The following is a 288,358-nucleotide window of genomic DNA, read 5'->3' on the forward strand; positions in this document are numbered from 1 at the left end:
GGAAGGTCTTGAGTTTTTTCCTAAAAGCCAGGTGATTTTCTTCCAGGCGGATGTTGATTGGTAGAGCATTCCATAGCCGAGGCCCTTGGACAGCGAATCTCCGATCCCCCTTGGATTTATACCGGGCTTTGGGCATAAGGAGGAGGTTTTTGTTGGCTGATCGAAGACTGTGGTTTGGTGTGTAATGATTTATTTTCTCTATTAGGTATTGCGGAGCTTCTCTATGCACGCATTTGTGGGTGAGGGTCTTGAACGTGATCCGATTTTTTACGGTTAGCCAATGTAAGCTCCTCAGCGAAGGAGAGATGGATTCCCAGGGTTTTTTTCCTGTTATCAGCCTTGCCACTGTGTTTTGGATCAGTTGTAATCGCGCAAGTTGATATTGTGGTAATCCTATGTAAAGCGAGTTTGCGTAGTCCAGTCGTGAATTAATGATTGTTCCAACTACCACTGCTTTGTCATTCTTTGGGATAAAAGGGATGAGTCTGCGAAGCATGCGCAGCAGATGGTGAGATCCACTGACTACTGCTCCTATTTGGGCATCCATTGACATTTGTGCGTCTAAAATAACCCCAAGACTCTTGGCTTTGGTCTTTGGGGAGATAGTCTGCCCAAAGACGGTTGGTGGAGACCAGGAGGTTTTGGTTGCGGGCTTATGATTTGGGTGTAAGATAAGAAGCTCTGTCTTTGATTCGTTCAGCTGGAGGGAGTTAGTGGTCATCCAGTCCTCTATTGATTTGAGGCAGTTTTCAAATTGTTGTTGGTGATCTTTTTTTCCATTGATCCGGAAATAAAGTTGCGTGTCGTCAGCGTAAGAGTGGAAGCAGAGATCTGAGCATCTGATGATTTGAAGGAGTGGGCGAATGTAAATGTTGAAGAGAATGGGTGACAAAGGAGAGCCTTGAGGGACTCCGCAGATGACTGCCCGAGTTTCGGAGAGGAATTTTCCTAGTTTCACTGTCTGTGACCGATTTCTTAGGAAGGGCGCAAACCATTGGAGATCTATGTCTTGGACTCCGGCTACTTCTGTGAGGCGGACGAGTAGAGTATTGTGATCTACTGTATCAAACGCTGCACTTAGGTCTAGCAGTACGAGGAGACACGGCTCTCCGTCATCTGCTGCTTCTAGGGCGTTGTCCCAAATCTTAAGGAGTGCTGTTTCCGTTCCATGACCCAGGCGGAAGCCTGATTGCAGTGGGTTCAGGAGTTTGTGAGTATCCAGGGGGAGTTGTAGCTGATGTTCCCTTGAAGATAGTATGCTGACTCATGTAGTTCATCCAAAAAAATACAAAGAAAACATAATCAATGAATCATCAAAATTAATTTGTATATTCACATACAAAAAAACTAAACAAACAAAGAAATCTCATAATGTGGGGCTGTATCGGCCAATATCTGGCAGATCGGTCAACACATATAGAGACTTATACCATCATAAAAATAAATAAAGATCAAAATCTGTATTTAACCCTTTAGGATATAAAGAGTCTAAGCAATTTATCCAGTAAACTTCTCTTTTTCTCAATTCCAATTCTCTATTCCCCGCACATCTATTAGTTGGAATACTATCGATTACCATATATCTCAATTGAGAAACCGAATGGTTAATTTCTAAAAAATGTCTAGAGAGAGGTAATTTATCATTTAATGCTGGATGAGCACTCAGGTTGGACAGTCCCTCTCTCACAAGTCCTAGCAGCCAACAGGGTGCTTACTCAGGAACAAAGTCTTTATCACCGACATTGTAGCAGAACACGTAGGTAAACTAAGCGGTAGAGCACTTGTAGAATACCTGGATCTTTCAGCCCACTTGGCGATATCCCCAAGACCGGATTCTCTCGGTTACCTCAGCCCTTCCAGGCTCTTGTTAAGAAACCAACCTCACTCGTGGTGTTCTTCGAAAGAGTCCTCCCCGGAATGCTCGAAGTATACTGGGTCTCTCCTGGACTGGAGACAGCACTCATCCACCTCAGAATCCCTCCTCAGTTCCCCTGCCTTGGGCTAGCCAGCCCCGAGGCATCAAAATCGGGTGGAACCACACCACGGGCCATAGCCTTCCTGGGGGCTGGTCAGGAGGATCAGGATCATATACTCAGTACAGCATACTGGACCGAAACCCAGAACCATGTGACATCCATGTCTTAAATACCCTCTCCTAGAAGGCACAGTGGGAAGGCCACTCCCACTAACCTGACTCCGAGAGAGCATAATTCAAGCGCCTAACCAGACCATAGTTCCACGCCTGCCACCAGAGACAGTGCCCCCTGTGGCCAGGCTGAACATCTCACAGTCCAGTCAGACTGACACAGAAGCCACATTTAGTCAAATAGGCCCAAACCAAGCTGTAGTTTGGGTAATGCTTTAACTTTGAAAAACATAGCCCGCCGCTGCACACTCCCTCCGCTTATTTAGACGATGTCCCCATTGTCTGGGAAAGACAGAAAAAAGAAACCCAGAGCTAACAACTAAGCCTATAAAAAAAAAAAAAAAACATTAGAGTCCACCAACTTCCATGGATTTTTCTTTTCTAACCCTTAAAACTTCTTAAATTTCTAAAACCATTGCTTTTTTTTTCCTCTTCTGTAAAACTGTATTAATTGCGCCGACTCATGCCACCTAGTGGTATGCCTCGCTGAAGTGCAGTCTTTAACCCGCCGCTACAATTGCTACAGCCTGCAGATCACGGGTGGCATCTTCTCTCTGCCTCTGCCCATCCCCCTCCTTCTCCCCTGCTGAATTGGCTGGACCGACCTGACCTTAAAAAAAAAGTACCCATGACAGGCCCAGCCAGAAACCTGCAGCCAAATGGCTCGCGAGGGGACTTAGGATGTCTGGGATAGGCTGGACAGATCTGCCTGAGCCTCTATACTGACAGGAAGTGCTGTAATGTCATTACAATCTGAATGAATACACTATGTAGCACACTGCTATGGAGAGACCTGTAGAAGTACCCGAAGCAAAGGAGCTGATTGATGATGGCTTAATCGCTGACAGCTGGCAGTTCCAGCTGTAGTGCAGAGGGGATCACATAGGAGCTGTGAGTCTGGATGCCATTTTAAAATGGCGCTTAGACAAATAAGCACTGGACTCAAGTTGTAAAGTTACTGCCATATGATAAAATAACTTATGTATCAGTCAGTTATAGGCTTTCTTTTTGCGCAGACTGTGCAAGTGCACAAAGCCCTGTGCATTTTAGGACCCCATTTATTTTAGATGAGGGTCTGAAAGGTGCTGGGTTCCATCCCACTGTTATGTACGTTTGTACGCGGTTTACTGCTAGCTGGCAATCCCTGAAAACTCATCTCTTTAGGGAAGCCTATCATGCCTCCAACTAATCTTTTATCACTTCCATCGCTCATTGCTCACAGTTACAAACTTTTGCACCACTTAATAAATTAGTAAAAAAAAATTATGCACTTGTTCAATCTGTGAATACACTAATAAAAAATGTAATAATAGTGAGCAGTAAGAAAATACTTGCTGCTGTAAAGCTCTAAAAAAAAATTATTAATTTTTTTTTTCACATTTTTGATATAATATTTTTTGGAGCTTTACAGCAGCAAGTACTTTCCTATTGTTCACTATTATTACTTTTTTTATTAGTGTATTCACGGATTGAACAAGCACCATTTTTTTTTTTACTTATTTACATAGTTACTTGGGTGAGATCACTATCTAATGGTTGCAGCTGTTCTTTATTGTATATTATTCAAGATTAAATAAATTTTTAGTTATTTTACACATAGCAGCGCACAAGTACTCTTTACCATACTTACCAACTGTCCCGAATTTCCTGGGACATTCCCGGGATTTAGACTCTTCCCAATTTAATTTTTTCCTGGGAAATGTCCAGAGAAATCCGTTTTGTTCCCTATTTTTTGCCGCTACTGCCTACTGCCGCCAGAGGTCCACGGCCGGTGGAGACTATGCCACCATTTCTAAGAAGACCAGGAACAATGTTGGCAACTATGCTTTACACACTTTTGTACCACTTGCCTATTAGATTGTAAGCTCTTCTGAGCAGGGCCCTCTTAACCCTCTTGTATTTAATTGTATGGTAACTGTATTGTCTTCCTTTTATATTGTAAAGAGCTGTGTAAATTGTTGGCCCTATATAAATCCTATATAATAATAGCTAGCTGCAAAAAATAGGTATTTTTATACAGCTAGCAATTGCATGGGGGTGCCTTGCAAGATTAGTCTTAGAAAGAGCGGTCCTTAGTAACTCTGTCTACCACTGGGGTGGAGGGATCACTGTATTGTGCAAAACAATCCCATCAAGGGATTGGCACTGTGTCACACAGGATTGGACAGGTATGAACATTTTAGATCTCTATTGATCACTTGTAATGATGTAGAGATGTCTTGAAGCTATGCAAAAATACCATACCAACAACAATAGAGAACTGGCCAACTTCAAAAGTAAAAAGGAGCACTGAAGTGATTGTAAACGATCACCTTGTAAAACCATCCATTCAGTTTAAGGCTGGGTTCACACTAGTGCGAATTGCATGTGGATTTCCCTGCATCCAATTTGCATGACTAGTCCACTGTTCACTTCTCCTTTAAGATTAATCTAAATAATCACACAGACAACAAAATTATTTTTTGACTGGGTTGATACTTTTATTACTTAGGTATCGGACACAGCTTGCCAACTGTAAATTAACCATCCAACCAGTAAACTTACTTATTAGGAGCCAATTCAGCCCCCAGCCATCCAGGTTATACTCAGGGGCTTACTAAGGGCTTCCTGCTCCCCTTTCAACCGACTCCATCAGCCACCTGCCACCTCAGCCTGCAAAAGGCCAGCTGTGACAATAAAATTGGTTCGCAGCAAAAAGGAATTAAGTAAACCAATAGTAAACTTTGCATCCAAGATTTAACTAAAACAGTATAGAAAATTAACACAAAAGCCACAACACAAAGCCCTCGTCAATTTTTTTAAATTTTTTATTATTATTATTGCGTGGGAGTGGGGACTTGTTCCCTCTTGAGAATTGTACAGACTGAGGGATCAGTAATTCACGTGATGCAGAAGTCTCTTCCTTTTTACTTTTCCACCAATAACCTACCACCAAATTTATACCACCTCGCCAACCACCCCTTAGCCATTGCTTAACCCTTTTCACGCCAATGTACTGTTCCAAATGAACCATCTCTAGCTGGTGGAGGAGAAACAGCAGCACACTGAACTTTCAAGTTTGTCAAGACAAGTCTGATCATTGGGGAAGAGCTGAGTTCCCAACATTGCTAGAGAACTGGCCATGCTTTTTTCTCCTGCTCAGTGTGCTCAGTTTTTAATAGGTAAGCAGAGGGACTGGCAAGAACACCAAAGATTTAACACAAAGGAAGCAATACAAAGAGAACAGGAGTCTTTTTCATACATGTACATGGTGCAACATTCACACATCAGGAATATGAAATGTTGGGTTGACATACTCTTTAAGTGAACAAGGGACCTTAAAATGATCAACTCCCCACAAAGATCATTATCTTTACTAAGTGGAAAGTATTGTTTCCTAAGAATCTCCACGGTCATTTCGTTAAAGGATATTGCTACATATAGAAGTCAGGCTTACTGTATTGGAATTTCCAGTTGGTGACATAGTGGACTAACAGCAATGATCATTCCCTCAGCATGCAGGCCGAGCTGATGACGACAGGGTGCAAAAATAGCACCCAGAGACATTAATATCTTTGCAGACGTTCCCTAGTACAGCTGCATTAGAGTTGTTGCTAGGTATGATAACGAGAAATTGCTGCGTCATGTGTTCTTACATAACTGTACATCTGAGCGTTTATCTGGGATGCTAATTATCATTATCACTATTTGTATCTGTATATTCATAACTACTAAATTATCATATTATTCAGCTGTTTTGTACTCACAATATGGCAAATGGTAGACTCAGATAACACTGTAAAAAGGAATATATAGTTCCATAATGTAAGGATTATGACAACAGCTATTCCTGGGCTTCCCTCTGAAAATGCTGTTTATATGATTGTGTTCAATAATTCAGAATCAATTAATTATTATCAATTATGGAGTAAATGAAGTCAGGATTCTTTTTCTGGTAAAAAAAAAAAAAAACATAACAATTGTTCCTATCCCATTATAAACCTTTAGTTAAAGCTGAACTATGGGAGTAAAGAACAAATATTCAAATAAAAAAACTCTTGTGTGATATTACTAAAAATATACTTTTCTTATAGCCATATATGCCTATATTCTTTCTGCTGTTAAAGAGGAAGTAAACCCTGATGGGTTTACTTCCTCTTTTTTTCCCTGCAAAGGTAAAGCATAATGGACTACTATGCATCGCATAGTAGCTCATTATGTGTCACTTACCTGACACAGGAGCCAGTGAAGTCGCCGCTGTCCCCTGTAGTCCGCCGCATCCATCTTGCTGGTGGCGTCTCGCAGCTCTGACGAATCACAGCGGCGAAGCCGCGATGACGTCACTCCCGCGCATGCGCACGGGAGTCGCGTCTCGCAGCTCCGCCGCTGCCATTCGGCGAAGCCGCGATGACGTCACTCCCGCGCATGCGCACGGGAGTCGACAAATTAGGCAAATCCATTCTTGGACTTGCCGCATTTAGTGCGCCTGCGCGCCGCTGTCTACGGCGCATGCGCCGTAGACAGCGGTGCCCATTTTCGGGCAAATATCTCCTAAACCATATAGGTTTAGGAGATATTGCTTGGACCTACAGGTAACCCTTAATCTAGGCTTACCTGTAGGTCAAAGTGGTTTGAAAGGGTTTACTTCCTCTTTAATGCTATTAAGTGATCCACACACCTTCCCTAAGATACTGTATATAAATGTATACAGTGCAGAGCTGCTGAAAATTGTATTATACCCACAATAACTTTCAAATGAAAAACTTACAGTGCCTTTAAAAAGTATTCATACCACTTGAAATTTTCCACATTTTCTCATGTTACAATCAAAAACAAATGTATTTTATTTATTATATATTTATTTTACGTGATAGACCAACACAAAGTGGCAAATAATTGTGAACTGGAAGAAAAACGATAATTTTTTAAATATGTGAAAAGTGCGGCGTGCATTTGTATTCAGCCCCCCTCCCTGAGTCAATAATTTGTAGAACCACCTTTTGCTGCAATTACAGCTGCAAGTCTTTTTGGAGATGTCTCTATCAGCTTTGCACATCTAGAGAGTGACAGTGTTGCCTATTCTTCTTTGAAAAATAGCTCAAACGCTGTCAGATTGGATGGAGAGTGTCTGTGAACAGCAATTTTCAAGTCTTGCCACAGATTCTCAATTGGATTTAGGTCTGGGCTTTAACTGGGCCATTCTAACACATGAATATGCTTTTATCTAAACCATTCCATTGTAGCTCTGGCTGTATGTTTAGAGTTGTTGCCTGCTGGAAGGTGAACCTCCGTCCAAGTCTCAAGTCTTTTGCAAACTCTCACTGGTTTTCTTCTAAGTTTGCCCTGTATTTGGCTCCATCCATCTTCCCATCAACTCTGACCAGCTTCCCTGTCCTTGCTGAAGAAAAGCATCCCCACAACATGGATGGTGTGTTCAGATTGATGTGCAGTGTTAGTTTACCGCCACACAAAGCATTTTGCTTTTAGGCCAAAAAGTTCCATTTTGGTCTCATCTGACCAGAGCACCTTCTTCCACATGTTTGCTGTGTCCCCCACATGGCTTCTCCCAAACTTCAAACAGGACTTCTTATGAATTTCTTTTAAGAATGGCTTTCTTCTTGCCACTCTTCCATACAAGCCAGATTTGTGGAGTGCATGACTAATAGTTGTCCAGTGGACAGATTCTCCCACCTGAGCTGTGGCTCTCGGCAAGTCCTTCAGAATTAACATGGGCATCTTGGCTGCTTCTCTGATCAATGCTCTCCTTGCCCAGCCTGTCAGTTTATGTGGATGGCCATGTCTTGGTAGGATTGCAGTTGTCCCATGCTTACTCTTTCCATTTTCAAATGATGGATTGAACAATGTTCCGTGAGATGTTCAAAGCTTGGGATATTTTTCTATAACCTAACCCTGCTTTATACTTTTCCATAACTTTATCCCTGACCTGTCTGGTGTGTTCCTTGGCCTTCATGATGCTGTTTGTTTATTAAGGTTCTCTAATAAGCCCCTGAGGGCCTTCATAGAACAGCTGTATTTATACTGAGATTAAATTACACACAGGTGGACTCTATTTACTAATTAGGTGACTTCTGAAGGCAATTGGTTCCACTAGATTTTAGTTAAGGATGTCAGAGTAAAGGGGCTGAATACAAATGCGCGCCACACTTTTCAGATATTTATTTGTAAGAAATATTAAAAACCATTTATAATTTTCCTTCCACTTCACAATTATGTGCCATTTTTTGTTGGTCTATCACATAAAATCCCAATAAAATACATTTACATTTTTGGTTGTAATTTGACAAAATTTAGAAAATTTCAAGGGGTATAAATACTTTTTCAAGTCACTGTGTAACTATTGGTGATGTAAACACTAATCCAAATGTAGCGCTGACATCCTTGTGTATTGGTATGTGTTTGCATACTTTATATTAAAGTCTATGGACATTGCTACGGTGCAGCATTTAGAGCCATCTAGTGACTAAATGAGGTAATGCACTATTATGATTATTTACCTCAGAACAAACACAAAAAGACTGATACAGGAAGTGTCTGATGTTTTGATTGAGAAGGTTGACCTTATTACCCAGGAGTCTGTGTTACCTACCCATGAACACTCCCTGAAGCAGTGCATGCTGGGTAGGATATAAAAGGGACCCGAGTGGCCATTTTAGGTCTCTTGGGATCACGTTGCCGGCCTGTGTGGAACTGAGAGGAGGCTCCCCGGAGACAGCGGTCCACAGCCATTGTGGAGCGCAACTCTGTTTGTTTGTGGAGTGACTGGACGGTGCCTGAGAGACGGTGACTGGATTGAAAAGGTCCAGTGACACTCATTGGAGCAGTGGAGGACCGGATACATCCAGTGGAGCTGTACAGAGTGGCTGGCCCAGCTGAGAGAGAAACAAGCTACAGTCACGCGACCCAAGTTACCACACGGAGCTCTGATCCAGTTGGTGAGCGGGTTACGGCCCACAGTTTGTTAACTTTTACACGCAGTTAGACTTAGTTAGACATACGGAGCAGAGCAACTGACATTGAGCAGGCTTGAGGCCTATCTACTCTGGTGCCTCAAGCGTTGTAAATTAGTTATTGGAGCCACACCAGGAGCACCTCAACCTAACTTCTCATAGACTGTGGATTACAAATCACAAAGGAGTTATTTTAGCTAGCGAAGAAAGAAGATCACGGACTAAGTACTTTAAGTGAGCTCTCATTCTTAGCTTATAAAGTGAGGGGAGCTCCCAGGTATTAATCCATATATATATATATATATATATATATATATATATATATATATATATATATTGTTTTAAATTGTTCCATTGTTCCTATTGAAATATATTGTACTGTTGGGATGACAGCACAATTCCTGTAACCACCTGTTTTGAATATTCTACAGTAAAATATATTTCTGGTTAAGTATCCAGTGTTGTGGCATACTGTTTGTCCCCACCAGTTGGAGCCAGTGAATCCTGAGTTTACAATACAAGTAATTTGCATTTGTATTATATTGTATTGTGTTGCATTGCACCACAGCTGTGCCAAGGGGATTGAGTCAAGTTAGTGGGGTTATTGGAAGAGTGCAGGCCCAAATCAAACCAGCAGCTCCTTCGGGGGTAAGTGCTACACAAAAAAACTAAGAAATTAAAATTGCATGCTAGAAATGTTCTCTTAAAGCGGGAGTCCGCCGTATTTTTTTTTTAAAGCCAGCAGCTACAAATACTGCAGCTGCTGACTTTTAAAATAATGACACTTACCCGCCCAGCGCGCCCGCGATGTCAGCACCCGAAGCCGATCTCTCGATCGTCTCTCGGGTGCTGCTGCTGCCATCTTGGGTATGGGAATCAGGAAGTGGCGCCTTGCGGCTTCATTTCCCGGTTCCCTACTGCGCATGCACGAGTCGCGCTGCGCAATAAGGACGGTCCCCGCTGTCTCTGGGATCCGTGTGTTTCCCAGCAGGCAGCGGGGGACTTTCAGAAAGGGGCGTAGATTCTGCGGAAAGGGGCGCAGCTTCTGCAGAATCTACATCGGAAGTGGGTGCAGATACCTGTACTGTACAGGTACCTGCACCCCGTCCCCCCTGAAAGGTGCCAATTGTGGCGCCGGAGGGGGGGAGGGTTCCAATGAGCGGAAGCTCCACTTTAGGGTGGACCTCCGCTTTAATATAGGCAAGAAATATTAAATATGAATCAAATATCAATCTGCATGCCGGAACAATCTTTCTTTGAATATACTTTTCACGTAATCAACATTAAAGTAGAACTATAGACAAAACTTTTAATTTTCGATAGAGTACAGGAAGGTTATAACTCCTGTCTGTTTTTTATCTGCCAATCCGTGACCCATTGGGAAGATTTCCCTTCACTCCCTGTCCCATAGCCAAACAGGAAGTGAGAGGAAATACCTGCAAATTAAAGGAATTCCTTGGGGACCCCCAGGTCATAGGAACTAGTGTCCCCATTGGAAGATTTGCCCTCTATTACTTTTTTGGGGACAACCCAGAATTTGGGATTTTCCTTTACTTTCAATGAAAATGAAAATGGTAAACAGGGCAAAAAGAGATGGTGAATCTCCCTAACTTAGGCACAGACAGCTATAATCCACCTTCAATCTATCCAAACCTAGAACAAAAGTTTTGCCTTTAGTTATATTTTAATCCCATGTGCTCCACACCAAATGTTTGTGATCTCATGTATGTCCTTCAATGCCCTGAGCTGACTTTGGTTTTTTGACCTACAGATGTAATAGGTCTTAAGCATACGTCCTACAATTTTCTTGTTCAATTTTCTTTAGATTTACCTTCAACTATCTAGTGTAACGGCCTGCCTGATTGCATACAAATGTAAAAAGTGTTTAGGTTTGACCTCATATTATATGGTTTTGGTAAATCTAAAGGAAAATTGTAAAGGAAAATTATATTATGTATGGCCGGCCTTATTGTGCCTTCCCCTTTACCTCATTCCTAGAGTTGAGCTTCAATTCTAATTAGTTTTTTTATTAGCTCCTCTAGCTATTTTTTTATTTTTTCTGTTTTATTTTTTTATTTTTTAGCCATTGATTGGTTTATAAATCGAGAATTGTTGCTCACAAAAGTAGCATTAAATATACAGGTACCCTCATTCTTAATTATCTTAGATAGTAGCAACAGGTGACCTCAGGTTTTGGGGGTGTAGTAGCAAGTAAGAGGGATATCGATTTTTTATATGTAGTTGTTTAACCACTTGCTTACTGGGCACTTAAACCCCCCTCAGTCCCAGACCAATTTTCAGCTTTCAGCGCTGATGCACTTTGAGTGACAATTACGCGGTCATACAACACTGTACCCAAATGAAATTTTTATCATTTTTTTCCCACAAATAGAGCTTTCTTTTGGTGGTATTTAGTTACAGCTCGGAGTTTTATTTTTTGCTAAACAAACAAAAAAAGATGCAAAAAAAAAAAAAATCATGTTTTAATAGTTTGTTATAAAATTTTGCAAACGGGTCATTTTTCTCCTTCATTGAAGTGCGCTGATTAGGCGGCACTGATAGGCTGCATTGGTGGGCACTGATGGGCTGCATTGGTGGGCACTGATGGGCTGCATTGGTGGGCACTGATAGGCTGCACTGGTGGGCACTGATAGGCATAGTTAAGGCGGCACTAATAGGCACAGATAAGGCGGCACCGATGGGCACAGATAAGGCGGCACTGATGGGCAAAGATGGGCACAGATAAGATGGCACGGATGGGTGGCACGGATAAGTGGCACGGATGGGTGGCACGGATGGGCACTGATAGGTACCACAGATAGATGGGACTGATGGGCACTGATAGGTGGCACTGATAGGTGGCTCTGATAGGTGGCACTGCTGGGCACTGATGGGCGGCACTGCTGGGCACTGATGGGCGGCACTGCTGGGCACTGATGGGCGGCACTGGGGTGCAGCACCTTTGAGGCAGATTTTGGGTGGCACTGTGGGTGGCACTGCTGGGTGGCACTGTGGGTGGCACTGTGGGCACTGCTGGGTGGCACTGTGGGCACTGCTGGGTGGCACTGTGGGCACTATGGGCACTGCTGGGTGGCACTGACAGGGGGGCACTTACTTTATTTCAGGATGGCACTGCGGGTGGCAGGTGGGCACTGGCAGGGGGCAGGTGTCCGTTTGAATTGCTGGCCGTGATCGGGACTGATGTCCCGAACACGGCCGCCGGCGATCGGCTTTTTTTTTTTCTCCTCGCGCTGTCAGCGCGAGGAGGAATACTAGCCGATTACCGGCTCCGTTTTATCACATGATCAGCTGTCATTGGCTGACAGCTGATCACGTGATAAGGGGTCGGGATCGACCCCTTACACGGATCGGTGATCAGGCGAGTCTCACGGACTCGCCGATCACAGAGCGCGCCGCGCGCGCCCCTCAGGGGGCGCGCAGGCCGCTCGTAACCGGGACCACGTCAATAGACGTAGTCCCGGAAATGTGGGTCCGCGCTGTTGCCGTCATTTTGCAATAGCGCGGATCCCAAGTGGTTAATTGTGAAATTTATGAGTCAGCTTTTGCACAATATATGAAATAAAAATGTTGTGATTTTAAACCTTTTTGTAATGTCCTTTGTTGGCACCGATAAAATCCTAATGCCCCACCCCACCCCACCCTACCTGTTGCTGCTATCATTGATTGGTTTAAATGTTCTGCTATTTTGTTCGGTTTTACACACATTTTTAAAAGCCTTAATTTCCAACTACCTTCACCATGCTTTGCAGCAGTAACATCCTAAAAAGCAAGAATAACTTGCCACAAATTTGTGGCAGTGATGAATTGTAAGTCTGTTAATTTGCTGCATATTTTCACTGGCAATTTGTAGACTTGCACTTGACGCAAACGTTCTAGTTGACACTTTTCCAATTTGTAGCAAATTTGTGGGGCAAGTCTCTAGCAAGAGCAAAGTTGCAGTGTTGAGTCTACAGTCAGAGCTCTGCAGGTCTACAGCACAAAACTTCTGCCACAGTGACCCCTGTGGTGGCATGACTATTGTACAACATACCTGAACCAGAACTTGCAGCAGACTTGCAGAATGTTTGCAAAGAATGTTGATCTGGAGTCATGCAATGTGGACTTACTGCAATTGTGCAACAAACTTGTGAAGCCTGGCAAGTTTAGTAATAGCTTAGCAAGTCACTTTCAAACTTGCAGCGCAATTGCTTGCTATCTGGGGTAGTTCTGATGCCTTTATAACAGGGACAAATCGCAGAATAAAATTTGGACTTTTGGTGAGTTATAGCTTAATTCCCAATGTACACAAAGGCTTCAGATACACTAACCTCCTCTAGATGATGGCCATGGAAAATGTTAAACACTGCAAAAACATGTGTAAACCAAAAATTGGGGCTTACAGAGGTTTTTGCTGCTTTAAGTGGTCGAAAACGTTCCTCTCCTGAACATGATTCTTCTACATTCAGGAGAGGGATTAACCTCCCCTAAACACACCAGATCCTAAACTCTGCTAAAAGCCTAGGTGTACATGGACACAGGCTTTTATTGAGACACCAAAAGCTCCTAATTGTAAGTTTAGGAGCAGCCAGTGTAGATGAAGCCTAAGACAAATGATAAATGAGGTTGGTTCACATTAAATAAACCTTAGATTAGCTTATAATATTAAACATTATTTTGAAATACTGGTCCTTTTATACCGAACAATGAACCTTGTATTACGTGGGAAATATCTGAGCATAATTCAGTCTGATTGCAGTAGTTGTGTGTCTTGCTTTTGTGTAATTCCACCTCTCGTTCCAACAGCCAAATAATAGAGATGTCCAGCTGTAGAAGATCGTTTCTCAGCAGTAACAGCAGTAAAATACATCTGGCACCTTGGAACACCCAGCATGGAACTATGCTGACTACTATGGAGTCACATCTGTCTGTTTCTTTCACGACAATGCAACTTCATAGTTACTTCTAATGCCTTGACCTTTCAGACAATGGCGACCTTCCTTTACTAGCTCATACATTTACAGAAGCTGTTACCTCGCAAAAATTCCATCTTGCTAAATTTTGAATTAAGTCAGATTTCTAATGATTTTCATTTTTTCCTATTATTTGCAATAAAAAAGCAAAAATTGTCCTATTTAAATCTAAACTCCAAGAATTAGGCAAAATGTATCCTTGTAGTGCCCCCTGCACTGCAAAGGTTAAATGCTTGCTATGTCTAGGGGGTGGTCCTTCTACGTCATCACATACAATATAGAACTATAAACCCTGAATTATTTATGGTGGAAGCTGCAGTGCGACCACAGGTGCCTTAGAAAGGAGGCAGTTTTGGACCACATGGATTGAGGGTGCCTACAGGAGCTTGATTCTGGCACTCCTAAACTTAACAAGATGTTCAATTTTGCAGTTCTGGGAGGGCCCCACTGCAATGGTCGGAGTAATATCTGGAGATTAGCTTTAGGCCTCATTCTGACACCTGTTCTGTATACAAGATTTTAGGCAGGTGAAGTCTATTTTCTTCACTGTAGGTGGCTCAAGTCTGCAGTGGCATTGCAGTTGGAGAGGAAATCAAGAGGCACATGGTTCCTTTATGGTTTCCTGGGTCACTGGGGAAGCTATCCAATTGGATACCGCTGCCCCATGTGACTGAAGCAGCCATCTTGGGTCAGGCAGAGCCTATTTAAGGCCTTGGCTCCCAGGCTTGGCACACATTTTGTGAGTGGGTAGAGTAGGGTAGAGTAGGGACAGGTAACCTGTCTGGTAGGGACAGAACTAGCAATAGAGAAAGGTTCCTGATGAGTAGGAAAGCATAGGACTGGCAACTTTTCTGGACATCTTAACACTTTGGCAGAAGACAGCCAGGCCACATTCTGACCCTCCAAACAAACACTGTCAGTTCGGCTGAAACCTACTGTCTACATGCTGTTGGACCTGTGAGAGTTCCCGGTTGGGCTGTCTTCCCCTTGGGTTTATTGTGAACTACTTTTGCATAATTTCAATATAAGTTCTTTCATTTCACTTAAACTGTGTGTGTTATTGCCGCCTCAACACAGTCAGTGGGGACGAGCAGGGACTATAGCCGGAAGGCACCCAGCTACACACATGAATTAAAATGCAATAGCTAGGGATACCTTCCCCAAAAATTGCCATGTGATAATAGTCAGTAGATCTAAAGAATCACACATCAGAAAGGTCATGCAAATGTCAACTTTTCCAATAGAAGTTGAACTTGGACTATCTCCAGCTTTCTGTTTTTCTCCCAATGACCCCAGCCTTCCTTTTTGTAAATGAGGCTACCTTTCATATTAAAAGGGAAGTATGGGGTTTAAAAAAAATAAATTATACTCACCCAGGTGGATGCAGCATCAATATAATGCTGTCCTCCATTGGCTCTGCACTGAGAGCTGAGCAATCAAACACAGCTGATCACTAAGTTCTCCCCTTCACTCTGAGCCACTAATAAAAAGACAGCATGAAGAACACATAGTGTGTCGCAGCAGGGTCTTCTTCCTCCCTTCACATCACTCCTCCCCATAGTAGTGGCCTCTGCCCCCCACACACAGAAGTGTCCTCTGCCCCCTCTCACAGAATTGTCCTGTGCGCCCCAAAGTATGGACCTCTGCCCCCCTACACATCAACCCTCACACGCTAGTGTTTTCTGCCCCCCTTCACAACCCCCCATGTAGTGCACTGTGCCACCCCCCCCCCAAAGCAGTGTCCCCTGCCTCCTTCACATCACCCCCCCCCCCAACTGTAGTATCCTCTGCCCCCCCCCAGTGCTGTCCTGTACCCTCCCAAAGTAATCTTCTGTCCCCCATTATACCCCCCTCCACTGTATTGTCCTATGTACCCCCCATAGCAGTGTCCTCTGCCCCTTCATATCACCCCCCCCCACCCCACTGTAGTGTCCTCTGCCCCCCACACAAACACACACCAGTGTGTAGGTAGCACTCTCCTACCTCACACAGGTGTACTGCAGAGCGGATAGTGGGAGGCAGCACAGTACTGGATGGAGAGTGTGAGCGGGAGCTGCCAGAGTTCACATTACCAAGCTGGTGATTTGTTGCTAGGACTGCCCGGCATACTAGCAACTAATCACCTGCTGGTTAACTTAAAAGGTGAACTAAGGCAGGTCCTGCCCCCACCTTCCATCCAGTAATGTGATACCTCTGTCTGTCAGCTCTGCAGTAAAGAGGAGAGCGGCGGAGGCTGGTGGGGAGGACTGGCAAAGTAGGGCTATGTTCGCGATCTACCGGTTGGCTGCCCACAGTCAACAGCTTGCCAAACCCTGGGCTAAAGGATAGATATTAGTGTATGGTTGTAAGTAGGGTCTAATTGGAACCAGTCACTAGTGGTGTACCCCAAGGATCTGTACTACGCTCTGTTTCTACTTGTTCTACATTTTGTAAGTGATATGGCTGGTGGTGGGTAAGGTATGTCTTTTTCCTGATGACATAAAGGTGTGCTTTAGTGTTGATATCCCTGGAGGTGTCTGTTACATGGAATATGATTTGGCATTGCTGGAAAATTTCAAAAAGTTTTGGAAAATGCAGTTTAATGTTTCTAAATGTAAAATAATGCACCTAGGGAAAAAAATCTCTTGACAGAGCACAATATTGGGGGTACATTGTTGGTCAGCACTACAGAGGAAAAATATGTAGGGGTACTTATCTCAGATGATTGCAAAAGGAGCAAGCAGTATGGCCAGGCAGTGGGAAAGCAGATAGATATTTAAAGCTGGCTAAACATGGATCTTTATTTTGATCAGTCGGCAGGCTGGTCAAAAAACCAAAACAAAAGGATTTCCCTATCCACACAAGGAGCTGGATGGAGGAATCCTCTCGGCTGTGGTATTGCATTCTGATGGTGGGACTCCTGCTTTCAGAATACGCTGATCAGAGCTGCAGCCGATTGTCTTCAATCGCAGATTGAATGCAAATGTTCTAACATTCCCGTTCGAGAGATGCTGATCATTCGACTTCTCTCAAGCGGGAACAGCTATAGATGGACAGAAATTCGATCAAAGAATTACCAGCAGATGGAAGGAGGTCTTAATTCCCAGATATTGATCTTTAGTTAGACCTCATTTAGAATACTGTGTCCAGTTCTGGAGACCTCACTTACAAAAAGATATTGATGAGACAGAATAAGTCCAGGAACAGGCAACAAAAGGTCTGGGGATACATCATATCAGGAGAGACTTCTGGAACATAAATGTACAGACTTGAGGAAAGACGGTGGTGGGGGCACATGAATAAAATCTTTAATTACATTATGGGTATGAATAAGGTTTCAGGAGGGCAGCATTTTCAATAAGAAGCTAAGATCAAGAACACAGGGACATGACCTCAAACTTGCCGGAGGATGGGCATCGCTTACCAACACTCTATATAACTATGGACACACACAGCCCCAGCTCGGGAGTGTGCATGCAAGGGTGCCCCTTAGCAAATGGCTTGCTATAGAAAGAACTTGGAGGAAGGAGAAGCTGACAGTATTGGCAGGGGAATGCTAAAAAAAAAAAAAAAAAAAAAAAAGAAAGGAGAAAAGCGACCTTTCTGTACAATATCTTTGCACAGAGCATGTATTACCTCTTATTTATTGAGAAATAAATTGCTGCTGCATACTGTATGAACAGCTTAGTCCTATAATTTTTGCTATATCATGTTAGTTACTGATAACATATTACGGTTATTACATAATACAGGCTTATTATTGTTCACATGGTCATGTAATGCTTCCCATTTTTAGCATAAAATCTGTGATCTTTACACAGCTCTCAGGATTTCCCCAAAGAGCACTCCTAAAATGCAGGAAAGTACCAAGATTACACATACTTTGCTGAATTACTTATTGTCTTACAGTACGTTATCTGAATGATAGGCACAATTGACATTTAGAGCAAATGTTTTTAACTGGCACCAACTGGCACCACCGGTTTGTTTTAAAAGGCTGTACCCTTATATAAGCTAAGCTTCATATATTTAAATACCAAGGATCTCCAATCACTATATACAGCTTCATTCAAGTCAAGCAGACTCAGGCGTGTGATATATTAGTTACTACAAGCTCCATTTTCTCTCAGCACAGGTTTCCACAGAGCTCTAACTACTTGACTATGGTATTAAATATGTCTTGTTACTGCCATACGAAGAAAACCCCAGCTTTTACCGTAGTGACCACACCACACAAAATTGAGTAAATTGTCCATAGCAGCCTTTTTATTAAACACATATAAATAACCAATAATTAACATTAATAACATAAAAAAAAAACAAAGCAGACTGTTATTAAAGAGAAAAGGCTGCAAGTTCCTAATGGGCATAAAACCCAGGACAGTACCTTCTTGTCACTTCCCTGGCCTCCATCCGCAAAAAAACACCAACTCGAAGGCAACTAGCAGGTACACGTCCACCACCTGGGAGCCGTACCTCAGATGGGTCCCTACACCCTAGGCGTCGCTAAGGTGTGGCTATTGGGATCAATAGTCCCAAGTGTCTAAGCGGGTCCTCCAGCAGTGTGTAGACTCTATATAGAAAGGACAGAAAGCAGCTGCAGCAGCCACATTTTACCTCTGTGTTATCCGGCCGGTGTGGTGCTGCCCACTGCACTGACTGACTGTTACCAGCAGAGCCGTGGAGTGATATGCCGCCCGCCCGCCCTGAGGAAAGCAGCAGATCAGGAGAATGCCGGCACAGCGACGTCCCCTTCTCCCTCCAGAGTCATGCTGTGTTAAGCAGCCAGCCCAACAGCAGGAGAATAGAATAAGGGCTGGGAGTGGGACAGAAGATACGATTAAAGTCATAGTAATGTAATAGTCAGTGTGTGTCAGGTAGGTCAGTGTGGGCCAGTGTAATGGTCAGTGTGGGCCAATGTAATGGTCAGTGTGTGTCAGGTAGGTCAGTGTGGGTCAGTGTAATGGTCAGTGTGTGTCAGGTAGGTCAGCGTGGGTCAGCGTAATGATCAGTTTATGTCAGGTAGGTCAGTGTAATGGTCAGGTAGGTCAGTGTGGGTCAGGTAGGTCAGTGTGCATCAGGTAGGTTAGTGTGGATCAGGTAGGTCAGTGTAATGGCCAGCGTGTGTCAGGTAGGTCAGTGTGGGTCAGTGTGTGTCAGGTAGGTTAGTGTAATGGTCAGGTAGGTCGGCGTGTGTCAGGTAGGTCAGTGTGGATCAGGTAGGTCAATGTATGTCAGGTAGGTCAGTGTAATGGTCAGGTAGGTTAGTGTGGGTCAGGTAGGTCAGTGTGGATCAGGTAGGTGATCAGGTAGGTCAGTGTAATGGTCAGTGTGTGTCAGTTAGGTCAGTGTAATTATCAGTGTGTGTCAGGTAGGTCAGTGTAATGGTCAATGTATGTCAGATAGGTCAGTGTAATGGTCAGTATGGGTCTGGTAGGTCAGTGTGGGTCAGGTAGGTCAGTGTGCATCAGGTAGGTTAGTGTGGATCAGGTAGGTCAGTGTAATGGCCAGCGTGTGTCAGGTAGGTCAGTGTGGGTCAGTGTGTGTCAGGTAGGTTAGTGTAATGGTCAGGTAGGTCAGCATGTGTCAGGTAGGTCAGTGTGGATCAGGTAGGTCAGTGTATGTCAGTGTAATGGTCAGTGTGTGTCAGGTAGGTCAGCGTGGGTCAGCGTAATGATCAGTTTATGTCAGGTAGGTCAGTGTAATGGTCAGGTAGGTCAGTGTGGGTCAGGTAGGTCAGTGTGGGTCAGGTAGGTCAGTGTGCATCAGGTAGGTTAGTGTGGATCAGGTAGGTCAGTGTAATGGCCAGCGTGTGTCAGGTAGGTCAGTGTGGGTCAGTGTGTGTCAGGTAGGTTAGTGTAATGGTCAGGTAGGTCGGCGTGTGTCAGGTAGGTCAGTGTGGATCAGGTAGGTCAATGTATGTCAGGTAGGTCAGTGTAATGGTCAGGTAGGTTAGTGTGGGTCAGGTAGGTCAGTGTGGATCAGGTAGGTCAGTGTAATGGTCAGTGTGTGTCAGTTAGGTCAGTGTGGGTCAGTGTAATTATCAGTGTGTGTCAGGTAGGTCAGTGTAATGGTCAATGTATGTCAGATAGGTCAGTGTAATGGTCAGTATGGGTCTGGTAGGTCAGTGTGGGTCAGGTAGGTCAGTGTGCATCAGGTAGGTTAGTGTGGATCAGGTAGGTCAGTGTAATGGCCAGCGTGTGTCAGGTAGGTCAGTGTGGGTCAGTGTGTGTCAGGTAGGTTAGTGTAATGGTCAGGTAGGTCAGCATGTGTCAGGTAGGTCAGTGTGGATCAGGTAGGTCAGTGTATGTCAGGTAGGTCAGTGTAATGGTCAGGCAGGTTAGTGTGCATCAGGTAGGTCAGTGTGGATCAGTTAGGTCAGTATAATGTTACTCTGGGCCTTTCTTTTTCTTATAGATTAGGGAATGGTTAAAATCTTTGTAAAGTGTGACTAGGACTATGCTACTGTAAGGTTGAATATTTCTATAGATCCATATTGCAATAGCATGTGATATGTTAAATTAGGGTATTTTTTGGAAATTACTTTACCTAATTTTATTTATTTTTTCTTTCTCTCTCTTGTTTTATGTTTGGTTGGTTGTGTGTTTGTAAATACAAAAAAATAAAAAAAATAATAAAAAATATTGTTTAAAAAAAACTAAAAACTTTATAAAGATTTTTATTGCCATCCCTTATGGATTTTCCTCCACTGACGGGAGGGGGACAGCAACACAGGAGGATCTCTTCAATGAGAAATAAAAGAACACTTTTTTGGCAATGTGGGGTAGAGATATAATTTCTGAGGAGCTGGGGAGCTACAGTTCATTGAGGGAAGAATGAATACCAACATGTACTGTGACATACTGAAGCAAAGCATGATCCCCTCTCTTCGGAGACTGGGCAGTATTTCAACATGATAACGACCCCAAACACACCGCCAAGATGACCACTGCCTTGTAAAGAAACTGAGGGTAAAGATGATGGATTGGCCAAGCATGCCCTATTGAGCATCTGTGGGGCATCCTCAAATGAAAGGTGGAGGAGCACAAGGTCTCTAACATCCATCAGCTCTGTGATCTCATCATGGAGGAGTGGAAGAAGACTCCAGTGGCAACCTGTGAAGCTCTGGTGAACTCCATGCCCAAGAGGGTTAAGGCAGTGCTGGAAAATAATGGTGGCCACACAAAATATTGACACTTTGGGCCCAATTTGGATATTTTCACTTAGGGGTGTACTCACTTTTGTTTGCCAGTGGTTTAGACATTAATGGCTGTGAGTTGAGTTATTTTCAGGGAAAAGCAAATTTACAATGTTATACACGCTGTACATTCACCACTTTACATTGTAGCAAAGTGTAATTTCTTCAGTGTTGTCACATTAAAAGACATCATAAAATATTTACAGAAATGGGAGGGGTGTACTCACTTTTGAGAGATATTGTATATTTAAGTGATTGCTTTGGGTACCTGCACTTTGCATTTCCTCATTGTTCTCCAGTTATACTTACTTTGTTATATACTTTTTTGGACTCCTATAGCAGATGCAACTGCAGAGATGCAGGAAAACCATAACCACAAACTGACCCTTCAGGCGGCACGTGAGGCCAATCCTGGGGAACCCACCTCCCAAACAAGAATGCCTATGTTCTGCCAAAAGAGCCAACTCGACAAACTCTCCAATTACGTCACTTCCGGTGACTCTCCAGCAGCAGTAATTGAAGATTTCGATGACTTGGCTGTTTTGACAGAACACCGGCAGCGTATACACTATGGTACATGATATAATGAGTAAACATTGTTAGTCAGCCCGTGCTAATATCCAACAATGGCGGCGACAACTTTATTCATCCTTACCCGGTGTTCTGTTAAAACAGCCAACTCGTGGTGTACCGTAGTGTATACGCTACTAGTGTTGTTCTGTGAAAACAACCAATGGTTGGATATTTTGACGAGTTGGCTCTTTTGACTGATCACTTTGTGAGATACTTCGACTGCACCTCCCTTCCCGCTGGCATCGGCTGAGCGCTTCACTATCTGTGCAGGCTGGTTCTTGCCCACCTATCTTCCCACTCACCTCCCTTCCCGATGGCATCAGCTTCATTATCTGTGCAGTGGGTAATTCGGAGGCCAGGACACCTCAAGGCAGACAAGCACACCTTTGGTAATCATGCATTTTTTTTCTTCTCCTTGGCAGCAGTCTTGTACTCAGCCGGCTCATGCCCAGGCATTTATGATCAGCGTGCATCTGCTGTCTCCATCCCTTCTCTCCCTAAGCAGCTACACAACTGGCTCAAGTTAAAGGGTAACTCCACTTTTGTGGGAAGAAAAATAGCAAATAAAGAAAAAATAATATAGGGTATACAATTGCAACACAAGTCATATTGTAATTGAAAGTTATTAAAAATTACCTTCCCTTTTCAATCTGCAGCTCTGTAATTTTCTGTAAAATGTAATGCAATATGGCTACCTGGAGGTGTTCTGTACACAGAATGTGTACAAAACGTCCCTCAGAAATATAGTTTCCTGCTTGTGTGATTGGCTCATCAATTTTCCCAGAAGTCTACACTAAGATACAAGTCAGAGATCAGGCATCCCCTGCATCAAAAATTTCATTTTTGTTGATATACTCCCAATAGGAAATCACGTCTAAAGGGATGCAGTTTTCCCCATTAGTGCCCTGCTGCTGCTGCAGCTGATTGACAACTATGAAACCACTCCCATTACACTCACTTTCCCGAATGGGCACAAACTAACACACAGGGATTTCTTCAGAATAACACAATGCAGGGATCTGCAACAAAGTTTGTTAAAATCCTTGTAATGCACATAGCTCACCCAGAGGAGAATGTTTTTTTCTCAACAAAAGTGAATATACTCTTTAACCACTTGCTGCCCGGCTCACGCCAATATCCATCAGCAGAATGGCTCTGCTGTGCAAACTGACGTACCTGTACGTCAGTCCGTAAAAGCAGGATAGCATCGTGCGCGCGCCATGGGAGTGTGCCTGCGGATCCCGCAGACTCGATGTCTGCTGGCGGCCCATGATCGCGGCGAGGAGAGACAGAACGGGGAACTGCCTATGTAAACAAGGCATTTCCTCATTCTGCTTAGTGACATGACAGGGATCTACAGTGATCTCTGTCATGTTTCAGTAAGTCCATCCCCCCTACAGTTAGAACACTCTGAGGGAACACACTTAACCCCTCAATCGCCCCCTAGTGTTAACCCCTTCCCGGCCAGTGTCATTTTTACATTGATCAGTGCATTTTTTTAGCACTGATCAATGTAATAATGTCTCTGGTCCCCAAAAAATTAAATTTGGGGTCAAATTTGTCCACCGCAATGTCCCAGTCCCGCTAAAAATCACAGATCACCGCCATTACCAGTAAAAACAATTAAAGAAAATAAAAGTCAAATCAATCATGTAGTTTGTAGACACAATAACTTTTGCACAAACCAATCAATTTACACCCATTGCGATTTTTTTACAAAAAAATATGTATAAGATTATATATCTTGACCTAAACTGATTAATAAATTCGTTTTTTTTATATAAATTTCTTTGGATATGTATTATCACAGAAAGTAAAAAAAAAATATTTTTTACAAAATTGTCACTCTTTTTTTTGTCTATAGCGCAAAAAGGCCAGATCTAAAGCATTTCTCACAAAGCCAGATATAAAGAAATACTCCTTTATACCTGGCTCGGTGAGTAATGTGTTACATCTGTCTTTCTGAGTGAAGCTTAATAACTGGCTTTGCGAGGACCCCTTTATATCTGGCTTTATAAGTTAAAGTAATGCTTTATGACGGGCTTTGTGAGTAATGCTGTATATCTGGCTTTGCAGTACTTACAAAGACAGGTTTAAAGCATTACTCAAAAAGTCAGCAATAAAGCATTACTCATGAAGCCAGTCATTTACAGAACTTATTTGGTGTAGGAAATGGGACTAATCTGAGGTTTGAAGGGGCAGGAATTGGGACTAATCTGAGGTTTGAAGGGGCAGGAATTGGGACTGATCTGAGGTGTGAAGGGACAGGAATTGGGACTGATCTGAGGTTTAAAGGGACAGGAATTGGGACTGATCTGAGGGGTGAAGGGACAGGAATTGGGACTGATCTGAGGTTTAAAGGGACAGGAATTGGGACTGATCTGAGGGGTGAAGGGACAGGAATTGGGACTGATCTGAGGTTTGAAGGGACAGGAATTGGGACTGATCTGAGGGGTGAAGGGACAGGAATTGGGACTTATCTGAGGTTTGAAGGGACCGGAATTGGAACTGATCTTAGGGGTGAAGAGACAGGAAATGGGACTGGTCTGAGGGGTGAAGGGACAGGAAATGGGACTGATCTGAGGGGTGAAGGGACAGGAAATGGAACTGATCTGAGGGGAGAAGGGACAGGAAATGGGACTGATCTGAGGGGTGAAGGGACAGGAAATGGGACTGATCTGAGGGGTGAAGAGACAGGAAATGGGACTGATCTGAGAGGTGAAGAGACAGGAAATGGGACTGATCTGAGGGGTGAAGGGACAGGAATTGGAACTGATCTGAAAGTACTATATTAGGATGACCAGTATCACCTCACATATTCATTTAATCTTTCTCAGATTTACCTCTCATGATATATTACTTATAATCAAGTTGTTTTCAGAAATGACATTATAAAATTTCCATTTCGTGATTGAGAGTGTGAAGGTGACATTTTGTTTTATGTAGCCGTCACTCTCAGTTTCTTTGAAAAATATTTTCGGCACACTCTGCTCAAAAGCTTGCCTACCCCTGGCACAGGACAGTAAAGTGTAGCAATTTTAGAAGCAGAATGTAAGAAAAATTAAATGGGCCACTGTGGGCAAAGAAGTAATGGGGGGAGGAAAAATGGAAAGAACCATGGGGGTGGGGCCCCCAAAGGGCAAGGTATCATGAAGGCGGGGGGCAGGTACAACATCAACACTGGCCCCTAACCACTTCACCACTGGGCACTTAAACCCCCAGGTGGCACTGGGGACAGATGGCACTGATGACAGGTGGCACTGGGGCAGATGGCACTGACAGGTGGCAGTGGGGGCAGATGGCACTGACAGGTAGCAGTGGGAACAGATGGCAGAGGGGGCAGTGGGGACAGGTGGCAGTGGGGGCAGTGGTGACAGGTGGCAGTGGGGACAGATGGGCACTTTATTTTCCTTTTTTTTTTTATATATTTTTTTTTCACTAACCGCTGCATCTCTGCCAGTCCAGGCTTGGGCAAGATCGCAGCACTGAGGTCTATATCTGCCCACATGCCTGGACCGGCAACCGGCTCAGCCTCTCGTGGCCACTGAGAGGCTGAGCCGGTCGCTCCCACCCCCTCCACAGCCCAGTGCTCCAGTAAGCGAGGAGAGGGCAGAGCAGAGAACGGTGACTGACAGTAACCAGCTCTCTGCTCAGGAAGCTGTGAGAACCGAGCGATCTGTGGTGTTAGATCGCTTGGTTCTCAGTGTTAGAGCCGGCGGGGGACTGATGCTGCATCCACCGAGGTAAGTATGATTCTGGAAAAACCCCAAACCCCATACTTCTCTTTTCACCACTTCACCACTTACCCCTTTTCATGAGCAGGCCATTTTTTGCGATATGGCACTGCATTACTTTGACTGACAATTGCGTGGTTGTGCAGCCCTGTACACAAATAAAATTGATGTCCTTTTTTTCCCTACAAATAGAGCTTTCGTTTAGTGGTATTTGGTGGTATTTGATCACCTCTGCGGATTTTATTTTTTGCGCTATAAACATAAAAATAAACAACAATTTTGAAAAAAAAAACTATATTTTTTATTTTCTAATATAAAAGATATCCAAGAAAAAACATTATAAAATCGAATTTCTTCTTCGATTTAGGCCAATATATATTTTTGGTAAAAAAAAATCCCAATAAGCCTATATTGATTAGTTTGCTTAAAAGTTATGGTGTCTACAAACTATGGGATATTTTTATGGAATGTTTATTTATAGAGTTTTATAGCCTGACTGCGACATTGTGGCAAACAAATTGGACACTAAGTGACACTTTTGACACTCTTTTGTGGACCAGTGACACCAATACAGTGATCAGTGCTAAATAATATGCACTGTAACTGTACTAATGATACTGGCTGGGAAGGGTTACCATAAGGGGCGATCAAAGGGTTCAATGTGTCCCTTGGGAGTGCTTTCTAACTGTGGGACAGAGGAGGTGCTTGTACTGTAAGAAGACAGAGATCCGTGTTCCTGCTTAGCAGAAACACAAGTTCTCTGTCTTCCCCTGTTACAGAACGGGGATCTGCCATTCTGTCTGCCTCGGGAAACTGATGTCCGCCGAAACCCGCTGATTGGCTCCTGCTGTGTCCAATCACAGTGAGAGCTGGTCACCATAGCGCGCGTGTGCCCCAGACCCAGCAAACAAAATCACGTACAGATACGTGACTTCATGCTGCAGGGCCTCCATGCCGCAGTACATATGCATGGGGTGATCCAGAAGTGGTATGTGATGCAAATAAAAATACAATGTTGCAAAGTTCACAAACTGTATGTGTAGCAGTGAGGTTGATTTACTAAAATGGTAGAGCAGTGGCGGCTGGTGAAGTTTTAAGATGGGGGGGCGCTAGACCACGCCCACCGTTTTGACCCATCCCACTTCTCATAAGCCCCACCCATTATAGAATCCACCAACTCCGTCCCCTGTAGTACATCATATACAAGGCTCTACATTATACACAGGGCTCTATACTTCATATACCAGGCTCTACATTATACACAGGGCTCTGTACATCATATACCAGGCTCTACATTATACACAGGGCTCTGTACATCATATACCAGGCTCTACATTATACACAGGGCTCTGTACATCATATACCAGGCTCTACATTATACACCAGGTTCTAATGACACATCAATATGTCTGACAGCCCAGCCACACTCCTCGTTCACCAGAGAAAAAAAAACAGGAAACACAAAAAAGGTGCTCGGGAAACAGCAATAGGCAGAGGTCACCGCAGACAATGAAGTACAAGAAAGCCTTATAAAATAAAACAAATACAGTCATCACATTTAGTGACTGCAATAATGCAATATCTTACATGTTTGCCTTTGGTGGTGGGATCAGAGGGATGGTGATGATCAGAGACAGAAGGATGGAGGTGGGGTGGGGAGTTGGATCAGTGGTGGGTGGGATGGGATCAGGGACAGAGGGATGGATCAGGGACAGAGAGATGGTGGGTGGGATAGATCAGGGACAGAGATATGGTTGGTGGGATGGATCAGGGACAGAAGGACGGTGGGTGGGATGGACCAGGGACAGACAGATGGTAGGTGGGATGGATCAGGGACAGAAGGACGGTGGGATGGATCAGGGACAGAGAGATGGTGGGTGGGATGGACCAGGGACAGAGAGATGATAGGTGGGATGGATCAGGGACAGAAGGACGGTGGGATGGATCAGGGACAGAGAGATGGTAGGTGGGATGGATCAGGGACAGAAGGACGGTGGGATGGATCAGGGACAGAGAGATGGTGGGTGGGATGGACCAGGGACAGAGAGATGGTGGGTGGGATGGACCAGGGACAGAGAGATGGTAGGTGGGATGGATCAGGGACAGAAGGATGGTGGGTGGGTGGGATGGATCAGGGATCAAGGACAGAGAGCTGGTGGGTGGGATGGATCAGGGATCAGGGACAGAGAGATGGTAGGTGGGATGGATCAGGGACAGAAGGATGGTGGGTGGGTGGGATGGATCAGGGATCAGGGACAGAGAGCTGGTGGGTGGGATGGATCAGGGATCAGGGACAGAGAGATGGTGGTTGGGATGAATCAGGGACAGAGGGATGGGTGGGTGGGGGGAGGCTTCATATGGGCTGTGTGTTTCACAAGAGCCTCCACTGGAAACAACAGAATATGAGATGGTGCTCACATTGCAACATAGAGCTCCAATACAAAACATTTCCATTAATAATCCATGGTGGTCCAGTGGATAAACCCTGCTCAATCCATAGAAGTAATCCCTGATGGTCTAGTGGAGGAAAAATATTAATACAAAATAAATAGGACTACTTATTGGTTTCTGGGCTTCTTTCTTAGTGACAGTATACACTGGGCAAACGCTCACTGTGGCAACACAGCAGCCATGCAGGCATCTGGGGATTTCTAATGACAGCCTAATGACTCTAATGACTGCTACTATCCTGTCTCTGACAGTAGGCTGCCAAACCGAGACACAGCAACATCAGTGGAGATAAACAGTCAGAAGCACTGACAAAACACACAGCCCGTGAAGCCTCCCCCTCCATCCATCCTGTAGCTCTGCCCCCCTCCTGTGGAATTCCAGCAATGCATCTACGCTACGGTCTACCTTGTTTCATAGTGCACTCACTGCACTGGCACCGTAGTTCTCTCCTCTGCTCCTCCGCTCGGCGCACTGATCTGACGAAGACCGGAAGTGACTAACTAGTCTGTCACTCAAGCCCATAGCAGGCGCCGGGCGGATGCAGATCGGCATTTGTACTTGCGCCACAAGGCGGGTTAAAACCCCGCAAATGAAGCGCCGCGTCTGCAATCTTGTGATTGCGTTGACGTGGCACTTCGCATATTGCACTGTGTCCAGCGCTGCACTGTGTCCGGCGCTCGTACACAGTGCACTTAAGGACTTTTTTTCATTTTTTTTTTTTTAAAGGGCCATTTCAAAAAAAAAAAAATTTTTTTTTTTCAATTTTTTTTTTTTTTTTTTGTGACTGCCTGGAGGGGGGGGCGGCGCCCGGGCGCCCCCTATGGACGGGCCGCCACTGCGGTAGAGTGCAAAATCTGGTGCAGCTCTGCTGTAAACCAATCGGCTTCTAGTTTTTTTGTCAAAGCTTAATTAAACAAGCTGAAATTAGTAGCCGATTGGCTACCATGGAGAGCTGTATCTGAATTTACACTCTCCGGTTTCAGTAAATCAACCCGTGTTTCATTTTCCACACAAAAAAATGTTCTTGGAAATGGATCCACCACTTCTAGTCTCCATGACACTGATTCGAATTCTATACGGATCTGATCCGATCCAAAAGGCATGTCATTTTAAAAAACGTTGTCTTTAACCAATTCCTGACTGACAGATATACTGCGTAGACATGTGCAGAGTAAAATATTTCGTTTCGGAATTTCGTTTTCGTCCGAAAACATAATTTATTTAGTTACTCCCGAAATTCGTTTTTATTTATTTCGTTTTTCGTTCAAAAATTGCATTCGTCTGAAAATCCACATGAATCACGGTCAAATCTGTCTCTGAAGGCTTATGGTGTCTGTCGAATGTATAAAGAAGATTCGACGGAGCTAGTATATAGCATACTTTAGAACCCTATTAAAGTCTATGGGACTCCAACGTTCAAAATCTAAAGTGCTAATTTTAAAGACTAATTTGCAAGTTACTGTCCTAAAAAGTGTTTGGGGACCCGGGTCCTGCCCCATCAATGTAAAAAAAAGTTTTAAAAACGGCCGTTTTTTCGGGAGCAGTGAATAATGATTAAAGTGAAACAATAAAAGTGTAATATTCCTTTAAATTTCGTAGTGGGGGGGGGGGTGTCTATAGTATGCCTGTGAAGGGGCGCATGTTTCTGGTGCTTAGAACTGTCCCTGCACAAAGTGTCATTTATGCAGGAAAAAAAGTCCTTTAAAATCACTCGCAGCTATTATGAATTGTCGGCTCCGTAATACAGAGAACACTCATTGAAAGTCATTGATAAAATAAATAAATAAATAAATAAATAAATAAATAAAAAAAGTGTGGGGGTCCCCCAAATTCAATTACCAGGCCCTTCAGGTCTGGTATGGATATTAAGGGGAACCCTGCCTCAAATTTAAGAAAAAATTTGACGTGGGGTTCCCCCTAAATATCCATAACCAGACCCTTCAGGTCTGGTATGGATATTAAGGGGAACCCCCATCAAATTAAAAAAAAAAATTGATGTGGGGGTCCCCCTAAAAATCCATACCAGACCCTTTATCCGAGCACGCAACCTGGCAGGCCGCAGGAAAAGAGGGGGGGACGAGAGAGCGCCCCCCCTCCCTCCTGAACCGTACCAGGCCACATGCCCTCAACATTGGGAGGATGCTTTGGGGGTCTGTGACCCCTCAAAGCACCTTGTCCCCATGTTGATGAGGACAAGGGCCTCATCCTCACAACCCTGGCCGGTGGTTGTGGGGGTCTGCGGGCGGGGGGCTTATCAGATCCCGCCCCCCCCCTGTTTGAAATGGTAAGGGGGTACAAAAGTACCCCTACCATTTCACAAAGAAAGTGTAAATAGTTAAATAAGACAAACACACTTTAAAAAAATTCCTTTATTAAAAAAAAAATAAAAAATAAAAAAATTAATCCACTCTTGCTATCCAGCGACGGACGATCATCTCTCCGGGGTCCAGTGATGGCTCATCTGAATCAGCGCTGCATCCTTCTTCTGTCTCCACGGAGAGGAGACACTGCAGGGATTCCGGCGGCCTGACGTTTCTTATATACGGAGGGCGGGGCCACCCATCGCCTGACCCCGCCCCCTCTGACGCAAGGGGAAACCCGGGGTTCCCCGTGACGTATGGGTGACCCCGCCCCCCTCTGATGTAACGGAAACCTGCCTGTGTTACATCAGAGGGGTGCGGTGTCACCCATACGTCACAGGGAACCCCGGGTTTCCCCCTGCGTCAGAGGGGGGCGGGGTCAGGTGACGGGTGGCCCTGCCCTCCGTATATAAGAAATGTCAGGCCGCCAGAATCCTTGCAGTGTCTCCTCTGTGGAGACAGAAGAAGGATGGATTCGCTGCGCTGATTCAGATGAGCCATCGCTGGAGAGATGACCGTCCGTCGCTGGATAGCAAGAGTGGATTACCGCCGCTGGAATCTTTTTTTAATTTTTTTTTATTTTTAATAAAGGAATTTTTCAAAAGTGTGTTTGTCTTATTTAACTATTTTTTACACTTTCTTTGTGAAATGGTAGGGGTACTTTTGTACCCCCTTACCATTTCAAACAGGGGGGGCGGGATCTGGGGGTCCCCTTGTTAAAGGGGGCTTCCAGATTCTGATAAGCCCCCCGCCCGCAGACCCCCACAACCACCGGCCAGGGTTGTGGGGATGAGGCCCTTGTCTTCATCAACATGGGGACAAGGTGCTTTGAGGGGTCACAGACCCCCAAAGCATCCTCCCAATGTTGAGGGCATGTGGCCTGGTACGGTTCAGGAGGGAGGGGGGCCGCTCTCTCGTCCCCCCTCTTTTCCTGCGGCCTGCCAGGTTGCGTGCTCGGATAAAGGGTCTGGTATGGATTTTTAGGGGGACCCCCACGTCAATTTTTTTTTAAATTTGACGCAGGGTTCCCCTTAATATCCATACCAGACCTGAAGGGTCTGGTTATGGATATTTAGGGGGAACCCCACGTCAAATTTTTTCTTAAATTTGAGGCAGGGTTCCCCTTAATATCCATACCAGACCTGAAGGGCCTGGTAATTGAATTTGGGGGACCCCCACGCTTTTTTATTTATTTATTTATTTTTTATCAATGACTTTCAATGAGTGTTCTCTGTATTACGGAGCCGACAATTCATAATAGCTGCGAGTGATTTTAAAGGACTTTTTTTCCTGCATAAATGACACTTTGTGCAGGGACAGTTCTAAGCACCAGAAACATGAGCCCCTTCACAGGCATACTATAGACACCCCCCCCCCCCCCCACTACGAAATTTAAAGGAATATTACACTTTTATTGTTTCACTTTAATCATTATTAAAATTACTGCTCCCGGAAAAACTGCCATTTTTAAAACTTTTTTTTGCATTGATCCATGTCCCCTGGGGCAGGAATATTTTCTCTATATAATCTTGGACTAATAGAGGTAAGGTTAGGCACATTCGACCACAGGTTCTATAGACACAGATTGTTATTGTCAGAGTCATATCGAATCTCCTATTCTATATCGAACTGTTGTAACAATGAAAACGAAAATAAAGCATTTATTTAGGTCGGATCTTTCGTTTTTCGGATTCTGTGCTTTTCGTTATCGTTTGTCAAAACGAAAACGAAAATAGCTGAAATTCGGACGAAAATGCATTCGGACGAAAACGAATGCACATGTCTAATACTGCGGCAGAATGTCTCCCCTGGGCCAAATCCCCGGGAGACCAGTATGTCCTTTCCTTTAGTGGCCCCCAGAGGGTGTGCGCCAGCTGCACGGCTGGGGTCCCGATGCACGCGGCCGGTGGGCATGATCGTCGCCAGCCTTGTGCGATCACGTGCATGAGCGCAAGCACTGGGATTTGTATGTCTAAACACACAAATCCCTGTGCTGTCAGGGAAGAGCTGTCATTTGTTCCTGCTAAGTAGGAAAAAATATATGTCTCCTCTCCTAGTCAATCCTATCCCCATACAGTTTGAACACACTGAGGGAACACACAATTAAACCCTTGATCACCCCCTAGTGTTAACCCCTCCCCTGCCAGTGACATTTACACAGTAATCAGTGCATTTTTATAGCATTGATCGTTGTATAAATGCAATGGTCCCAAAAAAGTGTCAAAAGTCTCCGATCTGCTCATCGCAATGCTGCAGTACCGCTAAAAATCTTCACCTCATTACTAGTAAAAAATAATAATAAAAATGCCACAAAAATGGCATAAATCTTTGCCATAGTTTGGAGACACTATAACGTTTGCACAAACCAATCAATATACGCTTATTGTGATATTTTTTTAACAAAAATATGTAGAAGAATATATATTGGCCTAAACTGATGAAGACATTTATTTATTTATTTATTTTTAATTTGGGGGATATTTATTATAGCAAAAAAGTAAACAATATTGTTTTTTTTCAAAATTGGCGCTCTTTTTTTGTTTATAGCGCAAAAAATATAAACCACAGAGGTGATCAAAGAAAGCTCTATGTGTGGGAAAAAAGGATGCAAATTTTGTTTGTGTACAGCATCGAATGACCTCTTAATTGTCAGTTAAAGCGACGCAGTGCCGAATTGTAAAAAGTGCTCTGGTCAGGACGAGGGTAAAATCTTCAGGGGCTGAAGTGGTCAATGAAGGCCGTTCACATCACATGTGTTGCGATTCCTAAAAGAAAGGGCCCTGTGTGAATTTAGTGCAGTGCTGTGCCAATTTCAACGCCGTAGACTTCAATAGGACTGGATTGATATTGCAGTCCTGTGTTCACATCTATGCAAATCCAGCAGTTTTTTTTATATTTCCCTCCTCCTGCTCTTCCCCTTCTCTCGTATCTTTCTTATCAAATGAGTTGTTAAGGAGCGGAGCCGCCATGTCCTTAACAACCAATGAAATGTCTCCTCAGCTGTCAGCAGGTTTCCAGATTTTAAGGGGAACCCCAATGACAATTTTTTTTTTAAAACTGCGCAGATCGCCCCCCAAATACATTTATTTAATGGGGTAGGGGTCCCCCCAAAATCCATATAAGACCCTTAACTGAGCAGTCAACCTGGCAAGCCAGGAAAGAGGGGGGTACTAGCAAGTGCACCCCTCCTGAACCATACTAGGCCATGTGCCCTAAACATGAGGGGTGCTTTGGGGTAGGGGAAATCCCCCCAAAGCACCTTGTCCCCATGTTGATGGGACAAGGGCCTCTTACCCATAACCCTGGTCGGTGGTTGTGGGGGTCTGCAGGTGAGAGCTATCAGAATCTGGAAGCCCCTGCCCCAAGATCCAAGCCCCCCCCCCCCCCCATGTGAATGAGTATGGAGTACATTGTCCTCCTACTCATTCACCAACAAAAGGGTCAAAATAAATAAAACACAGAGACAGTTTTTGACAAGTCCTTTATTTAAAAAAAACAATTTCCCTCAAAGTAAATCCAGTGTTAACCTTAATGAACACTACCATTGCCACCAACCCGAATAAAAAGAGCTCTGCACCTGACCCTGTCTCCCGATGCCTGACAAGGTTCTGCTTCGTAGCTTCATAGCTGCCAATATAAAAACTAAGGGGCTGGGCCACCCAGTGACCAGGTGACCCTTAGTTTATTTAGCGGCAGCTAGAAAGTGGAGCTGTAAGAAGGTAAGAGTCAGCTTTGGGTGCAGAGCTCTTTTTATTTTTTTGTCAGAGGAGACTTGATTGATGCTGGACTTACTTAGGGAAACATTAGTAAAAAACAAAAACAAAAAAAGGACTTGCCAAAAACTGTCTCTGTGTTTCTATTTGGTTTTGATAATTTTTCTGGTGAATGAGAAGATCATGCACATGGCTGACTAGAGCCATACACTACCCAGATCAGTGTATTTCTGCAGAAGGTACGGCCAGGCATTTCCAGTCAGCCATGAAAAAGAAACCTCACTGAGCAATTGCCTGCAGTTAGGGAAGGATGTACACCCTAAGACATGAACTGTCTGTCCAGAGTGTACATCTGTCCCCAAGCACAGGTAATAGCTTCATGTATGATTACATGTGGATAGCAGCAGATGATTTCAGCCTGTCATTGATTTGTACAGGCTTCCTTTCTATACTTGAATGGAAACACCTGGCCATACCTGCTGCAGAAATACGCTGACCTGGGCAGGTGTATGGCTCCAATTAGCCATGTATATGAGCAAGGACAAACCACACTGTTCTGTGCAGTGACATACTCTGCCATGCAAATGTTGGAGTATAGGAATATAGACTACAATTGCAACAAACAGCTATTCCCTGCCCTATCTGTATACCATATTATCCCTCTAGTGCCCAGCATTACTAAACTGACACCATGGTAGTTCCACCAGATGGCTGTTCCCCTGTATGGCTATACACCCAGACTACATATCCCAGGGATCTTTTCTACTATTGGGGAGATTGCTGGGAAGAGCTATAAAAGAAACCAGAGACTCGCCCCACGCTCTATCCAGGAGTCGCTATCTGGAAGGCGTTGAATTGGCCTGGTCGCTGATGAGAGGGCAATTGTCCACCTTTGCAAGTCTTTCCTTGGTTGTTTTACTGGGACACTGTGTACAGACAGCTTTACGTTGGGAACACTTCACTGCACTTCTATTCGAACACTGTACATAGGCATCTTTAGCTGCAGTCATCATAAGATATACTACCACTCTGTTACTACACCTTATTGAATATAGTTAATGAGTAGGGATGAGCTTCGTGTTCGAGTCGAACGTACATTCGACTCGAACATTGGCTGTTCGGCCGTTCGGCGAATTCCGAACGTTTGGGCCGTTCGCGTCAAAATTCGAGTGACGCGCGCGCGGACCACAATGCACTGCGGTGGCGCAGTGCATTGCTGCCCCATGATTGGCCAAGCATGCACTGTGACCCCGCATGCTTGGCCAATCGCAGCGCTGGCAGCGAGGAGAGCCATGATTGGCCACAGGCATCCTGCCTGTGGCCAATCATAGCTCAGGCTGTGTAGTGCACGCCCCACACTATATAAGGCCGCCTTTGAGGCGGCCTCGTGTAGTGTGTTACTTAGCATCTGAAGCAGTGGGTGTTCTGTGTACCTTCAACACAGTACACACCAATCGTTTTTGGCTGATTTCCTATCTTGCTGCTGTGTAGTGGTTGTTGTCTGTGCCCTGACTGCAGTATACACCACTATATTCACCTCACCTATATAGCTAGTGATCTAGCTTTAACCACTTAACAACTGCCCATTGCCGATTAACGGCTTCAGGGGGGTTGTTTAACTCTGAGAGGCCGTTAATTAACGGCCTCCCAGTATTCTGCTCTCGCGTGCCCCGAGGTGTGCGCACTCGAGAGCATCCGTGACCGCCGGGTCGCATCACGGATCACGGTAAACGGCCGCTCATAGCGGCCGTTTACCACGTGATTGCTCCGTCAAATGACGGAGTGATCACTTGGAAACAAACCGGCGTCATGTTATGACGCCTGTTCCTCCCTCCCCTCTCTGTACCGATCGGTACAGCGGAGGGGAAAGAGATCGGTGTCAGCAGCGATGTGGGCTGCATCTGCAGTGCCCACATCGCTGCTCACCGAATTTAACCCCTCAATTCCCTGCCAATACTCTGCAATACCAGTGCATACTCTGCAGTACCCTGCCATTACTCTGCAGTACCCCGCCATTACTCTGCAGTGCAGTACCCTGCCATTACTCTGCAGTGCAGTACCCTGCTATTACTCTGCAGTACCCCCCATTACTCTGCAGTAACCCCCATTACTCTGCAGTACCCCCCAATACTCTGCAGTACCCGCCATTACTCTGCAGTACCCGCCATTACTCTGCAGTACCCCCAATACTCTGCAGTACCCTGCCATTACTCTGTAGTACCCCCCAATACTCTGCAGTACCCTGCTATTACTCTGTAGTACCCCGCCAATACCCCGCCAATACTCTGTAATACCCTGCCATAAATTGCCATACCCAGCCATACTCAGAGATACCCAGCCATACTCGGTGATACCCTGAAATACCCAGCCATAGACGCCCCCCACCCCTCACCGCCCTCCGGTGCTTCTACCAACTCGCCAGTACGATCAAAGCCAGAATGTTTTTTTTATTTTTTATTTCAGGCTTCCCAGCCTAGAGGTGAGATGTGGGGTCATATTGACCCCCCAGATTTAACTGTAAAGAGGACCTCTCACCCCATATTCCTATTACAAGGGATGTTTACATTTCTTGTAATAGGAATAAAAGTGATCAAAAATATATTTTTGGGGAAAAAAATGTCAAACTAACATAAATAAAGTAAAATGAACAATAAAAAAATAAAATAAAAATTAAAGCGCCCATGTCCCCATGTGCTCGCATGTGCCACACATGTGAGGTATCGCCGAGAATGTTAGAGCGAGAGCAATGATTCTAGTCCTAGACCTCCTCTGCAACTCAAAACATGTAACCAGTAAAAAAAAAATTAAAGCGTCGCCTATGGGGATTTTTTAAGTAGCGACGTTTGGCGCCATTCCACGGGCATGTGCAATTTTGAAGAGTGACATGTTTGATATCTATTTACTCAGCATAACTTCATCTTTCACTTTATGCAAACATTGGGCTAACAAGTGGTTAATAATAGAGCTTGCAGTCAGTAGTGTTAGCTACTTTCAAACATCCAACTTACAAACATCTCCTACTTGCAAACGCAAGGAGACAGCAGCAAGTGAGATGAAAAAAGATGGACAACAAAACAAATTATACAGGGGTGATAACCCTTCCCTATGTTTTCCAAAAAGCTTAAAGATAGTTTTTTTGACTGGAGCTACACTTTAAAAATGTACCGGTTGAAAATTACAAACAGATTCAACTTAACACAACAAACCTACTGTCTTGTTTGCACCGCCTGTATACTGCTGTTCTGAGTATATAGGGCCTGGGGGCCACACGCATTTCCTTTTTTTAATATGGGTACGGGGTTCCCCTTAATATGCGTACAAGACCCAAATAGGCTGGTAATGGGCAGGGAGGGCTACCCATGCCATGTTTCTCAATGATTTTCAACCATATTGCAGGAACCAGATATAACATTAAAACCGCAAGCAGTTTTAAATGGTGTTATTTCCGTTTAATGTCATTTTGTGCAGGGACTGTTCTAAACACGGGAAACACGTGGCACTTCACAGGCATACTACAGACACCCCCCAGGCACCATATTTAAAGGAATATTTCACTTTTTTTTTTTCACTTTAATCGTCATTAAAATCAGTGCTCCCGCCAAAACGGCAGTTTTTAAAACTTTTTTTTGCAGTGACCCATGTCCCCTGAGGCAGGCGGCAGGTCCCCAAACCCTTTTTAGGACACTATCTTGCATATTAGCCGTTAAAATTAGCACTTTCCAATTCGAACGTTCGAGTCCCATAGACTTCAATGGGGTTCTAATGTTCGTACCGAACGCGGGGGTCGTTCGCAAGTTCTGGTGCGAACCGAACTGGGGGGTGTTCGGCTCATCCCTATTAATGAGCTTCGACTGCCCCTGAAGACCATCAGATCTGCAACACTGACATTCTGTCATTGCTGCTTAAAGGGCCCTCATACCATCTTTGTTTGGCTTCATCTCTCATTAGGATAAAAGGTTCAACAGGCCAGCCTGGAGTTCTCTCTCTAGAAGTTTTGTCAGAATTGATGCTTAACTTTTGCTTATCCTTTCAGGCTATGTCCAAGTGGTACTCCTTTGTACATATGTGTACATAGTATTCTGTTGTTGCCCATTGTCTTAACTGGCATTTCTTAAGGAATCATTCTGCTGAGTTTGTGCTGTTATGCAAAGCTCAGTTGAACCATTACCTCCTTTGTATAACAATATCTTATCTGAAGTATTCCAGTAAACGTTAATAGAATATAAACGTATTAAGTGTTGTCTTATTATTTAAAGGTAATGATGTCTGAACCCAGAGTGTCAGGTGGGTTGGAATGTATACAGGGTCATGTCGATGCAGATGAACAGGTAAATCAAAGCAGTCCCCAAGGGGGCCGTGCTACATTTGGGGGCTTGTCCGGAATGCCATCTGCAGTGGGCCCTAGCTTTTTCTTTTTACAACTCATGTTTTTACTGCTCCTGGAAGCACGGGCTGTCATTTTTTTTCTACTGCCCCTAAACGCTTATGCCTCTAAACGCCTCTGACAGTTTATGTGTGCATGAACACATAGGCTAACATGGAGGAGCTTTTCGAGGCAGTTAAAAAAAATGTCCTGTGTGCATGAGCCCTAAAGGTTTCTGCCGCAACACTGAGCCTTTCATATGCCGGGTGCATTGGCCAGCAGCACTGTGCTCGGTGATGCTGAGCCATTTACAGGCTTCGTATCACTGATGAGCATGACCGCTGCCCCTGCCTGTGTGATGGGCACAGTGGCTGGGCAGGGTGCTCCGTCAGTAGCACTGAGCTTGTGATTTTGTTAGGCTCTGTATAATGGAGCTGCACTGAGCACGGAGTGCATCAGTGTCACCCCCTAACATGCGTCCATTAGCAGCATGGCCTTAGCCACAGCACACACACTCAGTGCATGCATGCTTGTTCTGTTTGCATTTTTAATAAATGTTTGCAGTATTTGCATTAAACAATAAAATTAACTGTAGTTCTGCTTTAAAATAATTCTTGAGTACCACTGATGTATAGAAAAAAGTTCTCCCCATTAAATTTTCTACTGCACGTTGCACCAAGGCCCACTAGGTGATCAGAGTATTCTATTTGATAAGGTACAAATTAAAAAAGGTTTTTCTATTGCACCATTCAATTTCTTTTTAAAATCTTGCGTGAGGGTCAGCATTTTCATCCATGACATCAGCATACATAAAGCTGCGTGTGAGAAATAAAAAACAAAAAATTGCAGGGTTAGTATGACATTCCTCTTTCAGCAGCAGGGGGAGTGAGACTCCATGGCGGAGGTGACTGAACTCAGTCCCCTAGAAGAGACATAAAAAAAATCAGAAGGTGATTCAGCATACCATTGTCCACGGAAACCCATATAGATCAGATATATTGACTTTATAAAAATATAATTTGCCAGGTTCTAGTGACTAGACCAGAAAAAACTAGACAATATCTACTACTATCTAGCTGGTGGGATTAAAAGTCTGCTTCCATCTTTCTTGCAGTGTGCATTAGAGGAAGATGTGTGCTTTGCTCTGTCTATAAATAGCAACTGAAGTGTTCTAATAACATTACAGTGCATCACGCTGTCCCCTCCCATCTGCAGCAATGCTTGCAATAAGTGGATTTCTTTTCCACCTATGTAATGGCACATCGATGTCTGACATCCTCTATAAATGCAGGACAGCCAAATGTGAAATAAGAAAATCAGCAAAATGTGGAATGAACAAAAAAAAAATGTGCTTGGCATATCTGGCTTGCATAATTCACAATTCACTAACCACACCATGTTTAAAAGAAAACTACATTTTTAACAAACAGTTGCTATAGCCTATAAAATGGCCACACACCATTCTGTGATGTAATATCATAAAACACCTTTTCAATTTCAATATTTCAAAAATAAAATAAAGAATATGAATGTTAAATAAAAAGCAAGTATTGTACTCCAGAATACAGGTTTTTGTACAATTATTTGAATTGCTGGTTACATACATTGACCACTTAACCACTTACAGACCGGACCATTTTGCTGGTCAAAGACCAGACCCCTTTTTGCGATTCGGCACTGCGTCGCTTTAACTGACAATTGCGCGGTCGTGCGACGTGGCTCCCAAACAAAATTGACGTCCTTTTTTTCCCAAAAATAGAGCTTTCTTTTGGTGGTATTTGATCACCTCTGCAGTTTTTATTTTTTTGCGCTATAAACAAAAATAGAGCGACAATTTTGAAAAAAACGCATAATTTTTTACTTTTTGTTATAATAAATATCCCCCAAAAATATATAAAAAAAAAATTTTCACTCAGTTTAGGCCGATACGTATTCTTCTACATATTTTTGGTAAAAAAAATCGCAATAAGCGATTATTGATTGGTTTGCGCAAAAGTTATAGCGTTTACAAAATAGGGATAGTTTTATGGCATTTTTATTAATAATTTTTTATTATTTATTTTTTTACTAGTAATGGTGGCGATCAGCGATTTTTATTGTGACTGCGACATTATGGCAGACACATCGGACATTTTTGACACATTTTTGGGACTATTGTCATTTCTACAGTAATCACTGCTATATAAATGCAGTGATTCCTGTGTAAATGACACTGGCAGTGAAGGGGTTAACCAGTGGGTGGCAGTGTAGGGGTTAAGTGTTCCTAGGGGTGTGTTACTAACTGTGGGGGGGTTGGGCTTTCATTTAGTGAACAATGATCTCTGCTCCAATCACATGGAGCAGAGATCAGCGTCACTAGTTGCTAGGCAGAATGGAGAAATGCTGTTTACACTGCATTTCCTCCATTCAGCCGTCCCGTGAGACGATCGCGGGTATCCCCGCGGCGATCGAGTCCGTGGGACCCGCGACCGGACTCGCGGGGGTCCCGACCGGCACGAGAGTGCGCCGCCCGCGGCGCGCTCGCGATGGCAGGGCGGCATTGAAGATTGGACGTACCTGTACGCCAATATGCCTGCCCGTGCCATTCTGCCGACGTACATCGGCGTGCGCTGGTCGGGAACTGGTTAAAGTAATTGTTATGCCGCGTACACACGATTGGACTATCGGACCAGGACAATCCACCCGTGTGTGGGCTCCGGTGGACTTTTTCTTCCCAAAAGTCCGGCAGACTTAGAAGTTTGGACTCAAAATTGTCCGCTGGACTCGGCAGTCCAGCGGACAATCCGCCCGTGTGCTAGTCTACCGGACTTTTGAAATGAACGGACTTGCCCACACAGGGAGAAAAGTCTGTTCATTTTGAACGTGACTCCAGGTAGACGGGACTAGCGAAGGAAGTCAATGTCGCCGCCTCCATCGGCGAGATTGACACCTTGCTAGCCCCGTCACATAGTATGGACTTAAAGGGGAAGCCCTACGCTGAAAAAACGGCGTGGGGGTCCCCCCAAAGTCCATAGCAGACCCTTATCCAAGCACACAGCCCGGCTGGTCAGGAAAGGGGGTGGGGACAAGCGAGCGTCCCCCCTCCTGAGCTGTGCCAGGCCGCGTGCCCTCAACATGGGGGGTGCTTTGGGGAAGAGGGGGCCCTGCGGCCCTCCCACCCCAAAGCACCTTGTCCCCATATTGAGGACAAGGGTCTCCTCCCGACAACCTTGGCCATTGGTTGTCAGGGTCTGCGGGTGGCCCCCAGATACCAGCCCCCCACCCTATGTGAATGAGTATGGGGTACAATGCACCCCTACCCATTCACCTGGTAAAAAAAGTGTAAGTGAAAAAACACAACACAAGTTTTTTAAATAATTTCTTAGACAGCTCCGGTGGTCTTCTTCCATCTTGGGGGGGTCTTCTCACCGGACTCCTCCGCTATCTTCTGCTAGCTCTTTTACTAGAGGAGGAGCCTGGCTTTCTTCTTCGTCATCTTCTTCCGACTTCGGGGTCTTTTCCCGCTCTTTGGTTCTTCTTGCTGGGCCTCCGCTATCTTCTTATAGCTCTTTTACTAGCGTTGGCCCGGTCTTCTGTCACTGTCACCACCGCCGCCTTCTTCTCTTCTTCCTTGCAATGTTGACACAACTCTCTCTGGTCACAATGGCAGGGACGTGTTGTGTGGCGACTTATATAGGGACAAGGGGCGGGGTCACTGGGTAATATCACATGGTGATCCCGCCCCTTATGATGTCACAGTCCCTGAGGATGCTGGGACTGTGACATCATAAGGGGGGAGTCACAATGTGACATCATCTGGTGACCCCGCCCCTCATCCCTATATAAGTCGCCGCACAGCGTGTCCCTGCCATTGCGGCCAGAGAGAGCATTGTGTCAACATCGCAAGGAAGAAGAGAAGAAGAGAAGAAGGTGGCGTCAGCGACAGAAGACCGGGCCAATGCTAGTAAAAGAGCTATAAGAAGATAGCTGAGGCCTAGTAAGAAGAACCGAAGAGCAGGACAAGACCCCGAAGTCGGAAGAAGACCCCCAGATGGCGGCTACAACGAAGAAGAAAGCCGGGCTCCTCCGCTAGTAAAAGAGCTAGCAGAAGATAGCGGAGGAGTCCGGCAAGAAGACCCCCCTGGACAGAAGAAGACCACCGGAGCTGTCTAATAAATTATTTTAAAAACGTGTGTTGTGTTTTTTTATTTACACTTTTTTCACCAGGTGAATGGGTAGGGGTACATTATACCCCATACTCATTGACATAGGGTGGGGGGCCGGTATCTGGGGGCCCTCTTATTAAAGGGGGCTCCCGGATTCTGATAAGCCCCCCGCCCGCAGACCCCGACAACCAACGGCCAGGGTTGTCGGGAAGAGGCCCTTGTCCTCATCAACATGGGGACAAGGTGCTTTGGGGTGGGGGCCGCAGGGCCCCCCTTCCCCAAAGCACCCCCCATGTTGAGAGCACAGGGCCTGGTACAGCTCAGGAGGGGGGGCGCTCGCTCATCCCCACCCCCTTTCCTGACCGGCCAGGCTGCGTGCTCAGATAAGGGTCTGCTATGGACTTTGGGGGGACCCCCACACTTTTTTTGGCGTAGGGCTTCCCCTTTGAGTCCATACCAGGTGACGGGGCTAGCGAGGTGTCAATCTCGCCGATGGAGGATGACTTCCTTCGCTAGTCCCGTCCACCTGTAGTCACATTCAAAATTAATGGACTTTTCTCCGTGTGTGGGTCTGTCCGTTCATTTCAAAAGTCCGGCAGACTCCCACCATAGTCCGGCTGAAAAGTCTGGTCGTGTGTGGGCAGGTCTGCTTGTTCGGAAAGTCCGGCGGACCTCCGCTGCAAAGTCCGCCGGATAGTCCGATCGTGTGTGGCTTAAGGGTCATTTTTTTTTCTTAAATAACAAACATGTCATACTTACCTCCACTGTGCAGCTCATTTTGCACAGAGTGGCCCCCGAACCTCCTCTTCTGGGGTCCCCCGGTGGCTCCCGTGGCCCCTCCCCACATCTGATAACCCCCTCGGAGAAGCGCTTCCCCAGGGGGTTACCTTGCAGGAGCGCTCCTGAGTCCAGTATTTGCGTCCATAGAAACAGAATGTCGGACTAGGCCACGCCCCCTGGCGCCCGCATCAGTGGATTTGATTGACAGCAGCGGAATCCAATGGCTACGCTGCTATCAATCTATGCAATCAAGTCGGGAGCCCGTGAAGAAGCCAGCGCGTCCCCGCCGACTGAATGAAGGGGTTCAGGTAAAACAAGGGGCGGATGACTGGCAGGTGTTTTTTAACCTTAATGCATGGGCGTCTATCTCTGTGAGTGTGATCGTGGGTCCTGTGGACTCGATGTCTGCGGGTATACCCGTGATTGCATCCAGGAGAGGAAGAATGGGGAAATGCTGATGCTAAATGAGCATTTCCCCGTTCTGCCTAGTGACACTGACACTGATCACAGCTACCTGTGATCGGGAGCGGTGATCAGTGTCGTGACACACGTAGCCCATCCCCCCTACAGTTAGAACACATCCCTAGGACACACTTAACCCCTGCAGCACCCCCTCCTGGTTAACCCCTTCACTGGCAGTCACATTTACACAGTAATCAATGCATTTTTAATCGCACTGGTCCCAAAATAGTGCCAAAGGTGTCCGATCTTTCCGCTGATCGCTGCCATTACTAGTAAAAAAAAAATATAAAAATGCCATAAAACTATTTTGTAGACACTATAATTTTTGCGCAAACCAATCAATAAACGCTGCAAATTTTTTAACCAAAAATATGTAGACGAATATGTATCGGCCTAAACTAAGGGGAAAAAAAATGTTTTTTTGTATATTTTTTGGGGATATTTTTTTATAGCAAAAAGTAAAAAATATTGTTTTTTTTTAAATTGTCGCTCTTTTTTTGTTTATAGCGCAAAAAATAAAAAAACGCAGAGGTGATCAAATACTACCAAAAGAAAGCTCTATTTGTGGGGAAAGAATTGATAAGGACAGTATAAGGAAATTCATATTCAGTACTAGTTAACATGTGAATATGTTAATGTTGTAGGGCTGTTACTGATTAAAATGTTTGTGTTTGATTAATCATTTTTTTTTTTATTGATTAATGGACTAATTTTGATTAATTATAAAGCACATACAGATCAAACTACTTTTAGCTGATCTCCTTGCATTGCAACTCTGCATTAGTCAGTGGTAAATGTGGTATACACAATAAACAATCACCCGACACTAGTTAGTTTCCACAATCCATGATTTACCTTCACAGTTCACACAAATACCTTTTAAATTCAAACTGTAGCACTGACGTAAGTAATTTTTTTTCCCACAGTAGCGTGACAATCCTTCCACCTCCGGTCTAACTAATCACTCTCACCTTATGGCATGGACCCCTGTGCAAACAGGTGGTCATGCAAGTGGCTATCAAAAGGGTTAACATGGACCATCAATTTCTCTCACGTCTCCTTAGATCTCAGCAAGGACGCCAGGTCATGGGTAGAAAGAAAAGATCAAACTGCTCACCACTTAAACATAAGATTACATTTTTGTGTTCAAACACAAACTACTCACATAAAGATGATAAAAACACAGCATGTAAAGCCGACAATCGTTTTAGTTCCGTAGGGCAGCAGTGGGTGACGTCATGCGTAGCTCCTCTCCCATACGCGTTACGTTCAATCAGAACTTCAACGTCACTGGACTCCTCCCCCCTCCCCCAAGTGCCTCCGTCTGCTAGCGAAGGGAAGGGGGGAGGAGTCCAGTGATGTTGATGTCCGTGACGTCACCGGAACGTCACCGGAACTCCCTTAAAACCCGGAAGCCGGAGGAGAGGTGAGTACCGATCAAAATAACTTTGATCGATCAAAAAAAAATGTATCAATTAATCGAGGAATTAATCTTTAATTTCCACAGCCCTAAAATGTTGTATAAATAACTTGTAAAAAATGCTTTGTTAAATAAAGATTACTATATGTGGGGAAAAAAGTACATCAATTTTGTTTGGGACCCACGTCGCACGACCGCGCAATTGTCAGTTAAAGCGATGCAATGCTGAATTGCAAAAAGTGCCCTGGTCTTTGGCCACCCAAATGGTTCGGGGCTTATGTGGTTAAGGACCAAGCCTATTTCTGACACGTGTTGTTTACAGTTAAAATCTGTTCTTTTTGTGGAAAATTACTTAGAACCCCGAAACGTTATATATTTTTTTTTCGCAGATACTCTAGAGAATAAAATGAAGATCATTGCAATACTTTATGTCACACCATATTTGCATCTTAGAAACGCAATTGTTTCGGAAAAAATACATTTTTTTTAATTAAAAAACAAGAAAACAAGAAAGTTAGCCCATTTTTTTTCTACGATGCGAAAGATAATGTTACGCCAAGTAAATTGATACCTAACATGTCATGCTTCAAAATTGTGCCTGCGCATAGAATGGCGACAAACTGGCAGTTCAAAATCTCCATAGGTGACGTTTAAACATTTCTACAGGTTGCCAGTTTTGAGTTGCAGAGGAAATCTAGTGCTAGAATGAATGCTTTCACTCTAACAATCGTGGCGGTACCTCATATGTGTCGTTTGAACACCATTTACATATGTGGACACGACTTGCGTATGTGTTCACTTCTGCACGCGAGCTCGGAGGGACTGGGAGGGTTTAAAAAAAAAATTATTTTTATTTATTTTACTTTTTATTATATTTGTTTATACTGTCCCTTTTTAAAAAAAATTTATCACTTTTATGACTATTACAAGGAATGTAAACATCCCTTGTAATAGAAAAAAGCATGACAGGACCTCTTTAATGTGAGATGTGGGGTCAAAAGATCTCACATTTACACTTAAAACGCAATTTATTTTGCTAAGAAATCACTTTGAAAATCACACCCCTAGCATTTGCAGCAGTGGCCATCTTGAGAAAGGGCATATGTTTTATGTAGCATTTACTTCCTGGACTTCATCTGACTTTAGCTCAAGCACACAACCAGAAGGGTGTGCTTAGCTGGGAAAGCCTCTCACCTGGATGAAAGAAGCCCATGAAGACACTTGGGATGTATGACATCAGGACCAGGAAGCAACTGATGAAATGTAAAAAAAAAAAAATGTTAAAACAAGTTAATATAATAGAACTTCCTATCTATTTACTAAGGCTAGTAGCATAGAGATTAAAAAGAGTGAGTTAAAGTGGTTGTAAAGGCACAAGGTTTTTTACCTTCATGCATTCAACGCATGAAGTTAAAATAAACCTTTTGTGTGCAACACCCCTGAGCCCTCTTTTGATTCAGCGATGTCAGCAAGAGCCTTCCCTCTCTGTGAACTCACACTCCTCATTGGCTTTTGGCAGTAGCAGGAGCCATTGGCTCCCACTGCTGTCAATCACAGCCAGTGAGCCAATCAACAGACAGAAGGGGAGGGGTCAAACCACGGCTCCATGTGTGAATAGACACACAGAGTTGTGGGTCGGGAGCGTGCTTGCTTAGGTGCCCCCACAGCAAGCAGCGGCTTGGAGAGAGGAGCCAGGAGCGCTGGCGTGGGACCCACGTAGAGAAGGATCTGAGCTGCTCTTTGCAAAACCACTGCAGAGAACAGGTAAGTTAGTTATGAAAAATTAACAAAAAAAAAAGACTTTTATATCACTTCACTTTAATGCTAATTGGGAGAGTTTAGTTCTGTTTTATGTGTGTATGCCTAATGCGAACAAGAGAAACTACAAGGGGCATATTCATGAATGGGTCAGATATGAACAGCAGAAGAATTTTGCCTTATCTAAATTATATGCATCATTTATGTGTAGTGGATTGCAATATACCTGTTGATATGTAAATGTCATACCCCTTGTGATTCCTGTCTCATATACGGTCTTAGGTATATCGTCTATGTGTAAATTGTAGATGGTGAAGGATACTAGAAGACATGATGTAGAAAAGAGGTGGCTAATAAGGGGAGAAAATATAAGGTATAAGGTAAGGCCCCTTTCACATTGTCGGACCGTTCAAGTCCGCCTGTCAATTTTGACGGCGGACCTGATCGGGGCTCTCCATACTAGTGTATGGAGCGATGGATGTCAGCGGTGACATCCGATCCGCTCCGATCCGCTAAAAGCAGACGGATGCCCCTACGTTCGCATCTGTCCCTGGTGGATCGGATAGGGTGAGATCTGATGAAAACGGACATGCTGTCCGTTTTCTTCCAATCTCTCGATAGAAACCAGCGGTGCTCGACAGGCCCCCAGTGATCTGCCGGCTCAGCGGAGATCAACGGAGAGATCTCCCGCTGAGCTGGCGGACAGAGGCGGACTCCGAGGCAGCGGATACGCCTCATGAGAATGATGCCTAAAGCCCCATACACACTATCAGTTTTTCTGCTGAGTTTTTCCTTCAGGTTTACCAAAACCATGTAGTAGAAGGGCCTACCTGATTACATACAAATTGAAACTCCTAAGGTTTGACCTCATATTATATGGTTTTGGTAAATATGAAGGAAAAACTCAGCAGAAAAACTGATAGTGTGTATGGGGCTTTAGAGGATTAAAAGTATAACTATAAAACACATTTTCAATCTGCAGCCAGCTTGCCCCAAAAAAATAGAATTTCACTTTCTTGCAACTTTGCAACAGTACCCTTGGCAAACAATTTCCTGTCTCCCATTTGTGTGTTAGGGTTTCTACTTGCTTTAGGGGGTCTTCACAGAAACCGAGGTCAAATGTCATGCATTCCCAGAACTGTCTTTGGGTTTAAAGCAGAAATCCAGCAACAAGCAACAAATACACATTTAACTTTTTCTGAAAGTTTCCTACCCTCAATGAGCTGACCCAACTCACCCTCTTATGTAGCGTACACACGACCGGACTTACCGACGGACTAGGTCCGACGCTCTTCCCAACTGACTTTCGGCAGAGTTCTGACGAACTTTCCGAATGAACGGACTTGGCCACACACAATCACACCAAAGTTCCGACGGATTCTAACTTGATGACGTATGACCGGACTAGAATAAGGACGTTCAATGACAGTAGCCAATAGCTGCCCTAGCGTTGGTTTTTGTCAGACTAGCATACATACGAGCGGATTCCTCGATAGGAACTGTGTCCGATGGAGTTCCAGCAAAAAAATTTGAAACATGCAAAGGTCCGATGCAGCCCACACATGATCGAATTGTCCGACGGATTAGTTCTGTCGGACCTTTGCTGACGAAAAGTCCGGTCGTGTGTACACAGCATTAGGCTACTTTCACACTCAGACTGACCTAGGTAGAATTCTTAAAATCTATTCCATGACAAAAATCACCGATGTGCCAACATAGTACAGGGGGCGGAGCCATGTACAAGTCGTTATCCCGCAGTCATTTTGCAATTAGGTATCGGCCTGTCCATGCGCTCTGCGCTAAACTTTTGGATATTACATACGCTTTTCCACTGACATTTTGTATGTGTAATTTCATTAGCAGTAAACTTACTTTATAAAACAGAGAATGCTAGATGTTGTTTCCTTTTTATTCCTCGTGATTAGATCGGCATGCTTGGAGGAGGTTATCAGAGGACAATTTTGCTGCCATTTCATAAATTTTATCCCAGAAGGGGATAAGGGCTTCTGAGCTGTCTGTTATCTCAGGGGTCATTATTTGGAGGTGAACACAACAAATATGTGAATCAATCAGCGCAGCCTAAAGCCCCATACACACAATCAGAATATTGTATGAAAAATAATGCTTTAGAAGTGTTTGTACAATAGTCGGTTAGTTAGCCTTTGTCTGAAATTTTCGGAAGGGACAAACATTTTTTTCGTACAAATACCAGATCATACAATATTTGTTTAATCAGTACAGTTTTTGTCCAAAAAATACAATACAAAGACATTACATCACTTCCAATTTTTTATTCTGTCATACCAGAATTTTCGTACTTTAGTACCCTATTCTTATTTGATATGAGACTAGAATGCAAAAAAAAAAAAAAACGGACAATCATTCGTCCGATAATCTCATTGTGTGTACTAGGCTTAAAGCAATAAAAGCATGATATAATAAAAAGTGCTACTGAAAACTATAAAAAGTAATTGCAAGCTGAACACTGAAAGGTGATTCCGCAACACCCTCAAAGTAACACAATCAATCAATAACAATGTAGCTCAAAAATATCATCAGCAAACAAATAAAAAAATGTCCATTAATTAGGTAGAATTCTTCAAATCCATTCCGTGACAATAATCACTGCTGTCCCAAATAGTGATAAATAAATCATTTGCAAACAAGATGCCACCACCATTGTGTTCACCTGCCACTCACTTGACAGGCCGACCCAGTTGCAAGATGGTCACGGGACGATGTCATGTAGGTGGCCCCACCTCCTGCGCTATTTTGACATAGTAGTGATTTTTGTCATGGAATAGATTTGAAGAATTTTACCTAATCTATGGACTTTTTTTTTTTTTTTTTTTTAATATTTTGCACTGCACTGTTATTGATTTATTATGGTATGTGAGCTGTCTGCATAGGATCCTGTTCATAAACAGCATTTATATTTTACAGCATTTTGCTCAGGAAACTGAGAATTTCTTACTCTTTAAAGTGTACATCCTGCAAAATTGTTAGCATAACTTAAAGTGAGTTTAAGGCTTCATTAAAAAAAATAATAAACATGTTATATTTACCTGCTCTGTGCAATGGTTTTGCACAAAGCATTCCCAAACCACCTATTTTGGGGTCCCCCACTGGCACTCCTGGCCCCTCCTCCCTTCTGAGTGCCCCTATAATAAGCTTCAATCATAAAGTTTACACCTGACAGGTGGCTGTCCACCTCTGGTTAGGTTTTTTTTTCATAAATTCGTTCTATAACTGAACATCCATTTTCTACACAAGCCTACACCTCTGCTCTGCCAAAGCTCCAAGGCTGAGGCCCGGCAGGAGCCTACAACTTGGATGGAACTTTAGGTTAATGTATTACTAAAGGCAAAACTTTTTATTTTTTGACAGACTGGAGCCTAGATAACAAGGATAATAAATTGTAAATCTTGTCAACTTGCTGCACAACTTCCCTGGCAACTTATACACTTGCAGAGCAGTTATAGCACAAGTTCTAGCTGACACTTTTGCAATTTGTAGCAAATATGCGTGGCAAGTCTCTAGCAAGAGAGTTGCAGTAGCGAGTCTACAGCAAGAGCCCTGTAAGTCTCAGGAAGAGCCCTGCAAGTCTACAGCAAGAGCCCTGCAAGTCTACAGCAAGAGCCCAGCTCGTCTATAGCAATAGCCCCACAAGTTTACAGCAAGAGCACTGCTCATCTATATCAATAGACCTGCAAGTCTACAGCAAGAGCCCTGCAAGTCTACAGCAACAGCTCCGCAAGTTTACAGCAAGAGCCCTGCAAGTCTACAGCAAGAGCCCTGCAAGTCTACAGCAAGAGCCCTGCAAGTCTACAGCAAGAGCCCTGCAAGTCTACAGCAAGAGCCCCGCAAGTCTACAGCAAGAGCCCCGCAAGTCTACAGCAAGAGCCCCGCAAGTCTACAGCAAGAGCCCCGCAAGTCTACAGCAAGAGGCCCACAAGTCTACAGCAAGAACCCTGCAAGTCTACAGCAAGAGGCCCACAAGTCTACAGCAAGAGGCCCGCAAGTCTACAGCAAGAGGCCCGCAAGTCTACAGCAAGAGCCCTGCAAGTCTACAGCAAGAGGCCCGCAAGTCTACAGCAAGAGCCCCGCAAGTCTACAGCAAGAGCCCCGCAAGTCTACAGAAAGAGCCCCGCAAGTCTACAGCAAGAGCCACGCAAGTCTACAGCAAGAGCCCCACAATTCTACGGTACGAGCCACACAAGTCTATAGCAAGAGCAAGTCTACAGCACGAGCCCTGCAAGTCTACAGCCAGAGTTATGCAAGTCTCCATTTTTGGCAAGAAAAAAGAAGCAAGCAGCGCAAATCTATAATCCCACAATCTGGTGATAGTGAACACACTGCTATTAACCTAATCCCTTACTGCACATGTGTGAAATACATTTAATCCAACAATCTTATCATTGCATAAAATAATTCATCTATCATACAAAAATGATTTGTTTCTATGAAACAAACAATTAAAGTGCAAATGCTGTTAAGAAAAAGTGCAAAAGAAAAAATGGTGTGCTGACACAGTGAACAAAAAGTGCTTAGAGCAAGAAAATATTATTTATTAGTAAAGTGCATGCATCAAAAATGCATATGTGTTCAAAATGCTTGCAGTCCATTTTGCAATCGCTGGAAAAATTCAAGATTATTATTATCACTTTCTTGGATTTTTCCTGGGATTGCAAAATGGATTTCAGATGTTTTGACCACATATGAATTTTTGATGCATGCACTTTACTAATGAATTATATTTTCTTGCATTAAGCACTTTTTGTTCACTGTGTCAGCTCAGCACATAGATTTTTTTAGATTTTTTTTTTTTTTAGATCTTTTACACTTTTTTTTAACAGCATTTTCACTTGGTTTGTTTCATAGAAACAATTTTTGAATGATAGATAAATTATTTTATGCAATGACACAGAGTTTATCATTATACATGATTGTTGGATCAGTGGGTTCACTATCACCAGGTTGTGGGATTATAGATTTGTGCTGCTTGCTTCTTTCTTGCTAATTAACTGGTGATCATAGGCATGCACAGGGGGTGTGCCGGGTGTGCCAGGTGTGCCTGGGCACACCCTAATCACCCCAAGCAAAGTAGCATTATTGCGCTGTGTGCAGGTAAGGAGATGGGGAAATCTGACCAGTTCTGACATTCATGAAGTGCGACCGTACTTCTTTCACTGTACTGGCTCTACCATAAGCATGTGTGTATGTACATGTAATATACTGTATATCATATACACACACACGCATGTGTGTTTGATCTTTGGGGTGCGTACCCTAATTCAATAGGCTACTCACACCTATGCTGTTGATTCACTGGTACTGACATGGCAGCAATCTTATTTAATCTTTCGATCTGCCATTAATATCTTTAGCACTAGTTTTTTTTGTTGTTTGTCCAAGTGTGTGTTTTTATCGGGTCTACTCATTAATAAATGAAGAGTGATGAACTGACTGAAAAATTGCAAAATCTAAACCAAAGTGGCTGAAGTAGGAAAAAAAACTAGCTCTCATTGAAATATTTTTTGCTTTTTTGGCCTATATTTTACCAATTTACCTCAGTTCACTGAATAGTGCATTAAGACAAAACTGATCTTTATAAAAACATTTATTAAAATATTTGAATAAAATCAATATATAACACCAGATTACATCTAAGTTTTTTGTTTTTTTTATTAGTGCAGACATTTAACAAAAAACATAAAAAAGAACATTTATAATATTAAAAGGAACATTCTCAAAAATAATAAAAATGATACAAACAAAAACAGTGAGGAAGTGCACTAATTCAGGAAGCTAAGCAACAAAAATAGACAAATATGCATGAATGCCTATCCCTAATAAAAAAATAAAAAAAATAAAAAAAAAACAACACAAAACAAAAATTGCAGTAATATGCAACAACATGTGAAACAGTGATAAAGTGTACTAATTCAAGAAGTTAAACAGCAAAAAGAGAAATATGCATAAATGACTATCCCTAATAAAAAAAAAAAAAATACAATAATATGTGATAATATTTGAAACAGTGATAAAAGTGCTTGAATCAAAAGCAGGTATTCCTCTGATTTTACATAAAAAAAACAATAAAACAAGTCCCAAATAATAAAGCACATGTGCGTCAAAAAGTGATGAGATGTGAAGATCATGTGTTCAAAATATAGTTCTTGAAAGTTGTGAACACAATTGTTCCCATCAACCAGGCATCCACAAGGAGTGTGCCCTGGCAGCTCACCTTAACTGCTTGCTGACCAGCCACTGTCATTATAGTAGCTATATGTTGGCTCGCGGAATTGGCACACCAGGCGCGCGCGCAGCGGGGTGCCGACGCTTGTGGCTAATGGTCCTGATGACCGCCAGCCACGAGCGAGCACGAGGGACAGAACACGGAAGTGTGTGCGTAAACACACAAATCTGTGCTCTGCTCTATGAGGAATGACAGATCGTGTGTTCCTATTAGTTAAGGACTAGTGATGGCCGAACGGTTCGCCCGGCGGTCGTTTCGCGGCGAATTTCCGACTTTCGCCGTCCGCGGGTTCGAACGCCTTTTTCCGTCGTTCGCCCCGGCGGACTTACGTGTTTAATGTATACAAGAACTTTAACCTTTCGTGACACGTTTATCATGTGTTACAGGACAACCAATTGAGACATGACAGCTCATGGACACTTGGACATTCCCCCTAACCTATAAATACACCCGATCCGGTGGCCATTTTACATTCTTTCTTCTGTCACTGTAGGGAAAGGATCCTGTGTGGAGTAGGGACAGAGAAAACGCTAGCTATTTGGTACACAAAAGTTCTTTTCAGGACTGGTATAGGTGTTAGGTCAGCAGCCTGAGTTTCTTTTGTCAGTTTAGATAAAGGGACAGAGCGCTGTATGCTGCTATTTTAGGGACAGCTCAGCCAGATTAGTCTTTCTTCATCATCATCATCATCATCATCATTAGCTGTTACTATCAGGTCCACAAAAGAGCTGTTCCAGCTAATCGTTCCAGCCTACTCTTTTTTGCCAATTTGTATAGGGACAGGCAGGAAGCAGTGTGTCAGGCAGTGAGGATAATTTTAAAGACTTGCTGTTACTATTAGTTCCACAAAGGTTCTTTTCAGGACTGGTATCAGTGGTACGGTAATAGGCTTGTACACGTATAATATTCTTTCTTCCAAATATAGAAAGAATATTATACTTGACTGCTGCCCTTCTGCTGCAGTCTGCTAATCATTCACAACTCACTTGTTCCACAAAGCTCTTTATCAGGACTGGTAACTTGGTCTGTCTAGGGTGCTACGGTACATAGGCTTGGGTGCGGTACAGTCTGCTGTTCTGTAAGGACCGCTATCGGTCCACAATACATAGGGTTGCCGTGCACTACTGCTGACCGCTGCCCTATACTGCAGCAGTCCTTCAGCGGTATAGGGACTGACGCACAGTCTGCTAAACACTAATACACAACCTGCTTGGTCCACAAAAGTTCTTATAAGGACTGGTAACTTGGTATAGGGTGCTACGGTACATAGGCCTGAGTGCAGTACAGTCTGCTGTTCTGTAAGGACCGCTATCGGTCCACAATACATAGGGTTGCCGTGCACTACTGCTGACCGCTGCCCTATACTGCAGCAGTCCTTCATTGGTATAGGGACTGACGTACAGTCTGCTAATCACTAACACACAACCTGCTTGGTCCACAAAAGTTCTTATAAGGACTGGTAACTTGGTATAGGGTGCTACGGTACATAGGCCTGAGTGCAGTACAGTCTGCTGTTCTGTAAGGACCGCTATCGGTCCACAATACATAGGGTTGCCGTGCACTACTGCTGACCGCTGCCCTATACTGCAGCAGTCCTTCATTGGTATAGGGACTGACGTACAGTCTGCTAATCACTAACACACAACCTGCTTGGTCCACAAAAGTTCTTATAAGGACTGGTAACTTGGTATAGGGTGCTACGGTACATAGGCCTGAGTGCGTTACAGTCTGCTGTTCTGTAAGGACCGCTATCGGTCCACAATACATAGGGTTGCCGTGCACTACTGCTGACCGCTGCCCTATACTGCAGCAGTCCTTCAGCGGTATAGGGACTGACGCACAGTCTGCTAAACACTAACACACAACCTGCTTGGTCCACAAAAGTTTTTATAAGGACTGGTAACTTGGTATAGGGTGCTACGGTACATAGGCCTGAGTGCAGTACAGTCTGCTGTTCTGTAAGGACCGCTATCGGTCCACAATACATAGGGTTGCCGTGCACTACTGCTGACCGCTGCCCTATACTGCAGCAGTCCTTCATTGGTATAGGGACTGACGTACAGTCTGCTAATCACTAACACACAACCTGCTTGGTCCACAAAAGTTCTTATAAGGACTGGTAACTTGGTATAGGGTGCTACGGTACATAGGCCTGAGTGCGTTACAGTCTGCTGTTCTGTAAGGACCGCTATCGGTCCACAATACATAGGGTTGCCGTGCACTACTGCTGACCGCTGCCCTATACTGCAGCAGTCCTTCATTGGTATAGGGACTGACGTACAGTCTGCTAATCACTAACACACAACCTGCTTGTTCCACAAAAGTTCTTATAAGGACTGGTAACTTGGTATAGGGTGCTACGGTACATAGGCTTGAGTGCGGTACAGTCTGCTGTTCTGTAAGGACCGCTATCGGTCCACAATAGATAGGGTTGACGTGCACCACTGCTGACCGCTGCCCTATACTGCAGCAGTCCTTCAGCGGTATAGGGACTGACGTACAGTCTGCTAAACACTAATACACAACCTGCTTGGTCCACAAAAGTTCTTATAAGGACTGGTAACTTGGTATAGGGTGCTACGGTACATAGGCTTGAGTGCGGTACAGTCTGCTGTTCTGTAAGGACCGCTATCGGTCCACAATAGATAGGGTTGACGTGCACCACTGCTGACCGCTGCCCTATACTGCAGCAGTCCTTCAGCGGTATAGGGACTGACGTACAGTCTGCTAAACACTAATACACAACCTGCTTGGTCCACAAAAGTTCTTATAAGGACTGGTAACTTGGTATAGGGTGCTACGGTACATAGGCTTGAGTGCGGTACAGTCTGCTGTTCTGTAAGGACCGCTATCGGTCCACAATAGATAGGGTTGACGTGCACCACTGCTGACCGCTGCCCTATACTGCAGCAGTCCTTCAGCGGTATAGGGACTGACGTACAGTCTGCTAAACACTAATACACAACCTGCTTGGTCCACAAAAGTTCTTATAAGGACTGGTAACTTGGTATAGGGTGCTACGGTACATAGGCTTGAGTGCGGTACAGTCTGCTGTTCTGTAAGGACCGCTATCGGTCCACAATAGATAGGGTTGACGTGCACCACTGCTGACCGCTCACCTATACTGCAGCAGTCCTTCAGCGGTATAGGGACTGACGTACAGTCTGCTAATCACTAACACACAACCTGCTTGTTCCACAAAAGTTCTTATAAGGACTGGTAACTTGGTATAGGGTGCTACGGTACATAGGCTTGAGTGCGGTACAGTCTGCTGTTCTGTAAGGACCGCTATCGGTCCACAATAGATAGGGTTGACGTGCACCACTGCTGACCGCTGCCCTATACTGCAGCAGTCCTTCAGCGGTATAGGGACTGACGTACAGTCTGCTAAACACTAATACACAACCTGCTTGGTCCACAAAAGTTCTTATAAGGACTGGTAACTTGGTATAGGGTGCTACGGTACATAGGCTTGAGTGCGGTACAGTCTGCTGTTCTGTAAGGACCGCTATCGGTCCACAATAGATAGGGTTGACGTGCACCACTGCTGACCGCTGCCCTATACTGCAGCAGTCCTTCAGCGGTATAGGGACTGACGTACAGTCTGCTAAACACTAATACACAACCTGCTTGGTCCACAAAAGTTCTTATAAGGACTGGTAACTTGGTATAGGGTGCTACGGTACATAGGCTTGAGTGCGGTACAGTCTGCTGTTCTGTAAGGACCGCTATCGGTCCACAATAGATAGGGTTGACGTGCACCACTGCTGACCGCTCACCTATACTGCAGCAGTCCTTCAGCGGTATAGGGACTAAGAGTTTTGTCACAGGGTCATTTAAAAAATGACATGCAGAGGAAGAGGCAGGCCCTTCCGCAGGGGTGGTAGGGGTAGGGCAGGAGCAACAGGCTTGAGCCAAAGTGGGAAGTTGCAGAAGGTGCGTTCAATTACTTTAAAGGATGCACCAGACTTGGTTGAGTGGCTCGCTCAGCCTTACTCTTCTGCACCCTCCTCATCCTCTCGATCTGCACCCTCTTCTTCACTCTCTGCTATGTGCACCCCCAAAGACACTACCACCAACAACACGACCACCACCACCACCACCACATACCTTCCGCTTGAGTCACTGGAATTATTTTCCGATCCATATCAAGAGGACATTTCTGATGCGCAGCCACTCTTGGTATTGGATCAGGAAGAGGAGGTAGCAACAAGCGCTACTCAGCAGTCTGACGCCAGTACCCAGATCAGCCCAAGGAGGAGGTTGGTCCCCGGTGTTGCTGCCTACTCTACTTATAGCGGTGGGGAAGGTGACGTTGATGATGACGTGTCTAGTGATGTCACGTGGGTGCCCACAAGAGAGGAAGAGGAGGGGAGTTCAGAGGGAGATATGGACCAGCAGATAGGGAGGAGAAGCAGCAATGACTTACATTGCACAGCAGGGACAAAGCAGACTGCAAATGTATCAGGAGCGAGTCATCGACCATGTACGGTCACATCTGGCGCTCCCAGGACACCGGCACATGGCTCCGCAGTGTGGGCTTTTTTTAACGTGTCCGCTGCTGACAATAGCGTTGCCATCTGCAATCTTTGCAGTCAACGCGTTAGTCGCGGTAAGCCCAATACTCACCTAGGGACGACCGCCTTAAGAAGGCACATGAGCAGCCATCACCGAGCCCAGTGGGAGCAACGGAACACACAAAGCCACACTGCAGGCTCTCACCGTCCAGCCTCGTCTTCTACTTCTCCTTCTCCTCTCTCCTCACAATTGTCCTCCACTCCACCTTCCATCACGCCAAGCTCACATTTTTCTGCAAAAAGGCAGGCTTCCGTGGGCCTAATGTTTGAGCGTAAAAAAATGATGACGCCGGATAACCCTCTTGCCCAACGGTTGGCGGCTGGCTTGTCAGAACTCATAGCCCGCCAACTACTGCCATATAAACTGGTGGACTCGGAGGCCTTTCGCAAATTTGTGGCCATTGGAACACCACAATGGAAGGTCCCAGGAAGGAAGTATTTCTCAGAGAAGGGCATCCCAGAGCTATATGGCCATGTTCAGCGGCAAGTGAATGTATCTCTGGCACACAGTGTCGGTGCCAAGATACATCTGACCACAGACACGTGGTCTAGCAAACACGGGCAGGGAAGGTATATCAGTTTTACTGCCCACTGGGTGAACCTTCTGACGGCCGTCAAGCATGTAACCCGTGGCACCCGTGTAGATTTGGTTTTACCGCCACGGATTGCATGCAGGCCTGACTCTTCTTCTCCTCCTCCTACTCCATCCTCCTCCCTCTCCTCCTCAGCTGCCTCCTCCTTTTCCGCTGCTAGCGTCTCTTCCACTGCACCGCCCAAGCTCCCCAGAACCTATTCCACATGCCAGGTGAGACGTTGCCATGCCGTGCTGCGTCTGTTGTGCCTGGAAGCAAAGAGCCACACTGGCCCGGCACTCCTTTCAGCTTTGCGTTCACAGGCAGATGAGTGGCTAACACCGCTCAATTTGACAGTTGGTAAAGTGGTGTGTGACAACGGTGCCAATCTGCTTAGCGCATTGAAACAGGGCAAAATCACGCACGTGCCGTGCATGGCACACGTCTTAAACTTGGTCGTGCAGCGATTCCTTGTCAAATACCCTGGGGTCCAGGACATCTTGCGGCAGGCAAGGAAAATCTCGGCCCATTTCAGAAGATCTTACACGGCCATGGCTCGCCTTGCTGACATTCAGCGGCGACACCATCTGCCGGTCAGACGTCTTATTTGCGATTGCCCGACGCGATGGAACTCAACCTTCTATATGCTTGATAGGCTGCTCCAGCAGAAACGTGCAGTTAACGTCTACCTGTATGAACTCTGCGAAAGAAACGGTTCTGGGGAGCTGGGTTTTTTTTCACCGCGCCAGTGGCTGCTCATGCGCGACACATGCAGACTTCTGCGGCCATTTGAGGAGATCACCAAACTGGTCAGTCGCAGCCATGGCGCCATCAGTGACATGGTACCTTATGCCTTCTTTCTGGAGCGTGCATTGCGTCGTGTCATTGATCAGGCTGTGGAGGAGCAGGAGCGGGAAGATGAGGAAGTCGCAATGCTGGATGAATTCCCAGGGGGGGCTACTCTATCTGAGACAAGTCAACAACAGGAGTCTGATGAGGAGTCAGAGGAGGATGGTGCCGGGGCGGATGAGCAGGAGCAAGAAGAGCATGCTTTAAACCTTTCTGGGATCCCTGTTGTGCGAGGATGGGGAGAGGAGAATGAAGAGGACGACATTATCCTGGATGATGAGCAGGAGCCAGGCCACCACACCGCTTCCACTTTAGTGCAAATGGGGGCCTTCATGCTCCAGTGTTTTAATAGGGACCCCCGTATAAAAAGCATGAGGGTCAAGGACCAGTACTGGGTGGCAACGTACTTAGACCCCCGGTACAAACACAAAATGGCGGAAATGTTACCGCCGTCGCAGAGGGCTGTCAGAATGCAGCACTTCCAGGCCTTGCTTCGAGAAATGCTGCATTCTGCTTTTGCGTGCGCTGGCAGAGGAGCAATTCCCACTCCCAGAGAAGGATTTGCGGGTACCAATCCAACAGCGCCTGCAAGAAGAGGCCGGTTTGAAGATGTGTTGGTGACTTCGGATATGAGGTCATTCTTTCAGCCGACCCATCGACAGGTGTCATCCGGATCCAGCATCAGGGAACGCCTAGACCGTCAGGTGTCCGACTACATTGGGTTAACGGCCGATGTGGACGCTCTGAGGAGTGATGAACCCCTAGACTACTGGGTGGGCAGGCTTGACCTCTGGCCAGAGCTTGCCCAATTTGCAATCGAACTGTTGGCTTGCCCCTCATCCAGTGTCCTGTCCGAAAGGACGTTCAGCGCAGCAGGGGGGATTGTGACCGATAAGCGTACTCGCCTAGCTCACCACAGTGTTAACTACCTCACATTTCTAAAAATGAATGAGGCATGGATCTCGGAGGAATTCAACACATGTGATCAGTAGACCATGTATATGTCTATAAACAATTTTTGGAATCAAGCACACAGACCTTCTTAATTCATTTGGCTCACTTCCCTGACCCAAAAAAGCACACCGTACTATATGCCCCTACCCTCCTCTTTGAAGAGGTTGAGCGGTGTCATATTTCTACTGGGGCTGCTTATTATGAGGGGTTCCCACCATCCCTGTGCTGTGCTGACTTCCTCCTGGGTGTTCTTATTATGAGGGGCTCCCACCATCCCTGTGCTGTGCTGACTTCCTCCTGGGGGTTCTTATTATGAGGGGATCACACCATCCCTGTGCTGTGCTGACTTCCTCCTGGGGCTGCTTACGGTGCTGCTGTCAGCGCTGTATGTCACGGAGCTGCTGTCAGCGCTGTATGTCACGGAGCTGCTGTCAGCGCTGTATGTCACGGAGCTGCTGTCAGCGCTGTATGTCACGGAGCTGCTGTCAGCGCTGTATGTCACGGAGCTGCTGTCAGCGCTGTATGTCACGGAGCTGCTGTCAGCGCTGTATGTCACGGAGCTGCTGTCAGCGCTGTATGTCACGGAGCTGCTGTCAGCGCTGTATGTCACGGAGCTGCTGTCAGCGCTGTATGTCACGGAGCTGCTGTCAGCGCTGTATGTCACGGTGCTGCTGTCAGCGCTGTATGTCACGGAGCTGCTGTCAGCGCTGTATGTCACGGAGCTGCTGTCAGTGCTGTATGTCACGGAGCTGCTGTCAGCGCTGTATGTCACGGAGCTGCTGTCAGCGCTGTATGTCACGGAGCTGCTGTCAGCGCTGTATGTCACGGTGCTGCTGTCAGCGCTGTATGTCACGGAGCTGCTGTCAGCGCTGTATGTCACGGAGCTGCTGTCAGCGCTGTATGTCACGGAGCTGCTGTCAGCGCTGTATGTCACGGAGCTGCTGTCAGCGCTGTATGTCACGGAGCTGCTGTCAGCGCTGTATGTCACGGTGCTGATGTCAGTGCTCTGTATTACGGTGCTGCTGTCAGTGCTCTGTATCTCCTGCACCCTCTTGTTTGCCTACCCTGGTCCCTGACCTTCCCTCTCCTCCATTGCCTTCATTAGCTCCATAGTCCTGAATTGTCAGAACAATTTCCCAAATAAAAAAAAAATGCTTGTAGTTATCGATCCCAAATTCACCTCATACATGTATTATGCTATTGTCCAGGTGGTGGGACTACGTGCTACCCCCTAATAATTACCCCGTGGCCGCAAATTCGACCTAAAGGTTTGCGAAATTCGCCTCCCATTGAAGTCAATGGAGCCCGCGGCGAACGGTCGTTTTCGCGAACGTTTGTGTCCGTTCGCGTTTCGCGTTCGCGAAACGTCCCGTCGGAAGTTCGTCCATCACTATTAAGGACCACGATCTGTCACTTCCTGTAGTCAGTCCCCTCCCCATTCAGTTAGAATCACCTCTCAGGGAACACAATTAACCCCTTAATTGCCCCCTAGTGTTAACCCCTTCACTGCCAGTGACATTTTTACAGTCATCAATGCATTTTTATAGCACTGATCGCTGTATAAATGCCAATGGTCCCAAAAATGTGTCAAATTGTCCGATGTGTCCGCCATAATGTCACAGTCATGATAAAAATCGCAGATCGTCGCCCTTACTAGTAAAAAATAAAAATGCTATAAATCTATCCCCTATATTGTAGACGCTATAACTTTTGTGCAAACCAATGAATGTACGCTTGTTGCAATTTTTTTTTACCAAAAATATGTAGAAGAATATATATCGGCCTAAACTTAGAAAAAATTTGCTTTTTTTTAAAAAAAAAATGGGGATATTTATTACAGCAAAAAGTACAAAATATTGTGTTTTTTTCAAAATTGATGCTCTTTTTTGTTTACAGCGTGAAAAATAAAAATCACGATCAAATACCATCAAGAGAAAGCTCTATTTGTTGAAAAAAAAAACGTCAATTTTGTTTGGGTGCAATGTGGCAAGGCTGCGCAATTGTCAGTTAAAGCGACGCAGTGCCGAATCGCAAAAAATGGCCTGGTCATTAAACAGCCAAATCTTCTGGGGCTGAATTGGTTAAAGGGTAACTCCTCTTTCATGGAGAGAAAAAAATAGCAAATAAAGCAAAAATCATATAGCGCAAATGGTTGCGACACTAATCATTTTGTAATTGAGTTGTATTAAAAATTACCTTTCCTTTTCAATCTGCAGCCAATGTAATTGTCTGAGAATACATTGCAATATGGCTACCTGGACTTTTCTGTACATAAAATATGTGCTGGCCACTCCCCAGAAACATCATTTCCTGCTTGTGTGATTGGCTTACCAATTTTCCCAGAAGTTTGCCTAAGCTACAAGTCAGATTTCAGGCATCCGCTTCAACAAAAATAAAATTTTTTCAGAGATACTTTGAATAGGAACCCATATAAAGGGATGCAGTGCCCTGTAGCTCCAAACCTGACAGTTAATTATGAAACCACTCCCATTGGACCTATTCAGAAGAGAGGCACAGAGAAACACAACGGGATTTCTTCACAATAACAAAAAGTAGGAATCTGCAACAGGTTTGTTATAATCCTTGCAATGCACATAGAACACCCAGAGGGGAATGTGTTTTTTCTCAACAAAAGTGGAGTTACGCTTTAAACAAAGACCACAACAGGTCTAGTGGCACTTTGGTATACAAGTCCTTAATGGCAGTTCACGGTCCACTCTCCTCTCCTCACCTGCATCAATCCACAGCTGGTCTGACAAGGCTTTAATCTATGGATCCTTTATTGAAAATCACATTCCACTCCATTCTCCTCTCCTAAAAGCACCACTAGACCTGTTGTGGTCTTTGTTTAAGGTGAGCAGGTGGCATATATCCAAGGAAAAATAAATCATTCCAAATTGTGCTCCACCAATGGCATATTAAAGCGGGATTCCGCTCTTTTTTTTTTTTTCTTACCTGTGTTACAGGTGGGCGACTGCTACCTTCGCTTAGCATCCACGTCCGGCGTTTTTTTGACCCCCGGCGCGACGATTCTTTTCCTCGGGATGACTTTTAAAAAAGTGCTCTGGCATTTTCCATTTTAAGTGTGGGCGTCTGAAGCCCACAGGCATTTACTTCCTGTATATCGATGACGCTCGGCTCCCAGCATGCTCCACTCCATCTCGCACATGCTCAGTGTGCAATGGTGGTAATGGCAGATACAGCTGCCTGCCCACTTTAAAAATGGCAAATTCGGACACGCCCTCGTCACGTGACCGGCATCCTAACGAAATCTCACGAGATTTCGCAATTTCATTGTCCCCCATGGATTCTTGGGAAATTTCCCAGGGACCATTGCGAGGACGATAACCACGCCTACTCCCACGGGAGGACAACCAGGAAGTCAGCAGAAACATCTGAAATAAAAGGTAAGTAAAGAATATTTTTTTTTTTTCAGGGTTCATTTAGGTAAGTATTCTATCTTGTGATTTTAATAATATGAAGTTTAATTTTTAGGTACCAAACCGCTTTAAGGTTAGTTACCCCTTGATTTGTACCTCTCTGAACTCCATATCAGATCTCATGGAGCTCTGTAGGAGCATCCTGTGATGAAGACCAGTCATTGCTGCCCTCTCTCCTTGTGCAGGGTGACTGGTCTTGTCTCCGCCCCTTCTAGTTTATTGTAGGCAGTCTGTAGTGGGTGGGGCCTGAAGGAATCCTCCTACAGCTCCGCTCACTCCACTGGCTATGCACAGCCCATTTATGATGTCACTATTACTTTTACAAAGTAATATTTGGGTATGTAAAGGCATTTGGTGCACATTCTTGGATTTACCGTATATCCTTTGTGGCAATTGAGGAATATTTTTGAATGTGCCTGCAGTTCAGCTTTAAAGTACAGTCAATTCATATTTTAATTTCTCATTATTCTATATTATTTTACTAACAGTAGCACACATTCATGAAAAAATATGTAGTGTACTGTTCTCGTGATATTCCCTACTGAAAAATGCTAGAAGTCAGTTGTGTAACTATGCTAGAACATTGCTTTTAGTTTTGCTTATTGTTCTGTAGACAGGAGACATAACGGAATGGGAAATGGTGCAGAGACTGGACTTGTGACCTTGTATCTCATCATTTGCAGTCTGCATGTATATCACTATGGGAACAGACTATCTGGTGATAAATGAATTTGTCTTTATAACTTTGAATTACTTTGCTGTCGGTGTAGTTTGTGTTCATTGCTAACATGCTTCAGTTTTTAACTGATTTGGATAGATAAAGGCAACTCATATATAACTCATAACTTTATAACTCATAAAGTTCACTGCAAGCTGAACAAAGGAAATCTAACATTCCTCCATCCATGCTAAACAGAACGGATGGACAAACCTCCCTTGCTGGCTTTTGTATTCAAAACATAAGAACAAACCAAGTGCTGGATTAGGAATTTCTAATGCTGCGTACACACGACCAAACTTTCCGTCAGAAAAGGTCCAACGGTCTTCCCAACGGACTTTCGACTGAGTTACGACAGACTTACGAACGGACTTGGCGACACACGAACGGACTAAAGTCTGTTCGAAAGTCCATTCGTTTTGAACACGATGACGTATGATGGGACTAGAAAAGGAAGTTCAATAGCCAGTAGCCAATAGCTGCCCTTGCGTCGAATTTGGTCCGTCGGACCAGCATACAGACGAATAGTGTTCCCGTTAGGAATGGAGTCCATCGGACAGATTTGAAACATGTTCTATTTCTAGATCCGTCAGAATTTTTTAAAGAAAAACAATCGGACTATTCCACACATGATCGCACTATCCAACGGAATGATTCTGTCTGACCTATTCTGCCGGAAAGCCTGGTCATGTGTACGCGGCATAAGGGTCACTGAAATTATCACTGGGCACACTTACTCCAGAAAAGAGGATTCCCTTACGAACAGGGAAAGGACTTAGAGAATCCACATACATACAATCCAATGGGGGCACCAAACAAACAAACATTCAATGGTCTGATGTTTTTTAATTCCAAAATTGATACATACAGTAGAAGAAAAATCCAATGGGTTTCTGGGGACCAACACACACTCCCCCTTCATTAGGGTATAAAACCCTGGAGGTCGATCCCACTGATACTTCCTGCCAAGAATAAACCCTATTCATTGAAAACACAATTCTTAGATTTAGACCTTCAAGTGGACCCTCCCAAATATCAAGCAATTGTGCTGTAAGTTTAAAAATGATTTGCTAATCTATTGCTAGACTTGCCAGGCTTCACAAGTTTGTTGCACAATTGCAGCAAGTCCGCAGTGTATGACTCCAGATAAAAATTCTTTGCAAACATTCTGCAAGTCTGCTGAAAGTTCTGGTTCAGTTATGTTGTGCAATAGTCATCCCACCTCAGGGGTCACTGTGGCTGAATTTTCATGCTGTAGACTTACAGAGCTTAGAGGCTTACCATGCACATTTGCTACAAATTGGAAAAGTGTCAACTAGAACTTGTGCATCAAGTCGTCTGCAAGTGCACAACTTGCCAGTGAAAATGTGCAGCAAGTTAACAGTCTTACAATTCAGCACTGCCACAAACGTGAACCAAGTTATCCTTGCTATCTGGGCACACTGATTGATTGCATCTCATTAAAAAAAAGTGCAGCTGGGAATGGGTGGGTAGGCAGGAGGGTAGATGATGCATCGTGTGTGCTACTGAGGGCAGCTAGTCAACTCCTTCCTGTGTCATGACCTAACGTCTGACCAGGAAGTAAGGCAGAACTAATGAACACATTTGGAAACATGGATGAGGACAAGTAAAGAAAGTGTCTGTAGAATTATTGGAAAGCGTTGATATTTTTGCAAAAAAAATACATTAGTGCTATATTGGTACATTGGGGAGCTGGAATTTAGAAAAAAAAAGTTGAACAAAGGTGAACTTATCCTTTAAGGACTACGTGTTGTATTTCTGCCCACCTCTCTTGGCAGGTGACAGGTCTGGCAGTCTGGTCCCTTATGCCTGGCAGTCAGCTGTTCCAGAAGTCCCAGTCCTCACAGTTATTTCCTCATTGGCTCAGTCTTTCAGCTCTGATGTAGGAACTCACAAGACAGCGGGTCTCAAGACACAGCAACTCTCTGTAATGCAGTCCTAAGGCCCTATGGGTGGTCAGAAGGTCTGAGGCTCTCACAGCTCTGACAGACACAGCAGCAGGTCTGTGTGCCCAGCCACAAAAGACCCGGATCCTTTTCAGAATGCCCATGAAAACGTCTTGCTCTCTCCTCCTCTATGTGCAGGGACTCCTGTGTAATGTGTTTCTTTGCCCATACATTGCCATTCTACAGCACTCCTCCAGGACTACATATCCCAGTGTCCCATGTGGCTGCTGTATCCTCTCCCTGCCACTGATTGGCTCAGGTCCATGGCTGGCAGGAGGTAGGGGGAAGGAGCGAGTGGGGGATTAAACAGAGCCATTCCTGTCAGCAGTAGTAAAGAAAGGAGAGAAAATCACAGCCTGTTCCTCACACAGAATCCATAGGTGGGGGGAGGGGGGATGAGCAGGAAAGTTCCACAGTGGCGGGAAGGAGGGGGGGGGGGGTAACGGTGAGAAAAGAGAGCGGGCAATGAAAAACACAGCTTGCTCTTCAGCTGCAACAACACCCAGTTACTTCAGCTAAATAGGGAATACATGCTTTTAATAGGACAGCTGAATTATACATGAATAGCTCCCAACTGTCCCTGATTTGGAACAATGCCCCTCTGCCCCTCTTTCCTCCTCATTTGTCCCTCATTTTGGTCTGACATTATATATATATATATATATATATATATATATATATATATATATATATATATATATAATATAAAATGCACTATTCATCTTTCAAAACTTATTTCCCGGTGCTAAATCTGTCATCTAGTTTTTGAATTGCTGCCTTTGCGATTTCAAAAGCCAGTATAAAGGATAAATAGTAGTAAAAAAAGGAACTTGTGGCTTTAGCTAATCATTTTTTTTGTATCATTCTCCTTTAGGGGGTGTGTCCTATGTCTACATACTTTTGTTAATAGGTGTCCCTCGTTCCTATCTCAAAAAGTTGGGAGGTATGTACTGTAGAAGTGCAATAGAAAAGCTCACCCGCCACATAGCCCTGTAAAGCAGAATGTCCCTTGTACATATACAGTTACAAATTATGCATAGAAGCAATGTTGAATGTGAATATGACATGCACCAAACCTTCTCGGTGGTAAAGCCAAACCCCAGGAACATGCACAAATATGACCTTTGCAGTGGGCCCCTCCACATTCAATACATGCTTCTTAAAGTGGAATTCTAGGATATCACTAACTAATCTTAAAACTTCTCCCACGCTCTTCTAACACCTGTAGCACACTCTAGTGTGTGCTACTAGAAGTGAGAGTAGGATAAACCTGAGTCAATGAATCAAGTTATTTGTGGCCAGGGCTGGATGACTCATTCTGGCAGCTCTCTGGCGCCTACCCCTGGTATCGGGAAAGTTGGAGAGCATTCTGGAACTAGTGGGTGTAGGTGGGGAGGAGCTGCCTCGAATATTTATGGGCTCTCAGCCAATCCCCAGGAGTGGGCCTGACAGGGAACTGGGATAACCTATAAATAGACATCGGTCATGCCAGCAGGAGAGTCGGGTGGAAGATGGAAAAGCAGTGCTGAGGGACATCATTTTTTTTTATATAGTGTAGATTCTGTGGATACGGTTTGATCCATACAGGTGCTTGTGGCAGTTCTTCCCCCCCCCCCCCTTCCCCTTTATCTTTTCCGTTTTTTCACACGGTAGTGCGAGAATAATTTCTGATTTTACCAGTGCTGAGGGAGGGGTTTTACTTCGGGCTGGGAGCTCAGGAAAACTGGCCTGGAAGGATCCTACCACAGGAGGCAGTTGGAGGGATTCATGCCAGAGAGACAGCAGGAAAGAGCAAGCAGAGACAGCGAGTAGATCAGCACAGTGCAGGGACAAGGCAAGGGGAGAGAATGTCAGCTGTAACAGTGCTCTTCTGAAGACCACTGTGTGCGCCAAGTCTTCATCTAATCTTGCCCTGGGAGGTCTCCATGTATGTGTACCAGTCAGACAGGACTGTGAGGAAGAGTAGCCAGGTGTGGCTGGTGGAAGCCAGGTGGGCTAGCATCTTGCAGGTAAGTGGAACTGGGATCAGTAGCCACAGGAAAGCAGAAAGAGAGATGTTCACTCCATTTGCTACTTTTGTCAATGGACTGAGAGTTCTTGCCTGTAATGGGCCTCTGCTGAACTAGTAATATGCCTCTAAATGCTTCTCTTCTAATATGCCTGTAAACACCTGTGTGTGCATGGACACATAGGCCAACATACAGATGTGTTTACAGGGAGAAAAAAAATGCAAAACGTCTGTAAAAGTGGTGTTTGTTTAAGACCAGTGTGCATGAGGCTTAAGTGTTAGAAGGGGGTTGGAGCACTTTAAGGCTCGGTTCACACTGGAACCGGCTGCAGATCACACAGGAACGCTGTGCATCTCTGTTCTCCCTTTCAGGGACAATTCAGGGCCGAATTATTGTCTGAATTCGGCCCTGAAACTAAGCCAAAGACGCACAGTGAGCTCTGTGCAGTGCAATCCGCAGCCACCCCAGAGATATGTGAACCGACTCTTTAGAGAGTTGGTCCCATTCTCCTTCTATGCGAATTGGATGCGGCGAAAACCCACACCAAATTTGCATAGGTGTGAACCCAGCCTTAAGGTTAGTTAGTGATCCCAAAATCCTACTTTAAGTCTAGAGGGTGAGTAAGGTGTGATACTTACCGTATTAGTCTCTTCTCTAGAGTAGGCCAGCCAGTAATCACTCACATGCTGATGTCATCAAGTACAATACCGGACCAATAGCCCTGCATTGTACTTGATGACCACAAGGACTGCCCACAGTCCATAGCATCAGGGAGATGAGGAGAGGGCTGAAGCCTGGTGGTACAAAAAATAAGGCAAGTATATCACCTCATTCCTCCAGCCTTGGTTTAATATGCCTTTAACCCTTGCAGTGCAGGGGTAATTTTTGTGCAATTCTCTGAGTTGGGCTTTGATCGCTAAGAGTTTGGTTAGGGCTTATGGAGTAAAGTGTTAGGTTAAAGATAGGTTTATTTAGAGCTTAAGGCTTAAGTGCTAAATATAGGGGTATATTTATAAAGCAGTACATGTGATATTCACTATACCTTCAGAGATGGTTAATCATTAAGGTTTTTATGTGCCTACTGTGGGTTCACACTTGATATTCTGTATAATCCTTTTTCTGTGTTTTGATGTGTTTCCTACTTCATGCATTTTTCTTTTTTTCAGAAGGAGGGGACCCTGCTGAAAAGGCATGTAAATGCATTTTTCATGAACTGTCTTTGAAAGCGGGATTCCACCCTAAAGTGGAACCTCCGCTGATCGGATCCCCCCCCCCTCTCCGGTGTCACAATTGACACCTTTCAGGGGGTGAAGATACCTGTCAAAGACAGGTATTTACATCCACTTCCGGGCATAGACTCCCGTGGGAGTCTACGCCATTTCCTGCCTTGCCGCGCTGTCTGCTGGGACACACACAGGTCCCAGTGACAGCGCAGAGATTTCCTATTGCGCGACGCGACTCGCGCATGCGCAGTAGGGAACCGGGAAGTGAAGCCGATTCGCTTCACTTCCTGATTCCCTCACCTAGAATGGTGGCGGCAGCAGCCGAGAGCCGAGCGATCAATCGGCCTCGGCTGCCGGCATCGCTGGAACCCGGGACAGGTGAGTGTCCATTTATTAAAAGTCAGCAGCTGTAGTATTTATAGCTGCTGGCTTTTAATATTTTTTTTTTTTGGTGGAATCCCTCTTTGAAGTCTATGGTATTAAAAACACTATATTGCATAAAAAGAAGCACCTGCACCTTTTCCAAAATCACTCTGCACCATGTTACATTGGTGTGAATCTATTGTCAGGCTATGTAGCAAGTTGGTAGAGGAAAGATCACAATAATGTGAACGAGTTTAAGGAGTTTAAGGCTAATGCCCCATACACACGGTCGGACATTCTTTTTCTGACAAATTTTGGCAGAAACTTGTCTTGCATACACACGGTCACACAAAGTTGTCAAAAAATCTGATTGTTCGGAACGAGGTGACGTACAACACGTACGATGGGACTACGTGGAGGCCAGTAGCCAATAGCTTTCGTCTCCAAATTTTTTTCTGAGCATGCGTGGCACTTTGTGCGTCATAATTCTCTACACACGATCGGAAATAGTCCAATTGGATTTTGTTGTCGGAAAATTTTATATACAGCTCTCAAACTTTTTCCGATGGAATTAGTCCGATAGAGCCCACACATGATTGGATTTTCCGACAACATAATCCGATCAGACTTTTTACGTCGGAATTTCCGACCGTGTGTACGGGGCATTACAGTTTAAGTATTACATATGGGGGCATATTTAAAAAGCAGTGAATGTAACATTCACCAAAACATTTACAAGTGGTAAATAACTCCCTGTAATTTAAAACACATGGACCAGCAAGAGTCGCTTACAGTGAATATTTGTTGAATATGCCTCCTACAGATAAGAATATGTTAAAGTGTTACTAAACCCACAAAAGTAAAATCAGTGTGTATATACAGTAAAGCATGCTTGTTATACTCACTTTTGTACCTAAGGAATTAATCCTCTGCATTGTGTAAAAAGGCTGTTTGATCCTGTCTTCTCTGAACCTCCCCTTCTTCCACTGTCTCCAGATAATTTTCTGATACCACAGAGTCTATGGAGTCAGGCTGCACATGCTCAGTTAGATGTGTATTGCTAGAGAGGTTCTTTTTTTTTCTTGGGAGAGTGCATGTGATTAGTACAGGGCCAATCAGCACTGTCCAGATAGAGGGTCATGGATCTTGCAGTAGGACAGTCAGGAAACTCCTCCTACAAGCTTTAACCAGTGCTTGGCTGGACACTGATAGATAGTCACAAGACTACTCTAACTGCCGAAGGTTATATTTAAAAAAAAATTGCATTCCCATGTTCTGTGTACTGTGGGAGACCAACTATAGTGAATGCAGGGTCCTGGATTTAGTAACACTTTAAAGCCTTGTACACACAGTACAAATGTTGGCAGGGGATTGTCTGTTGACAGACTGTTTGTCCTAAAATCTTACCGTTAGTACGCTCCTTTACGACAATTGTTGTCAAATTTTTGGCCAACAAATGTTGGATGACAGGCTAGTAAATTTTCGGCGGACAACGGCTTCACGTCTGATTTTCGTATGGTCAGTACACAAATCCGTCACACAAAAGTCAAAAGTACAAACACGCATGCTTGGAATAAGTGCTCACCAAACACAAAATTAGCAGAAAGGGCTCAAAGGGTGGCGCTCAAGAGCAGAAATTCCTTGTAGTCCGTCACTACATTTGTGTTACGACAATTGTGTACCGTTAGTATGCAAGACAAGATCCTTTTGACAAAAATCAGAAGATCGGTTGGCCAACAATCGTAACGTGTGTACGAGGCTTAAGAGTTTCAATTTGTATACATTTAGGCAGGCCCTTGCACTAGATGGTTTTGGTAAATCTGAAGATGAAAATCTGCAGAAAATATAATAATATGTATGGGGCATAAGGGCCGGTTCACACAGCGAGGCGATGCGAGGGGACACGGCTCGCCTCGCCTCGCTCCCGCAAGTCGCCCCCGTTCTGTTCAATGGAACCGTTCTGAGAGGAGCGACTCGAGTCGCTCCGACTCAGAAAAAAGGTTCCTGTACTACTTCTGGGCGACTTCGGGGGCGACTTGCATTGACTTCTATACAGAAGTCCTCTGCAAGTCGCCGCTGAGGTCCCCGCAGGTCGCGGCGAGGCAAGTCGGAGACGCCTCGCCGTGCCTCGCTGTGTGAACCGGCCCTAAGTGTGTGCTATTTCAATGTTTATCTAAACAAAAAAAAAACAGAACATTAAAAGGGATCTACATTGCTGCATCTGCATCCTGTGCATCTGTTGCAGTTGAGTCAGAGGAATACAGTGATGTCATCACCTGAAAGACAGTTTTTGTGCTGTTGCCTACACTAAATAAAAAAATCCACTTTACTAATTGAGTTGAGTAAAGCTGGGTACACATGCATAGTCTTCTCTTTAATTCAGCCACTGGGAATGAAAAAAACAAACAAACAAGCAGATTCCTGCACCAATACAAGTGAAGTGGATGCAGGAATCTTCTCCGCTGTCAGAATACAATAGCACAGCTTCCACTGATCGAATGAAGGTTTTCCAGCTTTTACAGAAGGTGTTCTACCGATTGACTTCTGTCAGACAGGGAGGGCCACAGGACAAAATTTGTCTGGTATCTGCTGAACTGGCCAACTTTTGATCCGTGGGTATCCAGCTTTAGTCTTATTTACTGCTCAGTTGTTTAGTCAGCTAGCACGTGCAAATATCTTATATGAATCCAGAGTTTAAATTTTGTTTAAATGTAAAGAATGTTATCTGTATGTTGAGCATATTGCAGGCCAGAGATTAATTTGCCACTGCTCTCTCCTCAAGGACCCCCTAGCAACTTCTGGTGGAACCCTAGAGTAGCGTTTCTCAACCAGGGTGTTGTCTAGGCTCCCCTGTAGTGCTGTGGAATTGGGACCCGGTTTGCCCTGGATAGGTAATACTACATATTCCTATCGCACACTTTCCTGGTATAAGCTCTCAATATTTGGGTGCTGCAGCAACAACCAACAGGATACTGGTTCAAGTCACATAGTAGATATTTGCCAGCACACCAAGGATCGGCACAATGTGGCGTCCAAATGGGTAGTTTACTGCGTGATCACAAGAAAGGTGCAATGTTTCGGAGTCACGCAGGACCCCTTTGTCAGGCATGTGATGAAGGGGCCCTGTTGACGTCACATGCCTGATGAAGGTGTCCTGCATGACTCTGAAACGTTGAAGAGTCATCAAGGCAGTTGTGTGCATTGTCCTGGGCTGAGGTTTCCCATTGATAAGTAATATTGAATGTTTTTTACATAGAGTAAGGTGCATTGAAGGTTCCATTGAACCCTAGTTGGGAAAAGCTGTTGTAGAAAATTACTATTGGCGGTTGGGGAAAGGGGGGGGGGGGGTGGTAAAAAAAATCTCAACAACCACAAGTATGACTCCCGGTTTCTCCACTAAATCAGTGGGCAGATCAAGTCCCTTCCAGCCTTGAAGGCCCTGGAACAGCTGCATCTATGACTTCTTCCATACGTGTCTTTCCAAGAAGGAAAAGCTATACTGTTCTTGCAACTATTTCCCACCAAACACATAAAGATATAGCACACTGAAAGGAATTCAATCTGTGTGAAGTTAAAATAAGAGCTAAACAAGGTCAGAGCAGAAGTTCACTCATGCATATCTGAAATGTGTAGACATGCAAATTTAGATCTGACACTTATCAAGCGATTGGCATATATTTTATTTATTTTCTTCTTCATGCCAGAACTTTAGATCTCTAGAAACCAAAATGCCTCTGAAATACATTCACGCCTGTGATAAAATGTTTTTGCATCAATAAAAAACAGAATTAGTTTTCTTTTAATTAGCTTTCTCTACCAATTATAGGACCCAAACAGATGTTACCCAAAAATTCAACTAAATGTCTTGCTTATGCATTTATAGGGTGGATACACACAGCTGCCTGGCCTTCAATTGCTTGTGTCACCAGGACAGAAAGTGATGGAAATCTAAGAATTTGGGTTGCCATCCAAACAGAAATATAGGACAAATCCTTTAATGGGGGCATTTGTTCTGTTGACAATTAGGAGGGGATTTGTCTTATTTCAGAGAGATTCTTCTTCTTTCATGTTGTATTTATGGGTTACGAAGTGCAGTGAAATTATTTTTTTTGGGACAAAAAAAGAGCATGTGTTTTTAAACCTTCTCTAATTTATAAAAAACAAACAGACAACTTTGCTTTCGATATACTTTACAGAGAGATTGAGAAAAGTAACAAGGACTGTATAAAATAAGTGGACCAGATTTTTAAAAGGAAAACTGGGGACATCCTAATCACACCCATTTTGATTGGGGGTGGGGCAGGGAAAGAATGGGGGTGGGGTTCATCTTGGTATGCCGAATGGTAAGTGTGCCCAAATTGTTCCATCTGTAGGAAATAGACATGTGCAGAATGGGAACATTTGTTTCGTTTCGGATAGATTCGTTATGTTGTTAATTTCGTTCATTGATTTGTTTCCCAATTTGTTTTGTTAAATTTTGTTTAATTTATTAATTTTCTAACAAGTTCTGTGCTTTTTTTCTCCACCCAGTGGATCCAGTATTGTCCTGCTGAGATCTTCAGATCCACTGGGTGGAGACTTTGGTGCCCTCCCAAAAGACAATGTGTTCGAGAACAACCAGCTACATGTGAACGGTATATAGAAGGCAGTGAGGACCTATCTAAGATATCACAATATTTTACCTGTCTGATTGGAGGTCCCAGGAGTAGGAATTCCTTGCTTGGATAGTGGATTCACATATTATATACAAGCTCAACTAGACCTGTAGGGATCTTTATCTTAGGTGAGAGGCTGGGGCAAACCACTGGAGCCCTACGGCTCGTGAAGATTGTATATAATCCGTATTTATTGGATGCAAACTTTTTTTCACACAAGCACCTTCATTTATGAACTTTTTTCTGATTGAGCACTTTATTTATATATTGCATTGTCACTTTAAATACTGTGACATCTATATGGTGCGTGAAGATTACATCATTGGATGTTTATTTACTGCACTGTCACTTTTGTATTTTGCACTTGATTAATTGAAAATTCATTCAATGTTATTGCTCATTGAGTGAGCGCCACATATACCTACATTATAATGAAAAATATGTTTTCGTTTCATTCGTTTTTTTTTTTGGGTCATTCGCTATGATCAAAATTAGTTATTTCAAATAAATGTGTAAGGCCGCGTACACACGCGGGGACTGTTCGCTCAACTTTGTCCGTCAAACAGTTTCAGCAAACAGTCCGCTCAAAATTAGCATGGACGGACTTGCCCACACACGACGAACGAACAGTTTGCTGAAACCGTGCGCGATGACGTGAACGGCACGTACAACGGGACGGAAAATACGACGTCCTATACACTGCATTACAACTTTCGGCGTGTAAATCCTTTCTGAGCATGCGCGGAACTTAGTTTGACGAACAAGCCTACACACGAGGGGACTGTTCGCTGAAACCAAGTTTCAGCGGACAGTTTTTCGGAATTTCCGAAAAACTTTGTTCAGCAGACTGTTCGCTGAAACTGTCCGCTGAAAGCCCACACACGAGCGGACTGTCCGCTGAAACACTGTTCAGCGGACAAAGTTGGGCGAACAGTCCCCGCGTGTGTACGCGGCCTCACTTCAGGAAAAATTTGAATTTCAAACTCTGAAAATTTGAAAATGGGAATATTCGGAAATTCGAAAATTCAAAAATAAGAACAAAAAGTTCAAAAGAACAAAAATCCGAAAATCTAAAGATTAGAAAATCCAAAAATCCAAAGTAATAACTAACTAATAATAATAACTAATAATAACTTACTATTCAATTATTAACAAATTAATAATAATAAATATCCTTCTCCGTGAGGCCAGTGGGAGGGCACGGCACGCCTGTCGCTGGCTGTTAATCCAGGCCAGGCGTGGCCCCTCCCTGTGCGCTCTCACGTGCGTGGCGGCTCATTTAAACCCCACTCGGAGTCAGCGGTCTGTTGCCGCTGTTCTCTGCATGGGGTCTGAACACACCAACCCCTCGGTTGGCTGGTGTTTCCATTGGAGCGACGTTCGGGTAAAAATTCCCCTTTCCTATTCAACTATCACATTTCTGTTCATGGTTAATTTCTCCATCTCCCTCTGTTTATTTCGTCACATACACTTCATATTCTCACTTATCTCTTTTTTTCACCCCAATTTACGTACTCACACTTCCATGCATACATGCATGCCACTCCCTCTAATTAGTACATCATATAAACTGACACTCTTATTCACATAAGTCCAACTATGCACCATTTGTTTTATTTTCTCATCCCTTTTTTGGGTTTTTGGGGTTCACCACTTATTTCATAATAATTTCTTATTATTACATTATTTTAGTGTAAATATCTACATCCCACACCTTGTCCCTAGATCTATTTGGGTTCAACTATCATCATATTTTTTAATTGTTAGACACACTCTTATATGTTGGCGCTTTCTCTGCTTTGCCCGAAGCCGCTTCCATCTTTTAGCCGCCTCAGTTCCCAGGGAGGGAATATATGCCTCGCCCGCCCAGCATCCACCGGCACATGCAGTGCTCACCGTCTGATTCGGTGAGTTTGCTTTGGCCAAATTATCTATGTGCATTAAATCCTCAACATTATGGATGGTATATTATTTTTATACTTTTTATCTTGTTTCACAGGAATTTTTCGTAATAACATCAGCTCCTGATGAGTGGGGAGACACCCACGAAACGCGTCGAGCCTTATTGATTAGATGTTTCAGTTATATTTTATATGAGATTATACTTATTGAGTTATGAATTGATGAACTTAACTATATATTAATTACTGCTAGTGGATGCTTATTCACCATGTGGGTACACCCATCAATGCCGGGCATGCCGTCAGAGGCATTACTATGCCACTTCATTTATTTATTGTAATTACCATAGTCAAGTATTGTTATGTGGATACTATATACTGTATTTTAATGTATTAATGTACTGATGCTTATATATATATTATGAATTTGTTCTACTATTACAAAATATGGTTTTTCATTGAACAATCAATAAATATCCAATTATGGTTAAAATTCTCCTCCACTATCCAAGTGCTTCATATAAAGTCCCAAACCTCCCTTTCTACACATATGATCAAAATTAGTTATATCAAATAAATGTGTAAGGCCGCGTACACACGCGGGGACTGTTCGCTCAACTTTGTCCGTCAAACAGTTTCAGCAAACAGTCCGCTCAAAATTAGCATGGACGGACTTGCCCACACACGACGAACGAACAGTTTGCTGAAACCGTGCGCGATGACGTGAACGGCACGTACAACGGGACGGAAAATACGACGTCCTATACACTGCATTACAACTTTCGGCGTGTAAATCCTTTCTGAGCATGCGCGGAACTTAGTTTGACGAACAAGCCTACACACGAGGGGACTTGGTTTCAGCGGACAGTTTTTCGGAATTTCCGAAAAACTTTGTTCAGCAGACTGTTCGCTGAAACTGTCCGCTGAAAGCCCACACACGAGCGGACTGTCCGCTGAAACACTGTTCAGCGGACAAAGTTGGGCGAACAGTCCCCGCGTGTGTACGCGGCCTCACTTCAGGAAAAATTTGAATTTCAAACTCTGAAAATTTGAAAATGGGAATATTCGGAAATTCGAAAATTCAAAAATAAGAACAAAAAGTTCAAAAGAACAAAAATCCGAAAATCTAAAGATTAGAAAATCCAAAAATCCAAAGTAATAACTAACTAATAATAACTTACTATTCAATTATTAACAAATTAATAATAATAAATAATAATAATAATATTAAAAATATTATAATTAATTCGCTACATTCCATTTGTTTAGATGCGGCATCCGTTATTTCGGATAATTTGTAAGTTTGGATAAATTCGTATATGTTTTACTTTCACTAACAGCCAAATTTGAAAGGAAATTCCAATACCTATAAATTTAATAGTAATCGTTATTATTAGTTAGTTATTTCGTATTTTTGAATTTTCAGGTTTTCGAATTTTTGGATTTTCATTCTTATTTCCGAATTTTAGTTTTCGGAAAAAATACCCATTCTTTGACAGTGCAATGTATCATGCTCCCTCATAGCAGCACCATATATTTTGCAATAACAGCCACAGAAGAATAAAAATCAGGGAAACACAAGAGAGGTTTGTACAAGATGGGTGGCCGTTACACAGACCATGTCAGTTCACCCTGAATGAGTAAGATGACAGGGTCCCTTTAAGCTCCCAGAAAAACTCCCTTCCTTGTTAATAAGGAGCCAGGGAGTCTATGCACACTCTGCAGGCAATGCTAGATTTCGGTTTGAGTTGATTAAGAAAAGCACTTTAGTTAATCTGTCATTGGGGTCAGCTCTGTAATTTCAGCAAAATTAGCCTTTGATTTGAATGGTTAAACAAAAACTTAATTTTGCTCACTTTGCTGGCATTTTAGCAAAATGCATTGGAGTCAATTAGAGGTTGATTTTCTGAACTCATCTGTTCATCCCAATTTCTAATGCTGCAAATAGTGCTGTATAAACAGAACTCCATCAATAAATAACAAGATTAAAAAAACAGCCTATCAAAAAAATAAATAGAAAAAAAACATATTTGGCTGTAAACGTCATCTTTAATCCAGAGATTTTACTGCATTAGTGTTTTTTCTGTAACTAGATGTCCTCATTCTAATGGTCAGAATCATTCAATCTACGTCGTCTACGCTCGGATCATCATGGATCTACCCCAGCCTGCGACTAGACATGTGCAGTTCATTTCCATCCGAAAAAAAATTTGAACAGATTTTTCATTATTCTGCGTTTCAGATGTATCCGAATCTCCGAATTACAGTACAAACAAATTTTACTGAATAACAAAATAAAATTAGTCTGAAATTCGAATTAAAATTCGACAGAAATTTTAAATCAAATTCCATTCGAATGAGAATCAAACTGTAAACTTTAAAATTGCTGAAATCAAAGACTGTGGGGGTTATTTACGAAAGATAAATCCACTTTACACTACAAGTGCAAAGTGCACTTTAAATTGCACTGAAAGTGCACTTGGACGTGCAGTCGCTGTAAATCTGAGGGGTCGATTTGAAATGAGTGAAAGCTCTGCTGATTTTATCATCCAATCATGTGCAAGCCAAAATGCTGTTTTTTGCCTTGCATGTTTCCCTCGGATCTACAGCGACTTCACTTCCAAGTGCACTTTCAGTGCAATTTCAAATGCACTTTGCACTTGTAGTTTGCACTTGTAGTACAAAGTGGATTTGACTTTAGTAAATAACCCCCACTATGTCTTATTAGTGTACCAATTTGAAATAATGTTGTTGTTTAAGCCAAACGTGATTTAAAGATTGAATTTAATCATTTGGTGAAAATTTTTCTTTTGTTTGTTCACTTTCCATGTATAAAATTAATAAAAAAAGAAACAAGTAAAACATATTTATTTGCTTTTTTTTATTTATTTGCACTTGATAGGGTTGCTCTGATACTTATACTAGTATCGGTATTGGTACCGATACCGAGCATTTGCATGAGTACTTGTACTCCAATGCTTGACCCGATACCTGGCAGGAGGTCAATACACACGGCGTCCTCAGTGTAGAAGAGGGGGCTGGGCAGCCTCACAGATTATTATTGTGGCGGTGGGGGCAGACTATCCGTGTGTGGGCTCTGGCGGACTTTTTTTCCCCAAAAGTCCGGCGGACTTAGAAAGAAGTCTTGACTCAAAATCCACTCGTCTGTGTGCTAGTACGGCAGACTTTTCAAATGAACGGACTTGCCCACACACGTAAAGTGGCCCGGTCTTCTGTCGCTGTCGCCTTCTTCTTCTTCTTTTCTTCTTCTTCCTTCTGATGTTGACACGATGCTCTCTCTGGCCCTAATGGCAGGGATGCGTTGTGCGGCGACGTATATAGGCATAAGGGGAGGGGTCACCGGGTGATGTCACAGTCCCAACATTCCCGGCACTTATTAAAGGGGGGTCCAGGATTCTGATAAGCCCCCTGTTTGCAGACCCCGACAACCAATGGCCAGGGTTGTCGGGAAGAGGCCCTTGTCCTCATCAACATGGGGACAAGGTGCTTTGGGGTGGGGGGGCCGCAGTGCCCCCCTTCCCCAAAGCAACCCCCATGTTGAGGGCACGTGGCCTGGTACGGCTCAGGAGGGGGGGCGCTCACTCGTCCCCACCCCCTTTCCTGACCGGCCGGGCTGGGTGCTCGGATAAGGGTCTGGTATGGACTTTGGGGGGATCCCCACGCCGTTTTTTTGGCGTAGGGGTTCCCCTTTAAATCCATACCAGGCGACGGGGCTAGCAAGGTGTCAATCTTGCTGATGGAGGCGGCGACATTGAATTACTTCACTAGTCCCATCTACCTGGAGTCACGGTCAAAATGAACGGACTTTGCTCCGTGTGTGGGCAAGTCCGCACATTCGGAAAGTCCGCTGGATAGTCAGATCGTGTGTACGCAGCATTACAAGCACCGATCTCCCTGTATAGCTTTTCTGACAGCTGTTTTTCCTCCTCTCTCTCCCGCAGGTGTCAGGGAGATCAGTGCTTGTAACTGCCCCACCACCACAACGATCATCCCCGTTTGTCGCCTGTGTGCTCCTCTGTTCCCTGGGTCCTCCTCCGGTCCCTCCCGTCCCAGATCTTTCAGGATGGAGAGCGGAGGAAGGAGACGGTAAATCTGTGATTTAGCGGCGCCTTCCTTTTCAGAATGAACTAAAAAAGTGGTATCAGTACAAACCTAGTATTTGACATTATTTTTTCTCAGCTGGCTAAAACTTCTGTAAAAGTATTGTAAATAGTAAAATCTTGACAGTAAGATATTACTTTTATTAATTAGAACACTTCATATATTTTGAATAAACTTATTATTAATAGAAACAAGATCAATGTGTATAAATAACAACCAAATGTTTGGTCACTCTGACTGAACTCTAGAGATCCTGTGTGAAGATGTGACAGTTTTCAAGAATGTCAACCATCACTGCAGGCCTCCACCGATGTGGCCAGGGGCAGATCCAGGGGGGGGGGCAATGGGGAAATTGCCCCCCCTGGAGAAATTAGTTGCTGGTGAGCGACAGGCCAGTCAGCTGGTGAGTGAGCTGGTGGCTCGGCGCCGGGCAGGTAGCTCAGGGGGTGGGTGGGTGAGTGGGGGACTTGGTGGGTGAGCAGGCGGGTGTCTCAGTGGTTGAGTGGGCAGGGGGCTCGGTGGGTGAGTGAGAGGGTGGGCAGCTCTGTGCGTGAGCAGGTGGGCCAGTTGGCAGGTGAGTGGGCAGCTGGCCAATCAGTGGGCAGCTGGCCAATCAGCGGGCCGGCGGGCAGGGGAGCAGAGAGATGTTATCATCTTTCACCACCCGGCACCCACCCTGCATACCTGCAGTTCTGCCCTCACTGTGCAGGCAGCCACAGTCAGCAGAGAGATTACATCATCTCTCTGCTGCCTGACTTCACTCTGGGACACAGGAAGTGACAATCCCGACCTTAGTAGGAAAGTGACAATTGTAGCAGGTAAGGGAAATCTGCAATGTGTGGCAGGTGACGTGGCAAGTGTCAATCCGCAACGTGTTGGCAGGTGATGTTGCAAGTGACAATCTGCATCTGGTGACATGCAACGTGGCAAGTGACAATGCGCAATGTGTGGCAGGTGACGTGGCAAGTGACAATCCGCAATGTGTGGCAGGTGATGCAGCAAGTGACAATCCACAACATTTAAAAATAAAATAAATTTGTTGCGCTATAAGCAAAAAAATAAGAACACAGCAGCTAACACAATATTGCTGGACACAATACAAGAAATAAGTTACGGTGTAGCGCTTAAATAGGGAACATAACCAAAAACAAAGTTCATATAAATTGTTTGTATAGTTTAAGCTCCAAGAGAAGAAAAATCCATCTGTGTCAGTCCAGAGGAGTAAAGAGGAAAGGGACCATCATCAGCACCCAACAACACTGACTCTTACCATCAGTGCAATTTAACCATGCACATAAAGCACGTTCCTGGACAATCAGATCACCTGGTCTCTTCCTTATCCTGACTCGGCAATCCAATCCAGAGTATATCATCAGATGGTGCATATATAGATCTTAACTCCACCATACTCCAACAGATATATCCTCAATAATAATTCAATGGTCACATGCAGGAATTAATTAATTAATGGTCACATGCAGGAATTAATGAGTATTATTTATGTCTGCCTAGGGTCTAGCTTTAATAAAAAATAAATAATACAACAAATAAGAATTAGGTCTTATTCAAATCGCCATTGCTATCTGTACACCACCAGGATCAGCATTATTCTGTAGTGAGTAGATCCACGCGTTTCTGATTAGCAGCAGAAGACAGGAAGCCTGTATAGGTCCATGTTAGGATGACACTGTCCACAGCTGTCTGCATGTACACGCTGAAGGAGCAGACTGTGTCCAGAGCCACTCATCTGCCCCTAACCACACAGGTAACCTCTCCATATGCAATTACATGCTGACAGCTGTAGAATCTCTCAGCCTATCATTGATTTGAACAGACTGAATTGCAACCAATCAAAAACACTTGACTGTACCTGCCATAGAAATACACTGATCTGGGTGATGTATGGCCAGGAATGGTCATATGAATGAATCATAATATTCATGTGGATTAAACTTTTGTGTGCAGGATCACATGTACATATATATAATCCCTCACTTCCGGGTCGTGGGTACAAGCGCACCACCACTGGCTCACTCCCGCTGTGATTCTACACTCGATGTCTGCCAGCACCTGCCAGTTGTTCAGTAAACAAGGCAGATCTCCGTTCTGTCAGTAAGAAAGGCATGGATCCTGTGTTCATGCAAAGCAGGGACATGGATCCATGCCTTCCCCTATTAAAAGCACCTCACACACTGCACAAACACAGGCTAGGCACACAGGTCTTTTGATTGCCCCTGATGTTAACCCCTTTCCAGCCAGTGTCATTAGTCCAGTGACAGTGTATATTTTTAGCACTGATCACTGTATTAGTGTCACTGGTTTCCAAAAACAGTAAACACTGTCAGTTAGTGTCTGATTTGTCCTCCGCAATATCGCAGTCCCGCTATAAATCGCTGCTTGTCACCATTACTAGTAAAAAATATATAAATAAATAAAAATTCCATGAATATATCCCATGGTTTGTCGAGGCTATAACTTTTGTACAAACCAATCAATATACACTTATTGGATTTTTTTAACCAAAAATATGTAGAAGAATATATATTGGCCTAAATTGATGAAGAAAATAGATTTTTTAGATTTTTTTTATTGGATATATTTATATAATTATATATATTTAAATCAGAAAGTAAAAAATATTGTTCTTTTTTTTAAGTTGTTGGTGTTTTTTTGTTTATAGCGCAAAAAAACAACAACCGCAGAGGTGATCAAATACCACCAAAAGAAAGCTCTATTTGTGGGTAAAAAAAGACATACATTTTATTTGGGTACAGCATCGCACAACAGCACAATTGACAGTTAAAGTAACACAGTGCCGTATCACAAAAAACGGCTAAGAATGGGGGGTAAATCTTCCGGAGCTGAAGTGGTTAATAACTGGACTGTCCCAGGGTGTTTGAAGGCAGAACATACTGGACTTGGTGTAATTGACCATACAGGATGGTCAGGTCTAATCATAGGTTGCATGTTACATTGTTTTTTTTCACAGAGTACCTGAACCAGTCTCCAGACTAAGCTCTGCATTACACACACTCATATGCTACTAATTCCCTCTTCTTCACAGCCAAAAGAGGCTGGATTTCGCTGTCTTCAGCTCTGTGTAAGCTGGCAGTGACCCATCTTCTGTAAACAACACATTTCCTTCTCTTCCCAGAGCAGACTGAGCTGCACAACTTATTGAGTCTTTGAAATGGCTGGGATGCTGAAAGCTTGTCGCTGGCATTGATAAGGGTTGGCCGCACTTTTGAGTCGCTGTGGATTGACTCATGACAAGAACTAATGGGACGCTTCTTGATAAGCACAGCACACATGAACCAGTCTATTGAGCTTTTATCTGTGTAATGTTCTTTCTTTATTTGATGACTTGTTACAAGTGGACACAGGGCTTTTTGTACTTTTCTTGTTGATTACTTAGGAAGGCCATAGATTATGCAATTTTCTTTCTTTCCACTAGATGTGATACTGAGAATGCCGGATAAAAAAAAAAAATGGGACCTCTTTAATATACAGTACAGTAATAAAAAAAGGAAGCGATGCTGAACTTGGCATCCAGTCACATTTTATTTATTTTCTAGTGCTGCGTAGAAACCACAAACTGTGTTTGTGTATTGCAAGAAGTTGAAAATTCTTGTTGAATCCTCCAGGGGGTGCACATAGCACTTGGTCCCGTTCAAATCTATGCAGTGGTTGCGGTTGAGTTAGCATGGTCGATAGCTTGCCCCCACCAAACCCACTGCTGTCCAACCATGCTGCTACTTAAAGTGGAGCTACAGTGAGGGAAAAAAGTATTTGATCCCCTGCTGATTTTGCACGTTTGCCCACCGACAAAAGAAATGATCAGTCTATCATTTTAACGGTAGGTTTATTTTACCAGTGAAAAACAGAATAGCAACAGAAAATATCCAAAAACGCATTTTACAAAAATGTTTAAATTGATTTGCATTTTAATGAGTGAAATAAGTATTTGATCCCCTACCAATCAGCAAGATTTCTGGCTCTCAGGCATCTTCTATAGAGGTACAGGTCAACGGAGTGCTCCTAATCTCAGCTTGTTGCCTGTATAGAAGACACCTGTTTACAGAAGCAGTCAATCAATCAGATTCCAATGTCTCCACCATGGCCAAGACCAAAGTGCTGTCCAAGGACATCGGGGAAAAGATTGTAGACCTACACAAGGCTGAAATGGGCTACAAGACCATCGTCAAGCAGCTCGGGGAGAGGGTGACAACAGTTGGTACGATTATTCGCAAATGGAAGAAACACAAAATAATTGTCAATCTCCCTCGGTCTGGGGCTCAATGTAAGATCCCACCTCGTGGAGTTTCAATGATGATTAGGACGGTAAGGAATCAGCTCAGAACCACACTGGAAAATCTTGTCAATGATCTCAAGGCAGCTGAGACCATAGTCACCAAAAAAATAAATTGGTAACACACTATGCCGCGAATGAATGAAATCCTGCAGAGCCCGCAAGGTCCCCCTGCTCAAGAAAGCAGATGTACAGGGCCCTGTTGAAGACCCTTAGTGTCGAAATGCGTCGGGCCAGCATTACTTGTACCCCACATTGCTTTTATTTGTTTTACTTTATTTTGTGATCACTATTTATTTTTTATGTCATTTATACCATATGACTTCTTTAATAAACCTATTGGTTTGTTTTTTGACCTGCACCATCCGGAGCCCCTCTTTCTTTTTGTTTTTCATGATGACCCTTGTCTAAACCGTATCCTGGATTATTTTGAGTGCATGACCCTCTGGAGTCTGAGGACGAATAAGTGAGTATTCCATACTAGGAGTACCTGCCTTTACGGAACCCAGAGACAGAAAACTGAGGATTTTGCACCAAGATTCACTCAACGTACAGTACCTGATTGGGACCAGTCGGGATTCTAAGCTTGTTAGACTCATGTCGTATGACACGTGTGTGCAACCTTTCTGGTAAGAGTATCCATCTTCTCTCCATTATTGATACAACTTCAGACAAGCATTTGTTTATTGTTCCCGTTGGTCCGTGCGGTCTCCACCTCGTTTGTAGGAAGACCTCCACTGATACATTTTCATTGCATATCATATGTGGACTGTCTACTGGGACATTGCTCTGTTCCTTTTAGCACGGAACTTATATATCCAGTGAATTGTGGACTTTATATCTACACTGTTTATATATTTGATATTTTTATTTTTATTATTAATTTCCTTTTTCTTTCACTCACCTGCGTTATACTGCTATGGACTGTTTATATGATTAGCCTTCATTGGTATCTTATATATTTAGTCACATTTTCACATATATAATGATATGCTTTTATATTAGTGCTGCACTATTTTTCGTCTATCTCATCTAGATGTACAGGGCCATCTGAAGTTTGCTAATGAACATCTGAATGATTTAGAGGAGAACTGGATGAAAGTGTTGTGGTCAGATAAGACTAAAATCAAGCTCTTTGGCATCAACTCAACTCGCTGTGTTTGGAGGAGGAGGAATGCTGAATATGACCCCAAGAACACCATCCCCACCGTCAAACATGGAGGTGGAAACATTATGCTTTGGGGGGTTTTCTGCTACGGGGACAGGACAACTTCACTGCATCAAAGGGACAATGAATGGAGCCGTGTACCGTCCTTCCCTCTGCCAGGGCATTGAAAATGGGTTGTGGATGGGTATTCCAGCATGACAATGACCCAAAACACATGGCCAAGGCAACAAAGAGTGGCTCAAGAAGAAGCACATTAAGGTACTGGAGTGGTCTAGCCAGTCTCCAATCCTTAATCCCATAGAAAATATGTGGAGGGAGCTGACGGTTTGTGTTATCAAACGTCAACCTCAAAATTTTAATGACTTAGAGAGGATCTGCAAAGTGGAGTGGGACAAAATCCCTCCTGAGATGTGTGTAAACCTGGTGGTAAACAACAAGAAACATCGGACCTCTGTGATTGCCAAAAAGGGTTTTGCCACCAAGAACTAAGTCATGTTTTGCGAAGGGATCAAATATTTATTTAATTTATTAAAATGCAAATCAATTTATACATTTTTTTAAATACGTTTTTCTGGCTTTTTTTCTTGTTATTCTGTCTCACTGTTAAAAGAAACCTACTGTTAAAATTATAGACTGAACATTTCTCTGTCAGTGGGCAAACATACAAGATCAGCAGGTAATCAAATACTTTTTTTTACCCTCACTGTACACTGCATCTGAGCACCACAAACCAAAAGCAATATTTAATTAATTTTTTATATTTAAAGCAAACTCCCCCATCCATCCATGTCTCCATGCTTTATTGTGTTAAGAAACCACTTTGAAAAACACCCCGCTAGCATTTCAGGCTGCAAACACCTTGAATAAGAGCAGATGATTTATGTAGCAAATACTTCCTGTAAAACAAATGCCCTTAGCTTAGGCAAGATGATGTGCTTAGCTGAGAAAACCCCTCCTCCCCTCCTCATGACTCCTGGGATGTATGACATAATTTGTCTAGGCCTGGAAGTAAGTGTAAAATGTAAAATAAATAAATAATAAAATAAGTAAATGTGATATACTCTCCTATCTATTTACCAATGCTAGCAGCAAAAGGATTTAAAAAAGTCAACGATACACAGAGGGGAGGGGGTGTAAATCACAGTGCACTTGGATCCCAGACAACCCCTTGCCCCGGGCCTCCTGTGAAAGCTTCCAGGATTGCCTGCAGCTCTCTATCTAATCTTGTAACTCTGTGCCTCTTCTACCACCTTTTATGTGCTGAAATTATTTAATTGCACTAAAATGAAAGACTTAGCCCAGCATCCAGCTATTCAGGGGAGATTGACTACAGTAGTAGTGGTTAGCCTGTGTTCTTCTGAATTACAGGGTGCTGAAGAAGGGTGCTGTAATTCACAAATACAACAAACACGCATCAACACAATCCAGCTACTACTCTATTCCTTTTGTCCACGAGAGATTATAGTAGTAGTTGCCTTTTGTTGTTGTGGGTTTATGCTCCTATTCAGCACCCTGTCATTCACAACAACACAAACCTATAGCTACTACTGTAGTCTCTCCCTCAAATAGTGAGAAGCTGGGTTCAATCTATCCTTTCGTACAATGCAATATTTTCTGTACAAAGAAAGTAGCAGAATAGAGCAGAGGAGGCACAGAGCTGCAAGATTACATGGAGTGATGCAGTATGAAGAGTGATATGTGGCTTCATAGCTGTAACTCCTCCATAGGAATGCCCATAAACTGGGCTTCAGCCTAGGGTGAAGCTACAGCCAGCACAGACAGAAAGGTAATGCCATTGTTTTCAAAACCGCAGCAAGGATCTGAACGGGACCAAGTGCTATGTGCAATGGTTTCCCTTGGGGGTTCAACAATGATTTGCATCTTCAAGTGATACTTATTTTTAATCAGAGCAAATTCCAGGACACTGTATGTAAAAAAAAAGAAGTAAAAAACATGTCCTTAGCATGTCATACATAGTCAACATAGGAAGGCGGAGTACAGTAGACCATTCAGTGGTTTAATTATTTGCTATACGCATGTGCTACAGCAATATGAAGGAGGAAACATTGCTTTTTATTCTTCTCTCCCTTTATTGAGGTACTAATGTTATGCTGCACCATTCTCCTCTGGCCAGCAGGGGGAGAGCTAATGCCAAGCAAGCCCATAGACTTCTATGGAGAGCACTGGGAATGGACTCTGTACACTACAGATCCCAATATGCACTGTGCAGTAGGAGACATGGAGAGATGATTTTTATTAAATTGCCCGGGAAAGTTCTTCCTCGGCACCAAGGGAGTTCTACAGAGAACAGCTATGTGTGAAAATGTGTCTGCTAGTGAGAGATCATACCGGCAGTGATCTAAGCCTGAAACTGGGAGTGAGGACACCTGGGGGGAGGCAACATAGCACCGCCCACATCACAGATCCTGCACCACTGCCGCAGGGAGATTGGAGTGTCCACTCACCCTTTGCTTCTGAGATCAAGTGGCCCCCCTTCTACAGTGAGAGGTCATCACAATATCCTGGGGACTGGTGAGAGGGCTACTGAGAGTAGGACACTGCTGCACACAGTGTAGGACTGCACCTATACCAGCCCTATACTGCATTATGCCAAACCTTTACTGCATCTGAACCATATCAGCCTTGCACCTGTGTCAAGATTATACTGTACCTATACTGCATGCATGTTAACTGGGACTGTCATAAAGTGCAAAGACAGTTTAAAGGGCCCCAAGTGTAGCTGTCAGAAAAACATTTCAAAGGACTGCCCCTTCCATAATAATTAATCTGCAAGTCCCCTTTGTTCCTCTGCCCCCTCCTCTATCTTTCTCCTTTTCTTTTGGACAGAGCATGCCCAGTCAGTCTAGGTCTAGCATTGCCAACATAAATGAACTCCCGTGGTATATTTCCAGCACACTTTACTACTGCTGCACTTGAGGTGGACTTGCTACTGTTTATTCTGATCTAGACACCAAATATCATCTTATACCTAGTATTTACTATGAATTCACTTTGTATGCTTAATTGTGTTATTACGATTGTTAATCCATTTTATGCTTGCCTAGTTACCAACCATATTGGGTGACAATATATTAGGTTTGCCAGTTTGCCTTTACTATCTGGTTTGGTGCCTGTTTTCTTTGATATAGAATTACTATTGGGTACTGCCGTAAGTGTGACATTGGGCATTGCTACTAAAGATGCAGAACTCTATTTGCCCATAAGATGGCAGTGTTCACGGTCTACTTTTCCATAGCTCTAATACAAGTACCCAGAGCAATCTGGGAAATGTAGTCCTGAATGAAGACTCTTCATTCAGTGAAGCTGCTATTGTAAGTTACTGGAAAGAAGCCAGGCAGTTGGAGAGAGGTGCGCCATCCAAGAAGGTGTATGAGACAGACTTGCTGTGCTGTTCTGTCTTAGGCCAGGCTGGACTACATCTGATGAGGCCAGAGTGGGACTGAAGGTCTAACTGTCAAGCTGCTATTCTTCCAGACTGCTGCTTCTGTTTACACCCTTAACACTGAAATTTTCTGCATGATATCCTAAAGCTAACTCATTCAAAATTTCCAACTCCTTGCACATGCATAATTTGCAATGCTTCAACAACTGAGTATAATCTGTTATTTACCTATTCTTTTAACATTTTGTTCTGCAAAACATCACAGTCTATGCGCCACCATTAAAGGGCCCCACCTGAGCCGGCAGAAGCTAACATCCAGAACTGGCCTACTTGGAAGCAGAGCTAGGTTGCGGGTAGTAAGTCAAACTCTGGGGTCTAAGCCTAGCTCCTCTTGTCTGAGAGCCCTCAAGTGAATTAAGCCAAGTACACACTAGTATTTTTTTTTCGTTCAACCAAGCAGGGCTTGATGAAAAAACCCTGGCAGCTCAGGAGGAGCCGCTTTACTAACTATCCAACATTAGTACAGCGATCTCCCCTGCTGTTCTATTGTGTTGTATCAGGGGGACAGCCAGAAAACTCTGGTCAGATCTGGTCAGTAACACCCTGTATTAGAGTGCCCCCACTCTGAATAAATGAGCACAGGTGGCACATTTGGACAGGAGCATTGTCAGCCTAAGGGGAGGGGAGTTTTAAATGTACTAGCAAATTTAAATACACTAACAAATTGAAGCCAAATTCCATATAAAACACTATAAGTTACAGCAGTTTTGTTTCTTTTGGGATAAAGGTTCTACATAAATAAATAAAAGCTGATTAATAGTTTGTCTCATCCCTGTAACTGCTACTTTTGCAGGAGCTTGTTCTTGTGAAAAGCAACAGACTTACTGGCTGGATCTCTAGATAAAAATAGAAGAAAGGAAGCCTAAAAAAGGAAAGTAATGCAGCCATCACATCTAAGAATTGGTAAACTACTATATAATAAATACTTGCTTTTGGGTTTATTACAGCTTAACCACTTGCCGACCGCCGCACGACGATATACATCGACAGAATGGCACGGGCAGGCATATGGGCGTATATTTAAGTCCCTGCCTTCCCGCGGGTGGTGGGCCCGATCGGGCCCCCCCCCGGTGCCTGCGGCGGTCGGTATTCGTTCGGGAGCGATCCGGGATGAGGGGGCGGCCATTCATTCATGGCCACCCCCTCGTGATCGCTCCCGACGAATGGAAATCCTTCGTGACATCACTTCCTCTCCTGTAATGTAAACACAGGCAGAGGAAGTGATGTAATCTCTCCTCGTGTCGGTATTTTTCGTTCCGGCACCGAGGAGAGAGGATCGGTGAGTTGCACCAACACGACACTTCACAGTAGAACATGCCAGGCACACTCACACCCCCCCTTTACCCCCCGATCACCCCCCCAATTACCCCTGCCCCCCCAGTCACAGTGACACCAATGCATTTTTTTTTTTTTTGCATTGGTGTCATTTGTGACTGTAATAACTGTTAGGGCAGTTAGGGTTAGCCCCCTTTAGTTCTAATGTACCCCCCTAACCCCCCCCAATAAAGGTTTAACCCCGTGATCACCCCCCGTCGCCAGTGTCACTAAGGCTGGGTTCACATTGCAGCGGTTTATGAGAACGGATGTGATTCGCACCGCACTGCAGTGCAAATCACATCCGATCTCTGTGCGATTCGAGTTCAGCCATACAGATAGTATGGCTGAATTCGTGTTGCACCCGCCGCACCCGCCGCAAACTCGCACGGGACCCTTTTTTTGGTCCGCAGCAGAATCGGATCGCATGGGTGTTCACACCATGCGATCCGAGTTTGCAGATCGCACTGCGATATGCGAACTGATCTGGGGGTGTCATTAACATTTCACTGACACTCCCAGCAGTTCGCATAGGGCAGTGTGAACTGCCGCCGGGAGGCATGCGATGCGGGAACCCGCCGCAGATTCGCGGCGTTCCCGCATCGCTCCAGTGTGAACGCAGCCTAATAAGCGATCGTTTTTCTGATCGCTGTATTAGTGTCACAGGTGACGCTAGTTAGGCAGGTAGGTATTTAGGTTCGCCGCAGCTTTTTATAGCGCCAGGGACCCCCATATACTACCGCATAAAGCCCCCTGATTGCCCCCTAGTTAACCCTTTCACCAGTGATCACCATATAACTGTTACAGGTGACGCTGGTTGGTTAGTTATTTTTTTATAGTTTCAGGGCACCCGTCATTTATTACCTAGTCTCACTAGTGTACCCGTAAATTTAGGGGTGTCTACTTTCCAAAATGGGGTCATTTGGGGGGGTTTGTGCCATCTTGGCATTTTATGGCCTTCAAAACTGTAACGCCCTTAGAAAGCCTGAAGGCGGTGCTTGGTTTTCGGGGCCCCGTACGCGGCTAGGCTCCCAAAAAGTCCCACATATGTGGTATTCAGGAGAAGCAGCAGAATTTATTTTGGGGTGTGATTTCACATATGCCCATGGCATGCGTGAGCAATATATCATTTAGTGACAACTTTGTGAAAAAATAAAATAAAAAAGTTTGTAATTTTCCCGCAACTTGTGGCAAAATATAAAATATTCCATGGACTCAACATGCCTCTCAGCAAATAACTTGGGGTGTCTACTTTCTAAAATGGGGTCATTTGTGGGGGTTTTGTGCCATCTTGGCATTTTATGGCCTTCAAAACTGTAATAGGTAGTGAGAAGTGAAATCAAAAATTTACGCCCTTAGAAAGCCTGATGGCGGTGTTTGGTTTTCGGGGCCCCGTACGCGGCTAGGCTCCCAAAAAGTCCCACATATGTGGTATCCCCGTACTCAGGAGAAGCAGCAGAATTTATTTTGGTGTGTCATTTCACATATGCCCATAGCATGTGTGAGCAATATATCATTTAGTGACAACTTTGTGTAAAAAAAAAAAAAGTTTTTTTGTCATTATTCAATCGCTTGAGGCAAAAAAATAAAATATTCAATGGGCTCAACATGCCACTTATCAATTTCCTTAGGGGGTCTACTTTCCAAAATGGGGTCATTTGGGGGGGTTTTGTACTGCCCTGCCATTTTAGCACCTCAAGAAATGAGATAGGCAGTCGTAAACTAAAAGCTGCGTAAATTCCAGAAAACGTACCTTAGTTTGTAGATGTGACAACTTTTGCGCAAACCAATAAATATACAGTTATTGACTTTTTTTTACCAAAGACATGTGGCTGAATACATTTTGGCCTAAATGTATGACTAAAATTGAGTTTATTGGATTTTTCTAATAACAAAAAGTAGAAAATATCATTTTTTTTCAAAATTTGCGGTCTTTTTACGTTTATATCGCAAAAAATAAAAATCGCAGAGTCAGTCAAATACCTTTAAAAGAAAGCTCTATTTGTGGGAAGAAAAGGACGCAAATTTCGTTTGGGTACAACATTGCATGACCGCGCAATTACCAGTTAAAGCAGCGCAGTGCCAAAGTGTAAAAAGACCTCTGGTCATTTACCAGCAAAATGGTCCGGTCTGAAAGTGGTTAAGGGTGGGTTCACACTGGTACAACATGACTGTTATATGACTGTCGATCCGACTTTGCCCTGTGACATCGGTCCTACTTCCATCCAACTTGAATGGCCACAATACAATTTTGCTTCGACTTTGAGATAATCTGACTAGTCCTTTGACCAATAAAAACAACCCAGTGTGATATAAATTCCTTTTCCTGCTGCTGTAGTTACCATGTTGGATGTCACAAGTCCGATGGTTAGAACAAATCGGAGCCTATTGCCAGCAATGGCATCACCCGAATCTGTGCGACGCCAACTTTGCGGTGCCGCACAGATTCCCAAAAGTAGTTTCTGAACTTTGGGGATGATTTCAATAGACATCTGTCCATGAACCCGCACATATGTCTGTCCAATTGCCCCAGAAGTCGGACTGAAATGCTGGTTTGAAATTATGCAAGTTCAGCTGAACTCACACGATTTCAAACCCGCTCTCAGTATGAACCTAGGCTAAAAGCCCAACTGAATTATCAGTTTAAATCAGCTTAATTCAATCTAGGTGCAAGTTCTACAATGCATCAGCACTGCTTCCTTCACAGTGCATCACAGCATTCACGATATAGAGCACCCGCTTGTGGTAACGAGCCTTTAATGGTAAATTTCACACTGTGCATTTACCTGCCATTAGGTTCCTTCGGTTTAGCTGCATTTAGAGAAAACAGAATTGTGTGCGTCTAGGGGCAGATTTGATTCTCTGAACGTGTTGTGAATGCGAATACGTTTAATCTCAGAGAACCTAAAAAAGAGTTCCAGCCGTTTCTGTGTTTATTAAAAGTAAGCAGCTATAAAAACTGTAGCTGCTGACTTTTGATAGACACACACTCGCCTGTCCCACGGTCCAGCGATGCGCCCGCCTGAAGCCTCGGTTATCCCCCCCACATCTCCGCGGCGATGGCATCACTAGTGTGGGCACCTGGCTGCAACAGCTTGTGGCATCACAGCCCGGTGTGCACTGCACATGCACGAGTCGTGCTGCATGCCCCGAATGGCTAGGCAATCTTCTGGGACCTGTGACATGTCCCAGAAGATTGCAGGGAGGGAGGGGGAGAAGAGAACTTCTTCTCGAGGCGCCGCAGCACTCCTAGTGGAAGTGGGAGCTGGGAACCTGTCAAAACTAGGTACCCGCTCCCCCCAAAAAAAATTACATGCTGAATGTGGCATGTCAGGGTGTCAGGAGCCCTTAAGCGTAAGTTCCACTTTTGTGTGGAACTCCGCTTTAATCTGGGATCAGGTTATTTTTCCTGAGTTTAAATAAGCTAAACGCAGGAGGCTATTGTGCATGTATCCTTCCAGTTATACTGTGCTACAAAGTATCCTGTAACTGTGCATGTTTTAGCATGTGAAAATGACAAGTTCAAACTCAAGTTAAACACTTTACCGAAAACAAAGGCAGTTTTGATTTGAATTTCAGACAATATCCACCACAACAAAGGACGCAATCTGCTGCCTTTTCAGTTGACTTTTTTTTCCCATTGCTTTTCTAGGAGTGAAAGCTGCAGGACCAGCTGCTGCCCAGAGCCTTTAACTTTCTATCTGCAGTGCAATCCTCAAAGGCAGAATCCTGCTGAGAGCCCCACAAACAGCATGTGTGCCTGTGAGACAGGAGGTGTGGCTCCAGCTTCTATACTGAAGTAGGAAGCTTTGTGTGCGGCACAGGAGATCATTAGAGTTCAATGGGAGCCTGTTATGAATCATTCAAGTGCTGTATAAGAAGCCACCACTAGAGGGAAGGCCGCAGTTAACTTTCCTGCGATTAGATCATTCGAAATAGCAAGCTCTGAGTCTAGAAACCTGATGTCAGACATCTCTGCATCTAAAAATAGAACAGAAATGAGTAGCGCATAAGAAGGGTTTCACACCGACTACTTATAAATGTGCCGTTGTATTAGGGCTCGTCCACACTATCTCTGAAGAGCAAGCGTTTTCTCTATGCCCTGTTCACAGCACAACACTGGATTGAAGTGCGTAAAAATGCAGACATGCTGCATTTTTGCAAAGCGCAACCCACCGCAACCGCATCTCACCACAACGCAATATACTGCAGCTCGCTGCAGTGCATAGGTTTGAATGAGGTGTCATTTTGTGAGACAATACATTTAAAAAAGGAGGAAAAAAGGTAAACTGTCCGTTACGCTGTAATAACACAAAAAGCCGCCCTGACAATGCACACAGCATTTTAGTTTGCGGTCTGGTGTGAGCAATCCTTTACACCTCGGGAACAAGTGTAAGGACTCTCTCACATAGCCCTACACAGCCAGGCACACCAAATTTCCACAGGCACACTTGATTCAGGATATCAAGAGAGATACGAGTGCACAGGCTCATGGTGCAAATAACTTTGCTTATTTAATAGAAATAGATAAAATCAATGCACTTACAAGTGTAGATAAAACATAAAACATATAAAAAAAAAATAAAAAAAGAGGTGCAGAGCTTAAAGATATAGTTCTCAAGGTGATGAATCTTCAAAGCAGTCTTAAGATGTATCACATATCATGGTGAGAAACACACTTGGTCAGGAAAGAGGGAGAGCCATCACCGTCACCCAAACACTCTGCCTCTTACCCTCCTATGTGGACCCTTGTTACAGGGGTCAAATCAGCCATAAATGTAAAATGGTATCCTTAATCGCAGCACACCACGTTCAATCAAGCCAGGCAAGATGGACATAGGTAACTAGGTCTCCACAAGCCATTCCCATTATTCAGAGCAGCGTTATAACACCAGCGTACATCCCAAGGAAACATAAAAGGACAAGCCTCATGGTGCAGTAATTGCACTCACAGCTTAGATTAAAAATCGCTTTAGTTATAGTCTCATAACATGTGAACCTCCAACAAAATGGCCGCCCCTGATGACGTCAATTCAAATTCCTCAAAACAGCAACCCTAAATGCACCAAGATTGACCCTGCTGCCGCAATCCAGTGGTGTGTAGAAGAAAACAGCCAGGTGGAGCTGTGTGTAGTGATTGATGTATCTGGCAGCGACTGGACTGAGGATCGAGGCTGTCAAGCACTGGATGCCTTAGATCTAGATCAGAGAATGTACATTTTGGATGTGAAGACAGATCCTAGATCCAATAGTACCCATGCCCTGACAGAGTAAAAGAAGAAGGGAGTTCCTGACGTCTTGCTAGGAGACAGCTTCCAACTGCGGATGTCAACGCTTTGCTAGTTCATTCGGGTGTATTAAGTTATAATCCAGAGGACTCAGGACACAGCAAACCAGATCCAGAGGCTGACACCTTAATGTCAACCACATCCTCTGAAAGTTTCTCTTCTCCTCTAATAGCCGAGTTAGGGAAACTAGTCGAAGGGCTCATTAAGAAGCCAGCAATGCCAACCGATTACAGTTATCGCAAGCTACACTTCTTCTCTGGGAAAGTTCCCACATGCTTAGGAGAGGATGATTTCAACACCTGGATTGATCAAGCTATCCAAGCGGTTGAAGAGTGGGAAGTGGCCGACATAGTAAAAAGACAGAGAGTGGTTGAAAGTCTGTGGGCCCCAGCTTTGAATGTGATTAGGAATCTGAAAAGGGACAAGCTCAGCTGCACTACTTCCGAGTGTTTGGGAGCGCTCCATGAGGTTGATGGAAGAATTGAAGATGGTGTGGAGCTAATCTATCTCTTTAACCACACTTGCCAAATGGAGGGTGAAAAGCTATCAGCATGTGTCATGCGGCTAGATCAGATTCTGCACCAAGTCATATTAAAGGGTGGAATGGAAGCCAAAGCTGCAAGTAGAGCCCCCATGCTACAGATGCAACGAAGTCCCCAGCTGTTGGATCCTGTCATGCTACAACTTTGAGCCCGGGGTTTTAGTGACCCCCTCACTTACTCTAAGCTAATGAAGACCTTTAGAGAAGAGAAGGCTATGCTGGAAAGCAAGAAGGGCTGAAGGTCAGAATCTGTTGTCAGGGTCAGGGTGGCCAGTACAGTCAACGGTGACCCTGAGATTGAGTTTCCGAACACCCAGATGTCTCAGCTAATAGAAATGATGACCGGGCCAAGCCAAGTCAGTTAAGTCGCCAAAGTGGACATAGCCACAACCCCCAGGTTGTGCAAAGAAGCAGAGCAGCTGTATATCAATTTTGAAATAGCAATATTAATTCTGAAATAGCTGCAATGAAGCTACAAATGTCTCATATGATGGAAATAATGACTCTGCTGGGAGAGATTCTCACCGACTTGTCCAATGAGGATGTTACAGTTCCTAATGTACCTTGTCTGCTGTGCCTGGTGTGGGTCATTACCAGTGAGAATGCCCAAGTCCATGAAGAGTACAGAGGGCTGGCGGGGACCCCAGAGGAGAAATGAATGGTACCGTGGTACCGTAGGAGATCGCCTGCCAGGTATCAAGCCACCTCTGTTACTTCACCAGGATGTGACACAAGGATGGAGAGAAGACCAGGGCCTTCAAGAAGGACCTTTCCTGATACTGTAAGGGAAGAATGGAGGATACCTGCAGTTGTGTCAATTTATGCTGTTTCAGTGAGAAATGCCTATCAACTTTAAAATGTCACCGGAAACAGCATTTCGAGGATCGTAGGAAGAAAGAGGTGAGATCTCAGTCAGCCAAACCGGTCATTTCAAATGCTCCTACCAAACTTTCCACAAAATTGGTTGGCCCCTTGTCTGTAGTATCTGTCTTAGTTGACGGAATCTACACAAGAGCTCTTTTTGACTCAGGTGCTCAGGTTACTTTGCTGACTAGAGCCTTCTATGAAAGGTATCTGTTGTACATACCCCTGCGGAGGTTGGAAGACATACCGTAGAGATCCAGGGTATTCGGAAGGAGGATTATCCTTGTGACAGTTTTCTGCAGATCAAGTTATCATGTGATCCATTGAGGGTTGCACAGCCTCAAAACTTCGACACACTGGCCATTGTGTATCCTCGATTACCAGGGACCACAGGGAGCTTGTTGATTGTAGGGACTAACACAGATCTGCTGAAAGGGCTGTTAGCCACTGTTGTTCTCAGATGTGATCCCAAACCCCCCCCGCCAGCAGGAGGGCCAGAAGTCTCTCAATCTTCCACAGTCGAGGAAGAAGGAAGGAAGCTTATCTGGAGGCAGAAACAGTCAAGTAGGCAAAAGGGGCTAGTGAGCCTACCATGCCAGGTGAACAGAGTTATCAAGGGACTCTTGGTATGCCTGACATTTTCTTCATAGATTTAGGATAGATTAGAAGGGATGGAGGCCTAGAGGCATGTCCAGGGTGCACAGAGGAGGCCTCCATCCCTTTTAATCAAACCCATTTATCTTCTATGTTCCCTGGACATGTCTCTGGGCCTCCATCCTTCTAATCTATCCCATGTATCCTCTGTGTACTAGGGACATGTCTCTGGGCCTTCATCCCTTCTAATCTAACGCATGTTTCCTCCGTGTACTCTGGACATGTCTCTGAGCCTCCATCCCTTCTAATCTAACACATGTATCCATGTAGGGGGAGCATACAGTGTGGTGAAGTCCTGATAAGAGCTGTCACAGGAGGGCCCTCACACAGGACACATGGCAGGCAGGACGGTGAGGTTGGCACATTCAGGGTGATCACATGGTGGTCTAGGTGGTACACTCAGGGTGATCAGGTTCCTGTTCTTAGGGGAGGTGGGGTCCTGGTCCCCAGGGAAGATGGGGTCACTAGGTGAGATGTAGTCCCCATAGCAAGGGGAGATAGAGTCCTTGTCCCCAGGGAAGATTGGTGTCCCTGTCCCCAGGGGAGAAGGGGTCCCTGTCCCCAGGTGAGATGGGGGTCCCGGACCCCAGGTGAGATTGGTGTCCCATTTCCCCTGGAAACAGGGACCCTATTTCCCCTGGAAACAGGGTGTCCTTGTCCCCAGGGGAGATGGGTCTCCATCCCTAGGGGAGATAGGATGCCTGTCCCCAGGGGAGATGGGTCTACATCCCTAGGGGAGATAGGGTGCCTGTCCCCAGGGGATATGGGTGTCCCTTTTCCCAGGGGAGATAGAAGGCCTGTCCCCAGGTGAGATGGGTGTCGCTGTCCCCAGGGGAGATAGGGTGCCTGTCCCCAGGGAAGAAGGGGTCCCAGTCCCCAGGGGAGATGGTGTGGGGGGTATGGGATGGTCTCACTCACCATGGCCAAGACTGCAGGTCCCTCATTCGTGGTTGCCTGAGCTCCCTCCAGCAACAGCATGGGTGGGCGATCAGCATATCCCCAGGGAGCACAGCTACGGTTTGACATGCTCTAGCTACAGGACACTTTTCAAAATAACAAAGAGTGACAGAGATCAGAATAGACACAGCTCTTCTTATATTAGCAACTAAACTGTAGGATATTGTCATACAAGCTCTTGGGCACAGGGATGAAGATTCTGACAGCTATTCAGCCCCCCACCCACTGGCACCGCTCTGGCAATCCGAGCTCCAGTGACACATATATGGCTATGTACGGTTCCCGCCCCCTCTCCATGGCAGCCTAGGGACGTGTTAATGGCGAGGGTGGGACTGTACGTAGTGCTCCCACTTATGTCATAGATCAGCTGGCACCCCGCTCAAGTCTATAATTTTTCTGGACCCAAGATGAAGCCGTGCAAAACAGCTGTTTTCTGACGTAGCCTCACCGGAAGTGACACCGTCGAGGCTTCGCATAATTTAAGGATTTTTTTAATGTTCTGCCAAAATCTGAAACCTGTCAAAAACTCCAATAGCATCTTACCTGGGTGTATTGGCCATGCACAACGCACGTGCACAAGAAGGGGTTTGTTCTGCACGTCAGATTGTCATGTCAAAGCCATCAAATACACCAGCTGCTCTTGCCGCTGCAACTCGTCTGCACGTCCTTCGTATCACAGGCTAAAAGAATCCTATCAAATACAGCAACTGAAATTGCAGCAGTGCGCCTGCGCGGTAAGACTGACATCCCCTGTCTGATCTTCCATTTCTTTTTACGCATTGAGCAAAGGATATAGATGGAAAGTGAATAAAAAATGCAGCAGTTGGAGTATTTGATGCCATTCTTTCAGTGTGCGATATGCAGAACACGCAGGCGCGCTGCAGCGGTGAGAGCAGTTGGTCTATTTGATGCCTCAATCGCGCTGTGGCGGTGAGAGCAGTTGGTCTATTTGATGACTCAGGCGAACTGTGGAGGCGAGAGAGCAGTTGGTTTATTTCATGCCTTTTACGTGACAATCTTAGGTTTAGTTTGTGTGGGAAGAATCACATCCCCTGAACTGGCAAGATAATGTACAGAACAACGTGTGAATATGTATGCGAGTGTGAACATAGTTCTGAAAATACATTGTTCCCGTACATTATCTTCCCAGTTCATTGCTTTGAATCTCGTATGATAAAACTCTGTATTTTTTCTTAACTGTCCAAGTATCTCCTTTAGTTTATGTGTAAGACGGTCGGAAGATGTGACAGAGGATGCTAGTTTTCCCGCGCATGCGCTCTGCTGCCATAACAGTTGGAGAATTTGATGGAATGAGTTTTGTGTTTTACACGAAGACCGCTCAGGTGCAGTGCGGTGGCAAGAGGAGTTGGTGTAGTCAGGGCCGTCTTTACCACGGGGCAAACAGGGCAGCCACCCTGGGCCCAGTCATTGTTGGGGGGCCCAAACAGCTGCCCGCCGGAGTTCCGCCACCTCCGGCGCTGATTCCCCTGGCTGCTCACTACTGTAATCCAGGAGAGGAACGCTGCTTCTGTATTTACAAATGGCAGTACTCTTCTCCGTGCGGCCATTCAGACACCTCCCTGCTCCACACATCAATGTCTGTGAGAGCAGAGGAGGGAGGGCGGGGCATCTATACATGCAGAAGCTCCTCCAGAGACCAGCAGCCTGCATGGACACGCATGGCTCTTCTGCAGAAACACTCTGTTTGGGTGAGCTGAGCTCTAAACTTTAAACCGAGGGGAGGAGAGCTTTGTTTCTCTGGGGGAATTGGGGTTGGACTTGGATGTACAGCACATTCGCTCAAATATGCATTATGCACATAGAACACCCCTTAATCCCATACTCAGAACATGTAGTGCACCCCTCCATCCTGCACTCTGCACATAGCGCAACCCTCAACCCTTCACTCTGCAGATAACGCACCCCTGAACCCTGCACTGTGCACATAGCGCACCCCTGATTACCAATGCACGCCGCACTATATATTATTTATCATATATTTATTTGTAAAAAAAATTAAAACCATTTTTCATTTTCCTTTCACGTCACAATTATGTGTCACTTTGTGTTGGTCTATCACATAAAATCCCAATAAAATACATTTACGTTTTTGGTTGTAACATGATAAAATGTGGAAAATTTCCATAGGTATGAATACTTTTTCAAGGCACTGTACATATACGCATACATGGATGTGTGTTTGAGCTTTGGGGTGCACACCCCAATGTAATAGGCTGTTAAACTGGAGCTGGAGGAAACCTATTGTGGGTAGATCCTAACTCATGGAAATGTATATTCTCCCTTCCACTGCCTACAAAATGTTTGCTTGCCATCTTGGACCGTGCCATCTCCAATATTCCGTTCTCTACTTATACCAGCCCCATGATCTCAATCTCTGACAACCCAGCATTTCCTCCTGCACTACAGATCTTTGCTTAAGGTGCTTGGACCAAATAACCCAATTAACAGTTGGTGCAAGAACTGCAGTGTGGCTCTCAGCATACCACACAAACTACATAACCATCCCACTGGTTTGCTCACCAAAAATTCAATTTATTTCTTAACTTCCTACAGGATAGGGCCAAATTGATGTCCCGCTCCACTTATTTTCAGAGTTTCAGATTCCCTCCCCCACCCACATTATATTAAAACTTTAATATCTTAGCTCAGCTTACACATCCCCAGCTATCTGAATATATTAAAACTTCCCATATTTCTGGACCACAATAGTTCCAGAAGTCTGAGAAAAATCCTGTATTCTTTCATACAAGTAATTGAGAGTAGGTGTGGCTCAAAGTAAATGGTGCCACATCCTTTTATCAGCAAGTTAAAAAAAGAAATGTGCAGACTATTGAGGCATCCACATAACTCCACATCTTTAGTATAAAAATATACAGTTCTTCTTGTTAAAAAATAAATAAAATTATATATATATATATATACATATATATACACCATATATATATATATATATATATATATATATATACACCAGTACTTTCATTCCGCATACAAATCAATTAAAATACCAACAAACAAGTTTTGTAAAATCCCTAAAATGCCTGCTTGACAAGAACTGTATAAGATAATCATCTAGTTCCATGCCATACAATTATTTAACATCCTTAGATATTTATGGTTAAAATAGCATTGATATTTTATTTATGCAGGGTAAACTATTGAAGATAGGTGGTTATACGCAATATGCATATGCAGGGAGATGGTAAATAGTGCCTCCACCACAGGGTCTGCAACATGACCAGAATAGAGGGTAAGTACCAAATAGAAAACTTTCAGGGATGTTTATTATAGGGCTGAAACAACTAATGAATTAATCGACAACTAATCAATTATGACATTAATCGATTACTATTTTCATAATTGATTAATTGGCCAGTAACATAATGGGGTTAAAAAAAACTAAAATGAGCCCTTTATAGTACAAAAAGAGCACATAATCACTACTGTAAATATTACTTTAACAGTTCTATAGTAAAAATGAGCCCCTTACTGTAGTGATTATCTGCTTTTTTTGTACTATAAAGGGCTCATTTTAGTCTTTTTAACCCCATTAAGTTACTAAACGTCTTAGCCCTTGTAAACACGGTCGGACATTCTGATGGACAATGTCCGATAGGACCGTGTTGTCGGATAATCCGACAGTGTGTGGGCTCCATCGGACTGTTTCCGTCAGAGTATCCGATGGACCAAGTTTTCCAGCTGGGCTATGACATTTTCCGACAACATGATCCGATCGGACTTAGTCCAATCATGTGTAGAGAATTCCGATCGGACAAAGTGCCACGCATGCTCAGATAAAATTCCTAGACCAAAGCTATTGGCTACTAGCCTGAACGTAGTCCTGTCCTAACGAAATAACGTCATCACATTAAGTACGATCGGATTTTCTGACAACTTTGTCCGACTGTGTGTATGCAACAGTTTCGGACAAAATCCGTCGGACAAAATCCGGCGGATTTGGTTGTCGAAATGTCCGACCGTGTGTACAAGGGCTTAGACCTGGTTCACATCTATATGTTTATTGGTGCTTTTTGCAGAAACGCACTACCGTTAATTTATATGGTTTCCTATGGGACACGTTAATATCTGTGCTTTTTTCAGCCGCTGCGTATTTGGAAAGGGTCAGGGACTTTTAAATGCAAAAAGGTGCTTTTTTGGTTCAATATATTTTAATGGGGAAGCTGCAGAAAAGCGTGTAATGCATTTTTGCAGCAATTTGTGTTTTTTAATCTGCCCCAAAAAAATTCAAAAATGCAAATTGCAGTAAAATCACGTGTGCAGAAATAAAAATTGCACAGCAAAAAGCACTGCAGAAACAGATCAAAAGCAAACTGCATAGGTGTGAAGAAAAATCTTTGTACATTCACTGAATGAAAGAATTTTGTTTGAAATTTTCACTTGTTTTTAACATTCTGTTTTTAAAATGAATGCAATTTATGAACGAAAACCACACACACTGTCTGAAAATTCCTTTTGACCAAGAAGTTTTCTATTATTTCCAAATTTTCCCATTATTTTTTTAAGGTTATTAACCGATTAATCGAAACAATAATCGGCCAACTAATTCATTATGAAAATAATCGTTAGTTGCAGCTCTAGTTTATTATCTGATTTGTATATTTGACCATCATATTGGTGTATTGATGTTCTATTGTTGGAATTTGTGGAGGCAGCATCCTGTTGCTTTATTCTATTATACAAACCATCTATAGCAAGAAAACCACAGGAAAATAATTTTGAAATTACCCACTGGTATAGATGCCCAGATGTCTTCCATATCTCCTACCTCTCTGTCCTGGGAGTTGTTGGAGATGTCCCCCCCCCCCCCCCCATCAAATACTTCTGGGCCTGTATATTACAGACTTACTATAGAGTGACAGACGCCAAGATACTAAATAGACCCTCAACAACACTGCTCTAGTGATGGACGAACTTCCGACGGGACGTTTCGCGAACGCGAAACGCGAACGGACACAAACGTTCGCGAAAACGACCGTTCGCCGCGGGCTCCATTGACTTCAATGGGAGGCGAATTTCGCAAACCTTTAGGTCGAATTTGCGGCCACGGGGTAATTATTAGGGGGTAGCACGTAGTCCCACCACCTGGACAATAGCATAATACATGTATGAGGTGAATTTGGGATCGATAACTACAAGCATTTTTTTTTTATTTGGGAAATTGTTCTGACAATTCAGGACTATGGAGCTAATGAAGGCAATGGAGGAGAGGGAAGGTCAGGGACCAGGGTAGGCAAACAAGAGGGTGCAGGAGATACAGAGCACTGACAGCAGCACCGTAATACAGAGCACTGACATCAGCACCGTGACATACAGCGCTGACAGCAGCTCCGTGACATACAGCGCTGACAGCAGCTCCGTGACATACAGCGCTGACAGCAGCTCCGTGACATACAGCGCTGACAGCAGCTCCGTGACATACAGCGCTGACAGCAGCTCCGTGACATACAGCGCTGACAGCAGCACCGTGACATACAGCGCTGACAGCAGCTCCGTGACATACAGCGCTGACAGCAGCTCCGTGACATACAGCGCTGACAGCAGCTCCGTGACATACAGCACTGACAGCAGCTCCGTGACATACAGCGCTGACAGCAGCTCCGTGACATACAGCGCTGACAGCAGCACCGTGACATACAGCGCTGACAGCAGCTCCGTGACATACAGCGCTGACAGCAGCTCCGTGACATACAGCGCTGACAGCAGCTCCGTGACATACAGCGCTGACAGCAGCTCCGTGACATACAGCGCTGACAGCAGCTCCGTGACATACAGCGCTGACAGCAGCTCCGTGACATACAGCGCTGACAGCAGCTCCGTGACATACAGCGCTGACAGCAGCTCCGTGACATACAGCGCTGACAGCAGCTCCGTGACATACAGCGCTGACAGCAGCTCCGTGACATACAGCGCTGACAGCAGCACCGTAAGCAGCCCCAGGAGGAAGTCAGCACAGCACAGGGATGGTGTGATCCCCTCATAATAAGAACCCCCAGGAGGAAGTCAGCACAGCACAGGGATGGTGGGAGCCCCTCATAATAAGAACACCCAGGAGGAAGTCAGCACAGCACAGGGATGGTGGGAACCCCTCATAATAAGCAGCCCCAGTAGAAATATGACACCGCTCAACCTCTTCAAAGAGGAGGGTAGGGGCATATAGTACGGTGTGCTTTTTTGGGTCAGGGAAGTGAGCCAAATGAATTAAGAAGGTCTGTGTGCTTGATTCCAAAAATTGTTTATAGACATATACATGGTCTACTGATCACATGTGTTGAATTCCTCCGAGATCCATGCCTCATTCATTTTTAGAAATGTGAGGTAGTTAACACTGTGGTGAGCTAGGCGAGTACGCTTATCGGTCACAATCCCCCCTGCTGCGCTGAACGTCCTTTCGGACAGGACACTGGATGAGGGGCAAGCCAACAGTTCGATTGCAAATTGGGCAAGCTCTGGCCAGAGGTCAAGCCTGCCCACCCAGTAGTCTAGGGGTTCATCACTCCTCAGAGCGTCCACATCGGCCGTTAACCCAATGTAGTCGGACACCTGACGGTCTAGGCGTTCCCTGATGCTGGATCCGGATGACACCTGTCGATGGGTCGGCTGAAAGAATGACCTCATATCCGAAGTCACCAACACATCTTCAAACCGGCCTCTTCTTGCAGGCGCTGTTGGATTGGTACCCGCAAATCCTTCTCTGGGAGTGGGAATTGCTCCTCTGCCAGCGCACGCAAAAGCAGAATGCAGCATTTCTCGAAGCAAGGCCTGGAAGTGCTGCATTCTGACAGCCCTCTGCGACGGCGGTAACATTTCCGCCATTTTGTGTTTGTACCGGGGGTCTAAGTACGTTGCCACCCAGTACTGGTCCTTGACCCTCATGCTTTTTATACGGGGGTCCCTATTAAAACACTGGAGCATGAAGGCCCCCATTTGCACTAAAGTGGAAGCGGTGTGGTGGCCTGGCTCCTGCTCATCATCCAGGATAATGTCGTCCTCTTCATTCTCCTCTCCCCATCCTCGCACAACAGGGATCCCAGAAAGGTTTAAAGCATGCTCTTCTTGCTCCTGCTCATCCGCCCCGGCACCATCCTCCTCTGACTCCTCATCAGACTCCTGTTGTTGACTTGTCTCAGATAGAGTAGCCCCCCCTGGGAATTCATCCAGCATTGCGACTTCCTCATCTTCCCGCTCCTGCTCCTCCACAGCCTGATCAATGACACGACGCAATGCACGCTCCAGAAAGAAGGCATAAGGTACCATGTCACTGATGGCGCCATGGCTGCGACTGACCAGTTTGGTGATCTCCTCAAATGGCCGCAGAAGTCTGCATGTGTCGCGCATGAGCAGCCACTGGCGCGGTGAAAAAAAACCCAGCTCCCCAGAACCGTTTCTTTCGCAGAGTTCATACAGGTAGACGTTAACTGCACGTTTCTGCTGGAGCAGCCTATCAAGCATATAGAAGGTTGAGTTCCATCGCGTCGGGCAATCGCAAATAAGACGTCTGACCGGCAGATGGTGTCGCCGCTGAATGTCAGCAAGGCGAGCCATGGCCGTGTAAGATCTTCTGAAATGGGCCGAGATTTTCCTTGCCTGCCGCAAGATGTCCTGGACCCCAGGGTATTTGACAAGGAATCGCTGCACGACCAAGTTTAAGACGTGTGCCATGCACGGCACGTGCGTGATTTTGCCCTGTTTCAATGCGCTAAGCAGATTGGCACCGTTGTCACACACCACTTTACCAACTGTCAAATTGAGCGGTGTTAGCCACTCATCTGCCTGTGAACGCAAAGCTGAAAGGAGTGCCGGGCCAGTGTGGCTCTTTGCTTCCAGGCACAACAGACGCAGCACGGCATGGCAACGTCTCACCTGGCATGTGGAATAGGTTCTGGGGAGCTTGGGCGGTGCAGTGGAAGAGACGCTAGCAGCGGAAAAGGAGGAGGCAGCTGAGGAGGAGAGGGAGGAGGATGGAGTAGGAGGAGGAGAAGAAGAGTCAGGCCTGCATGCAATCCGTGGCGGTAAAACCAAATCTACACGGGTGCCACGGGTTACATGCTTGACGGCCGTCAGAAGGTTCACCCAGTGGGCAGTAAAACTGATATACCTTCCCTGCCCGTGTTTGCTAGACCACGTGTCTGTGGTCAGATGTATCTTGGCACCGACACTGTGTGCCAGAGATACATTCACTTGCCGCTGAACATGGCCATATAGCTCTGGGATGCCCTTCTCTGAGAAATACTTCCTTCCTGGGACCTTCCATTGTGGTGTTCCAATGGCCACAAATTTGCGAAAGGCCTCCGAGTCCACCAGTTTATATGGCAGTAGTTGGCGGGCTATGAGTTCTGACAAGCCAGCCGCCAACCGTTGGGCAAGAGGGTTATCCGGCGTCATCATTTTTTTACGCTCAAACATTAGGCCCACGGAAGCCTGCCTTTTTGCAGAAAAATGTGAGCTTGGCGTGATGGAAGGTGGAGTGGAGGACAATTGTGAGGAGAGAGGAGAAGGAGAAGTAGAAGACGAGGCTGGACGGTGAGAGCCTGCAGTGTGGCTTTGTGTGTTCCGTTGCTCCCACTGGGCTCGGTGATGGCTGCTCATGTGCCTTCTTAAGGCGGTCGTCCCTAGGTGAGTATTGGGCTTACCGCGACTAACGCGTTGACTGCAAAGATTGCAGATGGCAACGCTATTGTCAGCAGCGGACACGTTAAAAAAAGCCCACACTGCGGAGCCATGTGCCGGTGTCCTGGGAGCGCCAGATGTGACCGTACATGGTCGATGACTCGCTCCTGATACATTTGCAGTCTGCTTTGTCCCTGCTGTGCAATGTAAGTCATTGCTGCTTCTCCTCCCTATCTGCTGGTCCATATCTCCCTCTGAACTCCCCTCCTCTTCCTCTCTTGTGGGCACCCACGTGACATCACTAGACACGTCATCATCAACGTCACCTTCCCCACCGCTATAAGTAGAGTAGGCAGCAACACCGGGGACCAACCTCCTCCTTGGGCTGATCTGGGTACTGGCGTCAGACTGCTGAGTAGCGCTTGTTGCTACCTCCTCTTCCTGATCCAATACCAAGAGTGGCTGCGCATCAGAAATGTCCTCTTGATATGGATCGGAAAATAATTCCAGTGACTCAAGCGGAAGGTATGTGGTGGTGGTGGTGGTGGTCGTGTTGTTGGTGGTAGTGTCTTTGGGGGTGCACATAGCAGAGAGTGAAGAAGAGGGTGCAGATCGAGAGGATGAGGAGGGTGCAGAAGAGTAAGGCTGAGCGAGCCACTCAACCAAGTCTGGTGCATCCTTTAAAGTAATTGAACGCACCTTCTGCAACTTCCCACTTTGGCTCAAGCCTGTTGCTCCTGCCCTACCCCTACCACCCCTGCGGAAGGGCCTGCCTCTTCCTCTGCATGTCATTTTTTAAATGACCCTGTGACAAAACTCTTAGTCCCTATACCGCTGAAGGACTGCTGCAGTATAGGTGAGCGGTCAGCAGTGGTGCACGTCAACCCTATCTATTGTGGACCTATAGCGGTCCTTACAGAACAGCAGACTGTACCGCACTCAAGCCTATGTACCGTAGCACCCTATACCAAGTTACCAGTCCTTATAAGAACTTTTGTGGACCAAGCAGGTTGTGTATTAGTGTTTAGCAGACTGTACGTCAGTCCCTATACCGCTGAAGGACTGCTGCAGTATAGGGCAGCGGTCAGCAGTGGTGCACGTCAACCCTATCTATTGTGGACCGATAGCGGTCCTTACAGAACAGCAGACTGTACCGCACTCAAGCCTATGTACCGTAGCACCCTATACCAAGTTACCAGTCCTTATAAGAACTTTTGTGGACCAAGCAGGTTGTGTATTAGTGTTTAGCAGACTGTACGTCAGTCCCTATACCGCTGAAGGACTGCTGCAGTATAGGGCAGCGGTCAGCAGTGGTGCACGTCAACCCTATCTATTGTGGACCGATAGCGGTCCTTACAGAACAGCAGACTGTACCGCACTCAAGCCTATGTACCGTAGCACCCTATACCAAGTTACCAGTCCTTATAAGAACTTTTGTGGAACAAGCAGGTTGTGTGTTAGTGATTAGCAGACTGTACGTCAGTCCCTATACCGCTGAAGGACTGCTGCAGTATAGGTGAGCGGTCAGCAGTGGTGCACGTCAACCCTATCTATTGTGGACCGATAGCGGTCCTTACAGAACAGCAGACTGTACCGCACTCAAGCCTATGTACCGTAGCACCCTATACCAAGTTACCAGTCCTTATAAGAACTTTTGTGGACCAAGCAGGTTGTGTATTAGTGTTTAGCAGACTGTACGTCAGTCCCTATACCGCTGAAGGACTGCTGCAGTATAGGGCAGCGGTCAGCAGTGGTGCACGTCAACCCTATCTATTGTGGACCGATAGCGGTCCTTACAGAACAGCAGACTGTACCGCACTCAAGCCTATGTACCGTAGCACCCTATACCAAGTTACCAGTCCTTATAAGAACTTTTGTGGACCAAGCAGGTTGTGTATTAGTGTTTAGCAGACTGTACGTCAGTCCCTATACCGCTGAAGGACTGCTGCAGTATAGGGCAGCGGTCAGCAGTGGTGCACGTCAACCCTATCTATTGTGGACCGATAGCGGTCCTTACAGAACAGCAGACTGTACCGCACTCAAGCCTATGTACCGTAGCACCCTATACCAAGTTACCAGTCCTTATAAGAACTTTTGTGGAACAAGCAGGTTGTGTGTTAGTGATTAGCAGACTGTACGTCAGTCCCTATACCGCTGAAGGACTGCTGCAGTATAGGTGAGCGGTCAGCAGTGGTGCACGTCAACCCTATCTATTGTGGACCGATAGCGGTCCTTACAGAACAGCAGACTGTACCGCACTCAAGCCTATGTACCGTAGCACCCTATACCAAGTTACCAGTCCTTATAAGAACTTTTGTGGACCAAGCAGGTTGTGTATTAGTGTTTAGCAGACTGTACGTCAGTCCCTATACCGCTGAAGGACTGCTGCAGTATAGGGCAGCGGTCAGCAGTGGTGCACGTCAACCCTATCTATTGTGGACCGATAGCGGTCCTTACAGAACAGCAGACTGTACCGCACTCAAGCCTATGTACCGTAGCACCCTATACCAAGTTACCAGTCCTTATAAGAACTTTTGTGGACCAAGCAGGTTGTGTATTAGTGTTTAGCAGACTGTACGTCAGTCCCTATACCGCTGAAGGACTGCTGCAGTATAGGGCAGCGGTCAGCAGTGGTGCACGTCAACCCTATCTATTGTGGACCGATAGCGGTCCTTACAGAACAGCAGACTGTACCGCACTCAAGCCTATGTACCGTAGCACCCTATACCAAGTTACCAGTCCTTATAAGAACTTTTGTGGAACAAGCAGGTTGTGTGTTAGTGATTAGCAGACTGTACGTCAGTCCCTATACCGCTGAAGGACTGCTGCAGTATAGGTGAGCGGTCAGCAGTGGTGCACGTCAACCCTATCTATTGTGGACCGATAGCGGTCCTTACAGAACAGCAGACTGTACCGCACTCAAGCCTATGTACCGTAGCACCCTATACCAAGTTACCAGTCCTTATAAGAACTTTTGTGGACCAAGCAGGTTGTGTATTAGTGTTTAGCAGACTGTACGTCAGTCCCTATACCGCTGAAGGACTGCTGCAGTATAGGGCAGCGGTCAGCAGTGGTGCACGTCAACCCTATCTATTGTGGACCGATAGCGGTCCTTACAGAACAGCAGACTGTACCGCACTCAAGCCTATGTACCGTAGCACCCTATACCAAGTTACCAGTCCTTATAAGAACTTTTGTGGACCAAGCAGGTTGTGTATTAGTGTTTAGCAGACTGTACGTCAGTCCCTATACCGCTGAAGGACTGCTGCAGTATAGGGCAGCGGTCAGCAGTGGTGCACGTCAACCCTATCTATTGTGGACCGATAGCGGTCCTTACAGAACAGCAGACTGTACCGCACTCAAGCCTATGTACCGTAGCACCCTATACCAAGTTACCAGTCCTTATAAGAACTTTTGTGGAACAAGCAGGTTGTGTGTTAGTGATTAGCAGACTGTACGTCAGTCCCTATACCGCTGAAGGACTGCTGCAGTATAGGTGAGCGGTCAGCAGTGGTGCACGTCAACCCTATCTATTGTGGACCGATAGCGGTCCTTACAGAACAGCAGACTGTACCGCACTCAAGCCTATGTACCGTAGCACCCTATACCAAGTTACCAGTCCTTATAAGAACTTTTGTGGACCAAGCAGGTTGTGTATTAGTGTTTAGCAGACTGTACGTCAGTCCCTATACCGCTGAAGGACTGCTGCAGTATAGGGCAGCGGTCAGCAGTGGTGCACGTCAACCCTATCTATTGTGGACCGATAGCGGTCCTTACAGAACAGCAGACTGTACCGCACTCAAGCCTATGTACCGTAGCACCCTATACCAAGTTACCAGTCCTTATAAGAACTTTTGTGGAACAAGCAGGTTGTGTGTTAGTGATTAGCAGACTGTACGTCAGTCCCTATACCGCTGAAGGACTGCTGCAGTATAGGTGAGCGGTCAGCAGTGGTGCACGTCAACCCTATCTATTGTGGACCGATAGCGGTCCTTACAGAACAGCAGACTGTACCGCACTCAAGCCTATGTACCGTAGCACCCTATACCAAGTTACCAGTCCTTATAAGAACTTTTGTGGACCAAGCAGGTTGTGTATTAGTGTTTAGCAGACTGTACGTCAGTCCCTATACCGCTGAAGGACTGCTGCAGTATAGGGCAGCGGTCAGCAGTGGTGCACGTCAACCCTATCTATTGTGGACCGATAGCGGTCCTTACAGAACAGCAGACTGTACCGCACTCAAGCCTATGTACCGTAGCACCCTATACCAAGTTACCAGTCCTTATAAGAACTTTTGTGGACCAAGCAGGTTGTGTGTTAGTGTTTAGCAGACTGTACGTCAGTCCCTATACCGCTGAAGGACTGCTGCAGTATAGGGCAGCGGTCAGCAGTGGTGCACGTCAACCCTATCTATTGTGGACCGATAGCGGTCCTTACAGAACAGCAGACTGTACCGCACTCAAGCCTATGTACCGTAGCACCCTATACCAAGTTACCAGTCCTTATAAGAACTTTTGTGGAACAAGCAGGTTGTGTGTTAGTGATTAGCAGACTGTACGTCAGTCCCTATACCGCTGAAGGACTGCTGCAGTATAGGTGAGCGGTCAGCAGTGGTGCACGTCAACCCTATCTATTGTGGACCGATAGCGGTCCTTACAGAACAGCAGACTGTACCGCACTCAAGCCTATGTACCGTAGCACCCTATACCAAGTTACCAGTCCTTATAAGAACTTTTGTGGACCAAGCAGGTTGTGTATTAGTGTTTAGCAGACTGTACGTCAGTCCCTATACCGCTGAAGGACTGCTGCAGTATAGGGCAGCGGTCAGCAGTGGTGCACGTCAACCCTATCTATTGTGGACCGATAGCGGTCCTTACAGAACAGCAGACTGTACCGCACTCAAGCCTATGTACCGTAGCACCCTATACCAAGTTACCAGTCCTTATAAGAACTTTTGTGGACCAAGCAGGTTGTGTATTAGTGTTTAGCAGACTGTACGTCAGTCCCTATACCGCTGAAGGACTGCTGCAGTATAGGGCAGCGGTCAGCAGTGGTGCACGTCAACCCTATCTATTGTGGACCGATAGCGGTCCTTACAGAACAGCAGACTGTACCGCACTCAAGCCTATGTACCGTAGCACCCTATACCAAGTTACCAGTCCTTATAAGAACTTTTGTGGAACAAGCAGGTTGTGTGTTAGTGATTAGCAGACTGTACGTCAGTCCCTATACCGCTGAAGGACTGCTGCAGTATAGGGCAGCGGTCAGCAGTGGTGCACGTCAACCCTATCTATTGTGGACCGATAGCGGTCCTTACAGAACAGCAGACTGTACCGCACTCAAGCCTATGTACCGTAGCACCCTATACCAAGTTACCAGTCCTTATAAGAACTTTTGTGGAACAAGTGAGTTGTGAATGTTTAGCAGACTGCAGCAGAAGGGCAGCAGTCAAGTATAATATCCTTTCTATATTTGGAAGAAAGAATATTATACATGTACAAGCCTATTACTGTACCACTGATACCAGTCCTGAAAAGAACCTTTGTGGAACTAATAATAACAGCAAGTCTTTAAAATTACCCTCACTGCCTGACAACACTGCTTCCTTCCTGTCCCTATACAAATTGGCAAAAAAAGAGAACGATTAGTGGTTACTGGAACAGCTCTTTTGTGGACCTTGATAGTAACAGCTAATGATGATGATGATGATGATGATGATGAAAGACTAATCTGGCTGTCCCTGTAGCATACACCGTCCTTTCCCTTTCTCTAAACTAACAAAAGACACTCAGGCTGCTGCAAGAATCAGCAGCACAGCAAACCTATCAACACCTAACACCTATACCAGTCCTGAAAAGAACTTTTGTGTACCAAATAGCTAGTGGTTTATCTCTCCCTACTCCACACAGGAACCTGTCCCTATCTTAACAGAAGAAAGAATGTAAAATGGCCACCGGATCGGGTGTATTTATAGGTTAGGGGGAATGTACAAGTGTCCATGTGCTGTCATGTCTCAATTGGCTGTCCTGTATCACATGATAAACGTGTCACCAAAGGTTAAAGTTCTTGTATACATTAAACACGTAAGTCCGCCGCGGCGAACGACGGAAAAAGGCGTTCGAACGTGCGGACCGCGAATGTCGGAAATTCGCCGCGAAACGACCGCCGGGCGAACCGTTCGGCCATCACTACACTGCTCTTCATTTATTCCCTCTACAAATAAATCTATCAATAAAGATGTTTTCAATAATTTCCTTACTGCAGCAAGAGCTAAATATTGGCTATTCCTAGACAATTCCTAGACATTGGCACTTGTCACAAGTACCATGTCCCACATAATGGGTTGGATAATTTGACTACCCCATGCACCTGGAATACCTGGTTGCCACAGAATATAACAAAACTGACCATTACACTTTCACTTGGGCTGCTGGGGCACTGTTCCAAAATTCTCAAAAGTTCCAAAATCTACTATCCAACTAATATCACATTTTCTGTCACTTGGCTGTAGCAGGGGTGATAAGAGAATATTTATTTCTTACTCCTTGTTCCTCCATTCCCCTTTTACCCCCCCCCCCCCCTTCCTTTTTACATTTTTATTTATTCTCTTACCATTTTTTCTGCATTTTACCCATACTCCTTTTGTCTTCCTTTGTGCTCCTTTTTCCCTGCCTCTACTATTAAGGTAGTGATGCTGTCACACATATCCCCATTCTTTTCTACTCATTATATTAACAGTATCAGAAAGATACTCTATCACCTACTTTCATTTATATCAGCTATGCACTTATCAACAATATTGCATTCATATTTTTTCTTTTCTAATCTTTTTTATTAAAGTTATAAACCATAGAGATATAAAAGCATACAATACAATATAGAAAGGTACTGGTACATAATAACATTAGTGACATACATCAGTGGTTGCTAAAGAATCGGTATAACAGCGTTCATATTTTCTTTGTTATATACCGTATATATATATATATATATATATATATATATATATATATATATATATATATATATATATATATATATATATATATATATATATGTTATTTGTTGTAATATAGTATTACTACAATATGACATAATAGCATAATACCTGTTTTCGAACATCAGTTGAACAAATCCGATTATTCATTGTCTTTCTGATATACTTCTTTTCTAAACAAATCGAATAAATCTATATTGAACCAAAAGATATATATTGATATAACTAATCCAAAGCTGCATTATTTGTGTATTTTTTATCTGCATGGAATTCATCTTTTAGTTTCCTTTATATAAAATAAAACAAAAGATTAGCATTTGTTTTAAAACCCTTGGTGAATCTTAGTAGTGCAGTGCAATCCAGGTTTTGCTTCCTCTTTGTATTTTTTTAATCCCTTTTAGCTATGTATTATTAGAATCTCAGCCTTTGTCCATTGAACATTGAAACAGTTTGTAGCATGTACGTAGCATATGAAACTGCTAAATATTTTAGAGAAGGTTCTAGAACTCGATAATATTAAAGAATAGCAAAAAATAGGAACACTATATTAGTTTCTAATTATAAGGTATTTAGGTAATGTACATATACGTTATCATGGAGTACAACGTGGAATCCCTTCCAGAAACAGCAACATTCCCTTACAGACTACATTTACTGCTTCACCACCCCCATGACTATGCATTTCTATGGCTGCACAGTTCCATGGTATCATTGTGTAAAAATAATAATTTCTTGCACTGTGTTTTGTAGTCAGGAACAGTCTTTTAACACTTTTTTTGTAAATTTTCAGATTTTTTTTATATTTGAGTGAATCATAAAAAAAAATTTAAACTGCAAGCAGCCTTTTCTCCTACCCCCCTGAAATTTTGCCTCCCGAGTCTTGGTTCAAAGAAGCCCTTCCTCATATTCCCTGCATGATTTATTTGACACATCATATGAAGACTAGTTGTTTCTTTTGAGCATAGTTGTCTTGGTATTATAAATATAATTAATAGCCTTTCCAGTGTTGTTGTAAAGCATGATGGATTATTAGATGGTTGGAAGAATGGCAAGATGGATAAATAGAAACCATGACTAGCATACAAAAGAAAATGTGAGATGCAGTCCCCTGATTCTTTGTTTTTTATGGCCATCTGTAAGCACAATATCATGTCTCCATGATCACTTTGACAGGCATGTCAAAGTGGTGGATTTTGGGTCCCATGGGGCTCTCCTACTACATCTTTGTGACCTTCAGCTACTTTAATGTGAACTTGTGTCCAGATCATGCACACTTCTTTTTTTAAATTCTTTAAACTTTTAAATCCCCCACTAACCTCTAGAACTATAAGCATTGTGGAGAAATACATTTTTAGAGTTCACAGCAAAGGCATTGAAGCCTCAGCCTTAGTATGAGAGCAGATCTTCTCAGTCTGACAGATTTGTAATGTAAACACATAGCAGGTGAATGGGGAAATTGTGGTGGGTGTGGCGCTGCTAATGGTATGCGACAATTTTATATAACCAATACCAAAGTGAAAACCATATATATATATATATTTATATATACTGTATATATATATATATATATATATATATATATATATATATATATATATATATATATATATATATATATATATATATATATATATATACACACAGTATCTTACAAAAGGAAGTGAGTACACCTCTCACATTTTTGTAAATATTTTATTATATGTTTTCATGCAACAACACTGAAGAAATTACACTTTGCTACAATGTAAAGTAGTGAGTGTACAGCTTGTATAACAGTGTACATTTGCTGTCCCCTCCAAATAACTTAACACACAGCCATTAATGTCTAAACCGCTGGCAACAAAAGTGAGTACACCTCTAAATGAAAATGTCCAAATTAAACTATTATTTTCCAGCACTGCCTTAATCCTCTTGGGCATGGAGTTCACCAGAGCTTCACAGGTTGCCACTGGATTCCTCTTCCACTCCTCCATGATAGCATCATGGAGCTGGTGAATGTTAGAGACCTTGTGCTCCTCTACCTTCTGTTTGAGGATGCCCCACAGATGCTCAATAGGGTTTAGGTCTGGAGACATGCTTGGCCAGTCCATCACCTTTACCCTCAGCTTCTTTAGCAAGGCAGTGGTCATCTTGGAATTGTGTTTGGGGTCATTATCATGTTGGAATACTGCCCTGCAGTCCAGTCTCCAAAGGGAGTAGATCATGTTCTGCTTCAGCATGTCACAGTACATGTTGGCATTAATTTTTCCCTCAATGAACTGTAGCTCCTCAGTGTCATGCTTGACTGTAGGCAAGACACACTTGTCTTTGTACTGTCTATTCCCACGGATGACTCTGTCTTCTTAGCATGCTTTGCCACAATGGCAACATGTAAGAGTAATAATAGGTTCCATAGTGTAATTCCGTGAGCCGTTTATTAATATAAAAGGTAAACATTGTACTTACAGCAGAGTTAATTCATCAAGCTTTCGTATGTTAAAAACCAGGAAGTCCAGAGCTCCTTGCGCTACACAGACTCAGGATGTGACGTAGTGACGCTCTAACTCCGACTTACACATTTTGTCATCAAGACGTCATCAGAAGTGGCGCCATCTTACTACACCATCTGGTATTTATTATGTACAGTAACCTAGGAACCTAGAGATATGTGACCCATGGCCATCTTGGTGCTTCACCTAAAATGTTAAAGAGGAAGTAAACCCTGATGAGTTTACTTCCTCTTTCATTCCCTGAAAAGGTAAAGCATAATGGACTACTATGCATGGCATAGTAGTCCATTATGTGTCACTTACCTGACACAGGAGCCAGCGAAGTCACCGCTGTCCCCTGTAGTCCGGCGCATCCATCTTCTCGGTGGGTCTCGCTGCTCCGCCGCTGTCATTCGGCGAAGGCACGATGACGTCACTCCCACGCATGCGCACGGGAGCCACCACTCGCGGCATATCGCCGTTGACTGCGGCGCGCTCAGTGCGCCTGCGCATCGCTGTCTACGGCGCATGCGCCGTAGACAGCGGTGCCTGTCTTTTGGCAAATATATCCTAAACCGTGTAGGTTTACGAGATATTTCTTGGACCTACAGGTAAGCCTTAATCTAGGCTTACCTGTAGGTCAAAGTTGGTTGTAAGGGTTTACAACCACTTTAATAACCACAAAACGGGATACACTGTGTATATATGTCTCAAGGCTCTTAGGTTATCGTAAGCTGTATCACTTATTTGCAATCATAAATATAAAAACACTGTATCCAATCATTAAAAAAAAAAATATATATATATATATAATATATATATATATATATATATATATATATATATATATATATATATATATATATATATATATATATATATATGTCAACTGTAAAAAACATGAACTATCAATAAAATAAGTGTCACTCTTCTGAGTTTGCACAACTTTAACACATTTATATAAAATTGTTGCATACCATTAGCAGCACCACACCCACCACAAATTCCCCTTTCATTCACTTTTGACATCTGCTTTGGCAGTTGTCTTATTGGGGGCAGCAGCTTTTTAGTCACATAACAACAAGTTGATAGCGCAAAACTACCTTTTTTTCTACATAGCAGGTATTCCTAAGGCCAGCCTTTCTTAATCTTTTTACCCTCATGGACCTCTTATGCCACATACACACGATCGTCATTATCGTCGGAAAAAGCTATGATGGTGATCAAACTTGGCTTGCATACACATGGTGAACTTTTGAGCGTCAAGAACGTGGTGAAGTACAACACTACTATGAGCCAGGAAAATGAAGCACAATGCTTCCGAGCATGCGTTGAATTGTTTCTGAGCATGCGTAGGAATTTTGCGCGTCGGAATTGCTACAGATGATCGGGATTTCCAGTCGAGACTTTTTCCGTCTGAAAAATTGAGAACCTTCTCTAAAATTTTTGCTGGCGGGAATTCGGGCAGCAAAATTCCGATGGAGCCTACACACGGTCGCATTTTTCTTTTGCTGGCCGAATTTCCGATCGTGTGTACGCAGCATTAAAATATTTATCAGACCTCAAGGAATCCATGCTAAAACAAATTTATCAGGGGTCAGTGGTGGTCACTATGAAAAATGCTCCCCTTACAGTCATGGTCAGAATGTCTCCCTTACAGACAGCTAAAATAGATCATGGGTGTGGCTGCTGGCTCTTTCAAGTTGGATTGACCCTGAAACTATCTGGGCACCCATAAAAGGAAAGTCGATTAGCCATACATCTAGGAACCCCTAGCAACATCGGGAGGAACCCCAAGGTTTCACTGAACTTTTGTTGAGAAAGGCTTTCCTGGGCTGTAAGAAACCGACAGACCAGATTTCAGAGACTTTTGTGGTGATCTTTAAAAATGTATTTTATAGCTGCCTGAAGTTCAGTTTTAAAGCATTATTAAACCCAAAAACAAACATGTTACAGTATATATTGTAGCCAGTTCCTAGATGTGGTGGCTGCATTTGTTTTGTCTTTTTTCCTTTACATAAAAAAACATAGTATACCTTAAAAAAGAGCTATATAACTGTAAGTAGTGACCTGTCTTTCATAGTGAAGAGCACGGAATAGATGTAAACAACCTCATACAATAGTGAATTGCAGAAAAAATCGCAACACTGAGTGAAATATGTTAATAAAAAACCTCAGTGTGCCAGTGTAATCAAAAAATATATGGTGACATAAAATTAGTAATGTTAATGGCCCACTACCAGAAGCATAATATTATATGTGAATAAAAAAACCCCCAAAAAAAGTATAACCATGGGCATGTAATAAGTTAACAAAAAATACTGTTTCAAGTGTGGATAGAAACAGACATGTGATAGTCCATAAAACATAAAAATAAACAGTGGCAACTGAAAAAACTACCAAAACACAACATCATATGTGAATGAGAGAAACAACCCCATGTATAATCATAGACATGTGATAAGTGAGCCAAAAAGCATACTGATTCACATGTGAGTAAGAACAGACATGTGATAGTCCATAAGACATCAGAATGAACAGTGGTGACTGAGAAAACAGTGTTGCTAGAGATATCCGACAGGCTCAAGTAGATGTATGGGCAATAGGAAAATACACCCAGGAGTGCCTTCACCTTCCAGGGAATTGGGGAAAACAAGAGGGTACCTTACCAGAAGTAGTGGACAAAACTCGCCGTATGGTGGTGGATCTATCAGGCATGGAACCGAAAACGTGAAGTGAGGCTACCAGGATGAGTCATATGACCATCCCATCTGTAGTCTGGCTGCAAATTTTATGTCACCATATATTTTTTGATTACACTGGCACACTGAGGTTTTTTATTAACATATTCCACTACAGTGTTGTGATTTTTTTCTGCAATTCACTATTGCATGAGGTTGTTTACATCTATTTCGTGCTCTTCCTATGAGAAACGGGTCACTATTTACAATTATATAGGTCTTTTTTAAGGAATGCTATGTTTTTTTAATTTTTAGCGCTACACTTATTATTTACACGTCTGTTCACAATTAGTCTGATTGTGGTGTTGGCTGCTTATATTTGGGGTTGGCGCAGCATTTTATTATAATTATTCTTTTACATAAACCTAGTGATCTTGTCAGTAAGTCTGTTATTTTTCAACTTCCTTTAACCACCTCCTTTGGAAGGTTTTACCCATTTCATGACCAGGCCATTTTGTGCTATTCAGCACGGAACTCATTTTACTGGCAATTACGTCATCTTGCAACACTGCACGCAAATTAATCGGTTCCCGACCAGCGCACGCCGATGTACGTCGGCAGAATGGCACGGGCAGGTATGTACCTGTACGCCCCTTTAAATTTGCCGCCCTGCGTGCTGGTCGAGACCCCCGTGAGTCCGGTCGCGGGTCCCGTGGACTCGATCGCCGCGGGCATATCCGCGTTCGTCTCATGAGGCGGCTGAACGGAGAGATGCCGTTGTAAACAGCATCTCCACGTTCTGCCTAGCAACTAGTGACGCTGATCTCTGCTCCATGTGATTGGAGCAGAGATCAGTGTTCACTAAGTTAAAGCCCAGCCCCCAACAGTTAGTAACACACTCCTAGGAACACTTAACCCCTACACTGCCACCCACTGGTTAACCCCTTCACTGCCAGTGTCATTTACACAGGAATCACTGCATTTATATAGCAGTGATTGCTGTATAAATGACAATGGTCCCAAAAATGTGTCAAACATGTCCGATGTGTCCGCCATAATGTCGCAGTCACAATAAAAATCGCTGATCGCCGCCATTACTAGTAAAAAAAAAATATTAATAAAAATGCCATAAAATCCCCTATTTTGTAAATGCTATAACTTTTGCGCAAACCAATCAATAACCGCTTATTGCGATTTTTTTTACCAAAAATATGTAGAAGAATACATATCGGCCTAAAAAATGTTTTTTTATATATTTTTGGGGGATATTTATTATAACAAAAAGTAAAAAATAATGCGTTTTTTTCAAAATTGTCGCTCTATTTTTGTTTATAGCGCAAAAAATAAAAGCTGCAGAGGTGAGCAAATACCACCAAAAGAAAGCTCTATTTGTGGGGAAAAAAGGACGTCAATTTTGTTTGGGAGCCACGTCGAACGACCGCGCAATTGTCAGTTAAAGCGATGCAGTGCCGAATCGCAAAAAGTGATCTGGTCTTTGGCCAGCAAAATGGTCCGGGCTGAAGTGGTTAAATGTATCCAAATTTTTTTACTCAAATAGATTTTTCTTGTGCTATTTGATCACCACTGCATTTTTTTAATTTTTGTTATACAAGTGAAAAAAAAAACCCTGTATTTTCTACTTTCTGTTATAAAACATATCCAATAAAATCAAATGTCTTCATAAATTTAGGCAAAAAAATGTATTCTGCTACATGTAAAAAAAAATCCTAATAAGTGTATATTAACTACTTCAGCCCCAGAGGATTTGGCTGGCCAAAGACCAGAGCACTTTTTGAGATTCGGCACTACGTCGTCAATTGCATGGTCATGCGATGTGGCTCCCAAACAAAATTGACGTCCTTTTCTCCCACAAATAGAGGTTTGTTTTGGTGGTATTTGATCACCTCTGCGGTTTTTATTTTTTGCGCTATAAACAAAAAAAGAGTGTAAATTTTGGGGAAAAAAAGCAATATTTTTTACTTTTTGCTAGAATACATATTTCCGAAAAATATATAAAAAAACATTTTTTTCCCTCAGTTTAGGCCGATACATATTCTTCTTCATATTTTTGGTAAAAAAGATCACAACAAGCGTTTATCGATTGGTTTGCACAAAAGTTATAGCGTCTAAAAAATACGGGATAGTTTCATGGCATTTGTATTAATAATTTTTTTTTACTAGTAATGGCAGCGATCAGCGATTTTTATCATGATTGCAACATTATGGCGGACACATCAGACACTTTTGACACATTTTTGGGACCATTGGCATTAATACAGCGATCAATGCTATAAAATTACATTGATTACTGTAAAAATGTCACTGGCAGTGAAGGGGTTAACCAGGAGGGGGCGTTGCAGGGTTAAGTGTGTCCTAGGGGGGATGGGCTAGCTGTGACACAACACTGATCACCTCTCCCGATTACAGGGAGCTGTGATCAGTGTACTGTCACTAGGCAGAACGGGGAGATGCTTGTTTACATTAGCATTTCTCTGTTCCTCCTCTCCGTGAGATGATCGTGGGCATCCCCATGGACATCGAGTCCGCGGGACCCACGGTCGGACTCACAGAGCTTGCATTGGGCACGCGCGCACGTCTGCTATGCAAGCCTCGCGAGATCACGTAATATAACATGATTTTGCACAGCAGAGCCAACCTGCCACAGTAAAACTGTGACAGCTGGTCCATAAGCGGATAATTTGTTTGTATTAAAGTATGCAGTATTTATACCCCCTCACTTTTTTTATAAATATTTAATTATATCTTTTCATGTAATAACACTGAAGAAATTACACTTTGCTACAATGTAAAGCAGTGAATGTACAGCTTGTATAACAGTGTAAATTTGCTGTCCCTTCAAAATAACTCAAGAAGTTGAAGGTAAAGGTGATGGACTGGCCAAGTATGTCTCCAGACCTAAATCCTATTGAGCATCTGTGGGGCATCCTCAAACAGAAGGTGGAGGAGCACAAGGTCTCTAACATCCACCAGCTCTATGATGTTATCATGGAGGAGTGGAAGAGGAATCCTCAAACGAAAGATGGAGAAAATTGACACTGTTATACAAGCTGTACACTCACTACATTACACTTTAGATGGTCTCGCATGCAGAGTCCCAAGTTAAGCGTCACTGGCATTTACTGGCAGGAGAAAAGTGCCTGGTTTTTACTGGCTGCCAGTAAAAATACTGACAGTTGGCAACACTGATGACACCCGTGGATGCCTGTGTACCTAAGCAGTGACTGCATCTGATAGGATAGCGTCACTGTTTGAGCGATAATTTTTCACCAGCTTAGACAATTTGTAAATCGCTCAAAGGGTCACCAACTAAATTCGAGCTGTACTGTTCAGCTTCTGCGTCTTTTTTACTTTTACTATACAATTTCTTGCTGCCAGTCCTAATAACAAATTTGATCCTGCAAAAAATGTATCCTGATTTTCCCATCTCATTTGTACAGACCCTTGTCTTATACTTGATATCAATAAATCCATTTTGGGTAGTCAGTTTGGCTTCTGCATTCAGGTACTATACTCATGTGCATGAATCTTAGGGGTATCTGAGTTCTGGTAGTTTTTTATGCAGTGAGGTTGCAGTGGTGTCATTTTAGATGTGTTTTATTTTCCTTACTATTCATCCCTGTAGAGCATGTGCTTTTCTGGAAACCACACCAAAGATGTGATAGGAGGGAATATTTTAACACATCACACTAAGATGCATATACGAAAAAAACAAAACTTTCTAAAGTGTATTTCTACTTTTGCGGTCAAATTTAAGAAAATGCCACTATATGTTTTTTATACATTCCGATTCATACAGCATACCAAAAGAAAAAAACATAATTTTTTTGACCTTTTGGATGATGATCTTAGCAGAAGTCCTTATGCCACGTACACACGTTCGGAAATTCGGACAGCAAAAGACCGATGAAAGCTTTTGGTCGGAAAATGCGACCGTGTGTATGCTCCATCGGACTTTTACTGGCCTAATTCCTGCAAGCAAAAGATTGAGAGCAGGCTCTCTATTTTTTGGTCAGAAAAAGTTCCTATCCAAAAATGTGTTCGTCTGTAGCAATTCCGACGTGCAAAAAAATCACGCATGCTCAGAATCAAGTACAAGACGGAAGCACTCGGTATGGTAAAACTACCGGTCGTAATAGAGCTGGCACATTCGTCACGCTGAAATGTTTTAAATAGTTTAATGTAGTGCATTCTCTTCTTTATAATGCTAGAAGAATGAAGTTGTTTTGTTGCTCATATTCACACAGAGTTCTCACAAACGTATTTATTTTATTTTTTTCTCGTAATCTCCTGAATCTTTTTTGTTTTTAAAGCCAGATCTTCATAATAATGTTTCAATTTTTTTTATAGTCATTCTGTTTTTTGTTTTTTTTAACCAAGATCTCCGTGGTTTTTTTTTTTTTTTTTTTTATTATTTTATAGTGATCTCCATATATATATATATATTTTTTGTATGTCACGTTTTCACAACAACATTATTATCTTGTATTTGTAAACCTCAAGGAGGTTACTTGGTGTTGGTGTCCCTTGTTAATTTGACATTGTATTTTGGAAATGTACCTGCCTACTCACGAAAAAAAACTGTCCTATATGAAGAAAAACACATAGGAAAGTATTTTCATAACAAAAAATCTCCATTTATTCTGGGTCATAATAACAAAATAAAGAGGGAAGGCAATGCTGGAGAAACAGCTGGAATTTGCAAAGCCTTTGGCCCCCAGGGCAGATATCAACTCTGTGGATAAAAAAATTGGTAGCTTGAGAAATCCATATAGAAGGGAGCATAATCTGGTCCAGGACTCCCAGAGATCAGGAACAGCAGCAGATGACATATATGTACCCAGGCTGTGGTACAACAGGGTGCGTGTTCTGTCAGACCAGACTGAAACCAGGCATTCACTTTCTTGTCTTCCGTGCATTCCTTCCCTGGAGGCTGTGGCTCTGGAGGTGGACTTGTGGCAGGAGGAGGAGGAGGAGGATGGGCGAGTGCACATAAGTGGACGACATCCGTCATTTGGCCCCTCAACCCCTTCTGGATGGCCTCAAAAATTATTTTCTCCAAGGGGAGGTGTTGGACCTCCTCCATTTTTTATATAGATGCCATAGGCCTCTACAGCATCGAGGGGGGCTTTCAGGGCCGCATTAGCCTCCTTAATGAGGGCCAGTGCTGCCTCATCCACATTCCTCCCCTTCCTGGGCCTTTTAAGTGGAAGGCAGAGGGGAGGTACCTGAGATTGGGTGAGACTGGGCCCCGCCACCTCCTGGCTGACACTTCCCCCCTGCCTCCTCCTGGCTGCCACATTCCAGAGCCTCGTCCTGGCTGAGGTCTTCTTGTGTATGAAAAAGGGACATAGTTTTAGTTTTTGGTTCATCAATCACACACAATTTTCAGCTCATGACTGTTGAAAATTGAATGTTGATAAATAGAAAAGACCACTAAATATCAGGCTAAATTCTCCTAATCTTATCCCAATATCGGCCTCAATCTAGAATCAGTATAGGCCAGTAATGTCCCAAGTTGAAATGTTACCTTTGTTATTACGTTCGTCGCTTCCGTTCCTCCTTCCTCTGCACACAGAACGTACGTACGACACACGCGTGTTCCACTTTATATACTCTGCGCATGCGTGAAGCTCTGCCCGTGCCACCTGCCCCTGACGTTCTTTCTAGAATATTACCCGCCCTGTCTCTTTTGTCGCAGTGGGAGTGGAACACCGCAGAGACACAGCAGGTGCATAATAGCAGTAACAAGGAGGAAAGCCCGGAGACAGAAACGTCTGATCCAGTAGGAGATTTAAGGCCTCAAATATGTCCTTTGTAGAGATGGTGGAGATCTTGAGGAGGAGCGACTATGATGGAAAGTTTGGCCCGTACACCAACCCAAATCTGAGAAAGGCCAAGATCATGACTAAAGTTGTGAAGAGTCTGCACAGGAATTTTGGGGTATGACGATGCTAGGATCAATTGAGGAAACGCTGGTCAGACCTGAAATTGAGGGAGCATGATCAATACAGAAAGATCAAGAAAGTGCTTCTAAAAAGTAAGTAGTTGTCATGTGTTCACATTATTATTATTATTATTACTTGCATGCTGCGCCATATGCTTTTCTTGACCGTTGGACAGTTTAAAATGGCTACCGTATATACTCGAGTATAGGCCGACCCGAATATAAGCCGAGGCCCCCAATTTACCCCCAAAAAAACTGGCAAACTTATTGACTCGTGTATAAGCCGAGGGTGAGACATGCCTGTCCATCCCTGTGTGTGTGTCCGTCCATCCCTGTGTGTCCGTCCATCCCTGTGTGTCCGTCCATCCCTGTGTGTCCGTCCATCCCTGTGTGTGTGTCCGTCCATCCCTGTGTGTCCGTCCATCCCTGTGTGTCCGTCCATCCATCCCTGTGTGTGTGTGTGTCCATCCATCCATCCATCCCTGTGTGTGTGTGTGTCCATCCATCCATCCATCCCTGTGTGTGTGTGTCTCCATCCATCCATCCATCCCTGTGTGTGTGTGTCTCCATCCATCCATCCCTGTGTGTGTGTGTCTCCATCCATCCATCCATCCCTGTGTGTGTGTGTATCCATCCATCCCTGTGTGTGTGTGTCCATGTGTGTGTGTGTGTGTGTCCAGCCTACCTGTGTCCCGAGCCTGTGTCCCGTGCCTTGCCTCCTTGCCTCCGTCCCGTGCCTTGCCTCCTTGCCTCTGTCCCGTGCCGTGCCTTGCCTCCATCCCGTGTCGTGCCTTGCCTCCGTCCCGTCCCGTGCCGTGCCTTGCCTTGCCTCCATCCCGTGCCTTGCCAGGATCGCCGCTCTTCGTCGGCGCCTCGGCGGACATTCTACCATTCAAACGCCGCGCCTCCGCCTTCGCCTGTGATAGGCGGAACACTGAATTTCCCAGCAGCCTGTGTTCCGCCTATCACGGACATCGTCTCATCCTCGTCCGTAGTACGAGGATGAGACGATGTCCGTGATAGGCGGAACACAGGCTGCTGGGAAATTCAGTGTTCCGCCTATCACAGGCGAAGGCGGAGGCGGAGGCGCGGCGTTTGAATGGTAGAATGTCCGCTGTCTGTCTGCTCGACACGCTGATCGAGCAGGCAGACAGCGATGACTCGAGTATAAGCCGAGGGGGGCACTTTCAGCCTCAAAAAAGAGGCTGAAAATCTCGGCTTATACTCGAGTATATACGGTACTTTCATGTTCGTGGGCACAGTAATCAGTCATAGTAAACATCATTCGTTTGCCAACTAAATGCAATGTTTTTGCCAGATACAAGGTTAACTACATTTGGTCATGATAATTTATATAAGAAGAAGTTTAGGACATTGTTGTCTAGATGTGTTTGAAACTAGAAGGAATTGAAAACTTGATTCAGTGTAATGTAAGGAGAGGACACTCAGCAGCTGTTTACACATCTTGACTCAGGTGCACTAGTGTGGGACACCAGAACAAACTTTTTAGGGTGTCACACACAGGTACTCCAGTGGATACTAGGGGTGTCTACATGTGTGAAACTTGATTAAAAAAGGTAAGTATTCCAGCTTTGGTAAGGGAAAAAATCATGTCTTCAGCTTGGAACTCTGCCAAAACAGATAATTGTACCCCACTTCCCAGCAATGTTTCATATTCCTATTTCTGGCCTCAAATATCTGTGTGCTAAGTATACCTTTTGTTTCATTCTCATAGGGGAGAAAAGGCTCGGGATATCAGAGCACACCAGGAACCCCCCCACTTCCTGAAGAAGGGAAACAGAGGACACCACAACCCCAGGATGTGGAGGAAGGTGAGGTGGTTGAAATTGGCACCACAACAAGTGAGTGTCTGACACCACAGATTCAGGTAATAGAGAGTATGCCTGCATATTTAGAATACATGGTGTGAATTTTCTTTTTTTTTAGGTAATGTGCATGGTGTGGAAGAATAATTTCATAATTTCACCAGTGACAAAGGCTAATCCAGGACATAATGTGTTGTAGTCGTATCTGCCATCATGGGATATCAATGTAAGTGTTTTGTGGCTGCAACCCCTTCCTCGAAACTCAAGTATGTGAGAGGAAGGGGTTGCACCCCCAAAACACGTCCATTGATCCCCCATGATGGGAGATAGCACATGTTGACATTAGGCATGAGATCAGGAGGGAAATCCCCAGTTTGACTCCCAATTTGTGAGCATCTTCAAAATTTGGCTTTTACAGGGGTGACTTCACCCCATCTGATGAAGGCAAGAGCAAGACATTTTGGACATTATAATGTCTGATATTGCCTTCAGATTTTCAGTGTTGAACTTTGTAAGTTCCTGAGTTGTGTACGTTATGTTTTGAAATATGCTTGTTTATGTACCATAAAAAAAGTACTTTATGAAACCCAGATTTGGGGTTTTTAAACACATTTTTTTTTTTGCAATGCACATGTGCATGTGCAGGGAGTAAAACGTTTTTCTACTCCACAATGTGTGGCTTCTTCTTTCAATGCTCAATACCATTTTTTGTGTTAAAGTGGTTGTATGCTCACTTTTTTAACTTTTACCTACAGGAAAGCCTATAATAAGGCTTACCTGTAGGTAAAAAAAATATCTCCTAAACCTGTACGGTTTAGGAGATATTCCCCTCGGTATGCGCCGCTGACTGCAGCAGCGCATGCGCACAAGGGGGTTCTCGCCGTGAAAATCCGGCAGCGGCCGAGCGGCCAGACTGAAATCTCCCGCGCGCATGCGCGGGAGTGACGATATCGCGGCTCCGGCCACTCACAGTGCCGGAGCCGCGATACCCGGAAGAAACGCTGAGGGAGCATGTCAGCTCCCTCGGCGTGGATCGGGCCAGATGTCGGGGCCTCATTCTAAGGTAAGTATTTCATAATGAGCTAGTATGCGGTGCATACTAGCTCATTATGCCTTTTGCTTTGCAGGTTTAAAAAAAAAAAAAAAAAAATTTGCGGGTTTACTACCGCTTTAAGTTGGTGTTTACAGTGACAATGGGTGTTATTTAATAATGGAAAAACCACTTGGCACTACAAGTTCACTAGGAGAGCCTAGGAGACAGCAAAAACAAACCTAAGCACTAAATGAAAATCAAGATTTTATCTGATAAAACATAAAATGTATTACTAATTTGCCCACTTCCAGGGCCATCAGGGTTTCATGAAGTCCGGCCTCAGGCCCGAATGAGGCAGCATAATTAGGATCATTGCGTTTTAAAAAGTTATGTAGGATGCCGCAAGATAAAATGATGTGATTTTGTTTGTACTCCGCCATATTTATGGCCGTTTGAAATAGGCTGGCCAGTATCCCAAATGCATTCTCCACCACTCTTCTGGCTCTGGCCAGCAGGTAACTAAAAACCCTCTTCTCCAGGTGAGGGTCCTCTGGGGGAATGGCCACATCACATGGTCACCCAGACCGAATACCTCATTTGCGACAAACACAAATGGGAGTCCTTCCACGTTCTCCTCAAACTCGTATATGACAAATCTTTCAAACTGTTGGATCAGAAATTCATCAAAGCAGTGCTCTTGTCAAAAAATCACTGACTGGTTAGCATATGCACAATAACACATACGAACAATAAATACAAAATATTGAAAAATTAGAAACAAAATAACAGATGGTGATGAATGGACAGCCCATAGTGGATAAATTGGTAGGCCTAATATAATCTGTTGATGAGTGCACCTTTCACCAAATTCCTCCAAGCTGTGCTCCACACACCCCCTGGGGTTTAAACTCACAAAAATGATGAAGTAATCAAGCCTCAATCAAAATCGGTATCTTTCCCCATACACGGATAGAATCACACTGGAAAGCCTCAGGAATCAGGAAATCCAGGAACATGAGAAGAAAAACTCCACATAGAACAGTTCCATTTTACCCTTTATTGTGTTCATCCAATTAAAATTCAATATTTGTATAAAACTTTGACATGCCTTGTCCAAGTTGACCGCATAGAATAGTGTCGGTATGGGGGGCCGGAGATGCCAGAAGTGCAGCGGGAACAATCTCAATAAACTCACTGCTTTGCACTTCGAGTCCTTGGAACGCATGTCTGTCACGTCACTTCCGGTCACCGTAAGATCATGCTCTGACGCGTTTTTGTCATTACGACTTCGTCCCAGGGCGACTTGATCTTACAGCGACCGGAAGTGATGTGACAGACGTTGTGCGTTCCAAGGATAGATTATAAACACACATACACACACACAGTGCCTTGAAAAAGTATTCATACCCTTTGAAATGTTCCACATTTTGTCATGTTACATAATTGTGAAGTGGAAGGAATGATAAATGGTTTTCAATTTTTTTTTACAAATAAATATGTGAAAAGTGCGGCGTGCATTTGTATTCAGCCTCCCGAGTCAATATTTTGTAGAACCACCTTTTGCTGCAATTACAGCTGCAAGTCTTTTTGGGGATGTCTCTATCAGCTTTGCATGTCTAGAGAGTGAACTTTTTGCCCATTCTTCTTTGCAAAATAGCCCAAGCTCTGTCAGGTTGGATGAAGAGCATCTGGGAACAGCAGGTCTTGCCAAGGATTCTTAACTGGATTTAGGTCTGGACTTTGATTGGGCCATTCTAACATATGAATATGTTTTGATCTAAACCATTCCATTGTAGCTCTGGCTGTATGTTTAGAGCCATTGTCCTACTGGAAGGTAAACCTTCGCCCCAGTCTCTAGTCTTTTGCTTACTCTAACAGGTTTTCTTCTAAGCTTACCCTGTATTTAGCTCCATCCATCTTCCCATTAACTCTGATCAGCTTCCCTGTCCCTGCTGAAAAAAATGCATCCCCACAACATGATGCTGCCACCACTATGTTTCACAGTGGATGGTGTGTTCAGAGTGATGTGCAGTGTTAGTTTTCCGCCACTCATAGGGTTTTGCTTTTAGGCCAAAAAGTTACATTTTGGCCTCATCTGACCAGAGCACCTTCTTCCACATGTTTGCTGTGTCCTCCACATGGCTTCTCGCAAACTGCAAACAGGACTTCTTATGGCTTTCTTTCAACAATGGCTTTCTTCTTGCCACTCTTCCATAAAGGGCAGATTTGTAGAGTTCACTACTAATAGTTGTCCCGTGTACAAATTCTCCCACCTGAGCTGTGGATCTCTGCAACTCCAGAGTCATCATGGGCCTCTTGGCTGTTTCTCTGATTAATGCTCTCCTTGCCTATCAGTTTAGGTGGATGGTCATGTCTTGGTAGGTTTGCAGTTCTGTCATACTTTTTACATTTTTGAATGATGGGTTGAACAGTGCTTCATGAGATGTTCAAAGTTTGGGATATTTTTTATAACCTAATCCTGCTTAGAACTTCAGGGCTTCACAGAACAGCTGTACTTATACTGAGATTAAAATTACACACAGGTGGACTCTATTAACTAATTCAGTGACTTTTGAAGGCAATTGGTACAACTAGATTTTAGTTCACAATTTACTTCACAATTATTTGCCACTGTGTTGGTCTATCACATAAAATCCCAATAAAATACATTTATGTTTTTGGTTGTAACATGACAGAATGTGGAAAATTTCAAGGGGTATGAATACTTTTTCAAGGCACCCCTCCCAGTGCTAAAAGGTTTGTCTCATCTTTCTAACTGTTATTTTGCAGGAGCTTGTTCCTTTGAAAAACAACAGACCTACTGACCAATTCACAAGATAAAAAAAATTAATAAAGAAAACCTAAAAAAGAAAATTAATGCAACCATCACATTTAAGAATTGGTAAGCTGCAATATAATAAATGTTTGCTTTTAGGTTTAATACCACTTTAATGTTGTTGTTGTATTATACAAAGATATACTGGGCTAGCAGGGAGCTGTGCATTGTGATGGGAGAAAAATGCTTTGCAGCATTAATCTGGTATAACAGATCACACAAAGACTTGGCAGATCATCTCTATTAACTAGATCTTGCAAGTACACTTGTATTATACATCTTACAGTTTTCCAATGCTGAGCAAATACTGCAGTAGAAGCAAATTTGTGTTGTTGTCATGTTCTGCTCCTATAGGGTAGATTTAAATAAAATAAAGATGAATAAATTAGCTATGCTTCCTTTAGATGCCCAAACCTATATGGGGAGTCAGTGTTTAGAAATGATTGAAACCAAAGATAGCCAGGCAGCTGGCATTTTCAAAAGGAACATAGCAATGGCAGCCTTCATCCTCCAAATAGGTTCCTATTCCTGTTTGGAGGATGAAGGTTACCATTGCTATGTTCCTTTTGAAAATGTCACGTGCCATATCACAATAATGTTTAAAACAAAAAGACCCAGACAGCTTGTCATTTTATTGAAGATTAGTCTTTAAATCATATACATTGCTCTCCATTAGGGTGATTAAAGATCTTGTCTAACATAGGCAAGGAGATTTTTTTATTACAAAATTTTATGCATAAATGTGTTTTTACAGTGTTGTTAATGGAGGATAATACATATGTCTTTTTGGGAACGCATTTTGTTTTTAATTTTTGTTATACCAAAAATTTATGTATAAAGAAGACCTATACTGTGGAAACTGTGCAAAAAAAAGGGCAACTAGAGGGCATAGGGCTAGACACTATTTATTTCTGATCTTTTCCCCATTTCTGATTTTCAATGCTTTTTGGAGCACAAGTATAATTTTTTTCCCAATTACTGACTTACCATGCCATATATTCCACACTGTATTATGTGTGGAGGCAGCCATTTTAGTTAAAAAGGTTGTAACCCCCCCCCCCTCCCTCCCCCCAAAAAAAACCTGTAAGACAAAGGCACAATGAGCTAGTATGCATCGCATACTAGCTCATTATGAAATACTTACCTTAGAACAAAGCCCCTACAGTGGGGCCCGCACACTGCTGAGATGGCTGATATCTTCCCTGGTGATTCTTCTGGGTTTGCTGCCTCTGGCGCTGTAAGTGGCCAGAGTCGCGATGATGTCACTACCGTGCATGTGCGCGGGAGCCGCTGTCCACAGCACACTGCTCTGAAGAAATGGCATGGGCAGCCGTTCCTTCACAGCGCATGTGCTGATGACGTAATCAGTGGGGTATACAGTAAATATCTCAAGAAAGGTGCGCGTTTAGGAGATATTCACAGTACCTATAGGTAAGCCTTATTATAGGCTTACCTATAGGTACAAACAAACCAAGGGAGTTTACTTCCTCTTTATGGATCATGAGTTTGCTTGGTCATGTCAGAGCTGCCCCCCTCTCCTCCTATTGACTGGTTATTTGATGACTGCTTGGGTATTATCAAGAAATACAAGGAGACATGTACAAAGATCCACAGAAGGAATGAAGCAAAGACAGGGAGATCCTTGCACTGGAGTTCCTTAGTTACAGCTTTCTCTCCAGCAAGGAGACCGGTGAGCATCACATTAGTGACTTCACTAAATCTCATTCCCCATCTCATTTGACTAGCAGTTAGAGGTAGTGATACCTATGATGATCTCACACTGCAGATACTGTATACAGCTATGAGACTCCAGGAACAAGAGATGCACTGATAATTTTCTGGAGGAAAGGTAGATTTTTCAGGGTACTGCCTAAGTACAAGTGACATTTCTAGATGCTTCCTACAAGATAGCAAATCATCAGAGTTCAGGTCCACTTTATAATAAATATATAATTTAACTAATTTTGTATTGATTTTAAAAATCATTAAATGTATTGACATATCCCCTACATAAAAGCATGTTTGTCCTGATATTAGCTTCCTGTAATCCCCTTTATTACAACATTCGAACTGGGAGAGCTAAGGTTATTCTGAACAAATCAGGGATTTTCTGCTTTCCACTGTGATGTCAGCCTAGATCTAATGCCCCGTACACAGTCGGACATTCCAACAACAAAATACGTCAGATTTTTTCTGACGGATTTTGGCTCAAACTTGTCTTGCATACACACAGTCGCACAAAGTTGTCGGAAAATCCAATCGCTCGGAACGAGGTAACGTATATCACGTATGACGGGACTATAAATGGGCCAGTAGCCAATAGCTTTTGTCTTGTAATTTATTCTGAGTAGTGATGGACGAACTTCCGATGGGACGTTTCGCGAACGCAGACAGCGAACGCGGCCGATAGTTCGCGAACCGGAACGTTCGCAGCGGGCCCCATTGACTTCAATGGGAGGCGAATTTCGCAAACCTACAGGTCAAATTTGCAGCCACAAAATAATTAATAGCTGTGCAAACATAGTCCCACCACATGGCCAATGACATAACACATGTATGAGGTGAATCTGGGATCGACAACTACAAGCATTCTTTTTTTATATGGGAAATTGTTGTGACAATTTAGGACTGTGGAGCGCATGAAGGCAATGGAGGAGAGGGAAGGTCAGGGACCAGGGTAGGCAAAGAAGAGGGTGCAGGAGATGATCACCAGCAGCGTGACATACAGCAATGACACCTGCACCGTGATAGAGTCATCTGACAGCAGCACCGTGATAGAGAGCACTGACATCAGCAGCGTGACATAAAGCACTCACACCAGCACCGTGATATACAGCACTGACAGCAGCACCGTGATAGAGAGCACTGACATCAGCAGCGTGACATAAAGCACTCACACCAGCACCGTGATATACAGCACTGACAGCAGCACCGTGATAGAGACCACTGACATCAGCAGTGTGACATAAAGAACTCACACCAGCACCGTGACAGAGAGCACTGACATCAGCACCGTGATATACAGCACTGACACCTGCACCATAAGCAGCCCCAGGAGGAAGTCAGCATAGCACAGGGATGGTGGGAGCCCCTCATAATGAGCATAGCACAGGGATGGTGGGAGCCCCTCATAATAAGCAGCCCCAGGAGGATGTCAGCATAGCACAGGGATGGTGGGAGCTCCTCATAATAAGCAGCCCCAGGAGGATGTCAGCATAGCACAGGGATGGTGGGAGCCCCTCATAATAAGCAGCCCCAGGAGGATGTCAGCATAGCACAGGGATGGTGGGAGCCCCTCATAATAAGCAGCCCCAGGAGTAAGTCAGCACAGCACAGGGATGGTGGGAGCCCCTCATAATGAGCATAGCACAGGGATGGTGGGAGCACCTCAAAATATGCACAGCAGAGGTACAGCCCTAGGAGGAAGTCAGCACAGCACAGGGATGGTGGGAGCCCCTCATAATATGCACAGCAGAGGTACAGCCCCAGGAGGATGTCAGCACAGCACAGGGATGGTGGGAGCCCTTCATAATAAGCAGGGAGCCCTTCATAATAAGCAGCCCCAGGAGAAAAATATGACACCGCTCAACCTCTTCAAACAGGAGGGTACGGGCATATAGTACGGTGTGCTTTTTTTGGACAAGGAAGTGAGCCAAATGAAGAAAGAAGGTCTCTGTGCTCGATTAAAAAAATTGTTTTTAGACATATATATGGTCTACTGGTCACATGTGTTGAATTCCTCTGAGATCCATGCCTCATTCATTTTTAGAAATGTGAGGTAGTTAACACTGTCGTGAGCTAGGCGAGTACGCTTATCGGTCACGATCCCCCCTGCTGCGCTGAACGTCCTTTCGGACAGGACACTGGACGAGGGGCAAGCCAACAGTTTGATTGCAAATTGGGCAAGCTCTGGCCAGAGGTCAAGCCTGCCCACCCAGTAGTCCAGGGGTTCATCACTCCTCAGAGCGTCCACAACGGCCGTTAACCCGATGTAGTCGGACACCTGACGGTCTAGGCGTTCCCTGATGCTGGATCCGGATGATACCTGTCGATGGGTCGGCTGAAAGAATGACCTCATATCCGAAGTCACCAACACATCTTCAAACCGGCCTCTTCTTGCAGGCACTGTTGGATTGGTACCCGCAACTCCTTCTCTGGGAGTGGGAATTGCTCCTCTGCCAGCGCACGCAAAAGCAGAATGCAGCATTTCTCGAAGCAAGGCCTGGAAGTGCTGCATTCTGACAGCCCTCTGTGACGGCGGTAACATTTCCGCCATTTTGTGTTTGTACCGGGGGTCTAAGTACGTTGCCACCCAGTACTGGTCCTTGACCCTTATTCTTTTTATAGGGGGGTCCCTATTAAAACACTGGAGCATGAAGGCCCCCATTTGCACTAAAGTGGAAGCGGTGTGGTGGCCTGGCTCCTGCTCATCATCCAGGATAATGTCGTCCTCTTCATTCTCCTCTCCCCATCCACGCACAGCAGGGATCCCAGAAAGGTTTAAAGCATGCTCTTCTTGCTCCTCCTCATCCGCCCCGGCACCATCCTCCTCTGACTCCTCTTCAGACTCCTGTTGTTGACTTTTCTAAGATAGAGTAGCCCCTCTGGGAATTCATCCAGCATTGCGACTTCCTCATCTTCCCGCTCCTGCTCCTCCACAGCTTGATCAATGACACGACGCAATGCACGCTCCATAAAGAAGGCATAAGGTACCATGTCACTGATGGTGCCATGGCTGCGACTGTTTGGTGATCTCCTCAAATGGGCGCAGAAGTCTGCATGCGTCGCGCATGAGCAGCCACTGGCGCGGTGAAAAAACCCCCAGCTCCCCAGAACCGGTTCTGCTGCAGAGTTCATACAGGTAGACGTTAACTGCACGTTTCTGCTGGAGCAGCCTATCAAGCATATAGAAGGTTGAGTTCCATCGCGTCGGGCAATCGCAAATAAGACGTCTGACCGGCAGATTGTGTTGCCGCTGAATGTCAGCAAGGCGAGCCATGGCCGTGTAAGATGTTCTGAAATGGGTCGAGATTTTCCTTGCCTGGCACAAGATGTCCTGGACCCCAGGGTATTTGACAAGGAATCGCTGCACGATCAAGTTTAAGACGTGTGCCATGCATGGCACGTGCGTGATTTTGCCCTGTTTCAATGCGCTAAGCAGATTGGCACCGTTGTCACACATCACTTTACCAACTGTCAAATTGAGCGGTGTTAGCCACTGATCTGCCTGTGAATGCAAAGCTGAAAGGAGTGCCGGGCCAGTGTGGCTCTTGGCTTCCAGGCACAACAGATGCAGCACGGCATGGCAACGTCTCACCTGGCATGTCGAATAGGTTCTGGGGAGCTTGGGTGGCGCAGCGGAAGAGATGCTAGCAGCGGAAAAGGAGGAGTCAGCCGAGGAGGAGAGGGAGGAGGATGGAGTAGGAGGAGGAGGAGAAGAAGAGTCAGCCCTGCATGCAATCTGTGGCGGTAAAACCAAATCTACACGGGTGCCACGGGTTACATGCTTGATAGCCGTCAGAAGGTTCACCCAGTGGGCAGTAAAAGTGATATACCTTCCCTGCCCGTGTTTGCTAGACCACGTGTCTGTGGTCAGATGTATCTTGGCACCGACACTGTGTGCCAGAGATACATTCACTTGCCGCTGAACATGGCCATATAGCTCTGGGATACCCTTCTCTGAGAAATACTTCCTTCCTGGGACCTTCCATTGTGGTGTTCCAATGGCCCCAAATTTGCGAAAGGCCTCCGAGTCCACCAGTTTATATGGCAGTAGTTGGCGGGCTATGAGTTCTGACAAGCCAGCCGTCAACCGTTGGGCAAGAGGGTTATCGGGCGTCATCATTTTTTTACGTTCGGACATTAGGCCCACGGAAGCCTGCCTTTTTGCAGAAAAACGTGAGCTTGGAGTGATGGAAGGTGGAGTGGAGGACAATTGTGAGGAGAGAGGAGAAGGAGAAGTAGAAGACGAGGCTGGACGATGAGAGCCTGCAGTGTGGCTTTGTGTGTTCCATTGCTCCCACTCGGCTCGGTGATGGCTGCTCATGTGCCTTCTTAAGGCGGTCGTCCCTAGGTGAGTGTTGGGCTTAGGGCGACTAATGCGTTGACTGCAAAGATTGCAGATGGCAACGCTATTGTCAGCAGTGGACACGTTAAAAAAAGCCCACACTGCGGAGCCATGTGCCGGTGTCCTGGGAGCGCCAGATGTGACCGTACATGGTTGATGACTCGCTCCTGATACATTTGCAGTCTGCTTTGTCCCTCCTGTGCAATGTAAGTTATTCCTGCTTCTCCTCCCTATCTGCTGGTCCATATCTCCCTCTGAACTCCCCTCCTCTTCCTCTCTTGTGGGCACCCACGTGACATCACTAGACACGTCATCATCAACGTCACCTTCCCCACCGCTATAAGTAGAGACCTCAGAGTAGGCAGCAACACCGGGGACCAAGTGCAAGTCTGGTGCGTCCTTTAAAGTAATTGAACGCACCTTCTGCAACTTCCCACTTTGGCTCAAGCCCGTTGCTCCTGCCCTACCCCTACCACCCCTGCCTCTTCCTCTGCCTGTCATTTTTTAAATGACCCTGTGACAAAACTCTCAGTCCCTATACCGATGAAGGACTGCTGCAGTATAGGGCAGCGGTCAGCAGTAGTGCACCTCAACCCTATGTATTGTGGACCTATACCAGTCCTTATAGAATGGCAGACTGTACCTCACTCAACCCTATGTACTGTAGTACCCTATACCTTACCAGTCCTTATAAGGACCTTTGTGGACCAAGTAGGTTGTGTGTGAGTGATTAGCAGACTGTACGTCAGTCCCTATACCGATGAAGGACTGCTGCAGTATAGGGCAGCGGTCAGCAGTAGTGCACCTCAACCCTATGTATTGTTGACCGATACCAGTCCTTATAGAATGGCAGACTGTACCTCACTCAACCCTATGTACTGTAGTACCCTATACCTTACCAGTCCTTATAAGGACCTTTGTGGACCAAGTAGGTTGTGTGTGAGTGATTAGCAGACTGTACGTCAGTCCCTATACCGATGAAGGACTGCTGCAGTATAGGGCAGCGGTCAGCAGTAGTGCACCTCAACCCTATGTATTGTTGACCGATACCAGTCCTTATAGAATGGCAGACTGTACCTCACTCAACCCTATGTACTGTAGTACCCTATACCTTACCAGTCCTTATAAGGACCTTTGTGGACAAGTAGGTTGTGTGTGAGTGATTAGCAGACTGTACGTCAGTCCCTATACCGATGAAGGACTGCTGCAGTATAGGGCAGCGGTCAGCAGTAGTGCACCTCAACCCTATGTATTGTGGACCTATACCAGTCCTTATAGAATGGCAGACTGTACCTCACTCAACCCTATGTACTGTAGCACCCTAGACAGACCAAGTTACTAGTCCTTATAAGGACTTTTGTGGACCAAGTAGGTTGTGTGTGAGTGATTAGCAGACTGTACGTCAGTCCCTGTACCGATGAAGGACTGCTGCAGTATAGGGCAGTGGTCAGCAGTAGTGCACCTCAACCCTATGTATTGTGGACCTATACCAGTCCTTATAGAATGGCAGACTGTACCTCACTCAACCCTATGTACTGTAGCACCCTAGACAGACCAAGTTACTAGTCCTTATAAGGACTTTTGTGGACCAAGTAGGTTGTGTGTGAGTGATTAGCAGACTGTACGTCAGTCCCTGTACCGATGAAGGACTGCTGCAGTATAGGGCAGTGGTCAGCAGTAGTGCACCTCAACCCTATGTATTGTGGACCTATACCAGTCCTTATAGAATGGCAGACTGTACCTCACTCAACCCTATGTACTGTAGCACCCTAGACAGACCAAGTTACCAGTCCTTATAAGGAGCTTTGTGGAACAAGTGGGTTGTGAATGATTAGCAGACTGCAGCAGAAGGGCAGCAGTCAAGTATAATATTCTTTCTATATTTGGAAGAAAGAATATTATACGTGTACAAGCCTATTACCTTAGCACTGATACCAGTCCTGAAAAGAACCTTTGTGGAACTAATAGTAACAGCTACTGATTAAACTGACCCTCACTGCCTCACACACTGCTTCCTGCCTGTCCCTATATAAACTGACAAAACAGAGGCTACTGGAACAATAATTGAAATAGCACTTTTGTGGACCTGATAGTAACAGCTAATGACTAAACTGGCTGTCCCTGCAGCACACACCGTCCTGTCCCTTTCTCTAAACTGACAAAAGACACTCAGGCTGCTGCAACAATCACTAGCACAGCACTGCCTATCCTGAACTACACCTAACACCTATACCAGTCCTGAAAATAACTTTTGTGTACCAAATAGCTAGCGATTTGGGTCACTGTAATCTCTCCCTGCTCCACACAGCAACCTCTCCCTATAGTGACAGAAGAAAGAATGTAAAATGGCCGCCGGATTGGGTGTATTTATAAGTTAGGGGGAATGTCCAAGTGTCCATGTGCTGTAATGTCTCAATTGGCTGTCCTGTACTCCATGATGGATGTGTCATCATAGGTCAAAGTTCTTTTACACAGTAAACACGGAAGTCCGCCGGGCGAATGGCGCCAATAGTCCGCCGAACGGGCGGACCGCGAACAGCCGAAATTCGCAGTGAAATGACCGCCGGGCGAACCGTTCGGCCATCACTAATTCTGAGCATGCATGGCAATCTATACTTTTACCAGACTTCTTACCAATATGGAAAAAGCAAGCCACAACATGCTGGATGTAGAGCAGCTGATAAGGGAGATCAGGACACACCACCTTATAGGAGGGGGTGCTGATAAGTATTGAGCCTTACCCAGACAAAATAGAGATAAGAAGCTGTAACTGCCACACTATTCTACATATACCCCCAGGAAGTCAATACACTTGCAACATCTGTCCTGCAGCTTCTTAAGTCCCTGCAAATAAAATTCTTCCGACTGCTGGTGTAACCTCTCGTTTGCAGCATTAGTTGCCTCCGGAACACTCCCAAATCATTGTCCCTTTAGGCAGGGCTTTTATTCTCAGAGAAAAGGTGCAGGAACTCACCCCCTCCCCTAGGTCACGCCCGTCTCCTCCCCTAGAACCGTCCATTGTCACCACCCCTACACACCAAGCACCGCCACCTTTAGAGAACAGGAAACCAAGTATATTTAGGGGGATATATAACAGATTTGTGTATGGAATTTGTTAATAAAAAGCAAAGAAGTAAAATGTACAAATCATTACAAATATCCAGTAACCAAAGTAATCTCAGAGGCACTTTCATATATCCCCGTATTCAGCAAGAGACAACACACATATATACACACACAGCAAGAGACAGCCAACATATATACACATACACAGCAAGAGACAGCCTACATATATACACACACACACACACACACACACACACACACACACAGCAAGAGACAGCCCACATATATACACACACAGCAAGAGACAGCCCACATATACACACACACACACACACACACACACACACACACACACACACACACACACACACAGCAAGAGATAGCCCACACATACACACACATAGCAAGAGACAGCCCACATATATACACACACAGCAAGAGACAGCCCACATATACACACACAGCAAGAGGCAGCCTACATACAGGCATACCCCACTTTTACGTACACAATGGGGTTTATTTACTAAAGCTGGAAAGTACTAAATCAGGCTCACTTCTGCATAGAAACCAATGAGCGTCTAACCTCGGCTTGTTCAATTAAGCTTTGGTAATAAAACCTGGAAGATAATTGGTTTCTATGCAGAAGTGAGTCTGATTTTGCACTTTCCAGCCTTAGTAAATAAACCCCATTGTGTACTTAAAAGTGGGGTATGCATGTATATACACACACAGCAAGAGACAGCCCATGTGTATTTATCCAGCAAGAGACAGCCCATATGTAGATCTCCAGCAAGAGACAGCCCACATGTATATATATCCTGGCAGCAGCATTAATAGACACATATCCAAAAAGCAAGACAATAATGACAATTAAACAATTACCGAAAGCAATCTTGGTCTAGCAGACAGGAGTCTCAGGACAGGACACCACACCACATGGCAACTCTCCCTCACAAAAGGAATATCCGCTCTACTACAGGAAGAGGCAGAGTGCAGCTGATATTACTCCGCCCTCCACTCTCTTAGGGCTGCAGCTGGAACTATAGGAGCTGTGTCAGCTTATGTGGCTGTCAGCTCACTCCGCCGGCTGACAGAAGCATAAACCAACTGTTAAAAAATAAATAAAAAAGTCCTGCTCCCTGGCAGAGGTGCCGGAACGCGGTTCAGCCAATTTATGGCATAAAAAAAGCCCTGCCTTTAAGTGTTTTTTTAGATTGGGAAACAGATGATAGTCAGAAGGAGCCAGGTCTGGCAAATAGGGTGGACGGGGCATCACTTGAAAGCCTAAGGAGATCAGTTTTGGAATTGTTTCACCTGCAGTGTGTGAAAAGGCTTTGTCATGCAACAGCCACCGATGTCTCCACATGTTTCTTCTTTTGTTCAGTTGTCAAAAGTTTTGGGATCCACTTTGCTGAAAGCCTTCTCATTTCCAAGTCCTTGTGGATAATGGCACCAACTCTCTCATGTGATATTCCCAGATATGTAGCAATACTTTTGGCTGATATCCGGCTGTCCTCCTTGATCATGTAATGGATGACATTTGCAGGCACGGAGACAGAAACGGGCCTTCCACTGGGTTTCTCACTTTCAACATCGAAATGGCCAGTTTTAAAATTGACAACCCAATGTTTAACTGTTGCATTTGAAGGGCCACTGTCACCCAAAGTTTGTGACATTTCATCATGGCTCTGCTTGGCACCTTTTCATTGGACAAACAGGAAATTGATTATGGTCCTATGCTCTTCCACATTGAATTTTTCTGGAGGGGCTGCCATGTTCACTTTGGACCTGAAAAAGAAAAATTATTTAAAATCATAGGTAGTTGATTTTTGCACCATAATGATGTCACCCAAGATACTGATTTCATTGGCCAAAGCAAAAAACACAGAATGTATGAAAATTCACAAAAACTTGCTCCAACGTTGGTTGGAAATGTGCATCACCATGCTTCAAGAACACACTAAAACCATAGGAAAATGAAAACTCAAAGGTTTAAACCTTGCCCAAACCAGATTTATCCATTGGCCAGTGTTCAGCTAGATTCTATTTGATTATGCTTAGGGCCTTGCAGTTAGTTGTTTGCAGTGTTGTCCACTATTTATTTTTTAATTTATTACAGGTACGTATATAGTGCCATCAATTTACACAGCGCTTTACATATACAGTATCTAACAAAAGTGAGTACACCCCTCACATTTTTGTAAATATTTTATTATATCTTTTCATGTGATAACAGAAATGACAAGAAATGACACTTTTCTACAATGTAAAGTAGTGAGTGTACAGCTTGTATAACAGTGTAAATTTGCTGTCCCCTCAAAATAGCTCAGCACACAGCCATTAATGTCTAAACTGCTGCCAACAAAAGTGAGTGCACCCCTAAGGCCGCGTACACACGCGCGGACTGTTCGCCCAACCTTGTTCGTCAAACAGTTTGACAAACAGTCCGCTCAAAATTAGCATGAGCGGACTTGACCACACACGATGAACGAACAGTCCGCTGAAACCGTGCGCGATGACGTGAACGGCACGTACGACGGGACTAGAAAAACAACGTCCTATACACTGCAATGCAACCTTCGGCGTTTAAATCCTTTCTGAGCATGCGCGGAACTTAGTTTGACGAACAAGCCTACACACGAGCAGACTTTCCGCTCAAACCAAGTTTCAACGGACAGTTTTACGGGATTTCCGAAAAACTTTGTTCGTCAGACTGTCCGCTGAAACTGTCCGCTGAAGCCCACACACGAGCGGACTGTCCGCTGAAACACTGTTCAGCGGACAAAGTTGGGCGAACAGTCCGCCCGTGTGTACGCGGCCTAAGTGAAAATGTCCCAATTTGGGTCAATGAACCATTTTCCCTCCCTGGTGTCATGTGACTCATTAGTGTTATAAGGTCTCAGGTGTGACTGAGGAGCAGGTGTGTTAAATGTGGTGTTATCGCTCTCACTCTCTCATACTGATCACAGGAAGTTCAACATGGCACCTCATGGAAAGGAACTCTCTGAGGATCTGAAAAAAAATAATTGTTGCTCTACATAAAGATGGCCTAGGCTATAAGAAGATTGCCAAGACCCTGAAAGTGAGCTGCAGCATGAATGCCAAGACCATACAGCGGTTTAACAGGGCAGGTTCCACTCAGAACAGGCCTCGCCATGGTAGACCAAAGAAGTTGAGTGCACGTGCTCAGTGTCATATCCAAAGGTTGTCTTTTGGAAATAGATATATGAGTGCTGCCAGCATTGCTGCAGAGGTTGAAGGGGTAGGGAGTCAGACTGTCAGTGCTCAGACAATACGCCACACTCTGCATCAAATTGGTCTGCATAGCTGTCATCCCAGAAGGAAGCCTCTTCTAAAGATGATGCACAAGAAAGCCCACAAACAGTTTGCTGAAGACAAGCAGACTAAGGACATGGATTACTGTAACCATGTCCTGTGGTCTGATGAGACCATCTTATTTGGTTCAGATGGTGTCAAGAGTGTGTGGCGGCAACCAAGTGAGGAGTACAAAAACAAGTCTGTCTTGCCTACAGTCAAGCATGGTGGTGGGAGTGTCATGGTCTGGGGTTGCATAAGTGCTGCCAGCACTGGGGAGCTACAGTTCATTGAGAGAACCATGAATGCTAACATTTAATGTGACATGCTGAAGCAGAGCATGATCCCCTCCCTTCGGAGACTGCGCCACAGGGCAGTATTCCAACATAATAACGACCCTAAACACACCTTCAGGACGACCACTGCCTTGCTAAAGAAGCTGAGGGTAAAGGTTATGGACTGGCCAAGTATGTCTCCAAACCTAAACCCTATTGAGCATCTGTGGGGCATCCTCAAACGGAAGGTGGAGTAGCACAAAGTCTCTAACATCCACCAGCTCCATGATATTGACACTTTGGGCCCAATTTGGACATTTTCACTTAGGGGTGTACTCACTTTTGTTGCCAGCGGTTTAGACATTCATGGCTGTGTATTGAATTATTTTGAGTTAACAGCAAATTTACACTGTTATACAAGCTGCACACTCAATACTTTACATTGTAGCAAAGTGTAATTTATTCAGTGTTGTCACATTAAAAGATATAATAAAATATTTACAAAAATGTGAGGGGTGTATTCACTTTTGTGAGATACTGTATGTAGCACCCTCTACCAGAAGGTAAGTGCTAGTAAGTGTTGTTTTACTAGGTTTATTCAGCACAGGCAAATTTAGGCAGGCTTATGCTGCAAGCTGGGCCTGTCTGTTTTGATTCTGGAGCTGGGAGTGGTTAGAGTAGCAGTGAGTATGACCACCTGGGCTCCACTCTGAGGTGCCTCACCTGCTTCCAGGTAGAATGCTCTGGAAGAGGAGGCCGGACCTAGAGCTGGAGAGGCAGGCAGCACATTTGGGAGCTTTGACCAATCCCTAACTGGCATTGGCAGGGGGCTGAAGTATATATGCTGAAGTCACATGCTGCTGGGGGGAGAAGTCGACTGGGTGACATGAGGAATGGAGTGCTAGACAGCCGCAGGATCACACCCCCATCTGGTGGGGGGGGGGGGGGTGAGATGGCAGGAGGAGGCCTGGGGAGAACTGTGAGGGAACATTACCTTTACACGGTCACTGGCAATGTCTCCACTACCACACAGTCGGTGGCAGTGAGCTGCTGGAGCAGAAGGGGCAGGAGAAGCTGTCGGAAAGCATGGTCCGGGAAAGTTCCTCATCAAGGACTCAGGGCTGAAAGGTTAAAAGGTTGGTGGATGGCTGGAGTCTGTAAGGGAACTCTGCTTCTACACGGTCACTAGCAGAGTCTTCATCATGCACACGGTGGATGGTGGGGAGTCCTGGACCGGAAAAGAGACTGTGGGAAAGTGTGTGTCAAACCAGTGTGCCCGGGGGAACACATGGTTTGCAAGTTGGACTGGCTGGGAACAGTAGTCCATTTCCTAGAACATAGAAGGCCTCAAGTCTAGTAGCAGCAAGTCACCAGAGCCAGTAGAGAGGCTTATTCAGAGTGAGTTCTTTATACCCATTAGAAGAGGATGTGTTATACCCTAATGTAACTACAAATTGTGCAGGAGGTAAACCAAGTGTGCAAGGAGAAGCACGTTTGGGCAGGTGGTGAAGAGAACTAAGATCGTTACTTTTACACCGTCAAAAGTGATGTTTCTGTCCCTCACATGGTGATGGATGGGAGAACTCTTAGTAACAGCAGTCTGCATGGAGATGCAGGGAGCAATATTCTGCATAGGAGATGCAAAGGGAGTAACAGTCTGCAGGGAGCTGCAGGAAAAGATTTCTACTTAATCAAGTGTGCACATTCTATCTTCAGGCTCTAAACAGATCAAAGTATATTGAAACCTGTGGATATGATGGCAATGATTAATTCTATGGGCATTCCATATCCCAATCCCTATCCAAGTTGTACCCCCCAATAAAACAACAAAAATAAAGCTTACAAATGACTGTTCATTGTCTCTGAAAGGACGCATGAAGTCTGGCAGTGAGGTGATTTGGTGGATTGTTTGTCAGTAGTGCTATCACCATGGCTATGTGTACAGTATACATTCACATCAGTCCCTGCCCTCTAGGAGCTTCCACTCTCTGGTCCCTAACTCACATTCATGCACATGCTAGGGACAATTTAGACAGGATCCAATTAGCCTACCAGCATGTCTTTGGAGTGTGGGAGGAAACCAGAGTATCTGGAGGAAACCCACACAGGTGAGAACATGCAAGCTCAAGACAGGTAGTGCCATGGTTGGGATTCAAACCAAATTTCACCAATTTGAACCTTTAATCACCAAATGCGTGTGGGGCAGGCCCTCTCACAGGTGGCAAAGAGAATGAATACCGGTTCTGTTCACCTTGCTGTGTTACTGAATTATATTGCTGTCATTAAACCACTGGTTTTATTATCGTCAAGCCCGTTGAAGCAGAACTATAGGCAACACTTAGTAAGGGAGGTTTGGAACCCCTGTCAGAATTGTTTTTGCCATCTGTGTCCCATTGTGGAGATTTCCCTTCACTTCCTGTCCCATAGCCAAGCAGGAAGTGAGAGAAAATGCCTCCAAATTATGGGAATTCCTTGGGGACCCCCAGGTAATTATAACTAGTGTCCCCATTGGAAGATTTCCCCTCTATTACTTTCTGGGGACAACCCAAAATTTTTGAATTTCTTTTACTTTCACCTTTAATGATAATGGTAAACAGGTTAAGTAGAGAGAGTGAATCTCCCCAATGGGAGCAAAGACAGCTATAAAAACTGACAGGTGTCCTAATCCCTCTCTAATCTATCGAAAACTGAAAAAAAAAGTTTTGCCTTTTGTTATACTTTAACCTCTTATTTTTTTCAGGGCTTATATTTGTTTTTTAATAAGGCGCATTTATCGCCACTGGGTTGTTCATGTACTGTGAGTCCATTTAAAACATGGATCATAACTGTGTAAGGTAGGGAGCCTATCATTACCTACAGCTCTTACAGGGGTAGTGGAACTATAATATTGTTACATAATAATTTGCAGGTATACTGTAGATTGTATTAACATTTAAATAAAATATTTAAAAAGAAGCTTTTAATTTTATAAAATGGTGATTTTTAACTACTGCACTTAGTTTGGTGTTCCTGGTCTCTTCTCCTTTTTTACTATTGCAGAGTTTTTGCTTCTACTCTAAAGGTCGCTGCCTACAGTGCCCCCCATGAGCTTTTATGAACTTTCATGAACTTTTTTTGAATTTATTTAATGATTGGTTTTATTTCCACTTGCATGTATTATTTATTTCCCTTGTGCTGTTTTTAACTATATTGGACACCCAGTGGAGTTTTGCGCCATCTACTCTTTCTTTAAATAAAATATTTGTATTATATTTCTTACTTTTATTTGCTTTGAATTCAGATTCACTGAATCAGGTTCACTGATTATACATCACCGTTATTTCCTTTCCTTTGATAGGTCTTGCTTGTCTATATGATCTATGAGCAGTGTACCAATCTGCCAGTCTTATCTGTGATGAAGTGCTTACAGTGAGAGATGCATAAGATCATTTCAGCTCCCATATGGCAGCTGTCAATTACTGGTTAATAAAAGCCTCAAACAGCAGTTTGAATGGGGATCCCATTCTTCATGCTGTAAAAAGCACCCAACTGACCTTGCTTTTAAGGTATTATTGGAAATTAGTTTTAAGCCCCATATACACTATCAGATATTCTGCAGATTTTTTCCTTCAGATTTACAAAAACCATGTAGTGCAAGGGCCTGCCTGATTGCATACAAATTGAAACTCCTAAGGTTTGACCTCATATTACATGGTTTTGGTAAATCTGAAGAAAAAAATCAGCAGAAAATCTGATAGTGTGTATGGGGCTTAACCTCCCTGGCGGTACGATTATTTCGGATTTTAGGTGCTAAAAGCGGTACCATTATTTTGCATGAAAATTTGGCGTTTTATATTGTAGTCCTGCAATTCTTAGGAATAACTCTCTTAAATCTGTCCAAACCAGAGTCTAGCAGACATCCCGGGTATGATAAAGTTTGAAAAATTAAATCATAAATTATAATATAATAAATAATTATAAATAATTGTACCAAATAATAATATAACAATAATAAAAATTATTCAATAATGTAATCAAATCAAAAACACTGAAATTTGCTCAGTTGCAGAATTGTCACTGTCATTACTTTTCAGTATTTGATGACGGATCTCCCCACAAATCGCTATCGCTCAATTCTGCGAGTGATTCTAATTTATTATCGCTGTTTTCTAGCTGGTCTAAAATCATTTTTGATGTAAAGGGACAGTTTTGGTTGCTATGGGCAATCTCCAGTTTCCAGGCATAAAGAACAGTTTTTATTATATAAAACTGCATGCAGGACACTGGGTAGACCACTAGGGACAACGAGGATGTGAAATATTTACATACAGCAATGTAATCTGTAAGATTACATTATACTGTATGTTTACTGTTTGTTTTACTTTTTGAATTTGGCGCCGATCTCCGTGCCCGTGCGTCGCAACGCTCGCAGGGCACGGAGATCGGCGATGTAATGCATCGAGCGAGACACGGCTCGCTCGTACAGCGGGGAGACCACGCTGGATCCGAGGGAGAAGGTAAGTAAACCTCCTCCTGGATCCAGCGACGCTGTCCCGAGTCTGACTCGGGGATACCGCTTTTGGTATGAAAAATCCACCCCGAGTCAGACTCGGGAATACCGTCAGGGGGGTTAAGTCCTGCTCGTCCACACCAGCAGCTGCTCTGATCACATGGCCACTGGTGTGCGCTGGGAAGAAAGAGTGCCGATGTGCCAATCCCAGGACTTTACACTGTTTACTTTTTTTTCTGCTAGCGTTTTATTGAAATGTCATGTAGCAAGTACCCCGACCGCCAGAGGCCTAATGGTGACCTCCAGTGTCAGGGAGAGCTGACAATTGACATTCTTCTTTGTAGAGTGTGTTACCAGGCATGGTGGGTGAGATGCAAGAAGAAATGACGGGTGCCAGTCACTTTTTGAATGCGAACAAGAGATTTATTGTCTCTTAACAGAACTCTGGGAGAGAGGGTTAGGGTCAGGACACCCTGGGGTAGATGCAATGCTAATTGGCAGACTCTAAGACGTCTATAGGTAGACAGCTATACAGTGGAAGGCCTCCAGCCAGATAACACTTCTGTATAGGTAGGACTAATCTTGCAACAGTCAATAAAAGGTAGTTGTACGTAACACAGAACAGTCAGTTATTTATCTCTAATGCCACATACACACGATTGGAATTCTCGTCGGAAAAAGCTCTGATGGTTTTCCCGACGGAATTCCGACGGAATTCGGCTCAAGCTGTCTTGCCTACACACGGTCACATCAAATTTCCGATCGTTTATAACGCGGTGACATACAACACGTACGACGTGACTAGGAAAAGGAAGTTCAATAGCCAGTAGCCAATAGCTTCTGTGTCGTAGTTGAATCTGAGCATGCGTGATTTTTGGCATGTCGGAATTGCATAAACACGATCGGAATTACCGATAGAAAGTTTTTCCATCTGGAAAATTGAGAACATGCTATAAATTTTTGGCTGGCGGAAATTCGGACAGCTAAATTCCGATAGAGCATACACATGGTCAAATTTTCCGATGAAAAGCGCTCATCTGTCTTTTTCTGGCCGGAATTCCGATCGTGTGTATGCGGCATAAGTATCTCACTGTAAATCTTCATTCACTGAGCTCCAAGTCTTTTACTATATTTCATGATTCCAGTCGTCACTGGATCCCCCTGAGCTTTTTTTTCCCGCTGTATACTTCCCTAGAGTCACCCCCACTATCCTGCTGGGTCCCTGGCTTGGCACTCACTGAAGCTTTCCCACTTCTTCACCATCCCTAGTTGGTGAAAAGACTGCTCTGGTACTTGCTTGACCTTACTCACTGTAGTCTCCTGTAGAAAAATGGATGGTCCCTTAGTGGCGACAGCTTACCTTCTACCTCCGACCACAACTCGTTCCCAGTCTGACTGAACCTTCCCAACTTGATTGGACTCCAATCCTGCAGTCCCAACCCTACACTGCTTCTCCTGCTCCTGGATAGGCCTCAGTCAGCCTACCAGCCAGGTGTCCCCAGGATAGGCCTCAGACGTCCAGCCTAGCAGCCTGGGGCCATATAACACATGTCCACCTAGACAGTCGTCCTGGTGGCACAGAACCCCGATCACCTGACTCCACCCAAATAAATAGGCTCATCCAGGAGGCCAAGGGACTAAAGAAACCCTGCCAATTGGCTGAGACATCCCATCCATTCATACTGACCTTGTGAAGCCTCCTGTCATTCTAATGTCACCAGCCACAGTACCACCTAGTGACAGAAGAGAAGAGGTGCAGCAATTCCAGAATTAGAGGGGAATCATTTGATCTTCTAACAATTAGCCAGGAAAATTACCACCTGGCAAACCAAATTTATTAGCAGCCCTGCCTAAACACCAGGGTGCTACATCCACATGTGACATTTCATTAAGTTCTATTCCCACATTTGCAACGCAGTAGTTTGTGTCGCAACCCTCTGCACTGAAAAAAAAGGACAGCAAGCAGTACTTTTTTTTTAGTGCATTACAGTGCAGCAGCCCAACGCAAATGGTGGAAAGGAACCCTTAAAGTGGATTTCCACCCATATAAAAGTCAGCAGCTACAAAAAGTGTAGCCGCTGACTTTTATTAATTGGACACTCATCTGTCCCACGGTCCAGCGAAGCAGGCATACGAAGCCCATCTTCTCTCCCTCTCCTCTCTGAGGCTCCGGCATTGTCACTGTGGGTGCCTGGCTGGCGCACATGCACTGCTCATGTGCAAGCCACACTGCGCAGTGTGACTGGCCAGGCAATCATCTGGGACCTGTGACGTGTCTCAAATGATTGCGGTGCCCCTGGAGGAAGTGGAAGCTGGATCCCTCTAAAAAGGGGGTATGTGAATCTTTTCCCCACATCGTTTACTTAAAGGGGTTGTAAAGGTAAATGTTTTTTCACCTTAATGCTTTCAATGCATTAAGGTGAAAAAACATCTCACACTGCTGGCACCCCCAGTCCCCCCCCCCCTTTTACTTACCTGACCCCTCGAAAATCCCGCCTTCGCCCCCGCCGTCCTCTTCGGTGCTCAGCCTGGCCGCTGATTGGCTGGAGTGGATGGATTGAAAGCAGCGCAGCCATTGGCTCGCGTTGCTGTCAATCACATCCAATGACGCAGCGCGACGGGGGGCGGGGCCGTGTGATACAGTGAGCGGCTGTATCATGGGAGTGCGCCCACAGGTGCTTCTCACCATGCGAGGGAGCTTGCATGAATGTGAGAAGTACCTGCGGGAGGAAGCACAGACAGCCGCCGAGGGACCCCAGAAGAGCAGGTTCGGGGCCACTCTGTGCAAAACGAGCTGCACAGTGGAGGTAAGTATAACATGTTTGTTATTTTAAAAAAATAAAAAATTTTACTTTACAATCCCTTTAAGCTTAGCGTAGGTTTGGATGAAGCTGGTTCTCCCACAGAAAGAGGTCTCATTATCAACAATCCCAAGCAGCTTTTCTTATAAAAGAGATGATTAATTATAACATCCCGATGCCGTCTGCTTACTTGGATAACTATCAGCGACACCTGCAGCCAATCATATTTATTAAAGTTTGACTCTTATTTACTGGATAAATCCAACCTATTAGCTGATATTTTTCAGTGCCTGAACTTGGTTTATTTAAAGTTATTTATTAATTTATTTGTTTCATATTTGTTTGTTTCATATTTTTTGTTTCATATTTGTTTCATATTCATTAGAATGTGAAGTTTTAGCTCAAATCTGAGCATGTTTTGCTTTCCACAAATAATAATAATAATAATAATAATACATTTGATTTATAACGCACTTTCCATCAAAAGATCTCAAAGTGCTACATAGTTACAATCAAAACATACAGCTTAGGCTGCTTTCACACTGGGGCGGGAGCGGCGTCGGCGGTAAAGTGCCGCTATTTTTAGCGGCGCTTTACCGTCATTTTAGCGGCGGTCTGCGGGCGCTAGCGGGGTGGTTTTAACCCCCGCTAGCGGCCGAAAAAGGGTTAAACCCGCCCGCAAAGCGGCGCTTGCCGGCGGTATTGCCGCGGTGTCCCATTGATTTCAGTGGGTAGGAGCGGTGAATACACCGCTCCTTCACCGCTCCAAAGATGCGGCTAGCAGGACTTTTTTCACCGTCCTGCCAGCGCATCGCTCCAGTGTGAAAGCCCTCCGGCTTTCACACTGGAGTGAAAGGGGCCGGTTTTTTTCAGGCGCTACACAGGCGCTGTTTTTAGCGCTGTAACGCCTGAATATCGCCCCAGTGTGAAAGCAGCCTAACATAAATCAAAAAATTTGCTAAAAAGAAAAGTCTTTAATCCTTTTTTAATTATCAGTAGACTGAGAAACCCTCAGAGAAAAGCATTCCACAGACGTGGGGCAGCAGCACAAAAAGCCCTATCTCCCATGGTTATCAATCTAGTTTTTGGAATCTGTAGACAATTTAAATTAGTTGAGCGAAGGGAACGAGATACATTTTGCAATCTAAGAAGTTCCTTAAAGTGGTTGTAAACCCTTACAAACCACTTTGACCTACAGGTAAGCCTAGATTAAGGCTTACCTGTAGGTCCAAGAAATATCTCCTAAACCTATATGGTTTAGGAGATATTTGCCCGAAAACGGGCACCGCTGTCTACGGCGCATGCGCCGTAGACAGCGGCGTGCAAGCGCACTGAGCGCGGCATTCTCAACGGCGGAGCTGCCGCGCGTGTCGGTTCCCGTGCGCATGCGCGGGAGTGACGTCATCACGGCTTCGCCGAATGACAGCGGTGGAGCTGCGAGACCCCACCAAGAAGATGGATGCGGCGGACTACAGGGGACAGCGGCGACTTCGCTGGCTCCTGTGTCAGGTAAGTGACACATAATGGACTACTATGCGATGCATAGTAGTCCATTATGCTTTGCCTTTGCAGGGAATGAAAGAGGAAGTAAACTCATCAGGGTTTACTTCCTCTTTAAGATAAGGTGGTGCATGTCCATATATGTATTGATGGGTAAGAAAAGAAACCTTATACTCAATCGTAGCAGAGACCGGGAGCCAATGAAGAGATTTAAGAATCGGAGTAATATGCTCATGCTTCCGCACTCTCATTAGGATCCTCGCTGCAGAGTTTTGAATATACTGTAACCTCTGCCGACTCTTTCTCGGAATCCCAATGAGTAGTTTGTTGCAATAATCCAGTCTAGAAGAGACAAAGGTATGAACCAACCTTTCAGCATCAGAAAGGGAAAGAATAGGACGAAGTTTAGAGATATTACGAAGATGGTAAAAAGAGGTTTTACATACATGATTTATATGTGCTTCAAAGGTGAGTTGAGAATCCATTTTTACACCAAGATTAGTAACTGTGGACGAAACAGGGATTTTAGAACCAGAAAAGGCAATACTGGTTATCGATGATATCGATGATACATCAGTGAATCCCCTGAAATATGGCCACTGAATCTTTATATTAAAGGGGATATATAGTGTTCTCTATTTTTTTAAATAAACATGTAAAAGAAATCAGGTTGATGTAAATAATCTTATCAGAATGTCTAATTGTTTCAAAAACCTTGCTTCTATACACAGTTGATATATACAGTATCTCACAAAAGTAAGTACACCCATCCCATTTTTGTAAATATTTTATTATATCTTTTCATTTGACAGCACTGAAGAAATGACACTTTGCTACAATGTAAAGTAGTGAGTGTACAGCTTGTATAACAGTGTAAATTTGCTGTACCTCAAAATAACTCAACATACAGCCATGAATGTCTAAACCGCTGGCAACAAAAGTGAGTACACCCCTAAGTGAAAATGCTCAAATTGGGCCCAAAATTTTGTGTGGCCACCATTATTTTTTAGCACTGCCTTAACCCTCTTGGGCATGGAGTTCACCAAAGTTTCACAGGTTACCACTGGAGTCCTCTTCCACTCCTCCATGACATCACGGAGCTGGTGGATGTTAGAGACCTTGCGCTCCTCCACCTTCCTTTTGGGGATGACCCACATATGCTCAATAGGGTTTAGGTCTGGAGACATGCTTGGCCAGTCTTTAGCAAGGCAGTGGTCATCTTGGAGGTGTTTGGGTCATTATTATGTTGGAATACTGCCCTGTGGCCCAGACTCTGAAGGGAGGGGATCATGCTTTGCTTCAGTAAGTCACAGTGCATGTTGGCATTCATGGTTCCCTCAATGAACTGTGGCTCCCCAGTGCCGGTGTCCAGTCGGAAAGTGTCCCCCGTCGGATAGTGTGCGCTGTGCACTGCGCATGCTCAGTACACAGGACAAGCAGATTCCGAAAATAGCCGAAGATGAACAGCACCTGCGCCGTGAGTCCAGGTTCTAGCCCCACCATCCAAGTGGACATAGATTTAGAATAAAAAGAGCCAAGCGAAGCGAGGCCATGCCGGAAGCGTGGCCAGCGAAGCGAGCCCGCGAGGGGGCCTCTAATATGTGCAGCCCTATGTCCACTTGGATGGTGTGGCTTGCACCTGGACTCACGGCGCAGGCACCGTTCATCTTCGGAGATTTTCCGAATCTCCTTCTGCTCCATACTGCGCAAGCGCTGTGCCTGCGCAGTTCAGAGCGGACACTTTTCGATGGCCGGACTGTATATGTCACATCAGGCAGCACTCATGCAGCCCCAGACCATGACACTCCCACCACCATGCTTGACTGTAGGCAAGACACACTTGTCTTTGTACGCCTCACCTGGTTGCCGCCACACACACTTGACACCATCTAAACCAAATAAGTTTAACTTGGTCTCATCAGACCATAGGACATGGTTACAGTAATCCATGTCCGTAGTCTGCTTGTCTTCAGAAAACTGTTTGAGGGCTTTCTTGTGCAACATCTTTAGAAGAGGCTTCCTTCTGGGACGACAGCTATGCAGACGAATTTGATGCAGTGTGCGGCATATGGATTGAGCACTGACAGGCTGACCCCCCACCCCTTCAAGCTCTGCAGTAATGCTGGCAGCACTCATACATCTATTTCCCAAGGACATAATGCTGAGCATGTGCGCTCAACTTCCTTGGACGACCATGGCGAGGCCTGTTCTGAGTGGAATCTGTCCTGTTTAAACCGCTGTATGGTCTTGGCCACCGAGCTGCAGCTCAGATTCAGGGTCTTGGCAATGTTCTTATAGCCTAGGCCATCATTCTTTCTTTCAGATCCTCAGAGAGTTTTTTTGCCATGAGGTGCCATGTTGAACTTCCAGTGACCAGTATGAGAGAGTGAGAGTGATAACACCAAATTTAACACACCTGCTCCCCATTTACATCTGAGACATTGTAACACTAACAAGTCACATAACACTGGGGAGAGAAAATGCCAATTGGGCCCAATTTGGACATTTTCTCTTAGGGGTGTACTCACTTTTGTTGCCAGAAGTTTAGACATTAATGGCTGTGTGTTGAGTTCTTTTGAGGGGACAGCAAATTGTCACTGTTATACAAGCTGTACACTGACTACTTTACATTGTAGCAAAGTGTCATTTCTTCAGTGTTGTCACATGAAAAGATAAAATATTTACAAAAATGTGAGGGGTGTATTCACTTTTGTGAGATACTGTACATTAGCATAAACAGTGTGCAAAGCCAAGGATGAAAAATTCACATGTGCAAACAGTACAATGACAAAATAAAACAGAAACAGTAAAATATGATTTCTTAAATCCAATGTAGAAAGTCCACTTTATAGCAAGAATGTGTCCCAATTTTATCTTCCACCAACGTGTAAAATCACATGTGAATAAATCACAATAAAATTCACTTTAAAGCCCCATACACACTATCAGATTTTCTGCAGATTTTTGTCTTCAGATTTACCAAAACCATGTAGTGCAAGGGCCTGCCTGATTGCATACACATTGAAACTCCTAAGGTTTGACCTCATATTATGTGGTTTTGGTAAATCTGAATAAAAAAATTAGTAGAAAATCTGATAGTGTAACGAGATTACAGTACCAGAAATTCACCGAAACACTGAGGTGTCCGTTTATTAAGCAATGATAAATTATCACTGCTCAGTACATGGACAGATGGCCCACCTCATGTTAATAAAATAATAAAAGTAAAGAAACTAATGCGCAAAACCTAAACTCACTCAAATAAACAAAATAAGGATAAGGGAAGCTGCCAACATATAAAAGTGTTCCCACACAGAAAAACTAAATGAGTAAAGAGGTATGTACCGCTAACTAAAAATGATAAAATAAGTACACAAAAATAAGTGTGATAAACACACTTAATAAATAACATTTCCAAGACCGTGCTAATGCTGATGTGCTAAATGATCAGGTGCTGATAATCTTCAATATATTAAAACGATCATAAACATTCATAATAATAGTAAACACAATTAATCAATGAATAATACTTCCAAGACTGTGCTAAAACTAATGTGCTGAATAATCAGATGCAAAAAATCTTCAACATAATAGATAATATTAAACATTCATAATAACAGGTATTTCTAATAAAGTGCAAACAAAGCAATAAAGTGCAAACGTGTTCTAAAAGTGCTGGTAGTTTAATCAAAGTCCAATAAAGAGGGACAGATCTCCAAGTGACAGTTCATATAAAAAGACCAAGGTGCATGTGAAGTATGATTGAACGAAATCCACTTCATCCAATAAGTATAACCATCTGTGGTGCGCCACTCATTTCCCTCAGCCTTTCATCTCATGTAAAGACCCCTACAGGTCAAGTCGGGCCTTGGCATGAATATATCCAGAACCCTCAGCAATCAATCGATCCCTGCAGATGACCACAGCAATACCGATACCAAGATGGATACCAAGCTTTTCCGACGTTGTAGGGTCATGCATTAAAGAGGGGGGCTCCATAGTGTAGTATAATCAATCCATTTATTTAAACAAAAAATAGTAACTTACAACCTTAAAATCTTGAGTACAGCTAAGTAGGATACTTAGGAGCTGTCCCTGCCGGGAGAACACACAGTGGTTATTGCTAACGGTTATAGCCACTGGCAATAAGCACATGAAAATGGATGGGGTGACTTTTGTACAATCAGCCTGTCCATACATGGTCCCTGCTGAACCGGCCGAGATTCAAACCATCTATGGTTGGCTTTAGGGCTTTGGCTAGGAAACCCAACTACATTTTAAGCTGGAACTTGGGATGAGGATGTGGTACCTAACGTTCCCAGATAGCAAGGATAATTTCCCACAAATTTGTGGTAGTGTTGAATTGTAGGTCTTGTTAACTTACAGCACATTTTCACTGGCAAGTTATACACTTGCAGAGCACTTAAAGCAAAAGTTCTAGTTGACACTTTTCCAATTTGTAGCAAGATTGGGTGCCAAGTCCCTAGCAGGAGAAAAGTTGCAGTGGTGAGCCTACAGCAAGAGTTCTGCAAGTCACAGTGACCCCTGTGGTGGGATGACTATTGCACAACATAACTGAATCATAACTTGCACCAGACTTGCAGAATGTTTGCAAAGAAAGGAGTCATGCAATGCAGACTTGCTGCAATTATGCAACAAATTTGTGAAGTATGGCAAGACTAGCAATAGCTTAGCAAGTTATTTTCAAACTTGCTTACTATCTGGGTTGATCGGAAAGTTAACAGCAGGTGTTAGGTATACAGTGAAATCACATTCAGGAAGTTTGATAAGGTCAGGAAATGGAATCTGACTGACTTCAGGAATACAGGAAACATTACAGGAAACAGAAGCATTGTACTAACCCTGGCACTGTATACTTTTAGTATGGTAGAACCATAGTTGAATATATTATTAGTTGACATTTATGACAATCTGACTCAACTATCTAATAATACCCGAGGGCCAGGAATAATTATTAGTGTGGACTGTGTTTGTAAACAAGACGAGACACGATAGGTGCATCAGATAAATGATATAACGTTCAGCTTGTGTGCATTCCATTCTGAGCTGTAACTGGTGTTACTTCTCTGCTATATTGTACTGGAAAACTAGTGGTTGTCTGACATTGGGAACTAAAAGCCATTTGGACATAGATGAATGAAAACACAGAATAGAAATACTTGAATCTGAAGCAAAAATGTATTACAATTTAACACTCACTTTTTCCATTTCCGGATTGCTGAATTACAAGCTATGTTTTGTAAAGCCACTCTACAGGGTAACACTGAATTACAGAGTAAAGACTGAAGTGAATAATTTGTGAAAAGAAAGTTATGCCAGGTTAATATAATGGGCACTACTAGCTTGTGGGATTTTGCTTTTCTTATGAGGATGCCTGTTTTGATAACAACTTGACCATTGTATAACAGATGTGTCTTACTTACTTGTTACCACCACAACCATACCTCCAACTGCTACGCCCCCCCCTTAACATAACCCCAGAAATTAAGACCACACCAATCTGGAGTAAAACATGGCCGTAGCAGCCAATTATCTTTATAAGAAAATATTCAAATAATTAACATAAATTAACATAACTGAATAAAGTAGTAACGCACTTTCTCCATTAAACTCCTCCCATTGGTCTGTGCAGGAGAAACCCACCAATCATACCATCATATCCATTATGGCAGTGGTCATCAACCCTGTCCTCAGGGCCCACTAACAGGCCAGGTTTGCTAGATAACAGAAATACATCACAGGTGATATCATTTGCTGCTCAGTGATTGCCGTATTCTAGTCTGCATCTCCCCAAGGTAATGCATACAATCTGGCCTGTTAGTGGGCCTTGAGGACAGGGTTGATGACCACTGCATTACGGTACTGCGGTATCCAAACTAGAATAGGCCTCAAGCCGACATGCTAGCTCAGAGGCTAAACACTGACCGCAGTGCACCTGATAACCAACTTCAGCTAAACTACTGTTAGGTGGACCACCACCCACGGGTACCCTACCACCGATAGGTCCCGAACTCTTCCATCACTGGGGTTAATCCTTCATCCGCACAGACCAACAACATGCCGCTGCCACGACATCCACTGCTCTGGAAAATAAAGCAAAGCCATTAATAAAACGACAAACCCATCTCAAACTTAGACCCCTTTCACACCACACTGCCCATAGTGTGGGCGGTAAAACGCCGCTATTTTTAGCTGCGTTTTACCGCCGGATTTGTGGCAGATTTGCGGCGCATTTCGCTTTTACCCCCGCTAGCGGGCGAGAAAGGGTTAAAACAGCCGGCAATACGCCGCAATAGCGGCGTTTTGTCAGCGGTATTACAGCGCTGCCCCATTGATTTCAATGGGGAGCAGCGCTGGAGGAGCGGTAAACACACCGCTCCTAAGAAGCTGCTGGCAGGACTTTTCCCTGATGTCCTGCAGCTTTTTTAGGGTGGATTGCAGGCGCTATTTCTAGCGCCTGCAAAACGCCCTGGTGGGAAAGGGGTCTTAGGGAGGGAGGGTGGGAAGCTTGCTCCTCGTGATGACTGAGCTGGGGAGGAACCACCCCTCTGCACAGTAACTCTGCTCCTCCCCTCCCCAGCCTCTACACCAATCCATGACCATTTTTTTCCTCACTCTAGCCTGTGCTCACTCCCTGTTAACCCTGTCATGCCCGCCCTGCGCTTATTATTTTTATTTATTTTGCTCTGGGCTTTCTGTCTATAGATTTCCTGTAAAGCCCTACTCCTGGCAAAATATGAATCACTCAAACTCACCTTTCAAGTTTTTTGTTATATTTATTACACCAAGCATGTCACACTCACCTAAGTTTGCTGTTGAGGTCCCTCGCTGACAAGTTTCCTGGTAATGGGGGGACAACTAACCCATTGCTGTAGATGCATGGGCTAGTCCCAGTCTTACTGCCCCATCATCACTCCTCTTCTGGATCCTGAGAGGACCCAACTGCTGGGCAGGCAAAAGGAAGTGTCCGTGTCACCCAGGCAATGACAAGGAAACCTGAAGAAGGTCATCAGCGGATGTGAACAGATAAAGAGAGAAGACTTGAGCACAATGTGACCACCGCATTAGGTAAGTAAAACAGGCACTTTTTTTTTTCCCCATGCCAGCGATGAGTTGGTGGGGGGGGGGGGGGTCAGAAGGGAGTTAATAATTTCCTATAGATGGCCTTTAACATCTTGTTGTCTCCCCAACTAGACTCAGATAGCAAATAATAAACCAACAGGCTTCTTTTTTTTACCCCTTCTCTACCTCTATTCAAACTTGCAAAAATGGTTGGCTATAAATCATTTCTGCTCAATCTCTAATCTGTTTTCCATAGCATTAACGACATTCCCAACTGTTGGCTTGCTATATCATTTCAGAGAGTGTGCAAAGGATGTTTGGAATTTAATATAAAGAAATATTGCACGCAAATACAAGCATATATAGCACAGACCCAGGATTGGTTCCATTCCCTGATAGGCACATAGCAGGCATATATACAGCATTTTCAATAAAAGCTCAGGCCCTGACCATCTTTTTGAAGTTTATTTGCTGAAAGAACTCGTATAGGGTGATACTCCAGAAAATGTCTAACACAAAATGTAATGGAGGACTCTGACTCTGATCTGCTAATCATGGGTGAGAACCACCCTCATGAGTGTGAAGGGTAACTATATTCCAAACAATGACTCCTCAACAGAAGTATAGTCCTGGATGTACTGTAGTAAGCTATCCCAAGTAGTGCAAAGAAAAAGGTTCTACAATCCACATAACAGCTATACTTAGTGTGCCCTTTATACTGTAATGCCACCTGCAGTACCAGTCAGATTCTGTACTTGTTGCCTGTGACGTGGATCCTCAGTAGAGCTTTCTGCGTGCTTTTAGGATGCTAGGCCAGAGGTCCCCAAGTCCTAACAGGAGCTGGGACCCCAAAAGGATTTCCTTGATGTTATAGGTAGTCTAACAGGGATGCCTCAGCCCAGGTCTTAATACCCCAGGACCAAGAGAAAGCTGTTCTAGGCCCCAACCTATTTATACCCCTTTCAGCCCCCTGCTGGTCACTCTCCTTACCAGGGATTGGCTGAAGAGGCATGAATATACATGCCAGGGTCAAAACTTTCCCACTCACTATATCCCAGAGTCCAGTGGGATGCAGGGGAAAGTAGCTGAGCCTGCACTAGCAGCACCAAGAACAGACACTAACAAATTACCACAGCTCTTGCTAATTACAGGGAGGTAAAAACCTAAATTTACCTCAAACTAGTAGCCTACTGAGGGTGCTACACATAGTTAAAAATATGTTAAAGTTCACCTTTGTAGAAATACTTTAAGGTGAACTTACACTGGACCCCCGCCTCATCCCCCCCTGGTCCTGCTGTACCTAAGTCCCGTGATCACCCACTAGGAGACATCGGGTCGCTGATTTACCAGTCCAGGGATTTGAAATGCTCACGGCTTTCTCTCTTCTTCTACCCCGTTGACAGGATGGGCTAGGCGGGTTCTGATTGGTCAGCGCCAACCAATTAGAATACCTCATATACATACCTGTACGAGGTAAGTTTAGGAGATTAAGCCATGGGGATTTCACTCTGTTTATCATCAGCAGGCTCCTTTAACTGAATGGCTCTTTTTTTTCTCCCACTTTAAACTTTGCTGTGAGTGGACTGCAAGAAGGTGATACCAGGCTGAATTCAAATCTTTAAACTGGATATTTTTTTTTCAATCACCTAGCAGGCTGATCGAAACAAAAAAAAGAATAAATTCTTCCATCCTCACAAGTGAGATGGACAGTGGAGTCCTTTACACTGAGACATTGTATTCTGACAGCGGGGATTTTCCGCTATGAGAATACACTATGCAACGGCTGCAGTCCATTTGCTGTAGCTGCTGATCAAGAAAAAAGTTCTAACATTCTTCAGCAGGAGTGGCCATACATGGATCCATCTATGGCCAGCCTAACATCTATGGCCAGCTTTCATTTAAAAATGACATTAGATGATGTATTAAAGAGGATTCCACTCTGTAAAAAAAAAAATTAAAAGCCAGCAGCTACAAATTCTGTAAAATATAAAGGATGATGTTATGCGGAGTAAATAGATACCTAACATGTCATGCTTTGAAATTGTGCACGTTTGTGGAATGGCGCCAAACTTCTCCATAGGCAATGCTTTTTTAAAAATGTTTACAGGTTACCAGTTTAGAGTTACGGAGGAGGTCTAGTGTTCAAATTATTGCTCTTGCTATAACATTCATGGTGATACCTCACATGTGTGGTGTGAACACCATTTACATATACATTCATTTCTTCATGCTAGCACATGGGAATGGGGGTGTTTTAAAAAAAATATTATATTTTATAATTTTTATTTTATTTCTTTTTTTTTCCATGATGCTGTCCCTTTATTTATTTTTTAAACACTTTTATTCCTATCACAAGAAATGTAAACATCCTTTGTGATAGACATAAGGCATGCCAGGTCCTCTTTATAGAGACATTTGGGGTCTATAAGCATTAAAAAAACATTTACTCTCTGTTTTCCAGAAAAACAAAGTGTTTACATCTGTCAGAACTGGAAGTGACATCATGGCGTAGTTTCCAGCCTCCCAGCACCATAGAAATGGGCAGGGACCCTCTGGCGTTAGGATAACCCGGCGAAACCATTGAATCGCATACTGGGCTCACTGATCACACGGAAGAGCCCAAAGAGACGCTGGTGGCAGGAGGGGGAACGTCCCCTCCTCCCAGATAGCAAACAATTAAGCTGCAAGTTTGAAAATGACTGGCTAAGCTATTCCAAGACTTGCCGGGCTTCACAAGTGTGTTGCACAATTGTAGCAAGTCCACATTGCATGTCTCCAGATCAACTTTCTTTGCAAATATTCTGCAAGTCTGCTGCAAGTTCTGGTTCAGTTATGTTGTGCAATAGTCATCCCACCACAGCGGTCACTGTGGCTGAATTATCATCCTGTACTTGATGGCTTGCAGAGATCTTGCTGTAGACTTACCACTGCAACTTTGCTCTTGCTAGAGACTTGCCATGCAAATTTGCTACAAATTGGAAAAGTATCAACAGGCTTAAAATTCAGCACTGCCATAAAGTTGTGCCAAGTTATCTTTGACATCTGGGCTGCTGCCTGTAAAAGCAATCCAACAGCTAATAAGCTGCTAGGATTGCTATTACAAAAAAGGGAATCACTGACTTAAAAAAAGATACCTGCAGGCATCATCCCGGTATAACCACTTCAATCTAAGGATGTCCATGGACATCCTATGGTCGAGAAGTGGTTAATAAAAGGACACTTACTTGTCCAGTGATCCAGCCCCGTCCTCATCCAAGCTAGCTCTTCATTAGCCTTTGGGTTCCTGATGCTGGCATCCTAATTGTGGGCAGCTGGCTATCCGCCCTTTCAGCTTCACAACTGGCTGCCCCCTGAGCATGCGTGAGACGTGCTGTGCTTTGTGAATGGTCCTGCAGTCTTCTGGGACCTGTCACGTATCCCAGAAGACTATGGGAGGGAGGGGGTGAGGGGAACTTCTGCTTGAATCATCTAAGCGGGAGCGAGTACATGTCAAAACTAGGTTGGACTTAAAGTAGAACTTTGCCTTTTGGGTGGAGTTCTGCTTTAATGATTACAAAGCTGCATTCATTTGGGTATTTTAAATGTGCCTAAATTTCATGTAGGAAATTTCCAGGAACAATGTACAGTTTGGAGGTTTCTCCCTGGGACATGATTAATAATTGCCATTACAATCCATATATTTTGGAATATTTTATCAATCTTTAAAAGGGAATCCCACTTTTGATAACAAAAAAAATAACATTGCATATAAAATTGTGTAGCGGGTGTCTCACGCTTTAACCCGCAATCCCGCCAAGCTGGCCAGAACTATGTACACAGGCTTTCCAGCCTGAGTTCGGGAGAGCTGCCTGCTAGCTGTTGTAAGGGGGATTTTTCACTTCCCTCCTTCTTCCTGTTTCATTGACTGAGTTATTGTAATGTGAGCTGACACAGACTGAGCTCTGCATTCAGTGGCCTCTTTTGTGCCCCTATTGGTCGGAAGAGAAAAACCAATTAAGGGCACAGTTAGAACAGCCAATTGAAGAGATTGTACTGAACTGCAGGGAGAGCTGCAATGGATTCTGGGACATGCAGTTCCCACAAAAAAACAGCCCCATAGATTGGTATACAGGGAGAAATACAAATCCCAGCAGGCTTTGCTGACAGGAAAGTAAAAGACTCCATTTTGTGTCCTGAGGTAAAGTTCAGTAAGCCATGAGGGAGTGAAGAGACCAAACCTGAGGGAGAGGTGCTGTCTCTCAGATGATCTCCCCATGCGATTCAGGCCTTTCCACAACGAGTCGGGACGTCCAGCCTGAGAGAGGGGCTTTCCAGGTGAATATTGAGGTGCATCTCCACTAATGGGGAACCATTCCAGTGTGAGGAGACCGGTCGGGTCACCATAAAAGCCTGGACGTTTGCTTGGGCCCTGATCGCAGGATTTGGTGAGAGAGCATTTTGCTCATCTGCAGGGAACAGAGACACTGCATTACAGAAAGAGTTATTTGAACACTGTATACAGAAATTGTTGCTGGTAGTCATCTTGCTGACACTTGTAGTACTATAGAGATAAAGGATAAGACTATCCATTTCTGGGACACTGTATACAGACACCCCTGTCCTCTCACCTTGTTGAACAAAACCCTGCTTGTTTCACTTGATAATCTGGGCCAGTTATATTGTTTGCCCTGCTACCCAGGAGTTAAAGTGCACCAACAAAAGTTGGAGAAGACAACAAAGCTTATCTGTTCTTCAAAAAGGACTGAAGCTGTCAGGGCCATACGGACACACATATTCAGGGCTCTGCATATTTATTGGGTGTGTGGGACAGTTTATCTATAAAGTTATGCCAATACTTGCTGACTTGAATAGGTGTGTAAAGTTGGGCCTCTGGTGTCAGGGGACAGTAGAAAGAGGCCTGACACAAAGGGAGTCATTCCTCTGCTGTCCTCCGGGCTTGGACTCATAGAGCCAATCTGAGTAAAGGTGACCAATCTAAATTTGAAGTGTCATATTGTTCTTTATTTACTATTAAAGTGTGCCTCTGCTCTAGGAGACATTCTTAGGTTTAGAATCCCCTGAAAGCAACTTGAATATAGAATTGAGAGCTCTATAAATCTCAATTATTGATTTCTGGTTGATTACTTGACTATATACTGTTACTGTTTGTTATTCTTCCACAGAAATATTGCAGTAAAGTCAATTTCTGTGTTTTATTATAACGTGTAGGGATGAGCTTCGTGTTCGAGTCGAACATATGTTCGACTCGAACATTGGCTGTTCGTCCGTTCGGCGAAGTCCGAACATTTTGGTCCGTTCGCGCCAAATTCGTGTGGCGCTCACGGCCCACAATGCACTGCGATGGTGCAGTGCATTGCTGGCTCATGATTGGCCAAGCATGAACTGTGACCCCGCATGCTTGGCCAATCGCAGCGCCAGCAGCGAGGAGAGCCATGATTGGCCACAGGCAGGATGCCTGTGGCCAATCATAGCTCAGGCTGTGTAGTGCACGCCCCACACTATATAAGGCCGCCAGCGCGGCGGCCTTGTGTAGTGTGTTGGCGTCTGAAGCAGTGGGTGTTCTGTGTACCTTCAACACAGTACACACCGATCGTTTTCGGCCGATTTTCGATCTTGCTGTTGTGTAGTGGTTATTGTCTGCGTGCCCTGACCGCAGTATACACCGCTATATTCACCTCACCTATATAGCTAGTGATCTATCTTTTATAATAGAGCTTGCAGTTAGTAGTGTTAGGAGATAGTGCGTGCTGTCTGCCTGCTCTGTACCCAGTACATACCGCTATATCCACTTACATAGCTGTTCTCTATTTGAGCCCACTTGCCATCTGCAGGAGTTATTGGAAGTTGCGTGTGCTTCCAGCACAGCACAGTATACATCTGTATATACCCCTTTATCTCTGGTGTTCTATAATAAAGGCATCTGCAGGAGTTAGTGGGTGTTCTGTGTACCTTCAACACAGTACACACCGATCATTTTCGGACAATTTTCGATCTTGCTGTTGTGTAGTGGTTGTTGTCTGCATGCCCTGACCGCAGTATACACCGCTATATTCACCTCACCTATATAGCTAGTGATCTATCTTTTATAATAGAGCTTGCAGTAAGTAGTGTTAGGAGCTAGTGCGTGCTGTCTGCGTGCTCTGTACCCAGTACATACCGCTATATCCACCTACATAGCTCTTCTCTATTTGAGACCACTTGCCATCTGCAGGAGTTATTGGAAGTTGTGTGTGCCTCCAGCACAGCACAGTATACATCTGTATATACCCCTTTATCTCTGGTGTTCTATAATAAAGGCATCTGCAGGAGTTAGTGGGTGTTGTGTGCCTCTAGCACAATATACACTACCCAACTGCTTTTTTACCCAACTCCCTTCAGGCCATTACCATGTCTGGAAGGCCAGCAAGGAGAGGCAGACAGGCGCGAGCCGATAAAAGAGGGCAAGCAGGCTCTGTGTCTAGAGACAACAGTGCTGGTCGTGGACGCGGTGCATTGTCATCAGCACGTGGCCATGGGACACGCTTGTCCTTCTTTTCGGCAGCTGGACATGTTGAACCGCAACATGCCAACGACTTGGTAGAGTGGATGACCAAGCCCTCTTCATCCTCCTCATCCTCTCTCACCCAGTCTCAGGGTACTAGCAAAGCAGCTGCCAACGCATCGTCTCAATGTCATCATCAGTGACTCCTTCCCTAGACCCACCACGTCCTCCTGAGGAGTCTCCTGAACTCTTTGAGCACAGTGTTGGGTACATGCTCCAGGAGGATGCCCAGTGTTTTGTGGGCTCTGATGATGACACTCAGCTAGAGGAAGGCAGTAGCGTGAGCGCAGAGAGAGGGGATGCTCAAGAAGGACAGCAATCTGGCAGTCATGTTCCACAAGCTGCAGCATACTGCCAGGTTTGCTACAGCGATGAAGAGGGAGGGGATGATGAGGGCACTGACTCCACGTGGGTGCCTGGAAGGAGAGAGGAGGAGGAGGAGGAGGCACATGTCCAACGAGGCAGGATGCCCTCCGGGGGCCAGCTTAGGGGCAGCACACCGACTGAATCACACCGCAGAGCTCCGCCTGTGCAGAGCGCTGCCTCTGCGCGTTATTCTAAAAGTTCTTTGGTGTGGGCCTTTTTTGAGACGAGTGCATCAGATTGCACCGCTGCTATTTGCAACATATGTCTCAAGCGTATCTCACGTGGCCAAAACATCAGCCGCTTGGGCACCACATGCTTGACCAGACATATGTTGACCTGCCATGCAGTTCGTTGGCAAGCGTACCTCAAAGACCCACACCAAAGAACAAAGCGGACCTCTCCTTGCTCCTCATCAGCTGGCATCTCCAACCCCACTAGACCTTCAGTCCTCTCTGAAACCTGCTCTGAGAGGAATGAAGGTGTAGAATTAGGTGTGTCACAGCCAAGTGCTTCCGGGAACTCTGCTAGCGGTACACCCACGTCCGATTATAGCAGGCAAATGTCCCTGCCCCAGCTGCTGGACCGTCGAAAGAAGTTCACTCCCAGCCATCCACATGCCCAGCGGTTGAATGCTAGCTTGGCTAAATTGCTAGCACTTCAACTGCTGCCTTTTCAGTTGGTAGACTCGGCCCCCTTCCGTGAGTTTGTACAATGTGCGGTTCCTCAGTGGCAGGTCCCCAAACGCCACTTTTTCTCACGGAAGGAGATTCCGGCTCTCTACCGGCATGTGGAAGGCAATGTCCTTGCCTCGCTGGACAGGGCGGTCAGCGGTAAGGTGCATATTACTGCTGACTCATGGTCCAGCAGGCATGGACAGGGACGTTACCTGTCTTTCACGGCCCATTGGGTCACTCTTCTGGCAGCTGGGAAGGATGCAGGACAAGGTGCAGTAGTGTTGGAGGTTGTTCCGCCACCACGCCTCCAAAATGCTACTATTGGTTGTGACACACCTCTCTCCTCCACCCCCTCCTCTTCTTCTTCCTCCATGGCCTCTTCTAGTGCTCTGTCCTCAGAACCAGCGGTGCTCCGTAGGCGTTCCAGGGGCTACGCAAGTACGCAGGCAAAACGATGCCATGCCGTGCTTGCGCTGGTTTGTTTGGGGGACAGGAGCCACACTGGGGCAGATGTTTTGTCAGCTCTGCAGGGGCAGGCCGAGAGGTGGTTGACACCACGCCAGCTTAAGCCAGGAATGGTGGTTTGCAACAATGGCACAAACCTCCTCTCCGCCCTCCGACAGGGACAACTGACCCATGTGCCCTGTGTAGCTCACGTCCTTAACCTGGTGGGGCAGCGGTTCTTGGGCAGGTACCCCGGCTTACAGGATGTCCTGAAGCAGGCCAGGAAAGTCTGTGTGCATTTCCGCCGATCATTTAATGCCTGTGCTTGGCTGGCTGAGCTCCAAAAGGAGGGAGAACCTGCCCAAGAACCGCCTTATATGTGACATGCCCACCAGATGGAACTCAACATGATGATTTACAGTCCCAAGAAACACGTGGACTTGTACGTGGCTGGGAGGAGGTAGCTGCGGATCATGTTGTCCTTAGTGACCCAGAGGACTCCGGACCGAATGCCTCAGCTAACCTACGCTGCATGGCCTCCCTAATCCTGCAAAGCCTGCGGAAGGATCCTCGTATTCTTCGGATCAAGGAGAGGGACCATTACTGGCTGGCCACTCTCCTTGATCCACGGTACAAGGGTAAGGTTGCCGACCTTATCTTGCCATCGCAGAGGGAGCAGAGGATGAGACATCTCCGGGAGGCCTTGCAGAAAAGTCTGTGCAACGCGTTCCCAGAGACTGGGAGGTTACAAACTCCTGGTCCTGGACAACGTGTTGCTGAGGCATCGGTCAGAAGGAGCGGTGGAGAAGGTGGCCGTCTGGCTGATGCTTTCAGACAATTTTTTAGTCCGCAGCCCCAAGGTATGATCGGTTCCAGCACCCATCGCCAGCGTCTGATTTACATGGTGCAGGAATACCTAGGGGCAAGGTCAGACTTGGACACCTTTCAAACCGAAAATCCTCTGGCTTACTGGGTCTTGAGGATGGATCACTGGCCAGAGCTTGCACAGTATGCAATTGAGCTACTGGCCTGTCCTGCATCCAGCGTTCTTTCGGAACGCACCTTCAGTGCTGCTGGTGGCTTTGTTACCGATCACAGGGTGCGCCTGTCCACCGAATCAGTTGATCGACTGACCTTCATCAAGATGAATCAGTCTTGGATCACCCACAGCTACCAAGCACCTGAAGCTGATGTAACAGAATCATTTTTTTTTAAATATCACATCCCTTCAAGACTGCCTATGCTGATGCTGAGTGACTGTCCTGTTATGTTGATTGTCTATCCTCTTCCTCCTCCGCTGATATGTTGGAAGAACATTTCTGGTTCTGGTTGATGCCATCAGCCTAATTTTTCTGCCCCTGTTTAACAGGGGCGTTTAAGTACAATTTTTGATGCAATGCTTTGCAGCAGGGCTAATTCCTGCAATCAAACAAGAGTACATGGGAGAGGTTGCAGTGTGGTGGCACCAGCACCAGTGCCTAAGGCCCAATTTTTCTGCCCCTGTTTAACAGGGGCGTTTAATTACAATTTTTGATGCAATGCTTTCATAGTTTCATAGTTAGTAAGGTTGAATAAAGACACCAGTCCATCCAGTTCAACCTGAGTGAGTGTCTACAATTGTCCCTATGCCTGTACATTGCACACTCATGTCAGTCCCTACCCTCAATGAGCCCACGATCCAAGGTCCCCATTCATATACTAGGGCCAATTTTTGACAGAAGCCAATTAACCTACCTGCATATCTTTGGAGTGTGGGAGGAAACCGGAGTACCCGGAGGAAATCCACGCAGGCACAGGGAGAACATGCAAACTCCAGGCAGGTAGTGTCGTGGTTGGGATTCGAACCAGCGACCTTACTGCTAGGTGACAGTGCTAACCACTACACCACTGTGCTGCCTACGAGCAGCAGGGCTAATTCCTGCAATCAAACAAGAGTATATGGGAGAGGTTGCAGTGTGGTGGCACCAGCACCAGTGCCTAAGGCCCAATTTTTCTGCCCCTGTTTAACAGGGGTGTTTAATTACAATTTTTGATGCAATGCTTTGCAGCAGGGCTAATTCCTGCAATAAAACTAGAGTATATGGAAGAGGTTGCAGTGTGGTGGCACCAGCACCAGTGCCTAAGGCCCAATTTTTCTGCCCCTGTTTAACAGGGACATGTAATTACAATTCTTGATATAATATTTCACAGGAGGGCCCCTTCCTGTGCCCACCCAGAGTAACGGTGAGGACTTATAGTGTTGTGGCACCAGCACCACAACCACCAAAGGTCAATTTTTCTACCACTGTTCAACAATGGCATGTAATTACAATTCTTGATATAATCGTTCACAGCAGGGCGCTCCAGCGCCCACCAAGAGTCACTTTGAGGGCTTACAATGTTGTGGCAAAACCAACACCTTGTTCCGCCATTTCTGCAGAGCATATAGGGCAGGCCCTTACTTTTAAACATCCAATTTACAAACATCTCCTACTTGCAAACGGAAGGAGACAACAGCAAGTGAGATGAAAAAAGATGGACGACAAAACAAATTATACAGGGGTGATAACCCTTCCCTATGTTTTCCAAAAAGCTTAAAAATAGTTTTTTTGACTGGAGCTACACTTTAAAAATGTACCAGTTGAAAATTACAAACAGATTCAACTTAACACAACAAACCTACACAGTCCCTGTCTTGTTTGCACCGCCTGTATACTGCTGTTCTGAGTATATAGGGCCTGGGGGCCACACGCATTTCCTTTTTTTAATATGGGTACAGGGTTTCCCTTAATATGCGCACAAGACCCAAATAGGCTGGTAATGGGCAGGGAGGGCTACCCATGCCATTTTTCTCAATGATTTTCAACCATATTGCAGGAACCAGATATAACATTAAAACCGCAAGCAGTTTTAAATGGTGTTATTTCCGTTTAATGTCATTTTGTGCAGGGACTGTTCTAAACACGGGAAACACGTGGCACTTCACAGGCATACTACAGACACCCCCCAGGCACCATATTTAAAGGAATATTTCACTTTTTTTTCGCTTTAATCGTCATTAAAATCAGTGCTCCCGCCAAAACGGCCATTTTTAAAAACATTTTAGGCACTGACCCATGTCCCCTGGGGCAGGAGCCAGGTCCCCAAACCCTTTTTAGGACAGTATCTTGCATATTAGCCGTTAAAATTAGCACTTTTCATTTCGAACGTTTGAGTCCCATAGACTTCAATGGGGTTCTAAAGTTCATTCGAATTTGGGGTCCGTTCGAAAGTTCTGGTGCGAACCGAACCGGGGGGTGTTCGGCTCATCCCTAATAACGTGTGTGTTTCTCATTGGTCATTGCATTTACACTATTGTCGGGTGTGCCAGAGGGGGCTGAGGCTATTATTAGGGTTGAGAGGCAGAGTAACGTGCTGAACAAACTTAAGCAGCTCATTTGGGGGTATCGCTACAATTGTAAATTTTCGGAATTGAATGTTTTTAAAAATGACCTTTCTGTTTCAAACTAAAACTTTTAAAAAAATTCAATGTGGCAACCTGGAGGTATTCTGTACATTTCTGGCGTACAGAACTCCTCCAGACATTTCATCTCCTGCTTGCGTGATTGGTTTTCGTGTGATTGGTTTTTGTGTGCTTGGTTTTCTCAAAAATGTGCACTAAGATACCAAAATTTGCTCCCAAAGTGTTAAAGGGTATTTATGGTCAAAATGGAAAATCTGATATTCATTACCAGATTGTGTTTCAATTATTCCTAATTTACAATTACCGTATTTATCGGAGTATAACATGCACCCCAAGTTCAGAAAGGGAATTCAAGGAAAAAAACTTAAATTTAAATGCCCATCAATGCAGCCTTATCAGTGTCCATCTACAGCCTTGTCCATCATTGCAGTCTTGCCCAGTGTCCATCTGCAGCCTTGCCCAGTGTCCATCTGCAGCCTTGCCCAGTGCCTTTGCAGCATTGCCCAGTGCCTTTGCAGCCTTGCCTAGTGCCTTTGCAGCCTTGCGAGTCTCTTTGCAGCCCCTGATTATTTAAAATTGGCGCCTATCTCCCCTGACTGTGAGTGGAGATGAGCGAGCGCCACCGACATAGGTTGCCGCTGTCCCCTGTAGCACGGAGCGTCCATCTTCCTTCTTCGCTGTGATTGGCTGGAGCCCCGATGATGTCACTAATGACATGATCGCCGTTAGCAGCGGCACGCTCAGTGCGCCTGCATGCCGCTGTCAATGGCGCTGTCTTTTTCAAATATCTCATAAACCGTGTAGGTTTAGGAGATATTTCTTGCACCTACAGGTAAGCCTTCATCTAAACAAAAAGAAGAAAACACTGCGCTATTTCACAAATAAACAAAAAAGTGACAAAAAAAGTAGTGAAACTACAAAATTTCTGTGAGGAACACAGCCTAGCTGCTAGCACACAAACAAACCAAGTTCACATTAACATCTAGAGCTTTGTTAAAGTCCTCAGATGGCATTCAAGGCTAAATATCTTGTCATGTTTTCAGACTTCAAAGCCTCTTGAAAATGGATTATAGGCAAGTAAAGAGGTTAGATACTCTTACCAGATAGGTTGGACACATCCACCATATAGTAGTGTGTCTTACGAGCATATGGGGGGGCTACAGCCACTCACCCCAGTCCACCGACCAGATGTTATTTTCCTCTTAGGGTTCCTTACGGTATCCAGATGGGGAAGATGAATAGAGTTTCCGTACCATAAATTGCTGTAGAACTTGGTGCCAGAAGTCTCGTTGGGGTTCACCATAAAAGGGACAAAACATAAAAAACGCCTCGCATGGTGAAATACAACCAATGATGGTTTATTGAAAAAATTCTGATAAACAGAACTTAAAAATATAAAATCACGTGATAGATAAAAACAAAAATAATTGCAATGTGGGGAGCAAACAAGTGCTGGCCCTTACTTGTTTGCTCAAGTATCAATATAAGACACAGAAAACAACAGAAGACCCTCTGGCGGGACTTTCAAGGTCAATGACTGCAAAAAATTTACATAAAAATTATAAATTTAATAGTACAAAATCTAAAAATAGACACAACTTTGCTGTATGGACAATTTGCAAAATTACAATTGATATAACATGTTGTTCATTATGAGATAAAAAAAACACGAATTTACATCACTCTTGTACAAATGGACAGAGTGATACTCAACGCGTTTCAACGCAGTTTCCTCTTCATCAGGAGAAAGTGGTATGAATATTTATGATATCTACAATTCATAAATAAAAACAATAAGTAAAGAATATATGCATACATATAATTAGACAAAGATTTGTTACAGACAAGCAATCTATACATTAAATATATTGTCTACTGACCATATAGAAGCAGGTGTCTTGGTATGTCCCATCAATAATTTTTTATATAAAAAGCAGGAAAAACAAGAAGATATGACTATGATAGCCTCACAGCACCCATAGAAGATGGAGATGGGCACTGCTAACCCAGCGATGGCCGAAAGGGGAGGGGGGTGAAAGTGGGGAGAACCCCAACCAAAGACCAGGGAGTCCGCACAAGAATGAAGACGATGTAAATTTAACAATAAGTATACAAATAAATTAGTGTATAGTAATATATGCACATATAAGTGGCATGCATATACAAAATGTACAAAAAAAAACAAAGCCACTCAAAGAGAGGGAAAGGGAGGGGAAGGGAGGAAAGAAAAAGAAGGGGGAGGGGAAGAGGGTGAAAAAAAAAAGAAGGAAGGGGAGTTTTTTCTCCAGTGTGGTACCTAAACCCACCTCACTCGATAGATACACAGCATAAAATACCCGCCTTCTGCTGATTTCAATCCGCACCTGTGTTGATGCCCCACGCCCTTGTTGGGGGTGCTTTCCCATTGTGTCCTCCCCTTTCCTTCTCCTTCCTCACTCTAAGTACTTACCGTATATACTCGAGTATAGGTCGACTCGAATATAAGCCGAGGCCCCTAATTTACCACAAAAAAACTGGGAAAACTTATTGACTCGTGTATAAGCCGAAGATGAGACATGCAGCAGCTACTGTAAGTGGAAAAGAGGATCAACAATGCCCATCTGCAGCTGCATACCTCCCTGCGTACCTCCCTGTGTCCATTGCAGCCTACCTGTGTCCTGTGCATGCCTCCGTGTGCCAATCTGCAGCCTCTGTGTCCTTCTGCAGCTCTGTGCCCATCTGCAGCTCCGTGTGCCATTTTTTGTCATAAAAACATACGGCGGCCATTCCAGGATTCAAAAGCCGCACCTCTCCTCCTCGTCTGTGATAGGCAGAACACTCAATTTCCCAGCAGTCAGTGTTCCGCCTATCACGGACATCCACTCATCCTCATACTACGGACGAGGATGAGAGGATGTCCGTGATAGGCGGAACACTGACTGCTGGGAAATTGAGTGTTCCACCTATCACAGACAGGGAGGCGTGGCTTTTGAACAGTGGAATGGCCGCCGTCTGTCTGCACGACACGCTGATCAGGTAGGCAGACGGCGGTGACTCGAGTATAAGCCGAGGGGGGGCACATTCAGCCTAAAAAAAGGGGCTGAAAATCTCGGCTTATACTCGAGTATATACAGTATAAGCCAGCAGGTATAGTGTACTCCTGCTTCCTCTATGATAAAAGTAATCCTTCTAAGACCTAGGATATCCATACGATAGGCCACATATGGGGTAAGCTCTATCCATATTGCTATATGTTCTGGTTTAAAAAGAAGATGTATTCGCATTCAGTTTATGGGGGTCTGTGTTTACCTTTTTTGGATATGCCTTTTTAGGTTATCCTTTTAAATGCTTGACCTCGGATGTTTCTGTATAGTCATCGGATGCTTGTATGCCACTGATGCAGTAAATATGCATAGACCGTATATGTAATGGACAGATGTTTTGATAATGATTTATCGTCTTTCACCTCCTAATAAAAGTATAACTTACTGACTAAAGATATAGAGATGCGCCTTTAAAGGTGATCCTCCAGGCACCCCTCTCAGAGGAGATCGTTCCCCTGTAACATCAACTCCTAAATAAGCAGATATGTACATCTTTCTATTTTTTTTATCTTCTCTGCTTCAAACTTTGGTATGATAGACTAATAATGTGCATTGATTTTTACATATCAACATTTTTTATTTGTAGATTAGACAAACCAATTGCAAGTCCTTATCTTTTGGCTTCTGGATCCCCCATGTTGGAATCTTTACAGATTTTATGCTGTGTATCTATTGAGTGAGGTGGGTTTAGGTACTACACTAGAGAAAAAACTCTCCCCCCCCCCCTTCTTTTTCTTTCCTCCCTTCCCCTCCCTTTTCCTCTCTTTGAGTGGCTTTAGGGTTTTTTATACATTTTGTATATGCATGTCACTTATATGTGCATACATACTTATTGTTATATTTACGTCGTCTTCATTCTGGTGAGGGCTGCCTGGTCTTTGGTTGGGGCTCTCCCCTTTTTCACCCCACACTTTTGGTCATCGCTGGGTTGGCCGTGCCCGTCTCTAGACATGTGCATTCGTTTTCGTCCGAATACATTTTCGTCCGAATTTCAGCTATTTTCCATAACCAGACCCTGAAGGGTCTGGTTATGGCTATTTAGGGGGAACCCCACGTCAAATTTTTTTCTTAAATTTGAGGCAGGGTTCCCCTTAATTTCCATACCAGACCTGAAGGGCCTGGCAATTGAATTTGGGGGACCCCCACGCTTTTTTTTTATTTATTTTTTTATTTTTTTATCAATGACTTTCAATGAGTGTTCTCTGTATTACGGAGCCGACAATTCATAATAGCTGCGAGTGATTTTAAAGGACTTTTTTTCCTGCATAAATGACACTTTGTGCAGGGACAGTTCTAAGCACCAGACACATGTGCCCCTTCACAGGCATACTATAGACACCCTCCCCCCCCCCCCCCTACGAAATTTAAAGGAATATTACACTTTTATTGTTTCACTTTAATCATTATTAAAATCACTGCTCTCGAAAAAACGGCCGTTTTTAAAACTTTTTTTTGCATTGATCCATGTCCCCTGGGGCAGGACCCGGGTCCCCAAACACTTTTTAGGACAGTAACTTGCAAATTAGTCTTTAAAATTAGCACTTTAGATTTTGAACGTTGGAGTCCCATAGACTTTAATAGGGTTCTAAAGTTCACACGAAGTATGCTATATACTAGCTCCATCGAATCTTCTTTATACATTCGACAGACACCATAAGCCTTCAAAGACAGATTCGACCGTAATTCATGTGGATTTTCGGACGAATGCAATTTTTGAACGAAAAACGAAATAAATAAAAACGAATTTCGGGAGTAACTAAATAAATTAATTTTTCGGATGAAAACGAAATTCCGAAACGAAATATTTTACTCTGCACATGTCTACCCGTCTCTATCTTCTCTGGGTGCTGTGAGGCTAGCACAGCCATATCTTCTTGTTTTTCCTCCTTTTTATATAAAAAATTCTTGATGTGACATACCAAGACACCTCTTCTATATGGTCAGTTCACAATATATTTAATGTATAGATTGCTTGTCTGTAGAGAAATATTTGTCTAATTATATGTATGCATATATTTTTTTACTTATTGTTTTTCTTTATAAATTGTAAATATCATAAATATTCATACCACTTTCTTCTGATGAAGAGGAATAACGCATTACCTTGAAATGCGTTGAGTATCACTCTGTCCAAGAATGATGTAAATTTGTGTTTCTTTTATCTCATTATGAACAACATGTTATATCAATTGTAATTTTGTAAATTGTCAATACAGAAAAGTTGTGTGTATATTTTTATATTTTGTATTATCATTTTTATGTACATTTTTTGCATACACCTTTTTTGGAGTCATTGTCCTTTAAAGTCCTGCCATAGGGTCTTCTGTTGTTTTCCATGATATTCTGAATGGTACAGGTTTCTTTATTGTGTTTCTGTGCAATTTAGCAAAGGCAGCCTGCAGCTTTTTACCTCCGGTACTTGGAAGATACATGTAGAATTAGCAAAGTGAATGCTAAGTAAATATTCACTGACTTGATAAATAATGTAAATATGTGTGCGCTTAAAATAACTTATAATGTACAGGAAGAAAAAAAATACTATTTCTTGCACAAGATTGGATGACTGAGATGAACACAGTTTTACCTCATTTACTAAGCTTAGTGAACACTAACTTATCATAGAAAAGTGTCTACTCTTTTAGTTAAATATATCTGCTGTTTTCAGTGTGGTATTTAACAAGAACAAGAACCTAAAAAAAAAAATGCAAACCACAGCAGTGGAAACAGGTATTCAGGCTTGAAATGCATTACGCTGGTAAGGCAGAAGGATATTGATCGTGAAAAAACACCTGATCACCAATTTAACGTCATAATTATTATACCAAAATACTTTTGGTGGAATGTAATGACCACCGTTTCTAATAAATAGCAAACAAAATAATAACCATAAAAAAATGCAAACACTAATTCCCCAAATGTGCACACATTCCAATACGTTTATTAAAGCCAAGTCCTTGGCAGTGCCACTCAAGGTGATGCTCTGTAGTGAACCTGTATCACTCACTAACCATTCACAACCAGCTTGATGGGTATACATCATTAATTTTACACCATTGTTCACTTGAAATAAACCCTAGTAATTACCTCATTTATGAACTCCATATATTTATACATATTTGTGACCATTAAGGCTAAACCACCCATCCAAACATTACAAACAAACTTTTTGGGCACCAACCAATGCTGTGACTAAATTAATACATGCCCCATAAAGACAACACTCTTCCCATACCTCAACCCACAAATTTCTTAGTCACCTATATTATTTCCCATCAATATATTGTTAACCAGAGGGCAAGCAGATGGACTAAATCAGGGAAAGGGACAGCACACAATGTCAGGTGCCCTTTATCCTGTACACTCAAGGCAGCCCTGAACTCTGCTGCCTACCAATAAGAGAAGGTGATATGGATGGCTACTGCAATGTCAACGCCTACACCGGTGCTTCTCAGAGTGTTCCTACTCTTTCTGCCATATTCTCCATAATATACTAATAACAAATTCAAAATCTCACAAGTAGAGGGAGGCCTGAGCATATTGGACATGGCAGAGATGTATACCAGGGAATTGAAGAACAGTGATCTCTCTACTGAAAATCATAAAAATATCTCCTTGCCGACTGTCCTATTGCACATTTACTGCTGCAGGGTGGCCGCGCTGTGCAGGATCACGTATATATGTATGAAATCCTGCACTTCTGTATATTGGGTGCCAGTGCATGCCGATTCTACACAGCGGGAGATGTCCACCGGCGCCCGCTGATCGTTCTGTACACAGGCAGAATAGTGATCTGCCTATGTAAATGTAGTGGTGCCTCAGTGGAGTCGATGTGTGTTTTAACATCCAGACATCACCCTGCTGGTCAGACTTCCATTTTAGGCACACTTTCTCCAGACACTTTCTCTTGCTTGTTTTTGTTGTTTTTACTAGGGGAATAAACTTGGATGGGGAAAAGGGATATGGGATGCCCAGATGTTGAATACTTCTCAATTAAATCAATGTTGGTTGAGTCTAATTTTGACAGTCTCTTCCTCTGCACATCTCCTCCAGCACACTACTTGAGATCACTTGTCATTGTCCAAATCTAGGTTCCTGTCGTCATTAGCACATGGCTAGGCCTCACTCTGAATATGTCCTAAGGTTTTTCTAGTAGCCCTTTACAGGCAGGGGTCTGCAGTCCCCTTTGTGGTAGCAACCATTTTAGTTGAGAAGAATAAATCTGCTAACTGTAACTGACACCTGGTGGACTACTGGTCCCACATGTCTAATACAAATCCTGCCAGCCCCTGTGGCTGCAATGACTTGAATCCAAAACAACACCACATCTCTTCTTCTGGGTCCACGTCCAATCCTGGCATGTCTCTCCCAGAGCTTCACACTGTGCTTCTCACTCAACAACCCTGGCATGGATCCCTCCTAAATGACTTGCCTGGCAGTGCTCCCAACTGTCCTCCTCCTGCTCCTGTTCCAGGACACCTCTCAATGACCATGTAAAGAGAGGCTCCCGAGCTCCATGCCCAAGTCCACCCCCCCCCCCCACAGAAAGGGGGTTCCCTCAGACCACGGCAGTCTAGCACTCCATCTTTCAGTTCTTCCACCCAACAACTCCTCCCACAGCAGGCTGACCATGGGTATATATAGGAGGCCTGCCCCCCTGCCAATCCTAGTTGAAGATTGGTCAAGGCTCCCACATGCACCCCATGTCACTCCAGCTCTCTGCCCTGCCCCTTTTCCAGAACCTTTTGAAACCAAAGGAGGTGCCCAAGAGCTGAACCACATATCAGTCACCTGCTGCTACACTAAAACACTCCCCTGCCCCCAGATCAAAAATAAACAGGCCTAGCTCACAGCATAGGCCTGCCTAAATGTACCTGTGCTGACAGTACAAAACAAACCCACTACTCTAGCACCTACCTACCTAAGGTAGAGGGTGCTACATAAAGAAGGCAGATTGCCATTCTGTCAGCACAGAAGGCATGCATCCTGTGTTACTGTAAAGCAGGAACACCAATCCATGCCTTCCACTAGTAAAAGCACCTCCCCTACAGTTAGAGGCACACAGTTAACCCTTTGATTGCAACTGATGTTAACCCCTTCCCAGCCAGTGTCATTAGTACAGTGACAGTGCATATATATTTTTTAACATTGATCACTGTATTAGTGTCACTGGAAGAGAATAGGAAAATAAATATCGGACTATAAAGGTCAAAGTTAAGAGCAAAACATTTATATAAATCCATACAATTTTTTTATTAGCAATGAATAAAAATAATTCATACAGACATGTATGTCTCAGTACATAAAAAACAAGGGTAGTGCCAATACAGATACTGTGTGTTAGATATACATCAAGGATAAATGCTGATAAAGAGGGTCTTCATGTACAAATGCATTTTGCCAGATTTGCTCTATCAGGGTTCATGGAAACCAACAACACTCATCTATATAAAAAAAACAATATTACATAATATACATAATTCAGCATTTTCTCCATTGAACTGCTTCCTATAATTATGAATTCACTGTATGAAACCCACCTCCACACATACTAGCACAGGCATATTGGTTCCCTGGGCGGGCGCTGGAGCATCGAGGGGAACCTTGGGAGATACACTGCAACTAATTCCCAACTAATAGGAAAATAAATTTCAAGCCAACAAACCATATATCATCATAATCATATCATAATCATAATCATATCTACTGAAATTATGTATACAGTGCCTTAAAAAAATATGAATACTCCTTGAAAATGTTCCACATTTTGTCACGTTACAACCAAAAAGTCACACCCCTTTCACACCGAGGGCGTTTTGCAGGCGCTATAGCGCTAGAAATAGCGCCTGCAATCCACCCTCAAACTGCTGCTCCATTCACTGAATTTCCATTCAGAAAAAGTCCTGCCAGCAGCTTCTTTGGAGCTGTGAAGGAGCGGTGTGGTTACCCACCCCTAAGCACCTTGTCCCCATGTTGATGAGGACAAGGCCTCTTCCCGACAACCCTGGCCGTTGGTTCTCGGGGTCTGCGGGCGGGGGGCTTATCAGAATCCAGGAGCCCCTTTAATAAGAGGGCCCCCAGATCCCGGCCCCCCACCCTATGTGAAGGAGTATGGGGTACATCGTACCCCTACCCATTCACCTGGGGGAAAAAGTGGAAATAAAAAAACACACCCCCGCCCGCAGACCCCATCAACCAATGACCAGGGTTGTCGGGAAGAGGCTCTTGTCCTCATCAACATGGGGACAAGGTGCTCTGGGGTGGGGGGGCCCGCAGGGCGCTCCCTTCCCCAAAGCACCCACCCCCCCATGTTGAGGGCATGCGGCCTGGTATGGTTCAGGAGGGGGGTGCTAGCTCATCCCCACCCCCTTTTCTGGCCGGCCGGGCCGCGTGCTCGGATAAGGGTCTGGTATGGACCTTGGGGGGACCTCAAACCATTTTTTCGGCATAGGGGTTACCCTTAAAACCCATACCAGGCGACGAGGCTCGCAAGGTGTCTATCTTGCCGATGGAGGCCGCGAGATTGACTTCCTCCGCCAGTCCCGTCGTACCTGAAGTCACGTTCAAAATTAATGGACTTTAGTCCGTGTGGGCAAGTTCGCTCGTTCGGAAAGTCCCGCGGACCTCTGCTGGAAAGTCAGATCGTGTGTACGGGGCATTAGAAAACCTTAGTGAACAAACAGCTTCACGAAGGCCAAGGAACGCACCAGACAGGTCAGGGATAAAGTTGTGGAGAAGTTTAAAGCAAGTTTAGGATATAAAATAATATCCCAAACTTTGAACATCTCACGGAGCATTGTTTATTCCATCATCCGAAAAATAGAAATAGTATGGCACAACTGCAAACCTACCAAGGCATGGCCACCCACTTAAACTGACAGGCTAACTGCTTGACGGCTGTCAAATGACGGCTAGGCGGCACGGCTCTTGTGGTGGGAGGGCGTCATATGACGCCCTCCCATTTAGACAGGGAATGCGCGCAATCGTGCACATGCATCCCTGTTCCTTCAGTGGTGGCGTGTCACGGAGACACCTCTCGCCACCAAGGGGGGTGAAAAGGCATTGCGTATGGCTGTTTACCACGTGATCAGCCACGATGAAGTCACGGCAGATCACAGATGGTTCCACCCCACTGTGCATGGCACATGCGCACGAACGCGTACACATTGGTGGCGGCGTGTCCCCGGGAACACTGTTCGTCACTGACGCTGGTAAACAGCCATTGGCCGGTTGTTTACCCATGTGATCGGTTGTGATCCTTTCACAGCTGTTCACTAAATGTAAACAAACCGTGATAACGAGATGTTACTGGGTTCTCCTCCAACGGTGTGTGAAGAGGACCTGTCACAGTCCATCAGAGTACCCAAGTACCTGTCACAGTCCATCAGAGTACCCGAGTATCTGTCACAGTCTATCAGAGTACCCGAGTACCTGAGTACCTGTCCCAGTCCATCGGAGTACCCGAGTACCTGTCCCAGTCCATCTGAGTGCCTGAGTACCTGTCACAGTTCATCTGAGTACCTGAGTAAATGTCACAATCCATATGAGTACCTGAGTACCTGTCACAGTCCATATGAGTACCTGAGTACCTATCACTGCCCTTCAGAGTACCCGAATACCAGTCACCAGGCCATCAGAGTACCTGTCACCAGGCCATCAGAGTACCCGAGTACCTGTCACCAGGCCATCAGAGTACCCGAGTACCTGTCACCAGGCCATCAGAGTACCCGAGTACCTGTCACAGTCCATCAGACTACCCGAGTACCTGTCACCAGCCCATCAGAGTACCCGAGTACCTATCAGCAGCGCATCAGAGTTCCCGAGTACCTATCAGCAGCGCATCAGAGTTCCCGAGTACCTATCAGCAGCGCATCAGAGTACCCGAGTACCTATCAGCAGCGCATCAGAGTACCCGAGTACCTATTTGCAGCCCATGCCTCATAGAATATACGTTGGGGTGTTTGCTTTCCAAAATGGGGTAATTTTGTGCGTAGTTCCACTGGGCTTGTGCTCCTGGACCTTCAAAAATGTGATAGGTAGGAATGAAATGAGATGTGTCATTTATGCTTGTAGAACACCTGAAGGTACTACTTCAATGTTGGGCCTCTGTATGTGACCAGGCTGTGTAAAATTTAACACTTGTGGTATCGCCATACTCGGGAAGAGTAACAGAATGTGATTTGAGGTGTTATTTTTGCTATATACATGCTATGTGTTAGAAATATCTTATAAATGTATAACTTTGTGTAAAAAAAATATGCGTTTAAATTTTTTTTCCACATTTTCCAAAAACTTCTGGAAAAAATGAACCATTAAAAAGACTCATTCTGCCTCATAGATTATACGTCGGGGCATTTTCCTTCCAAAATGGGGTAATCTTGTGGGCAATTCCATTGTCCTGGTGCCCCAGGGCCTTCAAAATTGTAACAGGTGGTTGTAAAATGAGATGTTTAATTTTTGCTCGTAGAACGCCTGAAGGTGCTACTTCAATGTTGGTGCTCTGTATGTGGCCAGGCTGTGTAAAAGTCTCACACATGTGGTATCGCCATACTCTGGAAGAGTAGCAGAATGTATTTTGGGGTGTAATTTGTTGTATGCATATGCTGTGTGTGAGAAATAACCTGATAATATGACAATTTTGTAAAAATAAATAAATAAATTTAAAAAAATCTTAATTTTGCAAAGAATAGTGGGAAAAAATGACAACTTAAAAAAACTCACCATACTACTTACTTAATACCTTGGACTGTCTACTTTCTAAAAAGGGGTCATTTGGGGGGTATTTGGGCTTTTCTGACTTGTTAGTGTCTCAAGAAATTAGATACACTTGATGTACTGAAGGCCTGATCAGATGTGATCAATTTTCAGTGATTAGCACCATAGTTTGTAGACTCTACAGCTTTCACAAATACCAAATAATATACACTAATTTGGGTTATTTTTTTACCAAAGATATGTAGCAGTATAAATTTTGGCGAAAATTTATGAAGAAAAATTACTAATTAGCAAAATTGTATGCCAGAAAGAAAGAAAAAGGCATTTTTTTCACAAAATTTACGTTTTATTTTATTTATAGCACAAAAAATAAAAAACCCACTAGTGATTAAATACCACTAAAAGAAATCTCTATTTGCGTGGAAAAAAGGACACAAGTTTCATATGGGTACAGTGTTGCATGTCTGAGTAATTGTCATTCAAACTGTGAGAGCGCTGAAAGCTGAAAATTGGTCTGGACAGGAAGGGGGTGTAAGTGCACGGTATCGAGGTGGTTAATCAAAGAAGTACCCAAGAGGCCCATGTTAATTCTGGGGGAGCTGCAGAGATCCACAGCTCAGGTGGGAGAATCTGTCCACAGGATAATTATTCGTTGTGCACTCCACAAATCTCGTCTTTATGGAAGAATGGCAAGAAGAAAGCCATTGTTGAAAGAGAGCAATAAGAAGTCCTGTTTGCAGTTTGCGAGAAGCCACTCGGGGGACACCGAAAACATGTGGAAGAAGGTGCTCTGGTCAGATGAAACCAAAATATTACTTTTTGGCCTAGAAGCAAAATGCTTTGTTTGGTGGAAAACTAACACTGCTCATCACCCTGAACACACCATCCACACAGTGAAACATGGTGGTGGCAGTATCACGTTGTGAGGATGCTTTTCCTCAGCAGGGACAGGGAAGCTTGTCAGTTGATGGGAAGATGGATGGAGCCAAAAACAGGGCAACCTTAGAAGAAAACCTGTTTGAGTCTGCAAAAAAGTTGAGACTGGGGTGAAGGTTTACCTTTTAGCAGGACAGCGACCGTAAATATACAGCCAGAGCTACAATGGAATGGTTTAGATCAAAGCATATTCATGTGTTAGAATGGCCCAGTCAAAGTTCAGACCTAAATCCAATTGAGAATTTGTGGGAAGACTTGAAAATTGCTGTTTATGCTCTCCATCCAATCTGACAGAGCTTGAGCTATTTTGCAAAGAAGAATGTGCAAAAATTTCACTTAGACTCAGAAGGGCTGAAACAAATGCACGCCACACTTTTCAGATATTTATTTGTAAAAAAATTTTGAAAAACATTTATCATTTTCCTTCCACTTTACAGTTATGTGCCACTTTGTGTTGGTCTATCACATAAAATTCCAACAAAGTACATTTATGTTTTGGGTTGTAACATGACAAAATGTGGACAATTTCAAAGGGCATGAACACTTTTTCAAGGCACTGTATATGTAGTAGAGGTTCTAGAATTATATTCCCCATAATAAAATAAAATAATAAATAATGTAAACCTCTAAGTAGGTAGGATATTATTTATCCACTTGCTTAGGAGTATTAGAGGCAGTTTTGTTTTGTTTTATTATGGGGCATTTATCCTTGATGTATATCTAACACACAGTATCTGTATTAGCACTATCATTGTTTTTTTTATATACTGAGACATACATGTCTGTATGAACTCTTTTTGTTCTTTGCTGATAATGAATTGTATGCTTTTATTTACATTTTGTTGCTCCTCATTTTGGCCTGTACTATCCGATATTTCTTTTCCTATTCTCTTCTATACAACACGGATGATCGCCCTGAGTGTCACAATAATATATTTATTAGTGTCAATGGTTCTAAAAAAGTGTCAAAGTGTCAGTTAGGTTTTCGATTTGTCTACCGCAATATTGCAGTCCCGCTATAAGTTCCTGATTGCTACCATTACTAGTAAAATAAAATACAAATCCCATAGTTTGTAGGCGCTATAACTTTTGCCAAACCAATCATTATACACTTATTGAGATTTTTCTTTACCAAAAATATGTAGCAGAATACATATTGACCTAAAAACTATTGTATTTCTTTTCAAAATTTTCAGTGTTTTTTTGTTTTTTTTGTTTATAGTGCAAAAAATAAAAACCACAGAGGTGATCAAATACCACCAAAAAAAGCTCTATTTGTGGGGGAAAAAAGGACATAAATTTTGTTTGGGTACAGCGTCGCACAACCGCACAATTGGGAGTTATAGTGACACAGTGTCATATCCCAAAAAATGGCCTGGTCAGGAAGGGGGTTAAATCTTCCGGAGGTGAAGTGGATATAGGAAATAATCAGATCATTTAACGCCCTAGTATCTACCTACGATTCAAATGTCAAAGGTCACACAGACCCTTCAATATATTTTTTAAATCTTGGCATCTAGGGAAGCAGCCTTATTTCGTAAAATGCATTGAGTGTGCCCTTCATGCTTATATGTACAAAGCCTTTTCAAATATTTAACGCATGTTGGCTTTGGTGGTGGTATTCTTAAAAGCAGCATTTGATAGCGAAGAATATCTAATTTAATTAAATGTTTATATACACAAAAGTGGGTTATTCTAAAGAACAATCACTAATTGTTAATAAAACAAATTTTGGTGTCATTTTTTATATATGTGTTAATTGGTCTCCTTAAGTAGAACAGTGGCCCTTCATTTAAATATTTATGATACTAGGGGTGGCATTTATACTTGACAACTAATGCGTAAAGTGTTCACAGATTCTGTATTCATTGGAGAAGGTTTCTTACATCAAGTGCTCTTAACAGTTTTATCAAGAGGGTATAATCACTCTCTTTACAGTTGCTGCAAGTAAAACGAAAGTATGTATAACACTGTTATACATTCTCTGTATATCTATATATAATTTTAGTTGATTAGTTTTAAAAAAAAAACTGAGACAGGGACAGCAGTTCGCATCCACTAATTTTTGTCTTTAGGGCTATTAAAGGTGTCAATGGTTTCTTCACACGACACATCACAGACAATACATACAATACACAAATTCCCTCTTTCTATGCTAGAAGGATGGCAACTGACATAAATAACATTTCCTGGTTGCTAAAAGTTTTGATCCACAATTATATGATATATTACGAGGGATTTCTTTATGGCAAATTGTAATTTGTCATTCTATATAATATTTTTCATACTGAACGATATTTGTTTACATTGCCCATGTTTTCTTCCGGTTCATTCTTTCGTTTCCGATCATGCACGATATTCATCCCTCGACTATTGTCGTACAAACACTCTACTTATCATAGGATTATAGTTAGATGTGTTATCTGAAAAGTGTTCGCTCATGTTCATTCAGAAAATTTCACGTGAACTGTTGTGATCGTCTCTCAAAAGCTGCATTCTGATGATCAGATTATCATACGATCCCTCCAAAAGTGGTATTTTTCATCCAGTTTTCTGATTGTGTGTACTAGGCTTCGCAGACTGCTCTACAAAGCAAATCTTATGGCTTATGGATACAACTCAATGTATATATATATGTGTATATATATATATATATATATATATATATATATATATAAAGAGAGAGAGCATGCAGACATGGGAAGAGGTTTAGTTGTTATGCTACCTAACACTGGCAAGGGGATGATGAATTACCTAAGCCAGGGATCTCCAAACTATGGCCCTCCAGCTGTTGCAGATCTAAACGTCTAGACATGACTATTCATGATGGGAATTGTAGTTTCCAAACACCTGAAGGGCCATAGTTTGAAGACCCTTGAGCTAAGCAATTCTGGCAACAGAATTATGGTGGACATTATGTAGGGAAAAAAACACATTCATTTAGAGAGATGAGAGGAGTACGACCAGGGCTGGTGTCTCAGGAAAGGGAAACTATACTTTTGGTCAAATTGTGGACCTAGTTTCAGATCTCCTGTGCAGAAGGTCTTTCTCTCACAGGTATCTCACAGTTCTGCAAACCTCACAATATGACTATTCCAACTTGAGGTTATGCTAGCAATAAAATAGTAACCTGTCTCTACTAGACATGTGCATTTCGTTTCGTTCCGATTCAAAATTCGGACGAATTTTCATTATTCGGACATTCGGATGCATCCGAATTACCAAATTACAATGCTAACAAATTCAACCGAATTCGGCCGAAATTCGACTCAATACTGGATTCTAAATGATTTCAACATGATTTGAATTTATTTCAACCGCATTCGAAATGATTTCAACATGATTCCACATTATTTCAACCGCATTCGAAATGATTTCAACATGATTCGAAATTATTTCAACCACATTCGAAAATATTTTGTGACCCGACTTTAGGGCCATGTATCTCGGGGTCACTTGGTGCTAGAATTTGGATATGTTGTAGTGCTAGTACTATTGTGTTTGCATACCAAATTTGGAGTTTCTAGCACCAAGTGATCCCGAGATACGTGGCCCCAAATTCGGGTCACAAAATGTCAAGCACTTTTCTGCAGCAGAGAATGACATTTTGCGACCCGATTTTGGGGCCACATATCTCGGGGTCACTTATAGCTAGAAACCCCAAATTTGGTATGCAGACACAATAGTACTATCTCTACAAAATATCCAAATTTGGAGTTTCTAGCACCAAGTGACCCCGAGATACATGGCCCTAAAGTCGGGTCACAAAATATTTTCGAATGCGGTTGAAATAATGTCGAATTGATGACAAAGTTTGATATCATATGGAAACCCTGGATTAAATATTATATGTCAGATAATATTGACAACCGAGTTTTATTGTTATGGTGATTAAGATTTTTTATAGAATTACAACATTAGATGATATATAAAACCTCCTCCGGATAATTTTTCCCTCCCCTTCCCCTCCTATATACCTTTTATGTTCTTCCCTTACTATATAATACTTACTATAAACATACTTTAGAAGTTATGGTCAAAACTTTAAAATCATATATTTTCTTTTAGACATATTTATATTTTCTTGGGATTAAAATGTTTAAAACTCAGCTATAAGAATGTTTTCAAATTCTAAAATATATAAAGGCCATTTATTGTCATTCCCACGAGAATATCTTGAAATTCTTCTTTGCTTTGTATCATCCGTACTTCAATATGGCTACTTTTTATTTCTGGTATCACATAATTTGTCTTATATTCTGTACATGTAATTTATTTTAACATAAAATAAAAAATTTTGAACGAGAAATAATGTCGAATCATGTTGAAATAATTTCGAATGCGGTTGAAATAATGTCGAATCATGTTGAAATAATTTCGAATGCGGTTGAAATAATTTCGAATCATGTTGAAATCATTTCGAATGCGGTTGAAATAATGTCGAATCATGTTGAAATCATTTCGAATGCGGTTGAAATAATTTCGAATCATGTTGAAATAATTTCGAATCCGGTAGAAATATTTTCGAATTTGGTTGAAATATTTTCGATTGTGGCCGATTTTTCGAATTCGGTAGAAAACTAAATGAAATCCGAAAACTAATTTAAGGAAGTTAACGAATGTAACTAAACAAAATTAATGAATTAACAAATTAAAACGAAACGAAACTAAACAAATTTTTTACTTTTGCATATGTCTAGTCTCTACACAGATCATCCCCTCTTCAGTCTATCATGAATGCTGCTGCCAAACTTATCCACTTATCTAACTGATCAGTCTCTGTCACCCCTCTCTGTTAATTCCTCCACTGGCTTCCACTCGCCCAACAAATACAATTCAAAATACTAACAACAAAACACAAAGTCATTCACATCTCTGTTCCAAGCTCCCATACACCACCAAACTTGTCTCAAAGTATTACCCAAACCATGCGCTCCACTACTCTTAAGACCTTCTACTGTCTTATCACTTCCTTCCATGCTTGCTTCCAGAACTTCTTCAGAACCTTTCCCATCCAGAGCCTCCCATGAACTTTTCTTCATCAACTCATCCCCATACTGTTATTACCTTTTTCATCACTTGCCCCTCCCTTTTTAGATTGCAAGCTCTCACGAGGTGGATCTCCCTGTCTTTTTTTGAATTGCATTGCAACTGTACTGTCTTGTCTTATATTGTATAGTATTGTGTACAGACGACCGGACTTTCCATCAGAAAAGGTCCTACAGAATCATTCCATTAGATATTCTGATCGTGTGTGGGATATTCTGATTGTTTTTCTTCAAAAAATCCTGACGGACCTAGAAATAGAACATGCTTTAAATTCAATTTTTATAGGGAAAACTGTTCCTCTGTATGCTGGTCCGACGGACCAAATACGATGCAAGGGCAGCTATTGGGTACTGGCTATTGAACTTCCTTTTCTAGTTCAGTCATATGCCATCACGTTCACACGTTCACGTGTGTGGGCAAGTCCATTCGGTTGGAACGCCGTCGGAACTCCGTCAGGAAGACCGTCTGACCTTTTCTGCCGGAAAGTCCGGTCGTGTGTACGCAGCATACAGTAAGTGATGTGCAAACTGTTGCTGCTATATAAGTCCTGTATAATAATATAATATTTTCAGGCAATCAGGAAGGATGCAAGACAAATATGACAAATATGTGAACTCCACTACTTCCAATGGATCTGTAATTCTGTTCAGCCAGTCTTCTAAACCAAGCAATCCTGCCAGCCAGGTCTTGGATCACTCTGCAGATTACACTGCAGTTAACAATGTAGCTTGGTTAAGAACACACCCTAGCCTATGATTGTACAGTAAAGGAGTAGCAGAACACTGATGACCTTTTCACTCTGCTTTCCCCTCCTATAAGAATGTTCACAGTAATAGACTGCCATCACATAGTAGAACCCTCAATAACTAAGAGTTCTACCTTCCCAAACCCTGTCTGAGTTTTGCTCTCTAAAGGATTACAAAAAGGTAGATATAATGAGAATGTGATAGCTGAATGTACTTTACTTATGCTAGCTGAATATACTGTAAATGTAAATTTCATGATTGTTCCTAATAACTGTATTACATCGTTACATAGTTAGTGAGGTTGAAAAAAGACACATGTCCATCTAGTTCATACAACAAAAAAAAGATATTGAAAACCCACATATAAAAAATCCTATACCCACAGTTGATCCAGACAAAGCCAAAAAAAAACAATAAAGCATTATGCAATTTGCTGCAGTGGGGAAAAAAATCCTTCCCGATCCCCCAAAAAGCAATCTGATATCCCCTGGTGTTAATATCTCTAAATATTGATATCCATTTATGTGCGATGTACCTGGGCCTTTTCTTAAATAATCTAGATGGCCAGAACCAGCTCTTGAGGGATTTTTTCCACATTATCACAACTCTTGCTATGCAGAAGCCTTTCAGTATGTGGAGGTTAAATCTCTTTTCCTCCAGATGTAAAAAATGCCCCCTTGTCCTCTGTTATGCCCTGAAAACTCAATACCAAGTTCACTATATGGACCACTTATGTATTTATACATGGTGATCATATACCCCCTTAAAGTGGATGTAAACCCAATGTCATCCATTCTAAACTACTGCCATAGGGGTTATCTATAAGGATATACATGTCTCATGTATGTATCTTTAGCTGTAAAATGTCTCCCCTCTGTCTGTTATGAGACCCGAAAAACTGCAGATTCTGTGGGTGGGTCTGTTGTCTGGAGCTTGGTGGGTGGAGTCGTGATGCCAGTAGACTCCCCGCCCACCTCTACACTCCCCTTGTCAATATGCATTTTATCCTGTGTATTTCTTACACTGAACTTCTGCTATGATCTCTAACATCCAGTGAAAAGACAGGAAAGTAACCTCATGACTTCAGCATGCCCAATTATGCTGAGGTGTGGAACAGCCAATCCTTGCAGAGCAGCAGAAGAAAGGAGTGGGAGGGAATGAAAAAATAATGCATGTCTCTTAGGCTAGTGCACGAGATATGTAAATCACCTGTCACTCACAGCAAAGGGGATGATTTGACAAAGTTTTTCTCTGTTTGTCAAGATTTATCTCACTGAACAATAAAAGAGGATTGCTCAGAGCTGGATTAACTCTTTGTGGCAAGACTGGGCTCAAATGACAGGAAATCTTATACTCTACATTATGACATAAAAAAAAAAATAATAATATTTGGGTTTACATCCACTTTAATCTTTTCTCAAGAGAGAATACATTCAGTTCCTCTAATCTTTCCTCATAGCTGAGCTCCTCCATGCCTCTTATCGGTTTGGTTGCCCTGCTCTGCATGCACTTTCTCCAGTTCTCCAATATCTTTTTTTGTGAACTGGTACCCAAAACTGAACTGCATATTCCAGATGAGGTCTTACTAATGATTTGTACAGGAGCAACATTATGTCTCACTCTCTGGAGTCCATACCTCTTTTAATGCAAGAAAGTATTTAGCTAGCTTTAGAAATTGTAGCTTGACATTGCATGCTATTATTAAACCTATGATCTACTAGAACACCCATGAAGAGTTGAGCTTGGGCGTGTTATTGGGATATACCATATTTATCAGCTAATAAAACGTATCTTAACTTTAAAATGAAAGTTTCAGGACAAAATCTTAAATTTTAAATAAAGAACAGTGAAGCAAAATAAGGGTCAATGCCCATCAATACAGCCTAATCAGTGCCATGAATGCAGCCCCACCATTGCCATAAATGCAGCACCCACATTGCCATGAATACAGCACCACGTTTCCATGAATGCAGCACCCACATTGCCATGCTTGCTGCACTTATGTTGCCATGAATGCAGGACCCACATTATCATGAATGCCGCAATCCCATTGACATAAATGCAGACTCACCATTGCCATTAGTGCAGCCTGATTCATGCCCATCTGCAGCCTTGGAGTAGACAGGGAGGGGGCGGGAAGAGTGCCAACAGATATACAGGAAAAACCCCTGTTTTCCCGGTGGCCTCTTAAATAGAAAGGCCCGCCTCCTATAATGGACAGAACAGTCTTTTACACAGACTGCCATTTAGACAGGACATTCTCCTGTATGAACGACACTCGTGCCACCCCGTCCCCTCCAAGGCAGCAAGCATATATATCTTTCGTGTCCCCTGGTGCTCAGGGATTCGTTGGGGGCCACAAAAGATATACATGTCAAATTTACCAAGCCATCCGAAACCAGAACGTGGACCGCGATTGGCCCATGGGCCGGACTTTGGACATGCCTGCCTTAGACCATTCAGAGTATGAATCATTAACCACTGCTCTCTGAATCTTTTAGGCAGTTTTCTACCCATTTACAAACTGAATTTTCTAAGCCTGTAGACTTTAACTCGAACATTAGCTGTGTGGGGAACTGTGTCAAACACTTTGGTAAAATCCAAGTAAACTACAGTATATTCATAGCCACTACTTTGTCTAAGTTTTTGCTTACCTCCTTACAAAAATAAATCAGATGTGTTTGACAACTTCATGAATCCATGCTGAAAAATACATTGCTTAAAATATTACTTTCTAGCAAAAACTCATCTTTGCAGCCTTTTATTAAACTCTCAATTATCTTCCCAACTATAGAAGTTAAACAAGTCTGTAGTTACTTGGTAAAAACGTTAATCCCTTTAAATATAGGTACCACATTGGCTCTACATCAATCCAGTAGTACCATGCCAGTTTTAAGAAAGTCTCAGAAATGTAAAAACAATGGCTTAGATTTAACAGAGCTCAACCCTTTGAGGACTTTTGGGTGTAAGCTATGTGGCCTAGGCACTTTATTCACCTTTATTTTGTCTAAATGTCTCTGGACTAGGCCAATTTTGAGTCATTATGGATCATTTAGGACTATGTCAATAATATCCCCATTAAAGAGTTGAGCTCCCCCATGCTCCATTGTATACACAGAGCTGAAGAAGATATTTAATACATTTGCCTTCTCTTTTTCTCCAGTCGCCACTATAGATTATTTTGTACAGGGCATCATGCTCAGACCTGACCTTTTTGCTATTAATATACTTGAAGAATTTTTGGGGGTTTGTCCTACTTTCTATGGTGACTTGACATTTTCAATTTCTGCGGCCTTTATTTCCTTTCTACATATTCTGTTACATTCTTTGTAACTTTTAAATTATGATAGTGTTCCTTAAATGTATATGTTTTAAATACTCTCTTCTTGTTAATTATAGCTTTTTTAACATTGGACATGAGCGACATAGGTGCTAGCTTTAGCCTTTTAAACTGGGAATATATTCTGCTGAGTGTGTGCATATAGTCAATTTGAAACATTCCCATAAATGTTCTGTGTTCAATGACAACATTCTCCCCCGTCTAAGCCTTGGAGAGCATCCCTCAGTTTTGGAAATTTTGCTCTTTTAAAGTTAAAGTGGAGGGCCAACCCAAAAAAAAAATGCATTAATAAAATTTAAAAAAATGTAATTTTTTTTTATAGAAAAAAAAGTTTTTTTCACTTACCTGAAACGCTGTTCTTTTTCTGGGGGCCTTTTTTCTTTATTTTCTGGTGATCCTGCCAATAACTCACTTCCCTTCCTAGAGTGACAATGGTCATTTACCTTACTGTATCTATGGAGTAGCATTGTTGTCACCCTAGAACAAAACTGCAGAATACCTCCCTCTTTCCTCTTCTCCATAACATGGGTAACGTATTCTATATACAACACAGAAAAAAAAAACATTTTGCCCATGGGACTTTTAAAGAGTCACACCTCAGACAGTAGATATAAAAATATGAAAAATATATTATCGTACATTTAAAAACATGTGTACCACATGATAAAGAAGACATAAATGTTGAATATGAATGGTGCCGCATAGAGTTCCTGACGGAGACTCTTTACAATGTGATCAGCCATGTTCAATCACGGCTCATCACGATGTAAGCAGGAAGAGAAGTTTATCAGCTTTTCCTCACTCGCGCCTGACAGATGAGAGTAGAGGAGAGCTGATTGGCTGCTCCTCTGACAGGAGGGTCTGCGCTGATTGTTTATCCGCACAGGCCCCTCCTCGGATGCCCACCCAGGACCACCAGGGATGCCACCAGGACCATCAGGGATGGCCACCACTGATGACCACCAGGTATGGCATCTCTGGTGGCCATGGGAGGCAATGCCAATGTGTGCCCACACATGATTCCAATCAGTGCCCACTAGCAATACCTGCCAGTGCCTCCTAATCAGTGATGCCAATCAGTGCCACCTATCAGTGACAATCAGTGCCACTCATCAGTGTCCATCAGTGCCAACTATCAGTGCCCGTCCATGCCCATCAGTGCCCACCTATCAGTGCCCATCAGTGTCTCTCCTCACAGAACGAGAACAGGGATGTGTGTGTTTACATACATGTCCCAGTTCTGCCTCTCATGCCCGTGATCGCCAGCAGCCGGCAGGCATCGTGACCATCAGCCATGAGTATAGGCACCCCCACAGTGCAGCGGTTGTGTGCGCACGTGCCTGCTATCCTGTTTAAAGGAGCCAATGTATAGCTACGACGGCTTGCGGGATCTTGCTGACCTGCCGCAGTATAATGACGGCGGCTGGTCGGCAAGCAGTTAAACAGCGACAGCCCTGAAAGCTGAAAATTGGCTTGAGCAGGAAGGGGGGAAGTGCCCTGTATTGAAGTTGTTAAAGAAACAGGGAAGCAAATAAGAGAAGTCCGTTGTTAGGGTTTATATATACTTGAACTGGAAGGTTCAGTTTCCTCGTTTGCTTGAACGTGACATCTGACAGCTTTCATAATCTATGATTCTTACATGCCCTTTCCATGCAGCTATGGCTAATGTGTTGGAATATATTCTGTGGGTTATGAATTATGCCATCTGAAATCTGGGACAAACATTGTGCACATCCAATGCATACTTCATTTTCACATGTAACCTGACAGTCATGCGATGAACCTACAGTAACATTTCATGCTTGTGCACATGCTGCTAACAAGTACAATACATGTGGGAATAGGTTTATTAAAGTTTCCCACAAATACCATGTCACATACAGTAGTCTTTTGCAACAGGAATGAAGGTGTACAGCTGATTAAGTTGCTCAGTTTGCTGTTATATTGGGAGCACACCCTTTTCCACAAACCAACCAAATCCCTTGTATTACAGTGCCTTGAAAAAGTATTCATACCTCTTGAAATGTTCTACATGTTGTCATGTCACAACCAAAAACGTAAATGTGTTGTATTGGGATTTTATGTGATAGACCAATACAAAGTGACACATAATTGTTAAGTGGAAGGAAAATGATAAATGATTTTCATATTTTTTTACAAATAAATATCTGAAAAGTGTGGCGTGCATTTGTATTCAGCCCCCTTTACCCTGATACCCTTAACCTCCCTGGCGGTATGATTAGTTCTGGTTTTAGGTGCTGAAAGCGGTACAATTATTTTGCATGGAAATTTGGCGTTTTATTTTGTAGTCCTGTAATTCTTAGGAATAACTCTCTTAAATCTGTTCAAACCAGAGTCTAGCAGACATCACGGGTATGATAAAGTTTATAATATAATAAATAATAATAAAAATTATTCAATAATGTAATCAAATCCAAAAACACTGAAATTTGCTCATTTGCAGAATTGTCGCTGTCATTAGATTTAGTGTTTGATGATGCATTTCGCCACAAATCGCTATTGCTCAATTCTGCAAGTGATTCTAATTTATTATCGCTGTTTTCTAGTTGGTCTAAAATCACTTTTGACATAAAGGGACAGTTTTTGGTTGCTATGGGCAATCTCCAAATTCCAGGCAGAAAAAACAGTATTTATAATATAAAAGTGCATGCAGGGCACTGCACAGACCATTAGGGACAAAGGGGGTGTGTAATTTTTTTATACAGTACTGTAATCTGTAAGATTACAGTACTGTGTGTGTTTTGTGTGTTTTTACTTTTTTGAATTTGGCGCCGATCTCCGCTCCCGTGCGCCGTAAGGTCGCAGGGAACGGAGCTCGGCGGTATTCGGGCACTGTGTGAATCGAGCGGAGGACATCGCTGGTTCCAGGGGACAAGGTAAGTAACCTCTCCCTGTATCCAGCGATGCGATTCCCAGTCTGGCTCGGGGTTACCGCTCGTGGAACTAAAATCCCAACCCGAGCCAGACTCGGGATCACCGCTAGGGAGGTTAATTAAAATCTAGGGGAACCAGTTGCCTTCGGAAGTCACCTAATTAGTAAATAGAGTGTAACCTATCACCTGTGTTTAATTTAATCTCAGTATTGATACAACTGTTCTGTGAAACCATCAGAGGGTTTCATCAAGAGAACCTTTGTGAACAAGCAGAATCATAAAGGCCAAGGAACACATCAGGCAGGTCAGGTATAAAGTTGTGGAGAAGTTTAAAGCAGGGTTAGGTTATAAAAAATATCCCAAGCTTTGATCATCTCACAAAGCAAAGTTCAATCCATTATCTGAAAAAGGAAAGAGTATGGCACAACTGCAAACTTACCAAGACATGGCCGTCCACCTAAACTGACAGGCCGGGCAAGCAGAGCATTAATCAGAGAAACAGACATTAGGCCCATGATAACTCTGGAAGAGCAGCAGAGTTCCACAGCTCAGGTGAGAAAATCTGTCCACAGGACAACTATTAGTCGTGCACTCCAAAAATCTGGCCTTTATGGAAGAGTAAAGCCATTGTTGAAAGAAAGCCATAAGAAGTCCAGTTTGCATTGTGCGAGAAGCCATGTGGAGGACACACCAAACACGTGAAAGAAGGGGTGCTCTGGTCAGATGAGACCAAAATTAAACTTTTTGGCCTAAAAGCAAAACGCTATATGTGGTGGAAAACTAACGCTTCACATCACCCTGAACACACCATCACTACCATGAAACATGGTGATGACAGCATCATGTTGTGGAGATGGTTTTCTTCAGCAGGGACAGGGAAGTTGATCAGAGTTGATGGGAAGATGGGTGGAGCCAAATATAGGGCAACCTTAGAAGAAAACCTGTTAGAGTCTGCAAAAGACTTGAGACTTGGGCGACAGAGCTACAATGGAAAGGTTTGGATCAAAGCATATTCATGTGTTAGAATGGCCCAGTCAAAGTCCAGACCTAAATCCAATTGATAATCTGTGACAAGACTTGAAAATTGCTGTTCACAGACACTCTCCATCCAAACTGACAGAGTTTGAGCTATTTTGCAAAGAAGAATTGGCAAAAATATCACTATCTACATGCGCAAAGCTGGTAAAGACATTCCCAAAAAGACATACAGCTGTAATTGCAGTGAAAGGTGGTTCTACAAAGTATTGACTTTTCACATATTTATTTGTAAAATTTTTTTAAAGAAGTAGTAGCCCGGGGCAGCATAACACATGTCCACTCAGACAGCCGTCCATTTGGCACAGAACTCAGATCACCTGACTCCTCCCAAATAAATAGGCTCTCCCAGCAGGCCAAGGGACTCAAATAAACCCCTGCCTATTGGCTGAGACACCCCACCCATCCATAACCTGACCTTGCTAAGCCCTTGTCTATCTAATGTCACCAGCATAACGCCACCTAGCGACAGAAGATAGAAGATGCAGCAAGTCCAGAATTAGAGAGGAATCAATGGATCTACTAACATTTAACCAGGGCAACTACTGCCTGGCAAACTAAATTTACTAGAAACCCTGCCTAAACACCAGGGTCCTACGTCTACTTAATGCAACTTAAAACATCCAAGTGAAAGATATAACACCAACATGTCATAAAAAACAAAAAAAATGAAAAAACACAATCACTGAGATGAAAAAAAGGATCACCCTCTCCTAAAAATGACCTGTAAACTCAATCAGGTGTAGCTAATCACCTTCTCAATAGCACACAAGGCCATTTGACTTTCAACTGTGATTGACTGTGGTCATTTTGATGGATGAAAAGGATGTGTTATGGTCAGATGAGAATAAAATTGAACTATTTGGCCTCAACACCAAATGATATGTCTGGTGGAAATCCAATACAGCTCACCATCCAAATAACACTATTCCTAGAGTATAGCATGGAGGTGCTAATGTAAGAAATGACCATACACAGCAAAATATATGTTTGTAGAAAATGTATGTACGTAATATATATTTATATGGGGTTAATATGATGTGTAGCGAACATAGTGAGATGGCTATGAATATAGCTGATCTAAAGTATGTTTGTATACCGTACATGACAAGATTGAAAACTGTTTCTCAAAAGAACTAGTCTTCCCTGTCTTCATGAGTAAGTCAAAGCCAAATTTAGGCAATGTAAATATGTTGTAAGATTGCCCCTTTTGTTTTTAGGGCTGGGGACCAGACATTGTGTCTCCATTTGGTTATAGGGCACTAGCATGCTAATTTGGGGACTATTTATCCTAAAGTTAAGGGTGATTGCAGACCTAACAAACATATACATACTGTAAACATTGGGTTACCAGAGATCTTAATTATTATGAGATAAGCATAATAGCAAAGTAGCCTTTAGTTCCAGCCAGTAGTGATGGCCGAACGGTTCGCCCGGCGGTCGTTTCGCGGCGAATTTCCGACTTTCGCCGTCCGCGGGTTCGAACGCCTTTTTCCGTCGTTCGCCCCGGCGGACTTACGTGTTTAATGTATACAAGAACTTTAACCTTTCGTGACACGTTTATCATGTGTTACAGGACAACCAATTGAGACATGACAGCTCATGGACACTTGGACATTCCCCCTAACCTATAAATACACCCGATCCGGTGGCCATTTTACATTCTTTCTTCTGTCACTGTAGGGAAAGGATCCTGTGTGGAGTAGGGACAGAGAAAACGCTAGCTATTTGGTACACAAAAGTTCTTTTCAGGACTGGTATAGGTGTTAGGTCAGCAGCCTGAGTTTCTTTTGTCAGTTTAGATAAAGGGACAGAGCGCTGTATGCTGCTATTTTAGGGACAGCTCAGCCAGATTAGTCTTTCTTCATCATCATCATCATCATCATCATTAGCTGTTACTATCAGGTCCACAAAAGAGCTGTTCCAGCTAATCGTTCCAGCCTACTCTTTTTTGCCAATTTGTATAGGGACAGGCAGGAAGCAGTGTGTCAGGCAGTGAGGATAATTTTAAAGACTTGCTGTTACTATTAGTTCCACAAAGGTTCTTTTCAGGACTGGTATCAGTGGTACGGTAATAGGCTTGTACACGTATAATATTCTTTCTTCCAAATATAGAAAGAATATTATACTTGACTGCTGCCCTTCTGCTGCAGTCTGCTAATCATTCACAACTCACTTGTTCCACAAAGCTCTTTATCAGGACTGGTAACTTGGTCTGTCTAGGGTGCTACGGTACATAGGCTTGGGTGCGGTACAGTCTGCTGTTCTGTAAGGACCGCTATCGGTCCACAATACATAGGGTTGCCGTGCACTACTGCTGACCGCTGCCCTATACTGCAGCAGTCCTTCAGCGGTATAGGGACTGACGCACAGTCTGCTAAACACTAATACACAACCTGCTTGGTCCACAAAAGTTCTTATAAGGACTGGTAACTTGGTATAGGGTGCTACGGTACATAGGCCTGAGTGCAGTACAGTCTGCTGTTCTGTAAGGACTGCTATCGGTCCACAATACATAGGGTTGCCGTGCACTACTGCTGACCGCTGCCCTATACTGCAGCAGTCCTTCATTGGTATAGGGACTGACGTACAGTCTGCTAATCACTAACACACAACCTGCTTGGTCCACAAAAGTTCTTATAAGGACTGGTAACTTGGTATAGGGTGCTACGGTACATAGGCCTGAGTGCAGTACAGTCTGCTGTTCTGTAAGGACCGCTATCGGTCCACAATACATAGGGTTGCCGTGCACTACTGCTGACCGCTGCCCTATACTGCAGCAGTCCTTCATTGGTATAGGGACTGACGTACAGTCTGCTAAACACTAATACACAACCTGCTTGGTCCACAAAAGTTCTTATAAGGACTGGTAACTTGGTATAGGGTGCTACGGTACATAGGCCTGAGTGCAGTACAGTCTGCTGTTCTGTAAGGACCGCTATCGGTCCACAATACATAGGGTTGCCGTGCACTACTGCTGACCGCTGCCCTATACTGCAGCAGTCCTTCATTGGTATAGGGACTGACGTACAGTCTGCTAATCACTAACACACAACCTGCTTGGTCCACAAAAGTTCTTATAAGGACTGGTAACTTGGTATAGGGTGCTACGGTACATAGGCCTGAGTGCAGTACAGTCTGCTGTTCTGTAAGGACTGCTATCGGTCCACAATACATAGGGTTGCCGTGCACTACTGCTGACCGCTGCCCTATACTGCAGCAGTCCTTCAGCGGTATAGGGACTGACGCACAGTCTGCTAAACACTAATACACAACCTGCTTGGTCCACAAAAGTTCTTATAAGGACTGGTAACTTGGTATAGGGTGCTACGGTACATAGGCCTGAGTGCAGTACAGTCTGCTGTTCTGTAAGGACCGCTATCGGTCCACAATACATAGGGTTGCCGTGCACTACTGCTGACCGCTGCCCTATACTGCAGCAGTCCTTCATTGGTATAGGGACTGACGTACAGTCTGCTAATCACTAACACACAACCTGCTTGGTCCACAAAAGTTCTTATAAGGACTGGTAACTTGGTATAGGGTGCTACGGTACATAGGCCTGAGTGCGTTACAGTCTGCTGTTCTGTAAGGACCGCTATCGGTCCACAATACATAGGGTTGCCATGCACTACTGCTGACCGCTGCCCTATACTGCAGCAGTCCTTCAGCGGTATAGGGACTGACGCACAGTCTGCTAAACACTAACACACAACCTGCTTGGTCCACAAAAGTTTTTATAAGGACTGGTAACTTGGTATAGGGTGCTACGGTACATAGGCCTGAGTGCAGTACAGTCTGCTGTTCTGTAAGGACCGCTATCGGTCCACAATACATAGGGTTGACGTGCACTACTGCTGACCGCTGCCCTATACTGCAGCAGTCCTTCAGCGGTATAGGGACTAAGAGTTTTGTCACAGGGTGATTTAAAAAATGACAGGCAGAGGAAGAGGCAGGCCCTTCCGCAGGGGTGGTAGGGGTAGGGCAGGAGCAACAGCCTTGAGCCAAAGTGGGAAGTTGCAGAAGGTGCGTTCAATTACTTTAAAGGACGCACCAGACTTGGTTGAGTGGCTCACTCAGCCTTATTCTTCTGCACCCTCCTCATCCTCTCGATCTGCACCCTCTTCTTCACTCTCTGCTATGTGCACCCCCAAAGACACTACCACCAACAACACCACCACCACCACATACCTTCCGCTTGAGTGCAAATGGGGGCCTTCATGCTCCAGTGTTTTAATAGGGACCCCCGTATAAAAAGCATGAGGGTCAAGGACCAGTACTGGGTGGCAACGTACTTAGATCCCCGGTACAAACACAAAATGGCGGAAATGTTACCGCCGTCGCAGAGGGCTGTCAGAATGCAGCACTTCCAGGCCTTGCTTCGAGAAATGCTGCATTCTGCTTTTGCGTGCGCTGGCAGAGGAGCAATTCCCACTCCCAGAGAAGGATTTGCGGGTACCAATCCAACAGCGCCTGCAAGAAGAGGCCGGTTTGAAGATGTGTTGGTGACTTCGGATATGAGGTCATTCTTTCAGCCGACCCATCGACAGGTGTCATCCGGATCCAGCATCAGGGAACGCCTAGACCGTCAGGTGTCCGACTACATTGGGTTAACGGCCGATGTGGACGCTCTGAGGAGTGATGAACCCCTAGACTACTGGGTGGGCAGGCTTGACCTCTGGCCAGAGCTTGCCCAATTTGCAATCGAACTGTTGGCTTGCCCCTCATCCAGTGTCCTGTCCGAAAGGACGTTCAGCGCAGCAGGGGGGATTGTGACCGATAAGCGTACTCGCCTAGCTCACGACAGTGTTAACTACCTCACATTTCTAAAAATGAATGAGGCATGGATCTCGGAGGAATTCAACACATGTGATCAGTAGACCATGTATATGTCTATAAACAATTTTTGGAATCAAGCACACAGACCTTCTTAATTCATTTGGCTCACTTCCCTGACCCAAAAAAGCACACCGTACTATATGCCCCTACCCTCCTCTTTGAAGAGGTTGAGCGGTGTCATATTTCTACTGGGGCTGCTTATTATGAGGGGTTCCCACCATCCCTGTGCTGTGCTGACTTCCTCCTGGGTGTTCTTATTATGAGGGGCTCCCACCATCCCTGTGCTGTGCTGACTTCCTCCTGGGGGTTCTTATTATGAGGGGATCACACCATCCCTGTGCTGTGCTGACTTCCTCCTGGGGCTGCTTACGGTGCTGCTGTCAGCGCTGTATGTCACGGAGCTGCTGTCAGCGCTGTATGTCACGGAGCTGCTGTCAGCGCTGTATGTCACGGAGCTGCTGTCAGCGCTGTATGTCACGGAGCTGCTGTCAGCGCTGTATGTCACGGAGCTGCTGTCAGCGCTGTATGTCACGGAGCTGCTGTCAGCGCTGTATGTCACGGAGCTGCTGTCAGCGCTGTATGTCACGGAGCTGCTGTCAGCGCTGTATGTCACGGTGCTGCTGTCAGCGCTGTATGTCACGGAGCTGCTGTCAGCGCTGTATGTCACGGAGCTGCTGTCAGTGCTGTATGTCACGGAGCTGCTGTCAGCGCTGTATGTCACGGAGCTGCTGTCAGCGCTGTATGTCACGGAGCTGCTGTCAGCGCTGTATGTCACGGTGCTGCTGTCAGCGCTGTATGTCACGGAGCTGCTGTCAGCGCTGTATGTCACGGAGCTGCTGTCAGTGCTGTATGTCACGGAGCTGCTGTCAGCGCTGTATGTCACGGAGCTGCTGTCAGCGCTGTATGTCACGGAGCTGCTGTCAGCGCTGTATGTCACGGTGCTGCTGTCAGCGCTGTATGTCACGGAGCTGCTGTCAGCGCTGTATGTCACGGAGCTGCTGTCAGCGCTGTATGTCACGGAGCTGCTGTCAGCGCTGTATGTCACGGAGCTGCTGTCAGCGCTGTATGTCACGGAGCTGCTGTCAGCGCTGTATGTCACGGTGCTGATGTCAGTGCTCTGTATTACGGTGCTGCTGTCAGTGCTCTGTATCTCCTGCACCCTCTTGTTTGCCTACCCTGGTCCCTGACCTTCCCTCTCCTCCATTGCCTTCATTAGCTCCATAGTCCTGAATTGTCAGAACAATTTCCCAAATAAAAAAAAAATGCTTGTAGTTATCGATCCCAAATTCACCTCATACATGTATTATGCTATTGTCCAGGTGGTGGGACTACGTGCTACCCCCTAATAATTACCCCGTGGCCGCAAATTCGACCTAAAGGTTTGCGAAATTCGCCTCCCATTGAAGTCAATGGAGCCCGCGGCGAACGGTCGTTTTCGCGAACGTTTGTGTCCGTTCGCGTTTCGCGTTCGCGAAACGTCCCGTCGGAAGTTCGTCCATCACTACCAGCCAGTCGCTTTCTTGAGAACGATTTGATTGTACCATTTGGACCAATCAGAGTTTGCTCAATGAAGGTGAATGGAGTAAACTAGTATAAGAATAGCCAAAGAACCTGATGGGAAGCTTGATGAGGGTAACTTGACTGAGAGCTTGATGAGGGGAGACCTGAGGGGAGTAGCTGGTGACTGAAGGCCAGAGAGGACAGGGGGAGACTCTAATGATAGCATGATGGGAAGCATTCCTAGGAGCTTGATGGGAGAATTTGACTGAGGAGTAGCTTCAAAGACCCTAACAGGACACTGATTATGGACAGTGGTAATATTGGAGGTGCCTGCTAGCCATATATCTTTCCAGTTTATGATTGCCTGAGTATATTGTTTTTGGTTTTATAAGTATTTCTCTTCTTTGGTGCAGATGTGGTATTATTTGCTAGCATTAATTAATGCTGTTAAAGCGGAGTTCCACCCAAAAGTGCAACTTCAGTTCGCGGGGGACAGGATATTTGTCTTTCACTGGTTTCTTGTCCCCACTTCTGGAAGCCTCAGCTGCTGGTATTTGCGTCATCACTGGGGCTCCCTCCTCCTCCCTCCTCCCTCCTCCCTCCTCCCTCCTCCTTCTTTGGCCACAGGGCCAGCAGGAGAGAGGAGCAGAGTGAAGCCGAAAGGCTACACTGCCGGGTTCCCTTACGCGCAATGAAGGCGGCATGCACCTGACAGCTGATGGAAACATCAGCTGCAGTGCCAACATGGCTGGACTCCAGGACACCTAAGTGTCTGATTATTAAAAGTCAACAGCTGTAGTATGTGTAGCTGCTGGCTTTTAATTTTTGCAGCGGTGGGTGGACCTCTGCTTTAATATGTGTCTGCAATGTTTATACTTCTAAGTATTGCTTTAAGTAATATTCCTTTATATATGGCAAGGATTTTCAAGTTACGATGATTCTTTGTGCAATATAATATTCTTCACCTACAGTGTGTTTTGCGTGTTTCATTGATGACCTAGCCAGAAAAAGAATGATGAGAAGTGGGGGCGGATTAACCACTTGCAGACCGGACCAATTTGCTGGTCAAAGACCAGACCCCTTTTTGCGATTCGGCACTGCGTCGCTTTAACTGACAATTGCGCGGTCGTGCGACGTGGCTCCCAAACAAAATTGACGTCCTTTTTTTCCCACAAATAGAGCTTTCTTTTGGTGGTATTTGATCACCCCTGCGGTTTTTATTTTTTGCGCTATAACCAAAAATAGAGCGACAATTTTGAAAAAAACACATTATTTTTTACTTTTTGTTATAATAAATATCCCCCAAAAATATATAAAAAAACATTTTTTTCCCTCAGTTTAGGCCGATACGTATTCTTCTACATATTTTTGGTAAAAAAAATTGCAATAAGCGATTATTGATTGGTTTGCGCAAAAGTTATAGCGTTTACAAAATAGGGATAGTTTTATAGCATTTTTATTAATAATTTTTTATTATTTTTTTTTTTACTAGTAATGGCGGCGATCAGCGATTTTTATTGTGACTGCGACATTGTGGGGGACCCATCGGACATTTTTGACACATTTTTGGGACCATTGTCATTTATACAGTAATCACTGCTATATAAATGCAGTGATTCCTGTGTAAATGACACTGGCAGTGAAAGGGTTAACCAGTGGGTGGCAGTGTAGGGGTTAAGTGTTCCTAGGGGTGTGTTACTAACTGTGGGGGGGTTGGGCTTTCATTTAGTGAACACTGATCTCTGCTCCAATCACATGGAGCAGAGATCAGCGTCACTAGTTGCTAGGCAGAATGGAGAAATGTTGTTTACACAGCATTTCCTCCATTCGGCCGCTCCGTGAGACGATCGCAGGGATGCCCGCGGTGATCGAGTCCGCGGGTCCCGCGACCGGACTCACGGGGGTCCCGACCAGCGCGGGAGCGCGCCGCCGGCGGCACGCTCCCGATGGCAGGGCGGCATTGAATATTGGACGTACCTGTACGCCAATATGCCTGCCCGTGCCATTCTGTCGACGTACATCGTCGTGCGCTGGTCGGGAAGTGGTTAATAATATTGATATTATTTATTAATGTCCATATTATTATTTGTGCAATCACCCCCCATTTTCTTACAGTAATATCCTGTTTTAGGGTATTTTTCTGCAGCAGGGACTGGTGCACTTGTCAGGAATGGATAGAATAAAAATGGATGGGGCAAAATACCATCAAATTCTTGAGGAAAATCTGCTGCCCTCTGCCGGAAAGTTGTCAGTAGGAAGAAGTCTTCAAGTACCTCTAACGGGTCACATTTTCAGGCTTACCATTATTATGCATAGGTGATTTGATCAGTTTCACTGCCTTAGTAATTACCACAGCCATTTCATCTGAGTTAAATCCTGAAAATATGACCTGTTGGGGGTACTTGAGGACTGGAGTTTAGAAACATTGCTGTAGTTCATAGTTTATCTTGCGAACATGCACGAGAGGATGGCTACATTCCTAAATAGAGTGGGACCATGGATAATGAAAGTAGCCACCCTCTAACAGGAAGTCAGATCACAGCAGCAAATAAAGTAATTTGGAGATTTGGAGGTGGCTTAAGCCTAATGTATACAGGCCAAATGTTGGGTGGCATCGACCCGTTCAATAGAAACCAGACGACCTTTGGCCCCCGTGTACGGCAGCTGGTCCAACAGTGCTCGGCAGCCAGTGGCTAAGATTGCAGACCTGAGCGTTCCCCTGTCAAAACACAATAGCACAGAGGGGAGATCACTGTACTAACATAAGTTTGTTAGCACAGCAGCTCTGACCTTAGTTGTCAGGTTTTTTTTTTTTTTTTTTTTTTTTTTAAGTATTTTATTGTAAATAAGAACACAAATAACAGATTAACATACAATCAAAGTCACGTATGTTGTAAACAGCATATGAAGAAGAAAAATAAAACAAAATCTCCAGCCTAAAGCACATGAGGTAAACGGAATATGTTAGCATATAAGCATCCTATGTTTTCTGTAACAAGAATAATTATGATCTAAGCCTCATTTCAAACGTAACCGTTTACATTGCAAGATATTCTTAGATCTGGGAGTCGAACATGGGAGATTGATAAGGAAAAATGGGGGGAAGGAAGGGACGGGGAGTGTAAGAAGGGTATGGAAAGGAGAGGATGAAAGAAAGGAGAAGGAGCGGATGGAGGGGGAGTGGGGAGGGGGGGTAAAAAGAGAAGTGGAAGAGAGGCAAGAGTGAAGTACGGTAAGTAGCTTAAACAATCATCAGTAGGTATCAATGAGGTGTAACAATTCAGCTATCAGAAGACCAAAGACGAGTCTAAATATAGTGTACGGGACTGGGGGCAAAGGAGTTACAGGGGGGGGCACCTCAAATCTTGCGGTATTAACCACAGAAAGAACAAGAATACACTGCATAAACGGGTTATAAGCAATTCTAGCAGGTCAAAGGGTGACAGCATTGAAAAATACAACCAGATCAATTACGTTCGGGAAACAAGGAGATAGTGTCAACCGATTAATCAAGGATTGATAAAAATGAGCTTATAATCTGATGTAGTCTCAAAATCCTTCCAACAAGCCCATTTCTGGGTGAATTTATGCGGGGTATCTTTCGAAATGTGTATAAGTTCCTCCATGTCAGCTATTGCCTGTACTCTCATCACCCAATCTTTGATGGATGGGCTAATTTGGGATTTCCAGTGTCTGGGAATACAGAGTTTAGCAGCGTTAATTAAATGAATAAGCAAGGACTTTCGATATGTTGAAGTGCCTAAATTAGTGTGGTGTAACAAAAATTGTGCTGGGGAAAAGGGTAGGGTGAAAGTGGTGACCTTCTGAATTATTTTATGAACTGTTTTCCAAAAGGGCTGAATTCGGGGACAATCCCACCAAACATGTAAAAGCGTGCCTTTCGCTATCTGGCAGCGCCAACAGGTTTCAGGGGTACTCGGGCTCCACTCATGCAAGAGATCCGGAGTTCTGTACCAGCGCGTGAAAAGCTTATAGCCATTTTCTTGGGTACATACGTTAAGCGAACCCTTGTGTATGTGGAGAAGTAGAGTTTCCCATTCTTCCGACGACACATTGATGTCTAATTCCTTCTCCCAAGTTATACATGTTCTAAGAGATTTGGGCGTATGATTATAGAAGAGGAGTGATTGAGTTTGAGAAATGAGATGTGGTTGAGATGTGGACGACATGCACAAAGCTTCGAAGGGAGTCAGCCTTCTAGAGCAATCTTTTATTTTAGCGACAGAGCGTAAGTAGTGCGTGGTTTGCTGGAAAGTCCAGCTTGGTATAGGAGGCCTGTCATGGATTGTCGCTAATTGATCAGCTGTAAGTATTTGTCCGTTGGAATAGAAATGTTGTAGTAGAATTGAATCAAATGACCAGTGTTCACGGAGAAAATGTCCATACATACCAGGAGGGAAGTCTGGATTAAGCTTCAAGGGGGTAAGCGGGCCCGGGACCGAAGAAATCAGATGTTTCGCATAAGTAGCGCAAAAGCATCTCAGCGTAGGGGCAATGAGGGGGTGTGGATCGACATCAGCTTTATAATGTGCATGATTTAGCCATGGTAAAGAGCGTATGGGGAGTTTAGTGGAAGAGGACTCTAAGTATACCCAATCTTTTTTTTGTGCATGGATGTTCCAGTCTACTATCCTGGTCAGGTGGGTAGCGACATAATAGTTGTATACGTCAGGTAAACCGATCCCCCCCAGGTGTTTGGGGAGGATGAGTTGTGCATAATTGACCCTAGGTCTGTGAAGGCCCCAAAGGAATTTAATGCATGCGGATTTATACGCCTTAAAGAAAGCTGGAGGGAGACCTATTGGGATGGCCTGGAACACATATAAAATACGAGGTAGGACGTTCATCTTAATTATTGCAGCTCTTCCGAACCAGGAAACAGGCAGTTTACTCCACTTCTCAAAATCATCGTTAATCTTTTTGAGAATGGCCGGGTAGTTATCAGCATAGAGATTGGTTAGGTCGCTCGGGAGCTTGATACCTAAATATGTGATATTGTTTAAATTCCACTGGAAAGGGAAGTTTGTTTTACACTGTGCTACCACAGTTGATTTGAGGGAGACGTTCAGCGCATATGATTTACCAAAATTAATTTTGAAGTTAGAAAACAGGGCAAATCTATGGAATTCTCCTAGGAGTATCGGAAGGGTGATGTGTGGGTCAGAAAGAAACAGCAGTATATCGTCAGCATACGCGGCTAGCTTGCTGATTTTATCTCCTGTATTTACACCCTTAATATCTTGATTTCGGTTAATGCTATTGAGTAGAGGTTCTAAGGTTAATATAAATAAAATAGGGGATAAGGGGCAGCCTTGTCTGGTCCCGTTTCGGATGGAGAAGGCATTCGACAGGGTACCGTTAACTCTGATTTTCGCAGAGGGATTTTCATAAAGAGATAGAATGAAATTGATCAGGCTCGGGCCCAGCCCAACATGCTGCAGCACTGCGTGCATATAGTCCCAAGCCACCCTGTCGAATGCCTTCTCCGCATCCAAAGACAAAAAGAAGCTTTGTTGTTTGGAGGTTCTAATTATATGATGGATATTAATGGCTTTAATAGTGTTGTCCCGGGCTTCCCTGCCCGGAACAAAACCAACTTGGTCTAAGGAGATTATGGTAGGGACAATATTCAGCAATCTGTTGGCTAGAATTTTGGAAAAGATTTTGATGTCCACATTAAGCAGTGAGATTGGCCTGTAGTTAGCAGTTTGCGTGGGGTCTTTATCTCCTTTGGGTATCACTACGATATGGGCTTCCAACATTTCGGGGGTCATGTTTGCAGGGCTAACAAGGGAATTAAATACTTTGAGGAACGGGATTTTCAGAGTGTCCGAAAACGTTTTATAGTATGCTGCTGGAAGCCCATCCGGGCCTGGGGACTTTCCTACTTTGGTTTGTTTAAGGGCCGCATCCCACTCAAGTTGACTAATAGGTCCCTCTAAGCTGTCTCTAAGATCTGTGTCGGTCAATTTTGGACAATGTTGTTCAAGAAATTGATGCATCGATCGTGTGCGTGTCTCGTGGGATTGAGACAATTCAGTGGGTCCTTGTATATTGTATAATTTGGAATAAAAGGTTTCGAATTCTGCCGCTAGGGAGTGCAAACAGTGTACATTCATTTTGGATTTATGCGATTGCAGGGCCCTAGCCAAAAGACGGCCGCTTTTATTGCCAAATTCGTAGAACTGTTTTTTTGTCAGGAGATATCTTCTTTTCGTACGTTTGTGTAACTCTGTCTGGATAGAGGAACGAACCTCTTGCAACTCTGTGAGGGTGCGAGAGGCCAATGTATGTTTGTGGGTCGCTTCTAGTTGTTTAAGTTTAGCATAAAGTCCGGAAAGGAGTGCTTTTTTGTCCTTTGCAATTTTTGCTGATATGGAAATCAGTTTACCCCTCACCACACATTTGTGGGCAGCCCATTGTGTCATGTGGGTAGTGTCAGGGGTCTCATTGAGTTGGAAGTATTCTGTGAGGCAACGCTGAACTTCAGTTGTATACAATGAATTTGTCAGAATTTGGGAGTTCATGGACAATATCTGAGTGCGTTCTTGCACATCTGGCAACGTCAGTATGATAGAAACCGGGTGGTGATCAGATAGGGTCATGGACTCAATTTTAGAAGCAGATAAGAGGGGAAGGTCTGGCTGTGTGATAAATATATAGTCTAGTCTGGAATAACGATTACGAGGGATGGAGAAAAACGTGAAGTCCTTCTCCGTGGGATTTATGGTGCGCCATGTATCATGCAACATAAGAGATTGTAAAGATAATCTTATCTGTCGTAGGGCTCTGTTCGGCAGATGAGATGTACCAGTCGATGTATCAAGAAGAGGTTCCAAAGGGACATTAAAATCTCCGCCCAACAATATCATACCTGATTGAAATGCGGCCAGTTGGGCGGTTACCTCCCGGAAGAAGGTAACCTGACCTGAGTTCGGGCTGTAAATGTTGGCAAGGGTAATAGGCCTATCATGCCAAGTGCCCTTTAGGAAAAGGAATCTACCTTGTGTATCAATCATTGAGTCAATGATTTTAATGGGAACATGTTTAGATAGCAAGATGGATACCCCTTTTGTCTTAGAATCTGGCGAGGTTGCATGATAGCATGTCGGGTAGTATTGGTTTGAGAGTTTTGGTATAGCTTGTGATTTAAAATGGGTCTCCTGTAGGAAAATTACATCTGCTCTCATCCCTTTCAAATTGTGCAATATATTGGATCGTTTCTCAGGTATGTTCAGACCTTTCGCATTTAAAGAAATGAGTTTTAGCTTACTGGGCGTGAGTGTGGTCTTAGAGGATGTCATTATGGGTAATTATCTAGCGGCCCAGGGGATGAAGAGAGTAGAAACACCCCGGTCTGGAGCTTTTTATGTGTGTGATGTACGGACCAAAACTTCACTCGTTGAGGGGGATAAGCTGTAGGGAAAGTAGTGCGGGAGGGAGGGATAAGGCGGCAGGGGGGGTAGGGAAAGGTACAGGAGGGGTAAGCGCGTTGGACGTTTATCGGTCTTAACTGCGGGGTACCCTCCTTGTGACAGAGAGGATACTCCTGAGAGGGAAGGGGAACACTTGGGGTCGGCGACGACTAATAAGTCTCGCCGAAATTAAGGACCCAAAACGTGTCAGGGAATCTCAGCCGAGATTCCTGTGTGTGGGGGTGATTAGCGAGCGAGGAAGAGAGGGTTCCTTTCAAGTAATGAGTTAAAGGTCCCGTGAGGTCATGAAAGCTAAGGATTTGGCAGGCTATAAACATTATTGAGTGGCATGTGGGAAGATGGGGCGAATGTACAGGCGCTGTAACGAAGATTCGCCGGGAATCAACCGCTTGACATAGGTGTAAGCATATATGAGAAGGGGAGTCTGTCAGGGCTAGACATTTCTAAGAAAACAATCTTAAATCTTTAGAACAACTCAAAATGAGAAACAAACTGTGCAATATTTAAGATCATATAATGGTAAGACTATAACAATAGATCAGAACTATCTCAACAGTGCAGATATCATTGCTTCCAACTTTCATGCAGTAAACACAGGCAAAGCAAAATTGCAGAGTAGCTTGGTCTAACTGATTTGACTAGCTACCATGCCATTCTAAGTAACGACAAACAGAATCCATTTGAAGCTGGTAGCCAATGATAACATCTCCCAATCATGGTTGGGGTAGAGCATATTAAAACATTGTTGAACATGAATGACTCCCAACAGGGATCTCAATGAACTTTGCGAAACAGATAGACCACTGATCCGGAGATGAGGTCCCAAAATGACAAAGCTATACTACTTGTGAGATAACAATACACATTGACATAGAAGTAGAACTGAATCTCTGTGAAGAGGAGCTCAGACCAGCAGGTGTCAAAATGCAGGTATTAGAGGTGAGACGTCAAGGCACTACACATTGTCGTGCGACCGGATGAGCCTGATCGTGCAAGTTGTAAAGGGAATAAAGAGTAAATATAGAAGGGCAGAAGTCACAGGCCAAAAATAGTTCAGTGGCCGACTGTGGGGGGAGAGAGCACAGCAAAAAATGAGCATCAGGCCTATTTATTTAATTACGGGATAACCTTGAGGCCTGTCAGAACAGGTGTAGTCAAGCAGGAAAACGGAAACAGATCTTGAAGAGAAATGTCACACAAAAAAAAAAAAAAAAAAATTGGTGAATAAAAACAGCATCTATCTCGGGCACACCAAGAAACCTTATGATAACAAGGGTCGCCGGGTTCCAAACTAAGAGCGCCTTTGTCTCCTGTGGACTGGGGATGCAGTAGGGCTCGAATTTCTCGGCAGCCCCGGTGGTCTCTGCGGAAAGGACAGTCGAGCTAGTCTGCGGCGGCGACTCACACTATAGTTACCCGCTTCAGCGACTCCATCCATTGAGTCCGCTCTATGCAGGGGGGATATGCGAAAGTCACTATACCAGTCCAGTACTTCTACCACTGGGATGTGAAGGGAGCTGCAGAAGTGATCCAAATCTTCAGGAACTTTTAGGTGATAAGTGTGCCCGTTGGCAATGGCTGCTAGGCAGAATGGGAATTTCCAACGATACGGAATCACTCTGGCCCGCAAGACATCCAGCAGGGGCTTTAGCTCTCTCCTACGTTGGAGCGTGATAGCGGAGAGATCTTGGAAGATTTTAACTTCTGAGCCTCGGTGTAAAAGTCTCTCAGTATTTCTGGCCTTCCGCATTATTTCCTCCTTGAGGATAAAGTCCGAGAGGCAGCATATAACGTCCCTGGGAGGGTCAGCCTCTCTGCCTCTGGGCCGCAGGGCCCTGTGGATGCGTTCCATTTGAATTACTGTATCAGGGGGACGGTCTAGCAAATCATTAAAGATGGTAGCGACTTCTCTTGCAAGTTGTGGGGTGTCTGTTACTTCGGGGAGACCCCTCACTCTTAGATTACGCCTCCTTCCTCGATTATCAAGGTCCTCTAAATGACGGTTCATGTCTCGGAGGTGGATGGCATGCGACTCGGATAGCTGCTGTACATGACACAGGGCCGCATCATGGCGGGCCTGCGTCTCCTCCACCTCCTCCACTCTAATGGCCATGCTGTGAAAATCCTCACGGAGCTCCGAGATGGCTGCTGACATAGCTGATTTAATATCAGCAGCCACTGCACGTAAGTCAGCCAGGCTCAGGGATTGTTGTGCCTCAGCTGCAGGTGGAGGATGTTGAGGGCTACGGCTCCGGGAGCGGGGTGCCGCTCTACTCTGTGAGGAGGCCTCGTGTAGCGCGGCCTGCGCCTCCTGAGACATACCTCGGGCTCGGGAGCGGAAAATCTCCGGAATATGCTGCGTCGGAGGGTGATCCACGTCCCGCTGAGATCCGGATCGGGTCGCCGAGCTCGGTTGTGGTGTGTTGCTCATCTTCGGGCGTAAGAAAGCCGCCAAGCAGAAGGTAGTTAGACCGAAGGGACCGGGAGCTCTGGATTAGGCGTCCATCTTCCCGCAGCGCCAAGCCACGCCCCCCAGGTTTTTTATCATTTAAACTGCTGGGTCAAACAAAAAATAACTAATCATTTGTGCTAGGCTTAAGAGTAGTAGAAGGTTGAGTTGGATTGCCCACTAAAGAGAAGCTCTCAGGGTAAAAATATGGGAGCTGCCATTGTTGAGTTGCTTTTTTAAGATCCATGCTCAAGAACTATCATTATTATCTTTAATTTACCGACTTTGAATAAGTCTGTGCATGTCAAGTGTCCGAACAGTTAAAAATTAGCCCAAGAATAAAGTGGGGTACACACTATAAGAAAATCAGAACCGATGAAAAAAATTCGTACGAAAATTCTCCTACGACAAAGTCTTTTTTTTTATTGTTTCTGATCATGTGCAGTCTTTCTTTTCTTATTTTTCTCGTACGAAAATCGTATGAAAACAGTACACATTAAACAAAAATCGTTCATTCTGTTCCCGTTTGAGAACATTTTTGGAGTTTGTCCTTTCGGGGATTTTCAATCAAAAAATTCGGAATCGGCTGTCGAAAGTTGTGTACACACTATACGAAAATCGTATGAAAATTCTTTGGATGAAAATGTTCGCCCAATTTTCTTATAGTGTGTATGAGCCTTTAGGATGACAGCCCCAAAGCATTCACCTTAAAAAATAAGCAGTGGCGACTCTTATTTTTCTACCCAGACAAGCAGACTAGTTCCCTTTAAGATTACCAGACAACCCTTGTAAGGCTTCAAGTTACAAAAGACCTGTAAAAAACAGCAAAAATGTGTAAAATGTCCTCCAATGTCATAACAAACATAGTTAACTATGCGCAGGTAAAATAAATGTGTGTTTTGCAATTCTTTTTTTACCCAGCTTTGAACCCTATTATCTAGATTCATAGCTAGTATCTCCATACTACAGTCTAAACACATTATTAAAGCATTTGTTACCCCAACACTTCATATTCCTGATATGTGCCTGCTGTACTTTGCAATTGTATGAGAAAGTCTCCTGTTCTCTTTGTATTGCTTCCTTTATGTGAAATCACTGGTGTTCCTGCTAGTCTCCTTGCTTTTCTATTAAAAACGGACCAGTAGGATAGCACATTGTGGTCAGTTCTCTAGTCAGTGCCGATCCTGACCTCCCTGGGGCCCTAAGAAAAATTCTGCTAAGGGGCCCTCTACCGGACCGTGATGCCGTGAGCATAGGTCCCCAGAGAGCCTCCCCCTACATCAGGGTCCGTAGAGAGCCTCCGCCTACATTAGGGTCCCCAGAGAGCCTCCCCTTAAATTAGGGTCCCCAGAGAGCCTCCCCTTGCATCAGGGTCCCCAGAACGCCCCTCCTTACATCTGGGTCCCCAGAAAGCCCCCCCTTACATCAGTGTCCTCAGAGAGCCCCCCTACTTACATCAGGGTCCCCAGAAAGCCCCTCCTTACATCAGGGTTCCCAGAGAGCCCCCCTTACATCAGTGTCCTTAGAGAGCAGCTCCTTACATCAGGGTCCCAGAGAGGCACCTCCTTACATCAGGGTCCCCAGAGAGCCTTCCTACTTACATCAGGATCCCCATAGAGTCTGCCCCTACATCAGGGTCCCCAGGGAGCCTCCCTTATATTGGGATCCCTAGAGAGCCTCCCCCTACATTAGGGTCTAGAGAGAGCCTCCCCTTACATCAGGATCCCCAGAGAGCCCCCCTTAAATCCTCACCGTGCCAATCATTGCAGCCTCACCGTGCCCATTGTTGCAGCCTGTGTTAATAATTGCCACCTCACTGTGCCAACCATTGCAGCCTTACTGTGCCCATCACTACCACCTCACCATGTCCATCATTGCCACCTCACCGTGCCAGTGATTGCAGCCTTACCATGCCAATCATTGCAGCCTCACTGTGTTAATAATTGCCACCTCACCGTGCCCATCATTGCCACCTCACCATGCCAATCATTGCAGCCTCACCATGTCCATCACTGCCACCTCACCATGCCAATTATTGCAGCCTTACCATGCTTATCATTGCAGCCTCACTGTGTTAATAATTGCAGCCTCACTGTGCCCATCACTGCCACCTCACCATGCCAATCATTGCAGCCTTACCATGCTTATCATTGCAGCCTTACCATGCTTATTATTGTAGCCTCACTGTGTTAATAATTGCCACCTAACCATGCCAATTATTGCAGCCTTACTGTGCCCATCATCATTGCAGCCTAATGGTGCCCATCATCATTGCAGCCTAATGGTGCCCATCATTGCAGTCTTACTGTGGCAATCAGTGTAGCCTCACCAGTCAGTGCCAGTGGATTACGTACAGCAGGCATCTCCCGCTGTGTCACGGAGCTCAATGTGAAATGTTATGCCACGCAATGACAAAAGTCCCGCCCTCCTCCTAGTCCAGCTCGTGTGATAGACAGAACACTGCATCTATCACTCGAGCTGGTCTAGGAGGAGAGCGGGATCTTTGTCATAGCGCGGCCAAAAGTTTCAGACAGCTCTGAGACACAGCGGTCTTCTGACTCCCGCTGTGTGACAAGAGGAGAAGGGGAAGGAGGAGATTGAAGCTCTGGGAGGAGAGCCAATCCGCCTTGGGGGCCCCCCACAGTGGTGGGGCCCTACGCAACTTGCGTAGTGAGCATATAGGGCAGATCGGCTCTGTCTCTAGCTATGCTGGGAGCTCAGTGTGCTCTCCTAAAACATCTGGTGGAGAAATATTGGCCTATTGTCACGGGTGATACTGTGTTGGGGGACATTCTACTGGCTAGGCCTAGAGTTATTTTTAGGGGTGTCCCTTCTTTGAGACACCAACTGGCTCCCAATGCAATTGATCTGCCTAAGATGGGGAAGGGCCTCTTCGATCAATTAACTGGATACTATAGGTGTGGAAAATGTAGTATTTGCTCTCTCAATATGTGTATTTAGAGGCGTACCACCGTATTTACTTCTACAGTAACACGAAGGGAACACACTATCAAACCCTGCATTACCTGCTCTACGAAGGGCATCGTTTACATGCTGCAGTGCCCGTGTGGGCTGCAGTATGTGGGACGTACCAAACGGCCCTTACAAGTACGGTTGAATGAGCACATCACAAATATACTTATAGGGTTCCCCAATCACTCTGTATACAAACATTATTTGCTCAAGCACAATAAGGATCCTTCAAAAACTTTATTTTTGGGCATAGACAAATTTAAACCACATTGGCGAGGAAGCTCATTGGTTAGAGAAATATCTAAATCTGAAATGTCCTGGATTCATCGGTTGAAATCTTATGTTCCCTATGGACTTAATATAGACACAGATGTGAACGCATTTATAGATAACTCTTAGGTATAATTTTTTCATTTATTTAATGGTTAAATTATTTCTGTTATCAGTTTATGTAGTTGATTGGTTGTATATTCATGAGTATTGCATTTTGTAAACTTCTTCTGAGACATGGAGGTTGGCCCTTTCTTTCAGTAGAGGCCCATGTTCAAAATTTTTGGGGTTTGTTTTGGACGAAATAGACGATCCAGTAAATCCAATTTTTCATTCATATTTTTCATATTTTTCACATTTTTTTTGTCTCTCACTAATATTATTTTTTACTATTAGTATTATCTAATTTTATTTTCATACATAAATAGTCAAATTTTTTTGGGGTCTTTTTTTCGGTTTTGTTGCTAGAATAGAGAACTATTGGGTGGTACTATTTTGGTTAATGGTTATCACTAATTTTATTTATATGGGGGGTAATTATAATATGTGTGCATAAGGTTAGTATAGCACAATTAAGGGATTTGGTTCACATATTTATGCCCTATCTTGGTTGCTCCGATTCACCTTATATATGATGTATATTTTTTTTGTATATCATATACATATGCATGGGAAATGCAGAAATATTATATATACTTTTTCATATATTTACATTTTTTGGGTATCACAAGTTTTTTGGGTATAGTACAGCTTTAAGACTAGTTTTGTTTTTTATTATTCTTGAAACATAGGGATTATTGAGGAGATACAATGGTAATATTGGTATTGTGTCATCATCGTTTTTTATGGGACACAATATTAATATAATTTGGGTACTTAATATATATATCAATTTTTTTCGTTTTTTATTTAAAATATTTAGGTGCCAACGTTTGTGGAACAGTCCGTGGAGTGACATCCGTGTTACAACGTTCCTTTCATTTTTGTCCTTACATTTTGTTGGGAGATATAGGGGTTTTGCCCACAACTAAGATGGTTTCATTTGCCGGACCTCTATGTCTCAGAACGAGGTCTGGCCCTATTTAATGGTGGTGCGTTGCGGCGGGCCCGTTCCCCATTGAAAACGTCACGTATGGCGAAGCGCGTATGGGAGGGCACGCTGTGACGTCACCATGTGTTGCGAGAGGAGGACGGGCTCTCGTTTTGCCGGCCGGCTTGTTTTTATATGCGAAAATCTTTGGTTTTTATGTAAGTGCATTTCTATTATAATTAAAAGAGTATTGAAGTTTTTTACACTATGGGAGGCTTCTTTTCTTTTTACATTATGAATGTGCAATTTGGATACTGATGAGAATGTGGAGCGGCATGTGATTCTCCAATATATGGATCGCTCGTTCCTGAGTGACAAAGTGTTTGGTGAAGGCGAGGAGCTGTCAGTGGCTTGGGATTATAAACGCTCCTTGTGCTTTTACCGTCTGGTAAGTGCACTTATTTGTCGGTGGCTGGGCACAATAGCGATAAGGAAGTGTGCAATCACTGTGGTTCGATCATTTTCCTTTCCTGAATAATATAAACTTTCCATGGACTTTTTCATATAGTGTTTGGTTTATTGATTTGTTTTTTATTATTTGGCGCAGCTCTTTTTTTTATTTTTTTATTTTTTATCAATTTCCAGCATCTGTGGAAGTGAACAATATCTCAAGCATGCTGATCAACGGGGGTAAAAAAATTACACAGAGCAAGTGTTGAGTAGAAGGCGGAATAGTGCCCCACCATTGGTATAGCTGGGAGGAATAGTGCCCCACTATTGGTATGAGTGGGGGATATTAATGCCTCATCATCGTATCTGTGGGAGAAATAATGAATGCCCAAGCATTGGTATTAGTGGGAGGATTAATGAATGCCTCAGCATTGGTATTTGTGGGAGGAAGAGTGCCCCAGCATTACTATTAGTGGGAGGAAGAGTGCCCCATAATTGGTATACGTGGGAGAAATAGTGCCCCCCCCCCCATTGGTATCAGTGGGGGGGGGGCTGCCTCATCATTGGTATCTGTGGGAGGAATAATGAATGCCCCAGCATTGGTATTAGTGGGAGGATTAATGAATGTCCCAGCATTGGTATTAGTGGGAGGAAGAGTGCCCCATCATTGGTATATTTGGGAGAAATAGTGCCCCACCATTGTTATCAGTAGGGGGGGTTACTGCCTCATGATTGGTATCTGTGGGAGGGTTAATGAATCCCTCAGCATTGGTAATTGTGGGAGGAATATTGACCCCTTGTTGGTTTCAGTGGGAAGATTAGTGCCTCCGATCAGTAGGAGTAATAGTGTCCCAAGGGCCAGATAAGGGCCAGCAAAGGGCTGCATCTGACCTGTGGGCTGTAGTTTGAAGACCACTGCTCTACACATGTTTTGTTTTTAGCAGAAAGGGCAGTTGTTTGCTTCCGCTCCTGAACAACCTCGTTATTATGGCAAATGGTCAATTTAGAGGCAAATCGCACCTAGAATAGTTCTCATTTTTCGTATCGTGTTGCCCCCTTCCTTTCCATTCTGTACAGAGGATTATAGGAGACTAATGTGAAGATGCATAGAGATACTGTTTAAAAAGCATTTTTTTTAAATATATATATATATATATATATATACATATTACTGAGCTGTTTTTTTATATTTGCTTGTTCTTTAACTCTGGGAGCTCTGAGCGGTTGTTTGAGCAACAAACCTATTCAGTGCTGGTGTGTTTCTAACCTGTTCTAGAGGCATCTTTAGCTTCCACCATAGTCTGCTGTGCTGGTAGAATAAATAAGCAAAATGACACAGTTAGGACAGAATACGGATCTACGTTCAGAGATTTCACACGGATTACTGTGAGCGATGAGGCCATGAAGATTGCCATAGAGGAAGAAGAATGGGCTCCTGATAACTATATTACTCCCCTGACTGAGCCCTGAAAAGACATCAGGTCAGGGGAGAAAAAATAACAGCTGAAGTCAGATCTAGGTCTTAAAGGGACACTAATATTTATCCTTGTAATGGTAAATGGGCTTGAACACTTCTTTGTTGCTTATTTTGCCAATTCCAAGAATTTGCTAATCAAATATTTCAACTCACATACTGTGCATACATTTTGAATTGGTGAAGAATTCTTATTAAAATGAACCTTCACCCTCTCTAACCACTTTCCGACTATCGGACATTCCACTCCTACCCCCTCCTTTCCCATAATTAAAAATGTATTTATTTATTTATTGTTAATGCGTTATAGCACATTATGAAGGACATTATGGAGGACTTACCTGAAAATGAAGCCCTCCAGTGGGGCGCTGTCACCACTGTAGGCACTTTCATCTTCACCCGGTCTTCCTTCCGGGTTCATCCACAAGGGCCACTTGACTGGCCCGAGCCATGATGACCACACTCCTGTGCATGCGAGTTTCAGCTACAGCATGCAGCTCTGAAGTAACGGCATGGGTGTGACGGTCCTTCAGAGTGCATGCGCTGATGACATCACCGTCTGCTGCTGGCTAGAATATCTCCTAAACAGTGTATGTTTAGAAGGTATTTATTTTACCTACAGTTAAGCTTTATTATAAGCTTACCTGTAGGTAAAAGTAATGAATGAGAGTTTACTAACACTTAAAGGGAACACATCCTTGCACTTCCTAAATGTTGAATTACTTATTAGCTGGGGTGCATGATGTATGTATCCAAGGAGGCCTCAGGATGCTTCACAGCGTGTAATCATCGGGCTTTAGAAACCAGAAGAGACAGCTGGCTTCTGATGACGTCATAGAAAAAGATGGTGGTGCAGGAGCAGGTTAGCAACAGCAGAGCAGTGGATCCCTACAGAACCTAGCTAGATTTGTTTGGCATGTGAGCAAAAGGGGAATTCAGTTCCTCTTTATTTTAAACAAGAAAGCAACATAAAGTATATCTAAAGCCAAGAACAAAAAAATATACTATATTGCAGCCTACTAGTCTTTAGATTAGCTTTGATTGCAGTAGCTTTTTTTTTTACCAGTGTCAGTACATTTTGTGAAGTACAGAAAAATCTGTTGATCTTGAAAGAATGTGATCAAGTAGTATGGTGCTGTGCTACCACGAATTGGGTCCTTGAAACTTTCTGGACTCTGAACCAAAATATCAAACAACTGAATAATCCACCTTCCCAGCTATCTTCTGTGAACTGCAGGGCACCTCCCTATGTATTGGAGATTAGGAGAGGAAAGGTGTTTGTAGTGTTTGTAGTCTACATCAGGAGAGAAGCCTATGGTGACAGTGCTGCTTCTCCTCCTTAGACACAGTAAAATGATAGAGCGATGTCACCTAGGGCAGGAAGTGTATTACTGGCAAGGTCACCAAGTGAAACCCCCCCAAAAAAGCCTGAAAAAAAGAAAACAAATGCACCCACTACATCAAAGGACTGGTAAGCTTCAATATATTGCCTTTTTAGGGGGTTTGGTTATGAATCAGTACTTTTCCTTGTGAAAAGTTATTTTATCTCCAACAAAATCAGACTCTTGCAGCATTTTAAGAAGCGATAATCAAAGTGATAGTTTTTGTAGACTGACTTTTACACACAAAATTTCACAATATTTAATATTAAAAAGTAAAAGAAAAGGCTATGGAATAAGTTAAACTGATCAAAATGAAAAGATTTATTAGGTTGAAACAATAGTTTTCAATGACAAAAAATATGTCAATGAAATGAGCTAATGAAAATGATGCATGCAAACGCAGTGACCTCATTCCATTGTGCCATAACCTATAGCAGCCAAAGAGGCTTCCTTTTTGTGTAGTCAGGCCAGTGAAAGATGACAGTTTGATAGTTGCCATGAGTTACTGCAATATGACCTTTTCTTCATTCAACCAACCAGACTGACCAAAATGTAATGTAATGTAATTAAAGGCAATAATAGAGGCATCTCCTGATTGAGGGGTTCCCCCATTGTGAGACCTTACTTTACCCTCTTACTTGTATACCGATGCCATTTTGGTATAACTATAGTATGTGTACTCTTGATTCTTCATTATCTGTATTATTTATATATCTTATACTTCTGTGGTCTTATTATCTGATACATTACTCTTTATTACCCGTATCATGTTAACCTAAATGTTGTTTGCTAAAAAATTTGATATACACTAAATGCGCATGACTTGTATCTTATGGTGCACTAATCCTGATTTTATTCTATATTGTATTCTTTCAATTAGGGTATGTGAGTGAACCCTTTATAGCAACTTCTAACACCAATTTGTTTGTTTTAATTTCATCCCAGCATACTCTACTATAATTGTACATGGGGCATTCTAATTAAAGGCAATCACTTGAATTTAATGAAAACTTGAAATTCTTTTTCCTTAAATGCTTTTTAAATGTTATATATTTAAACATTGGAGATGCAGTAGGGATTCATGCAGAATCACTAACCAATACATGTGTATTTTGGCTAAGATTGGCTTGTACTCTTCCTATGGTATTTCAGAGAGTTTGACCATAAGACTCTGGATTTTTAGGAGCATCTCAGGGTTTATGACCAAAGTATCAGGTTGTGCTAAAATAGTTAGGTAGGTAAATTAATATAGATATTATAAAGTATATACAGTATATACATGTATATGAAATTTTTTGAGCTATTCCCTTTTTTTATGTCTTTCCTGTTTGAGCTATTCATTTCTTTCAAGCACATGAGGTACTGTACTTATTTTGAAAGCACATATACAAAGGCTTGAGCAGTTTGGAAATTTTTACCTACATGTATATTACTATACATGCACTGTATATTATACAATCGTGTTAGTTCCATAGGGCAGCAGCGGGTGACGTCATGCGTAGCTCCTCCCCGTACGCATTACGTTCAATCAGAACTTCAACGTCACCGGACTCCTCCCCCCTTCCCTTCGTTAGCAGATGGAGGCACTTGGGGGAGGGGGGAGGAGTCCAGTGACGTCACCGGATCTCCGATGGAACTCCCTGAAGGCGGAGAAGTGAGTACCGATCAAAAGAATTTTGATCAATCAATTTTGATCAATCAAAAAAATGAATTGATTAATCGAAAAATTAATCTTTAACCACTTTCAGACCGGACCAATTTGCTGGTCAAAGACCAGACCACTTTTTGCGATTCGGCACTGCGTCGCTTTAACTGACAATTGCGCGGTCGTGCGACGTGGCTCCCAAACAAAATTAACGTCCTTTTTTTCCCACAAATAGAGCTTTCTTTTGGTGGTATTTGATCACCCCTGCGGTTTTTATTTTTTGCGCTATAAACAAAAATAGAGCGATAATTTTGAAAAAAATGCATTATTTTTTACTTTTTGTAATAATAAATATCCCCCAAAAATATATAAAAAAACATTTTTTTCCCTCAGTTTAGGCCGATACGTATTCTTCTACATATTTTTGGTAAAAAAAGTCGCAATAAGCGATTATTGATTGGTTTGCGCAAAAGTTATAGCGTTTACAAAATAGGGATAGTTTTATAGCATTTTTATTAATAATTTTTTATTATTTTTTTTTTTACTAGTAATGGCGGCGATCTGCGATTTTTATTGTGACTGCGACATTGTGGGGGACCCATCGGACATTTTTGACACATTTTTGGGACCATTGTCATTTATACAGTAATCACTGCTATATAAATGCAGTGATTCCTGTGTAAATGACACTGGCAGTGAAAGGGTTAACCAGTGGGTGGCAGTGTAGGGGTTAAGTGTTCCTAGGGGTGTGTTACTAACTGTGGGGGGGTTGGGCTTTCATTTAGTGTACACTGATCTCTGCTCCAATCACATGGAGCAGAGATCAGCGTCACTAGTTGCTAGGCAGAATGGAAAAATGTTGTTTATACAGCATTTCCTCCATTCGGCCGCTCCGTGAGACGATCGCGGGGATGCCCGCGGCGATCGAGTCCGCGGGTCCCGCGACCGGACTCACGGGGGTCCCGACCAGCGCGGGAGCGCGCCGCCAGCGGCGCGCTCCCGATGGCACGGCGCCAACGAATATTGGACGTACATGTACGCCAATATGCCTGCCCGTGCCATTCTGTCGACGTACATCGTCGTGCGCTGGTCGGGAAGTGGTTAATTTACACAGCCCTAATATATATATATATATATATATATATATATATATATATATATATATATATATGTATATATATGCATATTTTTTCATACAAGTATGCTACAATTAGAATATTCTTTAGCCTCGGTTCACACTAGATGTGGTGTAAATTCACTGTGGATTCAGCACTACATCAAAATCGCAACCCATTCATGCAAACTGATTGCGGAATGTATTTTAAGTTAGAGACAACCTGCAATTGTTTTGCAAAATGCATTGTGATCTGATACTGGTGCGGAAAAAAAAGGGGTCCTGCACAAGTTTGGTGTGAATGCAGTGCAATTTGAGCCACACAAATTCAATTTGCACCCCAGAGACACCACATGTAATTCGCATGATTGTGAACTCGGGCTTACACTACTGAGGAATCAGGATACAAGTACTGCATGGGATAGAAAGCTTCTAATCCAGAAATTACAGGAAACAACTAGGTATGTTAAAAGCTGTTGCTAAGTGAAGATTATAATTGTGCTGATCTTGCTAAGTCATTTTGAGGGGCACTGCTAATAGCTCCCCCATAAAGAATTTTCGGGTCAGTTTATAGGGCAAGTTTCTATACCAACTAGTTATAGGTGTCCTCTGCTAAGGGATAACAAAGACTAATGGCACGTACACACGACCGGACTTTTCGTCAGACTTGGTCCGACGGACAATCCGACGGACTTTGCAGCTGAGGTACCGGCCGGACTTTCAAATGAACGGACTTGGCCACACACGATCACTCCAAAAGTCAGACAAATTCAAACGTGATGACGTAGAATAAGGAAGTTCCTAGCCAGTAGCCAATAGCTGCCCTAGCGTCGGTTTTAGTCCATCGGACTAGCACACAGACGACCGGATTTTTTTACCGGACTCGAGTCTTTCGGAAAGATTCGAAGCAAGTTTAATTTCTAGGTCCGCTGGACTTTTGGGAAGAAAAAGTCCGCTGGAGCCCACACACGATCGAATTGTCAGACGGATTCCAATCGAAAAGTCGAAAACGCGGCATAATGTCCAGGTATAGTTATACCCACTGATATGCTACTAAAGTAATTTTGAAAGATACTGCAAAAAGCTTCTTATGAAGAATCTCAAGATCAGCTAATAGGGAACGTTACAATAGCCATTAGATATACTGTATTTATTGGCGTATAACACTCACTTTTTCACCATGAACATTGGGTGCAAATAGTGTGTGCATGTTATACGCCAATAGTACAATTTTAGCTGCATCGGAGGGGACAGGGAGGGGGACAGGACGAGCGCCGTCAGATTACATACAGTGAGAATCTTGGCGACCTCTGTAATAGGAAGTCCCGTCTCCTGGGCCACCATTGGACCACTGTTCTGTCTATCATAGGAGATTCACATTGTATGCAATCTGTCGGCACTCATCCCATCCCCCTCCCTGTCCCCTCTGGGCTGCAGATGGGGATTGTGAGGCTGCTGCATTGATGGCAATGGTGAGGCTGCATTGATGGCAATGATGAGGCTGCATTGATGGCACTTGTGAGGCTGCAGATGGGCACTGACCTTAATTTTGCCTCAAAGTTCCTTATTTCAAATTAATTTTTTTTTCTTGAAACATCACGCTTAAAATGCATGTGCGTGTTATACACCTGTGTGTGTTATGCGCCGATAAATACGGTAAGTGTCCAATGCTCAGACTTTCGTTTTATCATTGCAGGAAACAAAAAAAAAATATCAGTTTACACATGCTTTCCTAGAATTTGCTGATTTATTACTATTAGAAAAACAAGAACATTATGTACAGTAGAAGCAGCATTAATGCATTTATGCCATAATGTATGGACTTTCAGATATGTGTAACTAAATGAATTAAGGCTGTGACCTTATAAATACCATCATCATTATTAATTGTAATCATTTGAAACTGTTAAGTGATTTTAAAGTTAAAACAGGATCTCTAAAAAGACAAGTACCATTTAACATAGCTTAAGGGCATCCTACTACACTTATTTAATCCTCCAAACATATAGATATCGTTAGCAAAGCAAACAAAAAGAAAGAGATGTGACCGGGTGGTCATTTGACAGGTTAAAGAATAATTCAATTTCTGTGTTCACTAAATCATTGAGCTAACCTTGTCCCATTGTCTTATGATTCAATTTATTTATATCTGGTCAGCTCGGCCAATGGAGGAATAATGCCTTCCTATTCTCCTTTGCCAGCTGAGCTACACTGAAATCTCAATCTACAGGGAATAAAGATGAATATGGTAATTTGTCAGGATCCCAAGATTTTCTTTTCACTCCTAACCAAGTAGTAAAAACCTCCTTTTATATTTTTACCCCCAGAAATTGCTTGCACAGACAAAGCCGGGGCCCTCAGTCTGCGTTTTGATCCTTATTGTGTTGCGCACATGAAAACAGCTGAATTAGTCACGGGTGTAAAAAGATTTATTGAGGGGTATGAGGATGTGCGCACATGTGAATGAAAATGAGCTGGCCTCTCGAATGAGATCGGCTGAACAAACGTGTCTCTTTGCATACGTGTAGGTATTTCATCCTTGTAAATCAGCAGATGTAGAATGTTCAAAACCTGTAATAATATTCAGCGCTCTGATAACAATAGAACTGACACAGTTGGGCGGATTCAGGATCCTTAGTATACATTATATACTGCACTAAATACACGCATGGCTTTTCTATGGATACAAATGGAAGCACAAAGTTATATTGCTAAGAAATGCAATCCAATTTAACTCCAGATCTAAATTTAGACTAAATAATTTAAAGCCAGATTAAAGATGCATCTATTATAACTGCCTAGTCTTTAAACTCGGGACAACCGGCTTATGCCCCATACACACGATCGGATGTTCCGACGGGAAATATTGGATGTGAGCTTGTTGGCGGAAAGTCTGACCGTGTGTATGCTCCATCTGACTTTCCGCAAACAAATGTTGGCTAGCAGGTTCTCAAATCTTCCACCAACAAATGTTTGTTGTCGGACATTCCGATCGTGTGTACACAAGTCCATCAGACAAAAGTTCACGCATGCTCTGAATCAAGTACGAGCCGGAGATATAACTAGCGTTCGTAATGGAGATATCACGTACGTCTTGTACGTCACTACATTCGTGTGACTGTGTGTGACCGTCATCCTTTGAACAAAAATCCACAGTTTTGTTGTCGTAAAGTCCGATCGTGTGTATGGGGCATAAGACAGACCAATAATGGGGATTCTGGTAAGCCAGACCCCCCCCAACTATCAGAATGTCAGGTCACATCAGCCTTATTGACAATGTTTTTTGTTTTTTTTACGAAAGGCAAATACACTTTCCACTATAAGTGCACTGCAAGTGCACTTGAAAGTGCATTTGGAAGTGCAGTCACTGTAGATATGAGGGGTAGATCTGAAATGAGGGGAAGCTCTGCTGATTTTATCATCCAATCACGTGCAAGCTAAAATGCTGTTTTTTAGAATACCAATGACAGGGCAATATTCCTCCCAATAATACCAATAATGGGGCACTATTTCTCCCATTAATACCAATGATGAGACACTATTACCTATTACTCCCACTGATACCAATGATCGGGCACTATTCCTCCAACTAGTATCAATGATGGGGCACTATTTTTCACACTAGTACTAATGATGGGGCACTATTCCTCCCATTAATACTAATGATGGGGAACTATTCCTCCCACTAATACCAATGATGGGGCACTATTTCTCCCACTAATACCAATGATGGGACACTATTCCTCCCACTAAAACCAATGATAGGTTGCTATTCCTCCCACTAATACTAATGACGGGGCACTATTCTTCCCACTAAAACCAATGATGGGGCACGATTCCTCCCACTAATACTAATGATGGGGCACTATTCCTCACACTAATACCAATGATGGGGCACTATTCCTCACACTGATACCAATGACGGGGCACTATTTCTCCCACTAATACAATTAATGGGACACTATTCCTTCAAGTAATGCCAATGATAGGGCACTATTCCTCCCACTAACACCAATGATGAGGCACTATTCCTCCCACTGACGCTAATGATGGGGCATGATTCTTCCCACTGATTCCAATGATGGGACACAATTCCTCCCACTGATACCAATGATGGGGCACTATTGCTCCCACTGATACCAATGATGGGGCACTATTCCTCCCACTGATACAAATGATGGGGCACTATTCCTCGCACTAATACCAATGATAGGGCACTATTCCTCTCACTGATACCAATCATGGGCACTATTCTTCCCACTAGTACTAATGATGAGGCACTATTCCTCCCACTGATACCAATGATGGGGCACTATTCTTCCCCCTAGTACTAATGATGGGGCACTATTCCTCCCACTAGAATGAATGATGACACACAATTTCTCTCACTGATATCAATGATGGAGCACTATTCCTCCCACAGATACCAATGATGGGCTACTATACCTCTCACTGATACCAATGACGGGGCACTATTCCTCCCACTGATACAAATGATGGGGCACTATTCCTTGCACTAATACCAATGATAGGGCACTATTCTTCACACGGATACCAATGATGGGGCACTATTCTTCCCACTAGTACTAATGATGAGGCACTATTCCTCCCACTAATACTAATGATGACACACTATTTCTCTCACTGATACCAATGATGGGGCACTATTCCTCCAACTAATACCAATGATGGGGCACTATTCCTCCCAATAAAACCAATGATGGGGCACTATTCCTCCCACTAATACTAATGACGAGGCACTATTTCTCCCAATGAAACCAATGATAGGGCACTATTCCTTCTCCTATTGACCACAGGTGCTATACAAAAGTTGTTTTACTCCCACTGACCACAAAGCTTTGTTTACTTCCACTGATGCTGAACATTTTTAACTCCCATTGGCCACAATGCAGCCCACATAAAGTCTGAGGCTGGGGTCACACTGATGCGAATTTTATGCGGGTTTCCAATTCGCATGACAGGAGACAGTGCTCTCAATGAAGCCTTTTCACACATATCCGGGGCCGCCACGGAGTGCATTGCACAGGGGTCCTGTGCATCTTTGGCTCAATTTCAGGTCCGAATCAGGCCTGATTTGTTCCCGAAATGGAGAACAGGGATACACTGTACCCCTGCTGTGAGCCGCATCCATACACAGTGTGAACCCAGCCTTAAAGTGGTTGTTAACCCTTTACAACCACTTTTGGCTACAGGTAAGTCTATATTAAGGCTTACCTCTAGCCAGGGCCGGTACAAGGGGTGGGCAGAAGGGGCAGATACCCTGGGTCGGGACCATTTACTGGAGGAAGGGGGGCGCAGTAGAGGCCCCGCTACAGGACACCTGTCCTAGGGCTGCAGCGTTCCCCTCACACCTCCTCCACTTGTTTGTCACACAGCTCCGGGAGCACTGTGTGTCAGGGAGCTGGGTTTGTGTGCGTGTTCGGCGGTGCCGTAACAAGGACCCACCCCCCTAGACCGGCTCATGTGGAAGCATATTGAATCTGTGTTCCGCCTATCACATGAGCCAGTCGAGGGAGGGGGACCTTGTTAGGGCACCGCCAAACACACACACAGGCCCAGCTATGTGACACACAGTGCTGCAGGGATGTCCATGTGTGATCCAGGGCAGCCTGGGCAGGCTATGGTGAGTCTGCATTCATACGCAAAGTGAGGCTGCGATTATGGGCACAGAGAGGCTGCAATTATGGTCACAGAGAGGCTTCACTTATGGGCACAGAGAGGCTGCAATTATGGTCACAGAGAGGCTTCACTTATGGGCACAGAGAGGCTGTAATTATGGGCACAGAGAGGCTGCTATTATGGACACAGAGAGGCTGTATTGATGGGCACAGAGAGGCTGCAATTATGGGCACAGAGAGGCTGCGATTATGGACATAGAGAGGCTGCGATTATGGTCACAGAGAGGCTGCAATTATGGTCACAGAGAGGCTGCGATTATGGGCACAGAGAGGCTGCGATTATGGGAACAGAGAGGCGGCATTGATGGGCACAGAGAGGCTGCGATTATGGGCACCGAGAGGCTGCGATTATGGGCACAGAGAGGCTGCGATTATGGGCACAATGAGGTGGCATTGATGGGCACAGCGGTAGGCTGCATTTGATGGGCACTGGTGAGGCTGTTTTAATCTCTTGTATCATGTCTGCCATCTCTGACCATCGTCTGCATCATGTCCTCAGTCTCTGACCATCTCTTGTCTTCTATCATGTCTGCAGTCTCTGAGGGGAGTTTGCTTAATTAGGAATGGTATTGGTAATATGCAGCAGGAAGGGGGTTAATGCACTGTCACTGATGCATTAGTATAGATCCCATCATCTGTAGACGCTGTAGCTTTTCACAGTGGGGATGTGCAGTTTTTCATCTTCACCCTGGGCACCGAGGGTGGCCTTGTCTCGGCACTGCCTGTAGCTACCGTGAATTTCTCCTAAACTTGTATAATTTAGGAGATATTCACTGTATACAACGTCATCGGCACATGCGCACTGAAGAGATGGCTCGTATGTGACGTTTCTTCAGCTAGTGTGACATTACCAGCGGCTCCTGCGCACATGCGCAGGAGTGACGTCATCGTGGCTCTGGCCAATCACAGCGCTGGAGCCCGCGATACCCAGAAGTAACTCCAGGAGACATGTCGCCGGACAAAGCGGTGTGCTGGGACCGCTGTGGGGGCCTCTAAGGTAAGTATGTCATAATGAGCTAGTATGCTATGCATTATAGCTTATTATGCCTTTGCCTTGCAGGTTTTTTTTTCTCCCTGTGGGTTTACAACCACTAAACTGGCCCTTTGTTTAGAAAGTTTGGAGACCCCTGTTCAAAGTGATGTGTTATACAAGTGGCCCAAAATACTTTTTTTGAGGTTTATACAGAGTAGAAGTTTTTGCTGTGTTGCTAAATTTGTTGATGAGATAGTGAATTGCGCAATAGTTGTCATGGTTAAATTTAGACATTTAGAAGAAAACAGTATTACTAGCTGCTCCCTCTTCTGTACAGATCTAAGAAAAAAGAAATGATATATATATATATTATATAATATTAAATATATATATATTGGTACTCTTTGCTCCTCACAATTGTATGTGTGCTGCTATTAAGCTGAGTAAAAGGCTCATACATTAAAATTGACTGGAGCCCAGAGTACTCTTAATCCACCACTGTTCTTAAGTACAAAAAAAAGTTGCCCAAGTTTTTGTGCCAGAGCATTCCATCACTAAGCATTGCCCCTCTCATTTACTCCCCGCCTATGTTCCAGTTTAAACTGATGCCATGACTACTGCCTTAGGTTTCCTGTTTCAGGGTGGCTCCTTTCTCTTGCAGTATTCCATGGAGTTACCCTTGCCTGCAGGAACCAGAGTTGTGTCTCCCTACACTGTGTGTATCAATAGAAACACACAGCCCCATTGCCTAAGAGGGTAAAGCAATCATCTGCTCCTCTTCTCCATGCTAGTAGACTGGCTAGAGACTGCATTGTCCACTGTTAACGCTTTTCTGTAAAGACTGGAAGTTTGGAGAAGCAGCACTGAGAGATCATGAGTCAGCAGCATGGAAACTTATAAAATGAAAATGCTGGGGTAAAACTTTTAACAAATAGTATTATATCTTATATTGCCAAAAATATTGAGACACCTGCCTTTACACACACATGAACTTTAATAGCATCCCAGTCTTAGTCCGTAGGGTTCCAGATTGAGTTGGCCCACCCTTTGTAGCTATAACCACTTCAACTCTTCTGGGAAGGCTGTCCACATGGTTTAGGAGTGTGTCTATGAGAATGTTTGACCATTCTTCTAGAAGCGCATTTGTTTGGTCAGGCACTGATGTGGACGAGAAGGCCTGGCTCGCAGCCTCTGTTCTAATTCATCCCAAAGGTGTTCTATCGGGTTGAGGTCAGGACTGTGCAGGCCCGTCAAGTTCCTCCATCCCAAACTTGTTCATCCATGTCTTTATGGACCTTGCTTTGTGCACTGGTCCAAATCATTTGGTGGAGGGGGATTATGGTGTGGGGTTGTTTTTCAGGGGTTGGGCTTGGCCACTTAGTTCCAGTGAAGGGAACTCTTAAGGCGTTACCATACCAAGACATTTTGGACAATTTGATGCTCCCAACTTTGTGGGAACAGTTTGGGGATGGCCCCTTCCTGTTCCAACATGACTGCGCACCAGTGCAAAGGTCAGGGACTGATGTGAATGTACAATATACTGTATATGTAAAGCACTGCGTAAATTGTCTGCGTTATACAAGTACCTGTGATAAAAAAATAAATACATCTAAATGATTACAGTGCAAATGTGTGAAAATCCAACCCCAAGTGATTACAAAGGACTTTGAACAAATTATCCAGGAAAATCACCAGGAAATCCCTAAACAGATGAAAGGTAGATTCTCTAGCACTGCTCCATGGGGAGCTCATTCCATTAAATGATGCATTTCCATGTTCATAAAATATATACCTAAGGAACTGATCACTTTGGAGGTAATGATCGGAAGACCTGTGTACTTGACTCTGGATTCTAGCTCATTTGACCTTGTCTGGTCCTTTATTCTGGTTTGTTAAAAAGATTTTTGCTGACGTTTGCTTAATTGTGACTATTTCTCCTAGATTCTTATTTTTCCTTGTAATGTGCTGAACTCTTCCCCTGTTGACCTTGGTATATATCTCACACTGGGACTTTTCTTTGCTCTCTGAACACCGACTCCGTCACCAACATGCATCCCTCAACCACTGACAAGTCCTTGCCATTGGCTCTCTCATCATTTACCTTGATAATGCCTACTCCCCACTTTTGGTAGAAAATGGAGATGTTAAAGCAGAGGCTATTTAAAATTCACCAGTATTCTTATGTAATAAAAAGTTACATATACTTGTTTCTCTTCTGAAAGTAAACAGCAGTACCTGTACGAATGCTACAATTCAAAGGATCAGCTCTGTGGCTAAGGGTAAGTTTCTTGATTTATTTGCATTGTATGTAATAACTATTTTGGTGTCTAGACTTGCAACGTGCCATTATTTGTTCCAAATGGTTAAAGTAGTTGTAAACATCTAACATAAAAAATTAACAAAGTCCTTCCTTCTATAGTGTGTACTTGCCTCAATCCAAAGCACAGAGTGTGATTTCTGTCTTCTGCCTTATTCCTCTGCTATTTGCATTAGTCATTTCTGACAGGCTGTGCCCACGCTGAAGGATCAAGGGGAACGGGGGAAGGAAGCTCCAGCACACAGCTTGTGGTTGACAGCCTCCGCTGCCGGGAGAAGACAGTGATTATTGCTAGCAGCTATAGGAGCCACTTTCCGGCAGGCTGGTTGTACCCAAGTTGGTCAATCGATCAACTTAGTACATTTAGCCTGCCCATTAATGATTCAAATCTCGACTGGTTCTTGCTGAACTGGTGGAGATTCGACTGTGTATGGCCAGCCTAAGTTATGTGTCTAATAGTGATAAGGGAATGTACTTCTGGGCAAATTCATTGAATCCTAAATTATAGAAAATGTTACATGGCCGCCAGCTGTATCACGGGAGAGCGCCTGAAAGCACTCCTCACCATGCGAGGGAGCTCGCATGAACATGAGAAGTCTTTGCGGGGGGGAGCTGAGACAGCGGCCGAGGGACCCCAGAAGACCAGGTTCGGGACCACTTTCTGCAAAACGAGCTGCACAGTGGAGGTAAGTATAACATGTTTGTTATTTTTTAAAAAAAACAAAAATTACCTTTACAACCACTTTATGGACATAACATGGAAATGACTGCATGCATCTGGAATAAGGCCGTGTACACACTGACGATGGACTGTTCCAGCACAGAATTTTTGTTGCATTATTGCATGCTTGCATTTTATAGATTAACTCATGTTTAACTCATCCCCCACACACAACACAGAAATGCAAGGCAAGCATGATACGAATGCAGTCCAGCGTACATGACACTTACCCTAATGGAACGCACTGCAATTGCAGCTTGGGAAGAAACAATAGATATAAGACATAGAGACAAGGATAAAGGGTGGGGACAGAGAGAAGAACCGTATCTGGCTGGGAGAATGACTGGGAGGAGAAGTGCAGCGTGGTGAGAGGGGGATTAGAGTGTGGATGAGAGCTTGTAGGAGGAGGGTATGTGGGAACTGCTTTTCTGAAGATAGTTTACATACGCAAGATGCTAACCTGGTGCCACCCCTGAAAGTTTGCTGGCTGTATGCTTTGTGTTTACTTGCAGAGCGACCATATGCATCCACCCTCACTAGAGTGGGAGGATGAGACAGCAAGATGACTGTGCTAGTCCTAACCGTTTTCAAACACCATTGTTCTCTATAGGACAAGATTGTAACGCATGCTGAATCACAACCTCCTGAACTGTCATCCTAAATGTGGGCTAAAATGTCACATACATCATTATATGGTTATAGCGTTTTCTCTGTGTTAGGACAAGATGAGATCTATTTCTGATATCAGAGAGGCAGTCAGCTGCAAGTTCTACTACTGGTGGTCTGTCCTTCTCAGTGCAAGTAGTTACATTCCCATACATATTCACATATTATTCACATATACTCACAACTATACATGTACACATTATACACATTATACTAAAGTAATAAAACAAATCCAAACAGGCAGGCTCTTTATTGCAGAAGAGACATACAATGTCTCATATAAAATAAAATAAACGCACCTGCCTGTTCTCAATATTCTGCAGAACGTGCACAGTGCCATGACTGGTGTAAGGCTGATACGTTAGCTGCCTTAACCTGACAACACCTCACTAATCAACAGCCATAATTATTCTTATCTAACCAATGAAACACGCCACACTGTTTGGATTAAATGGCCACCAAAAGCCCCTTTATTAAATAAAAACACAACATTATATAAAATATATTTTTTCTTTAAATATATATATATATATATATATATATATATATATATATATATATATATATATATATATATATATATATATATATATATATATATATATAAAAACAATATTTATAACCAAAACATCAGCTACGTCTGAGGTTCCTAAAAGAAGGTATCACTATCTCATCGGCTGACCAACACCACCACTACAGCATCCTGGCCAGTAGCCGCGAAGGATACATCTCAGTGACAAATGCTTACCACCTTCTTGCTCCTTCAGCTCGATGACCGATAGTCTATTTTACCATATAGGGAAGGTCCCCATACCAAGATAGGTCGCAACCCTTACCACACCATATATTACATGTATATATATATATATATATATATATATATATATATATATATGTATACACATATATACCACCACCATTCCGACCTTCAGGAACCAGAGACCCCTGTCACCAGCACCTGAAATAAAAAGAGAAAAAACAAATAAAAAGAACAACACGCACAATCCATACACAATCACAAGTTGCTGCCATAAAGGGAGGGAGGGAAGGAAAAACTGTCCTGTGTGTTACCGCTCTTACTGCTGCTCTGACTGCACAAGCCCCGCCCCTTCCACGAGTTAAATGAACTGTCCCTCAGTTCACAACTCCCTCAGTTCACAACTCCCCTTAGTGCACCCAGCTTCCCAGTTATGTGGCCCCTACACTAGATCTCTAGGCTCTGGGGCTTATCTGTGTTCCGGAAATGTCGCCATCCCTCACCAACCAATCAAGGTGGACGGGGTGGTTATTTACTAAAGGCAAATCCACTGTGCACTGCAAGTGCACTTGGGAGTGCAGTCACTGTAGATCTGAGAGGGACATAGGAAAATAAAAATCAGCATTTTTGCTTGTACATGATTGGATGTTAGAAATCAGCAGAGTTTCCCCTCATTTCAGACTTGCAGTGCACTTGTGGTAGATTTTCCTTTAGTAAATCAACCCCAAAGACTGACACCCAGAAGGAGCTGGGGTACAGAAGATGCCAGTAGACAACAGTAGACAAGAACAATAGGATACATTTACTAAAACTGGAGAGTGTAGGGGCATGGCCTAGAATGGGATGTGATCAGCCTGTGCAGCTCCGGTCTCTCCTTCTACAATCCTGCACCATCCTCTATGACTACTACTTGACTCTAACTACACCTATCCTGGAGAGGACGGTTTCCACACCCTTGGGAGTCATTTTAGTGGATGGGAAAGCGGCAGAAGAGGCAACCTCCGGCCAAGATGAGCATCACCACCCACTCCTGCCAAGATGACCGCCGCAAAACTTTCCATGGACCAAGTGCATCGCCAGCCTCCACTTCTGATCTCTTTGGGGATGGCTAGGATGCTTCCCCAACTATCTTCCCCCGGGATTCCGGGCCCCCAGCCATATCCTCACAGGCTGCTGTGAGTGAGGATGACATGGATGACACAAAGGAGCCTACGTTGTTGGAAGTTCTCTCCATCATTAAGGTAAACCTCTCAGACCTTATGGGGAAGGTGGATAGCTTAAAGCTAGACTTAACAATTATGTGGCAGGATATGCAAAAGATCCGTGGCTGGGTCACTGAGACTGAGCAGTGTATCAGTGACGTGGAGGGCACCATTAAACCCATCCTGCCCAAACATAATACCTATGGGGGGAAGTTTGCAACACTAGAGGATAAGGTGGATGATTTAGAGAATCATCTCCGCAGAAATAATCTGCATCTGGTTGGTCTCCCAGAACGAGTGGAGGGATCTGACCCTGTAGCCTTCCTAGAAATCTGGCTCAGAATTTGACCGCAATCAACTCTCCCCATGTTTTGTGATTGAGAGGACCCACCGAGTCCCTGGGCATCCTCTCCCTGAGGGTCACCCTCCACGAATGATGGTGATTCGCCTCCTCAACTACAGGGATCTTGATTCCATCCTGGGTGCTGCACGTAAGAAAGGAAGTCTCCGGATCAATAATGCTGTTGTGTCCCTGTTTCCTGATTATTCTGCAACAGTTCATAATAAAAAAGCCAGTAATCAGCGTGTCAAGCAGAAACTCCGGGATCCAATACTCCATGCTCTTCCCTGCTACCCTCCAGGTTGCTCATCAAGGGAAGGTTCACTTCTTCCAGTCCCCCCAAAATGCCTTGTCCTGGTGGGAATCACTTTCTCAACCCCTTGGACCATCTGCCTGATGGATTGTCCGCCCATTAAGTTACTAAAGCTGGTTGCTTTTTTCTGCCCTTTCCCTTGTGCTTTTTTGCTTCTTACCATGGGCTATGTTAAGCCAAATTGTGGTCAACCATACATCTCTCCTGTGGGTGAGTCACGGGCCTTCAACTACTGAGTTGGCCTGAGCTGCTGAGGGGTGAACTACCATTTTTGTCACTGATGATTTTGTGACTGATATATTCTGTTCCTTTCATTTTCTGTTAATGGCCATTTGCCTCATGCATGGTTCATGTTCAGGGTATAAACCCACTAGCTTTTTTTTAGGAGCTGGGCAGGGGTTATGCTACCCTTACTGGGTAATTGTAGTGTTAGTGTATATAGTTTTGCTGTTGAGTGCATGCTGTATGTGTGGATGAATGATTCTGCGCCACTGAGATCCTCTGACTGTACTGTTGCTGTGACCAGAGTTGGGGCTGCTTATATGTCCCCTCCGCATCCCCCCTTCTCTCCTGCTCTATGGGTTTTAATCACTTCCCTGTGTCCACAGTAAATCTCTGTTCGTTGAATGTTCGTGGACTGAATTCTAAATTTAAAAGAGCCTCTGTCTTTGAAGTACTGAAGCATAAACCACATGTTCTGTGCCTTCAGGAAACTCACCTCATGGGCTCCAAGATTTTGACTTTGGGTGGCTCATAACTACCACTCCGCTTACTTTAATTATGCTTGCGGGGTTGCGACCCTAATCCATAAAGGTTTACCGTTCTCTTGTGATCAGGTTATCTTCGACCCTAAGGGGCAGTATATCCTTTTATGTGAGACTATATATGGGATTTATCTCCTGTTAGTCACGGTCTACCTCCCCCTCCAGTCACGGCTGCAGTGTTTACTGACGTAAGTATGCATTTTGCCTCATTGTCCAACTGTCCTATGTTCATTGTTGGGTATTTTAATTCTGTGATACAGCCTGCATTGATTAGGTTGAAACCTCTGCAATGTGAATCTAAACTGTTTTGTGTGTGTTGTGATACCTATGGATATGTGGATCTTTGGTGCTGGAAGTTTCCTACGGATGGGGTTTTCTCCTGCCAGTCCAGCTCCTACACTGCCCTCTCTAGATTGGACTATGCTTTGGCCACGTGGGATCTTCTTCCCTGTGTTCAGTCCATAGCATATCTGTCCCAGACGGTGTAATTCCATAGTACAGGTAGGTTTGACTTTGGGCCATAGACCTTCATTTTGGGTTTGGAGACTCAGCCCTCTCTAGATCTCCACACCGGAAATAAACGAGTCCATCCCAACTGACATGGCCAATTACTGGTCCTCTAATTCTGACTCTGCCACTGGGGGCCTAGTTTGGGATTCCTTTAAGGTGGTGGTCAGGGGCTCCTATATCTCACATATTAAGCATTACAGATCTGTTGGGCGGGCCACACAAGAGGCTCTGCAAAAAGCACTGGATGATGCACGCTCCCATCATATGGGTAATTCGCCTTCTGAGACCCGCAGTATGTTGATGGATGCTCATAGGACGCTGCAGCTTCTTATGACGGATTTAACTGGGGAGCAACAATTGTACATCTCTGCTCATATTCATGAGCATTGGGAAAAAAATGATAGGCTTCTTGCATTTCCTCTGAAATTCAAATCCCTGATGGGTCAACTATCTCTGATGCATGTACTATCAACCAAACATTCACAGAATTCTATGGAAGGGTGTATGAAGATACGGTGGTTCTCCCTGAGCAAGCTTTCTTGGACTTCTTTACATCACTTGACTCACTTGACTTCCTGGCACTTAGTACCCCCCAGCAACTCCTATTAGACAAACCTATTAAGTTAGAAGAAGTAACTGTGGTCATCTGTTTTTTACCAACAAGTAAAACTCCAGGTCTAGATGGCCTCCCTTCAGAATGGTATCAGGCATACATAGAGGATTTGGCTCATAGACTTCTTAGGACTAGGGATGAGCCGAACACCTCCCGGTTCGGTTCGCACCAGAACTTTCGAACGGACCCCAAATTCGAACGAACTTTAGAACCCCATTGAAGTCTATGGGACTCGAACGTTCGAAATTAAAAGTGCTAATTTTAACGGCTAATATGCAAGATACTGTCCTGAGAAGGGTTTGGGGACCTGGCTCCTGCCCCAGGGGACATGGGTCAATGCCTAAAATGTTTTTAAAAATGGCCGTTTTGGCGGGAGCACTGATTTTAATGACGATTAAAGTGAAAAAAAAAAGTGAAATATTCCTTTAAATATGGTGCCTGGGGGGTGTCTGTAGTATGCCTGTGAAGTGCCACGTGTTTCCCGTGTTTAGAACAGTCCCTGCACAAAATGACATTAAACGGAAATAACACCATTTAAAACTGCTTGCGGTTTTAATGTTATATCTGGTTCCTGCAATATGGTTGAAAATCATTGAGAAAAATGGCATGGATAGCCCTCCCTGCCCATTACCAGCCTATTTGGGTCTTGTACGCATATTAAGGGGAACCCTGTACCCATATTAAAAAAAGGAAATGCGTGTGGCCCCCAGGCCCTATATACTCAGAACAGCAGTATACAGGCGGTGCAAACAAGACAGGGACTGTGTAGGTTTGTTGTGTTAAGTTGAATCTGTTTGTAATTTTCAACTGGTACATTTTTAAAGTGTAGCTCCAGTCAAAAAAACTATTTTTAAGCTTTTTGGAAAACATAGGGAAGGGTTATCACCCCTGTATAATTTGTTTTGTCGTCCATCTTTTTTCATCTCACTTGCTGTTGTCTCCTTCCATTTGCAAGTAGGAGATGTTTGTAAATTGGATGTTTGAAAGTAGGGGCCTGCCCTATATGCTCTGCAGAAATGGCAGAACAAGGTGTTGGTTTTGCCACAACATTGTAAGCCCTCAAAGTGACTCTTGGTGGGCGCTGGAGCGCCCTGCTGTGAACGATTATATCAAGAATTGTAATTACATGCCATTGTTGAACAGTGGTAGAAAAATTGACCTTTGGTGGTTGTGGTGCTGGTGCCACAACACTATAAGTCCTCACCGTTACTCTGGGTGGGCACAGGAAGGGGCCCTCCTGTGAAATATTATATCAAGAATTGTAATTACATGTCCCTGTTAAACAGGGGCAGAAAAATTTGGCCTTAGGCACTGCTGCTGGTGCCACCACACTGCAACCTCTCCCATATACTCTAGTTTTATTGCAGGAATTAGCCCTGCTGCAAAGCATTGCATCAAAAATTGTACTTAAACGCCCCTGTTAAACAGGGGCAGAAAAATTTGGCCTTAGGCACTGGTGCTGGTGCCACCACACTGCAACCTCTCCCATATACTCTAGTTTTATTGCAGGAATTAGCCCTGCTGCAAAGCATTGCATCAAAAATTGTACTTAAACGCCCCTGTTAAACAGGGGCAGAAAAATTGGGCTGATGGCATCACCCAGAACCAGAAATGTTCTTCCAACATATCAGCGGAGGAGGAAGAGGATAGACAATCAACATAACAGGACAGTCACTCAGCATCAGCATAGGCAGTCTTGAAGGAATGTGAGATTTCAAAAAAAAATTATTCTGTTACATCAGCTTCAGGTGCTTGGTAGCTGTGGGTGATCCAAGACTGATTCATCTTGATGAAGGTCAGTCGATCAACTGATTCGGTGGACAGGCGCACCCTGTGATCGGTAACAAAGCCACCAGCAGCACTGAAGGTGCGTTCCGAAAGAACGCTGGATGTAGGACAGGCCAGTAGCTCAATTGCATACTGTGCAAGCTCTGGCCAGTGATCCATCCTCAAGACCCAGTAAGCCAGAGGATTTTCGGTGGGAAAGGTGTCCAAGTCTGACCTTGCCCCTAGGTATTCCTGCACCATGTAAATCAGACACTGGCGATGGTTGCTGGAACCGATCATACCTTGGGGCTGCGGACTAAAAAATTGTCTGAAAGCATCAGTCAGACAACCACCTTCTCCACCGCTCCTTCTGACCAATGCCTCAGCAACACGTTGTCCAGGACCAGGAGTTTGTAACCTCCCAGTCTCTGGGAACGCGTTGCACAGACCTTTCTGCAAGGCCTCCCGGAGATGTCTCATCCTCTGCTCCCTCTGCGATGGCAAGATAAGGTTGGCAACCTTACCCTTGTACCGTGGATCAAGGAGAGTGGCCAGCCAGTAATGGTCCCTCTCCTTGATCCGAAGAATACGAGGATCCTTCCGCAGGCTTTGCAGGATCAGGGAGGCCATGCAGCGTAGGTTAGCTGAGGCATTCGGTCCGGAGTCCTCTGGGTCACTAAGGAAAACATGATCCGCAGCTACCTCCTCCCAGCCACGTACAAGTCCACGTGTTTCTTGGGACTGTAAATCATCCCTACAAGACTGCTGCTGCTGCTGCTGCTGCTGATGCTGAGTGCCAGCCTCCACCTCCATGCTGACACAATCATCATCCTCCTCCTCCTCTTCCTCCTCCTCATCCTCTTCCTGTGTGATGGGTGGCACAGCAGGAACACTGTCTGGATAAAGGGGGCCTTGAGAGGCAAGGAAGTCCTCCTCTTCCTGCCTCTGTTCTGCCTCAAGTGCCCTGTCCATTATTCCACGCAGCGTATGCTCCAAGAGGTGGACAAGAGGTACAGTGTCACTGATGCATGCACTGTCACTGCTCACCATCCTTGTGGCCTCCTCAAACGGTGACAGGACAGTGCATGCATCCCTGATCATGCCCCACTGGCGTGGTGAGAAAAAACCGAGCTCCCCTGACCCTGTCCTGGTGCCGTAGTCGCACAGGTACTCATTGATGGCCCTCTGCTGCGTGTGCAGCCGCTGCAGCATGGCCAACGTTGAGTTCCATCTGGTGGGCATGTCACATATAAGGCGGTTCTTGGGCAGGTTCAACTCCTTTTGGAGCTCAGCCAGCCGAGCACAGGCATTAAATGATCGGCGGAAATGCACACAGACTTTCCTGGCCTGCTTCAGGACATCCTGTAAGCCGGGGTACCTGCCCAAGAACCGCTGCACCACCAGGTTAAGGACGTGAGCTACACAGGGCACATGGGTCAGTTGTCCCTGTCGGAGAGCGGAGAGGAGGTTGGTGCCATTGTCACAAACCACCATTCCTGGCTTAAGCTGGCGTGGCGTCAACCACCTCTCGGCCTGCCCCTGCAGAGCTGACAAAACATCCGTCCCAGTGTGGCTCCTGTCCCCCAAACAAACCAGCGCAAGCGCGGCATGGCATCGTTTTGCCTGCGTACTTGCGTAGCCCCTGGAACGCCTACGAAGCACCGCTGGTTCTGAGGACAGAGCACTGGAAGAGGCCATGGAGGAAGAAGAAGAGGAGGGGGTGGAGGAGAGAGGTGTGTCACAACCAATAGTAGCATTTTGGAGGCGTGGTGGCGGAACAACCTCCAACACTACTACACCTTGTCCTGCATCCTTTCCAGCTGCCAGAAGAGTGACCCAATGGGCCGTGAAAGACAGGTAACGTCCCTGTCCATGCCTGCTGGACCATGAGTCAGCGGTAATATGCACCTTACCGCTGACCGCCCTGTCCAGCGAGGCAAGGACATTGCCTTCCACATGCCGGTAGAGAGCCGGAATCGCCTTCCGTGAGAAAAAGTGGCGTTTGGGGACCTGCCACTGAGGAACCGCACATTGTACAAACTCACGGAAGGGGGCCGAGTCTACCAACTGAAAAGGCAGCAGTTGAAGTGCTAGCAATTTAGCCAAGCTAGCATTCAACCGCTGGGCATGTGGATGGCTGGGAGTGAACTTCTTTCGCCGGTCCAGCAGCTGGGGCAGAGACATTTGCCTGCTATAATCGGACGTGGGTGTACCGCTAGCAGAGTTCCCGGAAGCACGTGGCTGTGACACACCTAATTCTACACCTTCATTCCTCTCAGAGCAGGTTTCAGAGAGGACTGAAGGTCTAGTGGGGTTGGAGATGCCAGCTGATGAGGAGCAAGGAGAGGTCCGCTTTGTTCTTTGGTGTGGGTCTATGAGGTACTCTTGCCAATGAGCTGCATGGCAGGTCAACATTTGTCTGGTCAAGCATGTGGCGCCCAAGCGGCTGATGTTTTGGCCACACGAGATACGCTTGAGACATATGTTGCAAATAGCAGCGGTGCGATCTGATGCACTCGTCTCAAAAAAGGCCCACACCAAATAACTTTTAGAATAACGCGCAGAGGCCACGCCCTGCACAGGCGGAGCTCTGCGGTGTGATTCAGTCGGTGTGCTGCCCCTAAGCTGGCCCCCGGAGGGCATCCTGCCTCGTTGGACATGTGCCTCCTCCTCCTCCTCCTCTCTCCTTCCAGGCACCCACGTGGAGTCAGTGCCCTCATCATCCCCTCCCTCTTCATCAGTGTAGCAAACCTGGCAGTATGCTGCAGTTTGGAACATGACTGCCAGATTGCTGTCCTTCTTGAGCATCCCCTCTCTCTGCGCTCACGCTACTGCCTTCCTCTAGCTGAGTGTCATCATCAGAGCCCACAAAACACTGGGCATCCTCCTGGAGCATGTACCCAACACTGTGCTCAAAGAGTTCAGGAGACTCCTCAGGAGAACGTGGTGGGTCTAGGGAAGGAGTCACTGATGATGACATTGAGAGGAGGGAAGACGATGCGTTAGCAGCTGCTTTGCTAGTACCCTGAGACTGGGTGAGAGAGGATGAGGAGGATGAAGAGGGCTTGGTCATCCACTCTACCAAGTCGTTGGCATGTTGCGGCTCAACATGTCCAGCTGCCGAAAAGAAGGACAAGCGTGTCCCATGGCCACGTGCTGATGACAATGCACCGCGTCCAGGACCAGCACTGTTGTCTCTAGACACAGAGCCTGCTTGCCCTCTTTTATCGGCTCGCGCCTGTCTGCCTCTCCTTGCTGGCCTTCCAGACATGGTAATGGCCTGAAGGGAGTTGGGTAAAAAAGCAGTTGGGTAGTGTATATTGTGCTAGAGGCACACAACACCCACTAACTCCTGCAGATGCCTTTATTATAGAACACCAGAGATAAAGGGGTATATACAGATGTATACTGTGCTGTGCTAGAGGCACACACAACTTACAATAACTCCTGCAGATGGCAAGTGGTCTCAAATAGAGAAGAGCTATGTAGGTGGATATAGCGGTATGTACTGGGTACAGAGCACGCAGACAGCACGCACAAGCTCCTAACACTACTGACTGCAAGCTCTATTATAAAAGATAGATCACTAGCTATATAGGTGAGGTGAATATAGCGGTGTATACTACGGTCAGGGCACGCAGACAACAACCACTACACAACAGCAAGATCGAAAATCGGCCGAAAACGATCGGTGTGTACTGTGTTGAAGGTACACAGAACACCCACTGCTTCAGACGCCAACACACTACACAAGGCCGCCGCGCTGGCGGCCTTATATAGTGTGGGGCGTGCACTACACAGCCTGAGCTATGATTGGCCACAGGCATCCTGCCTGTGGCCAATCATGGCTCTCCTCGCTGCTGGCGCTGCGATTGGCCAAGCATGCGGGGTCACAGTGCATGCTTGGCCAATCACGAGCCAGCAATGCACTGCGCCATCGCAGTGCATTGTGGGCCGTGAGCGCCACACAAATTTGGTGCGAACGGACCAAAATGTTCGGACTTCGCCGAACGGACGAACAGCCGATGTTCGAGTCGAACGTATGTTTGACTCGAACACAAAGTTCATTCCTAGTGGGAACATTGATTAGGGTAATGGCACTGATCTCTACTAGCTTCATGTAACATGTTCCTAGGTCTGTATACTCTGACAGTCCTCCCAAGCATTGCATATATTGAACATTATGTGTGGCCCTTTGGTGATGTCAGGACCGTATTTGAGACCTCCTATTAGCTCATCGGTTGACAATCACTGAGCTAGACGGTTCCAAGATTTGAGGATTGCTTGCAATGATCTGGAGATTACTGGGTGGTGTAGGGATCATGTAAAGGACACTTAAGTGCTTTCAAGTAGAAGGTTATCACAAACAGATTTTTTGGCTAGGATCAAGTATGGTATCTGTTTGGTATCAGTTTTCAGGAACAGAACACTGGTTTCCTTGGCCTGTGGCCAATCATGGCTCTCCTCGCTGCTGGCGCTGCGATTGGCCAAGCATGCGGGGTCACAGTGCATGCTTGGCCAATCATGAGCCAGCAATGCACTGCGCCATCGCAGTGCATTGTGGGCCGTGAGCGCCACATGAATTTGGCGCGAACGGACCAAAATGTTCGGACTTCGCCGAACGGACGAACAGCCGATGTTCGAGTCGAACGTATGTTCGAGTCGAACACGAAGCTCATCCCTACTTAGGACCTTCCAGGAATCTCTTAAGCAGGGGAAACTTCCCGACTCTATGAATTAAGCACTTATTGTTGTCATACCCAAACCTGACAAGGATAGGCTGCTATATGGGTCCTATCATCCCATCTCTCTCCTGAATAATGACGCAAAAATTCCAGCAAAGATTCTTGCTCTCAGACTCCAGACAGTTTTTCTGGGGACCCCCACGCTGATTTTTTGGCGTAGGGATTCTCCTTTAAGTCCATACCAGGTGACGGGGCCAGCGACGCCTCCTTCGCTGGCCCCGGCGAAAACGACCAAAATGAGCGGACTTTCCTCCGCGTGTGTGGGCGAGTCCGTTCATTTCAAAAGTATGGCCGATAGTCTGGCGGACTTAGTACGCCGTATTAGTCCGCTGAAAAAGTGCCGTGTGTGGGCAAGTAGCCCGTTCGGAAAGTCCGGCGGACAGTCCGGCGGGAGGTCCGGCGGATAGTCGGCTACGTGTGTACGCGGCATTAGGAATACTGGTCCTATGGACGGCAACAAACAGGCCAGGCACTGTTTTTCGTGGAACACTCTGCCAAATAAGGGGTCTCAGGGAATATGATGCTGATGTGCTGTCTTATGTGGTGCTGGTATGAATGTGTATGTGTGAATGTTTGTTGGAGTTTTCTTTGTTTTCGGAACGGTGTGTCTGTTTATCGAATATCAGTGAATACCTGGTTTTATATGCCCTTAAGTGCCTTATGTGTCAGTAATGTGATGTATTTTCTTTGTATCTTATATTGTGAAAATTAAATAAACATGTTTTTTAAAAAACTGGAGAGTGTAAATATCTGGTGCAGCTCTGCATGGAAACCAATCAGCTTCCAGTTTTTTTTTTTTTTTTGTCAAAGGTTTATTGCACAAGCTGAAGTTAAAAGCTGATTAACTACCATGCACAGCTGACCAGATTTTGCACTCTCCAGTTTTAGTAAATCAATCCTAATGTGCTTAAAGTGGAGCTTCACCCAAAAGGGGAAGCTTCACTTGTTTGCACCATACCCTCCTTTACTGCCATATTTGGCACTTTGGTGGGGGGGGGGGGCGGGTATCCGCTCCCGCTTCTGGGTAAGACCACTATGGGGATTTTTAAGTACATCTGGTCCCTACTCCTTCCCCTTGCTACCCTCTGGGACACACACAGATCCCAGAACACGTCGGTACCATTCAGTGAGTCCGACTCGTGCATGTGCAGGCTTTACAACCAGTTTCCCTTACTAAAGACACTGGCATCAGCATCTGAAGCCGATTGAAGAATTGGCTCAGATGCTGACATTGCGGGATCCCTGGACAGGTACACTAAATGTCCTTATATTAAAAGTCAGCAGCTACAATATTTGTAGTTGCTGAATAAAATATTTTGGGGGAGGGGGGACTGGAGCTCCTCTTTAAGTTCATAACACACAAACAGTTCAAATTTCTTCTGGCTTTATTAATAAGGATACTTACCTTTCCAGGGTGCCCGCGATGTCACCCGCCGAGGCCGACATGTCCCTCGGCTCTCGGGTCCCAGCGCCGCCATCCTCAATAAGGGAAACAGGCAGTGGAGCTTTGCGGCTTCACTGCCCATTTTCTACTGCGCATGCGCGAGTTGCGCAGAGCTTTGTGAATGGGACGCGCTGTGTTAGGGAACACACAGTTCCCAGAACACAGTGCGCCCCATTACCCAGAAGACAACGCGACGAGGAGAGAAGACGAAGATCACGAGAAGCAGAAAGAAGGCAGATTAGGAAGACTGCCTAGCAACAGGGATTTCTTACAAGGTAAAACATTTTTTTTTATGTTTTTTTTTTTTAATTTTTAAGAATATTAATGATCTTTTTTTTTTAGGGTGGCCCTCCACTTTAACCCCTTCCTGACCAACTGCCACAGTTATACTGTGGCAGATTGGCTACCCAGCTCAAGCCGTTGTATCTATACGTCGGCTTGCAGGATTGGGATAGCAGGTGCGCGTACCCGCTGGACAGAGGGGTGCCAAAGCTCATGACCAACTGTTGCGATCATCGCCGGCCACGAGCGATCATGAGAAGGAGAAACAGAACAGGGATGAGTGTGTGTAGACATTACAGATCGAATACGAATTACAGATCGTGTGTTCGTATTAGCTAGGAACCATGATCTGTCACTTCCTCCAGTCATTCCCCTTCCTCTTCAGTTAGAATCACCTCCCAGGGAACACAGTTAACATTACATTTACATTTTTTAAATAAAGTTGAATAATTCGGAGTGCGGCTATCCAGCTACATCTTTTCTACAACAGTTAACCCCTTGGTCGCCCCCTAGTGTTAACTCCTTCACTGCCAGTGACATTTTTAGAGTAATCAATGCACTTTTATAGCATTGATCACTGTATTAATGCCAATGGTCCCAAAAATGTGTCAAAATTGTCCAATGTGTCCGCCATAATGTCTCAGTCATATTTTAGTAGATGCTATAACTTTTGCACAAACCAATCAATATATGCTTATTGCGATTTTTTTTTACCAAAAATATGTAGAAGAATACCTATCAGCCTAAACTGAGAAAAAATAGCTTTAAAAAAAAAATGAGGGTATTTATTATAGCAAAAAATACAAAATATTGTGTTTTTTCAAAATTGTCGCTTTTGTTTGTTTATAGCGCAAAAAATAAAAACTGCAGAGGCGATCAAATACCACCAAAAAAAGCTCTATTTGTGGGAGAAAAAGGACATCAATTTTGTTTGGTTACAACATCGCACGACCACGCAATTGTCAGTTAAAGCGACGCAGTGCCGAATCGCAGAAAGTGCTCTGGTCAAGAAGGGGTTAAATTCTTCCGGGGCTGAATTGGTTAAACACACCATTAAACATTCATAGTGCTGGAGGAAAAAGTCAGTGAACCCACAGCCTAATTACTTCAACAAAAGCTAATTGGAGTAAAAAAAATCATGTATATAGCAAAAAGTGAATAAATAATAAAGTGCAAAGTAAATAAATAATCAGTTAAAAAATCCAAATAAATAGTGCATATAGGTAAAACATTTTCATAGATAATATATGTAGCAAAAATTCATGAAGGATAAAGTGCAAAGTTAATAAATAAAAAGTAAAAAAAGATAGTATATATAGCAGAAAGTTCATCGGTGATAAGTTGCAATCTGAGTATATCTTCTCCCGTATAAATACCACCACCATCCAAAATGATGTGTATCGAATTTTTGGATATATTCACACTCACCAAATAAAAACTGCTTATATTGATATACAGTATTGAGAGTCGCTGCAAATACCAGTATATCGTTTTCTCCAAGGGTTTGTATATCTACCCTCTTTGTTTGGCAGCTTAATTCAGTCCAATTATTTAAATGAGTTTGGAAGTATGGTTTACATAGTTACATAATTAGTCAGGTTGAAATAAGACACAAGTCCATCTAGTTACACCAAAAAAAATACAATCCCATATACACAATCCTTCACCCACAGTTTATTCCTTCCTGATCCCCCTGAGAGGCAATTGGATTTTCTCTGGATTAACTTTACCTATAAATGTCGGTACCCAGTTATATTATGTAAATATAGGAAAGAAAAAAAACGTATTTTTAAAAAGTGACAGAAAAGGTGTTAAAAAGCTGCAAGGAAAGACCCCAAAAAGAACCTAAAAATGAAAGTACAGCAAACACCAGCAGTCAGTTTAGAGTTACTTTGATTGATAAAAGATGCTTAAACATTTTAAGATTGTGGTTCGTAAGAAGCATTGGCTAATGTGAACCATGCCTTGCCAAAAGGAGCTCTCTGAAGAAATAAAAATCAAGAGCAGTTGATCTGCATAAGGCTGGAAAGGGATACAAAGCAGTCTCAAAGAATTTAGTCATCCATCAGTCGACAGTTAGACAAGCTGTCTATAAATGTGGACATCAAGCCAAGATGGCTCCCAATGAACAACGCAGAATCCTCCAAGTAAAGAAGAGCCTGTGACTAACAGCTGATCAAAAAGAAATACCGCGCTAAACCTAAATCTACACTAGTACAACAAAAAATCGCTGCAGCTCAGTTTTACAAGATACACGTAAACACAATAAGATAACAAAAGGAAAAAGCGGCGCACATACATAAATACTATAAATAAAATTAAATATAAACACCTATGAGTGATTAATTAATTGATTGCAATAGTAGTGAGAAAAGTTGATATACCCCTCTAATAAATCAAACATACCATAATTTATAAAAATAATTATAAATAACAAGTGTTAATAATGAAATTCGAAAAATCCCAGTGAAGTGATAAAAAAGTACAATAAATGAAAAATAGTCCAGTGAGAATTTAATAAATACCTAAATTTCGTAAGAATTCATGAAAAATAAAAAATATTAGGTTAATAGTAGAAATAAAAATTAAAATAAAATTAAAAAAATATATATTAGTGATAATAATAAAAAAATTGGTGATAATAATAAGTGTAATAATAATGTAAAAATAAAAAGTATTCAATCTTCTGTGCAACCAAAAAACACCAAGGATCGTGACCACCGCCACACAAAATATGCACTTACCAAAAGGCAAGCAATTTCATGCCCATGGTCAATCTCCACAGCACTTCCTCAGACCATGATCACAGTAGGCTCCCTTATTGGATGAAATAGACCGGGACCATCAGCAGCAGCACATGAAGCAGAAAGGCAGTACTCTGGAATCCCAGGGAAATGGAAAGAAGACTCACCATAGCATAATTCCGTATAACAGATTTAATAAAGGTAAAGAAATACACTTACATAGAAAGCAGTAAAAACGGCTATAAAAATTGCCAGCCAGCATGCAATCGCCCGTCCAACCTATGCTGTATCGTGATGACATCAGCGCGGCTGTCACCCGACGTACGTTTCGTCGTAAAAAGACTTATTCGTGGGGACCTGTGACTAACAGCTAAAGGCTTAAAGACACCACTAGAACTGGCAGACATCCCTGTTCATGAATCTACTGGTCTGACTTTTTCAACAGGAAAATGTGCGATCGGATCGTGTTGTTGGAAAATCCGATCATGTGTGGGCTCCATCGGACTTTTCCCGTTGGAATTTCTGACACACAAATTTGAGAGCTGAATCTAAAATTTTCCGACAACAAAATCCGATCATTTAAATTCCGATAGTGTGTAGACAATTCCGAAGGACAAAGTGGCCAATATGCTCAGAATAAATTACGAGATGAAAGCCATTGGCCACTGGCCCATTTATAGTCCCGCCGTATGCGTTCTACGTCACCGCGTTCAGATTTTGTCGTCGGAATGTCCGACCCTGTGTACGGGGCATAAGTCTTTGAAAAGACAGGGTGTCCATGGCAGAGCACACCAGAAGGCCTCTGCTCTCATAAAAAAACATTGCCACATACCTGAAGTTTGCCAAAAAGAACCTTGGCAAATTGCAACACTACTGGGAAAATGTTTAATTGACTGAGTAAACAAAAGTTGACCTGTTCAGGAAGAATACTCAGCACTACAGTATGTATGACACAAAAAGGGAAAAATTACTAACATCAAAACATCATCCCAATGGTGAAGTATGATGGAGGGAACATCATGATTTGGGCTTGCTTTTCTATCTCAGGACCTAGACCACTTGTCATCATTCAAGGGAAAATTAATGTTTACCAAAATATCCTACAGGATAATGTCAGGGCGGATGCCCACCAGCTGAAGCTTAGTAGAGGTTGGGTGATTCAGCAGGACAATGAGCCTAAGCATCAAAATTAAGAATGGGGCAAACAGACCCCTGATCGATTTGCATCAGAACTTTCAAACACCGTGAAAGTTTGGACCTGAATAACGAACCCCATTAAAGTTAATGGGACCTCCCATCCTACCCTTCCTAGCTCCCATTTCCTCTCCGCCTGCTCTGTAATCTATAAACCAAACAAGCATAAAAATGAAAAATTCCTTCCAATATAGTGCCTGGGGGGTCCCCTTAGTCTACCTGTAAAGTAGAAGATCTGTACAATGTCTATAATCTGCTGCAGCAATAACTGAATTTATAAAGACAACACAAATGACATTTTCCCTGCAAGCTGCCTTTATTTTGCACAGCAACAGCTGGGGAGCCAGTGTGTATGATGAGGCCACAATGTTGTGCAATGGGAACAAGATTTGAGATTTTTTGGGTACATTCTGGTGTTACTTTGACTTTGGATAGAAGTAACGTGTGGTTAAAAATTGTCTTTGGGTGTCGGTGATCCCTTCCCACCGTAACCCTATAGAGGTAATCTTGATAAAAGAGAAGTGGCCTTGCTGTAAAAAATTGCAATGATATGCACCTGTCAAACAGGGGCAGAAAAATTACACTTTGGGTGTCGGGGGCGCCTTCCCATCCTAACCCTATAGAGGTACTCTTGATGAAAACAAGAATTGGCCTTACTGTAAAAAATTGCAATGATATGCAACTGTCAAACAGGTGCATAAAAAGTACTATTTGGGTGTGGGGGGCGCCTTCCCACCGTAACCCTATAGAGGTACTCTTGATGAAAGTAAAAATCGGCCTTGCTATAAAAAATTGCAATGATATGCACCTGTCAAACAGGTGCTGATGAACAATTGGTCTTTGGGTGTTAATTGTGCCCATGAAACCTATACAAAAAACATTCTTCCAGATGAAATGATTGAACACCCTCAAAGCTAGGCAGCCTCTAAGTCCTGCAGAGATTCCACATCCCAAAAAGACTTAATCAGTGACATCGGCATTAGGGGCTTCATAGCTGGTAATCCAGGACTGATTCATTTTTATAAAAGTCAAACGGTCCATGTGGATCGTCAGCTGGAAAGCTCTCCATCTCTGTTTTGGCCTTTAGGTAATCATCCACCGTGTGATGCAGATGCTGCCAATGGGATGTGGAAGCTGACAGCACTGGGCGGCGAGACTAAAAAAATTCTGAAATGCCTTACTTAGGCAGATGCCTTCTCCAACGCTCCTCTCTTAACCAACAGAAAACTCAAAACGATGTTTTCCAGGACACTAATCCACTGGAGTCAGGAAAAACGTTCAATAAAATCCTCTTTAACGTGTCCTCGAGAGATTTTATCTTCTGCACTCTCTGTGTGGACAGGATGAGTTCTGAGACCTTCCCCTTATAACAGTGGTAAAGGAGGGTTGCCAACCAGTAATCATCCTTCTCCTTTATGCCACGTATTCTTGGATCCTTTTGCAGGTTTTGAAGCATGAGGTTGCCCATGCGCCTCAAATTTGCAGAGGCTTGAGAAGCAGACTCCTCGGGGTCACTCAGGATGACAGCATCTGGAACTTCCTCCTCCCAGCCACATACTACTCCCAAGGGTCCTGAGGTTGGAAAACCATTGCTTACAGATTGACGCATGCCTTCCTCTTCTTCAAAGCCTATGAAGGTGCCAGAATCCTCTTCCTCATCCTCCTTCCCTCTCTCCTCCTGTGTGTTCTGTGACATAGGAATAATGGTGTCTGGATAAAGTGGGCCTTGAGAGGAAAGAAAGTCTTCCTCTTCCTCCTGCTGCTCTGCCTCCAGTGACCTGTCCATAATGCCACGCAGAGTCTGCTCCAGTAGGAACACAACAGGGATTGTGTCACTGATGCATGCACTGTCACTGCTCACTTCCTCAAATGGTGACAATACAGTACATGCATTCTTAATGATCAGCCATTTGTGTGGGGGAAAAAAGCTGAGGCGGCCTGAGTCCACCTGTGGAGCTTGTCACAAATCAGGTGGTTTACGGGCAGGTGGAATTCTCGCTGAATTTTAGCCAACCGAGCACTGGCTGTGTATGACTGCCTGAAATGGCTACAGACTCTTCTGGCCTACTTTAGTACATCTTGTAACCCTGGGTACGTACTTAGGAAATGCTGCACCACCAAATTGAGGACATGTGCCAGGCATGGCATATGTGTCAACTTTCCCTGTCTAAGGGTGGACAGGAGGTTTGAGCCATTATCGGACACCACCATTCCTGGCTCCAGCTCGTGTGGTGTGAACCACCTCTGGGCTTGTCCCTGCAGAGCTGCAAGAATCTTTGCTCTGGTGTGGTTCCTGTCCCCTTGACACACCAGCTGAAGCACTGCATGGCACTATTTAGCCTGACTCTGGGAATATCCCTTTGAACGCTTAGGGGGTACCTGCTGTTCATAGGACAATTCTGCAGAGAAGGGCATGTAGGTGGTGGAGGAGGAGGAGGGGGGTAGAGCTCACAGGTCTGGCATCATCACCACCAGCTGTACAGAGACGTGGAGACACAACAAGCTGCAGCACCAAGCCCTGTACTGCATCCTTTCGAGTTGCAAGCAGCGTTACCCAGTGTGCTGTGAATGAAAGATATCGTCCCTGCCCGTGCTTCCTGGACCACGTGTTAGCAGAAAGGTGGATTTTATGGCTGACTGCCTTGCCCAACAATGCCAGAACATTCCCTTCCACATGATGGTAGAGAGATGGAGCGGTCTTACGTGAAAAGTAGTAGTGACTGGGAACCTGCCATTGTGGTACAGCACATTGTGTGAGTTCACGGGAGAGGGCAGAATCCACCAGGCTGAAAGGCAGAAGTTGAAGAGCCAACAGCTTTGACAAGCTTGCATTCAGACGTTGGGCATGTGGGTGGCAGGGACTGTATTTTGTTTCCGCTGCAGCAATGGGGCAGAGAAATTTGCCAGTTACAGTCTACAGCTGGTAGTGTGGTGCTGGCAGATGTGCTGCTAGGACCTGGGACACTCTGTGCTATACCATCATTCCTTTCAGTGGAGGCTGCTGAGAGGTAATGACTCAGTATCGCAGGGGCAGACTGAAGTGGGTAAGGAGGAGGAGGGACAGATTTGTGTCCCTTTTGTGTATGTCAGTCCTGGCTCAGCCCTTCCTTCCTTCTCTGAGCTGGATGCTCAGCTGTCAGCTAATTGCCAGCTCCTATCTCTCCACAGTTAGACCCCTTTCACACCAGGGCGTTTTGCAGGCGCTATAGCGTTAGAAATAGCGCCTGCAATCCGCCCTTAAAAAGCTGCACCATTGTCTGTAGTGTGAAAGCCCGAGGGCTTTCACACTACAGCGGTGCGCTGGCAGGACGTCAGGGAAAAGTCCTGCCAGCAGCTTCTTTGGAGCGGTGAAGGAGCGCTGTAATACCGCCAGCAAAACGCCACCATTTCGGCGTATTGCTGGCGGTTTTAACCCTTTCTCGGCCGCTAGCGGGGGGGTAAAAGCACCCCACTAATGGCCAAAATGCCCCCGCAAATCGCAAATAAAAATAGCGGCGTTTTACCGCCAACGCTATCGGCAGTGTGGTATGAAAGGGGTGTTACTCAGCTGTTGATGATATCCTGCTCATCAGTCCTGCCTAATTAAGCCGTCCAATGCAGAGGAGCTCTGCCTTTGCCTTGGTCAACATCATAGAGACGATCTCCTGCATTACCTGTTTAAAGACTTGCTTTGCTGACAACTCTTCTGGCTCCAGATCCTGCTTGCTGTTTTACTACATTAATCCCTGACTTCTGGCTTGGCTGACTATCCATTCCGATTACTGAACTTTGGCTATGTTTTGACTACGTTTGTTCTTTTTACTTTTATTATTAAACAAGTGTGATTTAACTGTACTTCTGTCTTGGTCTGATTTCATTGTTTCTGACAGTGTGGCTTTTAGGTGCTCTTGCCAACGGGCTGAGTGGTTGGACGTTAAATGCCTTGTTAAGCATGTGGTACCCACATGGTTGGTGTTTTTGCCACGTTAGATGTGCCTGAGACACAGTTTTTAGATAGCAACAGTGTGATCTGCTGCAGATGTGCTGAAAAGGCCCAGGCAGCTAAGCTTTGGGGAGAGGGCTGGGAGATAACAATTGCAGAATGTGATGGAATAGGGTGGCTGCTCTCTACTCTTTCTTTATGTCGGTCTCCTTGGGGTTGTGCCGCCTCACCTTCAGTTTCCTCCTCTGCTCTATCTGGCACCTAAGTTGCATCAGTGGCCTCATCATCATCATCTCCATCTCCTCCATCTTCATTATTACCACTGGAGACAACTTGGCAATATGCTGCGGTTTGGGGTACATGAATGCCCATTTGTCTACCAGTATTCCTCCTTCTCTCTAGGCTCATGTTCCTTTCATCCTCAACCTCAGAACCAACATCTGAATCCAGTAATGGCTGGGCATTATCATGAAGAAAGTGGCTGACGCTGTGGTCAAATAACTCAACTGACACCTAAATGGATGATGTTGGGGCTATGGCAGGAATAGACATGGACAAGGGGGCAGGTTTATCCACTCAGGCAACTGCAGGGCACTGCACACTTGTCTCTGCTGGCGACAGAGGATGAGGAGGATGAGGAAGGTTCAGTAAGCTAGTCCACCAACTCCTCTGCATGCTGTAGCTGGATAGCACGGGCAAACTCACTAAGCAGAGGAAATGATGGCCTACCTGAGGACTGACCACCACGTCCACCTTTGCCTGTGGAGAAAAAAATGAGGAGGGGGAAGTGGGGCAGTTGCTGAAGCTGACCATACACTTATTCCCGACTTTTCACCTTTGCCTGTGGACACATTTGTTGCTGGCCCCCTTACAGTGCCAAGGGAACGTCTGCCTCTCCTTGTTGTCCTCCCAGACATTATTGGGAGGGAGGGGCGGTGCTTATAAGTGAATGTAAAGAAAATTAAATCTGTACGAAGATGCACTTTAATCAATGTAAAGAGGGGCACTTTAATTTGAGTACTCACACTACAGAGACACACTCCAGACACACTCCAAGGCTACACTATAATATACTGCAATATAATGCGCCAAATGTACAGTGACACACAGAACTATAAGGCGTTAAACTGACAGTAACGTACATAAAACTATATGGTGTAAACTGGCAGTAACGCACACAGAACGATATGGCGTTAAACTGCCATTAATGCACACAAAACGATATGGCATTAAACTAGCAGTAACCCACACAGAACTATATGGCATTATACTGGCAGTAACCCATTCAAAACAATATGCATTAAACTGGCAGTAACAAACACAGAAGTAAATGGCGTTAAACTGGCAGTAATGTACAAAACGATATGTTAAACTGGCAGTAATGTACAAAACGATATGTCGTTAAACCTGGCAGTAACGCACACAGAACTATATGGCATTAAACTGGCAGTAACACAGGCAAAACGATATGGCGGTAAACTGGCAGTAACGCACACAAAACTAAATGGCGTTAAACTGGCAGTAAGGCACACAGAACTATATGGCGTTAAACTGGCAGTAATGCACACAAAACGATATGGCGTTAAACTGGCAGTAACGCACACAGAACTATATGGTGTTAAGCTGGCAGTAACGCACACAGAACTATATGGTGTTAAGCTGGCAGTAACGCACACAGAAGTAAATGCCATTAAACTGACAGTAACACACGCAAAACTATATTTAATTAAACTGGCAGTAACGCACACAAAACAATATGGCGTTAAACTGGCATTAATGTAAACAGAAGTATATGGCGTTAAACTGGCAGTAACGCACACAAAATGATATGGCATTAAACTGGCAGTAACGTAAACAGAACTATATGGCGTTAAACTGGTAGTAATGCTCACAGAACTATATGGCGTTAAACTGGCAGTAACGCATGCAAAACAATATGGCATTAAACTGGCAGTACTGCACACAAAACGATATGGTGTTAAACTGGCAGTAATGCACACAGAACTATATGGCGTTAAACTGCCAGTAACGCACGCAAAACTGTATGGCGTTAAACTGGCAGTAACGCACACAAAATGATATGGCGTTAAACTGGTAGTAATGCACACAGAACTTTATAGCGTTAAACTGGTAGTCAGGCTCACAGAACTATATGGCGTTAAACTGGCAGTAACGCGAGCAAAACAATATGGTATTAAACTGGCTTTAATGCACACAAAACAATATGGTGTTAAACTGGCAGTAATGCACACATAACTATATGGCCTTAAACTGGCAGTAACACAAGCAAAACTATATGTCGTTAAACTGGTAGTAACGCACAAAAAACTATATGCTGTTAAACTGTCAGTAACGCACACAAAATTATACAGCGTTAAACTGCCAGTAATGCACACAGAACTATATGGTGTTAAACTGGCAGTAACACACGCAAAACGATATGGCGCTAAACTGGCAGTAACGCACGCAAAACTATATGGCGGTGAACTGGCATTAATGCATTTTCCTTCAGCAGTTTCAATGTGTATGCAATCAGACAGGCCCTTACACTACATGGTTTTGGTAAATCTGAAGGTAAAAATCAGCAGAAAATCTGATAGTGTGTATGAGGCTTAACACACACAGAACTATATGGCATTAAACTGTCAGTAATGCACGCAAAACTAAATGGCGTTAAACTGTCAGTAACGCAGGCAAAACTATATGGAGTTAAACTGGCAGTAATGCACAAAACTATATGGCGTTAAACTGGCAGTAATGCACACAGAACTATATGGCGTTAAACTGGCAGTAACGCAAACAGAAGTAAATGGCGTTAAACTGGCAGTAATGCACACAGAACTATATGGCGTTAAACTGGCAGTAACGCAATTAAATAGATAACTACACTGACGCTGTCCCTGAACTGAATCTGAACTGTTCCTACTCTAGCTATACTAATGATACCAACAGTACTAATGTCAAAATGACTGACACGGTTTTACTACACTACACTGAAACTATATGAGCTGTCCCTACTCTACACTAAGGTATGTATGAATGTCACAGTCTCACTACACTACAGTGAACTTATCTGATATGTTTCTACTCTAGCTGCACACTATGCAAAGCTAAATGATGGTCCTCACTACACTCACATTATCCCTAGACTGACACTAAACTAATAGTCTATACTGACAATTGAAGCAAAATAGCTCAGTATAACATACTAACAGGGCCGGCGCTAGCAATAGGCGGGTCAGGCGGCTGCCTAGGGCGCCAGGGTAGGGGGGGGGCGGCAAAATACGGATCCCCAGCCACTCGCTGTGACTTGGATTATTTAAATATCTCCAGGATTGTCATTTTTTAAAATACATGCTGCCTCTTGGCGCCAGCCGCCAGGCTAGAGGGCGATTGCGCCTGTGAAGACACCCCGGACCGCTCTGTCCCCAGCCTGCAGTGCCGCCCTAGCAGCGGCAGTGAGAAGAAGAGGGGAGACAGCCAGCCGGTCCGGAAGTGCAGCATGATCGGTGGAACTGGCGGGGGCGGATGAGACGGCATGTAACTCTGGGCTTGCCGATATCCGCTCCCCCTCCTCCTGGCCGCTCGGGCATCTATTATGGAAGAACAGGCAGGCAGCAGCGCCACTCTCCTGCAATCACATGAAATAAAACATGTACTCTGTCAAGTTTATAGTGTATTTCAGTGTGTGTGTGTGTGTGTGTGTGTGTGTGTGTGTGTGTGTGTGTGGGGTTAGGAACAGACGTGCAGGGGGGTACGTAGGGGGAACAGAGGTGTGTGTGGGGGGTACATAGGGGGAACAGAGGTGTGTGTGTGTGTGTGTGTGGGGGGGTACATAGGAGGAACAGATGTGTGGGGGGGAGAGGAACAGACGTGCAGGGAGGTACAGAGGGGAACAGATGTGTGAGGACAGGGGACAGATGTGCAGGGGGGGTACAGAGGGGTAACAAATTGTTTGTGTCTGGGGGGGAGAGACGTGCAGGGGGCTACAGAGGGATAACAGGTGTGTGTGCGCACGTGTGGGGGAGGAGGGGGGAGACAGACGTGCAGGGGGTACAGAGGGGTAACAGGTGTGTGTGTGTGTGTGTGGGGGGGGGAAGACATGCAGGGGGGTACAGAGGGGTAACAGGTGTGTGTGTGTGTGTGTGTGTGTGTGTGTGTGTGTGTGTGTGTGTGTGTGTGGGGAAAGACAACAGGTGTGTGTGTGTGGGGGGGCAGACTTGCAGGGGGTACAGAGGGGTAACAGATGTGTGTGTGGGGGGGACAGACTTGCAGGGGGTACAGAGGGGTAACAGGTGTGTGTGTGGGGGGCAGACGTGCAGGGGGGTACAGAGGGGTAACAGGTGTGTGTATGTGTGGTGGGGGGACAGACGTGCTGGGGGGTACAGAGGGGTAGATTGTGTGTGTGTGTGAGAGGGACTGATATGTGTGTGGGGGGTTTGAGGGGAACAGAGATGCAGAGGAGGGGTGCAGAGGGGAACAACCATTCAGGGTGATAAAGTGATGAAGTGATCTGACGTGTGAAGATGGAAGAATTGTGGTGATCTAAAATCTGAAAATAAAGAAATTGGGGTGATTTGAGGTGTGGAGGTTCAAGTCCACCTTTGTAAAAAAAATTAAGAAATGAAGATCTTTTTGCATACAAAAAGGTACAAAAATGTGCATTTATTATTATTTTTAGTAGGTGCCTGTAAAGCATGGTAAGTGTATCTGTATACTCGTACAGACAGGCAATTATACAGTTAGACTGTCTGTATACTGCCCTAGCTTGTGGACCACAGCTGGCTTGATTAAGCAAGCCGGTGCCATCCACTATTTGTTTTCGGGCCAGGTCCAGAGGCACAGGTACAGGCCTGTGGACCACGGCTGAAGAAATGGGTGAAGAGGCGCCGCAAAAGTCTCAGTGAGGGGCGGAGCCAATGGGGGCGGCAAAATTAGGTTTCGCCTAGGGTGCCAAAAATCCTTGCACCAGCCCTGCATACTAACTAATAGCACTGAACAGAGCCCTGTTCTACCTCTCCCCACGCTGAAATCACACTGAAAATGGCTGCCACTGAAAGAATACTTTTACACTGTGAGGCAGGAATGAGCCATGATTGGATAAAGTCATGCTGACAGTGTCTAATCATGACTCTGACAGTGCTCTGTGCCCTGATAGGCCAAAGCTTTCATTGCTTCAGCCAATCAGGGCTTACAATGCACTGTTCAGTTCTGCAATGCATTGTGGTCGGTTCGGGGGGGCGAACAAACAGTTGAACGACCCGTTTGTTCAACTGTTCGCGGAACGCCCGACCAACGAAAGTTCAGCCCGAACTTATCCTCGGGCTGAACCGTTAGCCCATCCCTAATCAAAATCAGTCTACCATAGACTGGCTTAAAAAATGAAAATGCGCCTTTTGGAGTGGCCCACTCAGAGCCCAGACCCAACCCCATACAGATGCTGTGGAATGACCCCAAGATAGCCATTCACACCAAACATCCTAAAAATGTGTCTGAGCTGAAATAGTTTTGTAAGGAGGAATGGTCAAAAATCCCTCCTGAACATTGTGCAGCTCTGATGCACAGCTACCAAAAGCACTTGCTTGAAGTCATTGCTGCCAAAGGAGGTTTAATCAGCTATTAACTCCAAAGGTTCACTTACCTTTTCCTCCAGCATTGTGAATATTTAATGGGTGTGTTCAAAGAAGACACCAGAAATTTGAATTGTTTGTGCATTATCAGCTTAAAGAGGATTTTCCCCTAAAAAAAAAAATTAAAAGTCAGCGGCTACAAATACAGCAGCTGCTGACTTTTAATAATCGGACACTTAACTCTCCCAGGGACCAGTGATGCGGGGGAACGCCTGCTCGTCCCCCCTCCTCTCGATGGCGCCAGCATTGCAACTGTGGGCACCCGGCTGTGGCTTCACAGCTAGGCACCCACTGCGCATTGGGCGTGCGGTGCTGCACGCCGTGATTGGCCGCACAGTCATCTGGGACCTGTGACGTGTCCCAGATGACTAACAGGAGGGAGGGGGAGGAGCTGAGCCCTTCCTGCGCCGAGGGAAAGTGAAATCAGGAGCCCAGGCACTGAAGGAGGCAGACTACGAGGGACCCCCTAGCAACAGGCATTTAGAGGTGAGTTAAAAAAAAAACCAAATGTTTTTTATTAAATTTTTTTACGAATTTTAAGCATTTTTTTTGTTGTGGGTGGAACACCACTTTAAAGCGGAGGTCCACCCTAAAGTGGACCTTTCGCTCATTGAAATCCCCCCCCCTCCGGCGCCACAATTGGCACCTTTCAGGGGGGGAGGGGGGTGCAGGTACCTGTACAGTACAGGTATCTGCACCCACTTCCAGTGTAAATTCTGCAGAAGGTACGCCCCTTTCCGCAGAATCTACGCCCCTTTCCGAAAGTCCCCCGCTGCCTGCTGGGAAACACACGGATCCCAGAGACAGCGGGGACCATCCTTATTGCGCAGCGCGACTCGCGCATGCGCAGTAGCGAACCGGGAGATGAAGCCGAAAGGCTCCACTTCCTGATTCCCATACCCAAGATGGCGGCGGCAGCACCCGAGAGACGATCGAGAGATCGGCTTCGGGTGCCGACATCGCGGGCGCGCTGGGCGGGTATGTGTCACTATTTTAAAAGTCAGCAGCTGCAGTATTTGTAGCTGCTGGCTTTTAAAAAAAAAAAACGGCGGAACTCCCGGCGGACTCCCGCTTTAAGCACATTAGTCTCAATTCATTAAAGCGATTGCGTGTGATATTTGGGTCATAGTTTCAATATTGAAAAGTTCAATTCATTATAGGTTTGTGCGATATATATTACAAAATAAGAAACATTCAGTAAATACTGCATAAATCTAGTTAAAGTAAATTCATAAAGAAAAAAAAAATGTAAACAAAACATCTGTTAAAAAAGTTGTGCTCCGGCCACGTGCTTTTTAACAAATACTAGCTGGTTGTTAAGGAGCCAGCACCCTTAACAGCCAGGAAATATCTGGTTGTTAAGGCGCCAGCACCCACCATGTCCTTAACTACCACTTTCTGCTTAGAGAGCCTTGCAGGATTTTTTAGGTAAACGTGGTATATTTGGATGGGGTTTTTGTGACATCACAAAATTTTACTCTCCAAAGTGCGAACCAAAACCAAGAATGACTCCTGAAATTGAAGGTTATGGTTTTAGGAGAGTGGTTATAAACTGTAACCTGTGCCTTTTTGGCTTGCTGCATATGTTCCTTAATAGTGATGGACGAACTTCCGACGGGACGTTTCGCGAACGCGAAACGCGAACGGGCACAAACGTTCGCGAAAACGACCGTTCGCCGCGGGCTCCATTGACTTCAATGGGAGGCGAATTTCGCAAACCTTTAGGTCGAATTTGCGGCCACGGGGTAATTATTAGGGGGTAGCACGTAGTCCCACCACCTGGACAATAGCATAATACATGTATGAGGTGAATTTGGGATCGATAACTACAAGCATTTTTTTTTTATTTGGGAAATTGTTCTGACAATTCAGGACTATGGAGCTAATGAAGGCAATGGAGGAGAGGGAAGGTCAGGGACCAGGGTAGGCAAACAAGAGGGTGCAGGAGATACAGAGCACTGACAGCAGCACCGTAATACAGAGCACTGACATCAGCACCGTGACATACAGCGCTGACAGCAGCTCCGTGACATACAGCGCTGACAGCAGCTCCGTGACATACAGCGCTGACAGCAGCTCCGTGACATACAGCGCTGACAGCAGCTCCGTGACATACAGCGCTGACAGCAGCTCCGTGACATACAGCGCTGACAGCAGCACCGTAAGCAGCCCCAGGAGGAAGTCAGCACAGCACAGGGATGGTGTGATCCCCTCATAATAAGAACCCCCAGGAGGAAGTCAGCACAGCACAGGGATGGTGGGAGCCCCTCATAATAAGAACACCCAGGAGGAAGTCAGCACAGCACAGGGATGGTGGGAACCCCTCATAATAAGCAGCCCCAGTAGAAATATGACACCGCTCAACCTCTTCAAAGAGGAGGGTAGGGGCATATAGTACGGTGTGCTTTTTTGGGTCAGGGAAGTGAGCCAAATGAATTAAGAAGGTCTGTGTGCTTGATTCCAAAAATTGTTTATAGACATATACATGGTCTACTGATCACATGTGTTGAATTCCTCCGAGATCCATGCCTCATTCATTTTTAGAAATGTGAGGTAGTTAACACTGTGGTGAGCTAGGCGAGTACGCTTATCGGTCACAATCCCCCCTGCTGCGCTGAACGTCCTTTCGGACAGGACACTGGATGAGGGGCAAGCCAACAGTTCGATTGCAAATTGGGCAAGCTCTGGCCAGAGGTCAAGCCTGCCCACCCAGTAGTCTAGGGGTTCATCACTCCTCAGAGCGTCCACATCGGCCGTTAACCCAATGTAGTCGGACACCTGACGGTCTAGGCGTTCCCTGATGCTGGATCCGGATGACACCTGTCGATGGGTCGGCTGAAAGAATGACCTCATATCCGAAGTCACCAACACATCTTCAAACCGGCCTCTTCTTGCAGGCGCTGTTGGATTGGTACCCGCAAATCCTTCTCTGGGAGTGGGAATTGCTCCTCTGCCAGCGCACGCAAAAGCAGAATGCAGCATTTCTCGAAGCAAGGCCTGGAAGTGCTGCATTCTGACAGCCCTCTGCGACGGCGGTAACATTTCCGCCATTTTGTGTTTGTACCGGGGGTCTAAGTACGTTGCCACCCAGTACTGGTCCTTGACCCTCATGCTTTTTATACGGGGGTCCCTATTAAAACACTGGAGCATGAAGGCCCCCATTTGCACTAAAGTGGAAGCGGTGTGGTGGCCTGGCTCCTGCTCATCATCCAGGATAATGTCGTCCTCTTCATTCTCCTCTCCCCATCCTCGCACAACAGGGATCCCAGAAAGGTTTAAAGCATGCTCTTCTTGCTCCTGCTCATCCGCCCCGGCACCATCCTCCTCTGACTCCTCATCAGACTCCTGTTGTTGACTTGTCTCAGATAGAGTAGCCCCCCCTGGGAATTCATCCAGCATTGCGACTTCCTCATCTTCCCGCTCCTGCTCCTCCACAGCCTGATCAATGACACGACGCAATGCACGCTCCAGAAAGAAGGCATAAGGTACCATGTCACTGATGGCGCCATGGCTGCGACTGACCAGTTTGGTGATCTCCTCAAATGGCCGCAGAAGTCTGCATGTGTCGCGCATGAGCAGCCACTGGCGCGGTGAAAAAAAACCCAGCTCCCCAGAACCGTTTCTTTCGCAGAGTTCATACAGGTAGACGTTAACTGCACGTTTCTGCTGGAGCAGCCTATCAAGCATATAGAAGGTTGAGTTCCATCGCGTCGGGCAATCGCAAATAAGACGTCTGACCGGCAGATGGTGTCGCCGCTGAATGTCAGCAAGGCGAGCCATGGCCGTGTAAGATCTTCTGAAATGGGCCGAGATTTTCCTTGCCTGCCGCAAGATGTCCTGGACCCCAGGGTATTTGACAAGGAATCGCTGCACGACCAAGTTTAAGACGTGTGCCATGCACGGCACGTGCGTGATTTTGCCCTGTTTCAATGCGCTAAGCAGATTGGCACCGTTGTCACACACCACTTTACCAACTGTCAAATTGAGCGGTGTTAGCCACTCATCTGCCTGTGAACGCAAAGCTGAAAGGAGTGCCGGGCCAGTGTGGCTCTTTGCTTCCAGGCACAACAGACGCAGCACGGCATGGCAACGTCTCACCTGGCATGTGGAATAGGTTCTGGGGAGCTTGGGCGGTGCAGTGGAAGAGACGCTAGCAGCGGAAAAGGAGGAGGCAGCTGAGGAGGAGAGGGAGGAGGATGGAGTAGGAGGAGGAGAAGAAGAGTCAGGCCTGCATGCAATCCGTGGCGGTAAAACCAAATCTACACGGGTGCCACGGGTTACATGCTTGACGGCCGTCAGAAGGTTCACCCAGTGGGCAGTAAAACTGATATACCTTCCCTGCCCGTGTTTGCTAGACCACGTGTCTGTGGTCAGATGTATCTTGGCACCGACACTGTGTGCCAGAGATACATTCACTTGCCGCTGAACATGGCCATATAGCTCTGGGATGCCCTTCTCTGAGAAATACTTCCTTCCTGGGACCTTCCATTGTGGTGTTCCAATGGCCACAAATTTGCGAAAGGCCTCCGAGTCCACCAGTTTATATGGCAGTAGTTGGCGGGCTATGAGTTCTGACAAGCCAGCCGCCAACCGTTGGGCAAGAGGGTTATCCGGCGTCATCATTTTTTTACGCTCAAACATTAGGCCCACGGAAGCCTGCCTTTTTGCAGAAAAATGTGAGCTTGGCGTGATGGAAGGTGGAGTGGAGGACAATTGTGAGGAGAGAGGAGAAGGAGAAGTAGAAGACGAGGCTGGACGGTGAGAGCCTGCAGTGTGGCTTTGTGTGTTCCGTTGCTCCCACTGGGCTCGGTGATGGCTGCTCATGTGCCTTCTTAAGGCGGTCGTCCCTAGGTGAGTATTGGGCTTACCGCGACTAACGCGTTGACTGCAAAGATTGCAGATGGCAACGCTATTGTCAGCAGCGGACACGTTAAAAAAAGCCCACACTGCGGAGCCATGTGCCGGTGTCCTGGGAGCGCCAGATGTGACCGTACATGGTCGATGACTCGCTCCTGATACATTTGCAGTCTGCTTTGTCCCTGCTGTGCAATGTAAGTCATTGCTGCTTCTCCTCCCTATCTGCTGGTCCATATCTCCCTCTGAACTCCCCTCCTCTTCCTCTCTTGTGGGCACCCACGTGACATCACTAGACACGTCATCATCAACGTCACCTTCCCCACCGCTATAAGTAGAGTAGGCAGCAACACCGGGGACCAACCTCCTCCTTGGGCTGATCTGGGTACTGGCGTCAGACTGCTGAGTAGCGCTTGTTGCTACCTCCTCTTCCTGATCCAATACCAAGAGTGGCTGCGCATCAGAAATGTCCTCTTGATATGGATCGGAAAATAATTCCAGTGACTCAAGCGGAAGGTATGTGGTGGTGGTGGTGGTGGTCGTGTTGTTGGTGGTAGTGTCTTTGGGGGTGCACATAGCAGAGAGTGAAGAAGAGGGTGCAGATCGAGAGGATGAGGAGGGTGCAGAAGAGTAAGGCTGAGCGAGCCACTCAACCAAGTCTGGTGCATCCTTTAAAGTAATTGAACGCACCTTCTGCAACTTCCCACTTTGGCTCAAGCCTGTTGCTCCTGCCCTACCCCTACCACCCCTGCGGAAGGGCCTGCCTCTTCCTCTGCATGTCATTTTTTAAATGACCCTGTGACAAAACTCTTAGTCCCTATACCGCTGAAGGACTGCTGCAGTATAGGTGAGCGGTCAGCAGTGGTGCACGTCAACCCTATCTATTGTGGACCTATAGCGGTCCTTACAGAACAGCAGACTGTACCGCACTCAAGCCTATGTACCGTAGCACCCTATACCAAGTTACCAGTCCTTATAAGAACTTTTGTGGACCAAGCAGGTTGTGTATTAGTGTTTAGCAGACTGTACGTCAGTCCCTATACCGCTGAAGGACTGCTGCAGTATAGGGCAGCGGTCAGCAGTGGTGCACGTCAACCCTATCTATTGTGGACCTATAGCGGTCCTTACAGAACAGCAGACTGTACCGCACTCAAGCCTATGTACCGTAGCACCCTATACCAAGTTACCAGTCCTTATAAGAACTTTTGTGGACCAAGCAGGTTGTGTATTAGTGTTTAGCAGACTGTACGTCAGTCCCTATACCGCTGAAGGACTGCTGCAGTATAGGGCAGCGGTCAGCAGTGGTGCACGTCAACCCTATCTATTGTGGACCGATAGCGGTCCTTACAGAACAGCAGACTGTACCGCACTCAAGCCTATGTACCGTAGCACCCTATACCAAGTTACCAGTCCTTATAAGAACTTTTGTGGAACAAGCAGGTTGTGTGTTAGTGATTAGCAGACTGTACGTCAGTCCCTATACCAATGAAGGACTGCTGCAGTATAGGGCAGCGGTCAGCAGTAGTGCACGGCAACCCTATGTATTGTGGACCGATAGCGGTCCTTACAGAACAGCAGACTGTAACGCACTCAGGCCTATGTACCGTAGCACCCTATACCAAGTTACCAGTCCTTATAAGAACTTTTGTGGAACAAGCAGGTTGTGTGTTAGTGATTAGCAGACTGTACGTCAGTCCCTATACCAATGAAGGACTGCTGCAGTATAGGGCAGCGGTCAGCAGTAGTGCACGGCAACCCTATGTATTGTGGACCGATAGCGGTCCTTACAGAACAGCAGACTGTAACGCACTCAGGCCTATGTACCGTAGCACCCTATACCAAGTTACCAGTCCTTATAAGAACTTTTGTGGACCAAGCAGGTTGTGTGTTAGTGATTAGCAGACTGTACGTCAGTCCCTATACCAATGAAGGACTGCTGCAGTATAGGGCAGCGGTCAGCAGTAGTGCACGGCAACCCTATGTATTGTGGACCGATAGCGGTCCTTACAGAACAGCAGACTGTAACGCACTCAGGCCTATGTACCGTAGCACCCTATACCAAGTTACCAGTCCTTATAAGAACTTTTGTGGACCAAGCAGGTTGTGTGTTAGTGATTAGCAGACTGTACGTCAGTCCCTATACCAATGAAGGACTGCTGCAGTATAGGGCAGCGGTCAGCAGTAGTGCACGGCAACCCTATGTATTGTGGACCGATAGCGGTCCTTACAGAACAGCAGACTGTACTGCACTCAGGCCTATGTACCGTAGCACCCTATACCAAGTTACCAGTCCTTATAAAAACTTTTGTGGACCAAGCAGGTTGTGTGTTAGTGTTTAGCAGACTGTGCGTCAGTCCCTATACCGCTGAAGGACTGCTGCAGTATAGGGCAGCGGTCAGCAGTAGTGCACGGCAACCCTATGTATTGTGGACCGATAGCGGTCCTTACAGAACAGCAGACTGTAACGCACTCAGGCCTATGTACCGTAGCACCCTATACCAAGTTACCAGTCCTTATAAGAACTTTTGTGGACCAAGCAGGTTGTGTGTTAGTGATTAGCAGACTGTACGTCAGTCCCTATACCAATGAAGGACTGCTGCAGTATAGGGCAGCGGTCAGCAGTAGTGCACGGCAACCCTATGTATTGTGGACCGATAGCGGTCCTTACAGAACAGCAGACTGTAACGCACTCAGGCCTATGTACCGTAGCACCCTATACCAAGTTACCAGTCCTTATAAGAACTTTTGTGGACCAAGCAGGTTGTGTGTTAGTGATTAGCAGACTGTACGTCAGTCCCTATACCAATGAAGGACTGCTGCAGTATAGGGCAGCGGTCAGCAGTAGTGCACGGCAACCCTATGTATTGTGGACCGATAGCGGTCCTTACAGAACAGCAGACTGTAACGCACTCAGGCCTATGTACCGTAGCACCCTATACCAAGTTACCAGTCCTTATAAGAACTTTTGTGGACCAAGCAGGTTGTGTGTTAGTGATTAGCAGACTGTACGTCAGTCCCTATACCAATGAAGGACTGCTGCAGTATAGGGCAGCGGTCAGCAGTAGTGCACGGCAACCCTATGAATTGTGGACCGATAGCGGTCCTTACAGAACAGCAGACTGTACTGCACTCAGGCCTATGTACCGTAGCACCCTATACCAAGTTACCAGTCCTTATAAAAACTTTTGTGGACCAAGCAGGTTGTGTGTTAGTGTTTAGCAGACTGTGCGTCAGTCCCTATACCGCTGAAGGACTGCTGCAGTATAGGGCAGCGGTCAGCAGTAGTGCACGGCAACCCTATGTATTGTGGACCGATAGCGGTCCTTACAGAACAGCAGACTGTAACGCACTCAGGCCTATGTACCGTAGCACCCTATACCAAGTTACCAGTCCTTATAAGAACTTTTGTGGACCAAGCAGGTTGTGTGTTAGTGATTAGCAGACTGTACGTCAGTCCCTATACCAATGAAGGACTGCTGCAGTATAGGGCAGCGGTCAGCAGTAGTGCACGGCAACCCTATGTATTGTGGACCGATAGCGGTCCTTACAGAACAGCAGACTGTAACGCACTCAGGCCTATGTACCGTAGCACCCTATACCAAGTTACCAGTCCTTATAAGAACTTTTGTGGACCAAGCAGGTTGTGTGTTAGTGATTAGCAGACTGTACGTCAGTCCCTATACCAATGAAGGACTGCTGCAGTATAGGGCAGCGGTCAGCAGTAGTGCACGGCAACCCTATGTATTGTGGACCGATAGCGGTCCTTACAGAACAGCAGACTGTAACGCACTCAGGCCTATGTACCGTAGCACCCTATACCAAGTTACCAGTCCTTATAAGAACTTTTGTGGACCAAGCAGGTTGTGTGTTAGTGATTAGCAGACTGTACGTCAGTCCCTATACCAATGAAGGACTGCTGCAGTATAGGGCAGCGGTCAGCAGTAGTGCACGGCAACCCTATGTATTGTGGACCGATAGCGGTCCTTACAGAACAGCAGACTGTACTGCACTCAGGCCTATGTACCGTAGCACCCTATACCAAGTTACCAGTCCTTATAAAAACTTTTGTGGACCAAGCAGGTTGTGTGTTAGTGTTTAGCAGACTGTGCGTCAGTCCCTATACCGCTGAAGGACTGCTGCAGTATAGGGCAGCGGTCAGCAGTAGTGCACGGCAACCCTATGTATTGTGGACCGATAGCGGTCCTTACAGAACAGCAGACTGTAACGCACTCAGGCCTATGTACCGTAGCACCCTATACCAAGTTACCAGTCCTTATAAGAACTTTTGTGGACCAAGCAGGTTGTGTGTTAGTGATTAGCAGACTGTACGTCAGTCCCTATACCAATGAAGGACTGCTGCAGTATAGGGCAGCGGTCAGCAGTAGTGCACGGCAACCCTATGTATTGTGGACCGATAGCGGTCCTTACAGAACAGCAGACTGTACTGCACTCAGGCCTATGTACCGTAGCACCCTATACCAAGTTACCAGTCCTTATAAGAACTTTTGTGGACCAAGCAGGTTGTGTATTAGTGTTTAGCAGACTGTGCGTCAGTCCCTATACCGCTGAAGGACTGCTGCAGTATAGGGCAGCGGTCAGCAGTAGTGCACGGCAACCCTATGTATTGTGGACCGATAGCGGTCCTTACAGAACAGCAGACTGTACCGCACCCAAGCCTATGTACCGTAGCACCCTAGACAGACCAAGTTACCAGTCCTGATAAAGAGCTTTGTGGAACAAGTGAGTTGTGAATGATTAGCAGACTGCAGCAGAAGGGCAGCAGTCAAGTATAATATTCTTTCTATATTTGGAAGAAAGAATATTATACGTGTACAAGCCTATTACCGTACCACTGATACCAGTCCTGAAAAGAACCTTTGTGGAACTAATAGTAACAGCAAGTCTTTAAAATTATCCTCACTGCCTGACACACTGCTTCCTGCCTGTCCCTATACAAATTGGCAAAAAAGAGTAGGCTGGAACGATTAGCTGGAACAGCTCTTTTGTGGACCTGATAGTAACAGCTAATGATGATGATGATGATGATGATGAAGAAAGACTAATCTGGCTGAGCTGTCCCTAAAATAGCAGCATACAGCGCTCTGTCCCTTTATCTAAACTGACAAAAGAAACTCAGGCTGCTGACCTAACACCTATACCAGTCCTGAAAAGAACTTTTGTGTACCAAATAGCTAGCGTTTTCTCTGTCCCTACTCCACACAGGATCCTTTCCCTACAGTGACAGAAGAAAGAATGTAAAATGGCCACCGGATCGGGTGTATTTATAGGTTAGGGGGAATGTCCAAGTGTCCATGAGCTGTCATGTCTCAATTGGTTGTCCTGTAACACATGATAAACGTGTCACGAAAGGTTAAAGTTCTTGTATACATTAAACACGTAAGTCCGCCGGGGCGAACGACGGAAAAAGGCGTTCGAACCCGCGGACGGCGAAAGTCGGAAATTCGCCGCGAAACGACCGCCGGGCGAACCGTTCGGCCATCACTATTCCTTAAAGAGGAAGTAAACTTTCTCTACTGACATTTACCTATAGGTAAACGTATAATAAGGCTTACCTGGTAGTGAAAATATCTCCTAAACATGTACCGCATGAGCTCTGAAGGAATGACCACGTGTGCCGTGCTTTCCAGACTCTGGTCAATCACAGTGCCGAAGCCCGCAAACCCAGAAGAAACTCAAGCATGGTGGTTGGAGTTTCATGGTTTGGGGCTGGGGCTGCATGAGTGCTGCTGGCACTGGGGAGCTACAGTAAAGCGAGGGAACCATGAATGCCAACATGTACTGTGACATACTGAAGCAAAGCATGATCCCCTCCCTTTGGAGACTGGGCCGCAGAGCAATATTCCAACATGATAACGACCCCAAACACACCTCCAAGATGACCACTGCCTTGCTAAAGCCAATGAGGGTAAGGTGATGGACTGGCCAAGTATGTCTCCAGACCTAAACCCTATTGAGCATCTGTTGGGTCATCCTCAAGCTGAAGGTGGTGGAGCGCAAGGTCTCTACCAGCTCTGTGATGTCATCATTGAGGAGTGGAAAAGGACTCAAGTGGCAACCTGTGAAGCTCTGGTGAACTCCATGTCCAAGAGAGTTAAGGCAGTACTGGAAAATAATGGTGGCCACACACAATATTGACACTTTGGGCCCAATTTGAACATTTTCACTTAGGAGTGTACTCATTTATGTTGCCAGTGGTTTAGACATTAATGGCTGTGTGTTGAGTTATTTTGATGGGATAGGAAATTTACACTGTTATACAAGCTGTACACTCACTACTTTACATTGTAGCAAAGTGTAATTTCTTCAGTGTTGACATATGAAAAGATATAATAAAATATTTACAAAAATGTGAGGGGTGTATTCACCTTTGTGAGATATTGTATATAAATTCAATATAAATACCTTGTTTCCCTTTTCTTTAAGTGATTGCATTACCTCTTTTCTCAGCTGCATAAGAGATGGGAGGAAGAGAGGCAGCAGTACACTGAGCTTCCCAGTGAATGGCTGTGCAGCGGGGCATGTCAAAATAAGTCTGAACATTGTTCTCCTGCTTAGTGTGGTCAGTTTTTAATAGGAAAGCAGGGGGACTGGCATGGACACCAGGGACATCACATAAAGGAAGCAATACAAAGAGAACAGGATACTTTCTCATGATATAGCAGGCACATATCAGGAATATGAAATGTTGGGGTAACAAACACTTTAAGCTTCAGAATGTCATCATTGCATTGTCTAACTCCAGGGAATAGTAGTGTCTTCAAATGTCTGTTTCTGGACTTTTGATGGAAATGAATGTGTGATTGCTATGCGATGCTGTATTTTTCTAGACTCAGGAAACTGCCAGTCATCTCTGTCTACACCGTTATGTATCCGCACATTGCCAAAAAAAAAAAAAAAGAAAGAAAAAAAAGCGATCAGCTGCAGTTAGCTTAGGAACAGAGCAAGTTACTCCTCCCTCCGTCTCATCGGTGATAGGCTCATGTAGCAGCGGTGATCTTATTAAAAAAATGTGACCAGATGCCAAGAACTGGCATCTGCAATCTTGAAGCCTTTCTTTCACTTTCATCTCACTGCAAAACACACCAGCTGCTTCCAAACAATGGCAAGACGTGTAGTCTGACAGTCTGTGCACTGGTCACAGCAATGCCTATTGACTGCTGTGTTATATATTAGAGATGAATGTTTATCATTAGGCATGGCTTGTACAGCTTAAAAAGGCTAGCCCTTCCTCACAAAACATCCTTAAGACCGAAGTACATGATTCAGACAGAAGTACTTTGCTATTCAGAATTTCAAACTGAGTAACTCACACAGAATGCTTGCCTAAAGTGGTTTTAAACGAAAACACAAAAACTTCTTATTATGTAGCTTACCAATTTGTAGCTGTGGCGGCTGTATTTCTTTTTTTAGACTTTTTATTCCATTATTTTCACCTGGTGATCAAGCCAGTAAGTCTCTTACTTTAACTTCCCTTAACAGACCAAGCTGCCCAGATAAAGTAGCAGTTAGAGGGTTGAGACAAACCATTTAACATTGACAGGGGTGCTTGCAATGATTTGCGTTCATTTATGTAAAACCTTTATCCCAATAGGACAAACTGTTTCTACTGTAGCTGCTTGACGGCCCATTCACAATACAGCTGGCACACACTTTAATTGATTGTAAAGTCTCGTATTTTTTTTTTTCTATAAAACTAACAACCATGTTATACTTCCCTGCTCTGTTGCAGTGGATTTGCACAGAGAAGCCCAGATACTCCCTCTTCTGTGCTCCTGGCCCCTCCCTCCTGTTGAGTGCCCCCACAGCAAGCAGTTTGCTATGGGGACACCCCAACCGAGTCACAGGTCCCCGTGTCCATTCAGACACAGTGTACCATAGGCTTGGCCCCGCCTCCTCTCTCTCCTGATTAGCTAACTGACTTTGATTGACAGCAGCAGGAGCCAATGGCGCCGCTGTTGTGTCTCAGCCAATCAGGAGTGAGAGTCTTGGACAGCCGGGACACTCGTGGACATCGCTGCACAGAAATGGGGCTCAGGTAGATTCTAGGGAGGCTTAAGGGGGAGCTGCTGCACACAGAAGGTTTTTTATCTTAATGCATAGAATGCATGTACTGTGTGATGATGTACGATGTTAGTTTGCCTTTTCATTTTTTGTGAAAAGGTGAACTTACACTTTAAGGATTGGTAAGCTGCAATATAGTAAATTTTTTGTTTTTGGGTTAAAGTGGTTGTAAACCCTTACAAACCACTTTGACCTACAGGTAAGCCTAGATTAAGGCTTACCTGTAGGTCCAAGCAATATCTCCTAAACCTATATGGTTTAGGAGATATTTGGCCGAAAACGGGCACCGCTGTCTACGGCGCATGCGCCGTAGACAGCGGCGCGCAGGCGCACTGAGCGCGCCATTCTCCGCAACGGAGCTGCCGCGCGTGTCGGCTCCTGTGCGCATGCGCGGGAGTGATGTCATCGCGGCTTCGCCGAATGACAGCGGCGGAGCTGCGAGACCCCACCAACAAGATGGATGCGGCAGACTACAGGGGACAGCGGCGACTTCGCTGGCTCCTGTGTCAGGTAAGTGACACATAATGGGCTACTATGCGATGCATAGTAGTCCATTATGCTTTGCCTTTGCAGGGAATGAAAGAGGAAGTAAACTCATCAGGGTTTACTTCCTCTTTAAATAGTGCTTTCATTTCACAGCCACTACCTGTTTTCTATTTGCTTCATATGATGCAAATTTGTTCCTTTTTGTAAGTCATCCATTTTCAGAGCAGCAAAAGATGGGTGGGATTTTGAAACAAATGGCAAGAACTGACTTGTGCCTGACTAAAGAGGATTTTTTTTTTTTTTTTTTTTAGGAAAGAATTAAATTCCCAAGCATGTCTTGGCTTCAGTCCTTGATGGCCACAAGGGCCATACACATGTAGACAGATGCAGTTTGCTTTCTGCTTTGTAGGTGTTGCTCAGCTGCAGCGGCAGTGCAGGGGGAGAAGAAGTCAAAAGGAACTTAGTTCCTCTATGGTTTCCTGGGTCACTAGGACAGCAAGCCAGTTGGATGCAGGCAGCTCATGTGGCTCTGGAAGCCATATTGGGTCAGGCAGAGTCTTTTTAAAACCCTGGCTCCTGGGTTTGGCATGCTTTTAGTAATAATATAGAGACAGGTCTGTCAGGGACAGTATTAGCAACAGGGAAAGGTTCCAGACGAGTAGGGAAAGTATAAATATCCACTTCTGTTCCTGGAAATGTTGTCACTTGGACTCTGACCGGCCAGGCCATATTCTGAGGCTGCATTCTGCCCCTCCAGACAGACGCTGTCAGCTCGACTGGGACCTGCTCCCCTACATGCTGTTGTCATCTGTAAGTGTTCCCAGTTTGGCTTCCTTCAGCCAGGCCTTTTGCCTCTACTTACCTGTACAAGTTTTCTCAATTGTGCCTGGACTGTCTGTGTGTTATTGTTGCTGCACCATGCTGCACCCACCCACACATAGACTGCAGAGGGTCCCTATTTCAAGCCCTTCTGTAACGCCTATCATTGTTGCTCCATATATGTGCAGGTTATGTTATCTTGGGGCCAAGCTGGGATGAGAGGGATATGTTTAACATTGATGTGAATACTCTTTTTGATTTTGCTGGGTGCAACTTTACTCTTGCCTCTTGTCTCTGAGGCCTTCCAACATCGCACTGCAAAACCTCCTTAAAAGTCTGCCGAATTTAGTACAATCCAATCAATATGGTTCACCACCCAATTCCATAGTTATCTCAAAAATATGGAGCATATTCTTTCCCAACATTGGGCTATACTACTCAAAGACCCTCTCTTATACTAATCACTTACCCATAAGCCAAAAGTGTCCTACCGAAAAGCGAATAATATCAAGAGTAAAGTTGCACCCAGCAAAATCAAAAAGAGTGTTCACACCAATATTAAACATATCCCTCTGATACCACTCATAGGCATGTTCCAAAAAAAAGATGTTGCCTCACTTGCTCATTCATTGAGCATGGCCAAAAAACTTTCACTGCCAAAGGGACCTATAACTTCACAGAATTTCACAATTGCTTCAGTGAGGTCATGCTATACTTGCCTTACATGCCTGTGTTTTCTACTTTATGTAGGTTGAACGAGCTGTACCCTTTGGAAACGGTTCGGTGAACATAGAAGGTTCATTGAAAATGGTAGGGACAATCACAGAGTCCCCAGACATTTTCTACAACATCACCAAACATCAACAGCCAGCCTAAAAGTCTGGGTTATAGAGGCCATCCCCACAAATCTAGCCTTAGGGGAAAGTTTTAAATGACTGTGCCAACAAGAGACATATTGGATATATTCACTAAATACTCTCGTGCCAGGAGGGTTAAATAAAGAAATTGAAGTACACACATTGTAATAACAAATTATCATATATATCAACCATATCGTGACAGTACTGTTAGTGACACATCACAGGGCATACCCTCGTCACTAAGAGAGGCCGGAGTGAAGGAAAGACTAGATAAACTTAATACAAATAAAGGCATATTGCCTGGTATGGTTCAGGAGGGGGGGGGGTGCTCTCTCGTCCCCCCCCCCTCTTTTCCTGCTGCCTTCCAGGTTGAGTGCTCGGATAAAGGGTCTGGTATGGATTTTTAGGGGGACCCCCACGTCAAATTTTTTTTTTAATTTGATGCGGGGTTTCCCATAATATATATTTAGGGGGAATCCCACGTCAATTTTTTTTTTAATTTTACACAGGGTTCCTCTTAATATCCATACCAGACCTGAAGGGCCTGGTAATTGAATTTAGGGGAACCCCCACACTTTTTATTTATTTATTTATTGATTTTTTATTAATGAATGAATTGTCGGCTAATACAGAGAACACTCATTGAGTGTTCTCTGTATTATGAGAGCCGACAATGGAAAGTGATTTTAAAAGACTTTTTTTCCTTGCAAAATAACACTTTGTGCAGGGACAGTTCTAAGCACGGGAAACATGTGCCCCATTCACAGGCATACTATAGACACCCCCCAGGTACGAAATTTAAAGGAATATTACACTTTTAATTTTTCACTTTAATCATTATTAAAATCAGTGCTCCTGAAAAAACTGCCGTTTTTAAAACTTTTTTTTGCATTGATCCATGTCCCCTGGGGCAGGATCCAGGTCCCCAAACACTTTTTAGGACAGTAACTTGCATATTAGCCTTTAAAATTAGCACTTTAGATTGTAAACGTTCGAATCCCATAGACTTTAATAGGGTTCTAAAGTACACACAAAGTTTAGGTCTGTTCGCAGGTTCTGGTGCGAACCGAACAGGGGGGTGTTCGGCTCATCCTTAGTGTTCAGCGTGGGTTTACGAAAGGTCGTACTTGCCAAACCAATCTGCTAACATTCTACGAGGAAGTGAGCTGCCATCTAGACAGGGGAAAGCCTGTCGATTTAGTGTACCTGGATTTTGCAAAGGCATTCAATACAGTCTCCCATAAGCGCTTAATTTACAAGGTGAGGTCCATAGTGGATCATAAGTAGTGGACCATAAGGTTTGTTCTTGGGTAAAAAATAGGTTACAGGGGCCTGTCCAAAGGGTGGTGATAAATAACATGTACTCAGGCTGGTCTACAGTGGTAAGTGGGGTGCCCCAAGGTTCTGTCTTGGGACCAATTCTATTCAATGCATTCATAAATGATATAGAGCAAGGGTCTCAAACTGGTGGCCCTCCAGCTGTTGAGGAACTACAAGTCCCATCATGCCTCTGCCTGAGAGAGTCATACTTGTAACTGTCAGCCTTGCAATGCCTCTTGGGACTTGTAGTTTCACAACAGCTGGAGGGCCGCCAGTTTGAGACCCCTGATATAGAGGATGGGATAAATAGCTCAATCTCAGTTTTTGCGGATTACACAAAAATAAGCAGAGCAATAACTTCACATCAGGATATAGAAATTTGACAGAAAGATCGGAACAAAATAATGGAGTGGGCAAATACATAGCAACCGAGGTTTAATGTGAAAAAATTTTAAGTAATGCACTTGGGGGCAAAAAACATAAATGCAACCTCTGGGGGAATCAAGGATGGAGAAAGATATGGGGGTTCTATTAGATGATAGATTGAACAATAGCATGCAATGCCAAGCAGCAGCTACCAAATCCGGCAGAGTATTAGCATACATAAAAAAGGGGATACTGTATACTCCAGGGATAAAACTATAATCTTGCCACTTTATAAAGCTCTGATTAGGCCACAACTGGAGTATTCTGTCCAGTTCTGGTCACCAGTCCTCAGAAGGGATGTGCTGGAACTGGAGATAGTCCAAAGAAGGGCAACAAAACTATTAAGGGGACTGGAGGGCCTCGATTACGAGGAACGTCTGCAAACACTAAATCTATTCTCACTGGAGAAACGATGCTAGAGAGTAGATATTATAGCAATTTACAAATATCTCAATATAGGAAAAAAACGATTCAGCAGCTGATCCGGGCTAGCAAAAGAAGGCAGGAGCATCTACACAGGTAGACAACAGAGTGGGGAATCTCCTGATTTTGGGAATGCTGGAAAATGCGGGTAGATATCATCTTGAGGGGATAGCCCTAACCTGATGCAGATTGATCTTTGACTATTTTTAACCATCCAATGTGGGCCATGGTTTTCAATGTTCAATGTTCTACATACAGGGGTGAATACACCCCTCACATTTTTGTAAATATTTTATTATATCTTTTCATGTGACAATACTAAAGAAATTACACTTTGCTACAATGGGCAAGTAGTGAGTGTATAACTTGTATAAGTGTAAATTTGCTGTCCCCTCAAAATAACTCAACACACAGCCAGTAATGTCTTAACCGCTGGCAACAACAGTAAGTACACCTCTAAGTGAAAATGTCCAAATTTGGCCCAAATTGTCAATATTTTGTGTGGCCACTATTATTTTCCAGCACTGCCTTAACCCTCTTGTGCATGGAGTTGGTGGATGTTAGACACCTTGCAATCCTCAACCTTTTGTTTGAGGATGCCCCACAGATGTTCAATAGGGTTTAGGTCTGGAGGCATGCTTGGCCAGTCCATCACCTTTACCCTCAGCTTCTTTAGCAAAGCAGTGGTCGTCTTGGAGGTGTGTTTGGGGTCGTTATCATGTTGGAATACTGCCCTGTGGGGAAAGAACTGTGAAGCTCTGCTTCAGTATATCACAGTACTTGTTGGCATTCATGGTTCCCTCAATGAACTGTAGCATCCCACTCATGCAGCCCCAGACCAGCCACTCATGCAGCCCCAGACAATGACACACCCACCACCATGCTTACCTGGTTTGCGCTACACACGCTTGACACTATCTGGACCAAATACGTTTATCTTTGTCTTATCAGACCACAGGAAATGCCTCCAGTAATTCATGTCCTTAGCAGGGATGAGTTTTCTGTTCGGGTCGAACATGAGTTCGACTTGAACATTAGCTGTTCACCCGTTCGTCAAAAACCGAACATTATGGGCCATTTGCGCCAAATTTGGCGTAACGGCCCATAATGCACTGCAGGAGCGCAATGCATTGCTGTATGATGATTGGCCAAAGCATGCACCATGACCTGCATGCTTTGGCCAATCCCAGCGCCCTCAGCTAAGAGAGCCATACATTCTTTCTATATCTATCTGCTGACTGCGGGTTGTTCCTGGTGTACTTTTTCTAATATACTTCAGGTGGTGTACCCGTGCACCCCTAGAGCAGTAGCTACTACTTTTCTGATGGTGTACACAATACAGTATACCCATAGTTGTTATTACACTTCTGTTGGTGTACACAGTAGTGTGCACCCATAGTGCAGTTGCTACTACTTTTCTGGTGGTGTATACAGTACACAATACAAACAGTGCACCCATAGTTGCTATTAGACTTCTATTGGTGTACACAGTACCGTGCACCCTTAGTTCAGTTGCTACTACTTTTCTGGTGGTGTACACAGTACACAATACAAACATTGTGATCATAGTTGCTATTACACTTCTTTTGGTGTACACAATACCGTGCACCCCTAGTGCAGTTGCTACTACTTTTCTGGTGGTGTACACAGTACACAATACAAACAGTGCACCCATAGTTGCTATTAGACTTCTGTTGGTGTACACAATACCGTGCACCCCTAGTTCAGTTGCTACTACTTTTCTGGTGGTGTACACAGTACACAATACAAACATTGTGATCATAGTTGCTATTACACTTCTTTTGGTGTACACAATACCGTGCACCCCTAGTGCAGTTGCTACTACTTTTCTGGTGGTGTACACAGTACACAATACAAACAGTGCACCCATAGTTGCTATTAGACTTCTGTTGGTGTACACAATACCGTGCACTCCTAGTGTCATCGCTACTACTTTTCTGGTGGTGTACACAGTACACAATACAGTGTAGTGTTTGTTTTGCAAAGCAAAATCCCCATCATGTCCGAAAGGCCACCAAGGAGAGGCAAACGCTCACAGGCCACTAAAAGAGGGCAAGCAGGCTCTGTGTCTACAGTCCACAATTCTGGTCATGGACATGGTGCATCTTCTGCAGGTGGCCGTGGAGCACACATGTCCTTTTTTTCTGCTGCTGGGACAGGGGCAGGAAAATTGGGCCTTTGGTGGTGGTGGAGCCCCAACACTGTAACCCCTCACAAGATACTCTTGTTGGGTGCAGAAATGGGCCCTGCTGTGAAATATTAGATCAAAAATTGTAATTACATGCCCCTGTTAAACAGGGACAGAAAAATTGAGCCTTAGGCAGTGGTGGTGATGCCCTAAACCAAAAATATTGTTGGAAGCTAGCATCATCAAGTTTGAGGGGGAATAGGATAGTCAATCAGCATAGGCAGTCTTCAAGGAATCCCACATCCATAGAAAAATCAATCAGTTACATCAGCATCAGGTGCTTGATAGCTGCTGCTGATCCAAGACTGGTTGATTTTTATGAATGTGAGCCTATCAACGGAGTCTGTGGACAGGCACACTCTATGATCCATTACAAACCCTCCAGTAGCACTGAATGTGTGTTCATAAAGAACGCTGGATGCAGGACAGGCCAGTAGCTCAATTGCATATTGAGCAAGCTCCGGCCAGTGGTCCATCCTCAAGACCCAGTAACCCAATGGATGCTCTGTTGGAAAGGTCTCCAAGTCTGATCTTGCCCTTATATATTCCTGCATCATGTAATTCAGATGCTGGCGATGGTTGCTGAAACCCAATCAGACCTTGGCGCTGAGGACTGAAGAATTGTCTGAAGGCTTCGGTCAGCCAGCCATCAGAGCGGAGGCATCCAGTTATCCAGGCCTGGTGTGGTGAGAGGGCTGTTGCCCAGAGGATATATACAGCACTTTACACACTTAGACTAACTGTGCAGTGTTTCTGAGACCTGCAGTTCCACAGCAAGGGTTTAATTTAAGTGGACTGAGTCCAACTAGGCCTGAAAGCTTATACTCCACTAGGTACTGACTGACGGCCTGAGTGTGCTTTCGCTGGAGACAGTTACACGTGTGTTCCATAACCAGAATTGCTGTCACCATTCACTTTATGTCACTTTATTACCTATCAAACCTTTGGATTACGAAAAAAGGCAACCCTCCAGCTAGAGCACAATGGCTTATGAATGAATGAATGAATTAAATACTTGTATAGCGCACAATGCGAACTGAATCGCCTCTAGGCGCTGTGGCGAGCTTTGATCATCTGCTAAAAGAGGAAGGTCTTGAGATTTTTCCTAAAAGCCAGGTGATTTTCTTCCAGGCGGATGTTGATTGGTAGAGCATTCCATAGCCGAGGCCCTTGGACAGCGAATCTCCGATCCCCCTTGGATTTATACCGGGCTTTGGGCACGAGGAGGAGACAATGAAAGATCAAGATGAAAAATATCAGAAGATATGATCTCCCTACTTAGCTTATAGAGAAAATATGATGTAGAACATTTGGAATATGGATAATGAGAGCTGGTGGATCGCGGGGGGGAGGAGAGGGAGGGAATTATTATAAGTTAATTCTTTCTTTTTTTTTGTAAGGGTGGAGGGAGGGGTAAAGTATAAAGAAAGCTATATGGAATCAAGGTATAAATTGGAAATATTGTAAGATATAGCTCTTAAAGATGATGTAGGTGTATAATGAATTGTAATGTGAAATTTATGGAAAAAAAGACGGAAAAATAAAGATGGAAAAAAACAAACACTGCAGTATAATAGCTAGCAGAAGAAAGAAGACCAGAGACTATATCGTCACTGGGGGACTTGGTGTCACAGTTACATGCGAACGACTGCATTATTCCCCCAGAGAGAGAGCTCCTGAGCAATTATACTGTGTTGTGTCTAATAACCTTGCATAGTGTTTACACAGTCATGCCGGAAGTGGGAAGGTGCCAGGGTCAATATCTTATCACTCTGAGTATTAGTCCCACATAGAGACATGTCTGCATATGTCACTTATTTAGAGTGTGTTTATATCAACCTTTGACAATACCTTCACTGTACTTATTTGTTGTATTACTAATACAGAAGAGGTGTTCCTCTGAGCAACTAAATGTTTTTTTCTGGTAAACTAAAAGTATAATATACTTTAATTACAATAGAGTGTGATCTTTACTGTGAGAATGGAACCTGAGGTTACAGAGGGAAGGGTAGTTCTGAGCGCCCAGGATAGCCACTGGGAAATAGAACAACCCAGCATCCCCCATGGGGGTACTGCTACATTAGTATTTGGCATTTTGCACAGTAGAGTGGGGGCTGGCCAGAGAGGGATCACTTTGACAAGGTTGGCAAGCTTGAACATGTATTGCAATGTATGCAAACCAAAAATTCCTTTTTTTTTTTGCAAACATTTGCTTAAAATATGAAAGGATGTATAGCAGTTTGAGCTTATTTATTTCAAGTTTGCACTAACACAGTAATGGGCCGTATTTTGATGGAGGAAGTGAAAGTTGTTGATAATCGCTCAGTTCTACAAGCAAAGTTTAAGAATTGCACAGTAGAATGCTCCCAGTTCCATGGCTCCCAGAGTGCTCAGAAAGGAGATTGTCGTGAAAGAAACATGGTGCATTTCATTGCTGGTCTCTCCTTCCGAAAAATTTGGTAGCCTAGCTGTCATGAAGAGCCAGTTTCTTCAACAATTTAAGTCACTGAATATGTAGGTAGAGAATGATTTCTGGCTTTTCAGTGACTTTGCTAGTCTACAAATTATATTTGCTCTAGGTCAGTGACTTAAAGTGTTTCTAAACGATCACCTTGTAAAACACCCCATTCAGTTTAAAATAGAAATGAAATGCAAAACATTTTTATATAGATATTAAAATATAAATAACCTTTTACCCAATTTTTTAAGTGATCACATTCTCTCTGGTTTCAGCTGCATAAGAGCTGGGGGCAGGAGAAGTAGCAGCACACTGAGCTTCTCAATGAATGGCTGTGCACCAGGGGCGTATCAAGACAAGTCTGATCATTGGAGGAGAGTACACTGAGTTCCCAGCATAGCTAGAGAACTGACCACAGTGTGCTCTCCTGCTTAGTGTGGTCCGTTTTTCTTTTACAAAAAGGTTTTATAAGTATGCGATCCAACAGATAAAGAACAATATCTAGGAGGTTACAGTACATAATGGGTCAAATAAAACTAAACATGAGAGAAAAATGAAATTGCTCTAGCCCCATATAGGGAAAGGTCAAAAAATCCAGGAGATCAATTGTTTATGGCAGAAGACAAGGGAACAAAAGTATCCTAACAGACTAGGCTCAGGGGTCAAGTCCTGGGGAAAAAAGTGTGGGAACTCCCACCCAAGATCCACTCCCCTACCAAAAAAAAAAAAAGATACGCTCATATGCATATATATTTCACAGAAAATACAGTGCAACATTTATTGTAAAGTGCCAGTTTACAAAAACAAAATAAGTTAAATTGTCAAACTAACAGAATAATCACCACAAGAACGAAGGGGGACAGCAGAACGGAGGGGGACATGGAGGAAAACTGGAGGAGGACAGGATCAGAATGGAGGGGGACAGTAGAACGGAGGGGGACACAGAGGAAACTGGAGAGGGACAGCAGCAGAACGGAGCGGGAGTGGGGGGAGAGCAGCAGAATGGTGGGGGAGTCGGGGAGAGCAGCAGAACGGAGGGGGAGTGGGGGACAGCAGCAGAACGGAGGGAGGGGCAGCAGCAGAACGGAGGGGGAGTGGGGGAGACCACAGCAGAACGGAGGGGGAGTGGGGGACAGCAGCAGAATGGAGGGGGAGTGGGGGACAGCAGCAGAACGGATGGGGAGTGAGGGAGAGCAGCAGAACGGAGGGGGAGTGAGGGACAACAGAACGGAGGGGGAGTGGGGGGCACAGCAGCAGAACGGAGGGGGAGCATGCTCACTGTAACTAACAAAGTGTGTGTAACACACTAACCTGGAAGTTTGTCAATGACTCTGGCGGGCGGCAGACCTCGTGGGCTGGAGGACTCAGAGGTTCAGCTCAGGAGAGGAGAAGTTGAACTGGAGAAGTCTGGCAGCTCAGAGTTGGGCTGCACTGCTGGCAATGTGCTACAGCGGGCCCTGGGACTGTCTGGCACTGACTGGGCAGTGGGCACAGGCTGGATCCTTACCAGCAGTAAGTGTGGCTCTGTCTGGTGTGGTGTCTGTGGCTGGCTGCTCTCTCTCGGAGGCGCTGCTCAGCCTAGCAACCAGTTACTCAGGCATATGCAGGACGCGGCTGCTAAAGGGAACTGAGTTCCTGTTGTGGAAAAAGTACAGAAACTCTGTTCCCATGCGTTCCCGCAGGACTTGAGCCCTGACTAGACTTGACTAGATTTAAAGCATTTATCATGGGAAAATGTTTTTAAGAGTGAATAAAAATATAATAAAAACAACAATAAAAAACAAAACCCATGAACATTATGAAGATAACCAAGTAATTACCAGGGCAAAGCTTGGCGGACTAGTAAGTGGATACATGGAACAGATCCAATAAGGTGCAGAAGAAAATAAGTGAGAAAAAGTGAGTAGATAAGGGAATAAGGAAAAGAAAAGGGGGGAGAGAAGGGAGGAGTCCAGGGGGGCAGCACTAGAAAATCTTTAAATTGAGAGAAGGGCAGTATCAACTCTAGAAGGTTGGGTATATGCAGCCCATGGTTGCCAGACCCAAAGGAATTTACCATGGGTATCCGAGGGGATAGCAGTCAACTTTTCATTCACTATGATGTCATTCATGCGGTGTGGTCAGTTTTTAATAGGAAAGCAATGGGACTAGCGGTAACAGCAGGGATTTCACATAAAGGAAGCAATACAAAGAGAACAAGATACTTTCTCATACAAGTACATGGTACAGCAGGCACATATCAGGAATATGACGTGTTGGGGTAACAAAGACTTTAATATATTGACGTCAAATGAAATCAAATGACCAGTATGGCTGCCAGGTACTTAGTATTTTACATCAGATGAGCAATAGCAGACCCTAAAGTTCTAGAAAAAAAAGGAAAAAAGCATGCACTAATGGAAGGAGCGCCAGGCCAAAGGATAAAAGAGTCTAAATTAATTTATTAATTCATACTAAAAAACATCCAATGTATTTTCAAAGTCACTTCAGGGTGATACTGAGGGGGGAGAAGAGAACATTAGCACCACACCAAGAGGTTAGAGTCTGAAAAAGTTTATTCATTATGAGTAATTTCACAAGTTGGTAGGTGCACCCAATGTTTATTTTCTTTGGGGGGGGCAGAATTACCCCTTTTATTGGAACTAGAATAAATATAATCCTAAGCCATAATATATACCACAACCGTGTTCATAATGAAAGGGATAGGATTATTAGGATATCAGAACATCTGGTAAATACAGAAAAGGTAAAATTATGTTTTCAGGCACAGGCAAAACATCCAATCTCAAAGGTAGTGGTGAAATTAAATAATGAATGTCCCTTGCGCTATCTACATGTGTTAATAGAATATGGATAGGTAATTGCCGCTCAATCTATAGTGTATACAATGCACTAAAGTGATAACAAATATAAAGTGATCAGCGCAACTATAATGGGCTAAATTTAAAATAGGTGAGTGAATGCCACTAAAATAGACTACAGTGTGAAAAGGGGAGTATATGTATAAGTTCCTCTATGAACTGTGATGGTGTCACAAGGACTTGTGCAATGAGTAAAATGGAGCTACTTATGTTAACATGTAAAAAAAATCACACATACATACAATAACAATACTCAGCAAATAAATAAATAAATATATATATATATATATATATATATATATATATATATATATATATATATATATATATATATATCCTATGCAAAAAGAAAATGCGTGCAAAAATGTGATTCCATGCAATCAATCCTGTGCAAAAAGCAAAAATGTGCAAAATAGCAGTACTGTGCTGGATTCTATCATCCACTGAAAAAAACTGATTGCAATAGTCCTGTGCAAAAAAAGCAATGCTGAAATCCTGTGCTAGAGAGCACTACTATGCAAAATGTCTATAATTCTGTGCAAAAAGCAAATGGTATTCCATATAACAATATAAATATATATGTCACTTCATGGCCAATATAATTGACTACATAAATTCTAATCATGCGCTATTCACGGCACACAATAATGATTGCTTTTGCACAGGATTGATTGCACGGAATCGCATTTTTGTACACATTTTCTTTTTGCACAGGATATATATATATATATATATATATATATATATATATTTTTTTTTTTTTTTTTTTTTTTTTTATTTGTTATTGCAAGTGATGAAATTAAAATACATTGGTTAAAAAAGCTGGGTTTTTACAGCATAACCTCATAAATATTGGATAGACATCATACATATCTAGTAAAACCACCTAGTTCCTAAGATAGTTTAAAAAAATTGGTAATATAATAGATAAATGTTAGATATGTGAAGTTCGTTTCGTTCTAACAAATTTTTCATTATTGGAAATTTGGATGTATCCATATTTCTGAAATACAGCTGTAACGAATTTGAACAAATTAAAAATAATGAAACTAAAATTTTGGATGAAATTCAGATGGCTTTTGAATCAAATTTGGATAGTTTTTGAATCAAATTTTAATTGTTTTGAATCAAATTCGAATTTCAAAAGAGAATAAAACAAAACAGAATAGAAAATAAAAGAATGAAAATAAAATAGAAAATAAAGGGATAGAATAAAAAATAAAGGAACACAATAGAAAATAAAAGAATAGAATCGAATAGAAAATAATAGACTAGAATTGAAAATGAAATAATATAAAAGAATAGAATAGAAAAAAAAACTATAGAATAAAGTAGAATATGACCTTCTTCTAAAATTTGAATTTAGAATAGAATAAATTTGAATTATAATAGAATAGAAAGGAATAGATTAGAAAAGAATAGAAAATAAAAGAAAGCAATAGAATAAAAAAATTAAATACTAGAAAATAATAGAATAGAAAAAAATAAAAAGAACATAACCTTCTTCCAAAATTTGAATTTAGAATAAAATTAAATTTGAATGCTAATAGAATAGAAAAGAATAGATTAGAATAGAATAGAAAATAAAATAATAAAATAGAATAGAATAAAACATAAAATAATAGAATAAAATAAACAATAAAATAGAAAAGAATAAAATAGAATATAAACTTCTTCAAAAATTTGAATTTCAAATAGAACAAATTCAAATTTGAATAGAATAGAAAAAAATTGATTAAAATATAATAGAAAAAAATAAAAAACAATAGACTAGTAAAGAGTAAAATAGAAAGAATTTAACCTTCTTCCAACATTTGAATAGAATAAATTTGAATTTAAATAGAATAGAAAAAAATTGAATAGAAAAGAATAGAATAGAAAATGAAATCATTGAAAAGAATAGAATAGAAAAAAACAATAGAATAGAATAAACTAAAATAGAATATAACCTTTTTCCAAAATTTGAATTTCAAATAGAATTAATTCAAATTTGAATAGAATAGAAAATAATAAATTAGAATTGAATAGAAAAATAGAATAGCATAGAAAATGATAGGTTAGAATAAAACAGAAAGCATATAACCATCTTACAGAATTTGAATTTTGAATAGAATAAATTTGAATTTGAATAGAATAGAAAAGAGTAGAATACAATAAAAAATTAAAGAATAGAATATAATTAAATAGAAAGAATATAGCTTTCTTCCGATATTCGAATAGAATAGATTCAGATTCAAATGGATTTTGAATGGAATTTGAGTGGATTTCGAATTTAGTTTGAAAAAACGAAACTAATTCCAAAACAAATGAAATAAACTAAACAAATTTAACTAAATGGATTTATGTGAATAAGGAAACAATTCCAAAACAGTTACATTATATGACAGTGTCATACACAGGTTGGCTCAGTGTGAAACTCCCTCTCCTTTGTCAATGCCAATCAGTGCCACCTGCCAGTGCCTATCAGTGCCAATCAGTGCCACCTGTCAGTGCCAATCTGTGACACCAGTCAATGTCAATCAGTGACATCTGCCAGTGCCAAATATCAGTGCCAATCAGTGCCACCTGTCAGTGGCAATCAGTGCCATCTGTCAGTGCCAATCAGTGTTTCCAATCAGTGCCACCTGTCAGTGCCAATCAGTGCTTCCAATCAGTGTCATCTGTCAGTGGCAATCTGTGCCACCAGTCAGTGCCAATCAGCGCCAATCAGTGCCACCTGTCCATGCCAATCAGTGCCACCTGCCAGTGCCAATCAGTGCCACCTGCCAGTGCCAATAAGTGTCACCAGACAGTGTCAATCAGTGCCACCAATCAGTGCCAATCAGTGTTTACAATTAGTGCCACCTATCAGTGCCATTCAGTGTTTCCAATCAAGTGCCACATACTAGTGCCAAC

Source organism: Lithobates pipiens, unplaced genomic scaffold (genome assembly GCF_037356315.1).
Source record: "Lithobates pipiens isolate NorthernLeopardFrog02 unplaced genomic scaffold, aLitPip1_a1.2 Scaffold_18, whole genome shotgun sequence".
In the NCBI taxonomy this organism is placed as follows: domain Eukaryota; kingdom Metazoa; phylum Chordata; class Amphibia; order Anura; family Ranidae; genus Lithobates; species Lithobates pipiens.